The sequence below is a fragment of the Oncorhynchus nerka genome, linkage group LG18 (genome assembly GCF_034236695.1).
Source record: "Oncorhynchus nerka isolate Pitt River linkage group LG18, Oner_Uvic_2.0, whole genome shotgun sequence".
Taxonomy (NCBI): domain Eukaryota; kingdom Metazoa; phylum Chordata; class Actinopteri; order Salmoniformes; family Salmonidae; genus Oncorhynchus; species Oncorhynchus nerka.
Genome location: NC_088413.1, coordinates 68,703,685 through 68,936,325, shown reverse-complemented (window position 1 = coordinate 68,936,325; position 232,641 = coordinate 68,703,685). Strand labels below are relative to the sequence as shown.

The 232,641-nt window shown below is 45.3% G+C and overlaps 5 protein-coding genes and 1 pseudogene across 9 annotated transcripts; 2 read left to right on the top strand and 4 right to left on the bottom strand.

Moving 5' to 3' along the window:
- Positions 1–29,187: 29,187 nt before the first annotated feature.
- LOC115146666 (E3 ubiquitin-protein ligase TRIM35-like) lies at positions 29,188–35,056 on the bottom strand (annotated as a pseudogene).
- An 8,635-nt stretch (positions 35,057–43,691) lies between these two features.
- LOC115146381 (kinesin-like protein KIF13B) lies at positions 43,692–119,103 on the top strand. The gene is given in 41 exon segments (XM_065004300.1): positions 43,692–43,759; positions 44,473–44,838; positions 58,834–58,899; positions 58,902–58,926; positions 80,923–80,935; positions 82,594–82,654; positions 83,339–83,431; positions 83,573–83,753; positions 84,084–84,171; positions 84,753–84,887; positions 89,939–90,051; positions 90,222–90,333; positions 91,420–91,632; positions 94,186–94,296; positions 94,505–94,639; positions 94,726–94,856; positions 95,817–95,903; positions 96,125–96,318; positions 96,570–96,849; positions 96,970–97,132; positions 97,330–97,476; positions 97,878–98,027; positions 100,085–100,210; positions 100,394–100,567; positions 100,867–101,039; positions 101,707–101,839; positions 103,883–104,032; positions 104,706–104,735; positions 104,995–105,094; positions 105,215–105,341; positions 105,455–105,510; positions 105,632–105,756; positions 106,080–106,355; positions 106,649–106,801; positions 107,809–107,886; positions 108,013–108,066; positions 108,194–108,302; positions 108,958–109,091; positions 113,176–113,238; positions 113,673–114,369; positions 114,604–119,103. Coding segments are annotated over 40 exon segments (5,535 nt in total). The 5' UTR covers positions 43,692–43,759; positions 44,473–44,768; the 3' UTR covers positions 114,813–119,103.
- A 137-nt stretch (positions 119,104–119,240) lies between these two features.
- Positions 119,241–162,674, bottom strand: LOC115146379 (homeobox-containing protein 1-like). 4 transcript variants are annotated; one of them, XM_065004301.1, is made up of 11 exons: positions 162,404–162,674; positions 159,770–159,835; positions 149,640–150,200; positions 137,641–137,726; positions 137,255–137,365; positions 135,291–135,447; positions 131,989–132,071; positions 128,143–128,238; positions 126,157–126,251; positions 123,818–123,901; positions 119,241–123,374 (listed from the first exon to the last, which is right to left on the bottom strand). In XM_065004301.1, exons 3-11 carry the CDS (start codon positions 150,197–150,199, stop codon positions 123,006–123,008), a joined length of 1,641 nt encoding a protein of 546 aa, XP_064860373.1. In that variant the 5' UTR covers position 150,200; positions 159,770–159,835; positions 162,404–162,674; the 3' UTR covers positions 119,241–123,005. The 4 variants fall into 4 exon arrangements, with proteins under 4 accessions (XP_064860373.1, XP_029544276.1, XP_029544278.1 ...); XM_029688416.2 differs by lacking the exon at positions 159,770–159,835 and having other exon boundaries at positions 162,404–162,673; XM_029688418.2 differs by lacking the exon at positions 159,770–159,835 and having other exon boundaries at positions 126,157–126,248; positions 162,404–162,673.
- A 17,618-nt stretch (positions 162,675–180,292) lies between these two features.
- Positions 180,293–196,065, bottom strand: LOC115146378 (ADP-dependent glucokinase-like). Its single transcript, XM_065004299.1, has 7 exons — positions 195,678–196,065; positions 194,423–194,429; positions 193,520–193,672; positions 189,508–189,698; positions 189,200–189,296; positions 183,729–183,865; positions 180,293–183,232 (listed from the first exon to the last, which is right to left on the bottom strand). The coding sequence occupies exons 1-7, from the start codon at positions 195,868–195,870 to the stop codon at positions 182,526–182,528; spliced, it is 1,485 nt and encodes a 494-aa protein (XP_064860371.1). The 5' UTR covers positions 195,871–196,065; the 3' UTR covers positions 180,293–182,525.
- A 4,818-nt stretch (positions 196,066–200,883) lies between these two features.
- On the bottom strand, positions 200,884–222,536 carry hnrnpua (heterogeneous nuclear ribonucleoprotein Ua). Its single transcript, XM_029688414.2, is given in 15 exon segments — positions 200,884–204,486; positions 204,610–204,708; positions 204,914–205,008; positions 205,011–205,181; positions 205,277–205,549; positions 205,708–205,876; positions 206,121–206,249; positions 210,471–210,590; positions 210,728–210,991; positions 211,124–211,236; positions 211,350–211,449; positions 211,683–211,822; positions 213,585–213,658; positions 220,890–221,004; positions 221,898–222,536. Coding segments are annotated over 15 exon segments (2,379 nt in total). The 5' UTR covers positions 222,364–222,536; the 3' UTR covers positions 200,884–204,435.
- A 565-nt stretch (positions 222,537–223,101) lies between these two features.
- On the top strand, positions 223,102–232,338 carry efcab2 (EF-hand calcium binding domain 2). 2 transcript variants are annotated; one of them, XM_029688731.2, is made up of 7 exons: positions 223,102–223,152; positions 223,299–223,383; positions 223,530–223,602; positions 223,941–224,020; positions 229,267–229,309; positions 231,284–231,350; positions 232,027–232,338. In XM_029688731.2, the coding sequence occupies exons 1-7, from the start codon at positions 223,128–223,130 to the stop codon at positions 232,143–232,145; spliced, it is 492 nt and encodes a 163-aa protein (XP_029544591.1). In that variant the 5' UTR covers positions 223,102–223,127; the 3' UTR covers positions 232,146–232,338. The 2 variants fall into 2 exon arrangements, with proteins under 2 accessions (XP_029544591.1, XP_029544592.1); XM_029688732.2 differs by lacking the exon at positions 231,284–231,350.
- Positions 232,339–232,641: the final 303 nt, after the last annotated feature.

Sequence of the window (232,641 nt, the reverse complement as noted above, 5' to 3'; positions counted from 1 at the left end):
CCACTGGCTTCCAGTTGAAGCTCGCATCCGCTACAAGACCATGGTGCTTGCCTACGGAGCTGTGAGGGGAACGGCACCTCAGTACCTCCAGGCTCTGATCAGGCCCTACACCCAAACAAGGGCACTGCGTTCATCCACCTCTGGCCTGCTCGCCTCCCTACCACTGAGGAAGTACAGTTCCCGCGCAGCCCAGTCAAAACTGTTCGCTGCTCTGGCCCCCCAATGGTGGAACAAACTCCCTCACGACGCCAGGACAGCGGAGTCAATCACCACCTTCCGGAGACACCTGAAACCCCACCTCTTTCAGGAATACCTAGGATAGGATAAAGTAATCCTTCTCACCCCCTTAAAAGATTTAGATGCACTATTGTAAAGTGGCTGTTCCACTGGATGTCTTAAGGTGAACGCACCAATTTGTAAGTCGCTCTGGATAAGAGCGTCTGCTAAATGACTTAAATGTAAATGTAACATTAGAATCTATAGAAACAGGGCTCCCCATTCAAGTCAATGAGGATTCTATTTCCATGGACATGACAACAAGTTCAATCATGCAAATATAAAACTGGGGAGAATTCTGGAGTCTGTGACTTTATTTGGGCTTTTTGTTGGTTCTAACTTGACGATTCGTTAGTCTGACACCTTGGCCTACCTTTTGTTCATTACCATTGGGTCTAATGAAACATTTCAGGTCTATTTCCTGACCCTCCTTCGGACCTCACTAACTGGTAAACTTCTCAGGTTGACGTTAATTGTCATGAATCTTGCACTGGAGGCAGAACTGGTTGATTTCTGCTAGATGGGCCAGCTGCCAAGTCAAATTTGTCTATATTGTAAAAATGTATGAACAAAAAATGTGCTTATTGGTCTTCACTTAAGGTTAGGGTTAGGCATTGGGGTTGGTAGTGTTGTTAAAATTAGGGTTAGGTTTAAAATCAGATTTTATGACTTTGTGGCTATGCCAGCTAGAGACCACTCACCTCCAGGTGAACATTCATGACTATAAATGACAATCTGCCTAAACTTCAGCTCCGTGTTAGGCAAACAACTTCACAAAATGCATGGACAGTGTCATTTCTCTTCATTCTACAAGGAAAACAACCCTATGAGCAAAAGGCATTGAAAAGATGCTGAAAATACATTGAAAATACATGTGTTTTATAGAAAAGAGGAAAGAACAAGCCCTGATCCAAATATACTGTACTTGTCAAGCGAGTGCTGTGAATGTACAAGCCTCAAGGGACATGTAATATATCTTTAAAGTTCTCTCAGTTTCCGTATGAAGTAGAGCACAGATACACAGTTAGCCTACATTCCGTGGGTGGTTCAAAGGTGTTGAACTGCACCTTTGATGACAAACAGGAAATAGCTCATTTACAGTAGGACAAAATGTCCTCACAGTTGAAGATATTCCACCATTTTGTCTTGTGTAAATGTTAGTTTTTTCCCTGTATTTGTGGAGGACACTCTCTCACCCCTTTCTCTCCCATCTCTCTCCCCTCTCTCTTACCTCTCTCTCCCCTCTCTCACCCCTTTCTCTCCCCCCACTCTTATCTCTGTCTCCTCTCTCTCTCCCATCTCTCTCCCCACTCTCTCCTCTTTCTCCCCTGTCTCTCCCCTTTCTCTCCCCTCACTCTTATCTCAGTCTCCTCTCTCTCTCCCCTCTCTCTTCCCTTTCTCTCTCCTCTCTCTCTCCCTCTCTCTCCCCTTTCTCTCCCCTCTCTCGCCCCTTTAAAAAAAAATCAAATCAAAGTTTATTTGTCATGTGCGCAGAATACAACAGGTAGACCTTACAGTGAAATGCTTACTTACAGGCTCTAACCAATAGTGAAAAAAAGGTATTAGGTGAACAATGGGTAGACAGGCTATATACAGTAGCAAGGCTATAAAAGTAGCGAGGCTACATACAGACACCGGTTAGTCAGGCTAATTGAGGTAGTATCTACATGTAGATATGGTTAAAGTGACTATGCATATATGATGAAAAGAGAGTAGCAGTAGCGTAAAAGAGGGGTTGGCAGGTGGCGGGACAATGCAGATAGCCCATTAGCCAATGTCTCCTCTCTCACCCCTTTCTTTCCCCTCTCTCTCTCCTCTCTCTCCCCTTTCTCTCCCCTCTCTCTCCCCTCTCTCTCCCCTTTCTCTCCCCTTTCTCTCTCCTCTCTCTCCCCTCTCTCTCCCCTTTCTCTCCCTCTCTCTCCCCTCTCTCTCCCCCACTCTTATCTCTGTCTCCTCTCTCTCCCCACTCTCTCCCCTTTCTCTCCCCTCTCTCTCCCCTCTCTCTCCACTTTCTCTCCCCTCTCTCCCCTTTCTGTTCCCTGTCTCCCCTCTCTCTCCCTCCCTGTCCATCTGCGCTTCATTATGAGATAGACATCAGAGGCCTAAGACACACACAAGCGCACAGGAGCGCACACATGCACACATACACACACACACACATGTTAGGCAGATAGATGAATGAGGGAACGGGCCTGGCCCTTTACGAGGACAGACAAGACAAATGTTTGAAGGGGGATTAATCAAAACAAGACGTATATAATTGAGTTAAATTACTGATATGGTGGATGATGAGGGTGAGTCACAAGGCCATTGATTTCTAATTATAGGACAATTGCAGGACAAACAACACCCACGAAACACACCAGAATCAGAATGAAGCACACCAATCATGATAAAGAAGTACTGGCTACGGCAATGTATGCACCAATCATGATAAAGAAGTACTGGCTACGGCAATGTATGCACCAATCATGATAAAGAAGTACTGGCTACGGCAATGTATGCACCAATCATGATAAAGAAGTACTGGCTACGACAATGTATGCACCAATCATGGGACATAATTACAGTGTAGCAAAAGAAGCTTTGAGAGATTTCGCCTTTATACTTTCAGTGTAATAAATCTTCCTAGGGCTGTACAGTGTCAGTGTAACATGTTATTTTTTTTCGATGAAAGCCAGATATCATTGTGTTACCTTCCTCTCCCCGGAGTGAGACTTTGGCTCAGGTGGTGCAGGGTGATGGGAGAGACAACAAAGCAAAATAGAGTCCATGGCCTCGTACAAATACATTCCAAAACCTTCTTTCCTCACTTCAATTATCCCTTTCTTGATGGAAGTCATCAATAAACTGATCATGTTGGATGATGGAAAAGTCATAGAATGGGCACCATGCCAGATCAGTGATTGCCGCAAGGAAGGGGCAGCAAGAAGGGTGCATCTTGAAAGTGTTGGAATGGGGCCCATTAGTATAATTCAACACCTTTTGTAATGGTCAACTCCAAGCCATCCAGTCCAGTACCATGGAGCGTTCTTAACCCCTTCCGGTGTAACAGATGGACCGACTAGGGCCCTCAAACTCAACTCTGGACCTGGAAGCCAGTTCCACTGTATTTTTTTGTTGTTCCTCCTAATCAGGGACTGATTTACACTTCCCCCACCCCCTGCTCAATTTCCACTTTATTGATATTAAGTCCAACTCTGATTATTCAATACAAAGGCATGAGTTGCCTGGAACCATAATGAAATAATTTTCATACCATAAGGGAAATTAATACATTTAGTTTATAATGTAGATACAGAATGACAACTAGAATTTGCATAAAAAAAATGTGTTGCATAATGTGTTGCTATGTTTGTATATCTCAAATTATTGTGAAAAAGACAGGAATTACTTATGCAAAATTCATGTCCACAACACAATTTTGTATAGAGTGCATTTCAATGACAAATAAAGGCAGTAGGTTACTTTGGTCATGAAGGATAGGAGGGAGGTTGGTAGGGGAGGATGGGAGGGAGGTTGGTAGGGGAGGATAGGAGGGAGGTTGGTAGGGGAGGATGGGAGGATGGGAGGGAGGTTGGTAGGGGAGGATGGGAGGATGGGAGGGAGGTTGGTAGGGGAGGATGAGAGTAGGGGAGGATGAGAGTAGGGGAGGATGAGAGTAGGGGAGGATGGGAGGGAGGTTGGTAGGGGAGGATGGGAGGATGGGAGGGCGTATAACGCAAAGGTCAAGCTACCCAAACGTAGCGTGTTCAAATCACATGATGGACAACTTTAACATTTTAGCTGATTAGCTAGAATATTAGCTAACTATACCTTAACCCTTTAACAACTTTGCTAGCGTGTTACCTAATCCTACCCCTAACCCTAACCTTAACCTTAACCCCTAGCCTAGCTAATGTTAGCCACCAAGCAAACCTAGCTAAAGTTAGCCAAAACAAGAAAATTGTGTATTGGACACAAATGTGTTTTGAAGAAAATTGTGTGGTGACTGTCACAAATTTTGAATAAGTAATTGGTGTCTATTTCATGTGATAGTGTGTCTGTGATAGTGTGTTGGTTTGCCTGGGTGGGGACTCGATGACCCGAAAGGAATGGATGTTCTCTCTCTCTCAGACACGTACACACACACACACACACACACACACACACACACACACACACACACACACACACACACACACACACACACACACACACACACACACACACACACACACACACACACACACATACACACACACACACACACACCTGTGCAATGAAGAGCTGTTACTTTTGCCAGCCCTCAAAGTGAGAGTGAGCTATAACAAGGTCATTGCTATGGTTCTCAGGTGGCTTGTGTGTGTGTGTGTGTGTGTGTGTGTGTGTGTGTGTGTGTGTGTGTGTGTGTGTGTGTGTGTGTGTGTGTGTGTGTGTGTGTGTGTGTGTGTGTGTGTGTGTTTGTGCGTCCGTACATGCGTGTGCTGTCACCCCAAAGTCAATCGAGTCTATGTGTCTTGATGGAAAATAGTTTGGTAAACATAAAAATGTCTAAATTAAGTAACAACAAACCAAACATTGAGTTGATTTTGACATAAAAATGTAAAACTTTGCACAATTGCCCCTATCACTCCCATTGATTGTTAGCGGTAGCATAATTACAGTTTTTTTTCCGATTGCTAAACAACAGTGGGCACAACTGGAGTCACATGTGCAAAACTCTAACTACAGTCTGCACTACCAACAGTCACCTGAGCTAAACAGTTCACATCACCTGCAAAACTCATTCCAAGCAACACAACTCTTAACACATGGCTCAAAACACACTCAGTGCAGCCAAACACTATGCACAACCCTCACTGAGATAACACACACTGTCACTCAGAACACACTGAGAGTAAAAACACTAGCATCAAACACCAATACAGAAAATACTAACTTTTCCTCTTTACAGTTTGAACAATTTCAGTGACTTCATACAAAGTCATATTTTCTTCAAAGAAAAGAGTGACATTCTTTCACATGATTTATTACATTTTTTAGAACACAACAATTCTTTAAGGTAAATGAAAATTAGCAGTTGGCTTCAATAGTCTGTAGTAATTTACGGAATTACAGTAATGAGAAAAAAAAGGTAGAAACTAAAAGTACATACTGTAATTCGAACAAATAATTGAGGGGCTAATCCTGCCTCTCTCTAGCATCAGGCCACAGGTTTTCTTCAACATCACATCTAATGTTTTCTCTTGCCATGCACCTGGGGAAGAACCTTCTGGAGTGCCTTATCCATCCCTGGCAGTCCCCTGGACTCGTGTCCTCACATCCGCCATGCATGGCTTCCAAAAGAGACATTTGGTCATGTGGGTGGTGACCAAACACTTTCCACCTCCAGGCAGAGAAAAACTCCTCTATTGGGTTGAGGAAGGGTGAATATGCAGGCAGGTACAAAACCATAAATCTGTGATGTGCTGCAAACCAATCTGTGACAGCTGCAGAGTGGTGAAAAGCAACGTTATCGCAAACTATGACAAAAACTTTGGGGTTTCTTACTGGCTCCCCCTGTTCTGCTGGCACTAGCTGAGCATAGAGCTGTTTTAGGAAAGCTATAAGCCTTTCTGTGTTGTATGGGCCAATGAGTGGTGTGTTGAGAAGCAAACCATCATTGGCCATTGCAGCACACATGGTGATATTTCCCCCCCTTTGGCCTGGAACCTCCACAGTGGCCCTTTGACCTATAACATTCCTTCCTCTGCGCCGTGTTTTGGCAAGGTTAAATCCAGCTTCATCGATAAATACAAATGAATGTGGTCTTTCCAGTGCTTCCACCTCCATTACTCTCTGAAAAACAGTAAGTGCACAGTTTTACTGTAGAAATGCTAGTGTTTTTTTTTACTGTAAATATTTTGTATAGCTGTGTACGTAACCTCAGACGTCTTACCTGGACATATTGGTATCTTTGCTCTTTTACCCGTTCACTGTTTCTCTCGAACGGTACAGTGTATAACTGTTTCATTGTAACTTGGTGTTTCTTTAGGACTTGAGCAATAGTTGTTGTGCTGACAGAATTAACATTTTCAAATATATCATTATCAGCCAGCACTCTATCTTGAATCTCCCGCAGTTTTATTGCATTGTTGACAACAACCATGTCAACAATAGCATTTTCCTGCGCATCTGAAAATATTTTTCCTCTTCCCCCTGTTGGGGGCAGCCTTTGGGTCCTGTTGTAAAAAAATATATTTTACAGTCAAACTTACTGTAATATATATCTGTGTAATTATTCTATAATTGCAATACAAAATAGATTCCTGTAATGTTTTCATTTACTGTAAGGATGTAACTCTCACCTGTTTGCAGATTGGAAAATTGGCATTACAGATGCCACTGTGGATCTTTGCAGATTGGGTTGCACCCTCAACCCTGCCTCTCTCAATGAGAGACCATGGTTCACGACATGGTCTATAAGTGTAGCCCTTATTTCATCTGAAATAACAGCTCTTTGTCTTCTTTGTCTTCCTCCACGCATCCGCCCTCTCCCTGCCACCCTTCTCCCTCCACGAACCCATCTTCCTTGTTCCATTTCCAAAATGAGTCTTTCTGAGCTCTACCTATATATACTGTAATATGTGTGTGTGTTCACTAACAAGTCTAAAACAAGACACCTGCTTAGCCTTTCAGCTGAAATTGCAATCAGCAGTGTTTGAAAGGCACAAGGCTGAAATCTATTCCGTTTTGAATGTGTGGTTCACAGTTTTGACAGCAGTGTGTAAGAATTTGAACAAAGTGCTGTAAATCCACAGTGTTGTGCAGGTTGTGGTTAAAGTCATGGAATAAGTGTGTAGAGTTTTGAAAACTGTGTTCAAGCAATGAAAAACGAACTAGAGTTTGGTCCACATGAACTGCTGCTGTGCAGACTGTAGTTAGAGTTTTGCACATGTGACTCCAGTTGTGTCCACTGTCGTTTAGCAATCGAAAAAAACTGTAAGAAAAGATCCCAAAAAACACTAACTTCAAGAAGAGATCCCAAAAAACACTTTCTTCTAGAAGAGATCCCAAAAAACACTAACTTCAAGAAGAGATCCCAAAAAACACTATCTCAAGAAGAGATCCCAAATAATATTTATCTTTATAATTACCAATCTTTCTAATTACACTATCGGAGATTGGCGCTGAAAATCAAAACATTTAAAAAATATATATATTATGCATGCAAAATGCTCATATAATGTCTAGAGATGCCTGATTACATTTTCTAAAAATAATATTCATTTTTGGTATAGTCACTTTTGTTAGGTTTGTTACGTATAAGGGTATTAAGTGAAGCAAACCTGACATTTGCATAGATTTTTTTGTATACAAACATTTTTTATTATTATTATTTTTCATTATTATGAAAACATTTTTAATAAATATGATTTGTGGTCTCCTTGAGCAGTACTATCACTCCAGATTGTTTTATGCATTGGAAACTGGGTCTGGGTTTATAAGGGTTAAGTCATCTGAAGTTTGTAGTGGCTGTTTTCAAGAAAACTGAGACATAGGTTACAGTTTCTCTAGATCCAAAGACTACTTTCAGCATTAAGATCCATGTAACATTACATTGTAAAATGCTGAACTTCCCCTTTAATGCTGGCTCTTAGAAGTTGTGCCCATCACCTAGTGTACATTTGCCAATGACGGTAATAATTGTTCATACTATAACTGTAAGTAAAATGATCCACCTGATGAAGGAAAAGTACCATCATCAGTAAACGTCCCTAGACAGACCAAACTCTCATGACTCATGGTAGCAAGTCAACTACAGTAATTGTGAAAACATTTTACTATGGGAAAAGCTAACAGCTACAGTAGTTGTTCTGAAAGGTTTAAGCAGAGGGTTAACTCAGAGTTGATTCTATCTAAACCAAGACAATTGACAATCTAGCCGGCTTCATGATGTCATGTTTTCCCTAACTAGTCTGACTGTTGTTGGCCTGATGACACATTCTGGAATGTTGACGGTCTCAGAAGAGACACAAACTCTAAATGAGCAGTAAGCGCTCTTTGTCAAGCTGGCAGCAACCGCTATTTACACTCTAATTAGTTCTGACAAGGCCTGAACACAGATATTTTGGTGCTCTAAGAAATAATGTTTCCTTACTGTCTTGTAGTTGCTCTTCTTGCAAAGGCCCATAAAAGGATGAAAAGGGGAATGTGTGTGTGTGTGTGTGTGTGTGTGTGTGTGTGTGTGTGTGTGTGTGTGTGTGATACGTATGTGCCCTCATGCGGGCAAGTGTGTCTGCGTTTTTGTGTTTATTGTATTGGATGTGTGTGTGTCAGTCAGAGAGCATCATTGCTTTAAGGGCAGGCAGTGCACAAATTACTCTATTAAATGAATCAATGTCGCTAATTAAACAGTCATTAGGAAGTTAAAAGTCATTAACATCACATCAGGGGAAAATGACTGCTGGGTAGACAGTTATTTAGAGAGAATGAATGACAGTCTAAATATACACTTCTACATTGTTTCTGTGCTGCTCTGCTGTTTGTTCCTACTTGGCTACCTGCCAAACTTTTCTCTTTTAATAACCGTTCAAACTAATTCTGTATTTAACAAGTTTACAAACGTCTTAATTTTGTCATTCAACTTTTTCACCCCGGACATAGACCTGCAGGACCTCCTCCAGCCCAAAAAGCTAAGTAACATTATGCCTTCAAATTGCACTCGTTGTTCTCGTAATATGCAGGAGAACATCGCCTTATGGTGACACAATCGTTAGGCAAGGGCAATGTAAGAATAGGAAAGGATGAAACAGTGTCTGTGCCACCAGTAACTACAGGTTGTAGTATTAATCAACCGGTTTACCCCACTAAGCGACTTGTCGGAGTCAGAACCCGAGCCCGAACATTCTTGGGTCTCTCCTCCACCCGTTACGGGGTCTGAGCCGCCCAAGCCTCCCACCATGAACTCTGACAAATTATAAACCCTAGTCATTGGCAACTCAATTACCTGCAACATTAGACTTAAAAAGAATCATCCAGAGATCATACATTGTTTACCAGGGGGCCGGGCCACCGACGTAAAGGCAGTGCTGGCTGAGGCTAAAACTGCCGAGTGTTGAGAGTATAGGGATATTGTTATCCACGTAGGCACCAACAATGTTAGGATGAAGGTCACCAAGTGGAACATAGCTTCAGTGTGCAACTTAGCCTGAAAGATGGGTTGGCATCAGGTAATTGTCTCTGGCCCCTTCCCAATACGGGGGAGTGATGAGCTCTACAGCAGACTCGCACAACTGTTTTCTGCCCCTCCCAAAAGATTGAATTTGTAGATAATTGTCCCTCTTTCTGGGACTTACCCACAAACAGGACCAAGTCTTGCCTGTTGAGGAGTGACAGACTCCATCCTAGCTGAAGGGGTGCTCTCATTTTATCTATCAACATAGACAGGGCTCTAACGCCTCTAGCTCCACAATGAGATAGGGTGCAGGCTAAGCAGCTGTTAGCCAGCCTGCCATCTTAGTGGAGTTTGTGTCAGTGTAGTCAGCTCAGTTTTCCCCATTGAGACCTTGTCTGTGCCTCGATCTTGAATGGGCAAAACTAAACATGGTGGTGTTCGCAATAACAATGTCACTGGAATAAAAACTTCTTAAAATAATTTTTTAAAGAGATTGTGATAATAACTCACATCTCAAAATAGGACTACTTAATTTCGATCCCTCACTTCTAAGGTAGTCATAGAACTAATCACTGGTCATAAACTTGATGTGATTGGCCTATCCCCCACGCATCCCTCAAAGGCTGAGGTGTTGCTAACATTTACGACAGAAAAAATCAAATTAAATAATGACTGCGTTTTCATCTTTTGAGGTTCTAGCCATGAAATCTATGCAGCCTACTCATTCACTTTTTATAGTTATTGTCTACAGGCCTCCTGGGCCTTATACAGCATTCCTCACTGAGTTCCCGGAATTTCTATCAGACCTTGTTGTCATAGCAGATAATATTATAATATTTGGTTACTTTAATATTCACACGGAGAAGGCCATCGACTGAGTGGGTTTGGTCCAACGTCTCGGGACCTATGCATTGCCACAATCATACCCTGGATCTAGTTTTGTTCCGTGGAATCGACATTGTGGATCTGAATGTTTTCCTCAAAATCCTGGACTATCGGGTTACCATCTTATTATGTTTGCAATCGCAACAAATCATTTGCTTATACCCCAACAAAGGATTATCAAAAGCTGCGCTATAAGTTCTCTGACAACTCAGTTTCCTAGATGCCCTTCCAGATGCCCTTCCACCTACCCAAGGACGCTAGAGTACAAAAATCAGTTAACCTCCTAAGCAAGGATCTAAACTTAACTTTGCGTAATACCCTAGATGCAGTCGCACTGCTAAAAACCAAAACAATTGTCATAAGAAACAAGCTCCCTGGTATACAGAAAATACCCGAGCCCCGAAGCAAGCTTCCAGAAAATTGGAACGGAAACTTGGAAGCCTTCCAATGCTTGGAAAGACAGTACTATGCAGGAAACTTGGAAGCCTTCCAATGCTTGGAAAGACAGTACTATGCAGGAAACTTGGAAGCCTTCCAATGCTTGGAAAGAGTACTATCCAGGAAACTTGGAAGCCTTCCAATGCTTGGAAAGACAGTACTATCCAGGAAACTTGGAAGCCTTCCAATGCTTGGAAAGACAGTACTATCCAGGAAACTTGGAAGCCTTCCAATGCTTGGAAAGACAGTACTATCCAGGAAACTTGGAAGCCTTCCAATGCTTGGAAAGACAGTACTATCCAGGAAACTTGGAAGCCTTCCAATGCTTGGAAAGACAGTACTATGCAGGAATATCGAAAGCCCTCACTGCTGCTAGATCAACCTACTTTTCCAACCTGACTGAAGAGAATAAAAAAATCCCAAATGTATTTTTGATACAGTCACAAAGCTATCTAAAAAACAGCATTCCCCAAGTGAGGATAGCCTTCAATTTAGCAGTGATGAATTCATAAACTTCTTAGACGAAAAGATCATGATCATTTGATAACAAATTACGGACACCTCTTTGAATATGCGTATTTCTCCAAAACTCAGTTGTCCTGAGTCCGCACAGAACTGTCAAGACCTTGTGTCAAGGTATTTTTTATCCTGTATTTCTCGACACATTCACAAAAATAGACATGGCCTCTAAACCTTGCAGCTGTCTACTTGACGCTATTTCAACTAAACTACTGAAAGAGCTACTTCCTGTGCTTGGGCCTCCTATGTTAAACATAAAAAACAGCTCCCTATCCTCTGGATGTGTACTAATCTCACCAAAAATGTCAGAGCCGCACTTGTAAAGTAGGTAAATGGCCTATTAATGGTGTCAGACCCAAGCTCTGCGTCTCTCCTCCTGCTCCTAGACCTTAGTGAGTCTTTCGGCTAAACCGGTCACCACATTATTTTGGAAAGATTGAAAACCATAATTGGTCTATGCAGGCCAGTTATTGCCAGGGTTAGATCTTATCTGTCGGGAAAGATATCAGTTCGTCTCTGTGGATGGTTTGTCCTCTGACAAATCAATGGTAAGTTCTCTGTGTTACTCAAGGTTCCGTTCTAAAACCACTATTGTTTTCACTATATATGCTACCTCTTGGTGATGTCATTCGGAAACACAATGTCAATGTTCACTGCTATGCAGACGACACACAGCTGTACATTTCAATGAAACATTGGGAAACCACAAAATAGCCTACCTTGGAAGCCTGTGTTTCAGACATAAGGAAGTGGATGATGGAAAATGTTTTACTTTTAAACTCGGACAAAACAGAGATGCTAGTTCTAGGTCACAAGAAACAAAGAGATCTGCTGTCGGATCTGACAATGAATCTTTTCCATCTTCATAACATTGCAAAAATCGGAAACTTTCTATCCAAAAATGTATCCATGCTTTTGTCACTTCTAGATTAGACTACTGCAGTGCTCTATTTTCCGTCTACCCAGATAAAGCACTAAATAAACTTCAGTTAGTGATTAACACGGCTGCTAGAATCCTGACTAGAACCAACCATTATTTATCATATTACTCCAGTGCTAGCCTCTCTACACTGGCTTCCTGTTAAGGCAAGGGCTGATTTCAAGTTTGTACTGCTAACCTATAAAGTATTACATGGGCTTGCTCCTGTCTATCTCTCTAATTTGGTCCTGCCGTATATACCAAATCAAATCTAATTTTATTTGTCACATACACATGGTTAGCAGATGTTAATGCGAGTGCAACGAAATGCTTGTGCTTCTAGTTCCGACAATGCAGTAATAACCAACGAGTCATCTAACCTAACAATTTCACAACAACTACCTTATACACACAAGTGTAAAGGGATGAAGAATATGTACGTAAAAATATATGAATGAGTGATAGTACAGCACAGCATAGGCAAGATGCAGTAGATGGTATAGAGTACAGTATATACATATGAGATGAGTAATGTAGGGTATGTAAACATATAAAAGTGGCATTGTTTAAAGTGGTTAGTGATACATTTTTACATACATTTTTCCATTGTTAAAGTGGCTGGAGTTGAGTCAGTATGTTGGCAGCAGCCACTCAATGTTAGTGGTGGCTGTTTAACAGTCTGATGGCCTTGAGATAGAGGCTGTTTTTCAGTCTCTCGGTCCCTGCTTTGATGCACCTGTACTGACCTCGCCTTCTGGATGATAACGGGGTAAACAGGCAGTGGCTCGGGTGGTTGTTGTCCTTGGTGATCATTATGGCCTTCCTGTGACATTGGATGGTTAGGTGTCCTGGAGGGCAGGTAGTTTGCCCCCGGTGATGCGTTGTGCAGACCTCACTACCCTCTGGAGAGCCTTACGGTTGTGGGCGGAGCAGTTGCCGTACCAGGCGGTGATACAGCCCGACAGGATGCTCTCGATTGTGCATCAGTAAAAGTTTGTGAGTGCTTTTGGTGACAAGCCGAATTTCTTCAGCCTCCTGAGGTTGAAAAGGCGCTACTGCGCCTTCTTCACCACATTGTCTGTGTGGGTGGACCAATTCAGTTTGTCCAAGATATGTACGCCGAGGAACTTAAAACTTACTACCCTCTCCACTACTGTCCCGTCGAGTGGATAGGGGGGTGCTCTCTCTGCTGTTTCCTGAAGTCCACGATCATCTCCTTTGTTTTGTTGACGTTGAGTGTGGGGTTATTTTCCTGACACCACACTCCGAGGGCCCTCACCTCCTCCCTGTAGGCCGCCTCGTTGTTGTTGGTAATCAAGCCTACTACTGTAGTGTTGTCTGCAAACTTGATGATTGAGTTGAAGGCATGCATAGCCACGCAGTCGTGGGTGAACAGGGAGTACAGGAGAGTGCACAGAACGCACCCTTGTGGGGCCCCAGTGTTGAGGATCAGCAGGGTGGAGATGTTGTTTCCTACCCTCACCACCTGGGGTCGGCCCGTCAGGAAGTCCAGTACCCAGTTGCACAGGGCGGGGTCGAGACCCAGGGTGTCGAGCTTGATGATGAGTTTGGAGGGTACTATGGTGTTAAATGCTGAGCTGTAGTCGATGAACAGCATTCTCACAAAGGTATTCCTCTTGTCCAGATGGGTTAGGGCAGTGTGGTTGCGATTGCGTCGTCTGTGGACCTATTGGGGCGGTAAGCAAATTGGAGTGGGTCTAGGAAGTCAGGTAGGGTGGAGGTGATATGGTCCTTGACTAGTCTCTCAAAGCACTTCATGATGACGGAAGTGAGTGCTATGGGGCGGTAGTTGTTTGGCTCAGTTACCTTAGCTTTCTTGGGAACAAGAACAATGGTGGCCCTCTTGAAGCATGTGGGAACAGCAGACTGGGATAAGGATTGATTGAATATGTCCGTAAACACACCAGCCAGCTGGTCTGCGCATGCGCTGAGGACGCGGCTGGGGATGCCGTCTGGTGCAGCCTTGCGAGGGTTAACACGTTTAAATGTTTTACTCATGTGGCGAGTCCACAGGTTTTGGTAGCGGGCCGTGTCAGTGGCACTGTATTGTCCTCAAAGCGAGCAAAAAATTTGTTTAGTATGTCTGGGAGCAAGACATCCTGGTCTGCGACGGGGCTGGTTTTCTTTTTCTAATCCATGATTGACTGTAGACCCTGCCACATACCTCTTGTGTCTGAGCCGTTGAATTACGACTCTAATTTGTCTCTATACTGACTCTTAGCTTGTTTGATTGCCTTGCAGAGGGAATAGCTACACTGTTTGTATTCGGTCATGTTTCCAGTCACCTTGCCCTGGTTAAAAGCAGTGGTTTGCGCTTTTAATTTTCGTGCGAATGCTGCCATCAATCCACGGTTTCTGGTTTGGGAATGCTTTAATAGTTGCTGTGGGTATGACATCGCCAATGCACTTGCTAATAAACTCTCTCACCGAATCAGCGTACCTACACGTACGCTACGGTCACAAGACGCAGGCCTCCTTATTGTCCCTAAAATTTCTAAGCAAACAGCTGGAGGCAGGGCTTTCTACTAGAGAGCTCCATTTTTATGGAATGGTCTGCCTATCCATGTGAGAGACACAGACTTGGTCTCGACCTTTAAGTCTTTATTGAAGACTCATCTCTTCAGTAGGTCCTATGATTGATTGAGTGTAGTCTGGTCCAGGGGTGTGAAGGTGAACGGAAAGGCACTGGAGCAACGAACTGCCCTTGCTGTCTCTGCCTGGCCGGTTCCCCTCTTTCCACTGGGATTATCTGTCTCTAACCCTATTACAGGGGCTGAGTCACTGGCTTACTGGTGCTCTTCCATCCCGTCCCAAGGAGGGGTGCGTCAATTGAGTGGGTTGAGTGACTGACATGATCTTCCTGTCCGAGTTTGGTGCCCCCCTTGGGTACGTGCCATGGGGGAGATCTTTGTGGGCTATACTCAGCCTTGTCTCAGGGTAGTAAGTTGGTGGATTGAAGAGATCCCTCTAGTGGTGTGGGGGCTGTGCTTTGGCAAAGTGGGTGGGGTTATATCCTGCCTGGTTGGCCCTGTCTGGGGGTATTGTCGGACGAGGCCACAGTGTCTCTCGGCCCCTCATGTCTCAGCCTCTAGTATTTATGCTGCAATAGTTTGTCGGGGGGGGGGGGGGGGGGCTAGGGTCAGTCTGTTATGTCTGGAGTATTTCTCTTGTCTTATCCGGTGTCATGTGTGAATTTAAGTATGCTCCCTCTCATTCTCTCTCTTCCTCTCCCTCCCCTCCCGGAGGACCTGAGCCCTAGGACCATGCCTCAGGACTACCTGACCTGATGACTCCTTGCTATCCCCAGTCCACCTGGTCGTGCTGCTGCTCCAGTTTCAACTGTTCTGCCTGCGGTTATGGAACCCTGACATGTGCACCGGACGTGCTACTTTGTCCCGGACCTACTGTTTTCGACTCTCTCTCTCTTCCACATCTGCTGTTTCTAACTCTGAATGCTAGGCTATGAAAAGCCAAATGACATTTAATCCTGAGGTGCTAACCTGTTGCACCATCTGCAAACACTGTGATTATAGTTGGTCATCTATAAACGTTTGAACATCTTAGCCATGTTCTGTTATAATCTCAACCCGGCACAGTCAGAAGAGGACTCGCCACCCCTCAGAGCCTGGTTACTCTCTAGGTTCCCGCCTTTCTAGGGAGGTTTTTCTAGCCACCGTGCTTCTACATCTGCATTGCTTGCTGTTGTTTGGGGTTTTAGGCTGGGTTTCTGTACAGCACTTTGTGACATCGACTGATGTAAAAATGGGTTTATAAATACATTTGATTGATTTATTGATGCTGGGTCGGGCATGCCCTGAGCTCGTGAAGTGAGCGTTACTGGAGCGAAATTGGAGAGGGTGAGAAGGCCGATGCTCCAGCCTTTGGGGAAACTCCAGTCAAATTGGGCACGCTCTACTCCTCTCTCCGCTCCAGCTCCACTCTGCTCACCTACTCTGGAGCTGAACATTATGTGGCCAAAAACGGGGGCCTCAGGTAAAAACAATGGCCGATGTGGGGGGCCTCGAGGACAAAAATAGACCAGTGTATGAGAAATGTCTGGGCTGATTTCTGGTCCCAGTCCTTTGCTGCCTCATGGTTTTAATCAACCTGAACCCAGACAGTAATTACTGATGCATTTGTCCTGTTTTCCTCTGTACACAGCGGAATGGGATGGGATGGAGAAAACTGAGAAAAATCTGTGCTTGTGAAGTGTGTGAAGATAACAGCTGTTATCTTTTTCTCTGCAGTTACTGTGAGTCGTGATCCAATCGAGGTGCTACTGAAGGAATTTGTTGACTCCTGAACCCAGGGATAGTACACAATGCTTTTAACAGTTTGAGAGAAAAATGTTGAATCCTGACCAAACACACACTGATGTGAAAAGCTGTTGTTTTAGGAATAAATAACATTTTTTATTTCCATATTCCTTTTAGTAATTTAGCAGACAATCTTATCCAGAGCGACTTACAGTTAGTGAATGAATGAATGAATCTTTAATAAATCAGTGTTAAGTGAAGGGAAGTCTGTCATCTTAGGAGGAAATGAAGATCTTTCTTGAGGATGAATGAGTAAAAGGAGGATATTCCAAGTGATCTTCCACAGACAAAACTATTCAGGTTTCTAAAAGGAAAAGAATAAAGGCAAAAGTTTCTCAACAGGATTACTGAAACCTTTCTTCTTTGTTCATTAAACCTCATGAAAAGCTTAACCAAACTTCCCAATAATAAATATTACTTCAAATATAACCTTTCCAGTGTGTCACAAACTAGTTGTATCAACATTATTTCCATATCATTTGAACAAATACATGAAATGTGATGACGTGGAAAACGTATTGGATTTGCAAATGTTTTATTTTAACCCTAGATCCAATGGGATGGTTAAAATGTTACTTGGTTTTACTTTCAATTCGCATTATTTGACAACTGTATCAAGTGTAAATCAAAACTAGGCATTGAACTGACATCTGTGCTCAGTGGGTAGTCCTTTCGATGTATTTTCTTCTGAAAGTCATTCATTACTGTAGTAAAAGAACTGTAGTACAGTGCCTTCAGAAAGTATTCATACCCCTTGATTTATTCCACCTTTTGTGTTACAGCCTGAAAGTGAATAAAACTATTATCTCACCCATCTATAGTACACACAATGTCCCATAACGGCAAAGGTAAAACATGTTTTAGAAATGTTAGCACATTTATTGAAAATGAAACACAGAAATATTACATTTACATAAGTATTCTCACCCCTGAGTCAATAATTTGTAGATGCACCATTGGCAGAGATTACAGCTGGGAGTCTTTCTGGGTCAGTCTCTCATTGGATCATGTGGAAAGCTCTTAACATATGCACAGTATTCTTTTTTAAATTATTAGCTCTGTCAAATTGGTTGTTGATCATTGCTAGACAACCATGTTCAGGTTTTGCCATATATGTTTGCCTTTTCACTCTGTCGATTAGGTTAGTATTGTGTAGTAACTGCATGGTTGTTGATCCATCCTCAGTTTTCTCCTATCACAGCCATTAAACTCTGTAATTGTTTTAAAGTCACCTCTGGCCTCATGGTGAAATCCCTGAGTGGTTTCCTTCCTCTCTGGCAACTGAGTTAGGAAGGATGCCTGTATCATTGTAGTGACTGGGTGTATTGATACACCATCCAAAGTGTAATAAATAACTTCACCATGATCAAATGGAATTCAATGTCTGCTTTTTTTTTACCCATCTACCAATAGTTGCCCTTCTTTGCGAAGCATTGGAGAACTTCCCTGATCTTTGTGGTTCAATCTGTGTTTGAAAACAAGGTTGTTCACTATCGGCATGCCATCGAAATGGCCATAAAATCAGATCCAACAATAATATCAAGGGCTTAGAAATCCAGGGCTTAAAAACAAAGGTGTCGTTGTATGCTGATGATTAAAGTTTTGGATTCCTCCACAGCCTCATAGATGAACTAATATGAACTAATTATGATGTGTCAAACCCTGATCTGTTTCACCTGTCTTTGTGCTTGTCTCCACCCCCCTCCAGGTCTTGCCCATCTTCCCCATTATCCCCAGTGTATTTATACCTGTGTTCTCTGTTTGTCTGTTGCCAGTTCGTTTTGTTTCATGAAACCTACCAGCGTTTGTTCCCCCTGCTCCTACAGCACAGATGACTGCTCTTTGCAACGTTATTGCGTTGGCCAAATGTGACAAAGTAGCGAGGTACAGTGCCAGCTGTCAGAGTCAGATACATGCTTATTGCAGAGAACAGTTCCATCACTTTGGGGCTGTACAACTTATTCAACAAGCTGGCAAACTAGCTATTCAAACAAGCCTTCAATAGGCTGCCAGCTGGAGCAAGTTTAGTCAACTGATCGAACATTGTTTGCCGTAGTAGCCAGTGTGTCATAGCTACCGCGAGCGGAGTGATTTTAATAATTAGGAACTAGTGTTAGGCGGATGAAAAAAGAAAATCAACCACATAAAAATCCCTACAAGACAGATTGGTTGAGGGAAGAGCTTTGCGTAGGAGTGACGACATCTGATGTGAGACAATGATGGAACCCGGTGTTTGATTTACACTGCTCTTCCCCACCCTATGTAGGCTAATTTGTCCAACTGTAAATTCCCATCTGTGCAGGACTGATAAGTCACCTCTAAGCCTCCTGTCCTCATTTAAGTCACTTTCAGGAATCTTCCTGAAAGAAGAGAAGAAGTCCAGATTTGGAGGCTGTTATCACTGCTTTAATGCAAACACCAATTTAGGTCTGGTTGGTTGGCAGCACAACGGCGGGTGTTTGCAGTAGAGTGCAGCAGAGCGGTGAATTGCGAAGCTTGAGAGGTAAAGTGTGTTATAATAATGATTAAATAATGATCCACCTCAGGCCTTCTCTAGGCTACACAGAACTGCTGGGTTGCAGGGCAGAGGTACTCCAACGACGAGGAAAATAATGTTAATTCACAGAAGAAGGAAAGTGAGACTTTCTGCTTGGTGTGCTACTCCTTCGTTCTACATTGTGTCAACAGGGTAAAACGTAGAGACAACGATCGCTAAAAGACAACAGAAATCAATGCTAACAGTTCTGAAGTTTGTGTGTGTGCATGTGTTAGAAGAGGACAGTTGTGTGTTGCGTTGGCTGCTCGGTGGGAGGTGTAGGTTGACTAGTGGAAAAGGCCAACCCTCTCTCTTGTCTCTCAGGACAAAATGTCACAGGTGTGATTAATTTCAAAAGGCGCCCAAGTGTGTTATCTTCCCATCTTCCACTAGCCATCGCAGAAGCCCAAAAGGTTAGTGTCCCTGCCCCTTCCTCCCTCACCCAGACATTTCCCATCTATTCCTGTCTCAACGACCCACTCTCCATTAGGTTAATGGTTCCTTGCTGACGGCGGCCATATTTCTGGTCAGCTAAAGGCAAAAGAAAGGAGTGATAGCAGGAAGGTGATGAATAGGCACTGTACAAGGATTCTATAAGAATCTACAAATCAACAGTCTTCTTCTGTGATGTAACAATGGTTACATAGTAGTGGTGACCTGAGCTAGCTAATCCTCCTTGAAACAAGTTGTAATGAGGATATGCACCCAATGTGCAAAACATTAAGGACACCTGCTCTTTCCATGACATATGCTGACCAGATGAAATCCGGGGGAAAGCTATGATCCCTTATTGATGTCACTTGTTCAATCCACTTCGATCCGTGCAGATGAAGGGGAGGAGACAGGTTAAAGAAAGATTTTTAAGCCTTGAGACAATTGAGACAAATCAATTTTTTTCAAATCAAATTTTATTGGTCACACACATGGTTAGCAGGTGTTATTGCGAGTGTAGCAAAATGCTTATGTTTCTAGATCTAGCAGTGCAGCAGTATCTAACAGGTAATATCTAACAATCCCACAACAAAACCTAATACACACAATCTAGTAAAGGAATGGGAGGAGAATATATAGGTATAAAATATATGGATGAGCAGTGACAGAGCAGTTAAGATGTAATAGACAGTAAAGAATAGATAGTGAAGGATACAGTATACACATATGAGATGAGTAATGCAGGATATGTAAACATTCTTAAAGTGACATTATTAAAGTGACTAGTGGTCCATTTATTAAAGTGGCCAATGATATCAAGTCTGTAGGTAGGCAGCCGCCTCTCTGTGCTAGTGATGGCTGTTTAACAATCTGATGGCCTTGAGATAGAAGCTTGAGAGAGACGTGGATTGTGCATGTGTGCCATTCAGAGGGTGAATGGCAAGACAAAAGATTTAAGTGCCTTTGAACGGGGTACAGTAGTAGGTGCTAGGTGCATCGGTTTGTGTCAAGAACTGCAACGCTGCTGGGTTTTTCACGCTCAACAATTTCCCTGTGTATCAAGAATGGTCCACCACCCAAAGGACATCCAGCCAACTTGATGCAACTGTGGGAAGCATTGGAGTCAACATGGGCCAGCAGCCCTGTGGAACGCTTCAACAGTCCATTGAACCCTTGTAGAGTCCATGTGCCCTGACAAACTGAGGCTGTTCTGAGGGCAAAGGAGGGGGTGCAACTCAATATTATGAAGGTGTCCTTGATGTTTTGTGCACTAAGTGTATATTTCTGAACACATTCTAGTTGACATGTCACCTTTCCTGAGACTTAGAGATACTTAAATTATTACATTTTCTGAGCATAAACTTAACAAATGTGAACTATGCCTTTAAGTCAACTGTCGCCAAGACAACCATGACAGACCCGCTTTTTTGGGTCAGTGGTATCAAACCGTTTTCTTGAAGTGCGAATAGACTACTACTGTGAGCATCGTATCGAATCCATGAACAAGTTGATACATGCTTCAGCAGCAGGACTGAAGAGCCTCAGAATGGCACCTCCCAGTAAGCACAAGACCATCTAAAGTATTTCAACCAAATATATATATATATATACATATATTTATATTTTTCTCATATGGCTATCTAGGCATGACTTAGAGAGGATTTAGAGACATGCGTCCTCATTTCAAAGTTTCATGACCTCGAATTGATTTATATAGCTAAACATATAGAGTCTCCTCATGGCAACCTTGTTCCAGACAGTTGGGTTGGAGTGTGGTAAACCGTCTGTCTCTTATCTACCCCTTGATGGGGGCTTCCCTCATTTAAATATCTGACTCGGAATAAGAAAACGCTATGATTTGCTTTGCACAATTGAATTTGAATAATATTACCACCAATACATAGCCTTGAACTACAGAAATATGGCTTTTGATCTTGCTTATTACTCTGAGAATTATGATGCAAAGTTTCAGAGCCATTCTTCCCCCATGCAAAACACAGTCGGAAAACATTTTCCTCAAAATGATTCAAAGTAGAGACATAAAACTGCTGAAAAGTAGCAAATGGAAAATAGATTGTGAATCGTATAATTACGCGACTGCTACGACTAGTGTTGCTTTTGTTCCCAGGGACGTTACAGTAAAACACAGCCTGTCCTACCTTTCAATGAACCTAGGATAAATGGATATATGGACAAAAGGGAAGATGAGGGGAAAGGGGCTCTCAAACTACTGTTTTCTCCTAACTCACTGCTTTTCTCCGAACTCATAATAAAACATTGATCACAAAGCTATGTGAATCAGCCAAGCGGGAGACATTGGACGATGACGTCTCAGTCAAACCCGATAACCGTCTCTTCCCAGTTCCCACGTGGGACTGAGCTCAATGAGGGGAGAAGGGTGCCATTAGTCCCATATATGTACACAAATCCCAGGAGTCGTAGCACTGACGAGCCTGGCGTTCTAGCTCACGCCTTGCAATGTCCTTCAGAACTGGCCAGTGGGTAAAAAGAATCAGATGACCCCTCCTCTCCTCCTCTCCACCAGGCAGGTCACACGTGATACAAGTCAGTATTCGACTGGCATCCATGTCTGAGGATGTTGGGAAATTACATGGAAACTGGCCACTAGGGGGCAACAGTGAGCACTGTTACGTTCAAGTAGGTTTGGGTTTTGCTAGGGCATTGTGGACAGGGATGGCGGATGGCTGTAAGCATCTGTCTGTGGTTCCAAGGATTGTATGTTTGAATCCAGCAATAGACAGTTGTTTTTGATATTTTTGTTTTAAGCCTATCCCAAACCTTAACTCTTACCTTAAATTCTGGGTTAATGCCTCACCTTAACCATTCTGAGTTAATGCCTAACCTTAATCATTTAGAGGTAATGCCTAAACTTAAACTTGGAACGATACAGAGAAGTAACCAAACACTTGGAAATTTGATGTTTGGAGCAACTTCAAAATTTGACGTTTTAGAAACATGGATGAACGTCTAATTCTGAGGTGAGACTGAGAGCTCGAAGCTCTTCTCTTCTCTCCTTTAATCTTCTCTTCTCTTCACCTCTCGTCTCCATTCCTCTTCTCCTCTCCCATCCTCCCCATTCCTGTTCCCCTCTTCTCCTCTCCATTCCTCCTCTCCTGTCTCTTCCTCTTCCCCTCTAATCCACTCTCCTCCTCTCTTAAACCTTGCCTTGCAGTGATCATCATCATAATTCTATAAGATAACCTATGGAGAAGATGACACATTGGTAATTGACCAGCTGATGTGTGTGTACACTATAAAGCCAATCCATGAACTCTGGGTAAGGGTTTACTGCCTCCCTCATATTCTCTGTCATCATTACCACGTTACAGGCTCTCGTAGGGCTCGCACACAGACACACACACACCGTCAGGATATAGAAATGCACCTATCTCCTTTATTACCAACCATTTGTCATCAGTAGCATTTGTTACACTGTGCCTTTTACAGAGCAGTACATCATTGTGTATTTGATGCAGTGTGCAGGCCAGGATTGAAATGTAATTGGCTATTTCTTTTGCCAAATTAACAGAGCAAAGCCCATGAAGAAAACATTGCTATCTTGTTCGTTTGGGCCCCTCGTGGTAAAAACGTGGTAGATAGCGGTAACCAGTCGTCGTGCCCAGGCCGTGATTGGTTCTGTCATCTAATCATGTGACTTGTTCTCTTTCAGAATCTATAATGAGCCATTATAACCGACAGATCAGCGAGCAAGTGAGAGAGAGAAAAAGAATAGCTGGGAGAGCTTATGACATCACAGTTCCCTCAGGCTGATTAATGGATCATCAGATCAGCCATCGTTGGGTTCTGCCTAGCAAGACGCTCTGGCCCTAAGTCCACCCCTGAAGGAGAAACCAAGAGTAAAAGAAGAAAGGGAAAGAGCAGAGGGAAGGAGATGAGGAGAAAGGGAAGGAGATGAGGAGAAAGGGAAGGAGAGAAGCTTGGGGTGAGAGGAGGGCGTCGGCAGAAGAGGAGAAGAGGATGAGAAGAGAGGAGATGAGGGGGGAAAATAGAACAGGAGGAGAGGATGCAAGCAGAGATAGAAGAGAGTAAGAGGAGACAGGGAAAGCCATGTATAAAGGGAGAGATGGAGACAAGAGAAGAGTTGAAGAAAGGAGGAAGAGAGTACAAGGAAGCAGGAAAAGATAGAAGAGAAGACAGGCATAGAGCATCCCAAATCAACCCCACCACTCAGACACAGGAAATGTGGAACACGCGATAACACAAGTGCCAAGTCCTCATAGTGATTACGTGATGATTCCGATCACTTCATTAAACAACAAAGTACATTAATGCAATTAACTCTAACTTCCACTTTAAAGGCCTACCAAATTATAAAAAGAGTTAAGGAGCTTCAATCGAAAATACATGTTGAGGAAACTCATATCTGATTGAAGTTATACGTTTAAGAGTTAACTTTAGGACAAGCTTCAAGTGAGTTGGGAGTTGTTCATTTTTGTTGTTGTTGAATCACAAGCTTAATGTAATGATTGGTGCAAAGCAATATGGGACCAAACAGGCCTACTAACCTTTAGACTACTTTAACAAACTTTAAGTGAATTTGTTCAAGTACATATGATTTCTTCAAATGCGGGGACTAGATACATAAAGTGCTTATATGTTGAAATAGTAAAACAGATATGTATGAAAATTCCCTCAAATAAAAGGTGACATTTTGTACTATTGTGTAATGATAATTTGATCTCGAATCCAAAATGCTGGAGTATAGAGGTGCATTTTTTATTTTAGCTTCACTGTCCAAATATGGTGAAGAATACGGCATCCATATTAGGAAATCCGCTCACACAAACAATCAAAGCAATCCTCCCTGGCGACTTCCTGATATCGACGCCGTAAACCTAGCATTGGTCAGATGTCTCATTATAGCTATCAGTGCTAGCAGGGGATAGGGCGCTGGCGCAAGACATGCTACACCTGTCGACACACAGAGACACCTGTTGACACAGAACACCACCCCTTCATTTGGCCCAGCTAACCCCACTAATGGTGCACAGGTGGTGGGGGCAGAACGAGTGATGGGGGGAGGAGGAGAGGAGTGGAGGAGGAAGAAGAAGTGTGATAGAGGCCAGATTAGTCCCAGTAATCTGAAAAGGGAGGGTTAAACTCTGCTGCTCAGAGCTTGAGACAAATGTGCTTGATTTGATGAGCGCATTGGACCAAATTTGAACGATGGGTGAATTCCATATGTACCCAGTATCTGTCAGTTTTCACACAGAAGAGAGAACAGGTCAGGGAAGAGAGGACATGAGAGAGGAAGGGGAGAAAGAAGAACAGGATGAGAGTAGAGGAGAAACGTACAGAGGAGAGAAGAGAGAGTGGTAGGAAGAAGAGAGGGATGGTGAAGAGGAAGGAAGGATAAAGAGCAGTAGGAAGAGATAATGGAGGGGGAAAGGAGAGCAGAGGAAGAAGGGAACGGAAAGGAGAGAGACAGCCCTCTGATGATGGGTGGGGATTGGGGCTGGTAAGGGGGTAGGGGAAAGGAAGGGGCGCTAATTGGGGTCAGAAGCATTAGTTGTGGATTTGAAGAGGCGGCAGGAGGGCGAGGCCTGTCGGACAGAGCCGTCACAGTGAAAGGGATTGTGGGAAACTAGCCTTGAGGTCTGTCAGAGCTGTGATGAAAAAATGGACCCAAGGATAGCTGACTCAGACCAACGACTGTAGTTTAGCTACCGACTGGGTTTTATTATTCTCAAAAAAGGTAACGTAAACTTTACTTTATGTGTCTAGGACAGTGACACACACAGACACACACCAAACTATATCTCAGACTCACACAAACAATTATCTCTGTCAGACAGACATACACTCTCGGCACCACACACACACACACTCCCTCTCTGTCACACATACACGTTGTCCTTCCTTCCTGTCCTTATCGGAGCGACAGGAAGTGATTGCTCTCTTATCTCTGAGAGTTCCCTGAACAGCTGGATCGCTGTCCGTGTCCGACTCCACATGCACACACACACGCAGACAGACGCAGACACACACTCATACAGGCACACACAGGTTAGGAGGTACGAGGCCACACACAGTGCCTGTGTGGAACAGCTTACCTGAGTTTGGCGAGCAGACAGAGTTTGATATGAAGTTTAATCCTCTTTATTCTCCAAGCATGAAGATTACCGTGGGATGGCGGTGGAGGGAAGAGGCAGGAGGCAGGAGGCAGGAGGCAGGAGATTTACAGTACGTCACGACAGAACTGGCGTTCAGGAGAAACTTTCAAATTAACTACCAAGGGTGTTGTGGACTTTAGATTTCAACATTTGTAATGACATTTCACTATTCAAATAGTAGATAGTAAAAATAATACAATAATGGGTTTATTTCTATCATTGATCTCTCTCTCCATCCCTCTCCCTCCTCTCTTGCTGTTCTCCCTCCAAACGTTCCTCTCTCTCTCCATCCCTCTCCCTCCATCTCTCTGTCAGAGCACAGCTCCAGTCTAAGTTGTGACGTGTGAGCAGGATGTGGCAGGCTGGCGAGTCGATTTGACAGTCTAGCGAATCGATACGGAAGATCAATCGGATGTCGATGCTGTCTTATCACTGTCTGTCTCATCCTACTACACACACACACCTTACCTCCTGTATCGGAAGTCATGTTGAGTGTCGCTCCTCCTCCTGATACCACAAACACACACACAGCCCCTAAAAATAAACGATCAATCTTGCTCCTTGATGCGTGGCTGGCTGGTAGACAGAAGGGGGAGAGGAGAAGGTGTCCTCTGCTTGTTCCTTATTGTTACCTGCCTACATTGGTGGTGTACATGACAGAGTTACAATAATTATTCACCTGTGTGTTTCCTCCTAAGACTGGTCAGGTTTACCTTCTGGTGTGAGACCTGAAACGAGGCCTCTAGTTTTCTCAGCGAAGATAAAGGAACTTTCTCTTTTCATTAAGTGTGAGTCCATAACTCTGACAGTGATCCTCCACTCACCTCCCTTTAACCCCACTGTTAGCTGCTGTATGAGACCAATCCTGTATGTGCTGTTCAAAATACTGGTTGCATCTGAAATGGCACCCAATTCCCTAAAATAGTGCACTATCTTTGACGAGAGGCCCATGGGTCCTGGTATAACATATAGTGCACTATCTTTGACGAGAGGCCCATGGGTCCTGGTATAACATATAGTGCACTATCTTTGACGAGAGGCCCATGGGTCCTGGTAAAACATATAGTGCACTATCTTTGACGAGAGGCCCATGGGTCCTGGTAAAACATATAGTGCACTATCTTTGTCGAGAGGCCCATGGGTCCTGGTATAACATATAGTGCACTATCTTTGTCGAGAGGCCCATGGGTCCTGGTAAAACATATAGTGCACTATCTTTGACGAGAGGCCCATGGGTCCTGGTAAAACAAATAGGGCACTATAGGGTATAGGGTGTCATTTCAGACACAAATACTGACTCATGCTGATTGTAACATCCTGCTAGGTCAGAGGTCACACTGTTACTATGGATACCTAATGTACAGTATGTCAAGGTTGCTCATCAAGATGGTTGAATTAACAGGTCGATTTGATAGTCAGGTCGTTGTGAATTTTCTTTATTAAACACAAACTGGGTGACAATAGAGAGAATATAACAGTGTAATTATGATTTTATTCACCTCAGGATCATTTTATATTTATTATGCAAACTACAGACAGAGCATTATCACTTTGAGATCCTACATCCCACATAAAACAGTAGGCCGTGTTAATTTTCTAAATTGTGAATTTAATCTAATAAAGTGCAGCTTTCAGGAAAGTTAAATTGGTGAAGATGCATGCTATTATGTAAAAATAAATAATCCCCAAATTACTAACCTTAGCTCGAGAAACCAATTTTCCTGCTGGCGGGAAAGGAGACCTAGCCTGAGTACCAGTATCTTTAGCTAACATTCCACTCCTTGTCATTGCCAAAGAGACTGGCTTTTCAGCAACCTTATCCTTTAATATGCAGCCGGATTTAGGGCATAGTTGCTGATTGGAAACAACATACATATTTTCCATGACAATGTTATAGAACATGGGATGCACACAACATTTGGTTATATATGGAATTTCAAGAACAACAACCAACAATACTGTTACGACCTGCTGTGGTCATTCTCTTGTGAGATGGCAGTGTCAATGCAAGACCAATACTGTATGGTTTTACTGGGCTTCTACATCTGCATTGCTTGCTGTTAGGGGTTTTAGGCTGGGTTTCTGTACAGCACTTTGAGACATCAGCTGATGTACGAAGGGATTTATAAATACATTGGATTGATTGGATTGAAGATGTTGTTCAAAGTGGCCAGAGAGCTACTCTGTGATGAGAGAGAGAAATAATGATACAGAAAATATTAGCCTACAAGATTCAAAGTTTTCTTCAGTTGCAACACATTAAAGGGGCAATCAACAGGTGCTACATACATTTTGTTCACTTATGAATTAATTAAATGTGCCCATTTGATTCTTGAAGAATATAACTTAGAAATGCCTCATGAGCTTAGTTCAGCTGTTCTCATTAATGGGGCTGTAGTGGAGCAGGTTGAGAGCTTCAAGTTCCTTGGTGTCCACATCACCAACAAACTATCATGGTCCAAAACACACCAAGACAGTCATGAAGAGGGCAGGACAAAGCCTATTCCCCCTCAGGAGACTGGAAAGATTTGGCATGGATCCTCAAAGTTCTACAGCTGCACCATTCTTATTCTTATTGTTAACTGCATTGTTAGTTAGGGGCTCGTAAGTAAACATTTCACTGTCTACTACACCTGTTGTGTTCGGCGCATGTGACTAATACAATTTGATTTGAAATATTGATATAATAACCATCATATCGAAGTAAACTTGGAGTCACACAATGATATGGTGTTTAGGTCCTCCCACTATGACTCTGGAAAGCATGCAGTTTATTAGGCTACATCATAAGTTATGATGAACTTCACAGGGTGGTGAAAGAGCACGGTGATGAGCTTGATGCTCCTTTCCAATAAATATCCAGGGTCTTATTCTGATGATCAATGCTTGACTGCTGTTGACAAATAAAAAATATTCTCGCTCTTATTAATAATATTCTCATCATGTAAACTAGCCTTCTCCCACAGCCTACCTCCACAGTCTACCCCACACAGTACCTGCGATTTGATTTGAGCTGTTGGCTAGAGTGCACGTGCATTCTGTGTGCACTACGTCATCACACACTGATTTTTATCCGAAACAAGTCCGTTTGGTGGAACACACCACTGGTGGGAAAAGGCACATATTTTCTTTATGCAGATTTTAGGATAATTGCATGAACATCTGTCAGTAATTGGATGGAAACCTAGTTACTGACATCGAGTCCTGCGACCCCCAGCACATAAGACAAAATCAACAGTACAAAACCAAAGATACTCATCTGTTTTATGTTTTGATCTTGTGTTATCGTGCTATAAACTTTTATACTAAGATGTGCAATTCCCCTCCAATTCGATGTGGTCCAAACGGCAGCTTGTGTAATGTAGTAACACATGCTGTCCACATCATGGAAGGTAGTTTAATATAGAGTGGGGCAAAAAAGTATTTAGTCAGCCACCAATTGTGCAGGTTCTCCCACTTAAAAAGATGAGAGAGGCCTGTAATGTTCATCATAGGTACACTTCAACTATGACAGACAAAATGAGAAAAAAATCCAGAAAATCACATTGTAGGATTTTTTAATGAATTTATTTGCAAATTATGGTGGTAAATAAGTATTTGGTCAATAACAAAAGTACTCAATACTTTGTTATATACCCTTTGTTGGCAATGACAGAGGTCAAACGTTTTCTGTAAGTCTTCACAAGGTTTTCACACACTGTTGCTGGTATTTTGGCCCATTCCTCCATGCAGATCTCCTCTAGAGCAATAATCACATATATTTGTTACTGGTTTAACCATTTAGAGTTTTTTTTCTTCTTATGCGCAATTTAACCAGGAGCTTAAGAAAGAGTTCCCATATTGACTGTGTAGAAGCCCATTCATTTGCCCTCCCTACTCTAGTTGTGCTGTTCCACTGTTACGGAGGTTTTCACTGGTAAGACTCTTAGTGAATGTGAGAAAGTAGACCAATTCAAGTAAAATAATGGAAATATTCTTTCAGTGAAAGTGTGTGTTGATGTGTGTAGGTGTGTGTTGTTATCAGGGTCAGAGAATGACAGCTTTCCTCTGTCCCTGTTCAGTTGTACTCTGACCCTCTGAGGAGCTCTCTGTTTCTGTGTATAGGGTGGGGGACAAATATGGCTTGTATCCAGCATTACACCACTGAATTCCACACATTCTAACCCAGTCACCATGTCCTTCCCTGGAGACTCTGGGGCCACACCTACAGCAAATCATTGAATATCTCCAACCTCAATGTCCCAGCTGTGTGTCCCTGAGTTAAAGCCCTCTGAGCCCAGGACAAGGTCAGATTTATCAAACCTCTCTGGGTTGTCAGGTAACTTCTGTGTCACTCCAATGCATCTCATACTGGTCAGATCATCAGAGAGGAGGAGACCTGGGTGACCAGTGTTGGGTTCCAGAATCACAGGACCTAAAGAGATAGAACGGAAACATAGGACTAAAACTAAAAGGACATTTCATATGATGTTTATTTTTTAATAACTACTTTTATGCTATGATTAACATTATACATTGCATATTTTCCAATAAAGTTATAAATGTGCATATCCATGACTGTCTAGTTCTGTTTGTTTCTTTGGTAGAAATATATAATCATCCATTTTATTTGTGTATAACACAATACTCACTGTACTGAACAATGTCCTGCATCTTCTCCCAGACTCTGAACTTCAGGTTGCCCAGGTGTTTGGCCACATCTATCAGTGCTCCTGAGACCAGCTGTGGATCTGGCACTGGGCTCTAGAAGAACATTGAAGTGCTGTTGTGAGGTTGGGTTCAGATTCAGAACCACGGAGAAGAGAGACACAGGAGAGAGATTTACTTACCTTTTCACCGTGGCTGTGTAGTTCTGCAGAAGGATAGAGGGTTGTCAATGTTATCAATCAATTTATCATACAATCATGTCTACAAAGGACAAATATGTTGGTTCTTACTTGTAGAAATGAGATGTCTTCAGCTCCCAGCTCCTCCTGTATGGCTCGGATTGTGTCTGAAAGGCATGATATCTCTTTACTCATCTCCTCAATCTTCTTCTTCATCCGATGACTCTTCTGCTCCTCTTCCTCCCTCATAGCAGCTATCCTGGCTGCCTCTTCCTCTCGTAGAAACTGGTGAAGCTTCTCAAACTCCTTAACTTGCTTTTCTGTAGTCTGGGCCTGGCTCTGGATACAGTGAGAGGAATACATGTGTAACTGTCTATCCACACACTTAGTGAATTAAATATATAGAAAATATTGCTAGCAGCATTCAGTAGTCTTACTGGGTGTGTTCTGCTGTTCTATCACATGTTACTTTAACTATGTTAAAGATCTTTAGCTTCTCTTGTAAGGGTTGCAGTGCAGTCTTGAGTTCCTCCTGCAACAAAATAACACAGTAGTTAGCTCAACCACCCGCGGGGCACCCACTGATCCTGTGGAGGTTAATGTCAGGGGTGCACAGTCCACACGGTTGTTAGTCCTTCCGATTTTGTTTCTGCATGACACTGATTAATTAATTGTTATCAATAGGCTACCTAGGAAATCAATAGCCTTCCAAGACAGGTGTTGTGCACCCCCAGTCTGTATCTGGATAGTGGGAGTACCAGGGCTACGTTTTACAACTTCGGATCAGGTGATCTATTTCGTAGATTCAAGTGGAATTTGTTGACTATTCTGACACTGATTTAGCTCGTTTATATTTCCACAATAGGAAACTTACACAGCAGGCTGAACCACCACTGACTATAGGTACTAGATCATGTGGGTTTCATTTCTAACACACCCCGTTTGTAGATCAGTATACCAGATTCTATTGGTCCTTTTATAAACTGGGTGGTTGGGGCCCTGAATGCTGATTGGCTGACATCCGTGGTATACCACGGGCATGACAAAAAATGTATTTGTACTGCTCTAATTATGTTGGTAACCCGTTTATAATAACAATAAGGCACGTCGGTGGTTTGTGGTATATGGCCAATATACCACGGCTAAGGGCTGTATCCAGTCACTCTGTGTTGCGTCGTGCATAAGAATCAAATCAAAGTTTATTTGTCACGTGTAGTAGACCTTACAGTGAAATGGTGAATACAACAGGTGTAGTAGACCTTACAGTGAAATGCTGAATACAACAGGTGTAGTAGACCTTACAGTGAAATGGTGAATACAACAGGTGTAGTAGACCTTACAGTGAAATGGTGAATACAACAGGTGTAGTAGACCTTACAGTGAAATGGTGAATACAACAGGTGTAGTAGACCTTACAGTGAAATGGTGAAAACAACAGGTGTAGTAGACCTTACAGTGAAATGGTGAATACAACAGGTGTAGTAGACCTTACAGTGAAATGGTGAATACAACAGGTGTAGTAGACCTTACAGTGAAATGGTGAATACAACAGGTGTAGTAGACCTTACAGTGAAATGGTGAATACAACAGGTGTAGTAGACCTTACAGTGAAATGGTGAATACAACAGGTGTAGTAGACCTTACAGTGAAATGCTGAATACAACAGGTGTAGTAGACCTTACAGTGAAATGGTGAATACAACCGGTGTAGTAGACCTTACAGTGAAATGGTGAATACAACAGGTGTAGTAGACCTTACAGTGAAATGGTGAATACAACAGGTGTAGTAGACCTTACAGTGAAATGGTGAATACAACAGGTGTAGTAGACCTTACAGTGAAATGGTGAATACAACAGGTGTAGTAGACCTTACAGTGAAATGGTGAATACAACCGGTGTAGTAGACCTTACAGTGAAATGGTGAATACAACAGGTGTAGTAGACCTTACAGTGAAATGGTGAATCCAACAGGTGTAGTAGACCTTACAGTGAAATGGTGAATACAACAGGTGTAGTAGACCTTACAGTGAAATGGTGAATACAACAGGTGTAGTAGACCTTACAGTGAAATGGTGAATACAACAGGTGTAGTAGACCTTACAGTGAAATGGTGAATACAACAGGTGTAGTAGACCTTACAGTGAAATGGTGAATACAACCGGTGTAGTAGACCTTACAGTGAAATGGTGAATACAACAGGTGTAGTAGACCTTACAGTGAAATGGTGAATACAACAGGTGTAGTAGACCTTACAGTGAAATGGTGAATACAACAGGTGTAGTAGACCTTACAGTGAAATGGTGAATACAACAGGTGTAGTAGACCTTACAGTGAAATGGTGAATACAACAGGTGTAGTAGACCTTACAGTGAAATGGTGAATACAACAGGTGTAGTAGACCTTACAGTGAAATGGTGAATACAACAGGTGTAGTAGACCTTACAGTGAAATGGTGAATACAACAGGTGTAGTAGACCTTACAGTGAAATGGTGAATACAACAGGTGTAGTAGACCTTACAGTGAAATGGTGAATACAACAGGTGTAGTAGACCTTACAGTGAAATGGTGAATACAACAGGTGTAGTAGACCTTACAGTGAAATGGTGAATACAACAGGTGTAGTAGACCTTACAGTGAAATGGTGAATACAACAGGTGTAGTAGACCTTACAGTGAAATGGTGAATACAACAGGTGTAGACCTTACAGTGAAATGGTGAATACAACAGGTGTAGTAGACCTTACAGTGAAATGGTGAATACAACAGGTGTAGTAGACCTTACAGTGAAATGGTGAATACAACAGGTGTAGTAGACCTTACAGTGAAATGGTGCGAAATAAAAAGGTATGTGTGTGTGTAGGTAAGTAAAGAAATAAAACAACAGTAAAAAGACATTTGAAAAAAGAGTAGCAAGGCTATATACAGACACCTGTTAGTCAGGCTTATTGAGGTAGTATGTACATGTAGGTATCGTTAACGTGACTATGCATATATGATGAACAGAGAGTAGCAGAAGCGTAAAAAGAGGGGTTGGCAGGTGTTGGGACACAATGCACATAGCCCGGTTAGCCAATGTGCGGGAGCACTGGTTGGTCGGGCCAATTTAGGTAGTATGTACATATGTACATAAATGTATAGTTATAGTGACTATGCATATAAGATAAAAAGAGAGTAGCAGCAGTGTAAAAGAGGGGTTGGGGGGGCGGGGGGGACACAATGTAGATAGTCCAGGTAACCATTTGATTACCTGTTCAGGAGTCTTATGGCTTGGGGGTAAAAACAGTTGAAAATACTTGGTGCTCCGGTACTGCTTGCCATGCGGTAGTAGAGAGAACAGTCTATGACTGGGGTGACTGGGGTCTTTGACCATTTTTAGGGCCTTCCTCTGACACCGCCTGGTGTAGAGGTCCTGGATGGCAGGAAGCTTTGCACCCGTGATGTACTGGGCCATGCGCACTACCCTCTGTAGTGCCTTGCGGTCGGAGGCCGAGCAGTTGCCGTACCAGGCAGTGACACAACCGGTCAGGATGCTCTCGATGTTGCAGCTGTAGAACCTTTTGAGGATCTCAGGACCCATGCCAAATCTTTTTAGTTTCCTGAGGGGGAATAGGCTTTGCCATGCCCTCTTCACGACTGTCTTGGTGTGTTTGGACCAATCTAGTTTGTTGTTGATGTGGACACCAAGGGATTTGAAGCTCTCAACCTAAACAGCCCTTAGCCATGGTATATTGGCCATATACCACAAGCCACCGACGTGCCTTATTGTTATTATAAACTGGTTACCAACATAATTAGGTCCTTATAGGTCCATATATTAGTTCCTTATATATCCTCATGTAGGTCCTTATAAGTCCCTATATTAGTTTCTTATATACCCTCATATAGGTCCTTATATCCTCATTATATACAGTATACCCTCATTCTGAATGATTAGGTATGTCCTCACAGTTACTTTTTCACCTTATAATCCTGTGCAGCTTCATCTATGGGACAGAAGGAGTGTTTTTTGTGTTTTCTGGAAGTCTGACACACAAAGCAGACAGGCGGTTTATCGTCCAGACAGAAGAGCTTGAGTTTCTCACTGTGCAGACTGCAGAGCAGCTCGGACCCTGCTGAAGCTCTCTGACACCTTTCCTCTAAGGCCCCACACAGGTTCATTAAAACCAGAAGCTCGTTGCTCAGAGGCTCGTGTTTTGATGATCTGCATATAGGACATTCCTGAGTTTCCATTCCTTTCCAGCATTGCTGCAGACAGGATTTACAGAAGTTGTGGCTACACGACAGGAGCACAGGATCCAGGAAGATATCCATGCACACAGGACAAGAGAGATCCTCCTCTAGGAGAAACGATCTGGAAGCCATTTTTCTCTGTCTGTAATGGCTTCTGAGGTTATTACAAATCTACTTTCACTTTTATGTTGCACACTGTACTGAAGTCAGCAACATTCTAATGTTAGAGTTTAGATGAAAGCTTCGTTATGCTTCCCCTTTGCTATGGTCTCTTACCCGCTGTGATTATTATAGATCTTGTCTTCAGGTCTAAACAGGTAAATGAACAGCACGGCATGAATGTCAGTGTTGTACTGCACTGAACATTGGACATGTAACCACTTCCTGTGTTTCTGAAAAGCGTAGAGGGTGGAGCTATTGGAAAACTATTAGCAGCTACCTTTGATTTATTTCAGAGAGAGAGATAACATGTAAGAGAGTGCAGGAGAGAGAGAGAGGGAGACAATTGTATAAGCCCATATGCAAAGGTACAATATGTAGATTTTTTGCTCATTCAAATAGCTCTAAGACCCTAGTATGGCCTCTCTGGCCACAGCTGAAATTACATTGGTTGGTTCCAAATTCGCTCTTTTGCAGGTATAACCATATCATTTCTTCATCCGAGCCAAATGTCCTCATATGCACGTTTCTCCCCTATTTCAAAGTGTTTCGGTACTTCCCTTATGCACTACACTATTCCACACGATACATTTTACTGTACCACAGATCAGTATAGTCTACCAGTCTAACTGTCTATCCTGCCCTCTATCCACCATTCAACACAATGATACTACCTAGACTAGCCTACAACACAATGATCCTACCTAGACTACAACACAATGATCCTACCTAGACTAGCCTACAACACAATGATCCTATCTAGACTAGCCTACAACACAATGGTCCTACCTAGACTAGCCTACAACACAATGATCCTACCTAGACTAGCCTACAACACAATGATCCTACCTAGACTAGCCTACAACACAATGATCCTACCTAGACTAGCCTACAACACAATGATCCTACCTAGACTAGCCTACAACACAATGATCCTACCTAGACTACCCTACAACACAACGATCCTACCTAGACTAGCCTACAACACAATGATCCTACCTAGACTACCCTACAACACAACGATCCTACCTAGACTAGACTACAACACAATGATCCTACCTAGACTACAACACAATGATCCTACCTAGCCTACAACACAATGATCCTACCTAGACTACAACACAATGATCCTACCTAGCCTACAACACAATGATCCTACCTAGACTACAACACAATGATCCTACCTAGACTACAACACAATGATCCTACCTAGACTACAACACAATGATCCTATCTAGACTACAACACAATGATCCTACCTAGCCTACAACACAATGATCCTACCTAGACTACAACACAATGATCCTACCTAGACTAGCATACAACACAATGATCCTACCTAGACTAGCATACAACACAATGATCCTACCTAGACTACCCTACAACACAACGATCCTACCTAGACTAGCCTACAACACAATGATCCTACCTAGACTAGCCTACAACACAATGATCCTACCTAGACTACAACAACACAATGATCCTACCTAGACTACAACACAATGATCCTACCTAGACTAGCATACAACACAATGACCCTACCTAGACTACCCTACAACACAACGATCCTACCTAGACTAGCCTACAACACAATGATCCTACCTAGACTAGCCTACAACACAATGATCCTACCTAGCCTACAACACAATGATCCTACCTAGACTACAACACAATGATCCTACCTAGACTACAACAACACAATGATCCTACCTAGACTACAACACAATGATCCTACCTAGACTAGCATACAACACAATGATCCTACCTAGACTAGCATACAACACAATGATCCTACCTAGACTACCCTACAACACAACGATCCTACCTAGACTAGCCTACAACACAATGATCCTACCTAGACTAGCCTACAACACAATGATCCTACCTAGCCTACAACACAATGATCCTACCTAGACTACAACACAATGATCCTACCTAGACTACAACAACACAATGATCCTACCTAGCCTACAACACAATGATCCTACCTAGCCTACAACACAATGATCCTATCTAGACTAGACTACAACACAATGATCATATCTAGACTAGACTACAACACAATGATCCTACCTAGACTACAATACAATGATCCTACCTAGCCTACAACACAATGATCCTACCTAGCCTACAACACAATGATCCTACCTAGACTACAACACAATGATCCTACCTAGACTACAACACAATGATCCTACCTAGACTACAACACAATGATCCTACCTAGCCTACAACACAATGATCCTACCTAGCCTACAACACAATGATCCTACCTAGACTACAACACAATGATCCTACCTAGACTACAACAACACAATACAATGATTAACTGCATATTTGTTTTCAAGTGAGTACAGAATTCTACTCTAGGCTGCAGTGAAAATGTCATGTGAATAACGGAGCAAAAGACCTGTGATAAATGATTTGAATGTTTCAGTCCATTTAGATCAGTTGTGGGTCTACTCTCATCAGTTGATAGGGTCTAGAAAGACACAGTAGCAGGCTAGTCTGGCTGTATTTTTTAAACTTCTGATACTGAGATGTGCTGTCTGTTGCAGATCATTATTCTCCCAAGTCGTCCTATAATAATGTGGCCACATATGCTCCCGGGAAGATTATATATATTTTTTGACAACCCAGTAAAAGGTTGGTTTCATTTGAAAATATTTGCAACGGGGGCACAATTTTTTTCTATGACACCTCAATACCATGAATCATTCTTTATAACTATCTATCTAGCTAGTCATTTAGCGTTAATTGTAACTACGGTCCAGCGAGGCTGGATGGATGGAGGGAAGGAAGGAAGGTTGAAAGGGAGGCATGAAAAAATGTAGCTAGTGATGGAGGGAGATGGAAAGACGGGGGGAGGAAGGTAGGAAGACAGAAAGATAAAAAGAAAAAGACAAAAATAAAGAAATAGGAAATAAAGACCTGCACGCACGCACACACTCGTTCTTTGTCAAGTGTCTCTGCAAATAGACATTCGTCACCGTATTATACAAGCTCTCACGTTAATACTTCTCAGTCTGACATGGCGTACATTACCTACAGTACAACATAACTTCATTCTTCCATTACACTCAAGGGTCTCCCAGGACAACATGCAGATAAATGCCTAATTAGTTTGATCATTAGTAATATTAAATTAATTTATTTTCACTCAATGCACGATTTGTTGACTAATGAGCGTCACTCACTTTGAAAATTCTCCAGTCACTGTTGTGCTATTAAAGATTATAGTGCAGTATTGGATTTAGTATTCTGAATATATAATAAATACATAATAATAAATAAAATATGAAAATAAATCACTTACAGCAGATAAGAAAGATATCAGTCAGTATGGGTCTGTTTTTTTCCCATTTCTTCTGTCTCTAAACCCACAGGGGACACCTCAGGGACCAATTTACCCACAATGCAGTTCTGTGTGACCGCATTGCAGGCAGCGGTTAGACAACAGATTCACTTCCCTTGCTTGGATGGAGGGACATGGTGATTAGGTTGGATGGAGGGATATGGTGATTAGGTTGGATGGAGGGACATGGTGATTAGGTTGGATGGAGGGACATGGTGATTAGGTTGGATGGAGGGACATGGTGATTAGGTTGGATGGAGGGACATGGTGATTAGGTTGGATGGAGGGACATGGTGATTAGGTTGGATGGAGGGACATGGTGATTAGGTTGGATGGAGGGACATGGTGATTAGGTTGGATGGAGGGACATGGTGATTAGGTTGGATGGAGGGACATGGTGATTAGGTTGGATGGAGGGATATGGTGATTAGGTTGGATGGAGGGACATGGTGATTAGGTTGGATGGAGGGACATGGTGATTAGGTTGGATGGAGGGACATGATGATTAGGTTGGATGGAGGGACATGATGATTAGGTTGGATGGAGGGATATGGTGATTAGGTTGGATGGAGGGACATGGTGATTAGGTTGGATGGAGGGACATGGTGATTAGGTTGGATGGAGGGACATGGTGATTAGGTTGGATGGAGGGACATGGTGATTAGGTTGGATGGAGGGATATGGTGATTAGGTTGGATGGAGGGATATGATGATTAGGTTGGATGGAGGGATATGATGATTAGGTTGGATGGAGGGATATGATGATTAGGTTGGATGGAGGAATATGATGATTAGGTTGGATGGAGGGATATGGCCTGAAGATAAAGGGATGGAAATAGGAGATGATGGAGAGTGGTTGCCATCCAAACTGAGTGGTTGCCATCCAAACTGAGTGGTTGCTATCCAAACGGAGTGGTTGCCATCCAAACTGAGTGGTTGCCATCCAAACTGAGTGGTTGCCATCCAAACAGTCTGTGCTGTTGTTCAATATGAGTTACCCTGAATATGAGTTACCCTCAATATGAGTTACCCTGACACAATATAGAGTGCTTTTGAGACCATATCTATACACTCACTATATCACCTATAGCATACAATAAACACACACACACACACACACACACACTTTTTGAATCTTCCTTCACTGTGAGAAGATGAACATTCACCTCCAGACTCTCCAGGCTTCTGCCTCCAAAACACTAATCTTCTATTTGGACACAGCATGTTGGGCCTGCGTGACTTACTCTGACACACACACACACACACACACACTTTCTCGCTGGCACGCATACATACATAAGCTAGCTCACTTGCAGACACACACCCTTCTGTAATTGCAGTGGAACAAAGTAGCAAAGTAGCATTACACTGCCCGAATGAGATTGTGAAATCCTCCTTGAAATTATGCTGACTTAAAAACCTCTCCCCTCTCCTCTCCATGTCCATTTCAGAACGACAAATAGACTGCGGTTTGTATTTACTTCTCAGAGGTTAATCAAACCGTTGACCCGGTTACTTACCACCAATTACAAACCTGGTCTTCAAGGCCAACTCGCTATGCAATTCTCTATTGATCTGAAGGTGCATCAGTTGAGGTTGAATAGTTATTAAGAGGGAGTCAGTGGTTCTGCCTTCACTGCTATTGGGTCATGCTGCGGGGACAAAGAGAGCTAAAGAGAAACAGATTCACGTAAGAAAGAACCAAGCCAAGCTATACTGGCCTGGTTACGCATCCGCCGTAGTTGCTGGAGCCGTACTGTGCTGAAAAACAAACAACATTAAACCTTTCACCTGCGCGTTACCCACTGGGAGATATCATGCTATGGATGAAGAAATAGTTACATTTGAGTCTGATTTGTAGCTGAGTTTTGAGTGATATTGAGATCTCCGTCTGGCACCCATGTGACTGTCCTTGCTCTCTGGACCGCCAAAGGAAAGATAAGGGTCATTCTTAAAATCAATCAACACCGCCCCTTTCTATGCCCAGCTTACACACACGCACGTCCCCTTCCGTGCTTCAGTCTGATTAGTGGCCGGAACAATTACGCTAATCATGTATCTTAATGAAGCAGCTGATAAGGAGAGACCACATTGGTCATCTTAATCCAGGAGACCTTCGCCTACGCACAATATCAGCTGCCATCATCCCACAAGCGTGCACGGATGCAGACGGGCACACCGACGGGCACACACACACAGGCATCGAGAGACAGAGAAGAGGTAAACAGAGAGAGAGAGAGAGAGGCAGAATGAGAAAGAGAGGTAGAGGGCCTAAGTGGAAAGGAGACCAGATTCAAAACCCCTCAGTGCTGCTCACATCACAGCCTCTCCAACCAAGGTTCTGCCAGGGGGTCATGGATACCATCGGCTATCCAGAGTGCTACAACAGCCATAACATTTACATTAAATTAGCCAGCTTCAAAGACACTGTCGGAGACTGTACACACAACATCTGTAAACACACACACACAAATGCGAGAGACATTTCATGCGTCTAATCTCTAATCAATGACTCTAATATTTCTAGATTCCATTATTTTACGTTATAGATGTGTGCATTGTTAGATATTATTGCACTGTTGGAGCTAGGAACACAAGCATTTCGCTACACCAGCAATAGCATCTGCTAAATATGTGTATGTGAACAATAACATTTGATTTGACTTGAGGTAACTGTGGTAACTGATTTTTGGGTTATTTTGCAAGAAAGAGGGAGATGAACCCTTGAAGCACTGCAGCTACACAAAGTCACTTTAGGTCTATGTTATTCGAGTTTCACAGACCAACTTTCTATGCAGAAATTCACTTTAGTTCAAACATTTTGAGTCACAAGCAGTGCAGGAGAGGATAGAGACACCTCCATCGTCCACCTCCTTCGACGATAAGCGTGAATTCGACCATCACCCCTGGTGAGACAAAACCGTGACTCGTCAGTGAAGCACACTTTTTGCCAGTCCTGTCTGGTCCAGCGACGGTGGGTTTGTGCCCATAGGCAACATTGTTGCCAGTGATGTCTGGTGAGGACCTGCCTTTACAACAGGCTTACAAACCCCCGGTCCAGCCTCCCAGCCTATTGTGGACAGTCTGAGCACTGATGGAGGGATTGTGTGTTCCTGGTGTAACTCGGGCAGCTGTTTTTGCCATCCTGTAGCTGTCCCGCAGGTGTGATGTTCGGACGTACCGATCCTGTGGAGGTGTTGTTACACGTGGTCTGCCACTGTGAGGACGATCAGCTGTCCATCCTGTCTCCCTGTAGCGCTGTCTTAGGCATCTCACAGTACGGATATTGCAATTTATTGCCCAGGCCACATCTGCAGTCCTCATGCCTCCTTGCAGCATGCCTAAGGCACGTTCACGCAGATGAGCAGGGACCCTGGGCATCTTTCTTTTGGTGTTTTTCAGAGTCAGTAGAAAGGCTTCTTTAGTGTCTTAACTTTTCATAACTGTGACCTTAATTGCCTACCGTCTGTAAGCTGTTAGTGTCTTAACGACCGTTCCACAGGTGCATGTTCATGAATTGTTTATGGTTCATTGAACAAGCATGGGAAACAGTGTTTAAACCCTTTACAATGAAGATCTGTGAAGTTATTTGGGTTTTTACGAAGACAGGATCCTGAAAAAGGGACGTTTCTTTTTTTTCTGAGTTTATGTTAAAGAAAGTAGAGCTACTTGTCCCAACCCATGTTGTTTGCAGACCTGAAGAGACAAGCTTCCATCATTGCTTCCACAAGTTCCTTCAAATTTGTTCCTTCAAATATGTCAACACTGAAAGGGAAAGAAAGAGCAAGAGGAGTTTTCTAAACATGTAGGAGATCATGATCCAAGAATTCTAAACTTTGCAAGATTATGGGGATCCCCTAATTGGTTATGGGAGTGTCTAGCACTTTCACACAAACATTTAATTTGAACTATGAGATGAATGACAGCAATAGTTTTCTCTGAAGATGAGAGCAAAATAATAGCCGTGTTCTGAGTCTGGTAGCATGGCTCCCTCTAGTGCAGTCCAGTGTAGATGCACTGCATCTTCTACTAACTAGTGGAACCAAATGCATTTGGAGAAAAGACAACACAAGAAATTAAAGAAATACAATTGAGATTCACCCAGTCTGATTCTCAACCTTACATGTGCACTTGTTAACTCCCCCCCATGGAGTGAATTGACAGAGTTTCCACACCAATCTATTCCTTTAAAATGTGTAAAGGGGTGCATACCAGGGTTGAGCTCAATTCAAACCTTAGTGCTTAGAATAGCCCATTTGTTTTCCTTGATCATTCATTTCAAGAGTTTATCCTGAAAATCAATTGTTACAAAAATATTATATATTTATGTAGGCCTATATAACGACATGTTTTATGTACAATATGTATATTTCTATACACTACACCTAATATGGAAGAGGCATTTGAATTTAATTGAATTTCACTAAATTCAATTAGATTTAATTTAATTCAAATTTCAATTCTGTTTTGTTTACTACTTCAATTCAAATTCAAGAATATAATTGGAATTTATGAGGCATTCTCAACTCAAAATTGAGTTGAGCCCAACCCTGGTGCTTACTTCACTATACGGCTATCACCAGCAAGTGTCGCCATATCACTGTAAACGAAAATCCCTTCTGCTGTATAAACATAAGCAGCAGTTGTCCCATGCCCCCTTCCTTGTTTTGAAACTATTTCTTTAGTTTGCATAGATCTCTTTATCACTGACCCATGCAGGTCAACTACCCAGTTGCATAAGATGCCAGCAGTCACACCATGTGGTTTACATTGAACCAGGAAGGAAGCACCAAAGACCTGCAAAACAGGGCCCTTGAAAATATGATCTTTTGGACTCTGACATATGTTTGCATTGATTAATTATAGGTGTGTTGTAAGGGATGATCCTTCTTTTATAGGCCAGTTGACTCAGTCACAAGTAGGGTGCCCACTAGTTATAATAAATGATTAACTCCTGTGGTCATGGAATTGTGTTTTATGATTGACACAGAGAAATGGTGACAACAATGCTTTGTTGGCAGCCAGCTAGCACTGACTGACATTCATCAAATTAAACAGTATGGTAGAAGAGGAATGTGGTGGTCAAACACAACATTATACCTAAGATCAACAATGGGCAACATGTAGGCCTAGCCTATTGTAAACAAATCCATTGTAAGCCTAAATAGGATTGTGTGGCCTACCTACACAAAACCTTACATGTGTTTGACCTTACCATTATGGCCAGGGAGTCTGTCGGCCTTTCTTTCTTCAATGTTCTTCAACGTTGCACTTTTAAATATAATGTATTTCACGTAAGAGAAACATTTAATTTCTTTCAAGTGACAGATAGCTAATCATGATATGACTGTTTTCGAAGACAAAAATCACGTTTCTTTCTGCAATGTTAATGCAGTGAAACTTTGCTCAAGATTTGCTACCGACCTTCCCCACCGGAAGGGGCGGGCACAAGGTTATCCCCTGGTTTCTTTTTGTTATCCTTATGTTGAGAGCTCGCGAACAGAATCGTCGGAATAGAACACGGTGCTGAGACAGAGAGTTGTTTGGCAAACAGGTGGAAAAATTGGCGACGAGAACGGAGACATTAATCTCAAACCACACAGCACTTATCCGTTTGGAAGAAGAGTGTATTTTAAAACATGGAACAGTGTCGTTAGCCGGTAGATTGAGCCCTAGCACTTTCTTGTACCTAAATCGCGAAGTTGAGTCCCTCGACCCAGCCCGTTAGTTGTTTGGCTAGCTAGCCAGTTAGCATTGCATTATTAGCTATGTAGCTCGCTAACTAGCACATTTTTGTCAGCCAAGGGGTTCGTTCGAAAGCAAATATATTTCGTTGTTTGCATATGGAAACTGTCATGGTATAAACTACTCAGTTATTAGGTATGCTTGTTGGGTGTGTCCTTTAATCAATATTTGCTGTCATTCTGTTTGAAGACGGACAATAGTTTTGTCCGAGGGCATGATGTCACACTAGTTTAACCCTGTATCAAAACTAACGATAATTTCGCTTGGTTAGCTCATAGCCAAGGTATCCATGAATATGTAATCTTACGCGTTAGCCGATTAACTATTAATTGAAATTGTTTAGCTGAGTTTTAAACGCTAACAGGTGAATGCCAAATGTGTGTCTACATCGCAAAAGCAACCGGCGTTAGTGATTTAGCGGCACCAGCTAACATGTGTGGACTCTTGTCTTGTGTGAAGCTCATCAGAGTTATTGCTTGTTTTCAGCATTTATTGACGTATTTTCTGGATTTTATTTCACAGATTAAACCCATCGGGACATGCATGATCTGGAGAATAGCTGTTTATTGAAGATTTGCTGAAGGAGAGAGAATTCCCCTCCTAGTAGCAAGCCATTGTGTGATGATGGAAAATGCAATGTATGAGGACGAACCTTTGTAACTAACTTAGCTGGCTGACCAGGCAGTTGGCACCACATATCAAGGATTCTGGATGATTATTCGACTAGAGTCCATTGGGGATCATTATTATCTTTTGGAGAGGTCCTGTAACTTATCGCCGAGACAGTCGCATTGTCTGTCCGTCTGACAGTGGACACAATGGGGGAGACCAGTCTCAACGACTCGAATGTGAAGGTCGCAGTACGTGTTCGTCCTATGAACAGGAGAGGTGAGTAGTAGCATTTGCTAGCATATCGCTAAATTGATGACTTAACACTCGGCTCAGTTGTTGTGAGACGGGCCTAAAATCCACGGTACTAAATGGTTTTGGACACCCTGGCCCATAATACACAAACTAGCTGCCTATTCAAAAAGTTCATGTGATCTGCATGAACATGTGTAGTCACCCTTTCATAACATAAGCCGCTATAATAAATGCACGGTGACATGCCTCCAGATAATGAATCTGTGCGCGCGCACCCAAATGATTATTTCAATTATAATTCGGGCTAAGAATGCTGCTCAGGGGAAATAAATGACATTTTAGCCGTGTGCCTAGTCGAATTTAGCCGTGGGAGAACATATCTGGAAGAACAGGAGTCTATTGAGGCGGAAAATACTGAGTCTAGCTACAATGTAGCGGACCATGTCACGTGTGCCTTTTCACAGAGTGTAGAAATCGGTCACAAGACGGGGGAACTCACTCTCGTAGCCGCCAACCAAAGCGGTTTAGCATGCAATGAAACAAGCCCAGGGCAGTATCAGTATGTATCCATTCAGACAGTTATATCCCCCACTACTCGTATCCTTGTCCATTTTGATAGTAGCCCACCGTCTACGAATGAATTGGATTCCCACCAAAACAGATCATAGACTGAAGCCTCTTCTTTGAAGATAAACTGTAATAGATTGTTAATAACCACATAACTCAGAACATAACAATTTTCTCTTTCACACTGTTGATGGAACCTTAAGTTTGGTTTATACGTCATTGACATCTCAATGTGCCCCCTGTGTTTTGGCAAGGCATCATATTTCTCTTTCAACCTTGCCCTGTGTGTGTGTGTGTCAGTCGGAGCTAGCTGGTCTCTGGCTGTGCTGGACAAAGGCAGGAAGGGAGTCAGTTTGAAAGGACTATTTGCTAGCTTTGCATAACTGACCATGTTCCCATGGTGGTAGAGGAGTTATTGAGAGGCTAGGCCTTCGAAGAACAGCCTCTTCGGCTCCATCCCAGTCACAGCATAGACACAGTTTTTCCATTTCCACACTGATGTCATGCCCATGGTACCACCAACCAAGCCCAGTGCTGTTTCACTTACCGCATAGAAGAAAGCAAAAGTGCCAGTGGAACATTTGCTGGTACTGGAGAGAATCTGGTGAAAGATTTTTTTTAAATTTATTTAAATGTATGTTATTTTACCAGGTAAGTTGACTGAGAACACGTTCTCATTTGCAGCAACGACCTGGGGAATAGTTACAGGGGAGAGGAGGGGGATGAATGAGCCAATTGTGAACTAAGATGAGATACTCATTGCATTTTACCTCAGATATTTTTCTTCTATTTCCTTTGAGAAAAAGGAAGATCTCAATGCTATTCCTGAAAGTCATCGAGCAGTCATAACTGGTTATAACATGATTAGCAGGTGTATGAACACATACACTGATCCGTACTACCAGTGAACTCTGTGTGGCCTTGACGTAGCCTTTGCTTAGAGCTGACGCTCATACCCATGTGATGATGCCCCTGACACTCGCACACACAAACACACTAGGGCTGTGACGGTAATGGCATTTTGGATGGCGTTAATGGAATGAATATAACATTGTCCCCATTCAAGTTAATGATGGCATAATGGGTAGACTGGTGGCCAATGCGAAGAGGTTGAAGTGGGAAGTGTACCATCAATATGTGCTGGGATTTCTTGATTCATCTCGACTGACATTGCAAAAAATACATTCCATTGCATGAGCCAAATCAGTTAACACCATTTGAAATAGGGCTGGGTGGTATAGTTTATTTTACGATATATCATTATTGATGCACAAACCCGTTTATTTGAATGTTTAGTTTGTTAAATGTGACACGCCGTGTGTAATGTCAATTTTATAGTTTACTCCGCTACTTGAGTCATCTCTCTCTATCTATATATGCCACTTTCCACACAAACCTATCCCCTGCCAGTCAAGGAGCAAATTTGTTGTTCCTCGACCATGAGACACTTGCGTTCAGTCTGCATGGTCAATGCAGCACATGCAACAATTTTGTTGACAAAAATGCTGTTTTCTTTTTGCTTCTTAATTTAAATCCACTAGCATTCTATAATTACACCAATATTTTGTTTCTTACATTTGCAAACTGCTAATTTGTTTTAGTAACTTGGGCATAAATCGAGGTTAGCCGCTAGTACTAATCGCCAGAGGTGTGGACTCGAGTCACGTGACTTGGACCCGAGTCACAAATATGATGACTTGCAACTCGACTTGAGCCCTTTGACTCGAACTGACTTGATATCCTCCCTAAGCCAAAATATTAAAAATGATGCGATTTTAAAAAGTGTGCAGCGCATCAATTCTTCATTTAATGGTTTACAGTTTGAATCGGACAGCACCCAATCCAATTGTGCCAGCTGAGAAAAAGTTGTGCGTGGCAGTGCAGAGGAATATCGGTGGGTGAATTCAGATAGATCCCTTGAAAAGATGATACCCCAAATGATTATTTTCGGATATAAAGGGCTATGCTGTAGTCAACAAAAAATGGATTGCAACTTGCAAAAGATGCGAGAAGAAAATTAGACTGAGGCGCAACAACTTCCATCTTTGTTCGACATTTGAAGCCGCACAAAGAACGGTAAGTCGTGGCTAATACAGCCGACGACTATATATAATTTGCTTGTGTAGCATGTAGGCTAACATAACATTAAATAAATGAGCCTCCACACAGTCAGTCAGTGTGGGAACGTGATCATTGCACACAAGATTGAGCTACAACTGGCTAGGCTGTTGGTAGCCTAAACCCTGCCTGATGTTACTGCTGTTCCTAAAACCATTGACATATGTTAGCCTACTGTAACCACACAGAGAGAGGGTGTATGTGATAAGGTTGGGCGATTGTGTACAAGCCTATTGCGCCCCATAGCGATCCTCGATAGTCGACGTGGGAACGTGATCTCATGGAAATATAATGTTTATTTGGAAAGTAATAGATTTATATTTTTTTAAAGCATTCATGATTTGCATAAATGTAATATACTAACTATTACTCTTATGAAATATATGATATGAAATGGTATTACATTTGGTGAAGAACACATTATGACTTGTTTAGGACTCGACTCAAAGTTTAGGACTTGACACTTACTTATAAAACAATGACTTGGGCCCACCTCTGCTAATCACTAGTTAGCTGTCTGGCTAGCTAGCTAATAAATGGACTGAGTCGGAGCAAACGTAACTAGCTATACAGCCTGATAATACCAGGGATGGTGCCACCTAAATCGACATGTTTGTGCAGCAGTATCTTCTAAATCAAAGAGGAATACGGAAAGCATAAATATGTTAGCTACATGAAGTTGCTAAGAGAGAACTTTAAATGTTAGGCAACACTGACAACTTTGGTTCCTACCCTGTCACAATAACGCTTACATTATATTTGAATTCGTTGGGGGGGGGGGGTTAAGTTGAACTGAACACACCTGATTCAAATCATCAAAGCCTGATTATGAGTTGATCATTTTAGTCAGCCCTGTAGTAGAGGTCGACCGATTAATCGGAATGGCCGATTAATTAGAGCAGATTTCAAGTTTTCATAATTGGAAATCAGTATTTAAATTTAAAAAATTGTTATACCTTTTATTTAACTAGGCAAGTCAGTTAATAACACATTATTTTCAATGATGGCCTAGGAACGGTGGGTTAACTGCCTTGTTCCAGCAAACAAGAGTAAGGTGCTTCTTTCCTCAAATATATATCATATGTCAATTTGCATAAATATTGTGATTGGATGACAGCTGTGAGGATTATCGAATCAGAATCTAATCATCTGTCCAAACTTGACTGCGACTGTATATTACCCTTAGTACTGTACGTTCACTGTTAATTAATTCCGATAATTTCTAATCTACAATGTTTTGGTTGGTTACTGTCAATGAATTCAATATTATTCTTCCAGCCTTCCTGTTCTCATTGTCAGAGTGGAATCATTGTTTGCAGAGTGCACAGCCTATGCTACACTAGTGAGAAACACGTTTTGATTCATTTAAATCCATTTTCAAGTTCTGTCAATTTAGTCACTGTCTTTTGTTTGGAGCGCTCCTGTCAATGTTTATTAACGACATGCAGGCATAGAAGTAGGCCTATAGGCTACATTGCTTGTGCGCAAATGTAGGCATATAAATGTGCCCATTTGGGGATCTGATAGTATTTCTTATTGTCTTAACGCAACACCACTAATGACCTGTGGAGCTTCTTGAAGTAATGTTTTCTTCAAATCAAACTGCAAGCAAGCAAAGTATGTTTTTACATCGATTTGAGATTCACAATAGTTCCTCAATGTATATGAAAAATCTTTCCAGCTCTCTCCCTTTCGATAACCAATCGGCGTGAAAGGAAAAAATACCATGCTCTGATCCAGTTGAAACGTCATAAAATACGATTCTTATCCGTGCTTGACTTGGACTGATGTGTTTCGGTACTCATTTTGGGTGCTTGTACTGTTTATAGTTAGGTGCATGACCTCCACAATACTTTTGAGCTAATATTCTATAAGAGGAACAGGTGCTCAAGCAGTAGAACATTTTGGGTTGCCTGTACTCCGCTCCGGGTTAGCTCTTGCCGAAGTCAAGCACTGCTTCTTATCCTTTGCGGAATTAGCCTACATCTGTGTCTGTCCCGTGCTCATTGGTGCAGGAAACTCTGAGGGCCAAGAATATTTGATACAATGTTGGAAGTTCACTAGCACCAGCTTTAGGCCTGAGCAAGTTAATAGTTGATACAATGTTTCAAGTTAGTTGCAAACAGGCCATGTGCAGCCAGTGTGATTTATAGGATATTTATTTTAATCAGAATATTTTCTACCTGTAGGTGGCAAAGTTTTTATTTGTTGGTTATTTTTACCTAGTTGATAATGGAAGTTACTTTTTAGGTTTATCATTTAGATTTGGATAGAATTTTTATTAACCACATGACAATGCTTTTATGATATGAAGACGTTATTATAAATTAAATGAAAATGTGCCTATGAAAACCATAACTGGCACGCAGATGGGTAGAAATGGGGAGATAAATTGGCATTCCACATGAGAGGTTGTTGACTCCGTGTGTAGCCTATTACCGGCAACTTCAGGAGAGTAATGGCAGAATCTACGAAAGTCAGCGGGAGGAGCATAGTTGGGTCAGGTTGTTTTTTTCTTCTGGTTATCTAGATTTCTGTCACCCTCTTGAGGCATCAGACTGTAAGCTTTAAGCATCAGACAAGCTCTATGCATATAGTTCATTTTATTTATCATTTATTACACTTAGGGTGTCCATAAATGGAAAAATACACTTTTGAGCAGTCGATTGGTCGAAATAACCAGTCTTTTTTTTTTAGTCGGACAGCCCTATTGTGCTTGAAATGGAATGTGTATGGGTGTGTTTATAGCCTAGCTGTGAATTATTTTTCTGTGTGTGTGTGTGTGTGTTCCTGTCTATGGTAAAACATTTATGAATTGTCAATATTAGACCCCAGAGGCCAAGAGGAAACAGAGTTTTGAAAATAATTTAGTTTTTGAAATATTACTACCATGTGACTAAGAATACAGTGAGGAATCATTTTCTACATAGTCAAGTACAGATTAAATCTAGGCTACATCATAATATGGTAAAATTGTGCTAATTTTTCAAATTTATTTTACCAGGTAAGTTGACTGAGAACACGTTCTCATTTGCAACAACAACCTGGGGAATAGTTACAGGGGAGAGTAGGAGGATGAATGAGCCAATTGTAAGCTGGGGATGATTAGGTGATGGTATGAGGGACAGCTTGGGAATTTAGACAGGACACTGCGGTTAACACCCCTACTCTTACGATAAGTGCCATGGGATCTTATAAATGAGAAAGCTGAATGTGGAAAGGGATTGGCCCATATTTAGGCTAGCAGTACAGCTGGATAGCCCAATAACCAATGCTGCTATTATTAGGCCTCTAAATGCACCGCTACACTAACTGACAAGGCCTTAGCCAAAATCATTGTGTCATATAGGCCTACAGTGTCCATTAGTAGCCTATGTGACCCTTGTGGCAATTGAACTCGCAAACTTGGTTTTTGCAACAGTCAGCACCATCTTCCAATCAAGTAAGTAGGACTGAGCCATTTGGCTGAGCCTGAGTGGTGCATGTGATAGCTGTTGTCTCCAAGGCCAAGTGGTGAGTCATGGTTTGGCATCAGAGGGCCAGGGTCAAAGTGTGGTTGAGTCAATGTCCCACATCACATGAGGTATTTGTGTGAGGAGGACTAATGGTTTCAGACACTTTGTTCTACTGTTATTGATTGAGTTACAGCTCAACTCTCAAAAGAAAAGGCAACAAGCCAGGGCCTAGGCTACCCAGCACCGGCCACCAATCACTTAACAAAGGTTTCTGCCAAGACTAAATAGCCTCTTATACATAGCATATACAGTGCATTCGGAAGGTATTCAGACCCCTCGACTTTTTCCACATTTTGTTACGTTGCAGCCTTATTCTAAAATGGATTAAATCGTTTTTTCTCCTAGTCAATTTACACACAATAACGACAAAGCAAAAATAGGTTTTTAGAAACTTTTGTTAATTTTATAAACTTGGTTAAAATACATTTACATAATTATTCAGACGCTTCACCCACTACTTTGTTGAAGCACCTTTGACAGCGATTACAGCATTGTCTTCTTGGGTATTTGGGGAGTTTCTCCCTATGGGACTCCCAATCATGGCCCGTTGTGATACAGCCTGGAATCTAACCAGGTCCTGTAGTGACGCCTCTAGCACTGAGATGCAGTGCGTTAGATCGCTGCGCCACTCGGGAGCAGCAGTGGGTCATGTAATTCATATTAGAATACTAATAATAATATATGGGTAAATCCATTTTAATTCAATCACTCTTTGATTTGAATAAAACCTTCCATGCATATTTGCCTGTTGTAGAAGTGCTCAGAAAGGGTCTTTTTGGACCTGAATGACAAAACATTTGAGATAAAGGTGCTCGATGTTGACCCATTTTGCATACCCCACCATACCATGAAAACGTGGTTAAAAAATGTTTTTCATGAAAATAGTACATTTTTACTTTTAACACCCATTATCTAAAAATGTGTGAACTCAGATTTGATTCATATTCGACTATGTTATAGCTTAGACCTTATTTTACATGATCTAAGGTTTTTTGTGCTGTGCCCACAATCGGTTGAGACACAACATGCTCTTACGCATGTCATGTTTCGTCTGATAACGCATGGAGGTGGAAACATCATTCTTTGGGGATGCTTTTCTGCAAAGGGGACAGTACGACTGCACCTTATTGAGGGGAGGATGGATGGGGCCATGGATCGCGAGATCTTGGCCGACAACCTCCTCCCCTCAGTAAGAGCATTGAAGATGGGTCGTGGCTGGGTCTTCCAGCATGATCAGGCCTTCCAGCAGGCCATCATGGTCAAATTACTGCAAAGAAACCACCAATAAGAAGAGACTTGCTTGTGCCAAGAAACATTAGCAATGGATGGGGCCATGTATCGCGCCTGTTGAAAATCTGTCCTTTTGTTCTGCTGAGTCCAAATGTGAGATTTTTGTTTCCAAAGCCGTGTCTTTGTGAGACGTAGAGTAGGATCTCCGTATGTGTGATTCCCACCGTGAAGCATGGAGGATGAGGTGTGATGGTGCTTTGCTGGTGATTTATTTAGAATTCAAGGCACACTTAACCATCATGGCTACCACAACATTTTACAGCGATACGCCATCCCATCTGGTTTGCGCTTAATTGCATTTTTTAAAAACCTTTTATTTAACTAGGCAAGTCAATTAAGAATAAATTCTTATTTTCATTGACGGCTTAGGAACAGTGGGTTAACTTTCTTGTTCAGGGGCAGAACAACAGATTTTTACCTTGTCAGCTCGGGGATTCGATCTAGCAACCTTTCGGTTACTGGTCCAATGCTCTAACCACTAGGCTACCTGCCGACCTGCTTAGTGGGGCTATCATTTGTTTTTCAACAGGACAATGACCCAAAACACACCTCCAGGCTGTGTAATGGCTATTTGACCAAGGAGGAGAGTGATGGTGTGCTGCATCAGATTGACCTAGCCTCCACAATCACCCGACCCCTCAACCCAATTGAGATGGTTTGGGATGAGTTAGACCGCAGAGGAAAGGAAAAGCAACCAACAAGTACTCCGCATATGTGGGAACTCCTTCAAGACGGTTGGAAAAGCATTGCAGAGCAGCGCTTTTGACCCAGCGTCGTCCGGGTTTGGCCGGGGTAGCCCGTCATTGTAAATAAGGATTTGTTCTTAACTGACTTTCCTAGTTAAATAAAAAATAAAAAGCTGGTTTAGATTTTAACTTTTTTTTTTTGGTTACTACATGATTCCATGTGTTATTTCATGGTTTTGATGTCTTCACTATTATTCTACAATGTAGGAAATAGTCAAAATAAAGAAACCCATGAATGAGTAGGTGTGTCCAAACTTTTGACTGTTACTGTAAGTGTTCAGACCCTTTACTCAGATCTTTGTTGAAGCACCTTTGGCAGCAATTAGTCACAAGTCTTCTTGGTTATGACGCTACAAGCTTGGCACACCTGTATTTGGGGAGTTTCTTCCATTTTTATCTGCAGATCCTCTCAAGCTCTGTCAGGTTGGATGGGGAGCGTTGCTGCACAGTTATTTTCAGGTCTCTCCAGAGATGTTCGATCGGGTTCATGTCTGGGCTCTGGCTGGGCCTCTCAAGGACATTCAGAAACTTGTCCCGACGCTGCTCCTGCTTTGTTTTGGCTTTTTTCTTAGGGTCGTTGTCCTGTTGGAAGGTGAACCTTTCGCCCCATTCTGAGGGCCCTGGAGCAGGTTTTCATCAAGGATCTCTCTGTACTTTGCTCCATTCATCTGTCCATCATACCTGACTAGTCTCCCAGTCAGTGCTGCTGAAAAACATCCCTACAGCATGATGCTGCCACCACCATGCTTCACTGTAGAAATGGTGCCAGATTTCCTCCAGATGTGATGCTTGCCATTCAGGCCAAAGAGTTCTGTCTTGGTTTCTTCAGACCAGAGAATCTTGTTTCTCATGGTCTGAGAGTCCTTTAGTTGCCTTTTGGCAAACGGGCTGTCATGCCTTTTTATTGAGTAGTCACTTCCATCTGGCCACTCTACCATAAAGGCCTGATTAGTGGAGTGCTGCAAAGATGGTTGTCCTTCTGGAAGGTTCTCCCATCTCCACAGAGGAACTCTGGATCCTCCACAGAGGAACTCTCGGGTTCTTGGTCACCTCCATGACCAAGGCCCTTCTCCCCCGATTGTTCAGTTTGGCCGGGCGGCCAGCTCTAAGAGTTGTGGTGGTTCCAGACTTCTTTCATTTAAGAATGATGGAGGCCACTGTGTTCATGGGGACCTAAAATGCTGCAGACATTTTTTTGGTAACCTTCCCCAGATCTGTGCTTCGACACAGTCACAGCACTATGGACGATTCCTTCGACATCATGGGTTGGTTGTTGCTCTGACATGCATTGTTAACTGTGGGACCTTATATAAACAGGTGTGTGTGACTTGCCAAATCATGTCCAATCAGTTGAAGCTCGCATCCGCTACAAGACCATGGTGCTTGCCTACGGAGCTGTGAGGGGAACGGCACCTCAGTACCTCCAGGCTCTGATCAGGCCCTACACCCAAACAAGGGCACTGCGTTCATCCACCTCTGGCCTGCTCGCCTCCCTACCACTGAGGAAGTACAGTTCCCGCTCAGCCCAGTCAAAACTGTTCGCTGCTCTGGCCCCCCAATGGTGGAACAAACTCCCTCACGACGCCAGGACAGCGGAGTCAATCACCACCTTCCGGAGACACCTGAAACCCCACCTCTTTAAGGAATACCTAGGATAGGATAAAGTAATCCTTCTCACCCCCCCCCCCCCCTTAAAAGACCTAGATGCACTATTGTAAAGTGGCTGTTCCACTGGATGTCATAAGGTGAAAGCACCAATTTGTAAGTCGCTCTGGATAAGAGCGTCTGCTAAATGACTTAAATGTAAATGTAGAATTTACCACAGGTGGACTCCAAGTTGTAGAAACATCAAGAATGATCAATGGAAACAGGATACACCGGAGCTCAATTTAGTGTCTCTTAGCAAAGGGTCTGAATACTTATGTAAATAAGGTTTTTCTTTTTTTCTTTTTAATAAATTTGCAAAAATGTCTAAGAACCTGTTTTCTCTTCATCATTTATGGGGTATTGTGTGTAGATTGGGGGAGGGGGGGGGTTATTTAATACATTTTCGAATAAGGCTGTAACGTTTAACAGTGCAAAAATAATAATACTAAAATACGAAGGTCAATTCAGTCCGTGTAGCCATTTTTATTAGCTATTTGTCAGTCTTATGACATGGGGATAGAAGCTGTTTAGGAGCCTCTTGGTGTCAGACTTGATGCAACAGGTGAATGATGTTTTGACCTTTTGTAAGCTTTTAAATGATCAAACTCAACTGTTTATCTTTTCCAGTGATGAAGACATGGTTTGGCGGGGTATGCAAAATAGGTCATCTTTGAGCACCTTTGTCTCATGAATGTTTTGACCTCAATTTAGTTGACTGCTCGATTTAATTGACAACAGCCCTGCACTGCTCCGCGAATCGCAAGGATGAATACCCTGACTTCTACCGTGACCTTATCTCATTAAATGCTGCATGGCAAATGCAGACGTTGGATTGACCAGATGCACAATGCACTTTTCTCTCCAGAATGCAATTCTCTCCCGACAATTTGTCCACATTCATTGTTTCATAACTTAAATGTGTTAATTGTTCACGTTTGATATCTGTTCCCCATTACACATGTCACTAGTAGTACATTTACTGTTCATTTCTATAATTTTTAAACTACAAGGTTTGTTAATTTGTTTAGTAATTTATTTGAATGCATTCAATATTGTCATTCCAGCCTTCCTGTTCTCATTGTCAGAGTGGATATGTTGTTTGCAGAGTGCACAGCCTATGCTACACTAGTGAGAAACAAGTTTTGGTTAATCTCATTCCATTTACAAGTTCTGTCGATTTAGTCACTGTCTTTTGTTTGGAGCGCTCCTGTCAATGTTTATTAACGACATGCAGGCATAGAAGTAGGCCTATAGGCTACATTGCTTGTGCGCAAATGTAGGCATATAAATGTGCCCATTTGGGGAAATGATAGTATTTCTGATTGTCTTAACACAACACCACTAATGACCTGTGGAGCTTCTTGAAGTAATGTTTTCTTCACCTCAAACTGCAAGCAAGCAAAGTATGTTTTTACATTGATTTGAGAATCACAATAGTTCCTCAATGTATATGAAAAATCTTTCCAGCTCTCTCCCTTTTGATAACCACTCAGCGTGAAAGGAAAAAATACCATGCTCTGATCCAGTGTAAACATCATAAAATAGACATTCCTATTTGACTTCTTATCAGAGCTGGACTTGGACTGAAATAGGTTCCCGGTACTTATTTTGGGTGCTGGTACTGTTTATATTTAGGTGCCTCCACAATACTTTTGAGCTAATATTCTATAAGAGGAACAGGTGCTCAAGCAGCAGAACATTTGAGGTACCAGTACTCAGCTCACTGGTGCAGTAAACTCTGAGGGCCCAGAATATTTTACACAATGTTGCATGTTTGCTAGCTTCTGGCCAGACCCAAGTTAATAGTTCATACAATGTTTCAAATTTGTTACAGACAGACCATGTGTAGTCAATGTGATATGTAGGATATTTAGTTTAATCAGGATATTTTCTACCTGCAGGCTGCAATGTTTTTATTTGTTGATTTTATGTAGGCTATTTTTACATAGTTGCCAATAGAAGTAACTTTTTGTTTGTATCATTTGGATAGAATTTTGATTAACCACATGACAATTATTTTGAGATATGAAGATGTTATTATAAATTAAATGAAAATGTGCATATGAAAACCATAACTGGCACGCAGATAGGTAGAAATGGGACCATAACTTGGCAGTCCACATGAAAGGTTGCTGACTCCTTATGTAGCCTATTATCTGCAACTTCAGGAGTATAATGACAGAATCTGAAGCGACAGAAGAATAGTTGGGTTAACGGGTGGGGTTCCCTTTTGGGAACGACCCCTCCCACGTTCAGCTGGAACGTGGCGCATGGAATGCAAAAATATTCTTAGAAATATTTAACCTCCACACATTAACAAGTCCAATAGCTCAAATGAAAGATAAACACCCTGTTCATCTAGCCAGCAAGTCAGATTTCTAAAATGTTTTACGGCGAAAACATAGCACATATTTATGTCAAACCACCACCAAAGACACAGCTAATTTGAATAGCCATGTTGAACAAAATATGCAATCAACAAACGCAGGATTGAAAGAAAAATAATTCACTAACCTTTTGAAAATCTTCATCAGATGACAGTAATAGGACATGTTACACAGTACATTTTGTTTTTTTCAATAATATATGCAATTTATATCCATAAATCTCTTTTTACAATGATGCCATGTTCAAAAAATGCTACTCAAATGTCCGGAGAAATGATGATAGCCCCGCCAGATAACGTCAGATAACAAGCAATACACATCAAAAACTTTGACTGAATATACATGTTCTACATATAGTTAGAAAGATACACTTCTTCTTAATGCAACCGCTGTGTTACATTTATTTTTAACGTTACAGAGTTCGTTCACTAGGCTATAATATGAGACGGCGCTCAGAAATTAGCAGTATGTCTCTATGTTGGAGTCCACAGAAACACAAAATTACCACATAAATAATCCCTTACCTTTGATGTTCTTCGATCAGAAGCCGTGGAAGGAGTCATACTTACCAAAAACTGCGTGAAATGCAGCCAAAATTATAGTGGATGCGCATCAAAACTTCAAAATTACATATTATATGTCGACTAAACTGGTCAAACTAAGTGCAGAATCAAGCTTTAGGATGTTCTAAACGTGCAAAACAATTATCAGCTCGAACAGACAAACCGACATCGTTTGGTGAAACCTGGAACAAAGAGAGCTCCAGACCCGACGCGCGCAAGAGAGTACATGTATTTTCGCGTGACCCGAAGATTTTAGCCCGCCAAAGGGCGAGGGAGCGTGCGATTCTCACAATGAAACGCCCCATTGAAAGGAGACATCGCGATGAAGAGATAGAAACTGTTCCCAGATCCGTAGCTGGTTGGGAAGGGTGGGGGCGATGACGTCAAAGTTGGCCCAACTTTTCAGATGACAAGAGAGAGTTTGGGAGAATGGCTGCCCTGAGAGTTCTGCTTTACATACAGACATAATTTGAACGGTTTTAGAAGCTTTAGAGTGTTTTCTATTCAATAATAATTATTATATGCATATATTAGCAATTTTGGACAGATTTTTTTTCTGTTTACTATGGGCACGCAATTCCTCCAAAGGGGGCGGTAATTCTGCCTATCCCTAACAGGGTTTACACTTTTAAAAATGTTGGTTATCTAGATCTCTGGTGCACTCTTGAGGCATGTTTTTATTTCATTAAACAGTAAGCTTTAAGCATCAGACAAGCTCAGTGCATTTTATTAAAACACTTCGGGTGTGTCTATATGTAAAAATACACGTTTAAAAATAGACCAATAAATTGGTCGAAAGAACAGACTTTCAGTCAACCAATATTTTTTTAAAAGTGGGGACAGACCTAATGGAAAGTTTTGTTTTAAGTCATAGGGGATGCTGTGTGAGATTTGAATTCAAATGCCATTTAGCAGACACTTTTATCCGAAGCGACTTAGTCATGTGTGCATACATTTTTTGCATGAGTGGCCCTGGGAATCGAACCCACAATACTGCCATAGCATCCGCCATGCTCTACCAACTGAGCCATTCAGGTCCACAATGTAATCAGTAAATAGTGTACGGTTTTTCTCCTTCCTAGTCACGTGATGATGTGCCCGCATGATGAAGTACCTACCGTGCAACTGGAGGTTGCTCTGAATGTTTGTACAGTACTCTGAATCTTTTGCCTTCTCTCCCTCACAGAAAAGGACCTGAACACAAAATGTATTGTGGATATGGAAGGCAACCAGACCATCCTGCATCCAGGCGGAGAAACCTGGGCAAAGGAGACTCCAGGTTTGTGTGTGTGTGCACGCGCCCACCCATGGGACTCAGTTTCAGTTGTTGAGAGTGGGAGTCCAGTGATATGGAGAGTGTCACATGACTGTTCTCGACAGTCAGTCTGTCTTTATCGCCTGCTGAGTGCATAATGATTTGGGTCAGGAAGATGGGTTGAGCAGGTCTATTTGGGAGAGCTTGTGTCACTCGAAGGCCCATTCCTCTCTCTCCCAGTCTGCCTGCTGCTCCTCTCCTCATTCTGCCTGTGTTGGGGCTTCTCTGTTTCTCAGCCCTTCCGTTGCCCCGACAACGTGGGGGGGGGAGGTCACACGGGCCAATACCAGGCGACCACGGAACCCCCTTTTACTTTTGGAGAAGCTAGGGAGTGAGGGACATAACAAAAAAGGGAAGAGAGAGCGAAAGAAGCACACGTTTGCTTTAGCATCTGTCGGCCATAAAGATCCTCTACTGGCTTTTATGGGGTTAAACAAGGGATGCGCTATCATTTCTCTCTTTCTCTGCCTTCTTTTCTTTCTGTCTCTTTCTTTCCATCTGGGAGACAATGGGGTGAGAGGTGGGGGGGGTTTCACACTTGGAGAAAGACTGAGCTGGCTGCTCCCCATCACACTCCAGACACTTAAACGGTGGAGCTGGGTTCATGTTGTGGGACCTGCTGCTGAGACTCATCCTGGGATGGAGAGATGAATGCTAAAGAGAGGCCCTCCTCACTCACTCCTATAGAGCCTCTACTGACTCTCATGGCACCAGATGCCTTCCTATGGCCCCAGTTCACACGACTGTCTGCAGTATACACAGCTCAGTGTTGTGCCCAGTTTCTTTGGTTTATTTAGGACAGAGGCACCTCTCCCACTCCCATAGGCTTTCATTGCCATAGGGCCCCAGATGCCTCCTATGGCCCCAGTTCACATGACTGCAGTATGAGTGGATCTGTGTCTGTGGAGGAGAGTCCCACTCCCCAGGAGCAGACAGCGCTTCCACTGGAGTTCTCTCTCTCAGGCGACGCCTAACCCAATCGGTATCCCTCCACACCCCTGTCCTTTTTCCTGCTCCCAGCATGTGGAGGGTGGGACGTTGTTGCCTGTCTAACTGACCTCTCTCCATTGTGACGAGTGGAACATTGAACTTGCAATGTTTTGTCTCTGCTCCTGTGTCTTAAAGTTAATGGCTGATAAGGTGTTTTCTCTCCTGTAGCAATAGTTACAAACAGGGGGATAGCCCTCTCTGTTAATCAATCAAATGTATAAAACTCTTTTTACATCATCAGATGTCACAAAGTGCTTATACAGAAACCCAGCCTAAAACCCCAAACAGCAAGCAATGTAGATGTAGAAGCGTGGTGGCTAAGAAAAACTCCCTAGAAAGACATGAACCTAGGAATAAACTTAGAGAAACCAGGCTCTGACGGGTGGCCAGTTGTCTTCTGGCTGTGCTGGATGGAGATTATAAGAGTACATGGCCATTAAGGCCAGACTGTTCTTCAAGATGTTCATAGATGACCAGCAGGGTGAAATAATAATCACAGTGGTTGTAGAGGGAGCAACAGGTCAGCACCTCGGGAGTAAATGTCAGTTGGCTTTTCATAGCCGAGCATTCAGAGGTCGAGACAGCAGGGGCATCTGGGACAAGGTAGCATGTCCGGTGAACAGGCCAGGGTTCTGTAGCCGCAGGCAGAACAGTTGAAACTGGAGCAGCTTCTGTGTTGCCTGATCTGGTGTATTGTGATTCATGAGTGGAAAATGATCATGTCAGATAGGGCCTGTCTAATGAATGGTCAATAGGCCTACAGTACACTGTCTATTGTTGATACCCTGGCTGAGGCAGGGTGGGCCTACAGCTGCCTCGCTCATATCCTTCCTGCTGCCATTAGAGTTTGCATAGTGACGAAAGGCTTTATTTGCATAAGTGTTGGAATCCAGTGTTGACTTGTTCAGACAGACTTGGGCTCAAACTCTCAACATGTAATTTCATATTATATGTGGTATATGGCCAATATACCACGGCTAAGGTCTGTTCGTAGGCATGACGCAATGCGGCATGGATACATCCCTTAGCCGAGGTAATATGGTTGCTGTCATATATTGTGGGCAAGCCTTAAAGGCCCAGTCCACTGACCTGATCGCTCACCGCTGACCTCTGCTTGTTATTCAGAGTAGTATTGTGATCAGACACCCATGGCAGGGTGTTTGTCAGGCATAATCACTCATCGCAGTGCGATTTCTATTTACAGGGATGAAAATACCCTAATTTCCGGACCTTAAGCCGCTACTTTATTCCCACGCTTTGAACCTCGCGGTTTATACAATGACGCGGCTAATTTATGGATTTTTCCCGCTTTCACAAGATTCATGCCGCCAAAAAACTGAGCACCGTCACATAATGTGACGTAAATCGAGTGCGCTCAAACTTCCCATCATTCTGATTACGGTAGTCATTTTGTCACCCTCATCATGGCAAAGACACAGAGAAGCTGCATCATATGCATTTTCAAGTTGAAGGCGATCGATCTGGCTGTTGGAAAAGGAAATAGAGCTGCTGCACAGGAGCTTGGCCTTAATGAGTCGATGATAAGACGTTGGAAACAGCAGCGTGAGGAACTGACTCAGTGCAAAAAGACAACAAAAGCTTTCAGAGGGAAGAAAAGCAGATGGCCCAAAGTATTTGCAGCCACTCGACAGTGTAAATCGTGCATTTAAGGTGGCGCACTGCGCGTGGGGGGAGAAGAAGAGGACAGGGGAAGAAAGGCGTGGGGGGGGAAGAGGAGGACAGGCGTGGGGGGGAAAGAAGAGGACGAGGATGGGGGGAGAAGAGGAGGCGCGCGGGGAAAGAAGAGGACGCGTGCGGGGGAAAGAAGAGGACGCGTGCGTGTAAAGTTGTCTGAAGAGTAGGCTAACGATGGTTTACAAGCCCTTAACCAACAATGCGGTTTTAAGAAAAATTATTACTAAATAAACAAAAGTAACAATAATGTGGCTATATACGGGGTACCGTTACCGAGTCAATGTGTGGGGGTACAGGTTAGTCAAGGTAATATGTAGGTAGGGGTAAAGTGACTATGTAAAGATAATTGTAAAAAAAAAAGGGGGGGGGGGGGGTCAATGCAAATAACCCGGGTAGCCATCTTATGGCTTAGAGGTAGAAGCTGTTCAGAAGCCTTTTTGGACCTAGACTTGGCGCTCCGGTATCGATTGCTGTGTGGTAGCAGAGAGAACAGTCTGACTTGGGGGACTGGAATCTTTGGCAATTTTTAGGGTCTTCCTCTGACACAGCCTGGTATAGAGGTCCTGGATGGCAGGAAGCTTGGCCCCAGTGATGTACTGGGCCATACGCACTGCACTATCTTCTGTGGTGCCTTGCCGAGCAGTTGCCATACCAGCCGGTGATGCAACCATGCTCTTGATGGTGCAGCTGTCTCATGGACCACGATAGTTTGTTGCAGCCTGAAGCTCTCAACCTGCTCCACTTCAGCCCCGTCGATGAGAATGGGGGTGTGCTCTGCCTTTGAGGTCACTATGGTGTTGAACGCTAAGCTGTAGTCAATGAACAGCATTCTCATGTAGGTGTTCCTTTTGTCCAGGTGGGAAAGGGCAGTGTTGAGTGCAATCGAGATTGCATCATCTGTGGATCTGTTGGGACGGTATGCAAATTGAAGTGGTCACCAGTTTGCATCCCTGTATTTAGGTCAATAGTACCGTAAGGAGCACAGGGGAGGGTGTCCCATACCCCATCCTCCCTAACCCTTACCTCTAATAGGCTGTTGCCCAGGCTGAACCTTATCCCTCTCCATACTCACCCTCCCTATGCCTTCCACGACCATGGCATGCACAGTCACAGGAGAGGGGAGCGAGCGGCCAGTGTGCATCCACGCGGAAACTTATTTTTTTAAGTGACTGCGATCGAAACAGAGAGAACGAATGAGGGAAGACAGGCTGGCGGGCGGGCACTCCTCACTGCCTCCCTCTCTCCTCTCATTGGCCGGTGGGCCGTGTTGCGTGATGTGTAACTGGGTTATGGGGTGCTGGACAGGGCCCCTCACGGCCCTCTGGAATCTGAAATCCACCCCCCAACCCAGTGCTGCATCCCGGACCCTGATTCGCTGTGACAGCTGTCAGTGTGGCGACCATCACCCTCTGAGTGGGTTATGGCTGGGGGGCGGGAGGGTTCTCCTCTCCTTTACGGTGAAACTGGTCAAGAAAGACATCCAGTAACAATGGATTGGTTAGATTGAGCTGTGCTGTTGGCGAGGGTTGGTTAGATTGAGCTGTGCTGTTTGGTGAGGGTTGGTTAGATTGAGCTGTGCTGTTGGCGAGGGTTGGTTAGATTGAGCTGTGCTGTTTGGTGAGGGTTGGTTAGATTGAGCTGTGCTGTTGGTGAGGGTTGGTTAGATTGAGCTGTGCTGTTTGGTGAGGGTTGGTTAGATTGAGCTGTGCTGTTGGCGAGGGTTGGTTATATTGAGCTGTGCTGTTGGCGAGGGTTGTTTAGATTGAGCTGTGCTGTTGGTGAGGGTTGGTTAGATTGAGCTGTGCTGTTGGTGAGGGTTGGTTAGATTGAGCTGTGCTGTTGGTTAGATTGAGCTGTGCTGTTTGGTGAGGGTTGGTTAGATTGAGCTGTGCTGTTGGTGAGGGTTGGTTAGATTGAGCTGTGCTGTTGGTTAGATTGAGCTGTGCTGTTTGGTGAGGGTTGGTTAGATTGAGCTGTGCTGTTTGGTGAGGGTTGGTTAGATTGAGCTGTGCTGTTTGGTGAGGGTTGGTTAGATTGAGCTGTGCTGTTGGTTAGATTGAGCTGTGCTGTTTGGTGAGGGTTGGTTAGATTGAGCTGTGCTGTTGGTGAGGGTTGGTTAGATTGAGCTGTGCTGTTGGTTAGATTGAGCTGTGCTGTTGGTGAGGGTTGGTTAGATTGAGCTGTGCTATTTGGTGAGGGTTGGTTAGATTGAGCTGTGCTGTTGGGCTGCAGGGTTTAAACTGACTCACTGCACTATACAGTGTTCACTAAGTTCTTGGGAAGAAATTGGGGGAAATTATGGGCTGGGCTGTGGGATTTTCTCTCACTGTGTTTGTGTACGAGACACGGCTCCTGGTCTGGGAGAGATGAGTATGATGGGAAAAGCCAGAGATAAAAGGAAGGGGGGCGGTGGAAGGATAGAAGAGACAGAGGCGTCGTGATGGAAGGATAGAAGAGCCAGAGGCGTCGTGATGGAAGGATAGAAGAGACAGAGAGGCGTCGTGATGGAAGGATAGAAGAGACAGAGAGGCGTCGTGATGGAAGGATAGAAGAGACAGAGAGGCATCGTGATGGAAGGATAGAAGAGACAGAGAGGCATTGTGATGGAAGGATAGAAGAGACAGAGAGGCGTCGTGATGGAAGGATAGAAGAGACAGAGAGGCGTCGTGATGGAAGGATAGAAGAGACGGAGAGGCATCGTGATGGAAGGATAGAAGAGACAGAGAGGCATCGTGATGGAAGGATAGAAGAGACAGAGAGGCATCGTGATGAAAGGATAGGCATCGTGATGGAAGGATAGAAGAGACAGAGGCGTCGTGATGGAAGGATAGAAGAGACAGAGAGGCATCGTGATGGAAGGATAGAAGAGACAGAGGCGTCGTGATGGAAGGATAGAAGAGACAGAGAGACATCGTGATGGAAGGATAGAAGAGACAGAGAGGCATCGTGATGGAAGGATAGAAGAGACGGAGAGGCATCGTGATGGAAGGATAGAAGAGACAGAGAGGCATCGTGATGAAAGGATAGAAGAGACAGAGGCATCGTGATGGAAGGATAGAAGAGACAGAGAGGCATCGTGATGGAAGGATAGAATAGAGACAGAGAGGCATCGTGATGGAAGGATAGAATAGAGACAGAGAGGCATCGTGATGGAAGGATAGAAGAGACAGAGAGGCGTCGTGATGGAAGGATAGAAGAGACCGAGAGGCATCGTGATGGAAGGATAGAAGAGACCGAGAGGCATCGTGATGGAAGGATAGAAGAGAGACAGAGAGGCATCGTGATGGAAGGATAGAAGAGAGACAGAGGCATCGTGATGGAAGGATCGAAGAGAGACAGAGGCATCGTGATGGAAGGATAGAAGAGAGACAGAGAGGCATCGTGATGGAAGGATAGAAGAGAGAGAGAGGCGTTGTGATGGAAGGATAGAAGAGACAGAGAGGCATCGTGATGGAAGGATAGAAGAGACAGAGAGGTGTTGTGATGGAGATAGAAGAGACCGAGAGGCATCGTGATGGAAGGATAGAAGAGAGACAGAGGCATCGTGATGGAAGGATAGAAGAGAGACAGAGGCATCGTGATGGAAGGATAGAAGAGAAACAGAGGCATCGTGATGGAAGGATAGAAGAGAGACTGAGAGGCATCATGATGGAAGGATAGAAGAGAAACAGAGGCATCGTGATGGAAGGATAGAAGAGACAGAGAGGCATCGTGATGGAAGACAGAGGAGACATGTTCAAAGCCTCTTTATGGGCCTAGTCCTAACTAGAGGGTAAATCACACAGCCTATCTACTCTGTATTGGAGAATGGCACAAAAGTTTGACTTACTGGGGTGATGTCAGTTCTATGTAGCTTAGTGTCAGTGAAATGAATTCCACGATAACGAAGTGATGTTGAAACTCCAATTTTTCACTTTCAAATGTATGTAAAACAAAAACCAATGATTGCAAAGTTAAACAAAACATACAACTCTATGGAATTGTCCCGTGTCGGATACCTGCCATTGTTTTGGATGTTTTTAAAGAGCTGAAGAAGTTCAGCTGAGGCATTTTCAAAGAATCTGCATGGATAAAGGGAACCAGGTGTGTGTCTGTCTGTCTGTGTTGGCCATATCACAGTGAAATGTATTATTAAATATTTGCGTTTCGATTGTCAACAATCTCTTTGTCGTTTGCGTTAAGTAGAGGTTGACCGATTTATGATTTTTCAACGCCAATACCAATTATTGGAGGACCAAAAAGGCTGATTTAAAATTTAAATAAAAATATTTAAAAAATATATTTCTTATATATACACTGCTCAAAAAAATAAAGGGAACACTTAAACAACACAATGTAACTCCAAGTCAATCACACTTCTGTGAAATCAAACTGTCCACTTAGGAAGCAACACTGATTGACAATAAATTTCACATGCTGTTGTGCAAATGGAATAGACAACAGGTGGAAATTATAGGCAATTAGCAAGACACCCCCAATAAAGGAGTGGTTCTGCAGGTGGTAACCACAGACCACTTCTCAGTTCCTATGCTTCCTGGCTGATGTTTTGGTCACTTTTGAATGCTGGCGGTGCTTTCACTCTAGTGGTAGCATGAGACGGAGTCTACAACCCACACAAGTGGCTCAGGTAGTGCAGCTCATCCAGGATGGCACATCAATGCGAGCTGTGGCAAGAAGGTTTGCTGTGTCTGTCAGCGTAGTGTCCAGAGCATGGAGGCTCTTCCAGGAGACAGGCCAGTACATCAGGAGACGTGGAGGAGGCCGTAGGAGGGCAACAACCCAGCAGCAGGACGGCTACCTCCGCCTTTGTGCAAGGAGGAGCAGGAGGAGCACTGCCAGAGCCCTGCAAAATGACCTCCAGCAGGCCACAAATGTGCTCAAATATCTGCTCAAACGGTCAGAAACCAACTCCATGAGGGTGGTATGAGGGCCCGACGTCCACAGGTGGGGGTTGTGCTTACAGCCCAACACTGCAGGACGTTTGGCATTCGCCAGAGAACACCAATATTGGCAAATTCGCCACTGGCACCCTGTGCTCTTCACAGATGAAAGCAGGTTCACACTGAGCACGTGACAGAGTCTGGAGACGCCGTGGAGAACGTTCTGCTGCCTGCAACATCCTCCAGCATGACCAGTTTGGCGGTGGGTCAGTCATGGTGTGGGGTGGCATTTCTTTGGGGGGCCGCACAGCCCTCTACGTGCTCGCCAGAGGTAGCCTGACTGCCATTAGGTTAGAGATGAGATCCTCAGACCCCTTGTGAGACCATATGCTGGTGCGGTTGGCCCTGGGTTCCTCCTAATGCAAGACAATGCTAGACCTCATGTGGCTGGAGTGTGTCAGCAGTTCCTGCAAGAGGAAGGCATTGATGCTATGGACTGGCCCGCCCGTTCCCCAAACCTGAATCCAATTGAGCACATCTGGGACATCATGTCTCGCTCCATCCACCAACGCACCACAGACTGTCCAGGAGTTGGGGGATGCTTTTGTCCAGGTCTAGGAGGAGATCCCTCAGGAGACCATCCGCCACCTCATCAGGAGCATGTCCAGGTGTTGTAGGGAGGTCATACAGGCACGTGGAGGCCACACACACCACTGAGCCTCATTTTGTCTTGTCTTAAGGACATTACATCAAAGTTGGATCAGCCTGTAATCTGGTTTTCCACTTTGAGTGTCACTCCAAATCCAGACCTCCATCGGTTGATAAATTTGATTTCCATTGATCATTTTTGTGTGATTTTGTTGTCAGCACATTCAACTATGTAAAGAAAAAAGTATTTAACAAGAATATTTCATTCATTCAGATCTAAGATGTGTTATTTTAGTGTTCCCTTTATTTTTTTGAGCAGTGTGTATATATATATATATATATATATTTATTTATTTATTTATTTATTTATTTGTAATAATGACAATTACAACAATACTGAATGAACACTTATTTTATCTTAATAATAATAATATAATACATAAATAAAATCAATTTAGCCTCAAATAAATAATAAAACATGTTCAATTTGGTTTACATAATGCAAAAACAAGTGTTGGAGAAGAAAATAAAAGTGCAATATGTGCCATGTAAGAAAGCTAACGTTTAAGTTCCTTGCTCAGAATATGAGAACATATGAAACCTGGTGGTTCCTTTTAACATGAGTCTTCAATATTCCCAGGTAAGAGGTTTTAGGTTGTAGTTATTATAGGAATTATAGGACTATTTCTCTCTATACCATTTGTATTTCATATACCTTTGACTATTGGATGTTCTTATTGGCACTATAGTATCGCCAGTGTAACAGTATAGCTTCCGTCCCTCTCCTCGCCCCTACCTGGGCTCGAACCAGGAACACATCGACAACAGCCACCCTCGAAGCAGAGTTACCCATGCAAAGCAAGTGGAACAACTACTCCAAGTTTCAGAGCGAGTGACGTTTGAAACGCTATTGGCGCGCACCCCGCTAACTAGTTAGCCATTTCACATCGGTTACACCAGCCTAATCTCGGGAGTTGATAGTCCTGAAGTCATAAACAGCACAATGCGTGAAGCATTGCGAAGAGCTGCTGGCAAAACGCACAAAAGTGCTGTTTGAATGAATGCTTACGAGCCTGCTGCTGCTGTTCTTATAGGCACTTTAGTATCGCCAGTGTAACAGTATAGCTTCCGTCCCTCTTCTCGCCCCATCGCTCAGTCAGACTGCTCTATCAAATCATAATTATAATATAATAACACACAGAAATACAAGCCGTAGGTCATTAATATGGTCGAATCCGGAAACTATCATCTCGAAAACAAAATGTTTATTCTTTCAGTGAAATACGGAACCGTTCCGTATTTTATCTAACGTGTGGCATCCTTCAATGTTATGTCATAATTACGTAAAATTCTGGCAAATTAGTTTGCAACGAGCCAGGCGGCCCAAACTGTTGCATATACCCTGACTCTGCGTGCAATGAACGCAAGAGAAGTGACACAATTTCAGCTGGTTAATGTTGCCTGCTAACCTGGATTTATTTTAGCTAAATATGCAGGTTTAGAAATATATACTTCTGTGTATTGATTTTAAGAAAGGCATTGATGTTTATGGTTAGGTACAGTCGTGCAACGATTGTGCTTTTTTGGCAAATGCGCTTTTTTAAAATCATCCCCCATTTGGCAAAGTTGGCTGTCTTTGTTAGGAAGAAATAGTCTTCACACAGTTCGCAATGAGCCAGGCGGCCCAAACTGCTGCATATACCCTGACTCTGTTGCAAGAGAAGTGACACAATTTCGCTAGTTAAAAGAAATTCATGTTAGCAGGCAATATTAACTAAATATGCAGGTTTAAAAATGTGTCTCTCGTCTATGCCTTAAGGTGGTTTTGCCTGTAGTGCTCATCTTATGAGTCTGATTCCGTCCTGTCTTGTTTGACAGGTATCATGGAGGAAAAGAAAGGGCTAGAGGCTGATGTTATGGGAGAGGAGAGGATGACCAGGGGAGAGAGGAGTGGGCTGAGTGTACAAAACATTAAGAACTATGCCCTTTCCTTGACTGACTAAGTGAAAGCTATGATCCCTTCTTGATGTCACTTGTTCAATCCACTTCAATCAGTGTAGATGAAGGGGAGGAGACGGGTTAAATAATAATTAAGACAATTGAGACTTGGATTGTGTGCCATTCAGAGGGTGAATGGGCAAGGCAACAGGTGTAAGTGCCTTTGAACGCGGTATGGTTTGTGTCAAGAACCACAACGCTGATGGGTTTTTCACGCTCAACAGTTTCCCATGTATATCAAAAATGGTCCACCACCCAAAGGACATCCAGCCAACTTGACACAACTGTGGGAAGCATTGGAGTCAACATGGGCCAGCATCCCTGTGGAAAGCTTTCGACACCTTGTAGAGTTTATGCCCCCAACGAATTGAGGCTGTTCTGAAGGGGGGGGTTCTCATCTGAATATTAGGAAGGTGTTCTAATTGTTTTTTTCAGTCAGTGTATTGAGCCTGCAAGTGCAATATGTTTTATTGTTATTGTAACATACACCAAGATAGGTGCAGTGAAATGTGTTTTACAGGGTCAGACGTAGTAGTACGGCGCACCTGGAGTGAATTAGGAAGAAGTGCCTTGCTCAAGGGCACGTAGACCGATTTTCATGTTGGTTCGGGTATACGAACCAGCACCCTTTCGGTCACTGGCCCAACACACTAAATGCTAGGCAAGGGAAGAAATGGAGTAACAAAAGAGGTAGAGGGCTGAATGATGATTTGATGCTGCTGAACACTAAAGCTAGCAGAAACTGTACATGTGATGTTAGTTCCCACTAGAACTAGCCTGTGCTAGTTTGGGTCTGGCTGCAGTTGATCAGAGCCCTTCAGATTTACTGCATTTAATCTCATAAGCCTAATGAAGAAATTACATATTTTTGACAGCCACCCCCAAAAAATGTTGAGGTGTATGGTGGTAGTGCAGCCCTTTTGGATTGGATTAGGTTATTCATGACTCTTCTGATGGTTTAGATGGACAGATGTAGTAACAGGACTATCAACACCTAGATGGTTACATTCCACTCCCATCTCTTCCTCCCCTAGACTGTCTCGGTGGTATGTAGCCAGGCCTATATAAGTCGTGCGTGTGAGTGAGTGTGCACACGTATGTTGGGGAATGCCAGAGCAGCAGCTGCTGTTACAGCAGAACTCCATCCCAAATTGAGGATAAAAGCTCCCAAACAGTTTTACAGGGACTCTGCGACAGGAGAAATCTATTGCCCAGAATGATAGTAAACAAAGCAGCACGTCACAGGAGAGTGGAGAGGATTCTCCCTGCCTCCATTAGTCAATGCTTGTCTTCACTGGGACCACTCCAGGGTTTGGGTTAATTGGGGCATGAACTGAATTTAACAGCCTGGCCAATAAACTCCCAAACTACCAAATAATCTAAGTGAGGTCTGAGGCACAGCCCACTAGATAGAGGGAAGTTGTCTGGCTAGAGGACACTAGATTTAACTCTACAGGCTGGGAATGGTAGGTTCTGTTCTGACTCCACAATCCTCTGTTTTTAGTGTTGAGTTTGATTGAATGTCCAATTTATAAGCCACTTTCCTTCAGGAATCTTCTAGGAAAGGATCTGGGAAGTTAGAGCTGTTTGCTTATATCTTGCCTACCTGGTTGTCACCGCTCTGCCAATGGGAGTGAACAAACAGTCACACAATATTGCACTGGTACACACACGCACGCACGTACGCACGCGAGCGATCAGAATAACTATTTACAATGAGTTTCCAGCCTGTATCAGACAACTTTGTTCCCCCAGCCCACATATCATGATTCATAAGGCCCACATATCATGATTCATAAGGCCCACATGTTTTATGGGTGCAGTCGGCGTGCCTGGCGGGCATGCTTCTAAGCTGTCTTTTACTCTTACTACCCAGACAGGTTGAGACAGCGGTCTGCTGATGCTGTAACAGCATGCTGTAGCCAGGCCCCAGTGGGGAATAGGAATGCCAGGGGATGAGGAGAGCAAGCTGTGGGGTGAGGTTGGAGGGAAAAGCACTGGGAAGCAGCTGCCAATTACTACCACTCCCCTACCGACCATCCTTCCTTCACCCACACCTTCCCTCCCTCCCTGGCTGTCAGAGAGCTAAGCCTGGGGTAACTCTCTGTCCGTGGCAGGACTTGTCAGCTCAACACTGTGGTCTGCGTCCCAAATGGCACACTTTTTCCTATATAGTGTTCCCTATAGGCCCTGGTCAAAAGTAGTGGCCTAAATAGGGAATACGGTTCCATTAGTTCCATTTGGGACCCCAGCCTAGTGGCAGGTGGAATCTGCACAGATGTTTTCCTATGTTAGCACAGCTGAAAACCTGTTGTCCTGATTTAAGAAGCAATAAAACTGGCCGCCTTTAGAGTATCTGGAGCATCAGCATTTGTGGGTTCGATTACAGGCTCAAAATGGCCAGAAACAAAGCACTTCTGAAACTCGTCAGTCTATTCTTGTTCTGAGAAATGAAGGCTATTCCATGTGAGAAAGTGCCAAGAAACTGAAGATCTCGTACAACGCTGTGTACAAACTGTCTCTAACCAGAATAGGAAGAGGAGTGGGAGGCCTCGGTGCACAACTGAGGACAAGTACATTTGTGTCTTGTTTTAGAAACGGATGCCTCACAAGTCCTCAACTGGCAGCTTCATTAAATAGTACCTGCAAAACACCAGTCTCAACATCAACAGTGAAGAGGCGACTCCAGGATGCTGGCCCTCTAGGCAGAGTTGCAAAGAAAAAGTAATATCTCAGACTGGCCAATAAAAGATGAAGATGGGCAAAAGAACAGACACTGGACAGAGGAACTCTGCCTAGAAGGCCAGCATCCTTTCATGGCTACAGATGGGTCGGTAGTCATTTAGGCATGCTGCCTTAGTGTTCTTGGGCACAGGCACTATGGTGGTCTGCTTAAAACATGTTGGTATTACAGCCTCGGACAGGGAAAGATTGAAGACACTTGCCAGTTGGTCAGCGCATGCTCGCAGTACACGTCCTGGTAATCCGCCTGGCCTTGCGGCCTTGTGAATGTTGACCTGTTTTAAAGGTCTTACTTGCATCAGCTGCGGAGAGCATGATCAGTCTTCAGGAACAGCTGGTGCTCTCATGCATGTTTCAGTGTTATTTGCCTCAAAGCGAGCATAGAAGTAACTCATCTGGTAGGCTTGTGTCACTGGGCAGCTCTCGGCTGTGCTTCCCTTTGTAGTCTGTAATGGTTTGCCAGCTGTGCCACATCCGACGAGCGTCAGAGCCGGTGTAGTACGATTCGATCTTGGTTCTGTATGGATGCTATGCTTGTTTGATGGCTCGCCGGAGGTCATAGCGGGATTTCTTATAAGCTTCTAGGTTAGCATCCCGCTCCTTGAATGCGGCAGCTCTAGCCTTTAGCTCAGTGAGGATGTTGCCTGTAATCCATAGCTTCTGGTTGGGGTATGTACGTATGGTCACTGTGGGGACGACGTCATTGATGCTCTTATTGATAAAGCCAATGACTGATGTGGTGTACTCCTCTATGCCATCGGAGGAATCCTGGAACGTATTCCAGTCTGTTCCAGCAAAATAGTCCTGTAGCTTAGCATCAGCTTCATCTGAACACTTTTATTGATCTAGTCACTGGTGCTTCCTGCTTTAATTTTTGCTTGTAAGCAGGAATCAGAAGGATATAATTATGGTCAGATTTGCCAAATGGAAGTCGATATAGAGCTTTGTATGCATTTCTGTGTGTGGAGTAAAGGTGGTCCAGGGTTTTTTTTTTCCTCTTGTTGCATATTTAACATGCTGAATAGAAATGAGGTAAAACTGATTTTAAGTTTCCCTGCATTAAAGTTCCCTGCTACTAGGCGCGCCGCCTCTGGGTGAGCGTTTTCTTGTTTGCTTATGGCGGAATACAGCTCATTCAATGCTGTCTTAGTGCCAGCCTCTGACTGTGGTGGTATGTAAACAGCCACGAAAAATACAGATGAAAACTCTTTAGGTAGATAGTGTGGTCTACAGCTTATCATGAGATGCAATAGCTCAAAACTTCATTAGATATCGTGCACCAGCTCTTACTTACAAAAATACATAGTCCGCCGCCGCGTCTTCACGCAAATCACGGGGATCTGGGCCTGTTCCCAAGAAAGCAGTATGTCGTTTGCGTCGTGCTCGTCAGACTCGTTAATGGAAACAAAGGATTCTGCCAGTCCGTGGTGCGTAATCGTAGTCCTGATGTCCAGAAGTTATTTTTGGCCATAAGAGACGGTAGCAGCAACATTATGTATGTAAATAAACAAACAAAAAACACAATCGGTTGGGGACACGTAAAACGTCTGCCTTCTTCTCTGGCGCCATTTCAAGGTCAGCCCTAGGGTTTTCAAATCAAGTCTCTGCATAGAATCCATCTGACAGCAGTAGTAATTCAATGTTTCCCCTATTTAATCATTCATATAGCTGTGGTGGTCCACCTTGCTGACTGAGCAGTGTCTCTGGCCATGTGTCTCTGGCCATGTGTCTCTCTGGCCATGTGTCTCTGGCCATGTGCCTCTGGCCATGTAATGGTGTTGTGATAGGGTCGGATAATAACAGTGCCTTGGGCTAGAGGAGCAGTCAGTGATAGGACAAGGGCAAAGTAAGTGTTGCTACATTGTTTAGGAAGGGAGTTGGCTGGGGTGTGTGTGAGAACATGTAGCAATCTGCTCTCTCTCTTGCTCTCTCTCTCGCTCTCTCTCTCTCTCTCTCTCTCTCTCTCTCTCTCTCTCTCTCTCTCTCTCTCTCTCTCCCACACACTCACTCATTCACACCCTTCCTTCTGATTCAGCAGTCGGCAACATAGGCCTGAGGTCGCAGGCAGGGCTGTAAAAAGTGAGCACATGTTTAATCTGCCAATAATCCTTTATAGGCCTTGGGCTAGCCTATTACAGCTACCGTCACACCCCTAGCATCAAACAACTGTCTGTGAGATGAGTTCTTATCTCCTATTGATAATGGCCTATGTGCCAGACAGATTCTATCCAACATGCAAGCTAAACTATTGTATCCTCAATTGCCTTCTACAATGGGTGTGTCTGCGTATCGTCCGATAGCTGCACTGGGCTTGAACCTGAGCGCTGATTTGGATATGCTGGTTCCAATCATTAAAGCCTGATGAGCTATGCTGGTTCCAGTCACAAATGCCTGATTTGGCTATGCCCACCACCCAGCTCTGTCTGCTTCCGGGCCGGAGACATGGAGGCCTGGTCCGCACCCACTGACGTGTTTGTGGTCATTGTGAATGTCTGTAGTATGATGTGCAGAAAGCAGACTCCTGTACTAATGGACAATCAGTGTGTGGGGTCTTTAAAGAACATACGCATTTACACTTTGTGTCTCTTCTACAATGCATCCCCAGCATTTTTGTGAATCCATTGTAGAAACTGAGTGTCTCCTTGTCTCTCTCTCTCACGGCCTGTGAGTTAGTGTATAATATTACTGTTGGTCATTGGGTTCATGCAGTGCTGTTCAAAGCTTCTTTTCAGACACGGGGTAGATACGGGAGTACTCAGGCATTTTACTAGTGGTGTAAGATTCACTGATACACCGGTCCCTGATTTTTAAATGTTTAAGATGCAGTGCATTCAGTAGGATTCAGCCTCCTCGACTTTTTACACATTTTTGTTACAGCCTTAATACAATACATAATGACCCCATAATGACAAAGCAAAAACAGGTTTTTAGAAATGTTTGGGAACTTATAAAAAATAAAATGTTAATATGACATTTACATAAGTATTCAGACCCTGCCTCTACTTTGTTGAAGCACCTTTGGCAGCGATTACAGCCTCAGTCTTCTTGGGTAGGACGCTACAAGCTTGGCACACCTTTATTTGGCGAGTTCCTCCCATTCTCTGCAGGTCCTCTCAAGCTCTGTCAGGGTTGGCACACCACACATAGCTGCACCACAATAGCTGCACAGCTATTTTTATTTATTTTATTTTATTTTTACCCTGTTTTTCTCCCCAATTTCGTGGTTTCCAATTGGTAGCCTCGGGAGAGGCGAAGGTCGAGAGCCATGCATCCTCCGAAACACAACCCAACCATAACCCACTGCTTCTTGACACAATGCCCATCCAACCCGGAAGCCAGCCGCACCAATGCGTGGGAGGAGGCACTGTACACCTGGTGACCTGGTCAGCGTGCACTGTGCCCGGCCCGCCACAAGAGTCACTAGTGTGCGATAAGACAAGGATATCCCTGCTGGCCAAACCCTCCCTAACCCGGACGATGCTGGGCCAATTCTGCGCCGCTCCCCAGGGCCTTCTGGTCGCGGCCGGCTGCGACAGAGCCTGAGCTCGAACCCAGAATCTCTGGTGGCACAGTCTTAGACCACTGCGCCACCCGGGAGACCCTGCACAGCTGTTTTCAGTTCTCTCCAGAGATGTTTGATTGGGTTCAAGCCCGGGCTCTGGCTGGGCCACTCAAGGGCATTGGGACTTGTCCCGAAGCCACCACTGCGTTGTCTTCGCTGTGTTTTAAGGTTTGTAGTCCTGTTGGTAGGTGAACCTTTGACCCAGTCTGAGGTCCTGAGTGCTCTGTTGCAGGTTTTCATCAAGGATCTCTCTGTACTTTGCTCTGTTCATCTTTCCCTCGATCCTGACCAGTCCCTGCCACTGAAAAACATCCCCATAACATGATGCTGCCACCATCATGCTTCACTGTAGGGTTTGTGCCAGGTTTCCTCCAGATGTGACGCTTGACACGAGAGAGTTCAATCTTGGTTTCATCAGACCGATTTAATCTTATTTCTCATGGTCTGAGAGTCCTTTAGGTTTCTTTTGGTAAACTCCAAGCGGTCTGTCGTGCCTTTTACTGAGGAGTGGCTTCCATCTGGCCACTCTACCGTGAAGGCCTGATTGGTGGAGTGCTGCAGAGATGGTTGTCCTTCTGGAAGGTTCTCCCATCTCTACAGAGTAACTCTGGAGCTTTATCAGAGTGACTTGCGTTCTTGGTCACCTCCCTGACCAAGGTCCTACTTCCCCGATTGCTCAGTGTGGCCGGGCGGCCATCTCCAGGATGAGTATTGGTGGTTCCAAACTTACTCCATTTAAGAATGATGGAGGCCACTGTGTTCTTGGGGACCATCAATGCTGCAGAAATGTTTTGGTACCCTTCTCCAGATCTGTGCCTCGATACAATCCTGTCTCGGAGCTCTACGGACAATTCTTTCGGCCTCATTGTTTTTGCTCTGACATGCACTGTCAACTGTGGGACCTTATATAGACCGGTGTGTGCCTTTCCAAATCATGTCCAATCAATTGTATTTACCACAGGTGGACTCCAATCAAGTTGTAGAAACATCTTAATGATGATCAATGGAAACAGGATGCATTTGAGCTCAATTTTGAGTCTCATAGCAAAGGGTCTGAATACTTATGTAAATGTATTTTTTATTTTAAATAAATACATTTTCGCTTTGTCATTATGGGATATTGTGGTTAGATTGAGGGGGGGGGACAATTGATTACATTTTAGAGTAAGGCTGTAACGTAACAATGTGCACAAAGGGACGGGGGTCTGAATACATTCCAAGTGCATCAGTCCGCAAACCTCAAACCGATCCAAATGTAACATGCATCGGTCAGAAAATTCTAAAATCTAATATTACAAATTGCCGGTTCCCAAATTAGTTTAGCTCATATTACATTCTTTTTACATTCCGAATGACCTCATCTTTTATGACACGATGCGTCCTCTCCTTCATTGTTGAACTGCATATAACTGTGTTGACGGTCATTGATATAAGTCCTTTAGCATGCCGAACAAACCCGGGCAATATCAGTAGCCTTGTCAAAGTGCGCTGTGTACAGCTTCGCACACTGGTCATCAGCAGGAAGAGGACTGTTCCTGATCTTGCACACCTGCACGGCAACTTCAGCAATCAACTGCTAAAATGTCTTATGTGATATTAGGCTGTATTAGTTTATTGACAACCTATGTTACGTGCTAGGTTATTATCTATGTGCTGTTGGAAACATTGTTTGTTTTTTACTGGAAGAAAAGTAAGCTACTGGAGACACAACTCTCATCTGGCTATACCTGCTAAGTGGGGTTTAACAATATATTTTATTGTTCAGTTTCACCATCAGCAATAGTTTTGATTCAATCAGTGTATCTGGTCTTTTGTAGATAAACTGGATAAAGTTGATAATTTCATAACGAGGACAACAATCACTTTTGCGAGGCACCCTGCATGGCCGTAGCGAGAGGTCGCTCCATAACTTCCAACAGTCAAAACTATTTGATTTTGAGATGGCACAAAATTGTGCTATATATTCATTGGCTATGTCATAGCTAATTTGTAAACTATAGATATTGACTCATTAATGGCTCAAACACTTAATCTGCTAATATGACAAGTTAATTAGTGGGTGGTGGTTTGCCCTGACTCATTTGGCAGTGGAGTGGTGGATGTAAATGTAAATCAGGTGCCTACATTGTACATACATCACACACACAAGTACATACATCACACACACACGTACACACATCATACACACACGTACACACATCATACACACACGTACATACATCACACACACACGTACATACATCACACACACACACATAGATACACACACACGTACACACACACACACGTACACACACACACACATGTACATACATCACACACACACATACATCACACGCACAAGCACATACATCAAGCACATACATCACACACACACGTACAAACATCACACACACACACACACACACACACACACACACACACACACGAGTTAGCTCAGACAGATCCAGCTCAGAGAAGCCCACCTCATTAGCTCCATCAGCAGTAGAATGGAAATTGAATGTGTTTATGCTACAAATAATAGTGCATGGAAAGGGAATCGTATCGATCCATTCTGTAATAAACCGAATCGCACGGAATCGTTTCAAACTGAAACATATCCTTCCTGTATTGTATTGGAGCCCATGTATCTAAATACAGTTGAAGTCGGGAGGTTACGTACACCTTAGCCAAATACATTTAAACTCAGCTTTTCACAATTCCTGACCTTTAATCCTAGTAACAATTCCCTGTCTTGGGTCAGTTAGGATCACCACTTTATTTTAAGAATATGAAATGTCAGAATAATAGTAGAATGGTGATTTGATTTATTTCAGCTTTTATTTATTTTTTCACATTCCCAGAGTTTACATACATTCAATTAGTATTTGGTAGCATTGCCTTTAAATTGTTTAACTTGGGTCAAACGTTTTGGGTAGCCTTCCACAAGCTTCCCACAATAAGTTGGGTGAAATTTGTCCCATTCCTCCTGACAGAGCTGGTGTAACTGAATCAGGTTTGTAGGTCTCCTTGCTCGCACACGCTTTTCCAGTTCTGCCCACAAATGTTCTATAGGATTGAGTTCAGGGCTTTGTGATGGCCACTCCAATACCTTGACTTTGTTGTCCTTAAGCCATTTTGCCACAACTTTGGAAGTATGTTTGGGGTCATTGTCCATTTGGAAGTCCCATTTGCGACCAAGCTTTAACTTTCTGACTGATGTCTTGAGATGTTGCTTCAATATATCCACATCATTTTCCTTCCTCATGAAGCTATCTATTTTGTGAAGTGCACCAGTCCCTCCTGCAGCAAAGCACCCCCACAACATGATGCTGCCACCCCTGTGCTTCACGGTTGGGATGGTGTTCTTTGGCTTGCAAGCCTCACCCTTTTTCCTCCAAACATAACGATGGTCATTATGGCCAAACAGTTCTATTTTGTTTCATCAGACCAGAGGACATTTCTACAAAAAGTACGCTCTTTGTCCCCATGTGCAGTTGCAAACTGTAGTCTGGCTTTTTTTATGGCGGTTTTGGAGCAATGGCTTCTTCCTTGCTGAGCGGCCTTTCAGGTTATGTCGATTTAGGACTCGTTTTATTGTGGGTATATATCTTTTTGTACCTGTTTCTTCCAGCATCTTCACAAGGTCCTTTGCTGCTGTTCTGAGATTGATTTGCACTTTTCACAGCAAAGTACGTTCATCTCTAGGAGACAGAACGCGTCTCTTTCCTGAGTGGTATGATGGCTGCGTGGTCCCATGATGTTTATGCTTGCGTACTATTGTTTGTACAGATGAACGTGGTACCTTCAGGCGTTTGGAAATTGCTCCCAAGAATGAACCAGACTTGTGGAGGTCTACAATTTTTTTTCTGAGGTCTTGGCTGATTTATTTTGATTTTCCCATGTCAAGCAAAGAGGCACTGAGTTTGAAGGTAGGCCTTGAAATACATCCACAGGTACACTTCCAATTGACAGAAGCTTCTAAAGACATGACATCATTTTCTGGAAACATCTGACCCACTGGAATTGTGATACAGTGAATTATAACTGAAATAATCTGTCTGTAAACAATTGTTGGAAAAAGTGTATTTAAACTTCCAACTTCAACTGTACATATTGCATTGTCTTGAAAGGGAAAGATACCAATCCTTTATTTTGCTGCTCTGTTCTACTCTGCCTCTGTCATTCTGTGAGTTTGTCTTTTACTCTCTTCCCCATCCCCCCATCATAATTACACCAGCAATCAACAAAAAGCAGATGATTTGTTCTACTCTGCCTCTGTCATTCTGTGAGTTTGTCTTTTACTCTCTTCCCCATCCCCCCATCATAATTACACCAACAATCAACAAAAAGCAGATGATTTGCAGCAAACTCAAACTAACATTGAAAAACAACCTAGCATGTGAACAAATCATGTAAATAGCCAAGAAACACGATGACAAAGTCACACTTTAGTAGCCAAATGCTCTGTGTGACCACCTGCAAATGTGGCTGGTGAAATAGACATTCTTACCCGTCAATGACGACTAAATGTACCCGCATATGGCATGAGTTAATATCCCACCCTGGTTGAGTAACATTGAAACATTGTCGTAAACAAGTGTTTATCATCTCCAGGCCTCGGCACCCACAGGACTGAACATTTTAGAAAGCGAGAGAAAGAGTGTCAAATACTGAGAGAAATGGAGAGGGAGAGAGCAGGAAGTTTGAGTGGAAGCAAGCCTACATTCTTATGAATGGGCATCTTGATTCATGTTAACTCTATTACCCATGCTGCATCCTGTTTCAGTTCGGAGATGTGATTTTTTTTTTTTTGTTCCTCATTTATCAGGAATGGTGGATTTGCAGACCTCTGACAGTATGAATACTGTGTATTTTATGATCTGTAGGCCTGTCATTGAAACAGCCCTGTAATCTTTATTTTCTTCCCTTGTTATCAAGTGCCGATCACATGATTGATAATAGTCATCTCTTTCACCAGTCTGATAGACCATATTGTGCTCATAAACTGTGTAGCCTACTTCAAATAAATTGGTTATTGACAGACAGGCTAACAACCCTGTGGTCTTTAGTTTTTAATGATGGATATTAATCTGTCATTCACCAATGTGTATCCATGACGCAGTGACATACTTTTTTATTATTTTTACCAATATTAGAAAATCCTGTTTCAGTGTGATTGTCTGTCTGGGTGTACACTACAGTACATCAAAATGTCCTGGTGTGTATTCACTAGGAACCAGACAAAAGCAAACAGAACTAAACAGGGAGGGACCTACCTGAATATGTCCAATAGAAACTCTTGGTTTTGTTTCAGTTTTCCTGTTTGCAACCATTTGCTACGGTGTGAACTAATGATTACACCACCGGTGTTTGTTTACATTGGTGTCTGAGATATGATCCTTCTCTCTCTCTCTACCCATGTAACCATCCTTTGACCTCTAACGCCTGTGTGAACTTCCTTAGGAGTCAGACCAAGGTAAGCCCTGTCCAGTATATTACTACTGATTTGTGTTAATGCTTGGTTGTCAATGCTGTTGATGGTCGCTGTGTTGACACACTAGCTACTTTGTGGAGCTGTGATTATATAGCAATCATTGTACTTTTGAGTTGTGGCCAAAAGTTTTGAGAATGACACAAATATTAATTTTCACAAAGTTTGCTGCTTCAGTGTCTTTACATATTTTTGTCAGATGTTACTATGGAATACTGAAGTATAATTACAAGCATTTCAAAAGTGTCAAAGGCTTTTATTGACAATTACATGAAATTGATGCAAAGAGTCAATATTTGCCGTGTTGACCCTTCTTTTTCAAGACCTCTGCAATCCGCCCTGGCATGTTGTCAATTAACTTCTGGGCCACATCCTGACTGATTCTTGCATAATCAATGCTTGGAGTTTGTCAAAATTTGTGGGTTTTTGTTTGTCCACCCGCTTCTTGAGGATTGACCACAAGTTCTCAATGGGATTAAGGTCTGGGGAGTTTCCTGGCCATGGACTCAAAATATTGACGTTTTGTTCCTAGAGCCACTTAGTTATCACTTTCGCCTTATGGCCATGTGCTCCATCATGCTGGAAAAGGCGTTGTTCGTCACCAAATTGTTCCTGGATGGTTGGGAGAAGTTGCTCTGGGAGGATGTGTTGGCACCATTCTTTATCCATGGCTGTGTTCTTAGGCAAAATTGTGGGTGAGCCCACTCCCTTGGCTGAGAAGCAACCCCACACATGAATGGTCTCAGGATGCTCTATTGTTGGCATGCCACAGGACTGATGGTAGCGCTCACCTTGTCTTCTCTGGACAAGCTTTTTTCCAGATGCCCCAAACAATCAGAAAGGGGATTCATCAGAGAAAATGACTTTACACCAGTTCTCAGCAGTCCAATCCCTGTACCTTTTGCAGAATATCAGTCTGTCCCTGATGTTTTTCCTCTTACTGGCAGCAATATCCTTGCCAGTGAAGCCCTTTTTGTGCAACGCAATGATGACGGCACGTGTTTCCTTGCAGGTAACCATGGTTGACAGAGGAAGAACAATGATTCCAAGCACCACCCTCCTTTTGAAGCTTCCAGTCTGTTATTCGAACTTAATCAGCATGACAGAGTAATCTCCAGCCTTGTCCTCGTCAACACTCACACCTGTGTTAACGAGAGAATCACTGACATGATGTCAGCTGGTCCTTTTATGTCAGGGCTGAAATGCAGTGGAAATGTTTTTTGGGGATTCAGTTCATTTGCATGGCACAGAGGGACTTTGCAATTAATTGCAATTCATCTGATCACTCTTCATAACATTCTGGAGTATATGCAAATTACCATCATACAAACTGAGGCAGCAGACTTTGTGAAAATTTAAATTTGTGTCATTCTCATAATTTTTGGCCATGACTGTATATTGACATGTTCAAAAACTGTTAGGCTAATTTGTATGTCATGTTTATCACTGCCTGTGCTCAACACGAACCACCCAACGGGGAAAAACTGTTAGAAATAGCATCATAATAGCATCATAATAGCATCATAATAGCATCATAACAATGTCATTTCAACTGATCATTTCAAAGTGTTTTGCCCTCTGGAAAACAGCTGTTATAAATGTGTTGTAAACTATTTTCTTTCATTGTGTTCTTGTCCCCTCAGACCTTCGCCTATGACTACTGTTTCTGGTCCATGGACGAGTCCGAAAAGGACAAGTTTGCGGGTCAGTTTTTGTTTCACTTTCTTTAGCCCCTCTTCCTCACTTCCTTCCCTCTGCTCTTCCTCCTCCTGTACATTTAGTAGGCCACATTCAGTTGCCAAATGTTATCGAACGTTGCAGGTAGAAATGCCACAAATAGAGTCGACACTATTCCTTGTTCTACATGACGGCCTACAGATGCCTATTTTTTTCTATGCAACATATTTCTATCTCAATGTTCCAAAACGGTGCGTCCTGTTGAACGCACCCCAGGTATAGGTCTGTCCAGGTGGTTTTCGGTTATTTTCAGAAGTTTTTTTTCTCTACAGTGACTAAGGATCCCACCTGAAATGTCTTTGTTGTTTACTTGCTTGGATTAGATCTCTAGGTGTTTGGCTTAATTTAAATGTCAAATATTCCTGTCAGACCTGCTAGTCATCCACCTCTTTGTGCTGTAGGCCAAAACCCAACTAGGGCCTATTGTACCTAATGCTGTTTCTCACACTGTTCATGTATACAGTCTGAAGGTCCTATATGAATGAACACTTACACATGCATAACATGTCCATTATCTTGTAATTGTGTTAGTGTGCTCCAGATGATTTCTATATCACCCCGAAGGGGGATCAGTCAAGTCATATTGTAGGGTTTTATATTGTATAATTAACATGATTGTATTGTGTAACGTTGCCTGGTGGTTGTCTCCAGGTCAGGACGTGGTGTTCCAGTGCCTTGGGGAAAGTCTTTTACACAACGCCTTCCAGGGCTACAACGCCTGCATCTTCGCCTACGGACAGACAGGTATGTTATGATACTACTAACTGGCCTCATATTGTTGGCATGGAACAGATCTTTACAGTTTCAAGTTTAAAACCGGTTGAAGTTCATTGGTTGTCTCCTAACGGCTGCTCTCATCCCTTGGCTGCGTGTGTGTCCCTCCAGGTTCGGGAAAGTCGTACACCATGATGGGTTCTGTGGACTCTCCAGGTCTGATCCCGCGGCTCTGCAGCTCTCTGTTTGACCGGACCCTGCTGGAGCAGAGGGAGGGGGAAGGCTTCACCATAGAGGTCTCCTACATGGAGATATACAATGAGAAGGTCCGCGACCTCCTCGACCCCAAAGGGTACGTATGACCCTGAATATTGACCTATAACCACTTCTTGGACTCTTGTTTTGTTTGAGTTATTTGTTGGAATATACTATAATTTGTCAGTGGCCCCAGTTTAAACATTCTTCCTCGAAGTCTAGTCACTTTTCAAACACAACTAGTGTAAAACAATGTTTACTGCCGTGGGCTAATTGAGTGGCTGCTGACTACGACCCTGGCGTAGTGGTATACATCTCAATTAAAATACTATTTGAGATTATTTAAATTTTATTTTTTTGATACAACATGGAAGCATGATGACTGTTTGTTTTTGTAGTTAACCACATTATGTGTCACCCCCCCCAGGAGCAGGCAGGCTCTTAGAGTGAGGGAGCACAAGGTGTTGGGGCCGTACGTGGACGGCTTGTCACGCCTGGCTGTGGCCAACTATAAGGTACACTACACCACTATCATCACTAGTAGAATGACTACTGATATGACCATGCTACTGATGATTTGACCTTGATTCATAAACAACAGAATTGATATGATGGTAAATAAACGGTATGAAGTCTTCATGTTCTGGGTTGGCACATAGAGGAGAGCGTAGAGAGGGGTGTGGTAGCTGAGAGCTCTGTTAGATGAGCCATGTCAAAAAGAAAACCATTCACAACTGAGTTAACCACACACACACACTTATTTAATCAACACACTGACTTGAAGGCTGACTGCACACACACACACACACACACACACACTCACTTCACACTCCCTGGATTCAAGGCTTACCATGGCTAATGACTTTGACAGCTGTTCACATATCGGTGGTAAGTTACTATGCTTTCTCTGGAGAAAAGTATTTATCTATCTTCCTTCCCCTCTCTCTTCTTCCCTCCAACCTTTTCTCCATCTTATCTTATCTCCTTATCTCGCCTTCTGTCCCCTGTTCCTCTTATTCTTACCTCCCCCCGGCCTTCCATCCTTGTCCCCTCTCTCTCTCCATCCATCCCTCCCTCTCTCCTATCTATTCTCTAGGACATTGAGTCTCTGATGTCGGAGGGGAATAAGTCTCGTACGGTGGCTGCCACCAACATGAACGAGGAGAGTAGCAGATCTCACGCTGTCTTCAACATCATCCTCACACACACACTCAAAGACCTGCAGTCTGGGGTAAGACACACACACACACACACACACACACACACACACACTCATGGACACACACTCATGGACACACACACACACTCCAACTGATTGTTACGCAACGGTCAATCCAATCTCTCCCCCGTAACTTAGTCGACTGCTGTAATGTTTTGTGACTACTGCATCTTCGTCATATCACTCTGTTTCGTTCTAAAGCACTGTTGAACCGGGTCACTGAGGGTAGTAGAGTCCCAGAGAGATTGTCTGCCCTGTCACTGAGGGTAGTAGAGTCCCAGAGAGACTGGCTGCCCTGTCACTGAGGGTAGCAGAGTCCCAGAGAGACTGTCTGCCCTGTCACTAGCAGAGTCCCCTGTCTGCCCTGTCACTGAGGGTAGCAGAGTCCCAGAGAGACTGTCTGCCCTGTCACTGAGGGTAGTAGTGTCCCAGAGAGACTGTCTGCCCTGTCACTGAGGGTAGCAGAGTCCCAGAGAGACTGTCTGCCCTGTCACTGAGGGTAGCAGTGTCCCAGAGAGACTGTCTGCCCTGTCACTGAGGGTAGTAGTGTCCCAGAGAGACTGTCTGCCCTGTCACTGAGGGTAGTAGTGTCCCAGAGAGACTGTCTGCCCTGTCACTGAGGGTAGTAGTGTCCCAGAGAGACTGGCTGCCCTGTCACTGAGGGTAGTAGAGTCCCAGAGAGACTGTCTGCCCTGTCACTGAGGGTAGCAGAGTCCCAGAGAGACTGTCTGCCCTGTCACTGAGGGTAGTAGTGTCCCAGAGAGACTGTCTGCCCTGTCACTGAGGGTAGTAGTGTCCCAGAGAGACTGTCTGCCCTGTCACTGAGGGTAGTAGTGTCCCAGAGAGACTGTCTGCCCTGTCACTGAGGGTAGTAGTGTCCCAGAGAGACTTTCTGCCCTATCACTGAGCCAGAGTTTCTACTGTTCAGGAACTAGCTAGTGATGTCAGCTTCCAGGAAACCTGTAAATAAGTAATGAAGTGCTCTCTCTGTCTGTCTTGATGTCAGCTGATCTGCTGTGTTAGCCTGCTCCTGTTTTTATCCACACCTGGTTGGTTACCCAACCCTGGGGCTGTATGTTTGTGTGTGTGTTGCGAGCTTGTGTCTGTGCGTGTGTCACCTGATCACCCAACCCTGGTCTCCCTACATAATATCGGTAGCACACAGGGTGAATAATGCAGGAGTGGAACAGTTGATTCTAGTTCAGAAAAAATCATGGCTGGAACAGTTGATTCTAATTTAGGTCAAATAAAGCTCAATTAAGGCTGGAACAGACAAGTGAACCTCTATTATCCCCATAAGGACAGTCATATGTTATTATCCACATCAGTATTTCAAAAAAGGTCATTCAAATTAAACACATTTCAGAATGTTTGTGAACACTCTTCCTAACGAATGTATCGCAGGCAGTTAATCTAAAGCAGGGATGGGCAGCTGTAGGCCAGCTGTAGGCCCACTGTAGGCCCGCTGTAGGCCAGCTGTAGGCCCGCTGTAGGCCCGCAGTAGGGCCCGCTGTAGGCCCGCAGATCAATTACCCCAAAAAATCCAGCCGTGTCTCAACTTACATTTGAGAGTTCGAATAGTAGAATGTACAAGGTGCAATTTTGAAATTTGGTTTTGCATCGACAGTTTTTCTCTCATGTCGGTCAATTAGCATTTTTTTATATGTCTGTCTGTCTGAACTTGTAAACTCAGCATGAAAAGAAAGGTCCCCTTTTCAAATCAAATGTATTTATATAGCCCTTCGTACATCAGCTGATATCTCAAAGTGCTGTACAGAAACCCAGCCTAAAACCCCAAACAGCAAGCAATGCAGGAAAGAAGCACGGTGGCTAGGAAAAACTCCCTAGAAAGGCCAAAACCTAGGAAGAAACCTAGAGAGGAACCAGGCTTTGAGGGGTGGCCAGTCCTCTTCTGGCTGTGCCGGGTGGAGATTATAACAGAACATGGCCAAGAAGTTCAAATGTTCATAAATGACCAGCATGGTCCAATAATAATAAGGCAGTTGTTGAATCTTGTTATGTTCATGCAAATATTTACATATGTTAAGTAAATGCAGTTGACAGTGTGAGGATATTTTTTCTTGTTGTTAAAAACTGAAAACATTGCTCTTTGACCCCATATGTGTGGAATTGCAACAAACTTGCTTTAAAACTGATACATTTTCTCTACACCCCATGGCAAAATGTTTACAATTGCAGGAAATTAACTCTAAAAAGGATCTTGATGTGGGTGGTGCTTAAGGCCCCCAATACCCTAGGGCCAGCTCTGACTGCATGTGTGGTATGGATGTCGGTAGCTTTCAGTTTTTTTGTGGCACCCACCCCCCCATCAAAGTTGCCCATCCCTGATCTAAAGTGTTGGGCATTGTTGCCTGAGCCTCCCTTTCGGAGGCTGTAACAGTTTGATACCTTGTTGTGTTGCACCTGTGGTGGAATGGAAACGGAGTTAAATATAGTCTGAGTCTGATCATTTAAACTGATGCACAAATAAAGGCTGTCTGCCTCAGTACACACACGCACACGCACACGCACACACACACACACACACACACACACACAGTGAGATAAAGAGCAAGAGCGTCTTTGGGCCTCCTATTTCTGCTGAGGTTCACTTGGCTTTATCCTCCCTTTACTAATCTCCATGGAAACTCAGTCCTATGCAAATTCACAGGGGCCTGTTGACAGAGAGTAATCTGAATGTCTCTGAGATGTTGCTTTGGAAGTGCCATGGTGAGAGAGAAGGAAGTTTAGCATCTTTAGAAAAGGGGGATGAAGTTGCAACGACACATTAACTAAACCGTAGGCAAATACTAGGGAAAATCTTGCAAGATTGTTACTCAATTAGATGACCTAAGACTTTAAAATATACTGAATTCCACATTTAATGAGGTATCAGCCAAATACGTCAAATCATTTTTGACTCAGGTCCACCCTGTTTCATGCTTTTTCTCTTTCTCTCTCCTCTCCTCTCTTCTCCCTCTCTCTCCTCTCCTCTCTTCTCTCTCGCTCTTCTCTCTCCTATCTCGCTCTTCTCTCTCTCCTCTCTTCTCCCTCTCTCCTCTCCTCTCTTTTCTTGTCTCTCTCCCTCCTCTCTTGCTCTCTCTGGGGACAAGGGCAGGCTTTGTTTTCACAACTCACTGTAATCTCTGCCCGCTCTATTCCCACTCAGCACGACACCGGACGTAACACACACACACACACACACACACACACACACACACACACACACACACACACACACACACGACTCCAAACATAATGCACACACCCCCCTCTGCCCCTGCTGCCCTTTGTCTCTCTACCCCCATCACTTTCTATAATTTCTTGCTCAAATCATTCACTCACCCCATCTCTCTCTCTCTTTCTATATATTTAGCGTAAATTCTCATGCGTACATTCTTTCCTTCTACTACTGCATTCATGCATTTTCTCTGTTCCTCTCTTACACAATCTCTCCTTTCTCTCGTCCCTCCCTACCTCCCCTACTCTCTCTCTCGTCCCTACCTCCCCTACTCTCTCTATCTCATCCCTACCTCCCCTACTCTCTCTCTCTCCCTACTCTCTACTCTCTCTATCTCATCCCTGCCTCCCCTACTCTCTCTCTCCCTATCTCTCTCTCTCGTCCCTATCTCCCCTATCCCTGCCTCCCCTACCTCCCCTACTCTCTCGTCCCTACCTCCCCTACTCTCTCTATCTCATCCCTGCCTCCCCTACTCTCTCTCTCTCGCTCGTCCCTACCTCCCCTACTTCCCCAACTCTCGTCCCTACCTCTACTCTCTTTCCTCTCGTTCCTACCTCCCCTACTCTCTTTCCTCTCGTCCCTACCTCCCCGACTCTCTCTCCTCTCATCCCTACCTCCCCGACTCCTTCCTCTCGTCCCTACCTCCCCTACTCTCCTTCTCTCGTCCCTACCTCCCCTACTCTCTCTTCCTCTCGTCCCTACCTCCCCGACTCTCTCTCTCGTCCCTACCTCCCCTACTCTCTCTCCTCTCGTCCCTACCTCCCCTACTCTCTCTCCTCTCGTCCCTACCTCCCCTACTCTCTCTCTTTCCTCTCGTCCCTACCTCCCCTACTCTCTCTCTTTCCTCTCGTCCCTACCTCCCCTACTCTCTCTCTCGTCCCTACCTCCCCGACTCTCCTTCTTCTCGTCCCTACCTCCCCGACTCTCTCTCGTCCCTACCTCCCCTACTCTCTTATCTCCATTATCTCTCCGTCTCCCAGTCAAGCTTCAGTCCTTAATGCACACACCTTATTTAAGATAAGGACCCCATTACGTGTGTACACACACACACACACAAATATACAGAGAGTTAAGCTCCACCCCTGCAGCTAACATTGTAAATCACAGAGAACAATGGGAGATTGTTACTCCAGCCTCTCTCTCCAGCTCGCTTTCTCTCACACGCTGTCGCACGCTCTCTCTTGTTCTCTCTCTCTTTCTCACTCTCTCCTCACTCTCGTACGCGCTCTTTCTTGCTCTTTTTATCTCTTAATCGCATGCTCTCTTGCTCTTTCTCTCTCCTCTTTTTCTCTCTCCTCGGTCTCTTTCTCACTCTCTCTCCTCACTCTCGTACGTGCTCTTTCTTGCTCTATTTATCTCTTAATCGCATGCTCTCTTGCTCTTTCTCTCTCCTCTTTTTCTCTCTCCTCGGTCTCTTTCTCTCTCCTCGATCTCGCGTTCTCGCTCTCTATCTCTGTCTGTCTCTGCCTCGCTGTGTGTGGCTTTTGGCCTCTGTTCTCCATAGGAATACCTGGTTAATGAATCCTTTCATATATATATATATATATCTCTCATCCTTCCTGGACCTTTATGTTAGAGCAGGGAGACATGATGGTTGTATCCTGCATGAAACTGACTGGGATGAGATGGGAAATCTTTGACTGAAACAGTTGCATTTGTTTGCATTCCAGAGGTTTATGCAGTGTGCAGGATTGGAGTCATTTTAACAGTTTAAAATGAAGGATGTTATCAAAAATCAAATCTACCGAGATGACTTTCTATCCGCTTTCCCCTTCCTCGTATCTCTCTCTCGCCTCTCTCTCTCGCCTCTCTCTCTCTGTAGACGAGCGGTGAGAAGGTGAGTAAGCTGAGTCTGGTAGACCTGGCTGGCAGTGAGAGAGCAGCTAAGACTGGAGCTACTGGAGAGAGGATGAAGGAGGGCAGCAACATCAACAAGTATGTTACCAAGCACTTTGATAACGCACCCATTCATACATCCTCAATGAGTCCACAACACACACACACAGCACCAAGTGTTCTAGTTCCCCTTTTAAACAAAGATGAACACGTTTCACTTAGCAAATATGCTACCTGTTATGATAGTGGGTTGTTGTGTGTCTCTGCAGGTCTCTGACTACTCTAGGCCTGGTCATATCTGCTCTGGCAGAACAGGGATGTGGGAAAAACAAGACCAAATTTGTCCCTTACAGAGACTCTGTGCTAACATGGCTGTTAAAGGTAAGAGACACATATTTTGTATTTTTCCCTGCTCTGGTCCTCCCTCTCTCTCTCGCTCCGCTCAACATGAGAGGGATGGAGGCTTATCTTCCTGTTTCCTTTAGAGATTTGAACGCTTCTGCCCCTACAATCATTTGAAGATTTGGTTCTGACGACCTTATATCTTCCTCTTTCATTCCCCCTCTCTCACTAACACTCCCTCCCTCCCTCGTCTCTCTCTCTCTCTCTCTCTCCCTCCCTCGTCTCTCTCTCTCTCTCTCTCTCCCTCCCTCGTCTCTCTCTCTCTCCCTCCCTCCCTCGTCTCTCTCTCTCTCTCTCCCTCGTCTCACCTCTCTCTCCCTCGTCTCGCCTCTCTCTCCCTCGTCTCTCCTCTCTCTCCCTCGTCTCTCCTCTCTGTCTCTCCCTCGTCTCTCCTCTCTCTCTCCCTCGTCTCTCCTCTCTCTCCCTCGTCTCTCCTCTCTCTCTCCCTCGTCTCTCCTCTCTCTCTCCCTTGTCTCTCCTCTCTCTCTCCCTTGTCTCTCCTCTCTCTCTCCCTTGTCTCTCCTCTCTCTCTCCCTTGTCTCTCCTCTCTCTCTCCCTCGTCTCTCCTCTCTCTCTCCCTCGTCTCTCCTCTCTCTCTCCCTCGTCTCTCCTCTCTCTCTCCCTCGTCTCTCCTCTCTCTCTCCCTCGTCTCTCCTCTCTCTCTCCCTCGTCTCTCCTCTCTCTCTCCCTCGTCTCTCCTCTCTCTCTCCCTCGTCTCTCCTCTGTCTCTCCTCTCTCTCTCCCTCGTCTCTCCCTCTCTCTCTCCCTCTCTCTCCTCTCTCTCTCTCTCTCCCTCGTCTCTCCTCTCTCTCTCCCTCGTCTCTCCTCTCTCGTCTCTCCCCTCTCTCTCCCTCGTCTCTTGCTCTCTCCCTCGTCTCGCCTCTCGCTCTCTCGTCTCGCCTCTCTCTCTCTCCCTCGTCTCGCCTCTCTCTCTATCCCTCGTCTCGCCTCTCTCTCTCCCTCGTCTCGCCCTCTCTGCCTCATCTCGCCTCTCTCGCTCTCCCTCGTCTCCCTCGTCTCGCCTCTCTCTCTCCCTCGTCTCTCCTCTCTCTATCTCGTCTCCAGGACAGCCTGGGTGGCAACAGCCGCACGGCCATGGTGGCCACGGTGAGCCCGGCAGCAGACAACTACGACGAGACGCTGTCCACGCTGCGCTACGCCGACCGGGCCAAGAGCATCGTCAACCACGCTGTCGTCAACGAGGACCCCAACGCACGTATCATCAGGGAGCTCCGAGAGGAGGTGGAGAAACTACGGGACCAGCTGACACAGGCTGAGGTAGGGGGGGAGAAAAGGAAGGAGGGGAGAAACTACAGGAACAGCTGGCACAGGCAGAGGTAGGGGGAGAAAAGGAAGGAGGGGGAGAAACTACGGGACCAGCTGACACAGGCAGAGGTGGGGGGAGAAAAGGAAGGAGGGGGAGAAACTACGGGACCAGCTAACACAGGCAGAGGTGGGGGAGAAAAGGAAGGAGGGGGAGAAACTACGGGACCAGCTAACACAGGCAGAGGTGGGGGGAGAAAAGGAAGGAGGGGAGAAACTACGGGACCAGCTAACACAGGCAGAGGTAGGGGGAGAAAAGGAAGGAGGGGGAGAAACTACGGGACCAGCTAACACAGGCAGAGGTAGGGGGAGAAAAGGAAGGAGGGGGAGAAACTACGGGACCAGCTGACACAGGCAGAGGTAGGGGGAGAAAAGGAAGGAGGGGAGAAACTACGGGACCAGCTGACACAGGCAGAGGTGGGGGAGGAAAGGAAGGAGGGGGAGAAACTACAGGACCAGCTAACACAGGCAGAGGTAGGGGGGAGAAAAGGAAGGAGGGGGAGAAACTACGGGACCAGCTGACACAGGCAGAGGTAGGGGGGAGAAAAGGAAGGAGGGGGAGAAACTACGGGACCAGCTAACACAGGCAGAGGTAGGGGGAGAAAAGGAAGGAGGGGGAGAAACTACGGGACCAGCTGACACAGGCAGAGGTAGGGGGAGAAAAGGAAGGAGGGGGAGAAACTACGGGACCAGCTGACACAGGCAGAGGTAGGGGGAGAAAAGGAAGGAGGGGAGAAACTACGGGACCAGCTGACACAGGCAGAGGTGGGGGGAGAAAAGGAAGGAGGGGAGAAACTACGGGACCAGCTAACACAGGCAGAGGTGGGGGCGGAGAAAAGGAAGGAGGGGGAGAAACTACGGGACCAGCTGACACAGGCAGAGGTGGGGGGAGAAAAGGAAGGAGGGGGAGAAACTACGGGACCAGCTAACACAGGCAGAGGTGGGGGCGGAGAAAAGGAAGGAGGGGGAGAAACTACGGGACCAGCTGACACAGGCAGAGGTGGGGGGAGAAAAGGAAGGAGGGGGAGAAACTACGGGACCAGCTAACACAGGCAGAGGTGGGGGGGACAAATGGAAGGAGGGGGAGAAACTACGGGACCAGCTAACACAGGCAGAGGTGGGGGGGACAAATGGAAGGAGGGGGAGAAACTACGGGACCAGCTAACACAGGCAGAGGTAGGGGGAGAAAAAGGAAGGGGGAGAAACTACGGGACCAGCTGACACAGGCAGAGGTAGGGGGAGAAAAGGAAGGAGGGGGAGAAACTACGGGACCAGCTAACACAGGCAGAGGTGGGGGGGAACTACGGGACCAGCTGACACAGGCAGAGGTGGGGGAGAAAAGGAAGGAGGGGGAGAAACTACGGGACCAGCTAACACAGGCAGAGGTAGGGGGAGAAAAGGAAGGAGGGGGAGAAACTACGGGACCAGCTAACACAGGCAGAGGAAGGGGGGGAAACTACGGGACCAGCTGACATAGGCAGAGGTAGGGGGAGAAAAGGAAGGAGGGGGAGAAACTACGGGACCAGCTGACACAGGCAGAGGTAGGGGGAGAAAAGGAAGGAGGGGGAGAAACTACGGGACCAGCTGACACAGGCAGAGGTAGGGGGAGAAAGGAAGGAGGGGGAGAAACTACGGGACCAGCTGACACAGGCAGAGGTAAGGGGGAGAAAAGGAAGGAGGGGGAGAAACTACGGGACCAGCTAACACAGGCAGAGGTAGGGGGAGAAACTACGGGACCAGCTGACACAGGCAGAGGTAGGGGGAGAAAAGGAAGGAGGGGAGAAACTACGGGACCAGCTGACACAGGCAGAGGTAGGGGGGAGAAAAGGAAGGAGGGGGAGAAACTACGGGACCAGCTGACACAGGCAGAGGTAGGGGGGAAAGGAAGGAGGGGGAGAAACTACGGGACCAGCTAACACAGGCAGAGGTGGGGGAAACTACGGGACCAGCTGACACAGGCAGAGGTAGGGGGGGAGAAAAGGAAGGAGGGGGAGAAACTACGGGACCAGCTAACACAGGCAGAGGTGGTGGGGGGAGGAAAGGGGGAGATCAACTGACAGTCCAGGGTAAGGATGGATTGTGGAGAGCACCTGTCTGTACCAGGCGGCAGCGTAGCCTAGTGGTTAGAGTGTTGGACTAGTAACCGGAAGGTTGCGAGTTCAAACCCCCGAGCTGACAAGGTACAAATCTGTCGTTCTGCCCCTGAACAGGCAGTTAACCCACTGTTCCCAGGCCGTCATTGAAAATAAGAATGTGTTCTTAACTGACTTGCCTGGTTAAATAAAGGTAAAATAAAATTAAAAAATAAATAAAAACTGGTCACGTTAAGGTTGCGTTGTGGTCTAAAAGGACGTTTTATTGCTATCGTTTTTTCATCCAGAAACAATGTCTTCATCTGATTGTAGCAGGTTGGTTGTAATTAGGTTGTATGAAGCCTTTTTAACCAGAACATCAGTGACATTGGCTGCTTGTAGAGATGGAAAGAGTGTTTTCTTGTCTGCTATCCAGTCTATGAAGGCCCCAGAGCTGAAGGAGAGGCTGGAGGAGTCTGAAAAACTCATCCAGGAGATGACCGTCACCTGGGAGGAGAAACTACGCAAGACGGAAGAGATCGCACAGGTACACAACACACCTTTGTACATTATGTCCTGGGTTGTGTTCATTAGGCACGAAACAGAAGACAACGGTCTGAAACAGGGACTTTCTGAAATTGTCCAATAAGAAATGCTTTATTTAATTTTTTGTTGCACAACGTTTTGAAAAGTGTGCCCTGATTAACTGTAGGCTGGAGGCTGGATCAATAGTTCCTGTGTTGTGTGTCCTGTAGGAGCGGCAGAAACAGTTGGAGTCCCTGGGCATCTCTCTCCAGTCGTCTGGCATCAGAGTGGGAGAAGACAAATGTTTTCTAGTCAACCTCAACGCTGACCCCGCTCTCAATGAACTGCTAGTCTACTACCTGAAGGTACACGCGCACACAGTGGTGCATTCACGTATGCTTACACACACACCATTATAACATGTGTTATCATGTGTTGTTGTGTACTATAGGAGCACACTAAGGTTGGTTCAGCAGACTCCCAGGACATTCAGCTGTGTGGGATGGGTATTCAGGCTGCACACTGCATCATAGACATCACAGCTGACCAACGGGTGGTCCTCACTCCTCACAAAAACTCAAGGTACGTATAGAACACTCCTCTTTGTCTCCATCATCACAATTCCCAGTGGGGCAAAACTAGATAAAATAACGTCTCTACAACCAACAGGTTGAAATCAAGGTTGTAAAAAATGTCATATTTTGCCTGCTGGCACCTCGCACCCCACAAGGAGTCACGGTACACCAGCTTAGTCATCAATGTCATCTCAACACGCCACATCAGAATGATGATCCTGGTCAGCTCACTGTGACTCCTCACCTCATGACTTCCCTGCTTCCAGATAAGGATGACGTCATGTTGCCTTTAGGCCCTTAGGGATTACATGGCCTGCTTGCAGAGGAGGCTGGTGGGGGGAGCTATAGGAGGACACGCTGATTGTAATGGCTGGAACGGAATCATACACATCGAACATCTGTTTTTATGCCATTACAATGAGCCCTATAGCTTCTCCCACCAGCCACTGCCTGCTTGAATGAGCTAACAGTATGGTAATCTTCTTGTGGTTTCATTTATTGATGTTACAGAACGTGTGTTTTTATGATGTGGTTACGTTACAGAACGTGTGTTTTTATGTTGTGGTTACGTTACAGAACGTGTGTTTTTATGTTGTGGTTACGTTACAGAACGTGTGTTTTTATGATGTGGTTACGTTACAGAACGTGTGTTTTTATGATGTGGTTACGTTACAGAACGTGTGTTTTTATGATGTGGTTACGTTACAGAACGTGTGTTTTTATGATGTGGTTACGTTACAGAACGTGTGTTTTTAGGATGTGGTTACGTTACAGAACGTGTGTTTTTATGTTGTGGTTACGTTACAGAACGTGTGTTTTTATGTTGTGGTTATGTTACAGAACGTGTGTTTTTATGATGTGGTTACAGAACGTGTGTTTTTATGATGTGGTTACGTTACAGAACGTGTGTTTTTATGATGTGGTTACGTTACAGAACGTGTGTTTTTATGATGTGGTTACGTTACAGAACGTGTGTGAATGGCTCTCCTTGCACCAGCCCTCAGCAGCTCCACCATGGAGACCGCATCCTGTGGGGAAACAACCACTTCTTCAGGTGTGTGTGCACACGTGTGTGTCTTGTGACAATTCTGACCATACTGCAAATCACAATGTCTCCCTCAGCTACTTGTCCTTGTTTGAAAACAATTCATCTGTTATACTAGATATTCACCGTATTACTGAAATCCCTGGATCGCTCTCTCTCCCTTTCTCTCCCCCCTCTCCCTTTCTCTCCCCCCTCCTTCTCTCTCCCCTTTCCTCCTCTGGTCCCCACAGGATCAACCTGCCTAAGTGGCGGTCGCGGGGTGGTGGTGAGGAAGAGGAGGGTGAGGGGGGCCTGATGAAGAACAGTAGCAGTAGTGAACAGCTGGAGGGCGACGGAGACACCAACAGTGAGGTTTCCTCCGAGGTCTCCTTCTCCTACGAGTTCGCCCAGACAGAGGTCATGATGAAGGCCCTGGGCAACAACGGTGAGCACACACACACACACACACACACACACACACAGGTCCTTACAAACAACGACGAGAGGGATGTGTATTAAGGAGAGGGAAAGGAGGAAGGGAGAACTAATGATAATCGCCCTTCAGAAACAAATAACATGTTGAGAATCACTGATTGACTGCAACTTCTGTCCATCACACCGCATATGAATCACGATTGATTGCTTATCCGGATTCCCTGTCCTTGATTGGCTATCGTTCCTGTCCGTCAACTTCAGACCCCATGCAGGCAGTGCTCCAGTCCCTAGAGAGGCAGCACGAGGAGGAGAAGCGCTCGGCGCTGGAGAGACAAAGGCTGATGTACGAACAGGAGCTGCAACAGCTGAGACGACGGCTGCACCCGGACAGACCGTCTGTAGGACAGACAGGCACGGCACCCAGCCAATCACAGGGCCAGGCTGACAGGCCGGGACAGCCCCACTACCGCAGCCTGGAGAGACTCAGCATGTCCAACTCACCCAGCGCACAGAGCAGGCTGAAGCAGTGGAGCGAGGAGAGGTGAGAGGGAGGGAGGGTGTGGAACACAGGGTTGGGGAGATGGGCTGTATGTGTGGCTGGGGGTGGATGGTGTGTGTGTGTACACTTTAAATGAGATGTTGACGATGACTCCCCCCTCAGAGAGGCGGTGTTGACCCGGAGCCTGCGTAAGCTGAGGGAGCAGATAGTGAGAGCTAACCTGCTGGTGCAGGAAGCTGGCTTCATAGCAGAGGAGCTGGACAAACGCACCGAGTACAGAGTCACCTTGCAGATACCTGCTGCTAACCTCAATGCCAACCGCAAGGTACACACGAGTATTAGCATGCTCACACACACACACACACACCTGGTGGAGTGTCGCTTCTCTATTTCTCTCTCTCTTTCTCTTTCTCTCTCTCTTTCTCTCTCTCTCTCTCTCTTTCTCTTTCTTTCTCTTTTTCTCTCTCTCTCTCACATGAAGACACACACACCCTTACCACCTCTGTCTCTCCCTCCTCGTAGCGTGATGCAGTGCTCAGTGAGCCTGCGGTGCAGGTGAGGCGTAAGGGGAAAGGGAAGCAGATCTGGGCTCTGGAGAAGATGGAGAACAGACTGGTGGACATGAGAGAACTGTACCAGGAATGGAAGGAGTACGACGATGACAACCCAGTGAGTGTGTGAGGGTGGTTGTGCATGGCGTGGGTGAATGGGTGTGTATGGTAACCTGTCCAGCCAGTGTCGTTGTTGGAGTGTATGTGTGGTGCTGTGAACTTGGACTACAACGAAGATGAACCCTGTGTGACAAATCATTGTTTTTGAGAGTCGAATCCATTCAGATGTACACAAACGCCATGTAAGGTGCTGCTCAACAGCCAATCGACTAGTTTCTGGAAGCCTATAGTGAGCTTCGATTGGTTAATTGATTGGCTTTATCGCAGAGTATTTGCTCGAAACGCCCGATTTGAAAATGAATGGAAACCCACATCTTCAGTTAACACGTACTGTAAGGGCTCCATTTAGGACCTCATCACATTTCTCTTCTCTACACTCTCTCTCTCCCTCCTCTCCAGGTGATGCGTTCCTACTTTAAGCGTGCCGACCCATTCTTTGATGAGCAGGAGAACCACAGCCTAATCGGCGTAGCCAATGTCTTCCTGTCCTGTCTGTTCTATGACGTCAAGCTGCAATACGCAGTACCCATCATCAACCAGAAGGGGGAGGTAAAGAGACGGCCTTCAGTATCACATAACACCAAAGTCGTATTCATTAGAGACACAGCGAAGCAGACCTTTTTTGAAACTGAATAATTAAAAAAAGAAGCATTTCCTATTGGTAGTTCCTCCCTGTTTGTCTGTTTTATTCTGTTAGTCGCCAAATGAATACAACCCTGTTTCTCAACCAGTGATATCCAATAGGGCTGGGTCATATGGCCAAAATATCATATCATATATGGTGTTTTTCAAATTGTTGACGGTATTTTATGTTTTTGATTAATAAAAGTTCTACATTTACTTAATGAGTAGTGAGTGATCCTAGGGTGGCAACACATGTTTTCTAAATGATTTCAATGAGTCTTTCTTCATTCTGATTATTTTATACGGTTCAATTCAACTTCAACCTAAAATAACCTAAAATCAACACTTGGGTGAACTTTTGGAATCATGGAAATAGAATGTTTATAATAATTATATAGTTAGAATATAAATAATAGTGGGAACTTTGAATACGGTGTTTGAAAATGCCATGGATGAGTTATTGTGACAGGGTAGAAACCAAAGTGATGTTCAGTGTTTCCTAGGGAACCCTATAATCTTAGGCTACATTAAATCTTTATTCATATAGCCAACATATTCATTATTAGCCTATTCTATTCCTCTTTGATTTAGAAGATGCTGTTGCACAAACAACATGGTGAATTAAGCCTCCACCAGTACTGGTATCAGGCTGTATTAGCGAGCTACGTTTGCTCTGACTCAGTACTGGTATCAGGCTGTATTAGCGAGCTACGTTTGCTCTGACTCAGTACTGGTATCAGGCTGTATTAGCTAGCTACGTTTGCTCTGACTCAGTACTGGTATCAGGCTGTATTAGCGAGCTACGTTTGCTCTGACTCAGTACTGGTATCAGGCTGTATTAGCGAGCTACGTTTGCTCTGACTCAGTACTGGTATCAGGCTGTATTAGCGAGCTACGTTTGCTCTGACTCAGTACTGGTATCAGGCTGTATTAGCGAGCTACGTTTGCTCTGACTCAGTATTGGTATAAGGCTGTATTAGCTAGCTACGTTTGCTCTGACTCAGTACTGGTATCAGGCTGTATTAGCTAGCTACGTTTGCTCTGACTCAGTACTGGTATCAGGCTGTATTAGCGAGCTACGTTTGCTCTGACTCAGTACTGGTATCAGGCTGTATTAGCGAGCTACGTTTGCTCTGACTCAGTACTGGTATCAGGCTGTATTAGCTAGCTACGTTTGCTCTGACTCAGTACTGGTATCAGGCTGTATTAGCGAGCTACGTTTGCTCTGACTCAGTACTGGTATCAGGCTGTATTAGCGAGCTACGTTTGCTCTGACTCAGTACTGGTATCAGGCTGTATTAGCTAGCTAAGTTTGCTCTGACTCAGTACTTTTAATAGCTAGTTAGCAAGCCAGTTTACTATTGATTAGCATTAGTGGCTAACATGATTTAGCTCAACTTGCTCAGAAAATACAAACTAGCTGTTTGCAGATGTAAGAAACACAAACTAATATTGTAATTATAGAAGCTTGTGGATTTCTATGAAGATCAAAGTGGAAACAACATCGTTGTCATCAACAGTGTTGCATGTGCTGCATTGACCATGCAGACTGAACACAAGTGTCTCGTGGTCAAGCAACAACATGCGCTCCTTGAGTGACGGGGTGGGACTAGGTCTGTGTGGAAAGCGGCATGGAGAGAGCAGAGAGGGAAGACTCAAGTAGCGGAGTAAATCACATTTAACAAACCAAACATTCAAATACCGTTATAGAAGGTAAAGTAAAAACCCCAACTGGTCCGTGCATCAAAACAGGTATATAGTAAAATATGGTATACCGCCCATCCCTAATATCCCATTTGTGTTCCAACCCAGCACTAACACACCTGATAAAACAAATCGTCATCTAGATTGACGACTGCCCTGAGTCGATTGTTTGAAGGAACGAGGTGTCTTGGTGATGTGCTGAAATGAAAACCTCACATTGTCGCAAAGTGATGATGCAGCACAGAATGAATGGTGTTATGGTGTTGGTTGTCTTGTAGGTGGTTGGGAGGTTACACGTGGAGGTGGTGAGAGTGGCGGGGGGGTTTGAGGACAGCATGGCTGGCGGAGAGGACAATGAGACCAGCCCCGACGGAGAGGTGCAGGAGAGGAAACTGGTCTGCATGGTGAGTCCATTTTGAACACTCATAGAATACACACATACACAGGAAAGTCATTTGTTTTGTATAGTTATTCTGGAATGCCAAGCAATATAGTTTGCTCGTTCTCTGTCAAATCATATTTAATCATATCCTCTCTCTCCTCCTCCCTTTCTCTCCCCCTCTCTCTCTATCTCTCTCTCTCTCCAGATCAAGATTCTTCAGGCAACAGGTCTCCCCCAGTACCTTTCCAACTTTGTCTTCTGCCAATACTCGTTCTGGGACCAGGCGGAGCCCGTAATCGTGGCCCCAGAGGTGGACCCCTCTGCCTCGTCCCCAAGCAGCAAGGACCCTCACTGCATGGTGGTCTTTGACAGCTGCAAGGTCAGACATCCAATGACATTTTAAATGCATTACTTGCATGGTAAAGGTACTTGTATTGTAAAAGCAACAATGTTAAAAAATCCAGCAGGATATAAAATAAATGCACATCTCAGTCATGTTGTAGCTCTAATAGCCCAGGATGAATCAGGTAGCCTGGTTTAACCAGTGGTGAGCACAGCGTTCAGTCTAGTTTAACTGTGTTTATGCTCTGTTTTCTGCTAATTCACCTCTTTTGGTTTTCTATGCTATTCTTTCTGCCATTTCTAATTCTGTTTCTCTCTCCGTCTCTCCCCCTGTAGGAGATGGGTGTGTCAGTAACAGAGGAGTTTATAGAGTATCTGACAGAGGGGGCAGTGGCCATGGAGGTGTACGGACACAGACAGGCCGCTGCCGGACAGGCTGACTCCGGCAGGAACCCTGCCTTCTGGGACCTCAGCATTATACAAGCCAAGACACGCACACTACGGGACAGGTAAACGCACTACGGGACAGGTACACAAACACACTACAGGACAGGTACACACGCACTACGGGACAGGTACACGCGCACTAAGGGACAGGTACACGCGCACTACGGGACAGGAACACACGCACTACGGGACAGGTACACGCACTACGGGACAGGTACACGCACTACGGGACAGGTACACGCACTACGGGACAGGTACACGCACTACGGGACAGGTACACGCACTACGGGACAGGTACACGCACTACGGGACAGGTGCACGCACAGGTGCACACACCACGGGACAGGTACACGCACCACGGGACAGGTGCACGCACTACGGGACAGGTGCACGCACTACGGGACAGGTGCACGCACCACGGGACAGATGCACGCACCACGGGACAGGTGAGCACGCACCACGGGACAGGTGCGCGCGCACCACGGGACAGGTGCGCGCGCACCACGGGACAGGTTCGCGCGCGCACCACGGGACAGGTTCGCGCGCGCACCACGGGACAGGTTCGCGCGCGCACTACTGGACAGGTTCGCGCGCGCACTACGGGACAGGTTCGCGCGCACACACAGTCACACAGCAAAAGTTGACACTGACACATGCCAAAGGTTCCAGTTCCACATGAAAGAAAACTTCTAAATTCCATATTGGTGTTCTGTCGGTCTCCTCCTACAGGTGGAGTGAGGTAACACGTCGTCTGGAGATGTGGATCCAGGTGTTGGAGATCAACGAGAACGGAGACTTCATGCCTGTGGAGGTCATACCTGCCAAAGACGTACGCACAGGAGGTATATTCCAACTGCGACAGGTAGGTGTGTGTGTGGCTATCCCCAAATGTTTTTTTTCCTGTTTTAATCAGGAATTACAAATTGTCCTTTACCTCAGAATGAAAAGGACAATCCAATACATATTTACATCAGGAACACAACCACACACACATTCAAATTAATGAGAAGAAAGACCGTCAAGTCAACCAACTGAATTGTTGGTTGAATCAGTAAGAGGAAGGCCTAGCTGTTTCCACCACTAATGTTCTATGTTGTGTTGATTACACGTGTCCCTCAGGGCCAGTCCTCAGGGCCAGTCCCAAAGACATGTCTAATCTGTTGTTCCCTCTCCCTCAGGGCCCGTCCTCAGGGCCAGTCCCAAAGACACGTCTAATCTGTTTCCTCTCCCTCCCCCTCAGGGCCAGTCCCAAAAACATGTCTAATCTGTTGTTCCCTCTCCTTCTCCCCTTGAGGGCCAGTCCCAAAGACATGTCTAATCTGTTGTTCCCTCTCCTTCTCCCCCTCAGGGCCAGTCCCAAAGACATGTCTAATCTGTTGTTCCCCCTCCCTCCCCCTCAGGGCCAGTCCCAAAGACATGTCTGATCTGTTGTTCCCCCTCCCTCCCCCTCAGGGCCAGTCCCAAAGACATGTCTAATCTGTTCCCCTCCCCCCCCTCAGGACCAGTCCCAAAGACATGTCTAATCTGTTCCCTCTCCCTCCCCCTCAGGGCCAGTCCCAAAGACATGTCTAATCTGTTCCCTCTCCCTCCCCCTCAGGGCCAGTCCCAAAGACATGTCTAATCTGTTGTTCCCTCTCCTTCTCCCCCTCAGGGCCAGTCCCAAAGACATGTCTAATCTGTTGTTCCCTCTCCTTCTCCCCCTCAGGGCCAGTCCCAAAGACATGTCTGATCTGTTGTTCCCCCTCCCTCAGGGCCAGTCCCAAAGACATGTCTAATCTGTTGTTCCCCCTCCCTCCCCCTCAGGGCCAGTCCCAAAGACATGTCTAATCTGTTGTTCCTCTCCTTCTCCCCTTGAGGGCCAGTCCCAAAGACATGTCTAATCTGTTGTTCCTCTCCCTCCCCCTCAGGGCCAGTCCCAAAGACATGTCTGATCTGTTGTTCCCCCTCCCTCCCCTCAGGGCCAGTCCCAAAGACATGTCTAATCTGTTCCCTCTCCCTCCCCCTCAGGGCCAGTCCCAAAGACATGTCTAATCTGTTGTTCCCCTCCCTCCCCCTCAGGGCCAGTCCCAAAGACATGTCTAATCTGTTGTTCCCCCTCCCTCCCCCTCAGGGCCAGTCCCAAAAACATGTCTAATCTGTTGTTCCCCCCCTCAGGGCCAGTCCCAAAGACATGTCTAATCTGTTGTTCCCCCTCCCTCCCCTCAGGGCCAGTCCCAAAGACATGTCTGATCTGTTGTTCCCCCTCCCTCCCCCTCAGGGCCAGTCCCAAAGACATGTCTAATCTGTTGTTCCCCCTCCCTCCCCCTTCAGGGCCAGTCCCAAAAACATGTCTAATCTGTTGTTCCCTCCCCCTCAGGGCCAGTCCCAAAGACATGTCTAATCTGTTGTTCCCCCTCCCTCCCCCTCAGGGCCAGTCCCAAAAACATGTCTAATCTGTTGTTCCCTCCCCTTCAGGGCCAGTCCCAAAGACATGTCTAATCTGTTGATCCCCCTCCCTCCCCTTCAGGGCCAGTCCCAAAAACATGTCTAATCTGTTGTTCCCTCCCCCTCAGGGCCAGTCCCAAAGACATGTCTAATCTGTTGTTCCCTCTCCCTCCCCCCTCAGGGCCCGTCCTCAGGGCCCGTCCTCAGGGCCCGTCCCAAAGACATGTCTGATCTGTTGTTCCCTCTTCCTCCCCCTCAGGGCCCGTCCTCAGGGCCCGTCCCAAAGACATGTCTGATCTGTTGTTCCTTCTTCCTCCCCCCTCAGGGCCCGTCCTCAGGGCCCGTCCTCAGGGCCCGTCCTCAGGGCCCGTCCCAAAGACATGTCTGATCTGTTGTTCCTTCTTCCTCCCCCCTCAGGGCCAGTCCCAAAGACATGTCTAATCTGTTGTTCCCTCTCCTTCACCCCCTCCCTCCCCCTCAGGGCCAGTCCAGACGTCTGCAGGTGGAGGTGAAGTCTGTGCAGGACAGTGGGACGATGCCGCTGATAGCGGAGGTGCTGCTGGCCGTGTCTGTGGGCTGTGTGGAGATCAGACAGACACGGCAGGCCAAGGCCAACAACGAACCCGTACAGGTAACACACACAGACACATACCTATGTAGATACAGTGCATTCAGAAAGTATTCAGACCCCTGGACCTTTTCCACATTTTGTTACGTTACAGCCTTATTCTAAAATGGATGAAGGGAAAAAAAACAATTTAACCAATCTACACACAATACTCCATAATGACAACACAAAAGTAGGTTTTTATTTTAACAAATTAAAAAAAAAAAAAAAATGTAATATCACATTTACATAAGTATTCAGACCCTTTCCTCAGTACTTTGTTGAAGCACCGTTGGCAGCGATTACAGCATCGAGTCTTCTTGGATATGACACTGCAAGCTTGGCACACCTGTATTTGGGGAGTTTCTCCCATTTTTCTCTGCAGATCCTCTCAAGCTCTGTCAGGTTGTAGATTGATGAGGAAAAATGTCATTTAATCAATTTTCGAATAAGGCTGTAACGTAACGTTGTGGAAAAAAGGAAGGGGTCTGAATGCTTCCCGAATGCTCTGTGCATTACTGTGCATTACTGTGCATTGCTGTGCATTACTGTGCATTGCTGTGCATTACTGTGCATTACTATGCATTACTGTGCATTACTATGCATTACTATGCAGGAAGATGGCAATGGCTGTGAATGCCATTTACGATATGTCTGTTCTGGACTAATACAATTGTGTATTTTGTTTGTCTCACAGATGGAGGGGGATGAGATGGACAGCTATCAGGTAAACGCTTTTCACTGTCTTGTCTCGACTGAAATATTTCTCATATATCCCCACTGTATCCGATCAAATCAGACGACTCCACTGAAGAGGATGCTACAGTGCATGTGCCTGTTTCTGTGGATCTGTGATGGATTGGTGATGTCTGTCTTGTTTTTTTGTGTGATTGTTTTGACCGGTTTCCCTCCTGCACTCGCTCCGGTTGATTGATCCTGTTGTTCTCGCTCTGATTGGTCATTGGTGTGTGCGTTCTGTCCAATAGGAGCGTGATCTGGAGCGTCTGCGTCGTCAGTGGCTGACAGCTCTCACCAAGAGACAGGAGTACCTGGACCAACACCTTCAGACCCTGGTCAGCAAGCCAGGTAACACACACAGACACACACACACACACACACACACACACACACACACACACACAGTGCAGTCAGTGTATAGGTGGAATTGAGGAAATAGACTCTGAAATTGTTGTGCTCCCTCTACAGAGAAGACAGAGGATGACGTGGAGAGGGAGGCCCAGCTGTTGGAATGGCGCCTGACACTGACCGAGGAGAGGAACGCTGTCATGGTGCCTTCAGCTGGGAGCGGCATCCCTGGAGCTCCTGCAGAGTGGTGAGAGAGTTGGGTCTAAACTTAAATGTATAATGAGCATTTTTTTAAATCATAAATGTTAATATTGTTCAGGAAGTGAATCTGACAATTGTGTACATTTTTTGTGTCTTTAGGGTCCCCCTACCTGGAATGGAGGCCCATACCCCTGTTCTTTTCCTGGACCTCAGTGGTAAGTTCTCCTTCTTCAGTGTTATAGTATCTCTGACTGGTTTGGTGACAAGTCAATTATTCAACTCCTCACTTTCACGCTTAACTCTTGTTTTTCTCTTACTTCTCTCTCTCCTCTCCAGCGGATGACTTCAGTTCCCAGGATGCTTTGGAGGTCCCGGAGGCTGGGGGTTGGGACGCCACTCTGAGCGGAGAGGACGAGGAAGAATTCTTCGACCTGCAGATCGTCAAGCATTATGATGAAGAGGTGAGCTCCAGGGGTCCTTTTCATCAGGGCACGGCCTAGCAAAACACTTTGCAATAGAAAACCAAAACCAGTGTTTCTAATTGGACAAGTCCACCTAATCCCCCCCCCCTTATTTCACCATATGGTCCTTAATAGGGTTGCAAAATTCCGGTAACTTTCCCAATATTTCCAGATTTTCCAGAAATTGGAACATTACTGGAATCAGCAAGGTAATCGGAAATCCATTAACTAGGATTTCTGGAAAACTTGGGAATATTTGGGAAAGTTACTGGAATTTTGTGTCCTTAATGAACACGACCATGTATCCCCACCCCTTCCACTAGGTAAAAGCTGAGGCATCGTGGGACTCCACAGTGCACCAGTGTCCCCAGCTGAGCCGCGGGGGAGCGTGCCCGGAGCAGAGGGTTTATCTGACGGTGCGCTGCGTGGTGCAGCTCAGCCATCCGGCAGACATGCAGCTGGTGCTGAGGAAACGGATCTGTGTCAACCTGAACCCCGGCAGACAGGGCTTCGCTCAGAACCTCTTCAAGAGGATGTCCACGCGCTCCACCATCCCCGGCTGTGGGGTCACCTTCGAGGTGGTCTCCAACATCCCCGGGGTGAGGGTGTGACAGGAGGGAAATTACTTCATTTATCATCAATTACTTTGGTTATTTTTGGTAGTGATTTACTACAACGGCTGTAGCTCTCGACTGTCTGTCTGTCCTCACCTCACGTCCTCTCCTTCGTTGCACTGATATGAGGAAGGTGAAATGCCAACCTAATGACACCACCATATTGTTTTCATCTGTCAAGTAGTGTTTTCCAACCAGTGCATATGAAGGGGAAGATATTTTTTATCATTTGAGATAGTCTGTCTTTTTGTCAGCTCTACTACCTCTCTCTCTCTCAGGATGCCCAGGGTTCAGAGGACAGGGAGATGTTGGCTCGTCTAGCCGCCAGCACTGAGAACCCCAAGTCGGCCGACAACGAGGCGGCCATAGAGAAATACCTCCGCAGTGTCCTGGCTGTGGAGAACATCCTCACTCTGGACCGACTACGACAGGTCACTACACACCCTCACACTAGGACAGCCATCTACAGCTGTGTTTCCCAAACTCGGGCCAAGGTGTGCGCATTTAGTTTTTTGTCCCAAGACTACACAGCTGATTAAAGTAATCAAAGGCTGATGATGAGTTGGTTATTGGAAAAAGCTGTGTAATACTAGGGCAACAAGGCTGATGATGAGTTGGTTATTGGACAAAGCTGTGTAATACTAGGGCAACAAGGCTGATGATGAGTTGGTTATTGGACAAAGCTGTGTAATACTAGGGCAACAAGGCTGATGATGAGTTGGTTATTGGACAAAGCTGTGTAATACTAGGGCAACAAGGCTGATGATGAGTTGGTTATTGTTAATTGGACAAAGCTGTGTAATACTAGGGCAACAAGGCTGATGATGAGTTGGTTATTGGACAAAGCTGTGTAATACTAGGGCAACAAGGCTGATGATGAGTTGGTTATTGGACAAAGCTGTGTAATACTAGGGCAACAAGGCTGATGATGAGTTGGTTATTGGACAAAGCTGTGTAATACTAGGGCAACAAGGCTGATGATGAGTTGGTTATTGGACAAAGCTGTGTAATACTAGGGCAACAAGGCTGATGATGAGTTGGTTATTGGACAAAGCTGTGTAATACTAGGGCAACAAGGCTGATGATGAGTTGGTTATTGGACAAAGCTGTGTAATACTAGGGCAACAAGGCTGATGATGAGTTGGTTATTGGACAAAGCTGTGTAATACTAGGGCAACAAGGCTGATGATGAGTTGGTTATTGGACAAAGCTGTGTAATACTAGGGCAACAAGGCTGATGATGAGTTGGTTATTGGAAAAAGCTGTGTAATACTAGGGCAACAAGGCTGATGATGAGTTGGTTATTGGAAAAAGCTGTGTAATACTAGGGCAACAAACAAAACGTGAACCCCTTTGGGTCACCAGGAAACGCTGTTCACATGCTTAGCACACATTTTTATTAATGGTACTGTTGCTTATTTCGTGTGTGTGTGCGCAGGAAGTGGCGGTGAAGGAGCACCTGGCAGGCAAAGGGAAGGGTAACAGACGCAGTCTCAGCTCCCCCAGTGTCCACAGGGTAAATGGCACATCTTCTGTTGGGGGTATTACTGGGTGCTATTGATTTATTGAATAGTTTTAAGCCACTGAGGTCATGACATTAGTCCTTTTCCTCCCTCTCTCTTTCTCTCCTTTTCGTCTTCAGCTCTCTGGCAGCAGACAGGACTTGTCCTCTGACTGCAATCTGGACGACAACAAGGTGTGTACAACCCTGTTGAAGCTGTGCCACTGTTAATACTCAAACTGAACAACCCCACGTGCCAAAGTACACAGATCAATCCTCACATCTTTAACCCCCCTCTGCTGTTCTGTCTTCTCTGCTCCAGACTCGCTGGGAGAGCCAGCAGGACATCTTCATGACCTCGCCCCAGCCTCGCCCCTCCTCCTCTCCCCCTACTACTCCCCCACAGAACCAGAGCCAGGACCCAGAGCAAGGTAAGAGCCTGACTCCCCATCTCTCTCCCCTCCCTCTGCCCCATTGTCCTCTCTACCTTTCTACCCCTAGACTGCTCTACTAACCTGGCCTTGCTGACTGGCTGACTCTACCTCAGTCTCCCCTCTCTCTCCTCCTGTCATCTATTTTTTCTGTGCAGTAGACCTTTCGTGTGGTTCTGTCTGTCCTGTCTACTAGTGTTGTCTCGTGTTTTAAGTGTGTTACATACAGTAGTCATATTGTCTGTTTTTTCTTTCTTTGATTTCACATTCTCAGTAATGATGTCATTGTAATGAATGTGTGACCAATGACAGTTAATCATTCAGATTAATTGGCAGTCTTTTATGATTATAATCCAGAGATTATAATATGTTATCACATGCTAAAATCATCTTTATGTGATTATTTTCAGTAATTTTAATAAATTCTTTGTCTTGTCTCGCTGACCTGGTCCAGCCATTTTCTTCATTGTGTGTCTTTTTTCAATGTCATTTCCTGGGCTTGCTTTTCAACTTCCTGTCTTAATCTCTCACACTTCCCCACACCTTCCAATCCTCCTCACCATCCTCTTTTCCTCCTCCATCTTTTATTCCCGCTGCTCCTCATCTTTTCTTCCTCCTCCCTTTCCTCCTCCTCCCTCACCGGTTCTCCCCTCAGGTCGTTCAGGGCTTGCTGCCTCTTATCTTTCAGTCAAAGCCCTGGTGCCGCAGATGCCCAAGCTGCTCAAGTCCCTGTTCCCTGCCCGCGAGGACAAGAAGGAGCCCCTACGCCCCTCACCCCACTCTCTACAGGTAGGATGCACATACCCCAGTGACCTTTTGACCTTGGTTAAAATAAGCCCTTCCCTTTTTTATCTTGTAACCCCATTGAATCCTTTCCCATTTTCTTGTGATACACCAAATAAACCAAACCCTGTTTCTAGCCACAACACCAGTCAGTAACTGGGAGCCCAGAGAAACTGGATGGTCGATGTGAGTCTATAATCCACTATAGTTCACTGTCTCCCCATCCTCTGCCTCAAACCATTGCTGTAATCCATGCCTTTTTTCAGTGTAGCCTGTATTTCCATTTTTATTTTGTCCATCAGGCCTTTTACCAAGTGCTGCCTTCACAATGAGACCCATCATCATCTGCATTTAAGCAGAGGAAAGTGGAGATGGTATTTAGGGCATTCAGAGGAAGTACCATCTAGACCAGTGACTGTTACTCAGCTGCCAGATGAAACACACTTGTATAACAGGCTTTTAGACAAGCCTCTCTCAGAAGACAGAATGGGGATAGAGCGGTCTAGGGCGGTTTAGTGCTATTATTAAGCAATAAGGCCCGAGGGGGTGAGGTACAGTGCCTTTCGGAAAGTATTCAGACCCTTTGACTTTCTTTATTTTCCCTCATCAATCTACACAAAATACCCCGTAATGACAAAGCAAAACAGGTTTTAAGACATTTTTGCAAATTTCTTAACAAGAAAAAACGTAGCACATTTACTTAAGTATTCAGGCCCTTTACTCAGTACTTTGTTGATAACCATTGGCAGCGATTATAGCCTCTAGCCTTGGGTATGACGCTACAAGCTTGGCATACCATTCGTCTCTCCAGATCCTCTCAAGTTCTCTCAGGTTGGATTGGGAGTGTTGCTGTACAGCTATTTTCAGGTCTCTCCAGAGATGTTTGATCAGGTTCAAGTCCGGGCTCTGGCTGGGCCACTCAAGGACATTCAGAGATATGTCCTGAAGCCAGTCCTGCGTTGTCTTGGCTGTGTGCTTAGGGTCGTTGTCCTGTTGGAAGGTGAACCTTCATCCCAGTCTGAAGTCCTGAGCGCTCTGGAGCACGTTTTCATCAAGGATCTCTCTGTACTTTGCTCTGTTTATGTTTGCCTCGACCCTAACTACTCTCCCAGTCCATGCCGCTGAAAAACATCCCCACAGCATGATGCTGCCACCACCATGCTTCACCGAAGGGATGGTGCCAGGTTTCCTCCAGACGTGGCACTTGGCATTTAGTTCAATCTTGGTTTCATCAGACCAGAGAATCTTGTTTCTCATGGTCTGAGAGTCTTTAGGTTCCTTTTGGCAAACTCCAAGCGGGTTGTCGTGCCTTTTACTGAGGAGTGGCTTCTGTCTCACCACTCTACCATAAATGCCTGATTGGTGGAGTGCTGCAGAGATGGTTGTCCTTCTGGATGGTTCTCCCATCTCCACAGAGGAACTGTAGAGCTCTGTCAGAGTGACCATCGGGTTCTTGGTCCCCTCCCTGACCAAGGCCTTTCTTCCTGATTGCTCAGTTTGGCCGGCATTCAGCTCAAGAAAAAGTATTGATGGTTCCTAACTTCTTCCATTTAAGAATGATGGAGGCTACTGTTCATGGGGACCTTCAATGCTGCAGAAATGTTTTGGTACCCTTCCCTAGATCTGTGCCTCGACATAATCCTGTCTCAGAGCTCTACGGACAATTCCTTTGGCCTCATGACTTGGTTTTTGCTCTGACATGCACTGTCAACTGTGGGACCTTATATAGACAGGTGTGTGCCTTTCCAAATCATGTCCAATCAATTCAATTTACCACAGGTGGACTTAATCAAGTTGCAGAAACATCTCAAGGATGTTCAATGGAAACAGGATGCACCTGAGCCTAATTTTGAGTCTCATAGCAAAGGGTCTGAATACTTATGTAAATAAGGTATTTCTGTTTTTTTTATATACATTAACAAACATTTCTGAACAGTTTTCACTTTGTCATTATGGGGTAGTGTGTGTAGATTGATCAGGGGGGGAAACTATTTAATACATTTTTAGAAGAAGGCTGTAAGGTAATGTTGTGGAAATTCTTAAACAAGGTCACTCAAAGTTGATCTTAAATGAATCATTGTTTGTCAGCGTGCTGGAGAGCTTCCGACCACAGCAATGCACCATAGTACACGTCAATCAGGAGCTCTGCCTGGGTAGTCCCAGCAGCTGTTATGTACGGCTATACACAGACAAGTTATATTTGCATGATTTAGCATAATTAATTCATCATTACCGTTTTGTTTCATTAATGTGACCGACCAATACTGGTTCATAACATGTGACAGACCAATACCTCACGAGGCTTCTTCTCTCTAAGCTGAGACCTTGAAAGTGAGATATCTGTAGTTCGTTCTCAAAACAAGGTCTGGGCGTACTGCCAAATTGCAGCTACTGTTAGTGAGGAGGAGCAGAAAACAACATGAGGCGCAGATCGCCTTACAGCATGTTAATAACATTTCCCAGGGAGGAGAAAGAGAACACGTTATAACAGTCCTACCAAACTTGCTAAGAATGAGATTGAGGCAGGGTTAGCCCAAGCTACAGTCTAGTAGCGGTCCTCACATATTTAGGGCACACTTCTGTCTCTAGAAGCCCTGCCTTTCCAAATCACAATTGTAACTATTGATAAAGTATCTAAATCAAATTTAGAATAACAGTCCTTAGTGCTTCATGTTGGTGCTATCACTTTAATTTAAGACCCTAACTTTTCTCCTTACTTGTGGTAATGACAGATTGGTATTTCAGTGCATTCTTAGTCTAAAATACTATACATTTTGCAGTGTGCAGACCTCCACAATCAACCTGATACCCCAAATAAACAATATTGGATAAGCCTAAATAAATTACGGGCACAGTTGACCACACCCCTCTGTCCCCAGCACTCATCCTTCCTTTCCTGGTGTTTCTTTGTGTTCTTCTTCAGATAGTGTTTCTGTTCTTCCTTTTAATGGCACATGTTCAAAGTGGATGGTCCTTGATAATGTCTCTCACGCTGTCCTTTACAGTCCATCATGTCTTGTCCATTTTCCTACCAGTACACCAGCAGCATGAGAGAGGTTTGGACTGGGTCTCTCCATGCTCCCTCCACATGGACCCATGTCACACTCCTGAGAGAAAAAGCAATTGATAGCTTTCGACTGGATGCTGTGTACAGGTTGCTGGCTCGGACTCTGGTCTCACGGTAGAAGTGGTGAAGGACCATACTGAACGCCATTTTCGCCGTTATTTCAGCCGGTTAGAAGGGGTGTTGAGGTTCACACTGTTTTTCGACCAATACCTCACGAGGCTTCTTCTCTCTAAGCTGAGAACTTGAAACTGAGACATCCATTGCAGCTACTGATAGTGAGGATTTGATCAGTCAGCCACTTGCACGAACACAGAAATTGGTTATAAGAAAAGCACAAACATTAAAATTCCCATTACAGTAACAAAATGTGGAAAAGGGGTCTGAATACTTTAGGCCATATCGCCCAGCCAAACAAGCCGGTGGACATTTTTGTGTGTTTCTACATGTAGAATCGATTAACACACATATTTTCAAATGAAGGGCCGGCACTCTTTTCAGAGGTGCTGAGTGTTCTCGGCCGGCAAACGCTAACCGATGTGGCCAAGCCATAAGGTAAAGGAAGAACAAAAAACTGCCAGGCCTTTCCCCCAATCTATTTCAGTAATGCTGTGTGCCAGTTTTTGGTTTGACTCGGCCGGGGATTGAGCTCCCAACCTTCCAATCTCAGGGCAGACACTCAAACCACATGCCACTGAGTTGGTTATGTCCATATATAATGAAGTCAAAAGTCGCTGAACACTGGATGTAGGATATACCAAGCTTGCTATTTAATTTCCATAAAGACAATATATCTTTAGTAATACCACCATCTGTTTGTCATTCTTTCAAGACAGATAATTCCACCATTATTTTTAGGGATTAAAACCATTTTTGTCAAGAGCTGAATATAATCAACTGAGCTTTTGAATTTTTACATTAACTCGTAAAATTATGGACAATGTGAGACAATACTGATGTATTTCAATGAATAATTGAACCTTCAATCATTTGAACAATAACTGTGTTTCTCTCTCTTCCTGGCAGCACATGCCTCGTATCATCATGCAGACGACGGGGCCTGAAGACGGCAGGGTCCGGACAGAATCTGTAAGAACCATCTGTCATCTCTTTTCAACTCTCCTCCTGCCTGCTCTCCCTTGTTCAACCAACATTCCCTATGAGCACAAGATGTTAAAAATATGTTTAAAAGGACGTCTTTTCAACTTCTTGTGGTCACTGGGAGTTGTAGTTTGTTAGAGATCAGTCTAGTTGTAGTTGATTAGTTGAAATCAGTTAGTTTTCAACAACTGTCCAGGCTGAGACAGTGTATTGACTGTAATATGATGGTTGGTAGTAAGCTAGGGGATCTGAGGATCTCATGACGATAATGATGAAAGATGGTGATGGTGATGATCATTATGATTTTGATAATTGTGTTGCCATCATGATGTCTTGGTTTGCTCCAGTCAGTCTTAAGTTTGTTGGGAGTTCTTAAATTCCTGTTGTGGTGTGATTGCCATTGCCGTGATTCCTCCCCGTAGGTTGCTAAGGTAGGGAGGACCGCCTTTATCCCGGCCTTGACCAATGACAGGTGGTCAGAGTCCACCGAAGCCCCTCTTCCTGTTCCGTCCTCCCAGCATGACTATCCCCTCAGCCCCATCAGCGAGGCCTCCAGCGGCTACTTCTCCACTAGTGTTTCCACGGCAACCCTGACCGAGGCTTCAGCCAGCGCCGCTGGTGACCACCCTGCCACCCCCCTCCGCCCCTCCTCCTCCCTTACCCTCTTAGATGCAGGGGTGGGACTAAAGGAGATTGATGCTCCTGAAACTACGTTACCCAGAACCCAGCAGCAGCAGCGAGCTGAACGGAACGGTGTTACTGCTGCCTCTCCTCAGTACGACAACAAAATGGCCACCACAGGTCCCGGCTACAGCGTCACCACAGGCAACAAGCCCTTCTCCGTACAGAGGGTGTCGACGTCGGACCTGAAGTCATTCCAACAGCGCATCCTGGGGGAGGAAGTAGAGGCGAGAGGAGGAGGAAGACAAGGGAGTCTAGAGAGACTGGAAATCGTCCTGGACGACGAGGATGGCGGCTGCGACTACGTGCTACCTGATTGGCTGAGAGAGGGGGTGTGCGTGACGGTGGGAGCCAATAAGGACGGGACAGTGCGCTACGTGGGCAACACTGAGTTCGCCGAGGGCGTGTGGGTCGGGGTGGAGCTTGACTCGCCCTCAGGTGTGTTTGTGTGTTTACTGTTCACACAGAATCGCATGACTCAACATAATGACACTAGAAGAAATGTAACTCTAAGCAAATAACCTGAAAATAACAAATCTAGAGGGCCTTGTCCACATGTACATGAGAATCATCAGAGCAGGCAATGCTTAGTTTAGGAATTTGAAAGTACTAAACCAACTCTCTTCCTTGTTTACCCCTCACCCATTTCTCTTATTCTCTCTCTCTGTACAGGTAAGAACGACGGTTCCGTAGGCGGGCGCCACTACTTCCGCTGTAACCCTGGTTACGGTGTCCTGGTGCGTCCCGACCGGGTTCTCCAACGGGAGCATTCCACCAAACGGAACCCGGAGAACCGGCGCAGCGGCGAGTTCTACCAGCCCGTTCTGCGGGGAGAGTCCACTATCAGGAGAGGGGAGAACCGCAAGTCCTGGAGCAGCTGAACTGGAGAGAAACAGGCTTGTCTGGGAGAGACCATTATTCTACACATCCTAGAGAAGTAGAAAACCCACACGTCCTGTTTCTAAGCCTCCGTCTCGCTTAGCACCCTCTCTCTCAATCTCCCCCTAACTATGCAATACAACTGCATCTAATGGAAAACGGTCCCTGTCCTATACCCACCCATAGCTATGGAGCAGTACCTTAGTGCTCTGTGTTAGATCTGTCTGGGTTCATTTCGATAGGGAAGACCTTTACCCAACAAGCCCCTGCTGTCTCCCCATCTGGACACAGCACTGGTGGCATGGATTGGGCACAGGCCCTGAGTGGCTCCACAGCACCTGAAGTAGTCTACAGAGTGTTGCTGTCTGTATGAAGTGGCCCACAGGAACGGTTTCAGGTTCTGAAGTAATGACATCACGCTCTCTGATGTCATCAAACTCTGGTCACACTTGGAGAATCCTTCTGAAAGAATGAGACTACTATTCCACCGGACCCTGACCTGCAACGCCCCTCTTTTTTCAATGGAACTGTCCATTTATTTCCCCCCCCCCTATTTTTGAATGGAACTGTCCCTTTTAATTAAATTATATTATCAGTCCTTTTTGTGGACTGACATTTGAACAGTTACTGTATCTATCCCCTGTGTAAAGTCATTCATCTGAAATGATCGATTCTTCCAGAATGTGCCTTCATGGGTTTATTTTTCTTTGTTATATTTCTTAGTTTCTCCCTCTGTTGAGCTTTGACGAGAATGCCTTGTGTAAGGTGATCTCAGGGACTGCCGAGTGGACATGGATGTACCTGTGAGAAGGTGTGTGTGTGTGTGTGTGTGTGTGTGTGTGTGTGTGTGCGCCTGTGTTTTGGCCCTTGAAGCTGAATTTAACCATGGCAATTTACAGTATAGGCTGGGAGAACAATTATCCCTGTGCGTGTGTGTATGTGCACATCTGTGTGTGTGCATGTTTCTGGCTGATCTGAAAGATGAAGCACCGTCGTTATGACGACGTGGTTTGTACGAAAGTAATAGCCGTTGGTTTTAAATTGTAAGTTGAAGGATGGTTCCACTATGAGAAGCCCAGGGAGCAAAATTGGTTGAAATTGCTTTTCTCAATGTCCTTTTAACATCAAGTGCTCACTGGGAGATTTTGCACGTTGGAGGTTAGTTTGGTGACTGACTGTGGTGATGTGTGTTAGCAGAATTGTAGTCTTTGGTTCTAGAACTGTTTGAGGAAGTAGCAGTGGGATGTATGGTCTGCATGTAACTTTGTGTTAACATTGTGGAGCTTTATGTAACGTGTGGATGCTGGATGGAAGGTAGGATCTGGTATGTTTTATGCTGGTCATTGATTTGTGTTTGGGGGAATAAAGATCTCTGCATACATTCACCATTTGTGTGAAGATACAGATCTGTAATAGGGTCTATCATTTACATACTGAGTCAATGGCTTTGGGAGATGAAAGAAGGTTGTGGGAGCAGTGTTTTACAAGTTATTTCCTTTGAAACTATGGAATATTATTTCAAATGTTAATTGATCCCTGAAGTTCTTACAAAATGTAGTGAATCTCATTTTTATTAGACATTTGAAGTTAATATTTAAAGGGGCAATCTGCAGTTCAAACAACAACAAAGTGGGGTCCCCGCCACAGTTTTGGTAAATAGGAATGGGACTGGAGAAATGGAACCAGCTCTCAAATTAATCAGTGGGTGTATATCATTCATTTAAACATCCAAAAATAGATGTAACAACTGCAGTTTGCCTCTTTTTGAAATTCCATTGAATAGAAATGTAAACGGTGTTTTCTCACCTCGTGAGTGGAGGTACAAACTGTAAGGAGATGCAGAATGGGTTTTAACATTAGTCCATCCAGCAGTCACATGAAGGAGCTAAACCCCTTCACCCCAACGCTATGACATTTCTTTTGACTCTTTATCATCTGATTTAAGAGAAGCCTAAATTTGCAATGTTATATATTATATACAGTATATCACAAGTGAGTACACCCCTCACATGTTTTGTAAATATTACTTTTCATGTGACAACACTGAAGAAATGATACTTTGCTACAATGTAAAGTAGTGAGTGTACAGCTTGTATAACAGTGTAAATTTGCTGTCCCTTCAAAATAACTCAACACACAGCCATTAATGTCTAAACCGCTGGCAACAAAAGTGAGTACACCCCTAAGTGAAAATGTCCAAATTGGGCCCAAGTATATCATTTTGTGATATACTGTATATAAATGGTTGTACATATGCCTTTATCGTGTGAAATAGTTAAAGCCTTCTAAATTGTACTGAAAAAAATTGTTGCTTGCACAAGTGATTTTATGAGAAATGGTGCTGCTATAGCCACTGTTATATAACTGTAAATGGATTCGATCATGGACATTCTAGTCTTGCTTTTTAGCCTTGAGATGGGAGAAAGTAAGGAGGAGTTGTCTATGGGCTGATGACTGGCCAATTGATAGAGGAATGGAACGTAGCAAGTGCTTATTTATTGTCATGTACTGTCCCCAAGTTGGACACTTTACATTGCTCTTTCTGTAGCTAGCGTTTTTAAAGTTTGTCGTGGTGTTTATTGAGTGATCATACTTGTGGTAATAGGAGAGGAACTGAGTATGTGTCTGAACGCGCAGTGTTGTAATGAAGAGAGAGCAGGTGGTGTATCGGATGGATTTGGCCTTCGTCTTCTCACCTCTCTGCACAGAGAAGAGTGTTTTGAGATCACTTTTGGCTTATCTATTTATTTCCGTGCCTCACTCTGTTTCTGTCTCTCACATCAGGAAGTAGCTCTGATTCAAACAACTTTCATTATGAAGTCACTTTTCTGGGTTATTTCACATTACCGATGGAGTCTTCGCTTCTGACTCAAAATAGGTGCAGTGAGGCTGGGATTCAATCTGTTCACACTGTTGGCTATGCTCCTTTTAAAGGCAATGTTTCCTCATTTCTGTCAATATTATTTTGTCATTTAGCAGACACTCTTATCCAGTGCGACTTACAGTCGCATACATTTTTGTACTGAAAAGCAGGTACACATGTACCTGAATGCTGTGTAACGGGAGGAAGTCATACATGCATCCTCTGGTTTTCATTTCAATAGGCGTCATCATGGACTTTATATTTGACCATATATGGTTGTGACTGTTTGCGCTCAGAACCACATCAGGGGTGTATTCGCTAGGAACCAGAAGCAAATGAAACGGGACCTACCTGAATTGGTCCAATAAACTCGTGTGGAGTAAATGGAAAACCACTTTTGCTACGGTCTGCAACTAATGAATACACCCCTGACCCTTAGACTGTCTATACAGTTACCCTTTCATCATTCCACAGAAGGCATGTTTTAAAATATATATTTGTGTTGTTGTCAAGTGCTACTATGAGCATATATTTTTAAAGGCCCAAGGACACAGATGCAACAAACCGTTATGGAGGAAATAATATTTCAAGAGTATACATTTGTTTACATGCATTTCCTGTATATCTTTGGCAACCCTGGTCCAGAGCTCAGAGCAATATGACACCTGCCTTTATGTGGCCTTCAGTCTACCAGTCTGTCCCCCTGAGGCTTTTAGTTATTAAACCCAGTCTGGCAATGCGAGACTCAATAACTGCAAGCCCTTAAACTCCCTCCATAGAGAGACCTGTATATTATAAGACTTTATTCACACTACATCAGACCCACTGCCACATGGGACCATGGGAGTTCACGTTAGTAGAGGAAACTAACACAGATATCAACTAGAGCAGAGAATCTTTATCCCCAACACAGACGTCAACTAGAGCAGAGAATCTTTACGCCCAACTCAAGGAGCCACGTTCCATTTCTGTCCAATACTAAAGGGGTTTGAGCTGGAGGAAGGGATAGAAATGGAATTGGGCCCGATCTTCAGACCATTTGTACACCGGTTTTTGTCATTAAATGGCACCCTACTCCCCATATAGTGCACAGAGAATAGGGTTCCAATTTGGACACAACGACTCACTTGAGACCTACTCTGGTTTGTGCCTCGTCCTGGAGTCTTGAGTTATTATTATAATCAATTATTTGTCTGATTGTGTTGTCATGAAGTGTATTTGAGTATTTCTGTGAGCGAATGCGTGTAGGCTTGATTATGTATATATTTGCATATTAAGACTTAACAATCTGAGCGCAAGTTTGGGTTTTGATTTAATTTAATTGTTCTGTGTAATTCTATGCTGAAATCCAAAGAATAATCATGTATTTTTTATCGCCTGGACAATAATCTCCCTGTAAAGGAAAGAATAAAAAAATGAATTGATTTAAATTGTCTGCAGTTATTTTATGGAGAACGCTGCGTAATCTTCCGGAAGCCATGCATTGACTGCAATTCGAGTTAAATGTGCAGTTCAAGATTTGAACCAGTTGATACACATTTTGTGAAATCATTCAGTTAGATTTCAGTTGCTCAACAAAACCACACATTCTTTATTCTCTAGTAGGTACAGTAAACAAATGAGAAAATGTAACAAAGGCATAGTTTTCTACATATTCATTACAGAACAGTCTACTGTCCAAAAAAGGCACTAAATTCTGAAGTAGCAGAACAGGACTCATTTAACACTCATACATAATGTGAATACAAGGACTGGCGATATTCGTTCCTTCGGAACGTCAAAGGCAAAGCACCTCCCACAAAGGTTAAAGTTCATTAAGTAGCAAATGCAACCTGGTTTAATATGCAGAGATTTGACTTATGTCAAAGACGCAAAACCAAAGTGTATGCTACTTAATATGCATTACGTCTCAGGTTAACGGTCTTGAGAGACGAGTAAAGACCTCAGAAACCTGAAGGAAGAAGCTTTGCCTTTGAGTAATGCAACACAAAACACACACGGCAGATTGTGCACATATCAAATGGAAAACACAAAACACACACGGCAGATTGTGCACATATCAAATGGAAAACACAAAACACACACGGCAGATTGTGCACATATCAAATGGAAAACACAAAACACACACGGCAGATTGTGCACATATCAAATGGAAAACACAAAACATGATATAAAAAATAAAAAGCATTTCATGAATCTAATATACATTCCTGTTTGGCAGAACTTTACACATGGAAGTAAAACTGAAAATAAAATATGAAATCTCTTATCTTGTAAGATACATATTTGATTAGAACAAAGCACTAGGTTAATGGCTAGCAGAAACCGTCCTCGGGTCAGCTTGGCTGTCATTCAAGACATACTGGACGACTTAAAGGGACAGTTCACCCCAAACAATGTTAGTCTCATCTCTGCACCTTGAATCTTGCATGTGCGCTGGTCAGCCAACACTCCAATCGTTGTGTAAATCTGGCAATGAGAAAGTTTCCAAATCGTTTGGGGTTGAGGTCTACAGATTTATTCATAATAGGACCTACACAACTAAACCAGTCAACTTGAATTTCAAGGTGAACTACCCCTGTAAAGGGGGGGGGTTTAAAACACCTAATTACCCCTAACCCTTGAACATGTGTCAGCCAGCAGATCAGTCTTCCTTCCTCCTATTGCCTGCCTGGTCTGTCAATCACTCAGGATGACCAATAAGCTACGAGGGGAGGAAACTGAAGCGCCATGGTAGTTTCTCCCATAAAGTGTCTTTTTAAAATACAATCTAAAAGTAGGTATCTTAGATAACAGCTTGTGTGTAGAACACGTCATGGCATATAAAGCAGATAGAAAAATAAGTGTTTGCATTACTCCCAGTACCAATAATAGGGACATTTATAATGCTCCCTTGATTGGCAATCTTTTAAAAGCGTAAATAATTTCCTTTCAACTGGGGAACGTGATTATAACATCAGTCGGTTGCCTTAAATAAAGGTTAAAAGCTAAAAACAAATGCTTTGGGTACAGCTACAATATGCTTATAGTTACCCCCATAACAAGCACATACACAAGGCCCCTCTCACTAGCTAGCATGATTCTATCTATTCCCTTCATCATTAAGAATTTAGGGGCAGTTTTTATTGCATCATTCGTAAACAATAATATAATGAATGTCTGATCTCACTAGCTTTAAACCTAACCAGTTTAGGTAGTGCTACAACAAGGGAATATATAGGCTTCTCCAGGGGCCTGTTAAACCCTCACCACTTCCTGTCTCCAGAGGCCTGTTAAACCCTCACCACTTCCTGTCTCCAGGGGCCTGTTAAACCCTCACCACTTCCTGTCTCCAGAGGCCTGTTAAACCCTCACCACTTCCCATCTCCCTTATACTGCGAAGTTGGAGGTGGGAGACAAAGACAGAGGGATAGAATGATGACGGGCATAGGGAGTGAGAGTGATGACGGGCATAGGGAGTGAGAGGGATGACGGGCATAGGGAGTGAGAGGATGACGGGCATAGGGAGTGAGAGGGATGACAGGCATAGGGAGTGAGGGATAGAATGATGACGGGCATAGGGAGTGAGAGGGATGACGGACATAGGGAGTGAGAGGGATGACGGGCATAGGGAGTGAGAGGGATGACAGGCATAGGGAGTGAGAGGGATGACGGGCATAGGGAGTGAGAGGGATGACGGGCATAGGGAGTGAGAGGGATGACGGGCATAGGGAGTGAGAGGATGACGGGCATAGGGAGTGAGAGGATGACGGGCATAGGGAGTGAGAGGGATGACGGGCATAGGGAGTGAGAGGGATGACGGGCATAGGGAGTGAGGGATAGAGGGATGACAGGCAGTAGGGATAGAGGGATGACAGGCATAGGGAGTGAGAGGGATAGAGTGATGACGGGCATAGGGGGTGATGAGAGAGCAAGAGAATTAAAGTGTGCAGAGCACCTTGGGGAGAAGGTGCCAAGGCAGGGGTCCTCCATGCTTAGAGGGAGGTTTTCAGGGTTCTATAATAAACTATTCTGAATCTTTAGACCCACACAGACAAGAGCATATACCATACATACACCCACACCTTCAGGACCAGACTTGCCAACGCAATGCCTCCAGAACAGTCTAAAGGGGGTACTAGGGGGTAACGAGGTATAGCTATTAGGGGATAGGGGTGGAGGTAGAACCAGGCCTCCCAACACCTCTAGAACAGTCTAAAAGGGTTTACTAGGGTGGTAGAGGTATTAGGGAGGGGATAGGGGTGGAGGTAGGACCCGTAGGGCAAAATGAGTTTGACACTCCTGATTTACAGTATAACATTCCAATATGCTCTACCTGCACCATGACATACAATGTTTTCATACTCTATAACCTCATCGCCATGTACACTCTAACAGTCACGTACCGTACGTATACACTACAATTCAAACGTTTAGGGTCACTTAAAAAAGCTTTTTTTTTGTCCATTAAAATAACATGAAATTGATCAGAAATACAGTGTAGACATTGTTAATGTTGTAAATGACATTGTAGCTGGAAACGGCAGATTTTTAATGGAATATCTACATAGGCGTACAGAGGCCCATTATCAGCAACCATCACTCTTGTTCCAATGGCAGATTGTGTTAGCTAATCCAAGTTGATCATTTTAAAAGGCTAATTGATCATTAGAAAACCATTTTGCAATTATGTTAGCACAGCTGAAAACGGCCTGATTAAAGAAGCAATAAAACTGGCCTTCTTTAGACTAGTTGAGTATCTGGAGCATCAGCATTTGTGGGTTCAATTACAGACTCAAAATGGCCAAAAACAAAGCACTTTCTTCTGAAACTCAGTCTATTCTTGTTCTAAGAAATGAAGGCAAAAACAAGGACATTTCTAAGTGACCCCAAACTTTTGAACAGTAGTATTCACTCCCTCTTTCTTACTGTGATGTACACATACACATACACACACACACACCTTTCCCTCCCTCGTTCATACTGTCATGTACACACACCTTTCCCTCCCTCGTTCATACTGTCATGTATACACACACCTTTCCCTCCCTCGTTCATACTGTCATGTATACACACACCTTTCCCTCCCTCGTTCATACTGTCATGTATACACACACCTTTCCCTCCCTCGTTCATACTGTCATGTATACACACCTTTCCCTCCCTCGTTCATACTGTCATGTACACACACACCTTTCCCTCCCTCGTTCATACTGTCATGTATACACACACCTTTCCCTCCCTCGTTCATACTGTCATGTATACACACACCTTTCCCTCCCTCGTTCATACTGTCATGTATACACACACCTTTCCCTCCCTCCCGCTCATCCACAGTCCCCCCCCCCCCCCCCTAGTTGGGCTCCACCACCTCGGTCTTGATGTCACTGCCTGTCCCGCCCAGGGCCAATCCTCCCCCCGCCTGCGTGGCCAGGGCGAGGATGCTATGATTGACGGCCGCCATCTCCACTGCGAGAGTGATGGGATCCTGGTGCTCCAGGGCATTGCTGTGATTGGTGGAGGAGTTGTCCTGGAGGGAGGGGGGGGAGGGGGCAGACCAGGACACACCCGTCAGTCTGGAACCCTCCGTCCCTGCCCCCTGAGCGAGACTCGCTCCCGAGAGCAAGGATCGGCAAATCAGAGAGCTGGCCCTCTGGACGGCCAAGCCCCCCCTGCCCGAGCCGGGCCAAGCCGCCAGCCAGCTTGGCAGCAGGGTGGGAACCTGAAACCGCAAGAGGGGGAGGAGTCATGGGTCATGTTTACACACATGTGGTCTTCAACCCTCTGACACAGACAACTGAGCGGCGCATTTACTACGCAAAACCACAAATCAGTTCACAGACCACATCTGAGTTGGAGACCCCTGACCTACACTGACCTGAAAGACATGGATAGCTAAAGCAGTCTAACAGGTTGATTTCCACTGTCCTGCTTTTTCAGATGGAGAATATGCTTGAGACGCACCCTTGTTCGGTTACAGAACACAACTGGTTCGCATGGTTAAACGCATGCAAACAAATGATAAGAATTTGTTTCCCCCCTCCACTTGCTGATTAGCTACCCGTCTAACAGATTTGGTATAGAGAAAAAGTTCTGTACCAAACATGGAGTACAGTATGAATATGTAAACCATAATACAATAGGAGTTGTAACAGGATACAGTACCTGTGTGGGAGAGGACAGGTCTCGTCGACTGAGACTGAAAGGTCTGGTCACAGCTCTCTTCTCAAACAGAGGACCCTCACAGCCCTGTAGGTAAACAAAGAGACTGAGACTGAAAGGTCTGGTCACAGCTCTCTTCTCAAACAGAGGAACATCACAGCCCTGTAGGTAAACAAAGAGACTGAGGCTGAAAGGTCTGGTCACAGCTCTCTTCTCAAACAGAGGAACCTCACAGCCCTGTAGGTAAACAAAGAGGCTGAGACTGAAAGGTCTGGTCACAGCTCTCTTCTCAAACAGGCTCACAGCCCTGTAGGTAAACAAAGAGACTGAGGCTGAAAGGTCTGGTCACAGCTCTCTTCTCAAACAGAGGAACCTCACAGCCCTGTAGGTAAACAAAGAGGCTGAGACTGAAAGGTCTGGTCACAGCTCTCTTCTCAAACAGAGGAACATCACAGCCCTGTAGGTAAACAAAGAGGCTGACACTGAAAGGTCTGGTCACAGCTCTCTTCTCAAACAGAGGAACCTCACAGCCCTGTAGGTAAACAAAGAGACTGAGGCTGAAAGGTCTGGTCACAGCTCTCTTCTCAAACAGAGGAACCTCACAGCCCTGTAGGTAAACAAAGAGGCTGAGACTGAAAGGTCTGGTCACAGCTCTCTTCTCAAACAGAGGAACCTCACAGCCCTGTAGGTAAACAAAGAGGCTGAGACTGAAAGGTCTGGTCACAGCTCTCTTCTCAAACAGAGGAACCTCACAGCCCTGTAGGTAAACAAAGAGGCTGAGACTGAAAGGTCTGGTCACAGCTCTCTTCTCAAACAGAGGAACCTCACAGCCCTGTAGGTAAACAAAGAGGCTGAGACTGAAAGGTCTGGTCACAGCTCTCTTCTCAAACAGAGGAACCTCACAGCCCTGTAGGTAAACAAAGAGGCTAAACTGAAAGGTCTGGTCACAGCTCTCTTCTCAAACAGAGGAACCTCACAGCCCTGTAGGTAAACAAAGAGGCTGAGACTGAAAGGTCTGGTCACAGCTCTCTTCTCAAACAGAGGAACCTCACAGCCCTGTAGGTAAACAAAGAGGCTGAGACTGAAAGGTCTGGTCACAGCTCTCTTCTCAAACAGAGGAACCTCACAGCCCTGTAGGTAAACAAAGAGGCTGAGACTGAAAGGTCTGGTCACAGCTCTTCTCAAACAGAGGAACCTCACAGCCCTGTAGGTAAACAAAGAGACTGAGGCTGAAAGGTCTGGTCACAGCTCTCTTCTCAAACAGAGGAACCTCACAGCCCTGTAGGTAAACAAAGAGGCTGAGACTGAAAGGTCTGGTCACAGCTCTCTTCTCAAACAGAGGAACCTCACAGCCCTGTAGGTAAACAAAGAGACTGAGGCTGAAAGGTCTGGTCACAGCTCTCTTCTCAAACAGAGGAACCTCACAGCCCTGTAGGTAAACAAAGAGGCTGAGACTGAAAGGTCTGGTCACAGCTCTCTTCTCAAACAGAGGAACCTCACAGCCCAGTAGGTAAACAAAGAGACTGAGGCTGAAAGGTCTGGTCACAGCTCTCTTCTCAAACAGAGGAACCTCACAGCCCAGTAGGTAAACAAAGAGACTGAGACTGAAAGGTCTGGTCACAGCTCTCTTCTCAAACAGAGGAACCTCACAGCCCAGTAGGTAAACAAAGAGACTGAGACTGAAAGGTCTGGTCACAGCTCTCTTCTCAAACAGAGGAACCTCACAGCCCTGTAGGTAAACAAAGAGGCTAAACTGAAAGGTCTGGTCACAGCTCTCTTCTCAAACAGAGGAACCTCACAGCCCTGTAGGTAAACAAAGAGGCTGAGACTGAAAGGTCTAGGTCTAGTCACAGCTCTCTTCTCAAACAGAGGAACCTCACAGCCCTGTAGGTAAACAAAGAGGCTGAGACTGAAAGGTCTGGTCACAGCTCTCTTCTCAAACAGAGGAACCTCACAGCCCTGTAGGTAAACAAAGAGGCTGAGACTGAAAGGTCACAGCTCTCTTCTCAAACAGAGGTCACAGCCCTGTAGGTAAACAAAGAGGCTGAGACTGAAAGGTCTAGGTCTAGTCACAGCTCTCTTCTTCTCTGTAGGTAAACAAAGAGACTGAGACTGAAAGGTCTGGTCACAGCTCTCTTCTCAAACAAAGGAACCTCACAGCCCAGTAGGTAAACAAAGAGGCAAGGTGCTAAACCACACCCCTTGGCTACAACATACAACACAAACTGGGAGAGAACATTTCACTTTCTCAGGGGTGATCCATCATGTAAATCATAGACCACCTGTCAGATACAACAAAGTGCATGGGTTCTGGACCACTCCACTTCCTTACGGGTGGTTACCTGGTCAGAGAAGTCATTCCCGTCGATTTCGTCGCTGTTGGAGTGTCCTCCAGGGCTCTGGACTTCAATCCCATGGCTCTCCAGGATTGCTGCTTCTTCGGAAAAAAACAGACCTGATCATAACATATCTGATGTCTACCACACACACACTGACACACAGACTCTACCACACATACACACAGTATTAAATATTTTTTATGTTTTATTTAAGATAATGACTAAAGTATTCCACCCTGAAACCATATAATATTATGAAATGTGTTAAGAGTCATAATCCAATAATGTGTGTGACTAGGCCATTGTGTTACTATTTCGCAATACGAGCTGGGTATAGTTGAGACATTCAAGAACAACTGAACTGTCGACTTGTGAGAACGGTGAAACTAATAACTGGAAAGAGGCCTCCCCACCCTAGGGAGGAGGAAAACTGTTAGAAATAGCTTGCAGAAGATGATGAAACATGTTGCAGAAGGGTGATAAACAATGTATGTGAACTTTGGAAAACTACAGCCCACCTAAAGAGAGGTGACGTTTCTACTGATGCGAGTTCATGTGTGTGTGCTATAAAAAGATTGTGTTCTTATTTTGAAGACAGAGCGCTCTCTGAATAAAGTATTGATCTATTGCAGAATCTGAGACTTTGTCTACTTCTTTATTAACTGAAGCCTTACAACCTTCCTTACACACACTGACACAGACTCTCTACCACACACACTGCCACACAGACTCTCTACCACACACACTGACACACAGACTCTCTCACACACACACATACAGACACACACACAGAGACATAGACTCACACAGACTCTCTCACACACACACTGACACACAGAATCTCTACCACACACACTGACACAAATAATCTCTACCACACACACTGACACAGACTTTCTACCACACACACACACACACTGACACACAGACTCTCTACCACACACACTGACACACAGACTCTCTACCACACACACACAGACTCTCTACCACACATACACACTGACACAGACTCTACCACACTGACACACAGACTCTCTACCACATACACAGACTCTCTACCACACACACAGACTCTCTACCACACACACAGACTCTCTACCACACACACAGACTCTCTACCACACACAGACATGTGAGTGGCTGCTGCCAACACACTGACTCAACTCCAGCCACTTTAATAATGGGAATTGATGGGAAATGATGTAAAATATATCACTAGCCACTTTAAACAATGCTACCTAATATAATGTTTACATACCCTACATTATTCATCTCATATGTATACGTATATACTGTACTCTATATCATCTACTGCATCCTTATGTAATACATGTATCACTAGCCACTTTAACTATGCCACTTTGTTTACATACTCATCTCATATGTATATACTGCACTCAATACCATCTACTGTATCTTGCCTATGCCGCTCTGTACCATCACTCATTCATATATATTTATGTACATATTCTTTATCCCCTTACACTTGTGTCTATAAGGTAGTAGTTTTGGAATTGTTAGCTAGATTACTTGTTGGTTATTACTGCATTGTCGGAACTAGAAGCACAAGCATTTCGCTACACTCGCATTAACATCTGCTAACCATGTGTATGTGACAAATAACATTTGATTTGAGACATACAGACTCTTTCTCTTTCTCACACACAGACATGCAGACTCTCTCACACACACAGACATACAGACTCTCACACACAGACTCTCTACCACACACACACACACTGACAGACAGACTCTACCACACACACACACACTGACATACAGACTCTCTACCACACACACATACTCTCTACCACACACACACACACTGACATACAGACTCTCTACCACACACACACACACTGATATACAGACTCTCTACCACATACACTGACATATAGACTCTCTCTCTCACACACACACACACACACACACACACACACACACACACACACACACACACACACCCCCCGAGGGGGTCGGAAACGTTACCTATGTTGGCACGTCTCTTGATCTCTTTGCGGCGGTTGGCGAACCAGTTGTAGACCTTCAGAGACGTGACCTTCTCCAGATCAGACAGCTTCTTCCCTGCACTCACAAACACACGCACACATTCTCAGTGTTACAAGTGTACTCAATATACAGGGCCTTCAGAAAGTATTCAGACCCCTTTTTCCACTTCGTTATGTTTTACAGCCTGAATTGTGTGTCTACACACAACATCTCAATGTCAAAGTGGATTTATGTTTTTAGAAATGTAAAGCTGAAATGTCTAGAGTCAGTAAGTATTTTGAGAGTCAACTATTTTGTAATGTCAAGCCTAAATAAGTTCAGGAGTAAAAATGTGCGTAAGTCACATATACTGAACAAAAATATAAACACAAATTGCAACGGTTTTACTGCGTTACAGTTCATAAAAAAATAAGTCAATAGAAATAAATGTGTTAGGCCCTAATCTACTGATTTCACATGACTGGGCAGACATGGGTGGGCAGACATGGGTGGGCAGACATGGGTGGGCAGACATGGGTGGGCAGACATGGGTGGGCAGACATGACTGGGCAGACATGGGTGGGCAGACATGGGTGGGCAGACATGGGTGGACAGACATGGGTGGGCAGACATGGGTGGGCAGACATGACTGGGCAGACATGGGTGGGCAGACATGACTGGGCAGACATGACTGGGCAGACATGGGTGGGCAGACATGGGTGGGCAGACATGGGTGGGCAGACATGACTGGGCAGACATGGGTGGGCAGACATGGGTGGGCAGACATGGGTGGGCAGACATGACTGGGCAGACATGACTGGGCAGACATGGGTGGGCAGACATGGGTGGGCAGACATGGGTGGGCAGACATGACTGGGCAGACATGACTGGGCAGACATGGGTGGGCAGACATGGGTGGGCAGACATGACTGGGCAGACATGGGTGGGCAGACATGACTGGGCGACATGGGTGGGCAGACATGGGTGGGCAGACATGGGTGGGCAGACATGGGTGGGCAGACATGACTGGGCAGACATGGGTGGGCAGACATGGGTGGGCAGACATGGGTGGGCAGACATGACTGGACAGACATGGGTGGGCAGACATGGGTGGGCAGACATGACTGGGCAGACATGACTGGGCAGACATGACTGGGCAGACATGGGTGGGCAGACATGGGTGGGCAGACATGACTGGGCAGACATGACTGGGCAGACATGGGTGGGCAGACATGACTGGGCAGACATGACTGGGCAGACATGACTGGGCAGACATGGGTGGGCAGACATGGGTGGGCAGACATGACTGGGGACAGCAGACATGGGTGGGCAGACATGGGTGGGCAGACATGGGTGGGCAGACATGACTGGGCAGACATGACTGGGCAGACATGGGTGGGCAGACATGGGTGGGCAGACATGGACATGTGGGCAGACATGGGTGGGCAGACATGACTGGGCAGACATGACTGGGCAGACATGACTGGGCAGACATGGGTGGGCAGACATGGGTGGGCAGACATGACTGGGCAGACATGACTGGGCAGACATGGGTGGGCAGACATGAGTGGGCAGACATGACTGGGCAGACATGGGTGGGCAGACATGGGTGGGCAGACATGACTGGGCAGACATGGGTGGGCAGACATGGGTGGGCAGACATGGGTGGGCAGACATGGGTGGGCAGACATGACTGGGCAGACATGACTGGGCAGACATGGGTGGGCAGACATGGGTGGGCAGACATGGGTGGGCAGACATGACTGGGCAGACATGACTGGGCAGACATGGGTGGGCAGACATGACTGGGCAGACATGACTGGGCAGACATGACTGGGCGACATGGGTGGGCAGACATGGGTGGGCAGACATGGGTGGGCAGACATGACTGGGCAGACATGGGTGGGCAGACATGGGTGGGCAGACATGACTGGGCAGACATGGGTGGGCAGACATGGGTGGGCAGACATGGGTGGGCAGACATGGGTGGGCAATGCTTATGGTAGAGAAATTAACTTGCAATTATCTGCAGTCAGCATGCCAATTGCACACTCCCTCAAAACTTGAGACATCTGTGGCATTGTGTTGTGTGACAAAACTGCACATTTTAGAGTGACCTTTTATTATCCCCAGTACAAGGTGCACCTATGTAATGATCATGCTCTTTAATCAGCTTCTTGATATGCCACAAACGTCAGGTGGATGAATTATGTCGGCAAAGGAGAAATGCTAACTCACAGGGATGTAAACAAATTTGCGTCCCACATTTTTGTGCGTATGGAAAAATGGGATCTGTAATTTCAGCTTGTTTATATTTTTGTTCAGTATACTTCAGATGAGTAGGCAACACTAACGAATAAGCCATCCATCCTCAACAGCTCCCTCCTGTAGGCCAACACTTCTGTTCTGCAGAATGAACGAGTCGTGCGTTCCATCTGACCACCACATTCAGCAGCGTTTTCTCCTGCACATTAAGAGTGCCTTTTCTCGTTTTTGGATGGCGCTTTCATGGCGATGTGGGTGCCGTCTATTGCTCTGTTCGTATTCGGGAACCCATTGATGGCAAAGAAACACTTCGACTTCAATCTGTTGTGTGATGGTGTAAGGAAATTGTATGGTAAAGTTCATTTTGCTGATGATTGACTCGAGGGCTGTGAGATTCGTCTGCAAGCCGCCTGCTGACATGTTCGCTTTTGTCTCTAAAAACGTCTCTCTGCCAAATGCAGCTTGTGTCAAATCTTCCAACACAGCAAGATCACCGTATTTAATCATTTCACACATTACTGTAGACCTATTTTATATGGATATAATGGTAACGAAGGCACTGATGTGATCAAATGATACAGCATATATCCTGTCAAAATATGTTATATGAATTCACAATGAAATCGAAAATGATTTAATTATTACTCTCACAATTTCAACATATATTTTCCCCATTCTGCACTTGACAAGCAGTTTCCTTATTCCACTGTGCGTACTCATGGGCATGGCGGTGCGTACTCATGGGCATGGCGGTGCGTACTCATGGGCATGGCTGTGCGTACTCATGGGCATGGCGGTGCGTACTCATGGGCATGGCGGTGCGTACTCATGGGCATGGCGGTGCGTACTCATGGGCATGGCGGTGCGTACTCATGGGCATGGCGGTGCGTACTCATGGGCATGGCGGTGCGTACTCATGGGCATGGCGGTGCGTACTCATGGGCATGATGGTGCGTACTCATGGGCATGGCGGTGCGTACTCATGGGCATGGCGGTGCGTACTCATGGGCATGGCGGTGCGTACTCATGGGCATGGCTGTGCGTACTCATGGGCATGGCTGTGCGTACTCATGGGCATGGCGGTGCGTACTCATGGGCATGGCGGTGCGTACTCATGGGCATGGCGGTGCGTACTCATGGGCATGGCGGTGCGTACTCATGGGCATGGCTGTGTGTACATTTACCACACTCTCAAGCAAACAATCATGTTGATAAATCTCACACTTTGTGTGGAAATGATCCCAAGGTTTAAGCTCAGATTTGTGCCTGATTGATAAATGAGGCCCCTGAAAGACTGTTTTGTGCCTGATTGATAAATGAGGCCCCTGAAAGACTCAGCTGTAATCGCTGCCAAAGGTGATTCTAACATGCATGGACTCACAGGGTTGAATACTTATCTAATCAAGGTAGTGTTATTTTTCCATTAATAAAAAAAATGCATTTTGTGTAGATAGTTAAACACAAAATTACAATTATATCCATTTTAATCCTACTTTGTAAAAAAATATTTGGGGAAAAAGTAAAGGAGTTTGAATACTTTCTGAAGGCCTTTCTCTAGACTTTCCTCCTGCTAGTTCTCACCTGGCTTCTGGATGACAGCGTTGCAGGCGTTAGAGATCTCCTCTCTTTTAGCTTCATCAGGGTACTGGTTCTCATTGAAGTAACTGGAAGAGAAAACACAAATAACCACACTGTTTACGAGGCAATATTCACTTTGTTCCAAATGTAACGGAAGCTCCTTTCCCCACGAACACCCCTTATCTAGCACAACAACACATCCCATCTGCCTCCCTTTCAACCTTTCCCCCCTCCTCCTCACCACTCCCTCTCTCCTCCTCTCCCCTCCCTCTTTCTCTCCTCCTCACCTCTCCCTCTTTCCCTCCTCCTCACCACTCCCTCTCTCCTCCTCACCTCTCCCTCTCTCCTCCTCTCCCCTCCCTCTTTCTCTCCTCCTCACCTCTCCCTCTTTCTCTCCTCCTCACCTCTCCCTCTTTCCCTCCTCCTCACCACTCCCTCCCCCTCTCCTCCTCACCTCTCCCTCTCTCCTCCTCTCACCTCCTCCTCTTTCTCTCCCCTCCCTCTTTCTCTCCTCCTCACCTCTCCCTCTTTCTCTCTCCTCCTCACCTCTCCCTCTTTCCCTCCTCCTCACCTCTCCCTCTTTCCCTCCTCCTCACCACTCCCTCTCTCCTCCTCACTCCCTCTCCCTCTCTCCTCCTCTCACCTCCTCCTCTTTCTCTCCTCCTCCCCTCTTTCTCACCTCCTCACCTCTCTCTCTCCTCCTCTCCTCCCTCCCCCTCTCTCCCTCCTCACCTCTCCCTCTTTCTCACCTCTCCCTCTTTCTCACCTCCTCACCTCTCCCTCTCTCTCCTCCTCACCACCTCTCCCTCTCTCTCCTCCTCACCACCACTCCCTCTCTCTCCTCCTCACCACCACCACTCCCCTCTCTTTCCTCCTCACCACCACCACTCCCTCTCTCTCCTCCTCACCACCACTCCCTCTCTCTCCTCCTCACCTCTCCCTCTTTCTCTCCTCCTCACCTCTCCCTCTTTCTCTCCTCACCTCTCCCTCTTTCTCTCCTCCTCACATCTCCCTCTTTCTCTCCTCCTCACATCTCCCTCTCTCTTTCCTCCTCACCTCTCCCTCTCTCTCATCCTCACCTCTCCCTCTCTCTCCTCCTCACCACCACTCCCTCTCTCCTCCTCACCACCACTCCCTCTCTCCTCACCACCACTCCCTCTCTCTCCTCACCACCACTCCCTCTCTCTCCTCCTCCTCACCACCCCTCCCTCTCTCCTCCTCACCCCTACTCCCTCTCTCCTCCTCCTCACCCCCTCCCCCTCACCACTCCCTCTCTCCTCCTCACCACTCCCTCTCTCCTCCTCACCACTCCCCTCTCTCCTCCTCACCACTCCCTCTCTCCTCCTCACCCTCCCTCTCTCCTCCTCACCTCTCCCTCTCTCCTCCTCGCCACTCCCTCTCTCCTCCTCGCCACTCCCTCTCTCCTCTTCGCCACCCCCTCTCCTCCTCCTCGCCACTACCTCTCTCCTCCTCGCCACTACCTCTCTCCTCCTCGCCACTACCTCTCTCCTCCTCACCACTACCTCTCTCCTCCTCACCACTACCTCTCTCCTCCTCACCACTACCTCTCTCCTCCTCACCACTACCTCTCTCCTCCTCACCACTACCTCTCTCCTCCTCACCACTACCTCTCTCCCCTCCCCCTCTCTCCTCCCTCTCTCCTCCTCACCACTCCCTCTCTCCTCCTCACCACTCCTCTCTCTCCTCCTCACCTCTCCCTCTCTCTCTCTCCTCCTCACCTCTCCCCCTCTCTCTCCTCCTCACCTCTCCCTCTTTCTCACCTCTCCCTCTTTCTCACCTCCTCACCTCTCCCTCTCGCTCTCCTCCTCACCTCTCCCTCTCTCTCCTCCTCACCTCTCCCTCTCTCTCCTCCTCACCACCACTCCCTCTCTCTCCTCCTCACCACCACTCCCTCTCTCTCCTCCTCACCACCACTCCCTCTCTCTCCTCCTCACCACCACTCCCCTCTCTCCTCCTCACCACCACTCCCTCTCTCTCCTCCTCACCACCACCACTCCCTCTCTCTCTCCTCCTCACCACCACTCCCCTCTCTCTCTCCTCCTCACCACCACTCCCTCTCTCCTCCTCACCACCACCCATATTTCTCTCCTCCTCCCCCCTCACCTCCCCCTCTTTCTCTCCTCCTCACCTCACCCTCTCTCTCTCCTCCTCACCTCTCCTCTCTCTCTCCTCCTCACCACCACTCACTCTCTCTCCTCACCACCACTCCCTCTCTCTCCTCACCACCACTCCCTCTCTCTCCTCACCACCACTCCCTCTCTCTCCTCACCTCTCCCTCTCTCACCACCCTCCTCCTCTTTCTCACCACTCCCTCTCTCCCTCCACCACTCCCTCTCTCTCTCTCCTCACCACCACTCCCTCTCTCTCCTCCTCCTCACCTCTCCCTCCTCCTCCTCACCACCACTCCCTCTCTCCTCCTCACCTCTCCCTCCTCCTCCTCCCCCACCACTCCCTCTCTCTCTCCTCCTCACCACCACTCCCTCTCTCTCCCTCCCTCTTTCTCTCCTCCTCACCACCACTCCCTCTCTCTCTCTCCTCCTCACCACCACTCCCTCTCTTCTCCTCCTCTCCCTCCCTCTTTCTCTCCTCCTCACCACTCCCTCTCCTCCTCACCTCTCCCTCTCTCTCTCCCTCTCCCCTCCCTCTTTCTCTCCTCACCTCTCTCCTCTTTCTCTCCTCCTCACCTCTCCCTCTTTCTCTCCTCCTCTCCCCTCCCTCTTTCTCTCCTCCTCACCACTCCCTCTCTCCTCCTCACCACTCCCTCTCTCTCTCTCTCCTCCCTCTCTCCTCCTCACCACTCCCTCTCTCCTCCTCCCTCTCTCCTCACCACTCCCTCTCTCCTCCTCACCACTCCCTCTCTCTCCTCACCACTCCCCTCTCTCCTCCCTCCCTCTCCTCCTCCCACCCCTCTCTCTCTCTCCCTCTCTCCTCACCACTCCCTCTCTCCTCCTCACCACTCCCCTCTCTCTCCTCACCACTCCCTCTCTCTCCTCACCACTCCCTCTCACCACTCCCTCTCACCACTCCCTCTCTCCTCCTCACCTCTCCTCCTCACCACTCCCTCTCTCTCCTCCCGCTCTCCTCCTCACCTCTCCTCCTCACCACTCCCTCTCTCTCCTCCCGCTCTCCTCCTCACCACTCCTCCTCACCACTCCCTCTCGCTCTCCTCCTCACCACTCCCTCTCTCTCCTCCCTCTCTCCTCCTCACCACTCCCTCTCTCCTCCTCACCACTCCCTCTCTCCTCCTCACCACTCCCTCTCACCTCCTCACCACTCCCTCTCACCTCTCCATCACAGACAGACATTCTTTCCTCCAGGTAAAGCGACTGCCTCTGCGCAGACGGAAGCTCCCGGGGGTGGAGCTTATAGGGGGCGGAGTCTGCCGCAACTCCACCACGTCCTCCAGAGCCATGGGGGCTGGTCGCATCGTCAGAGTTGCACCTGGAGACACAACCATGATGTAACCATGGAAATACAACCATGATGTAACTAGCCATGGGTGTATTTAGTGAGGTGAAACGTTCAGAATGTTTGAAATCTATTTGAAAAATGCTGTGATTTCCATTGTTGACGAGTACATTTATGATGATTCAGCACCCTATTGTATAGAAGAACAATAGCTTTAGACTGTTATATTGGCTGTGTGGCGACTATAAAAGAAGAACCTGGACTGTGGACAGTAATTCACAGTGAACCCCCTCTGAAGCCTCATCAAATGTAGTGTGTGTGTGCCTGGACAGAAATATGGAATCGTTTACAGTATCTAGTGAGTGTTGGTGTTTCTGGCACCACAGAGTATTAACCTAATGAACAAGGAAAGCTGCTGGATGGCTGTGACACACACACACAGCCAGGGGAAAGGTGGGTTGGGACTATCTATAGATGTTCTTGCTTGTGTTTGAGACTAGAACCTCCATGTATTACTTCCTGACTGCAAATCTATGACTCACATCTAGGCTTGTTTTTTGTTTTTTTAATTGTAACTAAAATAATAAACTACAATAATATGTCATCCATCTAGATCGATAGTCAACACAGATCAGCAGGTTTTAAAATCAGGGCCTCGAGTTCCACACCACTGCTGTTTATTCCCCTCTAATCAGGGACCAATAAAGACCTTTGATTGGCCCAATAGTCCATTTAGTGGCATGGATCAAGCAATCAATTAATGACTAGGGAGAAAGAAGAACAACCTGCAGTACAGCAGGGCAGGAAGCCCGAATGTAAATAGGTCTGCTGTATGTAGCACTGTACACACTAACAGTAATTGTCTATAGGTGCTGTGACATACACAGTCCACCAGGGCGCGTCACTACACCCTCCCCTCAACACAGACACAGAGGCCGGTGTGATTTCACAAGTTTGCTTTTTATTAAAAAATCTGTTTTTCACCATGGTCATATACAGTCAGACACCAGTAGTACTCTTTGAGGCCTAGCTATAGTCATCATAATAACGTATTCAATTAGGTTTATACAGTGCTTAAAGCACTTTACATTTCTACTCAATTGTATTGGCAACATCATAGCTATACAACTACAAATAATGCTACTCATAAACACCTGCCACTAAAGAGCATTTGAATATTTGTGGCTGTGATAGCTTATTGGCTGCTGCACCCAGAGGGCAGGGAGGGACACAGGAAATGGGCAGTGACACATTTGGACACAGGATGGAGTCAGACACACAATGGGGTTGTGGGGGCAGAAACAGGTTGTAGGGGAGTTTGAAAGGTGCTGTAACATGATTTGGGGACAAATACTGACTGGAACAGTTTGGGGGAAGGACTTTAATACTGCATGAGGCACGTCTGAGGAAATGTCCATCGAAACAAAGGGGGTGCAAGAGGGCATATGGGTAGTGTCATCACATGTAGTGGCTACAAACAAAGACAGATTTGGCATTAGTGCCCCCTAGAAAAGTGCATTACATTGGGCAAAAGTAACAGTTTAGGGATACATAGCGAGGATTTGGAAGGGCCATCATTACTTTCCAGCCATAGAATGTCAAGAAATAGTCAATGGACTCACCAATCAGTTGTCATCGTATAACCCCTTCTGCCCTCCCTAGTTTGTGCAGAATCAGAGAGAGTGTCTAATAGTGGATGGAACGGGTGGAACAACTGAAGAGGGACTGGACAGACGGGAGGAGGCTGGAGGTGGGGGGCTGAGGAGGGGATCTGCCAACGGGTGGAGGACGTGGAAGTGGTGGTGGGACTGGGCATGCGGGTGGTGGTGGTGGGCATTACCAGGGGTGGTCTTCTCCAGCTGGTACCAGCGGTAGAAGGCCCTCTTCTTCTGTTCGCTAAGGTCCGAGCCCTGCTGCAGCAGCCAATGGGAGATACGACTCTGACTGATACCTGGAGGGAGGCAGGGAGGTGGGGAGGGGGGACAGAAAGAGACAGAGAGAGAGAAAATATGGGGGAGGGAAAGGGAGAAAGAGCACAGAAAGCAAGATTTATTACCTAGCCAATGCATATACAGTGGATGAAGTACTTGCTATGTGCCATTCAAGCCACACTAACACTCCTAGAAATCATGATGATGACTCTGTTTTAAGTGTACACCAAAGTGAGCACAGTTCCACTCCAACATAGTGTAGTGTGCTGTATTAGCCACTAGGAAGCATACTGACCTGTGACCTGAGCCACCACTGCCTGAGAGATGCGCCTGTTCCCCAGGAATGCCTTGATCTCCTCCTTGATTATGGCACTGTCCCTTCTGGACGGAGAGAGAGAGAGAAAGAGTGAGTGAAAGAGAGAGCGAGAGAAAGAGAGCGAGAGAGAAAAAAATCGAAAAGAGAACATTGTTCTCTTTCCTAGGAAGCTCGAGAAAAGAGAGAGGTGATGTGGAAAGACGGAGAGGAAATGAGAAAATGAAGATAAGCCATGAAGAGCGGGAGACCAGAAAGTACAATTGAGTTGGATAGGAAGGAAAGACAATCAAAAAAAGGAAATATGAGGGGCTGAGAGAAAGCAAGGAGAATAGGGGTCAGTGCAGAGAAAATGTGTGTATGACAAGGTTATTAGTTGTCATTTTGTTTTAATATACCCTTCAAGACTGTTGGAAAAGCATTCCTCATGAAGCTGGTTGAGAGAATGCCAAGATTGACAGCTTTGAACAAAGGCAAAGGGTTGCTACTTTGAAGAATCTAAAATATATTTTTGTTTTTTGGTTACTACATGATGTCATGTGTGTTATTCCATAGTTGATGTCTTCACTATTATTCTAAAATGTAGAAAATAGTAAAAATAAAGAAAAACCCTTGAATGAGTAATAAACTTTTGACTGGTACTGTATATATAAATATTTAGCTATTATTAGTTTGTCAGTTAAGACTTTAGACTTTTCAGATTTTTGAACAAAAATACAAACGTAACATGTAAAGTGTTGGTCGAATGTTTCATGACCTGAAATAAAAAGAGCCTGTAATTTTCCATACGCACAAAAAGCGTCTCTCAAATTTTGTGCACTAATTTGTTTACATCCCTGTTAGTGAGCATTTCTCCTTTGCCAAGATAATCCATCCACCTGACAGGTGTGGCATATCAAGAAGCTGATTAAACAGCATGACCATTACACAGGTGCACCTTGTACTGGGGAATGTAAAATGCCACTAAAATGTGCAGTTGTGTCACACAATGCCACCGATGTCAAGTTGAGGGAGCGTGCAATTGGCATGCTGACTGCAGGAATGTTCACCAGAGCTGTTGCCAGAGAATTTAATGTTAATTTCTCTACCATAAGCCGCCTCCATAATTTTTGAGAATTTGGCAGTATGTCCAACCGGTCTCACAACCACGTCAGCCCAGCACCTCCACATCCGGCTTCTTCACATGTGGGATCGTCTAAGACCAGCCACCTGAAGAGCTGATGAAACTGTGGGTTTGCACAACCAAATAGTTTCTGCACAAACTGTCAGAAACTGTCTCAGGGAAGCTAATCTGTGTGCTCGTCGTCCTCACCAGGGTCTTGCCCTGACAGCAGTTTGGGGTCGTAACCGACTTCAGTAGGCAAATGCTCACCTTCGATGGCCACTGGCATGCTGGAGGTGTACTCTTCTCGGATTAATCCTGGTTTCAACTGTACCGGGCAGATAGCATGTATGGTTTCGAGTGGGCGAGCGGTTTGCTAATGTCAATGTTGTAAATATAGTTCCCCATGGTGGCGGTGGTGTTATGGTATGGGCAGGCATAAGCTACGGACAACGAACACAATTGCATTTTAAATCAATGGCAATTTGAATGCAAAGAGATACTGTGACGAGATCCTGAGGCCCATTGTCGTGCCATTCATCTGCCGCCTTCACATCATGTTTCAGCATGGTAATGCACAGCCCCACGATCTTCCATGGCCTGCATACTCACCAGACATTTCACCCATTCAGCATGGTAATGCACAGCCCCACGATCTTCCATGGCCTGCATACTCACCAGACATTTCACCCATTCAGCATGATAATACACAGCCCCACGATCTTCCATGGCCTGCATACTCACCAGACATTTCACCCATTCAGCATGGTAATGCACAGCCCCACGATCTTCCATGGCCTGCATACTCACCAGACATTTCACCCATTCAGCATGGTAATGCACAGCCCCACGATCTTCCATGGCCTGCATACTCACCAGACATTTCACCCATTCAGCATGTGTGGGATCAGGGCCTAACACCGACCACGTGCGGCTAGATTTTGGCATTGGCGGTAAGATGTGTATTTCACTAGCCATGCTGGCGGGTGGTCAGGGCTCCACAGTGCGAGAATTTCACTCGCATTTAGGAATAAAAATTGTCAAGTATTATCATATTTATAGTAAAATAAATGCTGCAGTAGCTGTTTTCTAAGTAATTCTGCCGTTTTGTTTCATAGCTGGTAAAATATTCCCACAAAGACAAAGAACTAGGAATCCTATGTAGCCTATCCCAATTCGCACTGCAAAACTGCCTGCCTAGGGGCTGTGTGCACGTGAAGAGCTGCGCACAGGCATAAAGGTCTAATATAATTGTGTTTCTTGGCTATTTACATGGTTTTGTTCATAAGATAGGTTGTTTTCGAGAAGACAATGCCTCTACTAGTCAGACTCAATCATGCTGGCCACACCAGTCGCGTCACGTGCGCTGCAAAATAAAATTACACATACATGTTATTCATCACCACACTGCGCGCGCCAACAAACGTCTGCGTTGCCAGGCGCTAAAATAGAAGTTGATTCTATTGTGGCGCAGAACATGCTGCAAGTCCTGCCTCTCCCATCTCCTCATTGGCTTTTAGAAGGATATACCCACATGCCAGCTCCTCATTGGTTATACCCACATGGGTGATTGAAAAATGAACTGAGGTCGATTATGGTAATACACCATATTAGGAAAGTTGCCAATCGCCATATAAAGTCCAAAGAAGAGAAAGCCTGGAAGGAGGAGAGATGACTAGAAACGATTCGGTTGACCGTTTGTGTGGATTAATTGTCGGAGTAGAGGACCTTGTGCATTTCAGGTAAAATAACAACTCAATGTGCATATCCCAGGACAAATTAGGTAGCAACAGCAAGCTAAATTGCCATAAACGTTTAATGCTTTTCGACCTGTCCCCAAATGAATATAATTGGTTCAGAATTTGTTTTGATATTTCAACCTGCGTGTCCTGATCACATTTGGTGTGGGGGGACAAAATACAATTGCACAGGATGGCGGACGCACGTATGCAAACATGACAGGAGTCGCGTTACCATGGTAACATCCCACCCTTAAAGGGGCAGGTGAATATTTTAGTTTCATCTGTGATATGTTTAAAAGACTAAGGTCACAAAAAAAATATTAAACAATATACCACATTACTTCTTACGGGTAATATATTTCTTTTTTTAGAAACATCACAAAGCTAATCCATTTTTTGTGTTTTGTTGGTGTAATTTTAACAGAAAAAAAATGGTTAGCAGCAAAAATATTTGAGTGGCTGGTGGACCAAAAAGTACATTTTAGGCCCTGTTTGGGATGTTCTGTATCTACGTGTATGAGTGTTCCAGTTCCCGTCAATATCCGGCAACTTCACACAGCCATTGAAGAGGAGTGGGACAACATTCCACAGGCCACAATCAACAGCATGATCAGCTCTATGCGAAGGAAATGTGTCGCGCTGCATGAGGCAAATGATGGTCACACCAGATACTGACTGGTTTTCTGATACACACCCCTACCTTTTTATTAAGGTATCTGTGACCAACAGATGCTTATCTCTATTCCCAGTCACGTGAAATACATAGATTAGGGCCTAATGAATTCATTTAAATTGACTGATTTCATTACAGTATATGAACTGTAACACAGTAAAACCTTTGAAATTGTTGCATTTATATTTTTGTTCAGTATAGTTTCAGTTCCATAAACACATTTCTATTTCCTGTTTATATGATTTAGTTTCAGTGTCAGTTTCAGTGTTAGGGACAGACAGCAGCCTGGGAGGCGAGGTGTTGGAGGCTTATGGTGTGTTTTTTGTGATGTTACTTCTTGCCACTGGGGGGCACTAATACATACAGTGATCGGCCAGGACCATAACATCTCTGTATCTGTGTCATGGTGGTGTGTGTGAGAGCATAACATCTCTGTATCTGTGTCATGGTGGTGTGTGTGAGAGCATAACATCTCTGTATCTGTGTCATGGTGGTGTGTGTGAGAACATGGGCAGCACCATTGAGTCCTTCTCCATCTGAAAGTCACATTTTCTTCTTCACAAGTCAAATTCATTGGCTGATCCCTACTGATCTGTCACGACTCCAACCAATGGAAGTCCCTAAATAAAATGGTATAAGTACTCAATGGCATCGCCGTGGCTAACGTTGGCTTTTGGCCAATAGAGGACTCACAACTCCATGTCCAGGACATAGGTTTGGTTATGTTTAAATTATAAATCAATCCTAACGTGACTTGGATTTAAAGGTTAGACTGGTGCAAGAGAAATGGTGGAAGGAAACTCTTGCCCATGTTTACACCAATCCAATGTTGTTGCGTTTTTACTTTAGTGGATGAATCATCATGTATCTTTACCTGACGGAAGGGGGGGGGGGTCAACTAATGAAGTCATGTCACATGACCATGTTATGTTTCTGTAATATTAAACATTTATCACTGACTAACCCCTTCCTACAGGGTTAATACAAACAGTATCACTAACTAACCCCTTCCTTTGACTCTCTATGTCCCCTATCCTCCAGGCCGGCTCGGTCCTCCCCTCCCGCTCCGTGGCTCGACGACTCATTGCGAGCTCACAGAACAGGGCTCCGGGCAGCCGAGCGGAAATGGAGGAAAACTCGCCTCCCTGCGGACCTGACATCCTTTCACTCCCTCCTCTCTACATTTTCCTCTTCTCTCTCTGCTGCTAAAGCCACTTTCTACCACTCTAAATTCCAAGCATCTGCCTCTAACCCTAGGAAGCTCTTTGCAACCTTCTCCTCCCTCCTGAATCCTCCTCCCCCCCCTCCCTCTCTGCAGATGACTTCGTCAACCATTTTGAAAAGAAGGTCGACGACATCCGATCCTCGTTTGCTAAGTCAAATGACACCGCTGGTTCTGCTCACACTGCCCTACCCTGTGCTCTGACCTCTTTCTCCCCTCTCTCTCCAGATGAAATCTCGCGTCTTGTGACGGCCGGCCGCCCAACAACCTGCCCGCTTGACCCTATCCCCTCCTCTCTTCTCCAGACCATTTCCGGAGACCTTCTCCCTTACCTCACCTCGCTCATCAACTCATCCCTGACCGCTGGCTACGTCCCTTCCGTCTTCAAGAGAGCGAGAGTTGCACCCCTTCTGAAAAAACCTACACTCGATCCCTCCGATGTCAACAACTACAGACCAGTATCCCTTCTTTCTTTTCTCTCCAAAACTCTTGAACGTGCCGTCCTTGGCCAGCTCTCCCGCTATCTCTCTCAGAATGACCTTCTTGGTCCAAATCAGTCAGGTTTCAAGACTATAGTCATTCAACTGAGACTGCTCTTCTCTGTATCACGGAGGCGCTCCGCACTGCTAAAGCTAACTCTCTCTCCTCTGCTCTCATCCTTCTAGACCTATCGGCTGCCTTCGATACTGTGAACCATCAGATCCTCCTCTCCACCCTCTCCGAGTTGGGCATCTCCGGCGCGGCCCACGCTTGGATTGCGTCCTACCTGACAGGTCGCTCCTACCAGGTGGCGTGGCGAGAATCCGTCTCCACACCACGTGCTCTCACCACTGGTGTCCCCCAGGGCTCTGTTCTAGGCCCTCTCCTATTCTCGCTATACACCAAGTCACTTGGCTCTGTCATAACCTCACATGGTCTCTCCTATCATTGCTATGCAGACGACACACAATTAATCTTCTCCTTTCCCCCTTCTGATGATCAGGTGGCGAATCGCATCTCTGCATGTCTGGCAGACATCAGTGTGGATGACGGATCACCACCTCAAGCTGAACCTCGGCAAGACGGAGCTGCTCTTCCTCCCGGGGAAGGACTGCCCGTTCCATGATCTCGCCATCACGGTTGACAACTCCATTGTGTCCTCCTCCCAGAGCGCTAAGAATCTTGGCGTGATCCTGGACAACACCCTGTCGTTCTCAACTAACATCAAGGCGGTGGCCCGTTCCTGTAGGTTCATGCTCTACAACATCCGCAGAGTACGACCCTGCCTCACACAGGAAGCGGCGCAGGTCCTAATCCAGGCACTCGTCATCTCCCGTCTGGATTACTGCAACTCGCTGTTGGCTGGGCTCCCTGCCTGTGCCATTAAACCCCTACAACTCATCCAGAACGCCGCAGCCCGTCTGGTGTTCAACCTTCCCAAGTTCTCTCACGTCACCCCGCTCCTCCGCTCTCTCCACTGGCTTCCAGTTGAAGCTCGCATCCGCTACAAGACCATGGTGCTTGCCTACGGAGCTGTGAGGGGAACGGCACCTCAGTACCTCCAGGCTCTGATCAGGCCCTACACCCAAACAAGGGCACTGCGTTCATCCACCTCTGGCCTGCTCGCCTCCCTACCACTGAGGAAGTACAGTTCCCGCTCAGCCCAGTCAAAACTGTTCGCTGCTCTGGCCCCCCAATGGTGGAACAAACTCCCTCACGACGCCAGGACAGCGGAGTCAATCACCACCTTCCGGAGACACCTGAAACCCCACCTCTTTAAGGAATACCTAGGATAGGATAAAGTAATCCATACAAACAGTATCACTAACTAACCCCTTCCTACAGGGTTAATACAAACAGTATCACTAACTAACCCCTTCCTACAGGGTTAATACAAACAGTATCACTAACTAACCCCTTCCTACAGGGTTAATACAAACAGTATCACTAACTAACCCCTTCCTACAGGGTTAATACAAACAGTATCACTAACTAACCCCTTCCCACAGGGTTAATACAAACAGTATCACTAACTAACCCCTTCCCACAGGGTTAATACAAACAGTATCACTAACTAACCCCTTCCCACAGGGTTAATACAAACAGTATCACTAACTAACTCCTTCCTACAGGGTTAATACAAACAGTATCACTAACTAACCCCTTCCCACAGGGTTAATACAAACAGTATCACTAACTAACCCCTTCCAACAGGGTTAATACAAACAGTATCACTAACTAACCCCTTCCTACAGGGTTAATACAAACAGTATCACTAACTAACCCCTTCCCACAGGGTTAATACAAACAGTATCACTAACTAACCCCTTCCAACAGGGTTAATACAAACAGTATCACTAACTAACCCCTTCCAACAGGGTTAATACAAACAGTATCACTAACTAACCCCTTCCAACAGGGTTAATACAAACAGTATCACTAACTAACCCCTTCCAACAGGGTTAATACAAACAGTATCACTAACTAACCCCTTCCTACAGGGTTAATACAAACAGTATCACTAACTAACCCCTTCCTACAGGGTTAATACAAACAGTATCACTAACTAACCCCTTCCAACAGGGTTAATACAAACAGTATCACTAACTAACCCCTTCCAACAGGGTTAATACAAACAGTATCACTAACTAACCCCTTCCAACAGGGTTAATACAAACAGTATCACTAACTAACCCCTTCCTACAGGGTTAATACAAACAGTATCACTAACTAACCCCTTCCTACAGGGTTAATACAAACAGTATCACTAACTAACCCCTTCCTACAGGGTTAATACAAACAGTATCACTAACTAACCCCTTCCTACAGGGTTAATACAAACAGTATCACTAACTAACCCCTTCCTACAGGGTTAATACAAACAGTATCACTAACTAACCCCTTCCAACAGGGTTAATACAAACAGTATCACTAACTAACCCCTTCCAGCAGGGTTAATACAAACAGTATCTCTAACTAACCCCTTCCTACAGGGTTAATACAAACAGTATCACTAACTAACCCCTTCCAACAGGGTTAATACAAACAGCTGTAAAAACATATGCAATACAACACTTCTTTACAAATATATCAGTTCACAGCCAGACAGCTTATGTGTGTTTTTGTTCAACCAAACAATATTCTGGTTCACCTACTAGAAGACTGCGTTCCAAAGAGTTGGTCGTTGGGTTTCTCAAGCCTGACGGCAGTTGTCCACAGACAAAGAATATTCTCTCCACGAACACTTGGGATGCAGGGGCACCCCTGTCAATAACCAGCCATCCTTGCCTCCCAGAACTGGAGAGGTGAGTCTGTAAACATGCCCCCCCCCCTTTACCTTTTCCAGGTATTTCGACACTTAATGCTCTGCCAGTCTGAACCCCTGGCTGGACAGTGACTCAGACACAATCTTCAATGAGAGGAAGCTATACTTCTGAAGCACTGTGGTTGAGATGCTTGCTAGATTCATCGTGTTGGCATCTTCCTGGGGTCCTGCCGTTCCACGGCTGTACCCTCTAATTTTCTGAAGTACAAAATACTCTGCTTGCCTCATAGTGACATCATCTCTGTTGAGCGAAGTGCCAGAGACACACTTCGGTCCATCAGGCAAGCTGCTCCAGGGGTTGGATAGAAGTTGGCTACCAGAGGAGTCAGTATGCAGTGACTTCAGGAGGACCTGTGCCAACTGTTTTGCAACAGTAGTTGACTGCAAGTCTGCCTCAAGGTTGAGAAGGCACACCACCACATCAGACAGCGACTGGATGTCAGTTTGGATTTGCGAAAGGCTCCAGCAACTTCACAAGCTGTTCTAGCTTGGCCCAGTCACGCTCCGTGCTCGCCCTCAGATTTCTTCCCTGTTAGCTGGTGATTGCTAGTGATACACAAGCTAGGCCTATTTGAAACATTGGCATCTACTGGCAGCATAAACCCATCAGCTTCAGAAGCTCAAACCCCATCCAGAAACAAAACTTTACAAGAAAAGAACTATAACTAAACATCATTTATGGTTGCGTGTGATTGTCAGAGTGAAAGTGACAAAAGACAGAACGTGAGCCGAGAGGGGGGGGAAAGAGCGAGAGAGAGAGAGAGGAGAATGAGAGCGAGAGGCAGAGAGCGAGAGGGGGAGAGAGAGAGCTAGAGAGAGAGGAGAGCGAGGGGCGGAGAGCGAGGGGCGGAGAGCGAGGGGCGGAGAGCAAGCGAGAGGGGGAGAGGAGAATGAGAGCGAGGGGCAGAGAGCAAGAGAGCGAGAGAGAGAGGAGAGCGAGAGGCAGAGAGCGAGAGGGGGGAGAGAGAGAGCTAGAGAGAGAGGAGAGCGAGGGGCGGAGAGCGAGGGGCGGAGAGCGAGGGGCGGAGAGCAAGCGAGAGGGGAGAGGAGAATGAGAGCGAGGGCAGAGAGCAAGAGAGCGAGAGCGAGAGAGAGGAGAGCGAGGGGCGGAGAGCGAGGGGAGAATGAGAGCGAGAGAGAGGAGAGCGAGGGGCGGAGAGCGAGGGGAGAATGAGAGCGAGAGTGAGTGGAGAGCGAGGGGCGGAGAGCGAGAGGGGGAGAGCGAGCGAGAGCAAGAGGGGGAGAGGAGAATGAGAGCGAGGGGCAGAGAGCGAGAGAGAGGAGAGCGAGGGGCGGAGAGCGAGGGGAGAATGAGAGCGAGAGTGAGTGGAGAGCGAGGGGCGGAGAGCGAGAGGGGGGGAGAGAGAGGGAGAGGAGAGAGAGAGGGGGAGAGAGAGCGAGGCGAGAGATCGTGAGAGGCAGGGGAGCGAGAGATAGAGAGGCGGGGAGCGAGAGAGAGCGAGAGGCGGGGGAGCGAGAGAGAGCGAGAGGCGGGGAGCGAGAGAGAGCGAGAGGCGGGGAGCGAGAGAGAGCGAGAGGCGGGGGGAGAGAGAGAGAGCGAGAGGGGAGAGAGAGAGAGAGAGAGAGAGAGAGAGAGAGAGAGAGAGAGGGAGAGAGAGAGAGAGAGCGAGAGAGAGAGAGAGAGAGAGAGCGAGAGGGGGAGAGAGAGAGAGAGAGCGAGAGGGGGAGAGAGAGCGAGAGGGGGAGAGAGAGCGAGAGGGGGAGAGAGAGAGAGAGGGGGGAGAGCGAGAGGGGAGAGAGAGAGAGGGAGAGCGAGCGAGAGAGGGAGAGCGAGAGCGAGCGAGCGAGAGAGAGAGAGCGAGAGGGGGAGAGAGAGAGAGAGAGGGGGAGAGAAAGCGAGGGGGGAGAGAGCGAGAGGCGGGGGAGTCTGTGAAAACACTAGAACCACACACACACTTTCTTCTGTCTGTCGATACACTGTCTTCTCATTTCAATTTATATTGATTCCTCTTCATTGAAAACGTGAGAGAATCAGAGGCAGCGCTGAGCTGCCAGAAATTCATTGCCATTTTTCTCTCCTTCCCTTTCATTTTCATCACTCCATCTAGATCAATACTGACTGTATCACTGCGAACAACACACAATACCAAAGAGCAGCGAAAAGGTTGACGACAGGGCTTGTGCGTGTGTGTGTGTGTGCGTGTGTGTGTGTGTGACTGATGTGGTGCCTATGTTTAGAGACAGGTGTCACCTAATGCATTACTAAACTCTGGGCTCAGGATCCAGTTCACTAGAAAACTTTAAAAACCCAAAACAAAAATGAGGATTCTTATTAAGACACGTCGATGTAGTGTAACACGTCGAGGTAGTATGAGGTAGTGTAACACGTAGAGGTAGTATGAGGTAGTGTAACACGTAGAGGTAGTATGAGGTAGTGTAACACGTAGAGGTAGTATGAGGTAGTGTAACACGTAGAGGTAGTATGAGGTAGTGTAACACGTAGAGGTAGTATGAGGTAGTGTAACACGTAGAGGTAGTGTAACATGTCGAGGTAGTATGAGGTAGTGTAACACGTAGAGGTAGTATGAGGTAGTGTAACACGTAGAGGTAGTGTAACACGTAGAGGTAGTGTAACACGTCGAGGTAGTGTAACACGCCGAGGTAGTATGAGGTAGTGTAACACGTAGAGGTAGTATAACACGTCGAGGTAGTGTAACATGTCGAGGTAGTATGAGGTAGTGTAACACGTAGAGGTAGTATGAGGTAGTGTAACACGTAGAGGTAGTGTAACACGTCGAGGTTGTGTAACACGTCGAGGTTGTGTGAGGTAGTGTAACACGTAGAGGTAGTGTAACACGTCGAGGTAGTGTAACACGTCGAGGTAGTATGAGGTAGTGTAACACGTAGAGGTAGTGTAACACGTCGAGGTAGTGTAACACGTCGAGGTAGTATGAGGTAGTGTAACACGTCGAGGTAGTATGAGGTAGTGTAACACGTAGAGGTAGTGTAACACGTCGAGGTAGTGTAACACGTCGAGGTAGTATGAGGTAGTGTAACACGTCGAGGTAGTGTAACACGTAGAGGTAGTGGAACACGTCGAGGTAGTGGAACACGTAGAGGTAGTGTAACACGTCGAGGTAGTATGAGGTAGTGTAACACGTAGAGGTAGTGTAACACGTAGAGGTAGTGTAACACGTCGAGGTAGTGTAACACGTCGAGGTAGTGTGAGGTAGTGTAACACGTAGAGGTAGTGTGAGGTAGTGTAACACGTAGAGGTAGTGGAACACGTCGAGGTAGTGGAACACGTAGAGGTAGTGGAACACGTAGAGGTAGTGAGTGTAACACGTAGAGGTAGTGTAACACGTAGAGGTAGTATGAGGTAGTGTAACACGTAGAGGTAGTGTAACACGTAGAGGTAGTATGAGGTAGTGTAACACGTAGAGGTAGTGTAACACGTAGAGGTAGTGGAACACGTCGAGGTAGTATGAGGTAGTGTAACACATAGAGGTAGTGGAACACGTCGAGGTAGTATGAGGTAGTGTAACACGTAGAGGTAGTGTAACATGTAGAGGTAGTGTAACATGTCGAGGTAGTGTAACACGTATAGGTAGTGTAACACGTAGAGGTAGTGTAACACGTCGAGGTAGTATGAGGTAGTGTAACACGTAGAGGTAGTGGAACACGTCGAGGTAGTGTAACACGTAGAGGTAGTGGAACACGTCGAGGTAGTATGAGGTAGTGGAACACGTCGAGGTAGTGTAACACGTAGAGGTAGTGTAACACGTCAAGGTAGTGTAACACGTAGAGGTAGTGTAACACGTAGAGGTAGTGTAACACGTAGAGGTAGTGTAACACGTCGAGGTAGTGGAACACGTCGAGGTAGTGGAACACGTCGAGGTCGTGTAAAATGTAGTTTGTTTGGTTCTCATGTTGTGCCTATTGATGTGTTCAGAAAAAAACAGGCTCCTCCTCCTCACCTCAGGAGTTCCTCAACTTTGTCGTCCACGTCTAGTTCCTCCTCGCTGGTCTCAAACCCGTAGCCGCTCCCCGTCACGCCGCCACTCACCGCGCCTACACTGTCAGGAAACCGTGGTGGAGACAACTTTCCGTTCGTCACGGCAACCAGCTCATCGCCGCCACCAACCCCATGCCCGTTCTGCGCCACCACTGCCATAGCAACCGGGTCGGATACAACCGCCGGAGGGGGCGGTGACATATCATAGTTGTTGCTAGGCGACGGCGACAGGCCATTCCCGCCACTTCCACTCCCATTCTCCAGGTAACCAGTCTGTGTGGCGGTCGTGGACGTTGATGAGGATGCCGAAGAAGATGTTGAATTAGTGTTGTAATTGGGCGTCGGTCCCTGATAGGCGGGCTGGGGACGGCGTCCGAACTTGTGTCCGTGCTGGTGATCCAGTCTTTCCAGGATGTCCAGGGCGTGGAGGAGCTCTGGCTTGGTCATCCCTGTCCTCCTCAGCCGCTGGAGCAGGTCAATCTGCTCAATGGTGAAACGAGGCTCGTCAGTATACCGAGACATCCTGGAGAGGGAGAGAGGAGAAGGGTTTAGATGGAGTGAGAGAAAAGAGAGTTTAGATAGGATGAATGGAGAAAGGAGGAGAGAGGGACAAGACTGTGGATGATACATTCATGGATTGATGGATGTTTGGAGAGATGGGGGCTGTTGCTGTATTGTATATACCCCTGTCCAGAAAACTACTACCATCCCTTAGGCCCTGCCTGGTACACATCCAGAAAACTACTACCATCCCTTAGGTCCTGCCTGGGACACATCCAGAAAACTGCTGCATAGAAATAAGACATGTTGACATAACCTATTATTATGCGGGAGACCATGGCAGCTCTTACAAAAGACTACACTGAGACACATATGCACTCACGAACAAACATCATACAGCTTACACACTTTATCTCCCCATCAGCAGCATGCTTAGTGAAGACTGGTTCAGGAGCTGCAGCACAGACATTAAATGGATTATTCTACCAACACAGACAGACAGAGACAGACAGAGACAGACTTAGATAGTGTGAACGGGGGGAGGAGGGTGAGAGATGGAAATAGAAAGAGAGCAAACTGTATGTGTGAGAGAGAGAAAGAGCTGACAGAGAACACATGCATAAGAGAGAGAAAGATTGAGAGGCGAAAGGGGGGGGGGGGTTAAGAGAGAGTGTGACTTGGGAAAAATGCCAAGAAAAATCTCTGTCCCAAGCGGCCAACCTCCACATTTTCCCTTTAAAAGAGAGCGGGGATGAGTCATAGGACAGTGTATAGGATATCAGATAGACAAGTACATACAGTATTGTGCCAAACATACATACACAACCAGGACACACACACACACATTAAAAAGTGCAGTACAGTTCAAACAGGCAGACAGAAACAGACAGGGTCAAAAACAGTAGAGGACACACAACCACAGGCGCAGGTGCACAGAAACATGCATGGACATACGTGCGCACACACACACAGGCTAGTGTCTAGACCTACTGAATGAAGGCTAGTGTCTAGACCCACTGAATGAAGGCTAGTGTCTAGACCTACTGAATGAAGGCTAGTGTCTAGACCTACTGAAAGAAGGCTAGTGTTTAGACCTACTGGATGAAGGCTGGTGTCTAGACCTACTGAATGAAGGCTAGTGTCTAGACCTACTGAATGAAGGCTAGTGTCTAGACCTACTGAAAGAAGGCTAGTGTCTAGACCCACTGAATGAAGGCTAGTGTCTAGACCTACTGAATGAAGGCTAGTGTCTAGACCTACTGAAAGAAGGCTGGTGTTTAGACCTACTGGATGAAGGCTGGTGTCTAGACCTACTGGATGAAGGCTGGTGTCTAGACCTACTGAATGAAGGCTGGTGTCTAGAGCTACTGAATGAAGGCTGGTGTCTAGAGCTACTGAATGAAGGCTGGTGTCTAGACCCACTGAATGAAGGCTGGTGTCTAGACCCACTGAATGAAGGCTGGTGTCTAGACCCACTGAATGAAGGCTAGTGTCTAGACCCACTGAATGAAGGCTAGTGTCTAGACCCACTGAATGAAGGCTAGTGTCTAGACCCACTGAATGAAGGCTAGTGTCTAGACCCACTGAATGAAGGCTAGTGTCTAGACCCACTGAATGAAGGCTAGTGTCTAGACCCACTGAATGAAGGCTAGTGTCTAGACCCACTGAATGAAGGCTAGTGTCTATACCCACTGAATGAAGGCTAGTGTCTATACCCACTGAATGAAGGCTAGTGTCTAGACCCACTGAATGAAGGCTAGTGTCTAGACCCACTGAATGAAGGCTAGTGTCTAGACCCACTGAATGAAGGCTAGTGTCTAGACCCACTGAATGAAGGCTAGTGTCTAGACCCACTGAATGAAGGCTAGTGTCTAGACCTACTGAATGAAGGCTAGTGTCTAGACCCACTGAATGAAGGCTAGTGTCTAGACCTACTGAATGAAGGCTAGTGTCTAGACCTACTGAAAGAAGGCTGGTGTTTAGACCTACTGGATGAAGGCTGGTGTCTAGACCTACTGGATGAAGGCTGGTGTCTAGACCTACTGAATGAAGGCTGGTGTCTAGAGCTACTGAATGAAGGCTGGTGTCTAGAGCTACTGAATGAAGGCTGGTGTCTAGACCCACTGAATGAAGGCTGGTGTCTAGACCCACTGAATGAAGGCTGGTGTCTAGACCCACTGAATGAAGGCTAGTGTCTAGACCTACTGAATGAAGGCTAGTGTCTAGACCCACTGAATGAAGGCTAGTGTCTAGACCTACTGAATGAAGGCTAGTGTCTAGACCTACTGAAAGAAGGCTGGTGTTTAGACCTACTGGATGAAGGCTGGTGTCTAGACCTACTGGATGAAGGCTGGTGTCTAGACCTACTGAATGAAGGCTGGTGTCTAGAGCTACTGAATGAAGGCTGGTGTCTAGAGCTACTGAATGAAGGCTGGTGTCTAGACCCACTGAATGAAGGCTGGTGTCTAGACCCACTGAATGAAGGCTGGTGTCTAGACCCACTGAATGAAGGCTAGTGTCTAGACCCACTGAATGAAGGCTAGTGTCTAGACCCACTGAATGAAGGCTAGTGTCTAGACCCACTGAATGAAGGCTAGTGTCTAGACCCACTGAATGAAGGCTAGTGTCTAGACCCACTGAATGAAGGCTGGTGTCTAGACCAACTGAATGAAGGCTAGTGTCTATACCCACTGAATGAAGGCTAGTGTCTAGACCCACTGAATGAAGGCTAGTGTCTAGACCCACTGAATGAAGGCTAGTGTCTAGACCCACTGAATGAAGGCTAGTGTCTAGACCCACTGAATGAAGGCTAGTGTCTAGACCCACTGAATGAAGGCTAGTGTCTAGACCCACTGAATGAAGGCTAGTGTCTATACCCACTGAATGAAGGCTAGTGTCTATACCCACTGAATGAAGGCTAGTGTCTAGACCCACTGAATGAAGGCTAGTGTCTAGACCCACTGAATGAAGGCTAGTGTCTAGACCCACTGAATGAAGGCTAGTGTCTAGACCCACTGAATGAAGGCTAGTGTCTAGACCTACTGAAAGAAGGCTGGTGTTTAGACCTACTGGATGAAGGCTGGTGTCTAGACCTACTGGATGAAGGCTGGTGTCTAGACCTACTGAATGAAGGCTGGTGTCTAGAGCTACTGAATGAAGGCTGGTGTCTAGAGCTACTGAATGAAGGCTGGTGTCTAGACCCACTGAATGAAGGCTGGTGTCTAGACCCACTGAATGAAGGCTGGTGTCTAGACCCACTGAATGAAGGCTAGTGTCTAGACCCACTGAATGAAGGCTAGTGTCTAGACCCACTGAATGAAGGCTAGTGTCTAGACCCACTGAATGAAGGCTAGTGTCTAGACCCACTGAATGAAGGCTAGTGTCTAGACCCACTGAATGAAGGCTAGTGTCTAGACCCACTGAATGAAGGCTAGTGTCTAGACCCACTGAATGAAGGCTAGTGTCTATACCCACTGAATGAAGGCTAGTGTCTATACCCACTGAATGAAGGCTAGTGTCTATACCCACTGAATGAAGGCTAGTGTCTAGACCCACTGAATGAAGGCTAGTGTCTAGACCCACTGAAGGAAGGCTAGTGTCTAGACCCACTGAAGGAAGGCTAGTGTCTAGACCCACTGAAGGAAGGCTAGTGTCTAGACCTACTGAATGAAGGCTGGTGTCTAGAGCTACTGAATGAAGGCTGGTGTCTAGAGCTACTGAATGAAGGCTGGTGTCTAGACCCACTGAATGAAGGCTGGTGTCTAGACCCACTGAATGAAGGCTGGTGTCTAGACCCACTGAATGAAGGCTAGTGTCTAGACCCACTGAATGAAGGCTAGTGTCTAGACCCACTGAATGAAGGCTAGTGTCTAGACCCACTGAATGAAGGCTAGTGTCTAGACCCACTGAATGAAGGCTAGTGTCTAGACCCACTGAATGAAGGCTGGTGTCTAGACCAACTGAATGAAGGCTAGTGTCTATACCCACTGAATGAAGGCTAGTGTCTAGACCCACTGAATGAAGGCTAGTGTCTAGACCCACTGAATGAAGGCTAGTGTCTAGACCCACTGAATGAAGGCTAGTGTCTAGACCCACTGAATGAAGGCTAGTGTCTAGACCCACTGAATGAAGGCTAGTGTCTAGACCCACTGAATGAAGGCTAGTGTCTATACCCACTGAATGAAGGCTAGTGTCTATACCCACTGAATGAAGGCTAGTGTCTAGACCCACTGAATGAAGGCTAGTGTCTAGACCCACTGAATGAAGGCTAGTGTCTAGACCCACTGAATGAAGGCTAGTGTCTAGACCCACTGAATGAAGGCTAGTGTCTAGACCTACTGAAAGAAGGCTGGTGTTTAGACCTACTGGATGAAGGCTGGTGTCTAGACCTACTGGATGAAGGCTGGTGTCTAGACCTACTGAATGAAGGCTGGTGTCTAGAGCTACTGAATGAAGGCTGGTGTCTAGAGCTACTGAATGAAGGCTGGTGTCTAGACCCACTGAATGAAGGCTGGTGTCTAGACCCACTGAATGAAGGCTGGTGTCTAGACCCACTGAATGAAGGCTAGTGTCTAGACCCACTGAATGAAGGCTAGTGTCTAGACCCACTGAATGAAGGCTAGTGTCTAGACCCACTGAATGAAGGCTAGTGTCTAGACCCACTGAATGAAGGCTAGTGTCTAGACCCACTGAATGAAGGCTAGTGTCTAGACCCACTGAATGAAGGCTAGTGTCTAGACCCACTGAATGAAGGCTAGTGTCTATACCCACTGAATGAAGGCTAGTGTCTATACCCACTGAATGAAGGCTAGTGTCTATACCCACTGAATGAAGGCTAGTGTCTAGACCCACTGAATGAAGGCTAGTGTCTAGACCCACTGAAGGAAGGCTAGTGTCTAGACCCACTGAAGGAAGGCTAGTGTCTAGACCCACTGAAGGAAGGCTAGTGTCTAGACCCACTGAATGAAGGCTAGTGTCTAGACCCACTGAATGAAGGCTAGTGTCTAGACCCACTGAATGAAGGCTAGTGTCTAGACCCACTGAATGAAGGCTGGTGTCTAGACCTACTGAATGAAGGCTGGTGTCTAGACCTACTGAATGAAGGCTGGTGTCTAGACCTACTGAATGAAGGCTGGTGTCTAGACCTACTGAATGAAGGCTGGTGTCTAGACCTACTGAATGAAGGCTGGTGTCTAGACCTATTGAATGAAGGCTGGTGTCTAGACCTACTGAATGAAGGCTGGTGTCTAGAGCTACTGAATGAAGGCTGGTGTCTAGACCAACTGAATGAAGGCTGGTGTCTAGAGCTACTGAATGAAGGCTGGTGTCTAGAGCTACTGAATGAAGGCTGGTGTCTAGACCAACTGAATGAAGGCTAGTGTCTATACCCACTGAATGAAGGCTAGTGTCTAGACCCACTGAATGAAGGCTAGTGTCTAGACCCACTGAATGAAGGCTAGTGTCTAGACCCACTGAATGAAGGCTAGTGTCTAGACCCACTGAATGAAGGCTAGTGTCTAGACCCACTGAATGAAGGCTAGTGTCTAGACCCACTGAATGAAGGCTAGTGTCTAGACCCACTGAATGAAGGCTAGTGTCTAGACCCACTGAATGAAGGCTAGTGTCTAGACCCACTGAATGAAGGCTAGTGTCTAGACCTACTGAATGAAGGCTAGTGTCTAGACCCACTGAATGAAGGCTAGTGTCTAGACCTACTGAATGAAGGCTAGTGTCTAGACCTACTGAAAGAAGGCTGGTGTTTAGACCTACTGGATGAAGGCTGGTGTCTAGACCTACTGGATGAAGGCTGGTGTCTAGACCTACTGAATGAAGGCTGGTGTCTAGAGCTACTGAATGAAGGCTGGTGTTTAGAGCTACTGAATGAAGGCTGGTGTCTAGACCCACTGAATGAAGGCTGGTGTCTAGGCCCACTGAATGAAGGCTGGTGTCTAGACCCACTGAATGAAGGCTAGTGTCTAGACCCACTGAATGAAGGCTAGTGTCTAGACCCACTGAATGAAGGCTAGTGTCTAGACCCACTGAATGAAGGCTAGTGTCTAGACCCACTGAATGAAGGCTAGTGTCTAGACCCACTGAATGAAGGCTAGTGTCTAGACCCACTGAATGAAGGCTAGTGTCTAGACCCACTGAATGAAGGCTAGTGTCTATACCCACTGAATGAAGGCTAGTGTCTATACCCACTGAATGAAGGCTAGTGTCTATACCCACTGAATGAAGGCTAGTGTCTAGACCCACTGAAGGAAGGCTAGTGTCTAGACCCACTGAAGGAAGGCTAGTGTCTAGACCCACTGAAGGAAGGCTAGTGTCTAGACCCACTGAAGGAAGGCTAGTGTCTAGACCCACTGAATGAAGGCTAGTGTCTAGACCCACTGAATGAAGGCTAGTGTCTAGACCCACTGAATGAAGGCTAGTGTCTAGACCCACTGAATGAAGGCTGGTGTCTAGACCTACTGAATGAAGGCTGGTGTCTAGACCTACTGAATGAAGGCTGGTGTCTAGACCTACTGAATGAAGGCTGGTGTCTAGACCTATTGAATGAAGGCTGGTGTCTAGACCTACTGAATGAAGGCTGGTGTCTAGAGCTACTGAATGAAGGCTGGTGTCTAGACCAACTGAATGAAGGCTGGTGTCTAGAGCTACTGAATGAAGGCTGGTGTCTAGAGCTACTGAATGAAGGCTGGTGTCTAGACCAACTGAATGAAGGCTAGTGTCTATACCCACTGAATGAAGGCTAGTGTCTAGACCCACTGAATGAAGGCTAGTGTCTAGACCCACTGAATGAAGGCTAGTGTCTAGACCCACTGAATGAAGGCTAGTGTCTAGACCCACTGAATGAAGGCTAGTGTCTATACCCACTGAATGAAGGCTAGTGTCTATACCCACTGAATGAAGGCTAGTGTCTAGACCCACTGAATGAAGGCTAGTGTCTAGACCCACTGAATGAAGGCTAGTGTCTAGACCCACTGAATGAAGGCTAGTGTCTAGACCCACTGAATGAAGGCTAGTGTCTAGACCCACTGAATGAAGGCTAGTGTCTAGACCTACTGAATGAAGGCTAGTGTCTAGTCCCACTGAATGAAGGCTAGTGTCTAGACCTACTGAATGAAGGCTGGTGTCTAGACCTACTGAATGAAGGCTAGTGTCTAGACCTACTGAATGAAGGCTAGTGTCTAGACCTACTGAATGAAGGCTAGTGTCTAGACCTACTGAATGAAGGCTGGTGTCTAGACCTACTGAATGAAGGCTGGTGTCTAGACATAGTGAATGAAGGCTAGTGTCTAGACCTACTGAATGAAGGCTAGTGTCTAGAACAACTGAATGAAGGCTAGTGTCTAGACCTACTGAATGAAGGCTAGTGTCTAGACCTACTGAATGAAGGCTGGTGGAGAAAGACTTCATCCATATTACACAATAGTGACAAAGATAACGAACTCAAGATAGACAACAGCCTGTCGTTTCCAATGGGAGCAAATTAATTATAGTAGGCAGAACAAGCAAGGTGGGCCGAGCCAAGCACGAGCTAGCGAGATCCTATTTGCCGCGTTCTAGCATGTATTCCCATATTTCCGTTAGGGATTTCCTACTCTGAAGTGCGGGTGTGCAAATAACTCAATTCACCCTTGCACGCCTTCTAAACAATGGCATTTTTAGAAACTTTCGCAAAGTCTACAAAACTAGGTCCACTTTGTTTGTAATAGATTCTAGTTTTGGGGAAATAAAACTGCATTGAGGTCAAATGCATCATAGATGACAAAATGTGCAGAATGTTGTCAGAAATCATCTCGCTCCATCCTCTCCCACTGCCAGCCACTGGGATTCCTCTCATCACCATATTCAGTAGAGTGGAGATACAAACCAGATTCTTTAGATGTATACATCCGGTCAAACATCTGTCTCATTGTTCTGTCTGTGCTAATGAGACCTGCATATAGCCTATATGTTATGTACAGCCTTATACAACACACCAAAACCTACCATATATGTTCTGCTCTAGCCCCGTGCAAACTCACCTGACACAACTAATAAATTAACTGGGCTAATCATCCAGGGCTTGACTAGTTGAATCAGGTGTGCCAGCTAGGTGTGGGCAGGAACAAAAAGAAGAAACCATAAGAAACAATTATAGTCAGTCAGTCTGCAATTGACAAACCCTGGGCTGGAGTCAAGCTGCTGCTCCTTGGTTCAGTAAAACAAGTTTCTCCACAAATCTTTAACTCCCTGACCTTCCCGTCTTCCTCTGGTGCAGAGGCTCTGTGGAGGACAGAGGTTTAATACTGCTGAGTTGACTAGCACTGGTCAATTATCTTTATAAATCTCTACTCAGCAGAAAGACCGGAGGGATAGAGGGATGAAGGGCGGCGTGAAGAGAGAGAGAGAAATCTATGCCCTGAGAGCCTCATGGCTTTTAAAAAGTTTGTGTGTGTCAGAACACACTCAGCATAAGTCTTACACATGTACTGAGCATGTTTGAGTCTGACTGGGAGACTTATACTACACAAGTGGATGCAACTATTAGCATATTCTGAATGTGAAACCATAGATGCGATAAAGAGGTCAATGGAACTCAACCCAAGCAATGGAAATGCCATGGAAACGCGTGGGGGAAAGATCCAGCATCTCCTCATTGTCCCACAGCAAAATGATCCTACATTTAGGCTATTGTTTCTGTGTGTATTTCACACCATGTTGAGGCAAACCATTTGAGTTGTAATGCTTGTATGGATGTCAACCCCAATACATGTTCATGTCATCGTCACCAATCAACTGCATTGCAGTTAAAAAACGACTTGGACTACCACCACAGATTTCTGTATGCTAGCTATGCTACCAGCTCATTTGAATGAGAGTTAGGATTTAGCAGTCACTTCTTCTAAACCTGAAAAGTAACAACTTCTAAATGATATGCAGTGAAAACAGCCAAACATCAAAATGGGACTTTAGTAGCCACATTGTCGGTCTGTTACAATACATCAATCATGACTGATTGTGAGATCAGATTGGTTGAACGAGCGCCAATCCGGCGTCCTTCTCTCCCCCACGGTCTGCATTCCACTGACCTCTTTGCATCTATTGTACCATGTTTGTGCTGGAAACTGCAATGCCAAGGAAATTATAGTCCTCGGGAGCAAAAGATCGTAGCCTGGTCCCAGATCTGGTTTGTGCCATCATTCCAACTGTTTGGCATGACAAGGAGTTGAAAGGAGTGGCATGATGGCACGGAAAGACTGGTACACAAGCTAAAAGAGCTTAGCCTGAAGCTACACATTTTTCCATGCCTAATAAACCATTCCAAGCTTGTAAACTGTTTAGTTGAATCGTTAGGACACCTGGAAAAGAGTAGGTGCCAGGAAGATGTATTTAGCCAGATGTGGAAGGTAGCCACTAGCTAGTAGCTTCACAGCAAATGGCAAACTTTCCCTCACTCCCTGTGCCTAGAAACCTTATGGGTTACCAGGTACCTGGTGAAAGGTGGATACTGGGGTGTATTTATTATACACCATCTTTCAACGAAAACAGTTTACAGTTTAGGAACCAATGGAAGCAAACGGAACGAAACGGGGAGAGACCTACCTGAATCTGTCCAATAGAAACTCTTGTTTTCAGTGCAAAACGTCTTCCTTTTGGAGTAAACGGTTTCTGTTGCAAAACAGAATCGGCGTAATGAAAGGGCCTACACCGCTGGTGAATTTGGTGTCTGTCTGTACTGTGGTTTTGTATTGCGAACACTGACTGCTAATCTAGTCTTGCAACACAGAGCCTACACAGGGAAATGCAATGGGTAACCCAAGTAATGATATACAACTTTGGACTAGAAGAAACATGTGCTTAACTAGGGAGACTCAAACATTGACCAGAGTTGGAACAGTTTACTGTCATCCAAAGACAAGTAATTAGTTTAATCAATGACAAGCAAACATTTGGTTGACAAGTCAATCTTTAGCTTGTGGTTGTAGTTAAAACCAACCTATTTCCCCTGTTAGGGTTGCTTACTTTCAAAAGCTATAGTCAAATGCCTCAAAGTATGTGATGAGAGAGCATCATGTATGAAATAGAATGTTTTATTTCAAAGGGGTGTCAGTTTGGTATCAAATCAAATGTATTTATATAGCCCTTCGTACATCAGCTGATATCTCAAAGTGCTGTACAGAAACCCAGCCTAAAACTCCAAACAGCAAGCAATGCAGGTATAGAAGCACAGTGGCTTGGAAAAACTCCCTAGAAAGGCCAAAACCTAGGAAGAAACCTAGAGAGGAACCAGGCTATGTGGGGTGGCCAGTCCTCTTCTGGCTGTGCCAGAAGGTGCGTGTCTAGATTAAAATTAAGTGGGGGCTTTCAACATGGTGACTCAAATGACAATCACAGTGAATCGACAGGGAAACGAACGGCCATGCATCATATGGCATGGCCGATACACTCAATCGTACGTGAACAATCTAATAACTCAAACACAGTCCAGACAGTTATGCAATGCAAAAACCATATGTATAACCTGTAGATAAACAGTAAGCAAACACCCCAGGGGTAAGAGTTGACAACTGTTTGCTAAGTGTTTGGGGACAGGAGGGGTGTTCAATCACGGTCCAGCTCTAGCTTACTTAGCCAACCTTTGCAAATAGTTCATGTCAAACAGAACTATCTAGCCAGTTGAGTATGGCATGGCTTGTGTTCAAAATTCATGTTGCTAGCTAGTGATCTAATTAGTTGAGTATGGTTGTTCAATGACAAATAGCTACAGGGTACCGTTAATTACTAGCTAGTTAGTTAGCTTGACAAATATATAAACTAATATTGTAGCCACCGATGGAACAATGACACAGATATTTCACCGGATGTGTAAATGTGAAGCATCCTCTTGGCGTTTCCACTCACCACTAAATATGGTAGTGACAGGAAGCCCACTGTCCGGCAGTGGGAGAAGATGGAACGAGATGCAAATGTTCTCATCGATGAAACATTTTATCTCAATACAGTGCTGTTCCCCAAACTAAAATCTGCTGGACCAAGTTTTGTAAACATTACCCTTTACAAAGTTTGTTTTTTAAAATCACATTGTTTAGAAGGACTGCAAAGGGAAATGTAGTTATTGCACACGCGATCTTCACAGAGTAGGCGTTCCCTAACGAAAATATGCGGATACATGCTAGAACACATAAATAATATCTCGCTAGCTCGTGCTTGGTTCTGCACACTATGACTCATTTGGTTTTATTGGAAATGACAGGCTGTGATCTTGGTTTAGTTATACAAATCTTTGTTGTATCTATGACATCTCGCTAGTTAGCTAGCTAGTAATATTTACAACCTCTATAGAGCAAGCAGACTTTTCCAACGACTTCATAAAAGCTGCCCTGCCTGGCATTAGCTATAAAGTGACCACTGACAAAGACCAATCTAACAATGGATAGAAGGCAAGACCCGGGATGTATTCTTTACGCAAATTCCGTTACAACACGTGTATTAAACGGAACAAAACGGGGAGGGACTTATCTGAATTTGTCCAATATAAACTCTTGTTTTGCTCCGTTTGCTTCTTAAAAACAGTAAATGGTTTACTTAATGAATATGCACCACCATTCCAGCCAATGAGAGGACACAATGCATGTGAACAGGACACAGATAGATAGAGGCCTCATCTTTGTATCTATCTGTGACATTATAGCATCTCCCTTTTTAAAGTAGTCAATTTTCTTCTTCATTGGCTGATAGCTCCTAATTCATAGGAATCCCCACCCAGTTGACTATTTTTAAAATGGTGAAAGCTCTCAATAGCAATGTCCATGCTAAAACTGCTTATATCCATGATGAGTCTGTCTCTATGACAACAGGCACAACTCCAATATAAAGTCATTTTTTCCAGATTACCGAAATGCCACGTGAGGCCACTTATATCAATGCATTCGCAACAACCTAACCACTACGAAATGTATAATATATTACAAAAGCCTCACGTAGCAAATTAGCAATTAAATGTTTTGTTGATCAAATTCGACACTCATTGACCTCCAAAGACAAATTCTTTACTTCGTGGACAGATGTTGGGCGGAGTAAAACCTCTCGCCCCTCCTCTACCACTGACCAGTAACGCTTAGCTAGCTAGCTATTAAAGTTAGCTTGCTGACTAGCATTGGGACCAGTGCCAATGACTGCGGGCGAGCCTGCAGAAATACTAGTTATGCTAGCTAACTCATTAGCTGCAAGTCTTACCTTGATCTTAGAATCTAGGGCCCCCGTCCACCACTGCATTTAATAACCCGGTGTTAAATTGGTCCTCGCGACAAGTCCTCTTCTATATCCCCGACACGGGAACAGGCACCAGACGGTTTTCACAATGACAGCCGCCTTCCTCTAGTCTGCTAATTTCATTTCGTGGCGAGATTGATGTGCCTTTGTCTGTCTGACAGTGGCCATATTGACATAGAAAGCGGGGTGAGGTTCCCTGGGATTCGTAGTTTTGGAAATTGCTGTTGCAGCAACGTCCCAGAAACATATGATCTTGAATGCACCCTTGATAAACGCTTTGTTTGTAACAGTATATTCGATTGACTTTGACCGCCCCCTGGCGGACTTGTTGACTAATGACCCCCTGGCGGACTTGTTGACTAATGAGACAATCAAACTTTATCAGTGATAGAAGTTACTGCTTTCCAAAAAGTTTAGAAAGTTATTCACCTAATTAGTCCGCAATCAACTGCTTTATTGTTAATGTGTTCTCATCGAGTTGTGTGTGTGTGTGCTTATGTGGTCCTGGTCTGGGAGAGAGAGAGAGACGGTAGCTGAGTGCCTGTTAAGTCTATGGCTAGGGAGAGGGCAAGGGCAGGCTTGGAGTCACAGGCATGATGGAGGGTAAGAACCAATCACCCTTTCAAGCCTAACTTAACAGTAAGCTCTCTATAAGGGAAGAAGCAAAGTGTTAAAACAGACTTTCTCTGTTGGCCATGTTATTGTCTACCTACTCACTACAGGTAATACTGGAATACTGTGATTTGAGAAAACTCTATTCCATAGACACATTTCAATCTATCACCCTGTTGAAATCATCAACATTCAATTTATCGTATAGCAGTGATGTCATAAAGGAGGGGCGATCATCATAATTAGATTGGGGTGACATGTTAGATGTCCTTTATGACATCATAGCTCACTGTATTGCACAACAGTCCAATCAAACATTTTTAACACCACAACTTGCCTACCTCTTTCGAGAGTAGTTGCTTTTTCAATTTGCTCAGCAACCAAACTGATTGAGAGATGCTTTAAAATGTTGTCTTTGTTAATTTGTTGGTGGCTTTGTTGGTGGCTTTCCACAGTCTGGGCGGCAAGGATTTCAAGAGGCCCTGACGCCCCTATTGTCATATTTGGATCCCCATGAGCTTTTCCCGAAGCAGCAGCTATTCTTCCTGGGGTCCACACAAAAATATAAAACACGACAAGTTACAAAACACTGATACGCTGATAGACAAGAACAGTCACACATTTTTTTAATATAACAAAGTACTAACAATATAACTAAAGAATAATGTGTGTATTAGAGTGTGTCTGTGTGTATCATTTCTCAATCCCTATTGTGCCATGATGTTGTTTTATAAATGTTTTAAATGTAATTTTGCTGTTTGCTTGAGGAATTGGAGATGGATGAGAGTTACATGTGATTATGGCTCTGTATAACACTGTGCATTGCCGTGAATTCGTTTTGGACTTGGGGACTGTGAAGGGACCCCTGGTGGCATGACTTGTGGTGTATGTATGGGTGTCTGAGTTATATATTATTTCTCATAAAAAAAGTTGAAGATAAGCAGTTAATATCTTGTCAACCCTCTGCCGACAGACATGGTTGTCCTGTTCTAGCTCCTAGCCAACTTTGTAGTAATTTTTTTAAACATAATTTGCTCCAAAAAGGTTTTTTGCATTATTACCTACAGACAAAAATAACTTTGGGATATTAGATCAGTGGTCACTGACCAGCATTTAGATCATAAATTAGACTTCCCTGAATTGGATACTTTGTTTGAACTTCCTGAGGCAGTTCCATTCATTCCGGGAGCTGCTCCAAGATGCAGTAGCAGTAGAAGAGGAAAAATAAGTGGGCTCGTAATCAGACTCAGGAGATGTGCATACCAACTACAGCTTCCAAGAAAATTACTCGGTAACGTTCAGTCCCTGGACTATAAAGTCGATGAGCTCAGAGCGAGGATCTCCTTCCAGAGAGACATTAGGGATTGTTACATACTCTGTTTTTACGGAATCATGGCTCCCTCTGGATATACTTTCCCTGTCCATTCAACCAGCGGGGTTCTTCGTCGATCGTGAGGACAGGAAGAACAAACTCTCCAGGAAAAAGAAAGGCTGAGGTGTATGTTTCATGATTAACTACTCATGGTATGTTTGTGGTAACATACTGCAACTCAAGTCAATCAATCAATCAAATGTATTTATGAAGCCCCTTTTACATCAGCCGATGTTACAAAGTGCAATACAGAAACCCAGCCTAAAACCCCAAACAGCAAGCAATGCAGAGTAGAAGCACAGTGGTTAGGAAGAAACCTAGAGAGGAACCAGGCTCTGAGGGGTGGCCAGTCCTCTTCTGGATGTGCCGGGTGGAGATTATAACAGTACTTGGCCAAGATGTTCAAACGTTCATAGATGACCAGCAGGGTCAAATAATAATAATCACAGTGGTTGTCGAGGGTGCAACAGTTCAGCACTTCAGGAGTTGTTCAATTTAAATATTCAAACATTTAAATTGAACAACAATTCCTTGTGAATACGATAACTCTGATGTGTAGACTTTACACTGTAGAGTTTATGTAATCTTATCATTGATGAGAATGTCTCAGATGACAACCGGATTGAAATCATATTCATCACGAATAATTTCATATACAAACATTTAAATTGAACAACAATTCCATGTGAATCCGATAACTCTGATGTGTAGACTTTACACTGTAGAGTTTATGTAATCTTATCATTGATGAGAATGTCTCAGATGACAACCGAATTGACATCATATTCATTAAGTACCACTTAATTTGTTCAATTGGTCGGATTACCAGAATATAATTCATTTCCCCCCACCTTCTGATGTTCCCAGAATCTCTATGTAACCCAAGGGGTTTTCAAATTTCACATCAGTAGGTTAGAGAGAGGAAAACGGGGGGAAGAGGTATTTATGACTGTCATAAACCTACCCCCAGGCCAACGTCATGACAGAGTTGCAGCGATGAGACAAGACTGTAACTACCAAATGGATACCACAAAATTCGGGAGAAAAAGGGGTGAAAAGAAAATAAGGAAAAAAAGAAGAAAAAAAGAGAACTACACTGGACTTTGTGCAAACTGGAAACCGCATATCCTGAGACCCCTATGTTCCGGATTGCCTCTCCAAATATTATCGACGTATACACTGATACCCTGACTACACGGCTCGCGTCGCGTGATTTAGGAATCTATGTTATTCAATTATTGCACCCACACTGCTCGGGTCCGTCTGCGTAGCCAAGGGCTAAAATAGAAGTCATTCCTATTTCTGACACAGATCGTGCTGCAAGTCCTGCCTCTCCCATCTCCTCATTGGTTTATAGAAGCAGGTACCCATGTGCCATCTCCTCATTGGTTAGACCCACGTGGGTGATTGAAAGATGAAAGTTTAGATGCCAATCACCATACAAGTTCAACAACGAAAAAGCCTGGAAGGAGGAGAGATGACTAGAAACGATTCCGGTTTACCGTTTTTATGTGTGGATTAATTGTCTGGAGTAGAAGACCTTGTGCATTTCAGGTAAAATAACAACCTAATGTTTATATCCCAGGACAAATTAGCTAGCAACAGCAAGCTAACTAGCTAAATTGCCATAAATGTTTAATGCTTTTTGACCTGTCCCCAAATTAATGTCATTGGTTCAGAGTTTGCTTTGATATTTTAACCTGCGCGTCGTGATCGCGTTTGGTGTAGGGGGACAAAATTAATTTATGCATGATGGCGCACCGGCAAGGTGACTGGGAACATGGACGTGTACAAACAGACCAGCTATGTTCTCCTTATGGCTATCAAAGAGGCAAAACGACAGTTCAGGGACAAAGTGGAGTCACTTTTCAAAGGCTTAGACAAGACATATGTGGCAAGGACTCCAGACAATAACAGATTATGAAGGGAAAGCCAGCCACCGTCATCTCGCTGCCGGACAAGCTAAACACCGTCTTCGCACATTCAAGGTAAATGCTGAGCTGCCAACGTGGGCCTCTGCAGCTCACGAGAACTTTGAGCTCTCGTTCTCCGTGGCCAACGTGAGTAAGACATTCAGGCGTGTTAACCCTCGCAAGTCTGAAAATAATTAAAATAGTCTTTAATTTAAAGACCCTTGCGCCCTTCGGTCTCAATGTAGACTTTGATCTGAAGCCATTCTTGTGATTATTGTGACTTTGCCATTGTAATTGTGTAGTCAAATTAATCTATGATCGTATGCTATCCATTTGTTGTTTGTATGCTGTTCTTTGTATGACATTTTAATATTTGATTATTAACCAATGGTATTAGGCCACTCTTGGCCATGATTACAGACACCTGTGTTTTTTGACACTATATAAACGAGTCATCCCGCAGTGTTTGTGATCATACCCTGATGAAGACAGCTTGGCTGTCGAAACATCGGTATTACATTTTTGCATCTGAGCTCCTGGAGTGTGCGGCTCTCTTTTATTTTCAAGTTTCTACTCCGCTAGCCAGCACCTCGTCTTTATAGGTGTGCGTTTATTTTTCTTCTAGACCATTTACATTTACATTTAAGTCATTTAGCAGACGCTCTTATCCAGAGCGACTTACAAATTGGTGCTTTCACCTTATGACATCCAGTGGAACAGCCACTTTACAATAGTGCATCTAGGTCTTTTAAGGGGGGGGTGAGAAGGATTACTTTATCCTAACCTAGGTATTCCTTAAAGAGGTGGGGTTTCAGGTGTCTCCGGAAGGTGGTGATTGACTCCGCTGTCCTGGCGTCGTGAGGGAGTTTGTTCCACCATTGGGGGGCCAGAGCAGCGAACAGTTTTGACTGGGCTGAGCGGGAACTGTACTTCCTCAGTGGTAGGGAGGCGAGCAGGCCAGAGGTGGATGAACGCAGTGCCCTTGTTTGGGTGTAGGGCCTGATCAGAGCCTGGAGGTACTGAGGTGCCGTTCCCCTCACAGCTCCGTAGGCAAGCACCATGGTCTTGTAGCGGATGCGAGCTTCAACTGGAAGCCAGTGGAGAGAGCGGAGGAGCGGGGTGACGTGAGAGAACTTGGGAAGGTTGAACACCAGACGGGCTGAAGCGTTCTGGATGAGTTGTAGGGGTTTAATGGCACAGGCAGGGAGCCCAGCCAACAGCGAGTTGCAGTAATCCAGACGGGAGATGACAAGTGCCTGGATTAGGACCTGCGCCGCTTCCTGTGTGAGGCAAGGTCGTACTCTGCGGATGTTGTAGAGCATGAACCTACAGGAACGGGCCACCGCCTTGATGTTATTTGAGAACGACAGGGTGTTGTCCAGGATCACGCCAAGGTTCTTAGCGCTCTGGGACGAGGACACAATGGAGTTGTCAACCGTGATGGCGAGATCATGGAACGGGCAGTCCTTCCCCGGGAGGAAGAGCAGCTCCGTCTTGCCGAGGTTCAGCTTGAGGTGATGATCCGTCATCCACACTGATATGTCTGCCAGACATGCAGAGATGCGATTCGCCACCTGGTCGTCAGAAGGGGGAAAGGAGAAGATTAATTGTGTGTCGTCTGCATAGCAATGATAGGAGAGACCATGTGAGGTTATGACAGAGCCAAGTGACTTGGTGTATAGCGAGAATAGGAGAGGGCCTAGAACAGAGCCCTGGGGGACACCAGTGGTGAGACCCTCTCAAGTCTGCCAGCCCAGACGACATCCCAAGCCAAGCATGTGCAGATATCTTTCACTATCACAGTCTGTTGTCCCCACTTGCTTCAATATGTCCACCATTGTTCCTGTACCCAGGAAAGCAAAGGTAACTTAACTAAATTTCTATCGCCCCGTAGCACTCACATCTGTCATCATGAAGTGCTTTTAGAGGCTAGTTAATGGATCATATCACCTCCAACTTACCCGACACCCTAGACCAGGCCTGGGAAATTATTTTCCATGGAGGGCCTCATTAGAATCAGATTTTCAGATTTAAGTCATTTAGCAGACGCTCTTATCCAGAGCGACTTACAAATTGGTGCATTCACCTTATGACATCCAGTGGAACAGCCACTTTACAATAGTGCATCTAAATCTTTTAAGGGGGGGTGAGAAGGATTACTTTATCCTATCCTAGGTATTCCTTAAAGAGGTGGGGTTTCAGGTGTCTCCGGAAGGTGGTGATTGACTCCGCTGTCCTGGCGTCGTGAGGGAGTTTGTTCCACCATTGGGGGGCCAGAGCAGCGAACAGTTTTGACTGGGCTGAGTGGGAACTGTACTTCCTCAGTGGTAGGGAGGCGAGCAGGCCAGAGGTGGATGAACGCAGTGCCCTTGTTTGGGTGTAGGGCCTGATCAGAGCCTGGAGGTACTGAGGTGCCGTTCCCCTCACAGCTCCGTAGGCAAGCACCATGGTCTTGTAGCGGATGCGAGCTTCAACTGGAAGCCAGTGGAGAGAGCGGAGGAGCGGGGTGACGTGAGAGAACTTGGGAAGGTTGAACACCAGACGGGCTGCGGCGTTCTGGATGAGTTGTAGGGGTTTAATGGCACAGGCAGGGAGCCCAGCCAACAGCGAGTTGCAGTAATCCAGACGGGAGATGACAAGTGCCTGGATTAGGACCTGCGCCGCTTCCTGTGTGAGGCAGGGTCGTACTCTGCGGATGTTGTAGAGCATGAACCTACAGGAACGGGCCACCGCCTTGATGTTATTTGAGAACGACAGGGTGTTGTCCAGGATCACGCCAAGGTTCTTAGCGCTCTGGGAGGAGGACACAATGGAGTTGTCAACCGTGATGGCGAGATCATGGAACGGGCAGTCCTTCCCCGGGAGGAAGAATCATATAACAGGATTATACATCATGTGTATGACTGTGTTGACAGATATATCTACTGTAAATCACGTCCGGATATGCTACTTATTTTACTTTCTTAACATGCACAGAAATAAACCACATCCATGTTCTCCTTTTGGTAGGTATTTTCATTATTAAACATGCAATGAACTACATGGAGGGAAAAGTACACTGTGCATTCAGCACCACGGACAGAACTCTTGTTAACGGGTATGCACCAAAACACAAGAAAGAGAGGGAGCTCAACATTACATCTACATTTACATTTACATTTAAGTCATTTAGCAGACGCTCTTATCCAGAGCGACTTACAAATTGGTGCATTCACCTTATGACCTCCAGTGGAACAGTAGTGCATCTAAATCTTTTCAGGGGGAGGGGGGGTGAGAGGGATTACTTTATCCTATCCTAGGTATTCCTTAAAGAGGTGGGGTTTCAGGTGTCTCCGGAAGGTGGTGATTGACTCCGCTGTCCTGGCGTCGTGAGGGAGTTTGTTCCACCATTGGGGGGCCAGAGCAGCGAACAGTTTTGACTGGGCTGAGCGGGAACTGTACTTCCTCAGTGGTAGGGAGGCGAGCAGGCCAGAGGTGGATGAACGCAGTGCCCTTGTTTGGGTGTAGGGCCTGATCAGAGCCTGGAGGTACTGAGGTGCCGTTCCCCTCACAGCTCCGTAGGCAAGCACCATGGTCTTGTAGCGGATGCGAGCTTCAACTGGAAGCCAGTGGAGGGAGCGGAGGAGCGGGGTGACGTGAGAGAACTTGGGAAGGTTGAACACCAGACGGGCTGCGGCGTTCTGGATGAGTTGTAGGGGTTTAATGGCACAGGCAGGGAGCCCAGCCAACAGCGAGTTGCAGTAATCCAGACGGGAGATGACAAGTGCCTGGATTAGGACCTGCGCCGCTTCCTGTGTGAGGCAGGGTCGTACTCTGCGGATGTTGTAGAGCATGAACCTACAGGAACGGGCCACCGCCTTGATGTTAGTTGAGAACGACAGGGTGTTGTCAGGATCACGCCAAGGTTCTTAGCGCTCTGGGAGGAGGACACAATGGAGTTGTCAACCGTGATGGCGAGATCATGGAGCGGGCAGTCCTTCCCGGGAGGAAGAGCAGCTCCGTCTTGCCGAGGTTCAGCTTGAGGTGGTGATCCGTCATCCACACGGATATGTCTGCCAGACATGCAGAGATGCGATTCGCCACCTGGTCATCAGAAGGGGGAAAGGAGAAGATTAATTGTGTGTCGTCTGCATAGCAATGATAGGAGAGACCATGTGAGGTTATGACAGAGCCAAGTGACTTGGTGTATAGCGAGAATAGGAGAGGGCCTAGAACAGAGCCCTGGGGACACCAGTGGTGAGAGCACGTGGTGTGGAGACGGATTCTCGCCACGCCACCTGGTAGGAGCGACCTGTCAGGTAGGACGCAATCCAAGCGTGGGCCGCGCCGGAGATGCCCAACTCGGAGAGGGTGGAGAGGAGGATCTGATGGTTCACAGTATCGAAGGCAGCCGATAGGTCTAGAAGGATGAGAGCAGAGGAGAGAGAGTTAGCTTTAGCAGTGCGGAGCGCCTCCGTGATACAGAGAAGAGCAGTCTCAGTTGAATGACTAGTCTTGAAACCTGACTGATTAGGATCAAGAAGGTCATTCTGAGAGAGATAGCGGGAGAGCTGGCCAAGGACGGCACGTTCAAGAGTTTTGGAGAGAAAAGAAAGAAGGGATACTGGTCTGTAGTTGTTGACATCGGAGGGATCGAGTGTAGGTTTTTCAGAAGGGGTGCAACTCTCGCTCTCTTGAAGACGGAAGGGACGTAGCCAGCGGTCAGGGATGAGTTGATGAGCGAGGTGAGGTAAGGGAGAAGGTCTCCGGAAATGGTCTGGAGAAGAGAGGAGGGGATAGGGTCAAGCGGGCAGGTTGTTGGGCGGCCGGCCGTCACAAGACGCGAGATTTCATCTGGAGAGAGAGGGGAGAAAGAGGTCAGAGCACAGGGTAGGGCAGTGTGAGCAGAACCAGCGGTGTCGTTTGACTTAGCAAACGAGGATCGGATGTCGTCGACCTTCTTTTCAAAATGGTTGACGAAGTCATCTGCAGAGAGGGAGGAGGGGGAGGGGGAGGAGGATTCAGGAGGGAGGAGAAGGTTGCAAAGAGCTTCCTAGGGTTAGAGGCAGATGCTTGGAATTTAGAGTGGTAGAAAGTGGCTTTAGCAGCAGAGAGAGAAGAGGAAAATGTAGAGAGGAGGGAGTGAAAGGATGTCAGGTCCGCAGGGAGGCGAGTTTTCCTCCATTTCCGCTCGGCTGCCCGGAGCCCTGTTCTGTGAGCTCGCAATGAGTCGTCGAGCCACGGAGCGGGAGGGGAGGACCGAGCCGGCCTGGAGGATAGGGGACATAGAGAGTCAAAGGATGCAGAAAGGGAGGAGAGGAGGGTTGAGGAGGCAGAATCAGGAGATAGGTTGGAGAAGGTTTGAGCAGAGGGAAGAGATGATAGGATGGAAGAGGAGAGAGTAGCGGGGAGAGAGAGCGAAGGTTGGGACGGCGCGATACCATCCGAGTAGGGGCAGTGTGGGAAGTGTTGGATGAGAGCGAGAGGGAAAAGGATACAAGGTAGTGGTCGGAGACTTGGAGGGGAGTTGCAACGAGGTTAGTGGAAGAACAGCATCTAGTAAAGATGAGGTCGAGCGTATTTCCTGCCTTGTGAGTAGGGGGAAGGTGAGAGGGTGAGGTCAAAAGAGGAGAGGAGTGGAAAGAAGGAGGCAGAGAGGAATGAGTCAAAGGTAGGCGTGGGGAGGTTAAAGTCGCCCAGAACTGTGAGAGGTGAGCCGTCCTCAGGAAAGGAGCTTATCAAGGCATCAAGCTCATTGATGAACTCTCCGAGGGAACCTGGAGGGCGATAAATGATAAGGATGTTAAGCTTGAAAGGGCTGGTAACTGTGACAGCATGGAATTCAAAGGAGGCGATAGACAGATGGGTAAGGGGAGAAAGAGAGAATGACCACTTGGGAGAGATGAGGATCCCGGTGCCACCACCCCGCTGACCAGAAGCTCTCGGGGTGTGCGAGAACACGTGGGCAGACGAAGAGAGAGCAGTAGGAGTAGCAGTGTTGTCTGTGGTGATCCATGTTTCCGTCAGTGCCAAGAAGTCGAGGGACTGGAGGGAGACATAGGCGGAGATGAACTCTGCCTTGTTGGCCGCAGATCGGCAGTTCCAGAGGCTACCGGAGACCTGGAACTCCACGTGGGTCGTGCGCGCTGGGACCACCAGATTAGGGTGGCCGCGGCCACGCGGTGTGGAGCGTTTGTATGGTCTGTGCAGAGAGGAGAGAACAGGGATAGACAGACACATAGTTGACAGGCTACACAAGAGGCTACGCTAATGCAAAGGAAATTGGAATGACAAGTGGACTACACGTCACGAGTGTTCAGAAAGTTAAGCTTACGTAGCAAGAATCTTATTGACTAAAATGATTAAAATGATACAGTACTGCTGAAGTAGGCTAGCTGGCAGAGGCTGCGTTGTTGACTATGTAGGCTAGCTGGCATTGGCTGCGTTGTTGACACTACACTAATCAAGTCGTTCCGTTGAGTGTAATAGTTTCTACTGTGCTGCTATTCGGGGCTAGCTGGCTAGCTAGCAGTGTTGATTACGTTACGTTGCGTTAAAAGAACGACAATAGCTGGCTAGCTAACCTAGGAAATCGCTCTAGACTACACAATTATCTTTGATACAAAGACGGCTATGTAGCTAGCTATGTAGCTAGCTACGATCAAACAAATCAAGCCGTTGTACTGTAATGAAATGAAAAATGTGATACTACCTGTGGAGCGAAGCGAAATGCGACCGGAATGTTGAGTGCAGAAGTTCTGTTCGGTAGACGTTGGCTAGCTGTTGGCTAGCTAGCAGAGTCTCCTATGTTAAGGACGACATAAAACTACACACTCTAAACTACACAATTATCTTGGGTACGAAGACAGCAAAGACAACTATGTAGCTAGCTAACACTACACTAATCAAGTCGTTCAGTTGAGTGTAATAGTTGTGCTGCTAATCGGTAGACGGTGGACTAGCTAACGGTGGACGTTAGCTAGCTGGCTAGCTGCAGGGCAGTGTAGACTGCGTTAGGACGACGAAATACGATAATTACGCAATTATCTATGATACAAAGACGGCTATGTAGCTAGCTATGTAGCTAGCTACGATCAAACAAATCAAGCCGTTGTACTGTAATGAAATGAAAAATGTGATACTACCTGTGGAGCGAAGCGAAATGCGACCGGAATGTTGAGTGCAGAAGTTCTGTTCGGTAGACTACTAAATCTAAACTACTAAATCAGTGTGAGGAGTTAAGTCTCTGATGGGCATTGACTAGAGCAGTGAAGTCAGGTATAGTTTCTGACGTCGCTATGCGCAGGATTGCTGAGAGGTGGGAGTCAGTAAGAGATGATCTGTGCCTTGACTTGTTATTTTTTCATCACTGAAAATGTCTGTTCACATACATAGGTTGACCCAAACAGTACAAATATCTTCTGAGCATGACTCCTAATCTTTGGAAAGTAACGTTCATCGAGATGCATAGAACCTCATCAGTGACATTGTTTTGAATAGTTCTCCATTCACTGCATCAGACTGAAGATCGATAAGCTGAAGTTTGCAAGTCAGTGGGAGTGTTATCCACATTGAAGGTGAAAGGAGAGGAAACCAACAGCATGTCATTTTCCAACACTTTGAAATCCTCAAAATGATGAGAACTCCCCGTTCAAAGCAGCAGCGATGCATACTTCTCCCGCTGGTCATCTGATAGGGAACAGACTAGTAGTGTCGGAAGGTGGGTGAGATGGCTTCTACTTGGTGGGTCAGGAGGAGTAATTTTCCCTTGAAGGCTTTGACAAGGATGTAAATCTGATGTGCAAAAAGGCCCTTCCCATGTAGTTTGGAATTCAATTCATTCATGAGAGCCATAATGTCCACGGTGAAGGCAAAATCAGCCAACTTTTCTTTATCTTGTCCACAAATGTTCCATTCATCTCCAAAAACTCAGAAAAAATCTCCAACTTCAGGTCCCATACCTTTTAAGCATCTTTCCCAAACTCAGCAATCTCACGTTTGTGTGGTAGGGGAGATCTGCATGACCCGACTGTGTCACTTCCAAAAGTGAGACAAACTGCCTGTGGTTTAAAGATTTTGCTCTTATGAAGTTTACCAATTTAGTGACTATCCACAACATGACTCATTTTCAGAACACATTTACAGAGCACCTGAATAATGCAATGCAGGAAAATCATTTTCTGTTCTGGGTTCAGCTTAGCTACTTGATCTTGTATCCTTTTCAAAAGGCCATGTTTTTTCCTGTCAAGTTTGGGCACCCATCAGTGGTCACATTGGATAACTTTTCAAAACTCAGTCCCAGCTTTGCCACACACTTATTAAAACCTCTACAAGAGGTTTTACCAGATCTAATGTGTTATATTCTCCTACATTCATTTCACATTTCCACAAACTTCAAAGTGTTTCCTTTTCAAATGGTATCAAGAATATGCATATCCTTGCCTCAGGTCCTGAGCTACAGGCAGAAAATTGAAAAAAAGGGGCAGATCCTTAAGAGGTTCCTCCTCCAATACATCTTTCCCTGTGGTTGTGCTGACTGCATTCACTGCATTGAAGCAAGCTCCTCTGTCATTTCAAAGTCTGGGGTTATGCCAAGTAAGAATATCAACAACTGCGCGTCATCCCTCTTTTACGCTACTGCTACTCTCTGTTTATCATATGTGCATAGTCACTTTAACTATACAGTCATGTACATACTACCTCAATTAGTCTGACTAATTGGCTAACCGGACTATCAGCATTGTGTCCCGCCACCCGCCAACCCCTCTTTTACGCTGCTGCTACTCTCTGTTTATCATATGTGCATAGTCACTTTAACTATACAGTCATGTACATACTACCTAAATTAGTCCGACAAACCGGTGCCCCCGCACATTGGCTACCTGGACTATCAGCATTGTGTCCCGCCACCCACCAACCCCTCTTTTACACTACTGCTACTCTCTGTTTATCATATATGCATAGTCACTTTAACCGTACCTACATGTACATACTACCTCAATTAGCCCGACTAACCAGTGACTGTATATAGCCTCGCTCTGTTATTTTTCACTGTCTTTTTACTGTTGTTTTTCTTTCTTTACTTATCTATTGTTCACCTAATACCTATGTTTTACTTACAAATCGCAGGGCCTGTAAGTAAGCATTTGACTGTAAGGTCTACCCCTGTTGTATTCGGCGCACGTGACAAATACACTTTGATTTGATTTGAACTGTGCCGTGTCATTTGCATCACTGCTCTCATCCAGGGCCAAGGAGAAATCGGTGAAATCCTTTACCTTGTCTTTCAACTGTTGTTCCATATTCTCTGCGATGTCCTCAACACGCCGTGTCACTGTTCTTCTTGACAGGGAAACATTTTCAAACAGCTTTCACTCTCAGGCTCTTATCTTGTCATTGCTGCAGAGTCAATTAAACATTCTTTAATGAATTCGCCTTCAGTGAATGGCTTGCTATGTTTAGCAATTTTGCGCGACAGTACATACAGTTGAAGTCGGAAGTTTGCATACATCTTAGCCAAATACATTTCAATTCAGTTTTTCACAATTCCTGACATTTGATCCTAGTAAAAAAATCCCTGTTTTAGGTCAGTTAGGATCACCACTTCATTTAAGAATGGGAAATGTCAAAATAAAAGTAGAGTGAATGATTTATTTCAGCTTTTATTTCTTTCATCACATTCCCAGTGGGTCAGAAGTTCACATACACTCAATCAGTATTTGGTAGCATTGCCTTTAAATTGTTTAATTTGGGTCAAATGTTTTGGGTAGCCTTCCACATTCCTCCTGACAGAGCTGGTGTACATGAGTCAGGTTTGTAGGCCTACTTGCTCGCACATGCTTTAGCAGTTCTGCCCACAAATTTTCTATAGGATTGAGGTCAGGGCTTTGTGATGGCCACTCCAGGACCTTGACTTAGTTGTCCTTAAGCCATTTTGCCACAACTTTGGAAGTATGCATGGGGTCATTGTCCATTTGGAAGACCCATTTGCGACCAAGCTTTAACTTCCTGACTGATGTCTTGAGATGTTGCTTCAATATAACCACATAATTTTCCTACCTCATGATACCATCTATTTGGTTAAGTGCACCAGTCCCTCCTGCAGCAAAGCACCCCCACAACATGATGCTGCCACCCCCGTGCTTCACGGTTGGGATGGTGTTCTTCAGCTTGCAAGCCTCACCCTTTTTCCTCCAAACATGACAATGGTCATTATGGCCAAACAGTTCTGTTTTGTTTCATCAGACCAGAGGACATTTCTCCAAAAACTACGATCTTTGTCCCCATGTGCAGTTGCAAACCGTAGTCTGGCTTTTTTATGGCGGTTTTGGAGCAGTGGCTTCTTCCTTGCTGAGCAGCCTTTCAGGTTATGTCGATATAGGACTTGTTTTACTGTGGATACAGATACTTGTGTACATGTTTTCTCCAGCATCTTCACAAGGTCCTTTGCTGTTGTTCTGGAATTGATTTTCACTTTTTGCACCAAAGTACGTTCATCTCTAGGAGACAGAACGCGTTACCTTCCTGAGCGGTATGACCGCTGTGTGGTCCCATGGTGTTTATACTTGCGTACTATTGTTTGTACAGATGAACGTGGTACCTTCAGACGTTTGGAAATTGTTCCCAAGGATGAACCAGACTTGTAGAGGTCTACAATTTATTTTCTGAGGTCTTGGCTAATTTATTTTGATTTTCCCATGATGTCAAGCAAAGAGGCACTGAGTTTGAAGGTAGGCCTTGAAATACATCCACAGGTACACCTCCAATTGACTCAAATGATGTCAATTAGCCTATCAGAAGCTTCTAAAGTCATGACATCATTTTCTGGAATTTTCCAAGCTGTTTAAAGGCACAGTCAACTTAGTTTATGTAAACTTCTGACCCACTGGAATTGTGATACAGTGAATTTTAAGTGAAATAATCTGTCTGTAAACAATTGTTGGAAAAAGTACTTGTGTCATGCACAAAGTAGATGTCCTAACCGACTTGCCAAAACTATAGTTTGTTAACAAGAAATTTGTGGAGTGGTTGAAAAACGAGTTTTAATGACTCCAACCTAAGTGTATGTAAACTTCCGACTTCAACTGTAGCTAGCTCTCGCAATTCCGTAACTTGCTGAATGCAGTTTTGAATTGGTAGGATATACAGTGGGGAGAACAAGTATTTGATACACTGCCGATTTTGCAGGTTTTCCTACTTACAAAGCATGTAGAGGTCTGTCATTTTTATCATAGGTACAATGTGAGAGACAGAATCTAAAACAAAAATCCAGAAAATCACATTGTATGATTTTTAAGTAATTAATTAGCATTTTATTGCATGACATTAAGTTCTCCCCACTGTATATAGCCTGGTTATTGTTATTTTATTGTTACTTCTTATTTTATTTTTTACTTAAGTTTATTTAGTAAATATTTTCTTAACTCTATTTCTTGAACTGCATTCTTGGTTAAGGGCTTGTACGTAAGCATTTCACTGCAAGGTCTACACCTGTTGTATTCGGCGCATGTGACAAATACTATTTGATTTGATGTATCTCACAGGAGAAAGCATCTGAGCGAGCAAAACAGCACCCCTCTGTCTCTATGTGCGGCAGGGTAGCCTAGTGGTTAGAGCATTGGGCTAGTAACCGGAAGGTTGCAAGTTCAAATCCCCGAGCTGACAAGGTACAAATCTGTCGTTCTATCCCTGAACAGGCAGGTAACCCACTGTTCCAAGGCCATCATTGAAAATAAGAATTTGTTTTTAACTGACCTGCCTGGTTAAATAAAGGTAAAATAAAAAAAATAAATGTGTAGGCCATCTATCTGGTGCTGTCTGGTCCAAATGAGTATGACATTGTTGCCGGCCGTAGCGTTGAAGGCAAGGGAAGCCAGCTAGCATCTGGCCTCCCTTGATTAAAAAAAAAGTATACAAAATTTGCCAATCATTGTTGAGCTAAACTGAGCAAGCTCAAATGTGAATGGTCCTGGCACACCCCTGAAAATGTCAAGGGACGCCAGCTTGGATTTGGCGTCACTCCTATCAAATCCCATTGAGAGCATACATCATTAACAGAAAATCTGAATTTGTTGCATCTTGTTGTGTTGTTAGCCTCCGGTGGCTAGCCAGCTAGCTAAAATAGTCCCTTTCCTAAATTAGCCATGGATGGAGATGGGGATCCATACTGGCCAATGATTATAATAGAGATTCTGATCCAACCACTAATTCATACATTGTTGTGCCCCTGGCTCGAGAGGAAGGAAATTAGATGTAGGAGGATAATGTTAACTAGCTAACGTTGCCCATGATTGGAAGTTAGGCTAGCCAGCAAGAATTTTAACCAGGTAGCCTAGGACAACAAATAATAAAAGCATGTACTGTATGACAGAGTGATAGACTGTTTCGTGAGTCAACATGTTTTTCTACTTGTGCGAAAGCGCACACACACAGAAATAAGAAACTTGGACACCCACATCATATTTAGCTGACGTTGATTGGACAACATTGTTTTTGGTATATTTTAGTTGTTACTGTATACGACTAAGCAGAGGTGATTTTGATGTTGAAATGTTGAAGTTGAAATGGTGCTGGAATAGTGGAGGCGGCTCCTGTTTTCCTTGCGACTTACAGTAACTCTCTATGGTTCTAAATCAATAGTTGTTTAGAGGTCTGAAAATGTCGTAAACATCAACTTGCTTGACCATGCTGTAGGTCATGTAACTGTCTGTTGCTGTACATGCAATATGCTTTGTGGACTTCACTGGACAGAGGTTGCTATCCAAGTGGCACAGCGGTCTAAGACACTAGAGGCATCACCTGGTTCGATCCCGGGCTGTATCACAACCGGCCGTGATCTGGAGTCCGGCGGCACACAATTGGCCCAGTGTCGTCTAGGTTAGGGTTTGGACCTGGGGGTAAGCCGTCATTGTAAAATAAGATTCTGTTCTGAACTGACTTGCCTAGTTAAATAACATAAAACAAAGGTATAGTTGAATTCATTCTGTCACTGTGTCTTCTTATTGTCCTGGCCTTTAAGCCTATGTCACACGGCATGAGGGGAGGGGGAGCTATGCCAGTGATTGTACCACGCACCGCTACGGTTCTTAACTAGATTTTCCAGCAGGGCTATCCAGCAAATTAGCACAGCCATTGAATTGTTTATTTATCTAGGCAAGTCAGCTAAGAACAATTTATTATTTACAATGATGGCCTACGCAAGCCAACCCATAACCAGGACAACACTGGGCCAATTGTGGGCCACCCTATAGGAGAGGAGTGGACCAACAGTCTGATCAACTCTATGGGAAGATGTGGCGGGCTGCATGAGGCAAATGGTGGTCCCACCAGATACTGACTGGTTTTCTGATCCACATCCCTACCTGTTGTAAAAGGAGTCTATGTCTAACAGATGCATATCTGTATTCCCAGTCATGTGACATCCATAGATTAGGGCCTAATTCATTTATTTCAATTGACTGATTTCCTTCTGTGAACTGTAGTTCAGTGAAATCTTTGAAATTGTTGTTTATAAAAAAAAAGTTGGGTTTATATTTTTTGTTCAGTGTAATATTACATTACAGCAGCTTACAGCATGTTTTGTTATTTCAGTATAACAAACAAGTTGTCTCTTTTACAATGGGGGTCGTTTGAAAAGGTTTATCCCCAATTAGCGGGCGTGGTCAAGAGGTATTCCTTATTATTACGTGAATACCAACTCGGGAGTATTTGTGTAACCATGTAAACAACTAAACATTTGAAAAGTAGTGACTTATGTTGATTTTGATTGACGGCAGCTTGAATAAATTCAACAATCGCCAAATAGCATTAAATTTCACAAATCTACAAAATCTCAATAATGGCTCAGTATGTTTGAACACACTAATGAAAAGGGTCTACCCTTTAAGTGTGTCCTCATTGTGGGTTTTTGACCATTTCAGACATGGCTTGGATGAGCTGAAAATAACTTTCTGTAAATAACAGACAGGATAGACACCAGAAGATGGAATGTGTTTCTTTATTTCGCCGAAGTCACTCAGAGCAAAACAATTCACCTGGCCATGAGCCATCCTTCCTTCCATGTACTGCGATCCATCTGGAAGGGTCTATCCCAGAGCCTCCACAAAGCAGGATCCAGATATTCCACATCTCCTTAACAGCACAGGTCAGCTAATCCCTGAGACAACAATTACGTCAGCTGGCCAGAGCAACACACACATTCATTCACTCGCGCAAATATATTCTGAAAGCATGCACACTGACGCAAATACATACGCACACACAGCATGGGTGTGTACAAGCAGTTGCCGAGAAGCAGGAACACACACGCACGCATGTCAGTCACCCAGAGGGGTGGACTCAGCTTGAGTGGCATGGTGTTCTGTCTGGAAATAAATCCAGCCGCCTTAAGAGGACAGTGGAGAAACCCTGTCAAGCATACAGGCTTCATGCTGCATGTCAGTAGTACACAGCGGCTTCCTCCCTTCCATTGCACTCATCTCAACGTATGTGATTGGGGATAGACGTAGTTCTTTCTGATCAGTACCAATTAAAGTACCAATGGTGGAACAAACTCCCTCACGACGCCAGGACAGCGGAGTCAATCACCACCTTCCGGAGACACCTGAAACCCCACCTCTTTAAGGAATACCTAGGATAGGATAAAGTAATCCTTCTCACCCCCCCCCCCCCTTAAAAGATTTAGATGCACTATTGTAAAGTGGCTCCTCCACTGGATGTCATAAGGTGAATGCACCAATTTGTAAGTCGCTCTGGATAAGAGCGTCTGCTAAATGACTTAAATGTAAATGTAAATAAAGGAAACAAGGGGAGAGAGCCACTTTAGACTGTTAGGATGCACCCAGTCTCCCTTCAGAACAGGGCCTGTATTCATAAGGAGTTCCATAGTAGAAGTGCTGATCTAGGATCAGCTTAACCCCGGTCCATGTAAACTTAATCAATTGCCTATGAGCTAAAAGATAACTGATCCTAGATTATTACTCCTACTCCGAGAAGCTTTATGAATATGGGCCCAGGTAAAGAGATCATATGGGCTGTTCTGCAGAGAAAGTACATCTAAATAACAAACTTGTTTGGCTGATATATATCATACTTAATTTGCAGATGCTTTTATCCAAAGCACCTTGTATGTGGCCCATGCAATAATCATTCAAACACACAACTTAAGCGCCTAATGTATGTATGACTCAATGATATGATAGGATGCAGGCAGTATACGGAGAGTGAGGAGGTTATGAGAAGAATACATGCTCATGTTTCTCTTTCACATTACAGACATAACAGAGAAACACTCCCTGTGGTTGTCATCAACCATTACATAGTATTCAGACTGAAGACGACAACATTACAGTGCATTGTGTGTACAGGCCAGACTGAGGAAGAATCATCACACACCACTGAGCGAACACATTTAAATTCCCTTTTCTACTGCTTAGCGAGACACATGAGATAAATGCCTGTATGCCACCAGCTCTAAAAGCAGGTTAACATGAAAACAGTCAGATATCAAACAAAAGCTTTCCCTTGAGAAAAAAACTATTGAAAATTCCCTTGACGAAAGAAACAGAACGTTACGGCTGAAATGGTGAAACTGATGGAATGTTTGTTTTGTACGTGGATATCCTGGGACAGAATGGAATAGCTATGGACACCAGATATGTATATATGTAATGCTCAACAGGGAGTGGATGTGTGACGTGTATGTGATCAGTGTCTGGACCTTAACACACACGTCAAAGGAAAAAACACACGGGGGCATTTTGGATATTCAGATGTCCATATTCTATGTAGAACAAACATGCCTCCGACATGTAGAGTAAGGAATCACGTCGGCTCTATTCGTGGTATTTCTATCTGCAACATTTGGCTACGGAACGTGGCCCTGGTTGAGGAAATAGGTCCCATATGGTGAGTGAGATGATGAGATGAGCTCCACCTGATGGAATGAGAGAGTGTATGAGTGTGTGTGGATGTGTCAGGTCATACTGCTCAGAGAGAGGACAGGAGAAAGAGGAGCACAAGAGGAGAAAGAGGCAGAGGACAGCTAAAAGCACAGAAGAGGAATAGGCTCAGTCCTGCCAGACACACTGCACCCAGCGTTTGCATTGCACCGGCAACACAATAAACAACACAACTAAAACCAGAATGATAAAAGACTTCACATGTTAGGGGATCTCTTTGTTAGAGTTAGCCATTGGTCCCTAAAGTTGGCTCAGATCTGCAGCACCAGTCCTGCGGCAGAGATGTTGTCCCCTCCCCCTGCAGTCTGGTAAACATCCGTGCACACCAGGTTGGGCGCCACACAGATCTCATAGTCATCCTCGTCCCAGCAGCTGACAGGCCTGGTCTCCTCTAGAGGGATCCGCTGGCTGCCCTCCTGCCGGCTCACAGAGAATGACTCGTCCATGATGAGCCGCGCCTTGCTGGGGTCGATGTCCGGTGAGCCGCACACGTGGCGGTTGGCGGTAAGCGAGGCCTTGGCCACGGCCGACATGGTGTTCTTCCACTGAGAGCCACGCATCACAATCATGGCCTGGAACGCCAACGTGTGCACGTGGAGCCTGGACAGCGGCCGGCCTTTAGCGCTAGCTGCATTAGCGTCCACGCCGCTATCCTCATTAGCATCGCGGTAGCGCTGGTTGACCAGGCGGTAGAGCTCCCTCATCTGGTCGAGGACGGTTGCAACGCGAGGGTTAGGGTCAGAGAGTACGGTGACGTTAGAGCCCCTCAACAGGCTGAGCAGGTTAGGCAGCTCCTGCTCGTTCATCCCCAGGGAGTCGGCATTGGGCAGGACCAGACGCAGCAGGTCCCCCATTAGACCCTCATCCACAAAGCTGGCCATCTCAAAATGGACGCCCGTTCGAGGGGAGGAGGAGGAGAGGAGATTGCCCAGCCGAGAGAGCAGGTTTTTCCTCTCACCTGAAGAGAGAGCGAAAGATAAATTAGCAAAAGTAGTTAAACCAGTCTGACATCACCAAGGCCTGTTGACACAACATTGGATGCACCCCAACACACAAACACTCCTGGTATGTGCTTTCCCACGCCGACTGAGGGCCTGTGTGTCTGAGGCTACAGAGCTACTGTATAGATGCAGGCATGTTAATCCCCTAATACCAACAGTCTGCACATCACTGGAAAACAACCCCTCAATAGCCTGCACTCCCCTCAATCTCACTCACAGCAACACAAACCACTAAAATACCAACAGTCTGTTACTCAATGGGAACCAGCACTGCTCTGAAAACAGTGCTGATTCAGGATCAGGTCTGTCCATGTAATCTTATTCATTTTGATCTAAAAGATAAAGCGGATCCTAGAACAACACTCCTACTCAAAGGCTTTGTGGATACGGGCCCAGGCCTCCCTATTGGAGAACGAGCTTAGTGGCGGACGAGGTGTTGAAGTATCCCCTCACCCTGTTGGAAGGGGAAGCTGTCCATCATTTGGAGCCCACCCATCACCAGCAGGTCAGGATGGAAGTCATGCAGCTTATCCTCAAAGTCCTCCAGTGCCGCTAGGTATGGGTTATGGTCATCACTGTGGACTATGTACCTGGACACACACAGGTTAGTGAAACAAGGCAACGGTCATAATGGACTATATTACAGGTACTTCAGGCCTCGAATTTCCCGGCATCGACGCCCTTGTGTGGCCATAATTCCCCCTAAAAAAAATCTATGCCTTGCGGCCATTGCGCCCTTGGGCTGAATATAATAATGATTTCCCTTCGCTGAGTTCCAAAGCACCTCTCACTCACATAGCGCTCTCAGATATCTAAATTCTTATTAGCCAATGCCCGTCACGTGATCGGGTCCTTCTTACATGCATTGCATGTGAGCCGGTAGGCTACAAATGAAGACAGACACATCCGGGATGCAACGGTGCGCTTCCTTATCAAATTCCGAGGAGCATATTGTAGGTGTCAGAAGAACTGTCCACATTTACTTTGTCAGCCAACAAGATGTGTAATGAACAGCAAAAGCCTATGTCAATCTACTATCCCCCATAGTACAATAGTTCTGTGGAATAAATATTTAAAACATTTATAAAACCACTGTACATCAAAAAAAGCAAATGAAGTTGATGCAACAGATCAGAATGTTTAGCTTAATGTTGATAAGCTATTTCTTCACATTATAAACGCAGCAATGCGTCACGGCAGTAGGCTATAAGCACAAATGTTCGAAAACGCAATTAGCCGGAAAACACCGTTCTCAAAAGTGTACTGCGCACCGTTGTACTGCAAATGCAAGTGGTTTCATATGACAGATGAAAATATCCTTCAGAAATGTAGAAAGAGGGAAGATCTAAAGATGCAACAACAAGCATGGGTTGTTAATATGACTAGGACGGTGTCTTTGGCTGATGGACATCGAAAGAATGTTGAGAATGAGAGAAATACTGGCTTCAATGGCATATGAAGAAATGTTTATAAAATAATCCCCCTAACATTCCTATGGTTGGGACAAGGTAAGACATACCTCATAAAATGACGAAAAGCGGCCATGTTTTAAACACTTAAGTTTATGGTTCAATAGTTTCAAAATGTTGACTGCCTCCGCTCAGATTGCAAGGTGGGTGACATTGCAGTGCGCAACAGGCCTTTCTCTCCTATCAGAACGAACACTGCCTCAAGTATAGACAGAATCAAGCCTTTAGATATACTACACAGTGCCTTTGGCAAGTATTCAGACCCCTTCACTTTTTCCACATTTTTTACGTTACAGCCTTATTCTAAAATTGATTAAATAAATACAAATCCTCACTAATCTACACTCAATATCTCATAAATGACAGTGAAAACTGGTTTAATTAAAAAAACAAATACCTTATTTACTTAAGTATTCAGACCCTTTGCTATGATACTCGAAATTGGGCTCAGGTGCATCCTGTTCCCATTGATCAACCTCAAGGTGTTTCTACAACTTGATTAGAGTTCACCTGTGGAAAATTAAATTGATTGGACATGATTTGGAAAGGCACACACTGGTCTATATAAGGTCCCACAGTTGATAGTGCATGTCAGAGCAGAAACCAAGCCATGAGGTCAAAGGAATTGTCTGTAGAGCTCCAAGACAAGACTATGTCGAGGCACAGATCTGGGGAAGGGTACCAAAACATGTCTGCAGCATTGAAGGTCCCAAGAACACAGTGGCTTCCATCAGTCTTAAATGGAAGAAGTTAGGAACCACCAAGACTCTTCCTAGAGCTGGCCACCTGGCCAAACTGAGCAATCAGAGGAGAAGGGCGTTGGTCAGGGAGATGACCAAGAACCCGATGTTCACTCTGACAGAGCTCCAGAGTTCCTCTGTGGAGATGGGAGAACCTTCCAGAAGGACAACCATCTCTGCAGCACTCCACCAATCAGGCCTTTATGGTAGAGTGGCCAGACGGAAGACACTCCTCAGTAAAAGGCACATGACAGCCCGCTTGGAGTTTTCTAAAAGGCACCGAAAGGACTTTCAGACCATGAGAAATAAGATTCTCTAGTCTGATGAAACCAAGATTGAACTCTTTGGCCTGAATGCCAAGCATCACGCCTGGAGGAAACCTGGCACCATCCCAATGGTGAAACATGGTGGTTGCAGCATCATTTTGTGTTTTTCAGAGGCAGGGACTGGGAGACTAGTCAGGATTGAAGCAAAGATGACCGGAGCAAAGTACAGAGAGATCCTTGATGAAAACTTGCTCCAGAGCGCTCAGCACCTCAGAATGGGGCGAAGGTTCACCTTCCAAAAGGACAACGGCCCTAAGCACACAGACAAGACAACGCAGGAGTGGCTTCAGGACAAATCTCTGAATGTCCTTGAGTGGCCCAGCCAGAGCCCTGATCGAACATCTCTGGAGAGACCTGAAAATAGCTGTACAGCAACGCTCCCCATCCAACCTGACAGAGCTGGAGGAGATCTGCGGAAAATAAATGGGAGAAACTCCCCAAATACAGGTGTGCCAAGCTTGTAGTGTCATACCCAAGAAGACTAAGTAATCTCTGCCAAAGTACTGAGAAAAGGGTCTGAATACTTATGTAAATGTGATCAGTTCTTTATTTTTAATACATCTGCAAAAATGTCTTAAAACCAGTTTTTGCTTTGTCATTATGGGGTATTGTGGTAGATTGATGAGGGGAAAAAAATATTTAATCCATTTTAGAATAAGACTAATGTAACAAAATGTGGAAAAAGTCAAGGGGTCTGAATTCTTCCCGAATGCACTGTACATACAAAAGTATGTGGATACCCCTTTAAATGAGTGGATTCGGCTATTCCAGCCCCACCCACTACTGAGAGGTGTAAAACAAAATGGGAAACTCCATAGTCAAACATTGTCAGTAGAATGGCCTTACTGAAGAGCTCAGTACCTTTTAATGTGGCACAGTCATAGGATGCCACCATTCCAACAAGTCAGTTCGTCTATTTCTGCCCTGCTAGAGCTGCTCCGGTCAACTGTTAGTGTGTTACTGTGAAGAGGAAACGTCTAAGAGCATCAACAGATCAGCCGCGAAGTGGTAGGCCTCACAAGCTCACAGAACGGGACCGCCGAGTGCTGAAACGCGTAAAAATAGTCTGTCCCCGGTTGCAACACTCACTACTGAGTTCCAAACTGCCCCTGGAAGCAACTTCAGCACAAGGACTGTTCCGTCGGGAGCTTCATGAAATGGGTTTCCATGGCCGAGCAGCCGTTTAGCCTATTTAAATTCGGCTACATTTTTAGGCGCCTCATGTCGGCATCGGTCTGAACATGAAAGGCTGTAGCCAATACCCATAGGCTATCAACAAACACTTCCATCTGTGGGCGAGTAGTATCGCGATACCACGCTAAAAAATAAAATAAACATCCTGTTCACCCAGTCTCCCAAACGCTTGCTCATGTTGTTTTCTAAACATTCTCCAAAAACCTGTCATTGAAATTCACACTTCTACTCAATACAACACATTGAATTTAAAGTCACAGTGTTCGGTAGAATACTGCATAGAATGGCTGATTTGCTCATATTTGCCAAGGCCTACCTGCAATTTGGCTGGAGGAAAGGAGGAAAATACCTCAGTGGAGGCTGCTGAAGGAAGGACCGCTCATAATAATAGCTGGAACAAGGAACAACGCAAATGGAATGGCATCAAACACATAGAAACTGTGCATTTGAATCCATTCCACACATTCTGCAATAACTATTATCACGAGCCCGTCCTTCCCAATTAAGGTGTCACCAACCTCCTGTGACATACATGCATAATGATCTGCATGTCATTGTCAGTGAGGGGAAAATACTGCATGAAACCTTTACTCTTCAGTTAACACAGACACACTGTCTCCCTCATTCTCATAAAAACACAACACCCTCGCTCTCCCACAAACACACACACTGCTCCCTACTTTTAAAATGTTGGGCACCAAACAGAATTGAAGGAGCAGCAGAAATAAATAGATGTTGATATAGTTTAGGCTTACATTAGGCCTATATGAGTCCTACCTTTTGAAGCACATCTCATGAGTAGCAGACCCTTTTCCTTTCTTCCTGTGTAAATCAAATGTGCCTAAAACTACTGTCAAGTTACCAGGTTGTTAGCTAGCTAGGTATCATGACTGAACAATGGTGTTTGTTATCAACCAATAATTAGAGACCCAGGATTAGTTTTAAACAGCCTGCGACATGGTTTGTGAAATTATATAAAATGCGTGTGACTCCTGGTATAATGAAAAAACGCCCCCTCCGTTAATATGAGTCATATTCTTTTAACCGTTCAGGCAAGAGAGAAGTCATTTTCTTTGCTGTAAAGCATGTCTTTCCCTCTGACACTCAGAGGCTGCATGACAATGAACTTGCAGTCTACTCAGACTGGTCTGTGCTCTCAGTTATAACAGGCCATGAAATGATACAACGTATCAACATTGCTCGCTGCTCCAATTTAACAAAATGTACAAATCTAACAGAAGACTCATGAGGATCTGGATCCCCGCTCGCCATAACAGCTAAATGATTTATAAAAACATGACAGCTGATGCTGAGAGAAGCAGGTGGAGTGAGGGCTGGTAGGGGATTCTGAGAGAAGCAGGTGAGTGAGGGCTGGTAGGGGATGCTGAGAGAAGCAGGTGGAGTGAGGGCTGGTAGGGGATGCTGAGAGAAGCAGGTGAGTGAGGGCTGGTAGGGGATGCTGAGAGAAGCAGGTGGAGTGAGGGCTGGTAGGGGATGCTGAGAGAAGCAGGTGAGTGAGGGCTGGTAGGGGATGCTGAGAGAAGCAGGTGAGTGAGGGCTGGTAGGGGATGCTGAGAGAAGCAGGTGGAGTGAGGGCTGGTAGGGGATGCTGAGAGAAACAGGTGAGTGAGGGCTGGTAGGGGATGCTGAGAGGAGCAGGTGAGTGAGGGCTGGTGGGGGATGCTGAGAGAAGCAGGTGGAGTGAGGGCTGGTAGGGGATGCTGAGAGAAGCAGGTGAGTGAGGGCTGGTAGGGGATGCTGAGAGAAGCAGGTGAGTGAGGGCTGGTAGGGGATGCTGAGAGGAGCAGGTGAGTGAGGGCTGGTAGGGGATGCTGAGAGGAGCAGGTGAGTGAGGGCTGGTGGGGGATGCTGTGAGGAGCAGGTGAGTGAGGGCTGGTAGGGGATGCTGAGAGAAGCAGGTTTTTTAGTGCAGTTACAGTGCAGTATAACTGCAGTTACAGTGCAGTATAACTGCATTACACTACAGTTATTCTGCAATTACTGTGTCCAAAATACCACTTTCAAAACGGCAATCTTTTTTTGTATGTATTTTAAAATGTTGGTATCATAAGTATCATGATGTTTTGGTACCGTGATATTACAGTGGTACCAGTATAAGATGCATCACTAGTAGGTCCACACATAGATACGCACACACACACACACACACACACACCTGTTGGGCAGACACACACCTGTTGGCCCTGCGGGCGGTGTACTGGCCCCAGGTGGCTCCAGATGGGTACTCCAGGATCAGATGGATATCAGGCTCCTCCACCACATTACCTGCAACTGGACAAACAGAGAGGGGGGGTGAGAGGTGGGGGATGGAATCAAGGAGGGAGATGTTAGGTATCTAACTGTGATGAGTGTGTGTGTGTGTGTGTGTGTGAGAGAGGTGGGGGATGGAATCAAGGAGGGAGATGTTAGGTATGTAACTGTGATGAGTGTGAGTGTGTGTGTGTGTGTGTGTGTGTGTGTGTGTGTGTGTGTGTGTACACACCTGTGATGTGCTGGGACAGTACATCAGCGAAGTCAGGGCTAAAGCTCCCCCCTAACAACACGTCGCAGCCCTCGGTTGCCATTCGACCAGCCATCACTGGGGCGTTGCCACCTATGGACCAGCGGTTGCCGGGCAACTCACGAGATGTCTCGACCAGCTGACTGAACAGGGTGTTGTTCATCACAAACCGCCTGAGAGAAGAGGTGGGGGAGGAAGGTACCAGAAAAAGGGCAGGTCAGAAGGTAGAAACATTACTGCTTAAAAAGCATTACAAAACCATACCCAGAAACTTTCTACAAGTGTGTGTGTGTGTGTGATGCATACATGGCCTCAGTATAATCAGATTAACCTACAGGATGAGTCACAGCATCAGGTAGATTAGAGTTTCATTACGGTTAGTAGAGCCAAGGCAGCACCTGTGTGTTGCATGACTCTGGGCCTTCTTCTTCTCTACATATTAGTATCAACCAGGGTTGGGGTCACTTGAGTTGAAGTCACCCAATTCAGGAAGAGATTTGAAAAGAAATTCAAACTTTTTAAATAGCTTCTCATTTTCAGTTTATTGAGAATTATATATATTTTTTTAAATGATTGAATTGGAATTTCAGTTTACTTCCTGAAATTGACTGACTAATTCTAAGTGACCCCCAACCCTGGTATCATCAAGCCACAGTGCATCAGTATACACAGACTGACAGCTCCATGGTGAGAAAGGAACGCAGACTGTTTTCATTACAACTTAGTTTCACACACTGAGCACATAGCTATGCTACACTGCAACATCACAACTGAAAAGGGAGCTAGCATGGAGAGAAAACCAGAGCCACGTTTGGCAGCTAATTTGCTACTTGTTGGAACAACCCACATTTCAAACAATAAAACTGGACACCCTGCCTCTGTTTTGGTAAAAATATGAGGGACGGGCCTGGAGAAAGGTAGGTATAACCACTCAAAGGACTGATCATCCATGATATCAACATTAATTGTTGCAACCATATTTTGAGGCTAAACAAGTGTTGGTTTACATTTACAATGTTTACAAACATTGAAGTAAAATGGGATTATATTTTGGTTTCTGTTGAGGTGTGACCGTTGAACCTAGATCTGTCAAATTGGTTGTTGGCCAATGCTAGACAGCCATTTAAGTCTGCCATAGATTTTCAAGTAGATTTAAGTCAAAACTGTAACTCGGTCATATAGGAACATTCACCGTCTTCTTGGTAAGTAGCTCCAGTGTAGATTTGGCCTTTAGATTATTGTCCTGATGAAAGGTGAATTCATCTCCCAGTGTCTGGTGGAAAACAGACAACCAGGTTTTCCTCTAGGATCTTGCCTGTGCTTAGCTGCATTCTGTTGTTTTTTTATCTTGAAAAGCTCCCCAGTCCTTAATGATTACAAGCATATGTAACCGATGTGAAATGGCTAGCTAGTTAGCGGTGGTGCGCGCTAATAGCGTTTCAGTCGGTGACGTCACTTGCTCTGAGACCTTGAAGTAGTTGTTACCCTTGCTCTGCAAGGGCTGCGGCTTTTGTAGAGCGATGGGTAACGCTGCTTCGTGGGTGTCCGTTGTTGATGTGTGCAGAGGGTCCCTGATTCGAGCCCAGGTAGGGGCGAGGAGAGGAACGGAAGCTAAACTGTTACCCATAACATGATGCAGCCACCACTATGGTTAAAAATATGGAGAGTGGTACTCAGTAATGTGTTGTATTGAATTTACCCCAAACATAACACTTGTAGTCATGACAAAAAAAGATTCAGTATTCATTTAGTGTCTTGTTGCAAACAGGATGCATGTTTTGGAATATTTTGAAAAATCCTGTACAGGCTTCGCATTGTGAAGTAACTACACTGAACAACAAAACACATGTTGTGTTGGTCCCATGTTTCATGAGCTGAAAAAAAAGATCCCAGAAATGTTTCATATGCATAAAAAGCATAGTTCTCTCAAATTGTGTGTACAAATTTGTTTACATCCCAGTTAGTGAGCATTTCTTCTTTGCCAAGATAATCCATCCAGGACCACATCACGGTTCTTCACCTGCGGGAACGTCTGGGACTAGCCACCCGGACAGCTGATGAAACTGCAGGTTTGCACAATGGCCACTGGCACGCTGGAGAAATGTGCTTTTCACGGATGAATCCCGGTTTCAACTATACCAGGCAGATGACAGACCGTGTGTATGGCGTTGTGTGCACGAGCGGTTTGCTGATGTCAACGTTGTGAACAGAGTGCCCCATGGTGGCGGTGGTATGCGCATGCATAAGCTACTTACAACCAACACAATTTCATTTTATTGATAGAATTTTGAATGCAGATACGGTGATGAGATCCTGAGGCTAATTTTCGTGCCATTCATCCTCCGCCGTCACCTCCTGTTTCAGCATGGTAATGCACGGCCCCATGTCACAAAGGTCTGTACACAATTCCTAGAAGCTGAAAATGTCCCAGTTCTTCCATGGCCTGCGCACCCAGACATGTCACCCATTGAGCATGTGTGGGATGCTCTGGATCGACAGCGTGTTCCAGTTCCCGCCAATATCCAGCAACTTCACACAGCCATTGAAGAGGAGCAGGACAACATTCCACATGCCACAATAAACAGCCTGATCACCTCTATGTAAAGATGTGTTACGCTGCATGAGGGAAATGGTGGTCACACCAGATACTGACTGGCTTTCTGATTCACACCCTTATTATTATTTACAGATGCATATCTGTATGTCCAGTCATGTGAAATCCATAGATTAGGACCTAATGAATTTATTTCAATTGACTGATTTCCTTTTATGAACTGTAACTCAGTAAAACCTTTGAAATTGTTGCGTTTATATTTTTGTTAATTGTACAATGTTGATCCATCCTCAGTTTTCTCCTATCGCAGCCATTAAACTAACTGTTTTGAAGTCACCATTGGCCTTATGGTGAAATCCCTGAGTGGTTTCCTTCCTCTCCGGCAACAGTTAGGAAGGACGCCTGTATCTTTGTAGTGAATAGGTATATTGATACACCATCTGAAGTGTAATTAATAACTTCACCATGCTCAAAGAGATATTCAAGGTCTTCCTTTTTACCCATCTACCAATAGGTGCCCTTCTTTTTACCCATCTACCAATAGGTGCCCTTCTTTTTACCCATCTACCAATAGGTGCCCTTCTTTTTACCCATCTACCAATAGGTGCCCTTCTTTTTACCCATCTACCAATAGGTGCCCTTCTTTTTACCCATCTACCAATAGGTGCCCTTCTTTTTACCCATCTACCAAAAGGTGCCCTTCTTTTTACCCATCTACCAATAGGTGCCCTTCTTTTTACCCATCTACCAATAGGTGCCCTTCTTTTTACCCATCTACCAATAGGTGCCCTTCTTTGTGAGGCACTGAAAAACCTCCCTGGTCTTTGTGGTTTTCACTGCTCAACTGAGGGACCTTACAGATAATTGTATGTGTGGGGTACAGAGATGAGGTTGTCATTCAAGAATCATGTTAAACACTATTATTGCACACAGAGTAAGTCCCTGCAAGTTATTAAGCACATTTGACTGTTGAACATATTTAGGCTTGCCATAACAAAGGGGTTGAATACTCAGACTCAAGACATTTCAGCGTTTCACTTTTCATTCATTTGTAAAAATGTCTAAGTACATAATTCCACTTTGACATTATGGGATATTGTGTGTAGGCCAGTGACACAAAATCTAAACGTATAACTTTCTGAAGGCACTGTATGTATCATTAATGTAGTAACTGCAGACTGCCCCTTTAAAAAGATTGTTGATATGAGAAGGTGTGAGAGGAACGGCGTTAGACTAATTATGATTAATGCCTTAGTCTACAAGGTGTGGTAGCGTATCAGGATCTTGACTGAGTGTGTACCCTGCTAACACCATGTTATTCCTCAACTAGAAATATCCCCCCTGGTCTCTTAGTTTCAGACACGCGCGTGTTTCTAAGCGCCTTTGCCTTCTAACTTTGTCCTTCAGTTATTTAACACCACGCAGTGCTTGGCCACTCACTCTGCAGCGGCTCCCGGGACGAAGAAGTAAGCGAAGCTCTGTGCCAGCTGATCAGCGTTCTCTATGTAGTCATGATGGAGAGGCTGGTCTGTGGGTGGCAGACCGATCTTATTCAGCAACCTCACCCCGTCCACGAGGATGTCTACACAACCCCTAAACCTGGAGGGAAAGGAGAAGGTAACAGTATATAATACTGTAGAGAATCACAACACAACCCCCAAACCTGGAGACCGAGAGGTAACAGTATTTGGGAGGGAACATAATTCGATGCCCCCTGCACAACAGTCCCCAATCCCTGCAGTGAGCTCACTATGTCTGCACCCCCCCCTTGCCAAAACAAAATCATTACTGCAAAGTCACTCATAAGTGACTCATGTATACTCACGTAGCGTAATTGCACTCATGTAACTAACTGTGTATAACAAAAGGCTTGTGCAAGGAACAGGAATCACTGATATTGAATTAAACAGTTGTGCAACAGCATTATATTCAAGGTTCAGAGAAATAGGGAAGTGCAATACTGAGTATATGAGGGGTGAGATTATGTCTGGCCTATGCCATGATGTCTCCCATTCCTGTTGGGCTGTATAACCGCCTAGCGGGCACTGGACCGTCCACAACAGCAGGGCTCTCCAGAGAGTGGTGCAGTCTGCCCAACGCATCACACTTCCTGCTCTCCAGGACACCTACTGCACCCGATGTCACAGGAAGGCCAAAAAGATCATCAAGGGCATCAAACCAAGGGCATCAAACACCCGAGCCACGGCCTGTTCACCACGCTATCATCCAGAAGGCGAGGTCAGTACAGGTGCATCAATACTGGGACAGAGAGACTGAAAAACAGCTTCTATCTCAAAGGCTATCAGACTGTTAAATAGCCATCACTAGCCGGCCGGCCTCCACCCAGTTCCTGAACTTAGTCACTGTCACTAGCCGGCCACCACACTGTTACTCAACTCTGCACCTTAGAGACCCTATGTACATAGACATGGAACACTGGTCACTCTAATAATGTATACACACTGTTTTACTAATTTCATATGTATATACTGTATTCTAGTCAATGCCATCCTATTTAACTATTGCAGTACATATACTATTCTATCCTATGTATTATGAAGATATACTACATATTCTATACTACATATTCTATCCACATACTGTCCATAATGTCTATATATCCCATCGCACACACACAAACATTTATACTCTGGACTCCAACATTGCGCATCCTAATATTTCTATATTTCCATTATTTTACTTTTAGATGTGTGTATTGTTGTGATATAGATATTAGTGCATTGCTGGAGCTAGAAAAACAAGCCATTTTTGCTACACCCGCAATAACATCTGCTAAATATGTGTTTGCGACCCATAAAATGTGATCTTGTCTCTAATCTCTACATTACTCCTTGGACCCAGATTCGTGTCCAGATCTCCACAACCTTTACTCAGTCTAGCCATGTGTCTGCAGAGATAACTGGGTGGGTCAGTATGTTGGTAGATACTGGGACAAGTTAACAGTGACTTTTGGTGCCAGAATGCAGAAAAACTGTTAACACTCGTGACAGTTACAAAACTGGATGCCTTTAGTAGTCTCCAAATACCTCAGGGTTCTCTCATGTGTAGTGTATGTAAAGGAGTTTTTATGCCTAAATGCAGAGATAACACATGCTTGTTGCCCCAGAGTCCACAAAGAGTGTATATACTGATAGCTGTTCATCACTGGTTAATGGAAAACTAGTTAGGCCTAAACCAACGACAACTAACTACATTTCCCCAATACATCTACTATACAGTACTGGATTGACAAGTTAATGTAACAAAGAACAGTAAGAAACAAATGGGTCTGACTGACAATGTCAATGATAACAAAACATTCCAGCTAGGCGACTTCCTTAATTATTATGGTACTTGGCTCACTAGCTAGCTAAAGCTACATAAAACCACAATATTTGAAAATGGTTTCATAAAAAGATGGTGGTGCTTGCTTTACCAGATAGTTTTCATACCAATCCAGAACCACATCCAAAATGCATCACCTCTCCTGCGCATCAAAGCAAGGTTACCTAAACCAGAGATAATACTAATATACATGGCGAAATTTAGCTAGCTAACTGATGTTAGGCTTAGCTAGCTGGTTATACAGGATTCTCACCTATCGCCACCCTGGGTCTGGCGTTGTTAATCCCCACTTTGCTTTCAGCCCGCAGCAGGGAGGACAGCACTGTGTCCAACCGGTCATCCAGCCTTGAATCCCCGGGAGGTCGGAACCAGTACGCCAGCAGAACCATCGCAAGAGACACTGCCGTCCCATACTTCATGAATGAAAACCCGCTTCCTCGCTCCATGGCCAGCAGTGGCTGCGGACTCGCCAGAACTCCTACAGCAGCAAGGACGAGAACAGCGCTAACTTGGCTTGCAAACAAATTGTATTTAAAAGACAAGTATCCCCGGGATGACAGATGAGTTGGTGGTTTCAAGCGAGTATGCAGCAGGGTCAACAGTAGCTGTGGAGGGGGAGTGACAACAATGCGGAAGTAGCTAGCTCGGGGCGGGCACATATTCTTCGGTCGTCACGAGTTACCACAGCCCTAAACCCCGCCCATTTCTACGATTTCCCTTCTTAACACGTGATTTTAAACCTAACACTGACCTTTAATCACACTGCTACATTTATGCCTAACCCTAACCTTAAATTAAGACCAAAAATCACATTTTTGTTTTCATACATTTTTATTATATAGCTATTTGTGGCTGTGTGGTAACTAGAGTGGAAACTAGATTCTTCGGCTTGCAGTTTGAGCTAGTCTTTACAGTGGGAGACATTTGAGCTAGTTTGACAGTATTTCCAGGGATGGGAATAAATTACAATGACAAAATACAATTGCAAAATATCCTAAAAACCAATGTATGAAAATAAAATATAAGATACTTTTTGCAAATGTAAGAATAAATGTTTTGTCACACCCGTGGTATTCGGTACGTTATAAACTGGGTGGTTCGATGCGTCGTGCTTGGGAACAGCCCTTAGCCGTAGTATATTGGCCAAATTCCACACCCCCTCGTGCCTTACTGCTTAATTATAAACTGGGTGGTTCGAGCCCTGAATGCTGATTGGCTGACAGCCGGGCATATGAGACCGTATACCACGGGTATGACAAAACATGTATTTTCACTGCTTTAATTACATTGGTAATCAGTTTATAATAGTATTAAGGGACCTTGGGGTTTGTGGTATATGGCCAATAAACCATGGCTAAGGGCTATATACAGGCACTCCACGTTGTGTTGTGTGAAAGAACCGCCCTTAGCCGTCGTATATTGGCCTTATTGCTTAAATATACCACGGCTGTCAGCCAATCAACATTCAGGGCTCGAACCCCTCAGTTTATAATGTTATTTATTTAACTTAGTTGAATGCTCTGTCACTCTGGATAAGAGCGTCTGCTAAATTACCAAAATGTTAATGTATATGTTTTGGGGCAGAGCTCATTAGAGTAATACTCAGCATGCTTTGCAATTGTTAATTTTTTACATATACATTTAGTTAATTTAGCAGACGCTCTTATTACATCATAGTGCCATCAGATTTTTGATGCCAATGTAGGGTGAAAAGGAGCCACAAAATTGTGAACATTTTGTATTTTGAAAATACAAATGACAGTTTGTGTAGTTCAGCCCAGTGTAATACAACACACAAAATAATCAGAAGTAATTCAAATGTCTATTTGAAATTAAAATAACAGAAATACTACCCATCTCTGAGTATTTGTAGTAGATTTTCACCTACTCATGTAGACAAATTAAGTTTCTAGCTAATTTTGGATTACATTTCTGTTCAATTCTGAAAACAACGTTGGATCCATTGGTTGAATCAGTGGTAGCTGAGGTCAGGTAAGTGCGCACAACGTTGTATCGCCCTCTTGCGGTGACTCTACTAGACATAGTGTTCTACTCCAATGGTTCGCAACCTTTTTTGCTTACTGTACCACCAACTGAATTTTGCTCTGCCTGGAGTACCCTCTCATGCATGAAGTACCACCTCATGCACATTTTGACAGTAAGCCTATGGCCTTGTGAGTCCTCTCAAGTACCCACCGTGGATAGGCCAAGTACCCCTGGTTGGGAACCTATGTTCTACTCTGCTTAAGTGGTGGAACACACATACACACGTTTTGAGCCGTTTTATTCATACCTTTCAAACGGGCATCAATATCACGTTCTCTCCACAAACTGTGAGAAAAGGAATAAAGTAAGTAAAGTAAGTATTTGGTCAGCTTTTTTCCATCTTATTTTAATATTTTTTCCCTCATAACAAAATACAAAACATAGCAAGGAATAAAAAGAAACAAACAAAAAACAGGTTTTAGTCCATGTTACAAAATGCTAAACATTGTCTCAGACAGTACAAGTCAAATACTTGAAATGTGTCCATCCACTAGCACTTAGACAAGCAAGTCTCACTTCAATCACCTGCTGTTTTACAGAGCATGTCGTCCTTAATCATTCTAATTGTAATCTTTAATAAAAGTCTACCTAAAACTAAAATTTGACATGGACAATTCAATTGTTTGTTGAAAAAAAACAACATTTTACAACATAAAAGGGACATGTTGCCCTTGCATTAGACTTGATTGAGAAGGTGACCACAGTCCATTCTGTTGTCCATCTCATTTTAAAACACACGTTAAAGACATGACTCATAAATAAAATGTACCGGTACCTTCTACTCTAATATCATTCAAGGGGAACAAAATAGTGCCTTATGGAAGCAAAAATAGAAGATATTTACATGACAGTCAAGCTAGGTTGGGCTGGCCTGGATCCATGGTCCTCTGCTCTCTATTACGCCACACTAACACACCATAGTTATGTCAGGCCAGGGGTGTATTCAGAAGTTGGAAACAGAAAACGGAAAACATTTACCCCGAATGGAAAATGTTTTGCAACGGAAACTGTAGTTTCTATTGGACATATTCCGGTAAGTCTCTCACCGTTTCGTTCTGTTTGCTTCCGTTTGGTTCCTATCGAATACACCCCACGTTCATAATACTACAGTACCTTAACAAAGTATTCACAGGCCTACACACAATACCCCATAATGTCAAAGTGGAATTATGTTTTTCAAAATGTTTACAAATTACATAAACATTTCAAGTTGAAATGTCTTGAGTCAATAAGTATTCAATCCCTTGGTTATAGCAAGCCTAAGTAAGTTCAGGAGTACAAATTTGCTTAACAAGTCACATAATAAGTTGCATGGACTCACTGTGTGTGCAATAACAGTGTTTAACGTGATTTTTTAATGACCACCTCATCTCTGTACACCACACAGATAATTATCTGTCCCTCAGTCGAGCAGTGAATTTCAAACACAGATTCAACCACAAAGACCAGGGAGGTTTTCTAATGCCTCGCAAAGAAGGGCACCTATTCGTAGAAGGGTAAAAAAAGAAAAAAAGCAGACATTAAATATCCCTTTGAGCATGGTGAAGTTATTAATTACACTTCAGATGGTGTATCAATACAGTCAGTCACAAAGACACAGGCATCCTTCCTAACTCAGTTACTGGAGAGAACTGGCTGTGATAAGAGAAAACTGAGGATGGACCAGCAACATTGTAATTACTCCACAATACTAACCTAATTGACAGCGTGAAAAGAAGGAAGCCTGTACAGAAAAAAAATGTAAAAATGCATCCTGTTTGCAACAAGGCACTAAAGTAATACTGCAAAAAATGTGGAAAAGCAATTCCCTTTATTTGTCCTGAATACAAAGTGTTTACCGCTCTTCATATTTTTAAGCTTAGTGGTGGCTGCATCATGTTACAGGTATGCTTGTCATCATTAAGAACTGGGGAGTTTTTCAGGGTAAAAAATAAACAGAATGGAGCTAAGCACAGACAAAGTCCTAGAGGAAAACCTGCTTCAGACTGCTTTCCACTAGACACTTGAAGAAGCTTGAAGAATTTTGAAAATAATAATGGGAAAATGGGGCTCCCAAATGGCGCAGCGGTTTAAGGCACTGCATCTCAGTGCTAGAGGCGTCACTACAGACCCTGGTTTGATTCCAGGATGTATCACAATCGGCTGTCCCATAGGGCGGCGCACAATTGGCCCAGCGTTGTCCGGGTTAGGGTTTGGCCTGGGGGGCTAAGCCGTCATTGTAAATAAGATTTTCTTCTTAACTGACTTGCCTAGTTAAATAAAGGTTACATAAAATAAATAAATAAAAATGTTGCTCAACCAGGTGTGGAAAGCCGTTAGAGACTTACCTAGAGACTCACTGCCAAAGGTACTTCTACAAAGTATTGACTCAGGGGTGCGAATACTTACAATGGGGCAAAAAAGTATTTAGTCAGCCACCAATTGTGCAAGTTCTCCCACTTAAAAATATGAGAGAGGCCTGTAATTTTCATCATAGGTACACTTCAACTATGATAGACAAAATGATGGAAAAAAATCCAGAAAATCACATTGTAGGATTTTTAATGGATTTATTTGCAAATTATGGTGGAAAATAAGTATTTGGTCACCTACAAACAAGCAAGATTTCTGGCTCTCACAGACCTGTAACTTCTTCTTTAAGAGGCTCGTCTGTCCTCCACTCGTTACCTGTATTAATGGAACCTGTTTGAACTTGTTATCAGTATAAAATACACCTGTCCACAACCTCAAACAGTCACACTCCAAACTCCACTATGGCCAAGACCAAAGAGCTGTCAAAGGACACCAGAAACAAAATTGTAGACCTGCACCAGGCTGGGAAGACTGAATCTGCAATAGGTAAGCAGCTTGGTTTGAAGAAATCAACTGTGGGAGCAATTATTAGGAAATGGAAGACATACAATACCACTGATAATCTCCCTCGATCTGGGGCTCCACGCAAGATCTCACCCCGTGTGGTCAAAATTATCACAAGAATGGTGAGTAAAAATCTCAGAACCATACGGGGGGACCTAATGAATGACCTGCAGAGAGCTGGGACCAAAGTAACAAAGCCTACCATCAGTAACACACTACGCCACCAGGGACTCAAATCCTGCAGTGCCAGACGTGTCCCCCTGCTTAAGCCAGTACATGTCCAGGCCCATCTGAAGTTTGCTAGAGAGCATTTGGATGATCCAGAAGAAGATTGGGAGAATGTCATATGGTCAGATGAAACCAAAATATAACTTTTTGGTGAAAACTCAACTCGTCGTGATTGGAGGACAAAGAATGCTGAGTTGCATCCAAAGAACACCATACCTACTGTGAAGCATGGGGGTGGAAACATCATGCTTTGGGGCTGTTTTTCTGCAAAGGGACCAGGACGACTGATCCGTGTAAAGGAAAGAATGAATGGGGCCATGTATCGTGAGATTTTTAGTGAAAACCTCCTTCCATCAGCAAGGGCATTGAAGATGAAACGTGGCTGGGTCTTTCAGCATGACAATGATCCCAAACACACCGCCTGGGCAACGAAGGAGTGGCTTCGTAAGAAGCATTTCAAGGTCCTGGAGTGGCCTAGCTAGTCTCCAGATCTCAACCCCATAGAAAATCTTTGGAGGGTGTTGAAAGTCCATGTTGCCCAGCAACAGTCCTTAAACATCACTGCTCTAAAGGAGATCTGCATGGAGGAATGGGCCAAAATACCAGCAACAGTGTGTGAAAACCTTGTGAAGACTTACAGAAAACGTTTGACCTCCGTCATTGCCAACAAAGGGTATATAACAAAGTATTGAGATAAACTTTTGTTATTGACCAAATACTTATTTTCCACCATAATTTGCAAATAAATTCATTAAAAATCCTACAATGTGATTTTCTGGATTTTTTTTCTAATTTTGTCTGTCATAGTTGAAGTGTACCTATGATGAAAATTACAGGCCTCTCATCTTTTTAAGTGGGAGAACTTGCACAATTGGTGGCTGACTAAATACTTTTTTGCCCCACTGTATCTAAATGCGATTTTTCTGTATTTCATTTTCAATACATTTGCAAACATTTATAAAAACCTGTTTTCACTTTGTCATTATGGGGTATTGTGTGTAGATGGGTGAGTTTAAAAAAATGATTGAATCCATTTTGAATTCAGGCGGTAACACAACAAAATGTGGAATAAGTCCAGGGGTAACAATTTCTTTTGAAGGCACCTTCAATAATGAGCCTTTGTCAGTCAGTTTACACTGCTTATACACCGAGTAAAAAGATGAGAGTTGACAATAATAACTCTTTCAACACACAACTCCACTCTAGGCTATGTATCACACGACTGCTGAAACAGTAGACAGTAGTAACATTTACTTCAGCCTGATTTAAATGCTTCTCTGAGAAGTCAGGGTTATTCCACTGTGTTGGTCCCAAAATACATTTAGGCCTAATCTACAGTTCAATTCAATAAATACAATAAAAACAACAGTTATATACCATTGTGGTTCTCTCCAATATGCAATTATTAGACAAACAGTAAACACACACACAACATACACAGGGTGCTCCCCTATTGAAACATTTCACTCTTGGATTTACATGATCAATCGGGTCCTTAGTAGCTTTGTCTGAATGAGCCCAGCTTAAATATTCCAGTGGAACTCACACAAAGCACTGATTCAAGACAATTTGATTTCCAAATGTCAATGAAAAGAATGCACCTTGACAGTTCAAAAAATAAAACCAACAGAAATGACCCCATCCACAAAAAAAGGACTACCTTTTATAAAAGTTCTACAATCAAATGAATTTTAAAAGTATTTACAATAAACAACTAAAGGCCTTAAATCGTTACTTAAATTACATGACTATGAAATCTTAAGCACTTTAAAGCATCGTACTGTAGGATAAAAGCATGTCTATTTGTTGGACTGTTAATATGGGGCCTTCTAGGCGTTACCAAAGGAATTTGAGCCTTTAGCACCAAATTCCTAGTTCTATTGCTAACAGTAGATTATCAGAGGTGGTGAGGAGGACTCCTAGTTCTATTGCTAACAGTAGGCTATCAGAGGTGGTGAGGAGGACTCCTAGTTCTATTGCTAACAGTAGGCTATCAGAGGTGGTGAGGAGGACTCCTAGTTCTATTGCTAACAGTAGGCTATCAGAGGTGGTGAGGAGGACTCCTAGTTCTATTGCTAACAGTAGATTATCAGAGGTGTTGAAAACAGGGTCATGTTCAGGAGGATGCAATATACTGAACGTTGCAGATAGAACTCATGAATGGAGCGGACATTATTCCTTACACTAAGTGTCTGAAAGGTAGGCTTGTTCTACACAGTAATGTTTTTACATTGCTGTGTAGTATCTTTAAGCACATTAAGCTGGGTTCATTCAGACAAACCTGCTAAGGACCAGGTTGATCATGTAAGTCCAAAAGTGAAATGTTTAAGGTTGGCACTTAAAACCCATTTTTTCAAATAATTGTTTATTGGAGAGAACCACATTGATGTAAAACTGTGGTTTTTGTTGTACTTCTTGAGTGGAACTGTGGCGCAACTGCGGCCCCTCATGCTGAGTTCAGCTTTTTTGTGACCCCCACCCCCATCGGATATTTAAAAAATACTGAGTAGAACAAACCTGCCTCTCGGACACGTAGTGTAAGGATTCATGTCGGCTCTATTCAGGACAGTTCTATCCCAGAGTGATCCTAATTCCGTGCCATTCTACACATTTAGCCATGGGGCGTAGAGAACATTTAGCAATTTTATAACTGATTTCCTTCCATTCTATTCATTTTGCCATGGGGCGGAGAGGAAAATGAGCTGTTTTTAATTTGATATCTGAGTGAGACTAACAAAATCCATGGGGGCCCTCCGGTAGGTAATTCAACCATGATTACATTTTAGATAGCTGGCCGCTAGACTAATTTACCAATCTAAAACATTTTAGCTGACATGGGCTAATTGAGTGACTGTCAGTGACTGACATTACAAACAATAAACAACCACATTTTGAAATTGGTCCGAGGGCCTTCAATTGCCCATCCCTGATCTGAATGTTAGATAACGTTGTGCTCTACTGAACGCGCCCCAGGCCTCATGGAATGGCCCATCTGCTCTGGTACGGAGTACTGTGTAAGTGACCACTCAAGATAGATAAAGGAGTGCCTTACTGAAGGACGGCCTTGGTCTTTAGATTGGATGTATGAGCCACTGATGCAGGATATAGCAAGACATTTGATTAATTTTAACAAGACAGCTACTCTATCTGAGACGGTGCTTCTCATATCAAAGGCTTTTCTAACACCTTTGACATTGAAAAATATGGATTTGCATACAAAGTAAGATGCACCATCGAGAGCAATTCCTGTGTTTATGTGGGCTGTCTGTTAGTTAAATTACACTGATATATATATTTTTAAGCATATCATTTTTTATTACAGCTTAAACTTCACTTTACTTACTAGAAACAAACGTATTTGCAGCAGGACTAGAATTACGACACCTCACAAATGCTATGTGTCTAAAGTGAGTGCTAGCCTCTCCTGATTCTTAAAAACATAAAACAACATCATGTAAAGCAAAAAATCGGAAAGAAATATCTTGATCGTTGTAGTAAAAAGTACATCTTTACAGATAAAAACACAGAACCCTGAAAAGTTTTTTAAGAGACATCACATGCTGGATGAAAGCCAAGGTTTCTGAAGGCGAACGCTTGAGAGCTCCGGCTCTGAAACGTAAAAGCAATACAAATATACAAAATCAAAACGCAGAAAGTAAAGGAGCCCAGAAAGCGTTTGTTGTCTTTGTCTCAGAACCGGCAGTCCATCTCAGTCCATCATCTCTTTCTTCCTAAAACGAAGGAAGAGGAGAGGAAAAAGGAGGAGGGGAGAAGGTAAAATGGAGCGCAACGGGAGTTGGCGCGTATGTGCTGGGGTGGACGGGGTTTGTAGTGAGGGGGTGTGTCTGTGTGCTGTCAGTCAGTCTCTCTACCGCACATGCTCAGTAGTATCCTGGGTGGTACTGTTGGCTCCATGGCTTCTGGTTCCAGAACTAAAGATGGAAGACAGAGGTTAAAGGTAAGAGTTTTGAACCATTCCATTCATTGGTCCTAAGATGCAAACATTGCCCAGCCTGTGCTGCGCTACGTCCAGCTACATCAGGAGCAGTACATACCCCCTGCTGCCAGCTCTGGTTGAAGGCCTGGGCCTTGTTCATGCCAAAGTTGCTGTTCTTGTTGAAGCTGCGATTGTTGCCTCCTCTGCCTCTGAACTTCTGCGGAAAACACAACAGCCATCAGACACCTGGGACTGCCAGCTGACCTCCAATTGGTGGGTTATACAAATGTACTGTATGTTGTTGTTATATTCAGAAAATTATATAGAAATGAAATAATCCAACAAACCACTCGAGCTGATAGAGTCAGACTCGGTGTAGTCCTAGTCAAGGACACTATCAGGTATAGTAACTAGTGACCCACCTGTGTGAAGTTGCCCCTGTTGTCCCCACGTCCTCTTCCACCTCCACCTCCTCCGCGGGTCATGCTTCCTCGGTGCATATTGCCTCCCCTATTACCCCCATGTTCCTCATGTTGCCCCTTCCAGGACCCCCCCTGGGTGCACCCCCTCTGCTGGGCATGCCCCCGCTCCCCCTGTTGAAGTTGCCCCGGTTGGAGAAGCCCCCTCGGAAGGCCGGAGGAGGGAGGAAACCTCTGGGGGGACGACTGAATCCACCACGAGGTCCTGGGCCTGGGCAGAGACAAACACACAGATCAATATATATTGTACATACCAAGTACACAAACATACACCTCAAGTATTAGAGTTAAATACACATTGCTCACCTCCCCTGAAGTTGCCTCTGATCTGGAAGCCTCCTCTGCCCCCCCTCTGCCCCTGACCACCTCCCCACTGCCCCTGCCCTCTGCCCCCACGGCCGCGGTGGTTGCCCCCTCTCTTGGGTGGCGTGCCCCCCTGGTTGGCCTTCTTCTCTGGGGGCAGGGCGGAGCGACTCTCCTCCTTGTACAAGTCCAGCAGCTTGGAGGCCTCATCCTTCTGCAGCTCCACAAAGCTCACCTCACTGAAGCAATCCCCTGGCTCCGGCAGGGTGTAGATACCTACAGGAGGACGGGAGGGAAACAGCCAGATATATCAACCAGTCAGCCCGGAAAGAAGCGTCTGCCAAAGGACTCAAATGTAATGTAAGCTCTCATGTGTTATTGATACAGGTAACAGGTGTTATGTTTGTCAGGTATTCTAGGTTGTTGTAGCTCACCTTTCATCTTGAGTACGGCGTGCTCGGGGACGTCTTTACCATCCGTCTCGGCTTTCTTCTGTGTCCTCTGCTTGTAGTCGTCATCAGTAGGACACACCACCACGGCCTTCCTCTGGAAGCCTGCAAACAGACACATCTTCCTCCTCTGGGCCGGGGCCGACACATTGGTCTGAGAGAGGAGAGAGAGAGAGAGAGAGAGAGAGAGAGAGAGAGAGAGTACCAGAGTTAAAGTCATATCCAACCATACACCTACTGATTCTCACACTGCCATACAACCAAGTAGTATTTGTTTCTCATGATGATGCTGACTTAATCAAATGTTGTTTGTTCACAAGGCATCTAAATATTCAAAAATAACGACAATTGAACCGATACATAAAAACAAAAGCTTCAATGTGGGTAACCATGGTTACCTGGTCAAGGATGTAGTTGCGTTTTTTGCGTGCAGCGATCTCAATGAATTTTCCCAGGAAAAGAGGTGCACGCTGGGAGATGGCGGTGAGTTTGGTGACATCCTTCATTTGGCGTTTCAGACTGGCGATCTGGCAAAGGAGAATAAAGAATTTTGAGGTATGGAGTCATCTGACTTTGGGGTGAACTGTCCCTCGAACCTGAACTGACCCTTTAAGGTGAGCTGTCCCTCCAACCTGAACTGACCCTTGAAGGTGAACTGACCCTTTAAGGTGAGCTGTCCCTCCAACCTGAACTGACCCTTGAAGGTGAACTGACCCTTTAAGGTGAACTGACCCTTTAAGGTGAGCTGTCCCTCCAACCTGAACTGACCCTTTAAGGTGAGCTGTCCCTTTCAGCTGAACTGACCCTTTAAGGTGAACTGACCCTTTAAGGTGAACTGACCCTTTAAGGTGAGCTGTCCCTCCAACCTGAACTGATCCTTTAAGGTGAACTGACCCTTTAAGGTGAGCTGTCCCTCCAACCTGAACTGACCCTTTAAGGTGAACTGACCCTTTAAGGTGAGCTGTCCCTCCAACCTGAACTGACCCTTTAAGGTGAGCTGTCCCTCCAACCTGAACTGACCCTTTAAGGTGAACTGACCCTTTAAGGTGAGCTGTCCCTCCAACTTGAACTGACCCTTTAAGATGAACTGACCCTTTAAGGTGAGCTGTCCCTCCAACCTGAACTGACCCTTTAAGGTGAGCTGTCCCTCCAACCTGAACTGACCCTTTAAGGTGAACTGACCCTTTAAGGTGAGCTGTCCCTCCAACCTGAACTGTCCCTTTAAGGTGAGCTGTCCCTCCAACCTGAACTGACCCTTTAAGGTGAACTGCCTCTTTAAGGTGAGCTGTCCCTCCAACCTGAACTGACCCTTTAAGATGAACTGTCCCTTTAAGGTGAACTGACCCTTTAAGGTGAGCTGTCCCTCCATCCTGAACTGACCCTTTAAGGTGAACTGTCCCTTTAAGGTGAACTGACCATTTAAGGTGAACTGACCCTTTAAGGTGAGCTGTCCCTCCAACCTGAACTGACCCTTTAAGGTGAACTGTCCCGTTAAGGTGAGCTTTCCCTTTCAGCTGAACTGACCCTTTAAGGTGAGCTGTCCCTTTCAGCTGAACTGACCCTTTAAGGTGAACTGTCCCTTTAAGGTGAGCTGTCCCTTTCAGCTGAACTGCCTCTTTAAGGTGAACTGCCCCTTTAAGGTAAGCTGTCCCTCCAACCTGAACTGACCCTTTAAGGTGAACTGACCCTTTAAGGTGAGCTGTCCCTCCAACCTGAACTGACCCTTTAAGGTGAACTGTCCCTCCAACCAGAACTGACCCTTTAAGGTGAGCTGTCCCTTTCAGCTGAACTGACCCTTTAAGGTGAACTGACCCTTTAAGGTGAGCTGTCCCTCCAAACAGAACTGACCCTTTAAGGTGAGCTGTCCCTTTCAGCTGAACTGACCCTTTAAGGTGAACTGACCCTTTAAGGTGAACTGACCCTTTAAGGTGAGCTGTCCCTCCAACCTGAACTGACCCTTTAAGGTGAACTGACCCTTTAAGGTGAGCTGTCCCTCCAACCTGAACTGACCCTTTAAGGTGAGCTGTCCCTTTCAGCTGAACTGACCCTTTAAGGTGAACTGACCCTTTAAGGTGAGCTGTCCCTTTCAGCTGAACTGACCCTTTAAGGTGAACTGACCCTTTAAGGTGGACTGACCCTTTAAGGTGAGCTGTCCCTCCAACCTGAACTGACCCTTTAAGGTGAGCTGTCCCTCCAACCTGAACTGACCCTTTAAGGTGAACTGACCCTCCAACCTGAACTGACCCTTTAAGGTGAGCTGTCCCTCCAACCTGAACTGACCCTTTAAGGTGAACTGACCCTTTAAGGTGAGCTGTCCCTCCAACCTGAACTGACCCTTTAAGGTGAGCTGTCCCTCCAACCTGAACTGACCCTTTAAGATGAACTGTCCCTTTAAGGTGAACTGACCCTTTAAGGTGAGCTGTCCCTCCATCCTGAACTGACCCTTTAAGGTGAACTGTCCCTTTAAGGTGAACTGACCCTTTAAGGTGAGCTGTCCCTCCAACCTGAACTGACCCTTTAAGGTGAACTGTCCCGTTAAGGTGAGCTGTCCCTTTCAGCTGAACTGACCCTTTAAGGTGAACTGTCCCTTTAAGGTGAGCTGTCCCTTTCAGCTGAACTGCCTCTTTAAGGTGAACTGCCCCTTTAAGGTGAGCTGTCCCTCCAACCTGAACTGACCCTTTAAGGTGAGCTGTCCTGTCCCTTTAAGGTGAACTGTCTCTTTAAGGTGAGCTGTCCCTTTCAGCTGAACTGACCCTTTAAGGTGAACTGTCCTGTCCCTTTAAGGTGAACTGTCTCTTTAAGGTGAGCTGTCCCTTTCAGCTGAACTGCCTCTTTAAGGTGAACTGCCCCTTTAAGGTGAGCTGTCCCTCCAACCTGAACTGACCCTTTAAGGTGAACTATCCCTTTAAGGTGAGCTGTCCCTCCAACCTGAACTGACCCTTTAAGGTGAACTGACCCTTTAAGGTGAGCTGTCCCTCCAACCTGAACTGACCCTTTAAGGTGAACTATCCCTTTAAGGTGAGCTGTCCCTCCAACCTGAACTGACCCTTTAAGGTGAACTGACCCTTTAAGGTGAGCTGTCCTGTCCCTTTAAGGTGAACTGTCTCTTTAAGGTGAGCTGTCCCTTTCAGCTGAACTGACCCTTTAAGGTGAACTGTCCTGTCCCTTTAAGGTGAACTGTCTCTTTAAGGTGAGCTGTCCCTTTCAGCTGAACTGCCTCTTTAAGGTGAACTGCCCCTTTAAGGTGAGCTGTCCCTCCAACCTGAACTGACCCTTTAAGGTGAACTGCCTCTTTAAGGTGAGCTGTCCCGCCAACCTGAACTGACCCTTTAAGGTGAACTGTCCCTTTAAGGTGAGCTGTCCCTCCAACCTGAACTGACCCTTTAAGGTGAACTGTCCCTTTAAGGTGAGCTGTCCCTTTCAGCTGAACTGACCCTTTAAGGTGAACTGTCCCTTTAAGGTGAGCTGTCCCTTTCAGCTGAACTGACCCTTTAAGGTGAACTGTCCCTTTAAGGTGAGCTGCCCCTTTCAGCTGAACTGACCCTTTAAGGTGAACTGACCCTTTAAGGTGAACTGTCCTGTCCCTTTAAGGTGAACTGTCTCTTTAAGGTGAGCTGTCCCTTTCAGCTGAACTGACCCTTTAAGGTGAACTGTCCTGTCTCTTTAAGGTGAATTGTCTCTTTAAGGTGAGCTGTCCCTTTCAGCTGAACTGACCCTTTAAGGTGAACTGTCTCTTTAAGGTGAGCTGTCCCTTTCAGCTGAACTGACGCTTTAAGGTGAACTGTCCTGTCTCTTTAAGGTGAATTGTCTCTTTAAGGTGAGCTGCCCATTTCAGCTGAACTGACCCTTTAAGGTGAACTGTCCCTTTAAGGTGAACTGTCCCTTTAAGGTGAGCTGTCCCTTTCAGCTGAACTGTCCCTTTCAGCTGAACTGTCCCTTTCAGCTGAACTGTCCCTTTCAGCTGAACTGCCTCTGTAAGGTGAACTGTCCCTTTAAGGTGAGCTGCCCATTTCAGCTGAACTGTCCCTTTAAGGTGAACTGTCCCTTTCAGCTGAACTGCCTCTGTAAGGTGAACTGTCCCTTTCAGCTGAACTGCCTCTGTAAGGTGAACTGTCCTGTCCCTTTCAGCTGAAATGCCTCTTTAAGGTGAGGTGTCTTTTTAAGGTGAACTGTTGAACTGTAGAACTGTCCTGTCCCTTTAAGCTGAACTGTAGAACTGTCCTGTCCCTTTAAGCTGAACTGTAGAACTGTCCTGTCCCTTTAAGCTGAACTGTAGAACTGTCCTGTCCCTTTAAGCTGAACTGTAGAACTGTCCTGTCTCTTTAAGCTGAACTGTATAACTGTCCTGTCTCTTTAAGCTGAACTGTAGAACTTTCCTGTCCCTTTAAACTGAGCTGTAGAACTGTCCTATCCCTTTAAGCTGAACTGCTGAGCTGTAGAACTGTCCTGTCCCTTTAAGCTGAGCTGTAGAACTGTCCTGTCTCTTTAAACTGAACTGTAGAACTGTCCTGTCTCTTTCAGCTGAACTGTAGAACTGTCCTGTCTCTTTAAACTGAACTGTAGAACTGTCCTGTCTCTTTAAACTGAACTGTAGAACTGTCATGTCTCTTTAAACTGAACTGTAGAACTGTTCTGTCTCTTTAAACTAAACTGTAGAACTGTCCTGTCCCTTTAAGCTGAACTGTAGAACTGTCCTGTCTCTTTAAGCTGAACTGTAGAACTGTCCTGTCTCTTTCAGCATCACTCACCATCATCTTCTCCAGGATGGTGTTGGTTCCCAGGATGTTGTATTTCCCAGGGTGCTCCTGAGTGTGCTTGGTTACCCACGCCGTCTTCCCAGCGCCAGGCAGGCCTACCATCACGATCACCTGGGAGAGTAAGAGACATTTTAATCATGGCTGCAAAGTAATGTGTTGTCAAATGTGGGATACAGACTTGGAAATGGAAATTATGAAAATACCACATGGGCATTCAACAACATGAAAACCAGCACGCACTCACTCACCTCACAGTCATCCTTGGTGTCGGGCCCTTTGGGGCCTCGGACCCTCTTGCTCACAGGGACCTGCTGTAGGAAGCTGTAGTCGGCCGGTGGGACGAACAGTGGTGCCTCCCTCTGGCCGAAGTTGAACTCTACAGCACAGTTGTGACAGAGGACGTGAGGGAAGAGGGGCCGTCCGTCCAAAGATGCCTTGTCAACTTTGAAGGCCACGCCTAGGTCCTGACCGTTCTTACTGAACGATAGCTCCACCTCAGAGCCTTCAAAGTTCTGCAGGAGAGAGGACGAACATCATCATCAGTGGAGAAAGCAGCAGCAGTTTAATCTGATGTTCATTTTTTAACTGGCTAAAGCTTAGCTCTTTGAGCAAAATGTGACAAAGGGATCATTAAAATATCTTACGATTAGGCATCCGACGACATCGTTTTCGTCGAAGCACTCTCCGAAGTCTTCTGTGACACAGTTGGTGGTTTTCTTCCCTTTGGCAGAGAAGGCATACGAGTGTTCCTCTTCTCCTGAGGACGTCAGACAAGGAGTTACCATACAACAGCACAACACACCAGGGTTTTCCCTGAGCATATATCAGGAGTCCACTGAATTATATTGGTTGGTCTAATTGTTCACTCACCCAGTAACAGTGTTCCATTGGCTAGTGACCAGCCCACCAGAACCTCATGGATATCCATGCCTTTACTGGAGATATGTTTCACTGGGATCTTCTCAATGATCTGGGGAGAACACACAGAGGGTGAGGTGTGTGTGTGTTTGTGTGTGTGTGCTTGTGTGTTTGACATGATGTTCTGTTCAGACCATCATCATCATCATCAGTGGTTTTTGGCTGAATATCTGTAAAGCACTTTGTGACAACTGCTGATGTAAAAAGGGATTTATAAGATAAACTTGATAGATTGATTGACCATGTGTGTGTGTGTGTGTTGTTGATGGTGATATCTCTCCTCACCTTCATCTCAAAGCAGGCCTTGCCCTGAGCTACTCCGTAGGAAGCCCTGCCTCCAGCCCACAGGTAGGCAAAGCTCTCCATGGTAAGGGATGACGCGCTGTAACGGTCCCGGGACACCTTGAAGTGCAGGTCACTGTTATCTGTGGTTACACACACACACACACACACACACACACACACACACACACACACACACACACACACACACACACACACACACACACTATTGTGAACTTCACAGTTCAAGTAAAAAAATGTGCACTGCTGCAGGTGTTATTCAATAATTGTACAAATTCTACCCACAGCTATTTATTTTATTTTACTAGGCAATTAAGTTAAGAACAAATTCTTAATTTCAATGACGGCCTAAGAACAGTGGGTAAACTGCCTGTTCGGTGGCAGAATGACAGATTTGTACCTTGTCATCTCTGGGATTTGAACTTTCAACCTTGCGGATACTAGTCCAACGCTCTAACCACTAGGCTACCCTGTCGCCCCAGCTATCTGGTCACAAATGTGGTCAGGTCTGTGTGTATGTACTCACATGTGGACAGGTCAGTGTGTGTGTACTCACATGTGGTCAGGTCTGTGTGTGTGTACTCACATGTGGTCAGGTCTGTGTGTGTGTACTCACATGTGGTCAGGTGTGTACTCACATGTGGTCAGGTCTGTGTGTGTGTACTCACATGTGGTCAGGTCTGTGTGTGTACTCACATGTGGTCAGGTCTGTGTGTGTGTACTCACATGTGGTCTGTGTGTGTACTCACATGTGGTCAGGTGTGTACTCACATGTGGTCTGTGTATGTACTCACATGTGGACAGGTCTGTGTGTGTACTCACATGTGGACAGGTCTGTGTGTGTGTACTCACATGTGGTCTGTGTGTGTACTCACATGTGGTCAGGTCTGTGTGTGTACTCACATGTGGACAGGTCTGTGTGTGTGTGCTCACATGTGGTCAGGTGTGTACTCACATGTGGACAGGTCTGTGTGTGTGTACTCACATGTGGACAGGTCTGTGTGTGTACTCACATGTGGTCAGGTCTGTGTGTGTACTCACATGTGGACAGGTCTGTGTGTATGTACTCACATGTGGACAGGTCTGTGTGTGTACTCACATGTGGTCAGGTGTGTACTCACATGTGGTCTGTGTGTGTACTCACATGTGGTCAGGTGTGTACTCACATGTGGTCAGGTCTGTGTGTGTGTACTCACATGTGGTCATGTCTGTGTGTGTACTCACATGTGGTCAGGTGTGTACTCACATGTGGTCAGGTGTGTACTCACATGTGGTCAGGTCTGTGTGTGTACTCACATGTGGACAGGTCTGTGTGTGTACTCACATGTGGTCAGGTGTGTACTCACATGTGGTCAGGTATGTGTGTGTGTACTCACATGTGGACAGGTCTGTGTGTGTACTCACATGTGGACAGGTGTGTACTCACACGTGGTCAGGTGTGTACTCACATGTGGACAGGTGTGTGTGTGTGTGTACTCACATGTGGTCATGTCTGTGTGTGTACTCACATGTGGTCAGGTGTGTACTCACATGTGGTCAGGTGTGTACTCACATGTGGTCAGGTCTGTGTGTGTACTCACATGTGGACAGGTCTGTGTGTGTACTCACATGTGGTCAGGTGTGTACTCACATGTGGTCAGGTATGTGTGTGTGTACTCACATGTGGACAGGTCTGTGTGTGTACTCACATGTGGACAGGTGTGTACTCACACGTGGTCAGGTGTGTACTCACATGTGGACAGGTGTGTGTGTGTGTGTGTACTCACATGTGGACAGGTCTGTGTGTGTGTACTCACATGTGGTCAGGTCTGTGTGTGTGTACTCACATGTGGTCAGGTGTGTGTGTGTGTACTCACAGGTGGTCAGGTGTGTGTGTGTACTCACAGGTGTCCAGGCAGACAGTGCTGTCGTCAAACTCCTCGTCCTCTTCCTCCAGTGGGGGCTGGGGGGACTTGGCCCTGGAAGAGAGAAGATGAAGGGGTGAAGGGTCAGCCCAGGGAGGACACTGGAGGGACATGTCTCTCACTCAAGTGGGCAAACTTAGGCAGGAAATGACAACAACGAACAGTGAGCCATTTTACTCATGTATAAAAAAAACGATAATGAAAGAAAAGCATTGCAAGTTTGAATTTTGTAAAATGAGTGTGGGAGAGGTGATTAAAAACATGATTGTTATCGATCAATAATGACAAACCTCCTGGTATTGACAACTTAGATGGAAAGCTACTGAGGATGGTAGCTGACACTATAGCCACTCCTATCTGTCATATCTTTAATCTGAGCCTAGAGGAAAGTCTTTGTCCTCAGGCCTGGATGGGAGCCAAAGTCATTCCACTACCCAAGAGTGGTAAAGCGGCCTTTACTGGTTCAACAGCAGACCTATCAGCTTAATGCCAGCTCTTAGCAAACTGTTGGAAAGAATTGTGTTTTAACAAATACAATGCTATTTCACTGTAAACAAATTAACAACAGACGTTCAGCATGTTTATAGAGAAGGGCACTCAACATGTACTGCACTGGCACAAATGACTGATGCTTGGTTGAAAGAAATTGATAAGAAGATTGTGGGAGCTGTACTGTACTGTACTTTCAGTGCAGCCTATGATATTATTGTTGTTCAGAAAACATACAGTGGGGAGAACAAGTACTTGATACACTGCGGATTTTGCAGGTTTTCCTACTTACAAAGCATGTAGAGGTCTGTCATTTTTATCATAGGTACACTTCAACTGTGAGAGACAGAATCTAAAACCAAAATCCAGAAAATCACTTTGTATGATTTTTAAGTAATTCATTTGCATTCTATTGCATGACATAAGTATTTGATCACCTACCAACCAGTAAGAATTCCGGCTCTCACAGACATGTTAGTATAAAAGACACCCGTCCACACACTCAATCAAACAGACTCCAACCTCTCCACAATGGCCAAGACCAGAGAGCTGTGTAAGGACATCAGGGTTAAAATTGTAGACCTGCACAAGGTTGGGATGGGCTATAGGGACAATAGGCAAGCAGCTTGGTGAGAAGGCAACAACTGTTGGCGCAATTATTAGAAAATGGAAGAAGTTCAAGATGACGGTCAATCACCCTCGGTCTGGAACTCCATGCAAGAACTCACCTCGTGGGGCATCAATGATCATGAGGAAGGTGAGGGATCAACCTAGAACTACACGGCAGGATGTGGTCAATGACCTGAAGAGAGCTGGGACCACAGTCTCAAGGAAAACCATTAGTAACACACAGCGCTGTCATGGATTAAAATCCTGCAGCGCACGCAAGGTCCCCCTGCTCAAGCCAGCGCATGTCCAGGCCCGTCTGAAGTTTGCCAATGACCATCTGGATGATCCAGAGGAGGAATGGGAGAAGGTCATGTGGTCTGATGAGACAAAAATAGAGCTTTTTGGTCTAAACTCCACTCGCAGAGTTTGGAGGAAGAAGAAGGATGAGTACAACTCCAAGAACACCATACCAACCGTGAAGCATGGAGGTGGAAACATCATTCTTTGGGGATGCTTTTCTGCAAAGGGGACAGGACGACTGCATCTTATTGAGGGGAGGATGGATGGGGCCATGTATCGCGAGATCTTGGCCAACAACCTCCTTCCCTCAGTAAGAGCATTGAAGATGGGTCGTGGCTGGGTCTTCCAGCATGACAACGACCTGAAACACACAGCCAGGGCAACTAAGGAGTGGCTCCGTAAGAAGCATCTCAAGGTCCTGGAGTGGCCTAGCTAGTCTCCAGACCTGAACCCAATAGAAAATCTTTGGAGGGAGCTGAAAGTCCGTATTGCCCAGCGACAGCACCGAAACCTGAAGGATCTGGAGAAGGTCTGTATGGAGGAGTGGCCCAAAATCCCTGCTGCAGTGTGTGCAAACCTGGTCAAGAACTACAGGAAACGTATGATCTGTAATTGCAAACAAAGGTTTCTGTGCCAAATATTAAGTTCTGCTTTTCTGATGTATCAAATACTTATGTCATGCAATAAAATGCAAATTAATTACTTAAAAATCATACAATGTGATTTTCTGGATTTTTGTTTTAGATTCCGTCTCTCACAGCTGAAGTGTACCTCTGATAAAAATTACAGACCTCGACATGCTTTGTAAGTAGGAAAACCTGCAAAATCGGCAGTGTATCAAATATTTGTTCTCCCCACTGTATGTGTTATGGCTTTCCAACCTCTGCCATATCGAGGATTCAGAGCTATCCATCTAATATAACTCTACTTAATAAGGTATTCCTAATGGAAGCTTCTCTAATGTCAAACATGTAGAGTGTGGTGTACTGCAGGGCAGCTCTCTAGGCCCTCTACTCTTTTCTATTTTTACCAATAACCTGCCACTGGCATTAAACAAAGCATGTGTGTCCATGTGCTGATGATTCAACCATATATGCATCAGCAACCACAGCTAATGAGGTCACTGAAACCCTTAACAAAGAGTGGTAGTCTGTTTGGGAATGGGTGACCAGTAATACAATGGTCCTGAACATCTCATAAATTAAGAGCATTGCATTTGGTACAAATCATTCCCTAAGTTCTAGACCGCAGCTGAATCTGGTAATGAATGGTGTGGCTGTTGAACAAGTTGAGGAGACTAAATTACTTGGTGTTACCTTAGATTGTAAACAGTCATGCTCAAAACATATAGATTCAATGATTGTAAAGATGGGGAGAGTGCTGTCCGTAATAAACAGATGATTAGCTTTTTTGACACCACACTCGACAAAGCACGTCCTGCAAGCACTAGTTTTAGCTTATCATGATTATCAAATCAAATATTATTAGTCTCATGTGTAACATCTGCTTCCAACTCACACCCTCAAACACCTAGATCCCCTGAACGCAGCTCACTCTCCAGATTTCAATCACCTGAATTCTAATCACTTGTTCACACACCTGTATGTCATTATCACACACTATTTACTTCAGTTCTTTGCACCCCATCACTGTGAGGTATTGTTTGTTGTGTGACGCATGGCTTTCGGAGCTCTGTTTTCCCCACGATTTACTCCTCCTGTATATGATCGTTTTTGCCTGCCTCACTAACGACGCCTTTTGCCTATTCCCTACCTGTACTTCAGCCTATCGGATTTCCTGTTATCTACCTATTGCCTGATCTCCCGGACTACCATACTATCCTTTTCCCTGCCAGTACTGTTGCCCTTTTGGACACCCTGTGTTTGACCTTCTGCCTGCCCCTGACCCAGCTACCTGCCTCCTCCTGTGTATGACCTTCTGCCTGCCCCTGGACCCAGCTACCTGCCTCCTCCTGTGTATGACCTTCTGCCTGCCCCTGGACCCAGCTACCTGCCTCCTCCTGTGTATGACCTTCTGCCTGCCCCTGGACCCAGCTACCTGCCTCCTTCTGTGTTTGAACTTCTGCCTGCCCCTGGACCCAGCTACCTGCCTCCTCCTGTGTATGACCTTCTGCCTGCCCCTGGACCCAGCTACCTGCCTGCTCCTGTGTATGACCTTCTGCCTGCCCCTGGACCCAGCTACATGCCTCCTCCTCTGGTCCTTTGCATTAAACACCTGCTGCGCCCTGCGCTTGAAACCAGCTCTCCCCTCGTGTTCATTACAACATGCGCTGAATACAACAGGTGTAGACCTTACAGTGAAATGCTTACTTACGAGCCCCTAACCAACAATGCAGTTTAAAAAATATGGATAAGAATAAGAAATAAAAGTAACATTAAAGAGCAGCAGTAAAATACCAATAGTGAGACAATATGCAGGGGGGGTACTGGTACAGAGTCAATGTGCGGGGGCACCGGTTAGTTGAGGTATTATGCACATGTAGGTAGAGTTATTAAAGTGACTATGCATAGATGACAACAACAGAGAGTAGCAGTGGTGTAAAAGAGAGGGGGGGTGCAAATAGTTTGTGTAGCCATTTGATTAGGTGTTCAGGAGTCTTATGGCTTGGGGGTAGAAGCTGTTTTGAAGCCTCTTTGACCTAGACTTGGCGCTCCGGTACCGCTTGCCGTGCGGTAGCAGAGAGAACAGTCTATGACTAGGGTAGCTGGAGTCTTTGACAATTTTAATAGGTTTTGTCGTGCCCTCTTCACGACTGTCTTGGTGTGCTTGGACCATGTTACTTTGTTGGTGATGTGGACACCAAGGAACTTGAAGCTCTCAACCTGCTCCCCTGCAGCCCCGTCGATGAGAATGGGGGCGTACTCTTTTTCCTGTAGTCCACAATCATCTCCTTTGTCTTGATCACGTTGAGGGAGAGGTTGTTGTCCTGGCACCACACGGCCAGGTCTCTGCTTGGCACCACACAGCCAGGTGAGGCCTACCACTGTTGTGTCATCGGCAAACTTAATGATGGAGTTGGAGTCGTGCCTGGCCATGCAGTCATGAGTGAACAGGGAGTACAGGAGGGGAGTGAGCATGCACCCCCGTGAGGGGCCCCTGTGTTGTGGATCAGCGTGGCGGATGTGTTGTTACCTACCCTTACCACCTGGGGTCGGCACATCATGAAGTCCAGGATCCAGTTGGAGAGGGAGGTGTTTAGTCCCAGGGACCTTAGCTTATTGATAAGCTTTGAGGGCAATATGGTGTTGAGCGCTGAGCTGTAGTCAATGAATAGCATTCTCACATAGGTGTTCCTTTTGTCCAGGTGGGAAAGGGCAGTGTGGAGTGCAATAGAGATTGCATCATCTGTGGATCTGTAGGGGCGGTATGCAAATTGGAGTGGGTCTAGGGTTTCTGGGATAATGGTGTTGATGTGAGCCACGTCCTGGTAATCCGTCTGGCCCTGCGGCCTTGTGAATGTTGACCTGTTTAAAGGTCTTACTCACATCAGCTACGGAGAGCGTGATCACACAGTCTTCCGGAACAGCTGGTGCTCTCATGCATGTTTCAGTGTTATTTGCCTCGAACCGAGCATAGAAGTAGTTTAGCTCATCTGATAGGCTCGTGTCACTGGGCAGCTCTCGGCTGTGCTTCCCTTTGTAGTCTGTAATGGTTTGCAAGCCCTGTCACATCCGACAAGCGTCAGAGCAGGTGTAGTACAATTCGATCTTTGTCCTGTATTGATGCTTTTCCTGTTTGATGGTTCGTCTGAAGGCAAAGCGGGATTTCTTATAAGCTTCCGGGTTAAAGTCCCGCTCCTTGAAAGCGTCAGCTTTTAGCTCAGTGCGGCTGTTGCCTGTAATCCATGGCTTCTGGTTGGGGTATGTACGTACAGTCACTGTGGGGTCGACGTCATCGATGCACTTATTGATGAAGCCAATGACTGATGTGGTGTACTCCTCAATGCCATCGGAGGAATCCTGGAACATATTCCAGTCTGTGCTAGCAAAACAGTCCTGTAGCTTAGCATCTGTTTCATCTGACCACTTTTTTATTGATCTAGTCACTGGTGCTTCCTGCTTTCATTTTTGCTTGTACGCAGGAATCAGGAGGATATAATTATGGTCAGATATTCCAAATGGAGGGCGAGGGAGAGCTTTTTATGTGTCTCTGTCTGTGGAGTAAAGGTGGTCCAGAGTTTTTTTCCCTCTGGTTGCACATTTAACATGCTGATAGAAATGAGGTAAAACTAATTTAAGTTTCCCTGCATTAAAATCCCCGGCTACTAGGAGCGCCGCCTCTGGGTGAGCGTTTTCTTGTTTGCTTATGGCAGAATACAGCTCATTCAATGCGGTCTTAGTGCCAGCCTCTGACTGTGGTGGTATGTAAACAGCTACAATTATTGTCCAGTCATATGGTCAAGTGCTGCAAAGAAAGACCTAGTTAAGCTGCAGCTGGCCTAGAAAGAGTGACACGTCTTGCTCTTCATTGTAATCAGAGGGCTAATATTAATACTGTGCATGCCAGTCTCTCTTGCCTAAGAGTTGAGGAAAGACTGACTGCAATACCTCTTGTTTTTATAAGAAACGTGTTGGGATATTCCAAATTGTCTTCTGTCTGTAATGTCTTTTTTGTTATTTGTTGGACCCCAGTAAGACTAGCTGTTGCCATTGGCGTCGGCTAATGGGGATCCTAATAAATCAAACCACTCTCAGAATTTAAAACTAAACATTGTAATCTATCAAATGTTGCTTTCGGGGCCTTTGAGTCTCAACTAGAGAATACTCTAGGGGAAAGACTGCACTAGGCTACATTTTGACCCGTTCTGGCAGGATTTATCAACAATGGAGTTAAAGTTGTAACATTCTTCAGTCTGAAACTGCAGGGCGTGATAAAACCAATTAGTTAGGAACGTCATCTAAAGTTCACCAATATCAATGTATCATTGGATATGCATTTCTTCTCTGGTGAGGATATATAAGTGATAGAAAGTTTTTGGAAGATCATACCTCATCACAAGAACAACAGAACGTACACACAATTCCTATACTTTAGACAAGGATGCCCACTCTAGAAAATTGTCAAGTTATTTAGCTCTGTTTGCCATTAGAAAAGCTGCGTGATAGAGTTATTTTTCAAAAATCCTGAATCATATAGGTTTAAAATTAAGTTCTAAAAACACTGACATTAGATTTGTTGAGCTACAGAATAGCTGTATATCTGCTAACCAGTGAAGCTGTTTATAACACATGTATCAAAGACAATGGCCTGTAGTAAGGAGAGAATTTAATCAATATTAGAGGCCAGTAATCAATCACTCTCACTCACTCACACTCATTCACACTTTTATTGCATCCTACCATTGGGAAAAAGAAAGCATATAAATGTTGTCCAAGTTCAACACAACTGGACCGACAGAGAGAGACAGACAGATACTTAATTGGTGCACTTCTTCTACAGACCCCCCCCCACCCCCCCACCTTCTTTGTCCCACCGCGCCTCTCTTTTGTCCCACAGTGTGTGGGTCAGGCACCCTCCCAGCGGCATCCAGACCTTCCCATTCAATATAGCATCCCTGCAGACCACGGCATAACCATTCCGATCACAGACTAGCTATAGCACCAACCACCATTATCTACACTACAGTTGGGCTTTGCATGCATATTGTCAACCCTGTATTCAGTAATAACAGGTAAGGTAATACCCATGTAGAGGTAAATGGAAAAAATATATGTTTCTTAGCAGCAGGGGTCAGGGGTAGCATTAAGGACTGTGTTGGCTGTTAATGTCAACACAGCAGTTCGATAAGGCAGAGAGCTGGGAGTTGTGCAGGCCAGGGTGACTCGGAGCTAATCGAGGGTTAACCCGGCTACTGCACCATCCTTACCGGCTGTACTTGCTTTCTTCAATAAACTCAAAGTAGCCCCTTCCATGTTCCTCCCGGCGTCTCTTAACGCCTTTCTTATTCTTCTGCTCAGCGCTCGTGTCTTTGTCCGCATCCCCTTTGGAAATAAAACAATAACAAAGCAGGTATTGAGGTGCGTCCCGCCCCCAAGTGTAGGACCCAGGTGTTACATGATGGTCCACACAGTTCAGCTAGGTGGCTAGTTAGGTGTTTTGATTTGTCAGGTATCTACATGAGTTGCAATGTATGGACTACAAAGGGAAGAGGAGATCTGAAAATAATTAAAGATCTGGTGATCTGGAGCCATGAATAACAAGGGCCCATCAAGAGCAATAATACCATTTAGTACCCCCGTCTTTAATACCAGTTCGTACCCCCCCCCCCCCCCCCCCAAATATAAATTGATATTGATGTGTGTGAAATATCACACATGACAGCCTTGACCAAATATTAACTTAGTATTTACCGTGTTGATAAAATGTTAATAAAAAAAATAAAGCTAGATTACGACTGGCAGCTAGCTAGATAACTTCACATTTCCTAACACCAACGTTATAAACCTAGGCTATGCGCATAGACGTATTTATACCTATGGAATAACAAACCGTCTCACGGGAAAAGATAGTCAGCCTGCTGCGTTCTCTCTCGCCAGTAGGAGCCACTGTTTTGCACTTTAGCAGCTAATGGTAGCTAGCTAGCCAACGACCATCAGCACACCGGCGCATCTTTGTCTGCCGCTTGAAGAAATGCAAATCCGGAACACAAAACCATTGCGTAAAAACATACACCTGTCAAGTGCAGCCGTACAAAAGCGTATTGTCTACAATTAGCTAGCTACATGGATCCTGGCAGAAGTTCCGACATAGCTGGCAAGTTTAGCAGGCTAACCAATTGACCTATCTTTGATTCTGAACTGTCATGCAAGACGTGAACTCTAGCCGCTGCTGCAACCATAGCAGCAGGGTCGATTAGCTGGCTTGCATCGCTTACCCTCTCTCGAGAGAGTCCCCAGTGCAGCATCATCATCATCGAATTTATCCATCTCCTCATCGTCATCATCCTCTTCTTCTTTCAGTAGAGCATCTTCATCCTCGTCGGATTTATCCATATCTACTCCCGCATCCTCCTCTTCCCCCATATTATCGTCGATATTGGCGCATTCTTTCTCTGCTTTCCCTTCGCACCTATCTTCATCCTCTACTCCGCCCGCCTCCATCCTCTCCTCAACTAGGTCTTCATCCAAGTCCTCCTCGCCCATGTCATTCAGGCCGACAGCCCCTTCGCCTTGGCCGCCGTTCTCCCCGGTCTCAGCTCCTCTGGCTAGAGCCTCTTCATTCAGCGCGGCCTGCAGCCGGTCCATAAGATCCGCCTTCAGCCCCTTGTCCGACAGCTGCCTCTTCTTCAACTCGTCCTTCAACTCGTTTACCTTTAACTTATTCACGTTGATAGAGCTCATTGTGCTATCTATTAAATAATTAAATAAATATCGATACAATTCGATAAAAATCCCAATTGTCGACTGTGTTTTTGAAATTCGAAACACGAAGATAAAAGCCCAGTGCACAGATGGCCGACTTGGTGATAGCAGTCGCCTATAATTTCCACTGCGCCAAACCCGCACCCTTTCTAAGCACGTCCCACTACTGACATCTGTGCTGCTGATGAGAGCGTGCCAAGGGCAGTAATATAGCCCTACCGTAATGACACGAATAAACCAGTCAGATTTTTTCCTTTTGTCTCCTACCACATAACAGCCGTGCATCCATACAATGGCTTTTATATGTCTTTTCGGCCAAAGTCTACCGTCATTATTGACCATATGAAGCGAATATTTTTCACAATTCGTTACGCATCCAAAGAAGTCTTGCTTTGGACCGTGCAATAGAAATATACACTTGTTTTATAAATGAGACATTAGAACCCATGAATTGACATTCACTGTCAGTGTGGTCAGAACCTTATCTCTGGCCATTTATATCTCTGATTGCTAAAATCAACTAGGGCCACATTCAGTTGCCAAACGTTGTCGAACGATAATGATAAAAATGCCTTGAATAGAGCCAACAGATTGCTTGGTCTACATCGGAGAGGCATGGCCAGTTCTATTTTACAAGTGTCTACTGGAACTTTCCAAAACCTTGAGTCCTGCACTAGTTTAGAGTGGTCCTGCCAATCAAAAAGCTATATATGGTCTCCTAGCAACAACTGTAAATAAAGAAAATGGCGGAAGACAAGGAAAGCGCAGGTATGAAATGGGCTTCAAAATCTATTTAAATAGTTGTTTTATCGCTTTAACTTGTAGATACAGCTAATTTGAGATACATTTGAAAGGTGGCACTAGTTTAAGCTAACGACGGGCTTTTGATTTGTCTGTTGTATTTGCTGTCGTAGAGGCCATAGTATCGGAGGTCCACAAGAAGATCCGCGCTGCTTTTGATGTGTTTGACCACGAGTTCAACAAGACAGTGGATGTCAGGTGAGCAGAATGATATAGTCAGGCCCACTTAGACAGGCTTACAACAGACATGATACTAAATAGGCTTACCACACTGATTTAGGTTTATACAGTGTTGTATTATATGGTGGTGATGTTTTCACTCCGGTGCTGTGCTTCTGTCAAAGGGAGATAGGCACTATCATCCGCTCCCTAGGCTGCTTCCCTAACGAAGGGGAGCTACATGACGTCATAGCAGAGGTAAGGGCATCCTTTTGATCAGAGACATAATAACATAATAATAGCATACAGTATGTCATTTAGCAGATGCTTTTATCCAAAGCGGCTTACAGTCAACCGTGCATATGTACATGAACATAGAGAGGACAACAATGGGACATATTTAACTAAACAGGTATGGCTGGTTTTACTCTGTTTTCTCAAAGAACAAATGCAAAGGTAGAAGGGCGTTAGAAGCCAGGGGACAATCACGTAATGTAGAAGTTTAAAAAAAGGACCAACACTCACATATAGTAAATTCCCCAGAAATGTTGCTACAATGTCAGACCATAATATTTGTGAACAAACTCTTCCCCTAGATTGAGGAGGAGGAGCCGACAGGATACATCCGCTTTGAGAAGTTCCTCCCCACCATGACCAAGGTTCTAATGGAGCGCAAGTAAGAACATTGGAAAGAGGCATGCACAGAGTCTGCTAGATGGGGCTGTATCAGATAATGTAAGAACACAGGAGAGAGAGCGGGAGAGGTAGAGAGACATACAATCAGTTGAAACACATTGATCTCAGACAGACAGAGACAAACTGGAGGATCTGACTACTTGACTTGTCTGGCTATCTGGGTAGTTTCTAGGAATTCCTAGAACTGGTGCAGTAGGTTTTTCTGGAAACACTGCCTCTGTTGCTACCTGTAAGAACACTTAGCTTAGATCAGTGTCTACACTCTAAGAAAAAATGGTTCCAAAAGGGTCCTTTGCTGTTCCCGTATGTCTATGGTTGCCTAGATTGGTTCTCAATTAGAGGCAGCTGTCTATCGTTATCTCTGATTGGGAACCATATTTAGGCAGCCATATTTTGTGGGTGATTGTTCCTGTTCCAGTGTTCCAGTGTTTACGTTACGGGACTGTTTCGTCTTCGTTCCTTTTGTCGGTTTGTTGATTTTGTTCTGTGTTTAATTATTCCCATTAAATATGGATTATCATCACGCTGCATCTTGGTCCTCCTCTCTTTCACCCAAAGACAATCGTTACAGACTGGTTGGCACTCTCCCCTAATTACCTCTACTTGGGGCCATCAGCGTCGGGGTGCCCAGCCCGTGTACTCCCAGCAGAGGGAGCCAATGTCGCGGAACGGCCTCCCCTCTATCACCAACCCCCGGGGTAGACTTCCGGGATACCGCACACCGCCCTCCCCCTTAGCCCTGACTGGGAGAGAGGTGTGCTCAGGACTAGGTTTGCATCCCCCCGTGGTGAGGGTGTCCGCATTGCCGTGCTGTCCCCCCTACCTGTGGATGATAGAGAAAGAGAAACGCTGTAATGACAGAAACCAGCAGGTGACACAATCATTCGTGTCCTTACTGCTTGCCATCCACACAAGGGGGGCATGGTCAGTAATCAGGGTGAACTTCCTCCCGAGGGGGTAATACTTGAAGGTGTCCAGCGCCCACTTCACGACGAGGCACTCCTTCTCGACAATAGAGTACTTCTCCCTCGGGAGGAGCTTCCTGCTGATATACATGATAGGGGGCTCCTCACCTTCCTGCTCTAAGGACAAGACGGCCCCTACCCCAGTTTCAGACGCGTCTGTCTGGACCAGGAGGTCTGTTGAGAAGCCCGAGGTGACGAGTACTGTGGGTGAACATAGCGCGTCCTTCAGGGCCTGGAATGCCGTCTCTGTGTCTTTTGTCCATCGCACCGTCTGGGGTAGGTGTGCCTTCGTTATGTCTGTGAGGGGAGAAGCTATTGCGGCAAAGTTAGGTACAAATCGACTGTAGTAGCCTGCTAACCCCAGGAACGACTTCACCTGCCTCTTGATTGATTTTTTTGTTATTATTTTTTTATCCTGCCAGATTCGGCCAGATTCGGTACTCCACTCTGGTACTCCACCTCGGCGTAGCCCAGCTTGCACTTGTGGGGGTTCGCGGTCAGCCCCGCATCCCTTAGCGCATCCACCACGGCCTTTAACTTACAGAGATGGGACTCCCAACTGTCACTGTGCACGATTATATCATCTAAATAAGCAGCAACGTACACACAGTGCAGGCACAGGACGCGGTCCATGAGTCGCTGAAAGGTCACTGGAGCCCCGTGGAGCCCGAAAGGAAGGACCCGGTAGTGGTAGAGATGGAGATGGTCCAGGGAGAAGGTCCTTTGTTAGGTCCAGGGTGCTGACGTATCTTGCCGTCCCCAAGTGGTCGATCAGTTCATCTACCTGGGGCATGGGGTAGGCGCTGAATTCACTGATCTCGTTCAGGCCCCGGAAGTTGTTGCAAAAGTGGACGGTTCCGTCTGGTTTTGGTACCAGCACCATAGGGCTAGACCACTCACTGTGGGACTCCTCCAGTACCCCCATCTCTATCATTGTTATCACTTCCCACTGGACCGCTGCCCTCCAGAGTTTTGGTGTCTAGTATGGCTGTTCACGCACTTTTTCTCCCGGACGTGTGTGGATATGATGTTCCACGAGATCCGTGCGGCTGGCACCTCGGAGAACATGGCCGTATTCCGCTGGACCAACTCTCGAAGCGCTTGCTGTTGGGTTGGGCTGAGGTCTTTCCCCATGGAAACTTCGAGAGAGGGCGGGTTCTGCTGTGGCTGGGTCCACATTGAGCACAGCACCTCTCGTTCCTACCACTTCTTCAGTAGGTTCACATGGTAAAGCTGAAGGGGTTTTCTCTGCCCCAGTTGGCGGACCTTATAATTGATGTCTCCTACCCGCTCCACGATGTCGTAGGGCCTATGCCAAGTAGCCAGGAATTTACTCTCCGTTGTGGCGATCAGCACCAAGACCTTCTCACCCGGGTGGAACTCTCGTTGTTGGGCCCCCTGGTTGTATACACGCTCCTGGGTACGTTGTGCCTGGGCCATGTGCTCCCTCACCACTGGCCAAATCACCGTCATCCTCTCCCTCATCTCCTCCATGTTTTCCACCACACTGCGAAGGGGGGTCGGTTGTTCCTCCCAAACCTCCTTGGCTAGGTCCAGCAGTCCGCGGGGCCGACGGCCGTACAAGAGCTCAAAGGGGGAGAACCCAGTGGACATTTGGGGTACCTCGCGCACAAGAACATCAGGTGGGGATGCAGCTTGTCCCAGTTCCTCCTGTCTCTCTCGATGATCTTCTTCAGCATCTGCTTCCTGTGGAATACCCACCGTAAGAATAATTGGAAGAGCTCCTTTTGTCTCCCCATTGTGTTTTACTACCTGATACAATAAATGATGCTTGATGTCGAAGTGGGGGTAGCGCCACTCAGTTACCCCGGGTAATAACATGCCGTCCACCACAATCACCTGGCCCCTCGCGTTCTGGAGGTTGAGGTCTTCTAACTGGGCTGTCCCGAACTGGCCTGTGAGGATTCCCGTGTCGGTCGGTCCGTCGAGTGCCTCCACCTCCATAAAGTGCTGCCAGAGGTCCTCCTCAGACAACGGCTCGCTTCCCGGCGTTGAGTCATCTCCCTCCTCCTGGTCCGACTTGGGCCCGGTGGACACCCCTCGTTGCGGGGAGTGGATTGCACAGATGACCATCCTTTTTCCTCTCCTGCCTACCTTGTGCACGCCTCCCCAGGTCCCTCCTCCACAGTGTCTGGAAGAGAGGGCAATCTCTACCGAGAATAGGCACGGGCAGGTTAGGAACAGCCCCCACGCGCATCTGACACTCCCCCTTGGGGTGGTTAGCCGCACCGGCAATGTTGGGTACCTCTTCGTGTCCCATGTATACAGGACACTGTCATCTCCTCGCCCCCCGGTTCGTCTTTTCCCTCTCGTGTGAGCCACTACGGTTGGGCCAAGGTCACCATGCTGCCAGAGTCCAGCAGAGCGCTGGTGTCGACGCCATCGATTCATACTGGAACCATCGGTGGGGCCGTCTCGGTGTGCGCCCAACAGGAGGTGACACAACTCTCCATGCGATGTCTTCTGGCTTGCCGTGCTCATAGCAGCGCCTCTGATCTAGGTCCAGCAGTGGATGTCGTCATCGGTTCGGGTTGACCTCCCACTTCGCAGCTTTGGCTGGTTCCGTACGGGCCCCCTTCTGCCCCTCGCCTCTGTGCTTTTCTTCCCCCTCCCTGCGTCCACTCTCTCCGCCCGGGCACCTTTCAGCAAGTCCTGGGTGTTCTGGTGGGTTTCCACCGCAGTCAGCAATTCCTCCAGGCTCTGGGGGTTCGTCGCCTTCCTCATCTAGTAGGGCAGGGCCCGAAGGTGCTGAGGGCCAGAAGGTACGTTATTGATTGTCGGGAGGGATGGTACGTTGGTCAGTAGCCATCCCTTGGTCAGGCGCACCAGGTCGCTCATCTGAGCGCAGGGGAGATGGTGGAGTCAAAGACCCAGTCATGGACCAGTTGTACACGTTGTACACGCGTGCGAGGATGAATAACGGCTCAGAATCTCACGTTTGAGTCTCTCATAATTTGCTGCCTGGTCGGCGTTCAAGTCGAAGTAGGCCTTCTGGGCCTTCCCGGAGAGATAGGGTGCCAAAAGGCTGGCACACCCTTCCCTCTGTGCCGTCCTCTCGAAGGTGCACAAAAACGTCTCCAAGTCATCGTCCTCCATTTACTTAGCCAGAAACTGATTTGGACCAGACTCCTGAGCCATCCCACCCTTCAACTAGGCTACCTCCGTTACCAGTCTGTTTTGTTGGTTCTGCTCCTCCAGCGCTGGCTTCTGGAAAGCCTGTTGCTTCTGTTGGCTGAGTATAAACTGAGCCACCAGTTCCTCCATGGCAATCTCCGTACGCTCGACCCCACGGCACCCAAAGCTACTGAGGTGCCCGTTTTATTTATTTATTTTACCTTTATTTTACTAGGCATGTCAGTTAAGAACAAATTCTTATTTTCAATGACGGCCTAGGAACAGTGGGTTAACTGCCTGTTCAGGGGCAGAACGACAGATTTGTACCTTGTCAGCTCGGGATTTGAACTTGCAACCTTTCGGTTACTAGTCCAACGCTCTAACCACTAGGCTACCCTGCCGCCCGTATTCTCCACCATGTGTGGTAAAACGTGGGGTGTTGGGTTGAGCGTGCAGAGATGAACACAGAGACAGGGAGGTTCTAGTCAGAAAACACGACTTTACTTGGCAACAACATTAACATAACAACAAAATAACCTAGGTTTGTCCCTTCTCACATTTGGCTCCTCTCTCTCTGTCTCCCTCGCGGTGTGCCACGGTGCTCCCTTTATGTGGTCTGCACAGCTGGTAGGAATTCTCCCCTAATTATCTCTACTTGGGACCGTCAGTGTCGGGGTACCCAGACCGTGTACTCCCAGCACAGGGAGCCAACGTCGCGGCACGTATCTCCCCTCGATCACCAACCCACAGGGTAGACCTCCCGGATTACCACAGAGTGTAGGGGGCAACTAAATCCTACTCCAAATACAGACAGAGTAGGTGTGTCCAGAAGGAGGAGGTATAGCTAATATAAGAGGTAGTCTTATAAGGTAGTCTGATTAAACATGCATAATGACCCTAACCTGTTCCTGCCTGGTCTCAGTTGTAGATAAAAACTATTTTGGCAGCACCTTATACAAACATACTATGATTGATATAGTTGACTTACTTGCAGTAATGTTCTATGAGATTGTATGTGTGTGTGTAAAAGGTGTGTGTGTTCTGTAACTTCTTATGTATGTGTGTGTGTGTGTGTGTGTGTGTGTGTGTGTGTGTGTGTGTGTGTGTGTGTGTGTGTACTCTGCAGGTTCCGGCCCATCCCAGAGGACCTGATGCTCCAGGCCTTTGAGGTAATGGACTGTATAGGTTCTGTATGTAGAGTGTGTTGGTTATCTTGGATTCATTCCCTCTATTGAAGACTGTGTAGGTTATCTTGGATTAATTCTCTCTATTACAGACTGTATAGATAATATTGGGTTAATTCCCTCAATTGCAGACTGTATAGATAATCTTGGGTTAATTCCCTCAATTGCAGACTGTATAGATAATCTTGGGTTAATTCCCTGCAGACTGTACAGTTGTGGCCAAAGGTTTTGAGAATGTTACAAATATTAATTTCCACAAAGTTTGCTGCTTCAGTGTCTTTAGATATTTTTTGTCAGATGTTACTATGGAATGCTGAAGTATAATTACAAGCATTTCATAAGTGCCAAAGGCTTTTATTGACAATTACATGAAGTCAATATTTGCAGTGTTGACCTTTCTTTTTCAAGACCTCTGCAATCCTCCCTGGCATGCTGTCAATTAACTTCTGGGCAACATGACTGATGGCAACTTCTGGGCAACCTGACTGATGGCAGCCCATTTTTGCATAATCAATGCTTGGAGTTTGTCAGACTTTGTGGGTTTTTGTTTGTCCACCCGCCTCTTGAGGATTGACCACACATTCTCAATGGGATTAAGGTCTGGGGAGTTTCCTGGCCATGGACCCAAAATATCGATGTTTTGTTCCCCGAGCCACTTAGTTATCACTTTTGCCTTATGGCAATGTGCTCCATCATGCTGGAAAATGCATTGTTTGTAACCAAACTGTTCCTGGATGGTTGGGAGAAGTTGCTCTCAGAGGATGTGTTGGTACCGTTCTTTATTCATGGCTGTGTTCTTAGGCAAAATTGTGAGTGAGCCCACTCCCTTGGCTGAGAAGCAACCCCACACATGAATGGTCTCAGGATGCTTTACTGTTGACTGACAAGCTTTTTTCCGGATGCCCCAAACAATCGGAAAGGGGATTCATCAGAGAAAATGACTTTACCCCAGTCCAATCCCTGTACCTTTTGCAGAATATCAGCCTGTCCCTGATGTTTTTCCTGGAGAGAAGTGGCTTCTTTGCTGCCCTTCTTGACACCAGGCCATCCTCCAAAAGTCTTAGCCTCACTGTGCGTGCAGATGCACTCACACCTGCCTGCTGCCATTCCTGAGCAAGCTCTGTACTGGTGGTGCCCCGATCCCGCATCTGAATCAACTTTAGGAGACGGTCCTGGCGCTTGCTGGACTTTCTTGGGTGCCCTGAAGCCTTCTTCACAACAATTGAACCGCTCTCCTTGAAGTTCTTGATGATCCGATAAATGGTTGATTTAGGTGTAATCTTACTGGCAGCAATATCCTTGCCTTTGAAGCCCTTTTTGTGCAAAGCAATGATGACTGCACGTGTTTCCTTGCAGGAAACCATGGTTGACAGAGGAAGAACAATGATTCCATGCACCACCCTCATTTTGAAGCTTCCAGTCTGTTATTTGAACTCAATCAGCATGACAGAGTGATCTCCAGCCATGTCCTCGTCAACACACACCTGTGTTAACGAGAGAATCACTGACATGATGTCAGCTGGTCTTTTTGTGGCAGGGCTGAAATGCAGTGGAAATGTTTTTTTTGGGGATTCAGTTCATTTGCATGGCAAAGAGGGACTTTGCAATTAATTGCAATTCATCTGATCACTCTTCATAACATTCTGGAGTATATGCAAATTGCCATCATACCAACTGAGGCAGCAGACTTTGTGAAAATGTATATTTGTGCCATTCTCAAAACGTTTGGCCACGACTGTATAGGTTACCTTGGGTTCCCTCTATTGCAGCCTGTATAGGTAATCTTGGGTTAATTACCCCTATTGCAGACTGTATAGGTTACCTTGGGTTCCCTCTATTGCAGCCTGTATAAGTAATATTGGGTTAATTACCCCTATTGCAGACTGTATAGGATCATACCTTGGGTTCCCTCTATGATCATCTTATTTGCTAAGAGGAAAAAACATCTAAAATTTGCAGGTTCTAGATAAGCAGAAAAAGGGACATTTGGAACTGGAGGAGCTCACAAAGTACATGACACAGGAAGGTAAGATGAAAGCAACATAGAGCTCTACATAAAACCACAGAATCATTGGCCTGAAGTCACAAATATATCACATCTTGTCACTGCTTATTAACATTTATGTGGGCTTTGTGTAAGACAAGATGATATTACGCCCTCTAGTGGTCCAAGGTTTGGACAGACAGACACTGACAGATAACAATCCACTCTACAAGCATTATATGATTATATATCTCCCAGAACAACAATACTGGGAGATATATAAAGTCTATTATGTTGACTTTAGTGTTCATTCTTATCAGTTTCCAGTGTGTTGGCTCCCTTGGACCTAGCATATGTACTTATGACTTATTAGTATGTAATGGATGCTCAGCTGGAGTGACATGCAGCATATAATGGTTCCTCAGAATCAACCTTGAGAAACCCTGCTAGGGGGTGGAAATAGCCTCGAGGTTATAAAGGCAGTCTGGCAACTGCCATCAATACCTCAGGGGCCACCTACTGTTGTTCCCTTGAGCAAGGCACACCCTAAACTTCTCCAGGGGTGCTTCTCTGTGGTTGACCCAGTGTGTGTGTGTGTGTGTGTGTGTGTGTGTTGTGTGGTGTGTGGTGTGTGTGGTGCTGTGTTAGCAAATGTTTTGGTTGTCTCTGTATAATGGATCGACAAAGATCTATTGTGGGTATGTGTCCCTCTCTGCAGGAGAGCCCTTCACCCAGGAAGAGATGGAGGAGATGTTGTCAGCTGCAATGGACCCTGACAAGAACCTCATCTTCTACAAAGACTTTGTTAGCATGATGACCGTGGATGACCCCAGATAGACTCTCAATCACACACACACACACACACACACACACACACACACACACACACACACACACACACACACACACACACACCAACACTCACAAATATATACACATTCCTGCTGGGAGTAATGACAAATGTAACCGTTGTCTTGCGTAATTGTTATATTGTTATAGTCTAATACAGAATATAATGTGGTATTGTAAATGTTTGCGGTGTCATAAACATTTTTGGGCTTATCGCCAAATATTGTACATCTCCCACTGTTGTGCTAGAGGCCTGGCCAACTCCAGTATTCAGGGGCCTAATTGGTGTCACATTTTTGCCCCAGCCCCAGCTGACACACCTGACTCCAATAATCGACTAATCATGATCTTCAGATAAAAATGCAATTAGTTTAAATCAGGTGTGTTTGCTAGGGATGGGGAGAAGTGTGACACCAATCAGGCCCCAGAAGACTGGAATTACCCAGGCCTGTAACTAGACCTGCATGGCCAGGCCTGTAACTAG

Excerpts from the sequence above, each read along its gene's own strand:
- LOC115146378 (XM_065004299.1), bottom strand. The coding sequence starts at position 195,870 with ATGGAGCGAGGAAGCGGGTTTTCATTCATGAAGTATGGGACGGCAGTG. Across the intron at positions 189,699-193,519 it reads GTCCCGGGAGCCGCTGCAGA|GCGGTTTGTGATGAACAACA; the intron begins GTGAGTGGCCAA and ends CTCTTCTCTCAG. Across the intron at positions 189,297-189,507 it reads ACTGTCCCAGCACATCACAG|TTGCAGGTAATGTGGTGGAG; the intron begins GTGTGTACACAC and ends CTGTTTGTCCAG.
- efcab2 (XM_029688731.2), top strand. The coding sequence starts at position 223,128 with ATGGCGGAAGACAAGGAAAGCGCAG. Across the intron at positions 223,153-223,298 it reads GGAAGACAAGGAAAGCGCAG|AGGCCATAGTATCGGAGGTC; the intron begins GTATGAAATGGG and ends TTGCTGTCGTAG. Across the intron at positions 229,310-231,283 it reads TGATGCTCCAGGCCTTTGAG|GTTCTAGATAAGCAGAAAAA; the intron begins GTAATGGACTGT and ends TAAAATTTGCAG.
- LOC115146379 (XM_065004301.1), bottom strand. The coding sequence starts at position 150,199 with ATGTCTCGGTATACTGACGAGCCTCGTTTCACCATTGAGCAGATTGAC. Across the intron at positions 132,072-135,290 it reads TGTCTGTCTGTGATGGAGAG|TTACTTCAATGAGAACCAGT; the intron begins GTGAGAGGGAGT and ends TTTCTCTTCCAG. Across the intron at positions 126,252-128,142 it reads CAAGAGACGTGCCAACATAG|AAGCAGCAATCCTGGAGAGC; the intron begins GTAACGTTTCCG and ends TTTTTTCCGAAG.